Genomic DNA, 288358 nt, shown 5'->3' on the forward strand with positions numbered 1-288358 from the left:
CTCTATGGAGATTTTAAAACATAGCGGAACCCCTTGAATAGAGCCAAGTGCTCAAGAACCCATGCTCAACTGCTTTCTTCAAGGTTTACCTAGGCCAGAAATGACACAGTTGGAACCTTCTGGCCCAATGGGTGCAACTCTTGGTGAACAAGGATGATGGTGTTCAGAAGGATACAGGATTTGACCAAACGACCATCTGCTGACACAGCTGTAAACCCTGTAGGAGTGTGGTCCATTGTGTTCTGTCAGTCATAAGTAAAACCTCTTCAGTGAAGTTTTATTTTGAAAAAAGAAAAGTACTTAAGTACTTTGTCACAAATCACAGATTGGCCTGGTGCACACATGGTGTTTTTTTGTCTCTTTTCTACAAATGAGCATGGTTGCTTTGCTATATTTTGTGTTACCGATGTGGGATTTCAGGAATACAAATCACTGAAGAGACTTCCTTGTCATTAGATTGGGAGTAGGCATGCAGGATTTGATCAGGGCTGGCACTGACCTCTCTAGGGAGGAAGAAAAAAGACCAGCCTAGTCAGTCAGGCAACGCCTAAGGGTGAGGTCTGTGTGAGATAAAGTCTGATCACCAAGGCACAACGATTCAAATATTCCAATGCTCTACTGAGTCGCTTGCTAAGAAATGAGTTAATGGGAGTTCTTATTTTATTCACTTTTTATTTTCTCACACAAAAATTCCACAGCCTTTGGGGCTCACAATTGAGACTCTGGCAGTTATCAGAGGTTAACTTATCCTATGCAGCCAACCAGCAGAGTTCACCCCATTTTCTTATCAACCTGCAACACTGGGCCCCCGGAGGTCAACTAGTGGGAAGTGCATTCAGAACCGGAAAATCCAGGCAGCCCAGAGGGGCAGCAAGTCCCAGCTCAAGCAGGCGCGCCCTCCACAAAACCTGGCCCGATTCCCGCAGAGCCTGGGGGGTGGGGGCCAGGGAGGATCTGGCGTGGAGCCAGGCCCCGCCCCGCGCAAGGCCCCGCCCCTAGGGCCCCGCCCCCGCGCCCCTCCCCGCGCCCGTGCCCCAGCTGCGAGGCCGGGAACCCGGCTGCTCTGAGCTTCTGCTGCTTTCGCACAGTCCGCTCCTCAGCTGCAGAGTCGCGTCCTGAGCTCGGCCGACGAGGCTGCACTCGCAGCCGGGATCCCGCCGCCCGCGACCCCAGCCTTCGTCGCCGCCGCCCGCAGGGCGCCCCAGGCCGCACCATGGTGAAGGTGACGTTCAACTCGGCTCTGGCCCAGAAGGAGGCCAAGAAGGACGAGCCCAAGAGCAGCGAGGAGGCACTCATCATCCCCCCGGATGCCGTGGCGGTGGATTGCAAGGTCCGGGCTGGGGTCGCGGGCGGGGGTCCCCGCGGAGGGGATGGGTGCCCGAGCGGTCCTCCGCTCCCGGGTACCGTGCTGCTGCGTGTGTAGCGGGCGGGGCAGGGTCTCCGCCCTGGCGACCCCCGCGGGGACAGTTGCACAGGTGTGCGAGCTCCTGCCGCTCTGCACCTGGCTTGGTCGCCTGGGGACCTGCAGCGACTGGCACCGCCACCGCCGAGTTTGGCACTTTGTTCCAGTATAAATACTGTGCCTAAAATGGCTGACATCATAACAAGCCTAAACCTCTGTTGTTTCCTACTTTCGTTTCTAGGCTGAACAGCACTTGGACTAAGTCCAGCAACTGCAAGCATTTTAAAAGCATATTAAAAGCCTTTGCTTTTACAAACTCCACCTTGCCTGCAAATGGCCTTCCGTGTTGGCAGGTGAACTTCACCTTGGGGTCTGAAGAGGGGAGAGGACAGCAGTATACTGGGAGTAGTTTCTGGCTGGTGATTTTATTATTGTAACAAATATTCCAGGTGAAAGTAATTGCTATTGGGGCTGTTCCCGAGTAACCAACAGCTGACTTTTAAACGTTATCAGCGCCTTTGTGGTAAAGTGAAATCTGGAATCTCAAAGTAGGAATTTGCTCCTCTCCCTCATTTCACCAAGTCCTCCGTTAACACTGAACGAGCATGAGTGAAGCTGGGACTGGATTCACTCTTTTAATTAAGTTTTTAATTAAGTGACTTACAATAATATTCTTTTAAACGCAAATATAATTGTCTCCCAAGTTTTTCTCTTCTGCCACGTCTTAGGCTGCAAACATTTGATACCTACAGATACTAACTGTAGATGTTGCTTAATTTTTCATGAATACTTTTCAATATCTATCATTACTTGGGTAGTCTTAGTTTTGAGGTAAAAACAATCATTTGTGTCCCTGGTACAAGTAGTAAGGGCTTTTTTCTTTTCTTTTTTTTTTTTTCCTTTTAAATGATGTAGTGAAAATTACTATTAGTAAACAGGCCAATGATGCGTTCTAATTTTTTTTTTTTAGAATAATGGCAATCTGGTGACTTATACTTGTTTTCTGGAAATGTTCCAGCTAAAAAGCAAACATCGGGTTGATTTTTAAAAGACTGCCTTCCCTTGAGATAGGAAGAGTGAACTGGTTCCCTAAAAGGATTAAACGTTCTGGTTTTAGTATTGTCTTCCTGAACCCAGGGCAAACAGTCTTGGCCCTGAAAATGTTTAGAATTCACAGGTGAATTTGCCAAAGCAAATTATCGTCTTTCTTTGTCAGATGCACATCTTATCTGAAAAAAGTCTGTAGTCAAGTACCCAGTCACAACAGCCCCCTGCCAGAGTCCTTGTTTGTGGAGACTTGAGTCTCATCAGGCCCAAACTGGTTTGAACTCCTGATCCTCCTTTATCTTCCTCCCAAGTACTGGCATTACAGGTGTGCACAACCATGCCCAGCTTCAGATACACACTCTTGATGTTATTGTATAGGTATATGGTGTTTAAGTTTTAAAAAATATAACTCCTCCCACTCTAAAAAGTATCAATGATGTCATTTCTCTGGCCTTTATTCCCCTGCTGTAAAGGTTGGGAACTCTGGACAAACATCAGAATTCACTTTGCTGAGCAGGTTTGAACCAGACTGTTGACCAAGTCCTGTCATTTATGAAGAAGTGGATTTTCAGGCTCTTAGGATTTCTTATATGCTCACAATAATGTTTTTAATTTCAAAGTAACTGTGTATACTTCCATCCTTTGTTTTTATGTCTTAATTTCTCTGATCTCTATGTCCAAGGAAAAATCCTGGGGTTAAGCAGTGAAGGTTCGTGTTCCTTCATAGCCACGCAGAAATCACAGCCAAATTGGTTAATACAAAAAAAAATAACTATTTCTTTTTCCAGCTATAAGCTGGAAGCCTTTTCTGGGGTGGGGGTGCGGGGCAGGAACAATATTTATCTGCAATGAAAGTAGGAAAGATAAAGGAAAAGCCTACTTAAGGGCAGACATTGGTGGGAGAGCTTCTGATCTCATTTCAGAGCTGCGGAGTGATTACATAATGTTCTGGTTCTCCTTTGGGCTGGATGTGTGGCAACCACCTTGTCTGACCGCCTGGTCTGGGAACAGAATTAGCCTTGGTGTGTTTTGCCTGGGGCATTTCCTTTGGTCAGGTTATGGTAGGAGCAAATTCCTACAGGTTCAGAACTCTGAAAGAAAAGCATTTGAACACTTTTAACCATGGATCAGTGTTTTTTTGTTTTGTTGTTTTGGTTTGGTTTTTCTCTTTTTTGGTTTTTTGTTTGTTTGTTTTGTTTTTTCTTTTTTATGTGCTTGAGAATTGCCCCTCTGGTATCCCCTACCCTGTGCCATAAGAGTTATGGTCACTCTTGTCACTCACTGGCTTATGTAATACACATTCATGTACTTTACACTGCTCCCATCTTCTGCTGTTTCTTTCCCTGAAGAAAACCTTCTAGAAGCAGTTCCATTGTTCCACTATGGTTTCAGTCTTGCCTTTGCAGTAGCTATAATTCCAGCAGCTATTTCTTTTGATTGTACTATGTCAACTAGTTAACATGAGTTTTCTTCCACATTTTCCTGTTGACAGTCTTGTTTTCTTCCCAGACCTGCCCTCATGGATACAAAGCTCTCAGGCAGAGACACAGCAAGGAACCATAGTGTCGTGATTTGTGTGACGAAGGTCAATTTGAAATGATATGCATACACTGTGTATGGTACAGGCAGCAGTCCTTGATTTTTGTGCTCTTAGCTTCCTTTGAACCTTGGGAAACTGTTGTATATGTGCAGATACCAAAGAAAATACTGTTACTGTATTAGAAGTTCCAGATATGTCCTGATATAACTGACTTCGTTTTTTTAAAAGCTTAATTTTTAGTTTTCCTTTTTTATAAGATGAGAGGATAGAACCAGATGGTCTGCAAGAACTCTTTCAGTTTTAAAATTCGGTGAAGATGCTAGGATTATATAATTGCACTTTTGCAATAATTACAATTGCTGTGTGGGGTTTTGTTTTTGAGACAGTGTCTCACATGGCCCAGACTGGTCTTGAACTTGGTATATAGTTGATGTTGACCTTGAATTCCTGATCCTCCCGTGTCCACTTCCTGGAGTGTTGAGATTGCACTGGTGTACCACCACACCCAAAATTAAATTCAGTTGTTTTAATTGTGTGTGTGTGGGGGGGGAACAACTACCTCCTCTCCCTAACAAGACAATTTCCTTTCTTCCGTTTCATGCTTAATTTGTTACACCCCTTCCTTGAGTCCTACTAAGAGGCAGTGGCTAAACTGAAAGGAACCACATAGAAGGGAGGGTTATGTAATAAAACAGGCTCTCAGAGTAAGCGACAGTTCTTACTGCGGTAGCTGCTCATGAGCTCCCTTTTCTTAGCAGCAGCCCTTGCAAGCTGCTTGTGACGGATTATAAGAGGTAAACCACTTGCAGAGCCAACAAAATGGGCAGCATGGGTGCCGGAGTGAAGAACACATTGAGTTGTCACAAAAATGGCTGAGTGGATCCTCGTTTATGCTTTCTGCTTTTCCTCGGTTCACAATCAGGACTAATGATTTAATAATTTAGATTTCAGTTTTTATTGGTGGTTTTGGTATTTGTGTGGCTTAAGGGAGTAGAGGAAGGACATAAAATATATGACACGTGTAGATCTATAGAGGGGCTGGGAACCAGAGTGCATCTCATTACCTATTAAGTGTATTATAGAATAGACTTGGCTGTCCTAGAACTCACTGTAGACCAGGCTGGCCTGGAAGGTACTGCAGTCCTCCTGCCTCTATTTCTTAGTACTGGTACAAGCATGTGCCATTGTGCCTGGCTAGGGACTGTAAAGCGTTTACATTCATTAGGTCTTGGCCTCCAGAGAGCAAGTGGATATCTGAGTGAGGGTTTTATTCTAGGAGACAGATAAACTGTTTCTGCACATCTCTGCTGGGACACTGGCTTTTGAGGGTGGGTGAGGTTGGGTATTGTCATTGTTCAGTTGGAGGACAGACAAGTTAGCTGCCACGGTGATAAGTGTTCCCTGGGTGGACACGGCCCAATATTGTCCTTGGCATAACCGTCAACCTCTAAGAACTTGTGAATTTCAGCTCTACTACCTAAGAGTTCTGTGTCAGTGGCAGTATTTTTTTAAAACCAGAAAAGTCCCAAACATATTTATGATATAGGTATATTTAATGTGTTCAGTGTTCAACTTCCAAGTGTTTATTATGTGTTGCTAAAGCTTGACCTGTGTGTTAATGCCCAGAGAAAAATGTACGAGGCCGCACTCTGAGACATTAAGTTTCATGAACCCATAACCCAGATATTTGAAGTGACTTCAAAAGCTGCATTCTTTCTAAAAAAGGAGACACTTTTTTTCTAATTCCTGTTTGGACTAAAGCCTCTTGGATTGCTTTGCATGACACTGTGTTAGTAAAGGTCATCCTGGACAAAGAAATGGGTCAAAATAAATGTGCTCTCTTTAACTGTTTGGCAAGAGTTCCATTCCATGGTCCTGGGAATTGAACCTAGGGCCTCATACATGCTTGATGAGGGCATTACACCCCTGCCCTGAGCTATTTCTCCAGCCCTAAATGTGTCACTTTAATTAGAGCCTGGAGACTGAAGGAGGAGTTAAGGACTTTCCCACTAAAGGATTCAGGCCACAGCTACTACCTGTTAAGATAAGGGACTTCTCAGTTCAAAGGTGATGGTTGTCTGAATGTCTTAGAAAATGCTTAACACTGGGACCCCTTATGATGAGCTGTTTCTGTGTAAAGCTAGGTGTCCCCGGTTCTCACTCTGCTTCACAGTGATAGTCTTTACAAGATAGCAGAAGGGTCAAGGTTTAAGATGATGTTGTCAGAGTAACCCTAAGGACACCATTTTAAAACTTTCCACTTAACAAAATGAATCTCATTACTCGTAACTTTAAAAAGAACTCCACGATGTGTGTGTGTGGGGGGGGGGGAGGGAGACACATGACCCTCTCTACTTCACTGTGGTTTTTCACTTTCTCCTGTATCTGGACCCCCGTATTCTCACAACCTTGGAGCTCATGGAGTGCTACCAATCATCGAATGAACACTTATTTTAAAGAATTTACTGATTTTTTTTTTTTTTTAAGTCCTTACATTGAGTTGAGGGGGAAAAAAAAAAAAAGCTGTAAAGTGTTTCTATAGTCATCCCATGTTAGGACAAATTAGACTGACAATAGACTTTTTATTCCCAAGCAGGGAAATTTGAATTGAGTTGTAGCGCCAGAGTGAATCTCCTAATGCTGCATTTACTATTGTGTCTTCTGATGCACACAGGATTCCTGGTGTGATTCTTGATTTGGTGCTAATGTAAATATAACTGAAGAGAGGTTAATGTTGAGATACAGTTTATAGTCTGGTTTATTAATGCTAGCAATTTTAAGTTTTAAGTTACATAGCAAATTTATTTGAGAAACTGGCATTAGAACTTTTTGTTTGTTTTGTTTTGTTTTGTGGAGGTAGGGCATTATTCCTGTTGCCCAGGCTGGCCCAGAACCTGTAGTTACCCTGCTGCCTTAGTCTGGAAAGTGCTGACAGAGTCAGGTATGAATTTGAAATACTCATATCGACATTTTTATTTATAAAAGTATTCAACAAAGTAGTTGCATTCCATATTTTAAGGAATAAGCTCTGGCAGATTTTTAATATTCAAATTTGGAACTTTTTTCTACTTAAAAAACAAGGTCACACTATGCAGCCCTGGCTCCCCTGTAACTCACTCTGTAGACCAGGCTGGCCCCAAACTCATAGGGAACTACTGTCTCTGTCTCCTGAGTGCGGGAACTAAAGGCATGTGCTGTCACACCTGGCTCTGAATCTTTAACTTTTGCCAAATTATTTTTAGAAATTGTTTTTCATGGTGAGTATAAAGCTTAAATCCTTTTTCTTAAATGTGATTGCAGTATGTAATTTAAGAGTTTCTGAAACAAGTCTCAGTCTGTTATCTAGGCTGAGCCAGGACTGTAATCCAGCCTGGCCCTGCACTCAGTGCCCTCTTCCTGCCTTGGCCTCCTGGTTGCCCTGACATCAGGCTTGAGCCATTGTACCTAGATACAATTAATTACCATAGAAAACCAAATAGCTAATTTTATTTCTTTCTCTCTCTCACCCTTTCTCCTTGTTTTCTGAGATAGGAACTTGCTTTGTAAACCAGGCTAGCTTGAAATGTACTATGTAGCCCAGACCGGCCTCAAACCCATGGCATTCTTCCTGGCTCCGTCTCCAGGTCCTAAGATTGCAGGCATGCACCACCATGCCTAGCCATGCCTAGGCAATCCTTGTTGTTAATTTAATTGCTTGGATCACTTCAATACCCAAAAGGTCCCCCATTAAACAGGTGAAGGTGACTTTGAGAGCTGGTCATTGTTAATCATTTAATTGTCCTTGCTTTTTACTTTTTGGATGGTGAGGTCCCCAGTCCCACCAGTTTTAGCTAGGCAGGACTAGACATGTTAAACAGAGTGGCACACTCAGCTCCTCTTATTACCAAAGAAGGTGCTTTTGATGGAGCAGGAGTTTCTTCTTAGTAAACAAGTTAGACTTTGTTTTGTTTTCATTTTTAAAAGTCAGGCCGACTGAAAAGATGGCTTGATGGTTGAGGACACTGACAGTTCTTCTGAAGGACCCAGGTTCAATTCCCAGCAGTCACATGGTGGCTCACAACTGTCTGTAATACATGTATGTGATACACAGACATAAGCAGGCAAAACATCAAAACACAGAAAATAATTAAAAGTTAAACAAAAAGGACAAAGGTTGTATCCAAGAAAGAAAGTACAATGCTAATTTACACATTGCTCTGGTGTAAACAGCACTTGTCAAGTACAATAAAAGTAGTGGCTATCAATCTAGCAAGACATTACTATGTGTACAAAGAATAGAATATGTATGTAGTGAAAAAAGACATACACATGCTAACTATATCCATTTTTCAATTGGATACTACCAATGAGCAGTATTAAAACCAGAAAAAATTAAAATAAACTTTGGAAATGACATGAAAGAGCAATATAAACAAGTATTTGTAGTCACTGTTACCCAAATGTGTTCCAGAAACCCCCTTAGAGATCCACAGTGCATTATTTCCTGATACAGCTGTGATGCTGTCTTCACTTTCACTCTCTAGTGGGCAGTGCAGTTTTCCACAAGCTGAACACATGACGTCTTAACCAACTGTCCTGACGTGCAGACTCCAGCTGTCTTCTGTCAAGTTGTTCACTAAGCACTGCACAACTTCAGGAGCCTTTCTTTCTCTTATACTCCTGGAGTTGTTTGGGAATGTTTGTGACCTACAAAATGGCTGTTCATGTTAATGTTGTAAGTGTATTAAGTCTTCTGTCTTCTTTCTAATATAGTAAATATCTTTTTATATAAAGCCTATGGAATGCAAAAGTCCCTTGAGTTTATGAACAATTTTTAACGGTTACCAAAGAGGTTCTGAGACCAAAATGTTTGAGAATCCCTGACTCAAGAGAAATGTGCAGTTCAGGTCACCAAGTACAGCTGGGCAGTGTTTCCAGCTTGAGGAGACCAGAGTATGCTCTGCTCAGCGAAGCCACAAGGCAGAGTGGCCTAATGGCCAAACTGTAATACGAGACCAGAAGTGGCTAAGGAGTGAGCATGATTGCTTCTGATTAATTTAAGGACACTGACACTGACATTACAATAGTGATTGTCTCTCAGGAGAAAAGGCATGTTGTTGTAAAAGAAAATAAACAATTTTTCCAGTTGTCAGCAAAATTCTTTCCATACCAACTGGGGTGTTAGTTAACATACAGTTAAAATGATCTGTCACTCAAGAGCTTAAATTTTTCTGTGTGTAACTGCACCACGGCCTCTAAAATGTGTTCCCGTAAGATAGTGCAGGGCAATTTACATTTTAAAACTTAACTAATTCTTTTGGTACCTGCTATGTACTAGAGAAACACACATTTTAGAATCCTTAGTTTTTCGTGTTGATGGAACTCAGAACAACGGAAGTGTCAGTACTGTTCTACAACTGACATGAAGTGGGGGTGTACAGGACAGTATTCCAGAAGTCATATTCCACTGTTGGACTGGCTGCCTGGGAGGGGCGGGGTTGGGGAACGGAACTGGAAGAGACGACAGGACGACACAATGGGATGGGTCAGGAGGCAGCTTCTGAGTCCTATAGTCACCGTGTTGCTGATGGAAACAGATGGAGAAACCTGAGGTGATGTAGTCAACACAGCACTTGAGAGAACAAGGCAAGGTTCAAACCTGACCTCTAACACTTGAGTTTCCATCACTGAACTGCATTGATGCCCTAACAGATTCCTAGTCCCATTTACTGAGGGTACCAGGTAAAAAGGAAGAATGTCATTTTTTATTCTCTTTCCCCTAATCATTAAAAAAAAAAAATGTAGGTATTGTTCTATTTCTTATGCCATAGAAAAGCAAGCAGTATGTCACACCAGCACACAAGAGCCAGACTTTGCTAGATTTGCTTTCTACGTGAAAAGAGATAAAACGGAGGTCCATGTCAAGCCATTAGAGTTTAAATGGAAATCCTCATTTGCCTTTCAAACTACAGTATTATAGGGTATTATGTGGGTTGCTCAGTGGTAGAGCATGGGCTTGATCTGTGGGTCCTGTAACCAAGAGATAACCATCACCACCAGCAGGAGGTATTTTTTCACTCGACACATAATCTGTCCATTGTATACATAGTAGTAACTTCTTGCTAAATTGATAGCCACTACTTTTATTGTACTTGACAAGTGCTGTTTATACCAGAGTAATGTGTTGCATTGTACTTCCTTCCTTGTATAAAACCTTTGTCCTTCTTAAAAAAAAAAAAACTTTTAATTTCATGTTTTGATGTTTTGCCTGCATATGTCTGTATCACATGTATGAGTTACAAACAGTTGTGAGCCACCATGTGGCTGCTGGGAATTGAACCTGGGTCCTTTGGAAGAACAGTCAGTGTCCTCAACCATCAAGCCATCTTTTCAGACCTTTTCTTTTTCAGGGTTTGATCATTGTTTCTTGCCACTTGAAAAGATGTGCCTTAGTTTTCTATGTAGTTTTTGATAGCTTTATCTTCTGACAATAGTCTAATTGCCTTTCTGTATCTTCTGGCTCACCGAAGAGATAGCCATTCTGGGTTGTATTTGCTGCCATGCATTTGATCTGTGATTAAAAATTTGTAAAGCCTTGCATGTCTGAGTGTGCTGACCCCATCTCTCCCTCCCTTCCTCCTTCCCTCCTTCCCTCCCTCCCTTCCCTCTCCCCTCCCTTCAGTGGCCAAGAATGATGTCGTCCATACTTGCCTTACAATCACACTACTCTTTCTGTCTGTGTCTTGAGTGCTGGGGTTGTAAGCATGATTCCCAGCTGATCCTCTGGTCCAGTCCCATTGCTTGTTTGGTGTCAAATTCTACTTGGGCTGTGGCTCTCCTGGGTGGTGTGGAGCACCGGCCGCCTCCTCTCCTGCTCTGCTGCTTGCTGTTCCTGGTGTCTGGTTCTCTGTGCATTTCCGTACTGGCTTCTTGTCACCCTTCTGCAATGTTTGAGGCTTTCTTTTCTGCTCTTGCTTTGGTACTTTCTATGAGACGGCCAGCGTTGCTAGAATGCTGCTGAGGTTGATCGTTTCCATTCTGTGTGGCTGCAGGCTCGTTTGCTTTGCCTTTACCATCACTTCATGGAGTTTTCAGAAGATAAACATTAGCTGAAAAATCAATATTAGGACTTTCAACTCTGCCATCACTGTAGCTTTTGAAAGCTTAATTAGAATATGCCCTTCGTGCTAACAATAGGCCTAATGATAATTAATAATGGATAGTAATGGAAACTGTCTGGATTATTGGCACTAATTTAAGACCTGACAAGATGACCTAGAAAAATAAGCCATCATTCTCTGATGTCCCTCTCCAAAGAGCCAGGACTGCTGGCTTGATGAGTAACTGTGAAGACGCTCGCTGCTGATGTTGGGATTTCGAGGTCCGCCTTTGCTGCTCCAGCTGTGAATTTTACTTTTCAGTGACTAGTTTTCACTTTTCTCTCCCTTCTCTGTTTCTGCCAGTGTCTTGAAGTGTAGCTGCTGCTTAACTAGGACTTGCCATGTACTTGGCTGGCCTTGGACTTGCAGTGAGCCTTCGGCCTCTGCTTCCTGCGTGCTGATTAACTACAGGTTTTCATCACCACACCTAGCCCTCCCTTTATTTATATCCTGGCTTTTTAAGATTCATTTTCAAACGTGGCAGCCTGAATACTCCCCTTTAATGTTTTACCCAAGTGTGTATGATCGCAGTTGTCGTCAGAAGTCTCAGCTCTGCTTTCACTAGAAAATGATATCCCTGGGTCCAAGCGCCAGAAGCCCGGTAGGCTGAGGAACCAATATCAGATATTTGCACTGAATTTTAATTTTATTTCATTTTGAGTGTATTGATTTATTTGGGGGTTTCTGATCAAGGCTCAGTGGAGGATGATCTTGAACTTCTGCTCTTCCTGTGTCTGCGTCCCAAGTGCTAGGATCATAGTCACAAGCTGACAGACAGTTCCCTCTACTCTTATCAGTGATGTCTGTACTCAGTGCAGATAGCTGAGCCATTGAGTCAAAGTGTTTCCTTATTACCTGGCCTCTGTGGAGAGGCCAGTGTACCTGCCCTCGGGACTGAGATTAAGGACCTAGTATGTAGTACTTTTTTTTTTTTTCCTGTGTTACAGGCTCTCCTCAAACTCAAGGTCTTCTTGCTCTTGAGGCTTCCAAGTGCTAGATAGAATTGCTGCAGTCTATAACATTGTGCCCAGCTACTTAGTCATTATGTTTAACTTTCAAATTTCCAAACTCAGATGGAGGAGATGTCTATAAATTTTCACTTTTCACTTAATTCGTATGGATCGGTGATATAGGCCAGAGGAAGAGAAGAGAGTGTAAGGCCCTGGGTTTTATTTTAGCCTTTCAGTTAAATAAGAAATAAGTAGAAATATAATCAATTTTATATTTTTCAAAAGAATACACTTAGAATTACCAAAGCATATCAAATAGAATTGCTTGTATTTTCAATATATAAAATTATTTTACTGTGTTTTCATTAAAATCCAACCTTCATACAAAATGTGAGTCGGGGATAGGCTTGCTTCTTTTTCTGGTCTTGACTCTCAGTTTCATGATGAATTAGATGTGGGCCATCTGTGACATGCTTGAAGATTTTATAAAGATGGTTGTTATTTGGAACAGTCAGATTCTGGTGGGAGGGAAAAACCTGTCTCTCCCAGCTGATTTGTTCCTGATAGAGGCTATTTTGCTAACCACAGATAAAACTTGGATGTGATGTTGCTTACAAAACACCTGCCAGTCATTTCTCCTTACTTAGCTCTACCTTATAAATGGGAAAGTCTACCAAAAGTTGTTTCATAAGCTGTCACTGGTAAATCTCAGAAAGCAGAGAGCAAATAAATACTAGAGAAATGGTGGTCTCTTTAAACTATGGGGAAAGCATGAGGTTTTAAATAGTGCAGAAAAAGAATAGATTTTAAGTTACCCATAAATTAATATTTAGTGTTATTTTAGTTTGCATCAAGTGCCCTGTTTTCCCCTGGAGATACAGAATTGAGTAGTTGATGTGCTCTAGCACTCGATACATTTATTTTACAGGGTTACTGAGATTTTTTTTTTCCCTCTTAATTCTGACCTGCTTGTTTAACCTTAGGTGTGTGCTCATTTTATAAGTTGCTAATAATTTGGTCCAGATTTTATACATTTCCCTGGATTGTTATGCAGTAGCTTAAATTGTTAACTTCCTGTAGAATTTGTTAGTAAAAAACAAAATGTGTGGTGGGAAGCAGTGTTGTCGAGACCAGCACAGCCACTAAGCGCTCTTTCCCCTCACCCTCCTCTAGTCTAAATATAGACCAGTTCCATAGCTCCTGAGCAACACGGTGCTTCCTAATTTCAGCTCAATACTAACTCGATTGGCTGAGGCTGCTGTGAACTGTGGCACTCAAATGCAAAGGGCAGCTTTCTGCTCTTCCCAGAGCATGCCCAGCTCTGGGAGCCTGCTTCCTGTTTATGTGTCAAAGGGGATGAATATTCCTAGGTGGACTTCGTTAGGAATTGAGACAACAGTCCTGTTTGAAAAGCAAAGTGGGAAAGAAGGCCTGGGAATGTGTGCTGTCTTTAACAGACTCCTCACCTCTCAGCCTGGGGTTCTGCTCTTGGTAACTGTTGCTAGTGGTGGCCAACAGCAGGTATGTCTTATTGATGCCCCTCTACTGATGGGGAAGCTGTAGAGCAAGCTTAGCATCTCCCATCCTCTAAAACCCAGAGCTCGGCAGGCCTGGTGGCACATGCTGGCAACCCTGAGTGCTAGGGAGGTTGAGGCAAGACTACCACAGACACAGGGATTGCCTGGGTAAGTCAGTGAGGTCCTCAATACTAAACGTTTCAAAAGTGAAGAAAAATGGGCTGGCCTAGGCTGTAGACTCTAGGTTAAGTCCAAGAGGAAAAAAGAAAACAAAAACCAGCTCAAAATCCTTCCCCCCCCATACTTACAGCTACCTTTATTATTTATTTTAGAAAATATTTTCCATTACAATTAATCTGGGAAAGTCATAGTTAAGCACAAAAAAAAAAAAAAAAAAAAAAAAAATCATGTTTCTGTAAAAGGTTCGTGAACATAGGAATTACGTTAAAACATGTACAGTAAGTATCTTACCATATAACACTTTCTGGAAACAGTTCACAGGGGGCTGACGGTAAGTGTCTTGTGATGACACCTGTAAAGGGAAAAAAAAGCCTTTAGGCTGTAGAAATCTCCAGGTGCAGAGCCTGAGCCCATCAGTACAGCATGGTATAAGTTGACCAACACCTTGAACACAACAGGCAAGTGCTCAGGGCTGAGCCAACCTCTAGTTCCTAACTTTAAATTTTATTTATTTATTTATTGCCTTTGCATGCAAGCAAATGCCAAAATCCTTTTCTTTTAAGCAGAGCAAATGTAGATTTATTACAGAAAAGTGAAGAATGAATTCCCAAGACCAGGAGGGACTCCAAGGGAGGAATTCCCCCAAAATCATCTCCAAGGGACTTCCTTTGGATTGTTTCACTATGTAATACCTGTCAATGTTTACCTATATTATCCCAACACATTTAAAAAATGTAGTAATCTATTTCCAATGGCTCAGTAGCTCATGCAGTTTTGAACTAAGTACATAAACTCTTTTCTTTATGGTTTTCTTTCCTCTATTCTAGTATTTTTATTCCAAGGACTCGCCAATCTCGGCTGACTCTGTTTGGAACGTACATTTATTGAGACAGGGTCTACTGTATTACCTCACTGTGTAGCTAAGGGTGACCTTGAAGGTCTGCCCCTCCTGCCTCTCCACCTCAGTGGGCAGATCACTAGCGTACCCACCACACCTGGCTTCATGTAGGCAGTGCTAAAGAGCCAAACCAGGGGCTTCACTATGCTAGACAAGCTTTCTCCCCACTCCACTCCATCCCAGCCTGTCCCCGCCTTTTTTAATACTTGAGATATTTCCCTCCTTACTGTTGTAATGGCTAAGACACTGTGGCAGCATTTGCTGTGAAAGGCAAGGCGTTACATTGAAGAACTTTAGAAAATGTCTCTTAAAAGGCTCTGGGCTCTCTTCATTGTGTAAATAAGGTTCAGATAGAGGTGTCGAAGGATGTGAAGTATTACGCTGAAACAATTAAAAAAATTATTTTTGAGCTATGTTTATGATGGAAGCCCATTTATTGAAGCCTCTTAGGGAACTGATTGAGGTGACCTAACTCATAACTAATGGAAGTAAAACACAATTTAGCCTTTGTTTTTCTTGAGATATAGTTAAGTCATCTTGCCTTATTGTCTGGTAAGATTTATTCCAACCAGAAAATATTGTGGTACCCAAGAGAGAATACGGAGCCATGTCTATGTAGTAGAGACTGAACATGAGTCTGTGTATGTTGGCCAAGCACCCTGCCACCACATTGCATTCCAGTCTCTCTCTCTCTCTCTCTCTCTCTCTCTCTCTCTCTCTCTCTCTCTCTCTCTTTTAAATTTGTGTTGTTCAGGCTGCCTTCTGGCTGCAGCCCACCTGCCTCAGCCTCCTGAGTAGGTGAGATGAAAGCTTTGGACCACCAAGCGGGCTCTGTCTGGTGCAGAGGATGGGGGTATGCCCAGGTGTGCTTTGCTGTCTTCATTTATAAACTGGGCTAAAATCTTGGCTTTCAGGATTAATGAGCTGATAATTACGTGGGACCTGCGGGAGTTCTCAGCATAGTTAAGGTGCACTAGTTCCAGGGCTGCAAAGGGAGAGGTCTGTGTCTCCTGCTAAAACAGGCCAAGTAAAGCTATGTGCCTGGTGAACTGCTGGCTCGTTAGTGAGGGCTTTTTGCTTTTTTGTTTGTTTTGTTTTGTTTTGTTTTTGGCAGACTTGGAGTTTATGGAGAGGTTTTTAATGCAGATTTTAAGTGTTAGGGTTAAGGGGAAAAAAAAACCCGCTAGAACATGGTATGTAGGGGTCTTCTCTTTTAAATTATAAAATGTTTGAAGCACACATGAACAAAATACAGGACCTTTGCTGGTGTGTTTCACAGTATGGATATGATGAATGGAAATCTACGCACCAGACACTGAATATCTGGGTTTGTTTTAGTTTGGGACAAGTTTGAACAATGATGCTGTAAATACTTATTTAAAAGGTGATTTATCTTTTTTCTTTCTGGTATTTTGAAGTAGGCTCCCGTGTCACCTAGGCATTCTTAAAACTAGGTAGGACGGATTACTTTGAATTTATTTAGCATTTTTAATTCTTTACGTGTGTGCATGTGCCTGAGAAGGCATATGTGCCACATGTGGGTCCCCGGCCCTGAGAACTGCTGGGTCCCTGGAACTAGAGTTACGGATGGTTGAGAGCCACCTGATGTGGGCACTGGGAACTGAGCCTGCACTCAGGGCAAGAGCCCTGAGCAATGTCCCCAGCCCAACTTTGAACTCTTGATTCTTTTGCTTTGGCTTGCCAGAAGGCTAATGTCACCCTGTCCAAGGGCACGTGATATTTCATACTTGATCTTTAGTAGGGTGGTTTGACTGTGTTAGATTTTCTACAATTTTATTTCTTACCCTGTGCTGTGACGTCAAGTACTGCACTGAGCAGAAACAGACTCAACTTCAGTAATGAACATCTTTGTACTCCAGACCAGAAAGGCTATGGTGTAAGCTTTAGTAAACCAACAGGTATGGGGTTTGTTCTATGAGGTTTTGGTTGTTGTTTTTTCTGTTTTTTTTTTTTTTTTTTTTTTCATTTTTTGACACTGTAGTCCTGACTGACCTGGAACACACTATGTAGCTCAGGTTAGCCTTGAGCCTGTGGCAGTTCTCCTGCCTCGGCCACTAGGCCCAGCTCAATGACTTTTATCTTGAATGTGCTTTATGCTTGGTGTGTTACTCAGATTATAAGAAAGACCATCATATATACCTGTTTTAATTCATTAACTGCTGATGGTATGAGGCATGACTTATTCACATTTGGATTTCTCACTGGATCTCGCCCAGTATGTCCCACGTAGCTGGCTTTAACAGATGTTAGGTTAAGTGCAGTCACTGCCTTTGCCAGATAGCCAGTTCGTTATGCATCCTAGATGATTGTGCTGTCCCCTCCATTATCTTTCTGGCTGCTGATACAACTTCTGTGAATCATGAAAAGTTAAACAGCCAAGCTCTTTCTTCATTCAGTCATCAATTATCTGCAAGTTAACTAAGTGCCAAGCGTGGCTTAGAGTTTCCAGGAATGCAAAATGAACACGAATAAACACAGGAACTGTCTAGCCTAGTAACAAGAGATAAGATCTCTACGTGCATTTCTAATGCAAGAAAGCAAGTGACTAAGCAATATAGAAGAAACAGATCAGAGCTGTTAGGAAGTTACAGTGGTATATGGACTTGGGTCTGTAGTTTAGCTACTACTGAAATAGATTCTTGTTGATGTCTTTATTGTCAAGCTGTGTTTTAGATGCTAAGTAACTCTTTTAAAAGGTGTTTCAAAGTGAAGTTCTTTAACAAGTTGGTCTCTTCTGCTGTCCTAGAATGATTTAAAAAAAAAAAAAAAATAATGACTTAGGATTTCAGCTCCACACCAAGGCCCTCTGTGGCCTGCCCCACTTCCTACTCTTCATCTTGGGATCCCTCCCCCCACACTGCACACTCAGTTGCACCGGGTCTCCCTGGAAGTGTCCTGTATCTTGCCCTCATGATTTTATTCATTCTTTACCTTTTATGCCATTTCCTGGAACATTGTCTTCTGCCTGGCTATGTGTGTTACCTTCCATGCCCTGGTTTCTCTCTGTGAAGTCTGTCCCTTAACTCATCCAGTCTCATATGCTCTATGCATTTTTCCTACCAGAGCCCATATTTACATTACTTTGTGACTTACTAGACGGGAGATGGGGTTTTCTATGATAGATCAGACTGGCCCAGACATCACTGTGTAGTCTAGGCTGATCTCCAACTCATGGCCGTCACTGGCTGTAGCTGCCAAGTGCTCGGATTATAGGTATACAAAGCCTGCTTGGCTCTTTTTGCATATTATTTTCCAGAGTGATCCAGCCCATCTTTTCCTTGGCCAAGTCTATATTCCTGGTGCCTAATACAACTGTTTAGACATATTAGACTTGTATAACTTATTTTCAGAATTGTCTGTTGCATTGTTAAAATGATAAAAGGTCTGAGAACTCTCTGTGTAACAGTGAGGCCACATATAATTTCTCACCATCCACCCATGATCCTTAGCTACTCGTAGGAGGGAGCCTGGCAGATAGGCTTGGGTATGTGCATACTTGGCCGTCTGAGCAGCTGATACCAAATGCCAAGAGCGACCGTTTTCATCTGTCATTCTAACCCCCACACTTGTCCCCACTCTGAGAGTAAATTGTGCTGGGAATACTTTGTCTCTTTCAGCATTGTCGAGCAAACTCAAGCTTTCTTGTTGGGGGGGTTCTATAAAACCTCATCATAAGATGTGGAATTCATAGAACTTTCCACTAATAAGGTAGCCAATAAATTCTTCTGGCTCACTCCTATCCCATGCTACACTTTAGTAGACTCATTGATATAAATACCCACACACAGTCATTGATGAGGACTACCTGAAATGTAATCCTCTCCACCCTCAGCTTTTGGTTGGAATCTTATTTGTTATCCTTCAAGGTTCTATGCTTACAAATAAAGCTTTCTACCCTGTGAATGTAATGGCACATGCCGGCAATCATAGCACTTTGGGGGGGGGGGGCGGTCAGAGGCAGGAGGATTGCTACAGCTTTGAGGTGAGCCTGGGCTACATGGTGAGACCCTCCCTCAACTGAACAAAGGAGTGCATCTGTCTAGTCTCACACTGTTCCTCTTGGCTACAATACCTGGAATTGGACTTTGCCCAATAGAATCCAGATCCGGTCTCTTATCTTACAATAGGAAATTCAGAGCTGTAGTTTTCATTCCTAAATGACTTGTCACATTAGCCATATTAGCATCTTGGGTTGTTACACTGACTCACCATGTTTTTGCTCATCATCTACCAGTTTTTCTGTCTTGCTTGCTTATGTGCTGTAATATAGATCTGATGAGGTGGTCCATATTGGCTTTTAGGGTTAGTTCTAAAAAAGAAAATGAAAAAACCAAGATTCGGGTACCAGTGGGATTGTAAAATAATTCTAGATAAGTTAACTTGTCTTGATTTTTAGATTCTGTCTATCCAAAGAATTTCAGTGTCCTGTCACTCTTTTGCTACTGTTCTGTAGATTGCTAGGAATGGTTTTATATCTGGAATGAAATCAATAAACTACTTGTAAAGGCTAACAGTTTTATAAATGATCCAGTTAGGAAATATCTAAGCTGTGTAATGCACTCTTATAATACTGTAAAACAAGGTTTTCTTGATTCCTGAATTTCAAATGCTTAGAATACAGTGCCAAAAGTTGTGTATGAAAAGTAGTGGTTTGTATTACCACTCAAGACATTGTTAGAAGACTTCTGCTTAGAAGTCTCCCTGGGGACCAGTGTCCACCCCGTGTGAGGAGGCTTAGGGGTCTTGGCGCCCCTCTTCCTCATTGATCAGAGCCTTAACACCTTTGGTCTTTATTTCATGAATAATTCTGCACCGTCTGTGCTTCTGTGTACTAACTGGCTGTCCTCTTCATGTTCTAGGACCCGGATGATGTGGTCCCGGCTGGACAGAGACGAGCATGGTGCTGGTGCATGTGCTTTGGACTGGCGTTCATGCTCGCTGGTGTCATCCTCGGAGGCGCATACCTCTACAAGTATTTTGCACTTCAGGTATCATAAAAAGATATTCAAACTCTTTTTTGCTGTGTATATTTATTTATGGGGGAGAGGGGTCATCAGAGACAGTCTGGAGTCAGTTCTCTCCTTTACCATGTGAGTCCCAGGGATTGAACTGAAATTTTTAGGCTCAGTGGCAAGTACTTTACCAGGGAGCAGTCTCGCCAGCTCCAGAAGAATTAGTTCTTGGTCTGGGTTTTTTTTTTTTTTTTTTTTTTTTTTTTCCTTTCCATTGCGAATTAGAACATGGTCTCTACCTTGCTCTAAAGAGTGTACTGTTTCAGAGTATTGAGAAACACTTGTCAACAAGATTTTTAAACTAATTTTGAAGTCTTCTTTAAAAGTTATATGAACTTCCATGCTCATTTTTAGTCTTATTCAAGATGATGGCATGTTGATAAATGTTACTGAACTAATAGGGTAAAGATAAAATTTTTTGGTTATTTTGAAGTAGACTTATGTAGATAAGTCTGGCATTGAACTTTTGATTCCTCTGCCTTCACCTTGTGTGCTTATAGACTTATAGGCATGTACTAATACCACTCCTGGCTACATCTTTTTTAACATTATGTTTTGTTTTGTTTTACAAGAAGCATAAGATACAGAAGATATAATATGCAATTCCATTGATAAGAGAGAACATTTGATCCTAAAATGTTTGTTACACACTCTGTCTTTATATATGTATACTTGAAAAATATTTTTATTACGTACATTTATTTACTTGTGTGTGAGAGAGTGGGCATAATCCCCCAAGCTCCACATAAACTAGGTATGGTAGCACTTGTTTGGTAGAAGCTGAAGGATCAAACGTTTAAGGTTATCCTTGGCTATATAGCAAGTTAGAGGGCAGCCTGGGCTACCTGAGATCCTATCTCAAAAGAAAGGAAAACGTTACTTGCTTCTGAATGTGTTCCATGAGGAACTGCCTACAGATAGGAGCAGGCCTGTGTGTTTCTTCAGATTCACTTGACACCAGATAACTTTCACTGCTTTTATCTACCATGAAGAGTAAAGAGGAAATCAGCTGCTTTTTCTCCTTCTGAAAGACTTTTTTTTAAAAAGACAACTTCAGAATCTGATAAAGAACACGTTAGCTCTGTAATTAAACTGTCTGAAAAGTAGGAGTTTGTCAGCAGAATACTATTTAGATAGAGGTGGCAGCTTAAGTGAGGCTTGCACTTAAACGCCCGTCTCCTTCGGAATTGCTGAAAGGTAGTGTTTTCAACTCTGCAGCCTGATGATGTGTACTACTGCGGACTGAAGTACATCAAAGATGACGTCATCTTGAATGAGCCCTCTGCAGACGCTCCAGCTGCTCGATACCAGACAATTGAGGAGAACATTAAGATCTTTGAGGAAGATGAAGTTGAATTCATCAGTGTGCCTGTACCAGAGTTTGCAGACAGCGACCCTGCCAACATTGTGCATGACTTTAACAAGGTGAGCCGGCGTGTGTCCGGGATTGGGAGCAACATGCAGGCTGTTTTAATATTTGCTAAATGCTTCTATCTAGGGTTTAGTTATTACTTAAGAGAGAGGAAGAGGAGAGTTGCTGACTCAAAGCACCTGTCTCGTGCCAGCACTGGGGAGGCTGAGACTAGAGGATCAAAACTTTGAGGCTCTCCTGGTCCACACAATGAAGCGCTGTCCCATGAGATGAACAAAAGTAGACTTAGGTTCCTTTCCCTCTGAGGCTTGGCCTTCCCATACTTCACTGTCTGTGGCTTGCCTGCTGATCCCATCCAGTTCTTACTGAAATGCAAGTGGCTTATAAGTTCTAAAGAATCCCATCTTGCTGGCAGTGCTCTCAGGGCCCAGTAGCTATGTATCTCAGGTACACTGATCTGACTGAGATGTATCTTTTCTCCAGAAACTCACTGCTTATCTGGACCTTAACCTGGATAAGTGCTACGTGATTCCTCTGAACACGTCCATCGTTATGCCACCCAAAAACCTGTTGGAGCTACTTATCAACATCAAGGTACCAAGTGTTTACTACGTCATGGAATTCCCCTTTGAAAAGTTAGCCTTCTTGGAGCTCACTCTTCTGGAGTGTAGCCAAGGGTTTTATGGCAAAGTGCTGACACTTGTGCTATCTCTTCTTTTTAATGCTTTCAATTTTGAAGTTAAAAACATTTTTAGCCAGGTGGTGGTGGTGTACGTCTTTAATCCCAGCGCTCTGGACGCAGAGGCAGGTGGATCTCTGTGAGTAGGAGGCCAGCCTGGTCTACAGAGTTCTAGGATAATCAGGGCTACACAGAGAAACTCTTGTCTCGAAAAACCAGGGAAAAAAAAGAAGAAAAGAACAAAGAACATTTTTTTTTAAAGCATTTAAAATTAGGCTGGAGAGAGCCCAGCAGGTGAGAGGCCTCACTGTGCAAGCCTGACAGTGCGAGGTCAATCCATAAAACCTACAGTGGGAGGAAGGAAGCAGCTCCGATGGTCCCCTGACATCCACGCTCAGGCCTCCACATTCTGCACACATGCACCTACACATGCACGCACACTGCACATGCTCATGACACATACATACATACACTACACGTGCACACAGACTGTACATATGTACATATTATATACACACATGCACACACAGACACGATACTAGCGCACACACTACACGTGCACATAGTAAATGATAAATAAAATGGAAATTTTTTTGAAAATAAAAGTTTTTCATAACATTTAAATTTTCCTGAAGGACTAGAAAATAAATATTTACCAGATACTTAATTCTAATGCCTCACTGTTGGGTATGGCTGAATCGTAACAAAACTGTATGTATTGCTGGGTACAGCAACACATGCCTGGAGTCAGTCCTGTCTTCTTGGAAGGTTGAGGCAGAACAATCAGCTAAGTTCAGGAACCGAAGACCAGCTTGGGCAACAAAGTGAGACCCCAAAAACAGTTAAATTGTTAGCCCTATCGCCTGAGACTTTGCCTGCCTTTCTTGTCTGCTCAGTGTTTTGAATTTTGTGTCCCATTTTCCCACTCCAGGCTGGAACCTACCTGCCCCAGTCATACCTTATCCATGAGCACATGGTAATTACTGACCGCATCGAGAACGTGGATCATCTGGGCTTCTTCATTTATCGCCTGTGTCACGACAAGGAAACCTACAAGCTGCAACGCAGAGAAAGTATTAGAGGTAAAGACAGATAGTTTCTATGGCATTTAGGCACTGTGAGCCATGATCCTGCCATAGTTGAGAAGTGACAAGGGATACTGTGTCATACTTGGCTAGTATTTCCAGGACTTAGAATAATCATCTTAATCCAGAGCCACTTCTTGCAGACAGAGTCAGTCAGCACGAAATGCCGTTGCTTGGAGATTCCTGCCCGCCAGCTTAGGTGTAGAAAAGTCAGGTTTAACCCTGCATCCCCACCGTGGCCCAGCCACAAGAGAAAGGAGGTCTTATTATCCAGGGGTCTCTCTTCAGCCTTTCGCCTGGATTCTCAGGAATCTGAATTGTCACAGGATCATCCACCTTTTGGACCACACTGAGGACAGCCATAGATAGCCAGGTGACTTAGCAAGAAATGTAGGTGATGAATCCAGAGCATTGATACAACCATGCAGCATTGTCCAGTCATTTAACCTTGTTCCCTGCCCCCCCCCCCAACAGCATGTGCCCATTACAAATGCAAAACGAAAGCCTGTGATGGCACACAAGGTCCCCAGTGCCATCAGTGCCCCTGCAGTCTGATTTCTTGGGGATTACATCATCCAGTGAGAGTGTTTTCCTGGCCTCTGCTCATACTTGTAATGACATTGTTCTCACCTCAAGCTGCTGAGTCACCTCTGAAACCCACCGCTTGATTTCTTACATAGAAGTTACTATCTTGGTTCATGATTTTCTAAAACCAGTTTGATAGAACGATGCCCGTCTGTCCTGGAGTGCAGTTCTGCAAGCACACATGGGTGCGTGTGTGTGCACCACACATAACTAGACCACTCCCCAAACCCGTCTGCGAGCCTTTTGTAAAGCACCATTACCAGCTGCTGTGGTGTCTGTAAAGACGGAGTGGAGAGCAACGTTATAGCATGAAAATTGAGGGATGGGTGTAGAGTGGCGTGCTTCTTTAAAGACAAACGATGAGAAGAAATGCGAACCCAAACCTTTAAAACCAAAACCCTTTGTCTTCCCAAACAGGTATTCAGAAGCGTGAAGCCAGTAACTGTTTCTCCATTCGGCATTTCGAGAACAAATTTGTTATGGAAACTTCCATTTGTTCTTGAGCGGTCAAGAAAAGTGTGGGGAGAAATTGAACGCCACAGCATGGCCCTCCCCTTGTATTTTGTGCAGTGATTATTTTTTAAACTCTTCTTTTCATGTAAGTAGCAAACAGGGCTTCACTGTCTTTTCATCTCATTTAATTCAATTAAAACCATTATGTTTAAAAAAACAAAACCTTTTTTCTTTCTAAGTGTGGTGTCTTTGATACTTGAATTAGCAATTGTGTGGCATCCTAGGTAAGAGTCATTTCTCCATAGAGCTTACATGCTAGGAATAATTTCATTTATCCAGCTTTTAATGTGTCATTTCTGCAGTTCCAAGAGGAAGGGTTACCTAAAGAATTGTCATATACATATGTTAAAAGGACCACAGTGACGGACTTGTAGATGCTCCCGGCCCTGCTCCCTGTCTGTAAGCCTTTGAGGCCAGTTCTGACACTCCTTTAAGTAAACTGCAGCGTTTTCGGTGTCACATTTAACCATTTCAGAGTATGATTTCAGCCTGACGTCTGGATATCCTAGGCCTCTGCTGTAAGAAGATTTTAGACAAATGTTTGGAACTTAAGCAACAACTCATGTTACTGATTTGTATAGCCCACATCTGTGCAATGGAATATAAATATCGCAAAGCCATGTGATGAGACTGTGTGTTGTTTTTCCCATAAGATAAAACCAAAGAAGAATTTGGTTCTGCATATTTTAAGGGAATCCACATACATAGAGAATAAAACTATTTTATAAAACCTAGTTCTCTACATATAGTTATAAAATAAGTTTTTTTAAAAAAAAATAAAGTAAGCCATTAATAACTACATCAGATTCTTTGTGGATGCTGTTAAAATAACACTGAAGGTCAAACTCAAATGATGCTGCCTGCTAGAAAGAGGGTCTTAAGAGGAACCTTAAGTTAGGTTACCAAGGGAGACCTAACCTTTTGAAGAAACACAAGCTGTGGATCTGAGTAGTTGTGGCAAGGTCTCTGGGCTGTTGGGACTAGTGACCGGCATTGCCTCTACTAGTAGGAGGATAGTCAGGTACCGAAATACCTGGCAAGTTACGGAAGGGATTTGTTGTGATTTCAGTTTTTGAAACGGTTTCACTCTGGAAACTAGGCTGACCTCAGTATCTAGTCAGGCTAGTCCTGGACTCCTGGTGATTCTCCTGCCTCCACTTCCAGGATGCTAGGATGACTGGCATGAGGCACCGCCCCTGGCTTATGTCTCTGAGGTTGCTTCTTACCTGAAATAATTCAGAATCCACTTCCTATAAAACCGGAAGAGGAGGGCTGGAGTGGTGGCTTGGATGTTAAAGAGTTCTTCCTGCTGTTCTAGAGGACCCAAGTTCAGTTCCCAGCACCCACATTGAGTGGCTCACAACTGCCTGTAAATGCAGCCCTGGGAATCTAGTACTTTCTTCTGGCCCCTACATGCAATGCAGCATTCACACAAATAAAAGTGAATACCTGAGAGTGGCTTTACTGCAGACTCTCAAGACAAAGCATTTCAATTCTGACTTTAGGGCAGAACCTTTAAAACTTCAAAAGTGCATAAAGGGTTTGGCCTGGAAACCAGTTCTAATTTGGAAGGATGTTTTGTGACTCTTGCCTTTTAGTTTCATTTCGATAATACTGTCAGACCTTTAGATACAGCCAAGTTGATATTTAGGGATGGGGAATTTACTTTAGAAGAGAGAAAGCTCTTACTAAAATGAGAACAGTGTTTCCCTACTTTCCAGGCTTTAAAATGTCATGGGGTTTTATGAAAATGCTTTCTGAGGCCTGTGCACATCCAAGGGTCCATACTGGGCATCTGTGGATCTCCATAGTCAGTAAGTGACTAATGAGTAGTGAGCCAGTTGCAGCTCATTATGGTAATTACTGGACAGACCTTCATTTAAATATTTTTATGACCTGTGAATCCAAGCTGAGGCCTTGTAGGTGCTATTACAAATGCCTGTCCCGGACTATAGCCCCATCCTCCTCCTAAACTGTCTTCAGACTGTCATTTGGTAAACCATGGGCATTCGTTGAAGGTTTGTAACTTGAAAGAAGCATGTTAGTTTGTTCTTGGGATAGCAAGCTGTAGCGACAACCTCAGCGTCTCACTGACTTCCCGCAGTATGAGTGCCAGCAGTCAGCCTGGTGGGGTCCAACAAACATAAAGTTTCATTAGAACAATGTAAGAACTTCATATAGCCCTAGTAAAACACTTGATAGTCTTTACAACCACAGACTAGCAGGGTGTCTGTGGCTTTATTTCCGGCACTAATACATCAATAAAGCAGACAGCCCAGTTAGCAGTGGTGGTGTGTGCCTGTAATCCCTGCACTTTGGAAACTGAGTGAGTTCAAGGCAACATAAACAACGTGAGGGTTCCGGGTGACTTTCAACCACATGGCAAGCTCTTGAAAGAAGAAAAGTTTCTCTTTTCTTGGTCAGCTGTCTCACAGGAATCTGAGGATTACTAGCTGAGGATCTAGGGGATGCCATTTGATCCCAAGTGCTGTACAGAGCCTTGGGAAAGCTGGAGGAAAGGCTCCAAAAGGAAATTGAACAATCAAACAGGACTACTGGTTTCCAGCTTCCAAGGAGATTGCTACCTTTCCTTGACTTTCAGTTTTCTTTGGTGAGGGCGTGCTTTATTATCAGTGAAAGACACCTGTATTCTCTGGGCCCTCTGCTATAAGGACACTGGTTCCATTTGTGTGGGCTCTACCCATATGACCACTCCAAGGCTCCATCCTTTAGTGCCATGACACCTTGGAGGTTAGGATCCCAGCATGAATTTTGTGTACAGCTGGGTTAGGATGTTAGAATTCCAATCACAGGGCACCCTAAATGGCTATGTGCGAAAGCCCAACGTGGGTCCAGTCCTGCCCCTTTGTGGCACATTCTGTTTGCTTCTGGGTAACAAAGAGCACAGAAGTCAGGAGGCAAATGGTTGGGACTTTGATTGATCATCTGTGGCAGAGGGATGAGAGACTTCTCTGGCTTAAGAGGTGACTGACTGAACCATGACTGAAAATGTTTTGTATTAACTCGGTACAATTGTTGGTGATTCACGCTGCTTTTGAACCCCAGCGCTATGATGAAACAAGTAAATGCCGAGTTTTCTTTTAAATGTATAATTTCTTTCATTGCATTTCCTGGCTCCTTTATATTTTTTATACAAATTTTTAGTAAATGGGATGAAGTGAGGGGAGGGAAGTACACAGTGATCTGAATGGTATTTATCTCGAATGCCAGTAGTAGGAGTATACAGCTTAAAGAAACTAAAGGCAGTTTAATAATGCCACCAAAACTTGCTTGGATTGTTGGAAGAAAACAGTACAGGTTGTGCTTTTGAATGTGGTTATGAGATAACGCTGGCTAAATTTAGGATTCTGGTGGGTGCACATAGTTTAGGATATTAGAGACTCCTTCCCCAGAACAGGACTTGTTGCCTGTGAATTATTCTGTGTTGGACTCTGAATCTTGCATATTTGAGGTTTTGTATTCTAAACAAGGGCTTCAGCATGTCTGTTTAGAAAAAGGACAGCCCCTTGCACTGTATTATCCAGAGTCATTGTTAGCTTTCTTCTCTCTTGGTCTTTGTAGTAAGTGCTTGTTTAAGTAAGGCATGGTTCAGTCCCAGCTCCCTGTTTGTCATTTTAGGCTTTTGTAATGTTGAAAACAACAGCAAGGACAACTTAAGACTTTGGAGCTCTTTACTGAATGAACTTCCAAGCTAGACTGAAAGCACATCCTGAAGCTGTTTGTGTGTCTGTTGGAAGTGTGTTAGGTCCCTCGTTCTCATTCTTTGGATTTTCTGTTGCAGATTGATTTTTTTTTTTTTTTAAGGGACAGGAGTGGGTTTTCCAGAACTCCAAATCCAGAGCAGTGGCACAAAGCTAGACATGTCATCCCTAGCTTCCTCCACTTATATTACATACATACTCCCATGGGTTTATTTATTAAACTTTTACTTGTAGTCTATATACGGTTTCGCTAAGAAAAAGCAGTTTTAGAAATACTAAGGGTGAATGCTGCCCTGCTTTTACCAGGTCTTGCCCCCAGTCCCCATCCTCCCTAGTCCTCAAAGGAGACTGTTAACAGTTTAATGTATAATGTAACTGTTAGAGGCCAAGCCAGGGCTGGAGGGCTGGCTCAGTGGGTGAGTGTGTATGTTCTCTTGCAGAGGTCCTCTGTTGGTTCCTGGCACCCACATGTGCTACACATACATACATACATACATACATACATACATACAGGCTAAACAGTCATAGGCAAAACAGTCATACATACAAAATGAATCTTTAAAAAAAGACCAAGCCAGAAATTTCATCCTTGGATAATTACCAACACCCCCATCACCAATTTCCCACACTCCTGCAGCCGTGGCTCAACATGCTTAACCACACATGTGCTATTATAACCCCCCCCACCCGCAAAGCAATCTGAAAACATAAATGTAGCATTCCTAACATCATACCTGCCCTGTTTAAAACATCGTGTCAGCTTCTGGTTCTTAAAGTGAAAACCAAAAGATACTGCTGTCCAATCCAGTCCCCACCCACACTCTAGCCGCATCCCAAACCCCTTTGCCCTGAGCACTCTGCTACACGGTGCCGTTCTCCTCCCTGAAACCTTTCCCCATCTCTTCCCCTCCTGTAGTGTGGCACTATCCCTGGGGAGATACGAACAACTGTCTTCTCACTGCAGATAGGAAACTGACAACAGACCAAAGTAAGGGCACCACCAAGGTCTTAGGGTAAACCAGTACTGTGTCCTGTGCCCGTGCAGTGCTTCATTAGACCATACGCAAAACTTTCTGCCCACCATGGCCTCAATGTTGGGCACACAGTAGGTTCTTAGGGTTTCTGTTGCTGTGGAGAGATGCTATGAACACAGCAATTTTTTTTGTTTGTTTTTAAAGACAAGGTTTCTCTGTGTAGCCCTGGCTGCCCTGGAACACTCTATAGACCAGGCTAGCCTTGAACTCAGAGATTTGCCTGCCTATGCCTCTAAAGTGTGGGGATTAACTGGCTTTCTGAGTGTGGGGGGGATCATGACAACTCATAAAGGCAAATGTTTAATTGGGGTGGTTTACAGTTTCAGAGGTTTAGTCCATTATCATCCTGGTGGAACATGGTGCCATGCAGGCAGACATGGTGCTGGCTACGTCTTGATCTGCAGGCTGGAGAAGGATTCTATGTCCACACTGGGGGTAGCTTGAGCATAGGAGATCTCAGAGCCCACCCCTACAGTGACACATTTCTTCTAACAAGATCACAGCTACTCCAACAACACCATATCTCCTAATAGTGCCACTCCCTATGAGCTTACAGGGGCCAATTGCATTCAAACTACCACAGTAGGTCTTAACATTGAATGAAGATATAAAGTAATATTCTGGTCAGTAGGAAAGTATGCCATGAATGTCACTAAAGCTAAAGTATTTTAGGCAGTGAGAAAATTTTTTAGATTATTTGTGTTTTGAAGGAGTCACTTCTCTTCCTTCTACCATCTGGGTCCTGGGGATCTAACTCAGGTCATCAGGCCTGGCAGCATGTTCCTTTACTCACTGAGCCTTCCTGCTGACCCAGGACAGCAATATTAAAGGTAGGGAGTCACAGAAAAGCAGACTTGTACCCTGCTAAAGTGCCAATTGTAATTCTGCTGTGAGCGATTCAGTGTTTGTTAGATGAATTAACAAATGAACTCCATTTTGTGGGTCAACTCTGCTCACAAGGATTTCTCTTGTTCATCCTTCAGGTTTGTGGCATAATGACTTAAACCGTGTTCTGTGGGGACCTATAAGGGTTTTCCTGTGGCAGCCCTTGTGGGCTGATACTACCTGTCTGCAGATGTTGCAGATAAAGTTATGTCTCCATGTCCACAAAGGAGGCATCTGGAATCATGTTGGTCTGCAGTCAAAGGGATATTGATGTTGCAAGGCCCAGTTATTTGCAGAGCTCAAGCACTGGGGAGCTCTGTAACAATGTCGGCCCCACCTTACTATCCAGTATGTGTTGCTACAGAGCTTCAAAGAGACCCAGAAGAGTTTGCAGAATGCAGAGGAGAAAGGTATCCATTAAGCCTGGTAAGCAGAGGGAGGAATGTTTTCCCACTTGAGTATAAATATGGCAAGCTTTTAGAACACACCCAATAATTAGCAGGGTGCAAGTCCGGTAGCTAAAATTCAGATATCTAGCTTTAATGAACTCCAGAGAACAGTACACTTGAACCCCTAATTACCAAGTCCCCAACTCCCATGACAAACTCTGAGGGGGAGGGAGCCTGTGAAATCCAAGCCTCCTAGTTCACAGGGATGAGTCCAGTTGCACTCTGCTGCTAGCTGTACTCCAGAAAATGTCTGTCTTACATCCCTGCCTTTACTCCTCAAGGGAAGGCCTTCATTGAACACTGGTGTGATTTTTCTCCCATTGTGTTGAAGACTGATAGATACAACACCAAGCCAAAGATGTTCCTCCAACTGTTAAAAACTGCTAGTGTATTGTACTTGGGGTTTCTTCCCTAATACTCTTAACTGCAGTTTTAACAGAACTGACAGTTTGTTCCTTCTCTGATACATACTAGGTTAACAGTTTACATTGCTAGATTATTTCCTTCCTCTTTGCTTTGGTCGATGAGAAGCTCAACACTGAGTTTGTCTCTAGTTTAGATGAGTTACTTCTTAGCCTAGTATTTCAATATATGTCATTTTCATCACAGTTTACATATTTTATGTGTTTTTCATATAATGTATAAAGGCATATCATATGTATGTAGTCAACAAAATGTTGACAATCTCATACATCCATGTTGTTATCAGAACATTTTCATTATTCCAGAAAATTCCCTTGTTCCCATTTCTACTCAGGCCTCCCTCCTCTGCTGTGGCTACTTTGTGGTTTCCATAGCTGTAGAGCATGTCAGGCTGTTCCTGAGTTTCATTAGTCTGTAGTCATACAGCAGTCTGTGTGATCTTTTTCCTGACCCTCTTTAAACCTAATGCTTTTGACAGTAATGTGGAGTCGTGCCTTCTCGGGTGCCAAGCATTCTGTCTTTTCTATGTACCACTATTTATTTTTCATCAGTTTTCATTTGGGGATAGTTTGTTTTTAAAAATCTGTAATGACTCAGGCATAATGGCATGTACCTTTAATCCCAGCATACAGGAGACAGAGACAAGTGGATCTCTGTGAGTTTGAGGCCAGCTTGGTCTACATGCTGAGTTCCAGGCCATCCAGAGGTACATAGTGAGACTCATTCTCAAAACTACCTACAAAGCCCAAAACTGAATAAAACTTAAAATTCTGTAACAATTTCACTGTGAAACCATATTTATCATAAAGCTTATTAATTTGGAGGGGCTGATATGGTATGAATAATACAGGAGATTATAGCAGTCTCAGAGTAGTATTAGGTTCACAGTCATAAACACTAATATCAATGAATGTATAAATATGTTCCCCATTACCTTGGAGTTAAGGGCTGATCATATATGCAATGCGTGCCTTCAAGTTGCTGCAGTTGGGATTTCTTCTCATAGAGTATAGGTTATGAACTTTTCTAATCCCATCGTGCTTATCTAGTAGGCGTTATCAGGCTTAGCATTATTTAGAGCCAAGTTTATTTCAATCGCACTCCCTACCCTAGCTTTCCTAGGGTTTCCTCGTATTAACTCCTTGATCTTGCTAAAATTATGGACCATTCTTGACTGTTTTTCATAGGCCTTACATCTGCCCCATGAGCAAGTCCAGTGAACTCTACCTTCAGACTACAGATGACCAAGACTTGCTCTTCTGCTAGAACACCAGTGCCATCATCGATTGTCACTTGCTGAGATTAGTGCAGGATTCCACTAGTGATCCTTTCTAAACTATGCCTGGTCACACCTTTGACCAGATCCCAGCACTTTTGTTGAGATAAACAACAAAGTCCTCAGGGTGTTTGAAATAGGACAGTATTCAATCTGGAGTCTTTCCTGCACCATTTTCTCCATCACATGGCTGCCTCGCTTTCTCTTGACCATACCAAGACCATCTGTAGCATGAATTCTAATTGTCCTTAATCATAAAAACCCAGAGACAGATAATTGGGGTCAAAGCTGAAGATCAGAGAAACAAAGCAGCCAGCCACTAGAGAGTTCCCACCTCTACCAGTGCTCAGACTGCATCTGTCTCCACCAAACTCAGACTGCCCTGAGCCCCTGTCCCCTCCCTCCTTGTGTTCCTCTCTAGTGCTGGGATGAAAGGTGTGGGATCCCAAGTACTGAGATCACCTTTGTGTGGGCTCTGTTTCTCTTTAGACTGCATCAATTTCATGTAGCTCAGGGTGACCTTGAGCTACCAGAGATTGATTTGCCTGTCTCCTGAGTCAAGTTGAGATTAAAAGTGTGTGCCACCACTGCCTGACCCCTATGGCTCACTACTGTGGCTGTTGGGATTAAAGGTGGCGCCATCACTGCCTGACCTCTATGTCTGACTAGTGTGGCTAGCTTTGCCCTCTGATCTTCAAGTAAGCTTTATTTGTTAGATCATAAACAAACACCACACCAAACCAGGTATTTTAACATCTTGCTGCACTGTGAGCCTGACGAGGCTCGTGCCCAGGTGTTCTTGGGTCTGTGACTGTGGTGGTTGGTATCTCAGTGTCTGTCCTCTGCTGGCCCCTCTGAGGCCTTCCTAGTCATGACCATGCTGCTTCCTTTCCCTGTGACACTGGTTACCACCAGTGGTTTGAAAGGAAATAGCCCCCAAAGGGATTGGTACGGTTAGGGGGCGTGGCCTTGTTGGAGGAAGTGTGTCAGTGTGGGGGTGGGCTTTGAGATCTCTTTTTTTCAAGTTCACTCACTACGATAGTCAGTCGACTTCCTGTTGCCTGCAGAATTCAGGACTCTCAGCTCCAGCACCAGGCCTGCCTACCCTCAGTCATGCTCTCCATCAGGATGATAATGGACGGAACCTCTGAAACGAAGACACCACCTCAATAAAATGTTTTCTTTGTATGCGTTGCCATGGTCATGGTGTCTCTTCATAGCAATAGTAAGCCCTAACCAAGATACCACCTGAAATATTATACACACGTTGTTTTATTTGCTTATTGCCTGTCTGAGTAAAATGCAAATTTCCCTAAGACTTGAAACTTTATTCTTGTCCTCATCTCTGAGACTAACACCTGGCACAGAGCAAGTATGCAATATTTACCTAGTGAGTTTTGCTCAATTTCCTACCATGCCCTATGTAGTCTCCTTTTAAGAAATTGACTGTCATGGGGTGGTGGGGGCAGTATATCTCAGTTGGTAAAGTGCTTACTTAGCATCCAGGAAACCCTGGGTTCGATCCCTAGCACCTCATAAACCGAGTATAGTGTCACACCATAATCTCAGCACTCCGGAGGTGGGGGTAGAAGGATCGGGAGTTTAAGGTCATCCTTGAGACTCCAGTGTTGGGGGTGGGGACTGGAGAGACTGGCTTCATTGTGTAGACTTCAGAGGCTGCTGCAAATTAAACTTTTTTTTTCCTTTTTTCTTTCCTTTTAGTCTCAGAATTTACTTAAGGGTTGGAGCAGCCGCATACACCTCAGACTTGGCACTAGTTATGTTGCCGTCTCAAGCAAGACCAACATTCTGCCTTTAGTGGGCACAGAAAAAAAAAATCCACTACTAATTTTAGTGTTTGAAGCTCAAATTCCTTCTAATGTGGGATTTCTTGAATGTGGCAGTTAGAATCACCTTGGAGAGGAAAACGTGGCCAAGAATGCACTGATGTTCAGGCTGATTCACAAGCAAAAGTCCTCACAGAGATGGAGTTCTGAGAGACATCATGCTTGCTCAAAAGCCTACATATTTAGCAGGCTAAATGGGTGAAGGCATGCAGACTGTATGAGACCCTTTTCTCACTTATTCACGGCAAGAAATTTTATTGTGTCCAGTGTACCTGATACGGTTTTGTGTTTGCCTGCATGTATGTCTATGTATCACATGAATGTCTGGTGCCTGTGGAATCCAGAAGAAAGGGTTGGATCCCCAGGAGCTGGAGTTTTTGCTGGTTGTGAGCTACCCCATGGGTACTGAGAACTGAACCTGCATCGTCTGTAAGAGCTAGAAACCACTGAGCATCATTCCAGTCCAGATACTAACCTTTTTAAAGGCCAACACTTTCTGTAGGAAAATATTTTCTACTCGGTGACCCAGAAAATCCTGGCTTTTGGTGGTTAATGAGTAACATGTAGTGAGCACCCATGCATGCAGATCATACGCACTAAGCTCTGCCCTGAAGGAGTTTATGAATTCTCTCTTCCCATGGTCCTGAAACACAAATAATAAGCTTGGCTGTCTGTGGGTAATAAAAGATGAGTGCTATTGAGATGGTAAGAGCCCATCTCTTTCTGTAAGATGAAACAGCATTTATGATGTTATATGTTGGTGGTATATTTGGTGCTGGCAGACTGACATACTACCATATTTGATACTATGTCTACTCAGTTTGGAATCAGCCTATAGCTGGGAAGGCTGTCAGTCCTGTATATGTGGCTCATCCTGCCCCAATTCTTGGATCTAAGGATGGTTATGATGGCTTTTGTGAGCACAATGGTGTTCCACACACTAAATTCTGCTTAACAGTAACAAAGCAGAGCAAAAGAGTAATTGTCTAAGTTCTTTTTAGGTGGTGAAAGATATACCCAGACAAAACTGAATCTCCAGAGTCAGAAGTTTACCTGAAAGGGCTGAGATTGGAGCTTCATTGGTAGAGAGTTTGTGTCAACTGGGTGTAGTAGTGCACACCTGTTATTCCAACAGGAGGCAGGATCATCCTTCACTATATCCTTAGACACAGGAGATGCCATCTTTACACACACCCCACACTACACACACACACACACACACACACACACACCACAAACACACACACACACCACATACATACATCCCCCATACCACACACACACACCATACACATAAACACACACACAACACACATACACACACCCTACACACCACACACACACACACACACACACACACACACCACACACAGTCTTTTAAGACCTTTGCTAAACTAAGTAATCCCAGTAGAGATCAATTCTAGGCACAAGGACTTTGGCCAAGGATGGGCGTGCCAGCTCTGGCTGATCACAAAGCCTCACGGGCAAAGCACTGCCAACAAGGAGAATTTAAACCAGAACGGAAAATCACAGATGGAGGTCAGATGAAAAACAGCAACCAAGTTCACGGAAAGATACCCGACAATAATCTCAAGCTTCCCCAGCTCCACGCTGGTGATTTTATCAGCACAGTCCACTTGAAACAGTAGTTGAAGCTGTTAAGACCCAATGGTTTGTTGTCTCTCAAAGCATCAGTATTAAAAAACGCAGCGTTGTTTCTCCAGGGACTCCTTTACAGAAGTCTTCAGTTCCTGGAAAGACCGTGACAGGTTGCTAATCTTTTGGCAACGATTCACTCAGCCATGCTAGACACACAAGGGAAGGGTTTGATTGTACAGTGTGCTGTCATCTGAGTTCATGACAAGGCAGAGGACACAGCAGGGACAGTCCAGAAACAGAAGAGACTCTACCCTCTGACCACTTCTTTTCTTGTTTTTAAAAGACAAAGATTTTTGTTTCTTTTTATTGGGAAAACTTCAAGCACAGACATGAAAGAAGAAACAATAGTATAATTCTTAACAAACCTACCACTTAGCTTTAGGAATTAATTCATTTTATATCGACTTCCTTATGTTTATATCTGCTTCAGTATTTTAAAACATCATCTCACCTGCAAATACTGACATACATAAACTTTCTTTTTAAACAAAATCACAATGAAATTTTTCCTATCTTCAAAAATTAAGCAACAAAAAGTAGATAAGTCACACTTCAGTCTTTATTCAATATTCTTTATTAGGTTTAAAAATTGACCTTACATAGTTGGTTTGTGCTAACTGGGATTCAAACCTGGTCCTCACATTTACCCACTTCTGGCTGCTATATACTTCATCTGAGTTCTCCCAGACATTTATTTGTTTATGGGATGGAGCCATCTCATGTCACCCAGGTGGTCCTCCTGCCTCAGGCTCCCTGATAGCAGCACACACCACACTCACTCAGAAAAGCAGTTTGCTTTCCTGCTGTGTAGGAGGCTTCTTGGGCATGTGGTTTTTGTTTTGTGTTGTTTTCTCTTTGCATTGTTCGTCTTCACAATAACTGTGTTGGAAAGGCACACGGGGTTGTTGGAAGGGTCTGACTGCAAGTGCAAAATCCTAAAACTGACTTATTCGCCGAAAGTTGTGGTGCCAGCGTCAAATAAGTCCGTTCTCTGTATTTAGTCAAAAAAATCTTGATGGGCATAAACAAACTCAGCTGCTCAATGTTCTTGAGAGATTTTAGTTGACATTTAACCAGGCGAATTCATTTAGGCATGTAAAAAGAAATGAGAATGTTCTCCATTTTTGTAGATTAAGAAGAAAAGTTTGGCATACGGTCCTTGTCCTGTTTCTTACTCTTGATCATGTCTTGTGCTGCCTCTTAGTGTTTTTTTAATTTACAGTAAATAAAAGGAAACAAAATAAATCTGTGCTAAAGGACATTGGCTCCTGGAATATCTGAATATCTTGAGTCATACCAGTTCTTACACAAATGAGCTAATTAAAAGACACTAGTATTGGAAGCTGTCCTAAAGATCACCCCTTGGAAGAGCCTCCATAATGAAGAGCCCCAGTGGCTTAAATGTTTGTTAGCCTGCTAACAATCACTGATTCCAAGTCATGACTTAACTCAGCACCACTGTCCTTCATTTTTATGTACTGCCATTGTGTGGCTTCACCTGTATTAAGCATTTTTCCCTGAAGAAACAGAAGGAAACGCTTACATCATTTTTTCATTATGCTTAGGGCGGATACTGAATTTAGTGGAGGCAGAACCCCACTGTACTGCCAGGACCTGTGTGAAACACAGTTCTACTAGGACTGATTTCCTAGTAGAAACTAAAGGCCAAGACCAAAGGCAGATGTTTGAAAATACATTTTAATTTTAAATTTTGTTTTTATTATTTTACAGTGAGTGAGAGAGAGAGAGAGAGAGAGAGAGAGAGAGAGAGAGAGAGAGAGAGAGAGGGAACGTGTGCAAGGAGACCTGTAAGAGGCCTATGGCAGACAGAGGCATAGGATTCCCTAGACTGGAGTCATTGGTTGTGAGCTTTGACAAGAGTTCCAGGGACTGAGCTCCCATCTTCTGCATGAGCATACATGCTATTAACTGGAGCCGTCTCCCAGCCAGGAAGCACATTTTAAGTAGGGCTATTGTTACACCTTCATGAGTTGGTTTATTTTGAGAGTCCCATTTAGACCCAGGTGGCCCTCAAGCGCACCGTATTTATGAGGATGGCCTTGCACCTCCTTGGCACTGGAGTAACAGGCGAGAACCACCATACCAAGTGTATGTGGTACAGAGATTGAACTCAGAACTTCAGGTTTGCTAGGCAAGCACTCTTCCTCAGCCACGTCTTCAGCCCATGGTTTTTGTTTTTAAACATAGTCATCTATATGAATAAGTTTAAACAAATATACATTTTAAGAAACAATCTTGTTTGTAACACTACTGAATATATTATTTTTTGTTTTCATAAAAATACTTGAATCTAAAAAAAAATGCAAATACAAAATACTTAGGAAAACCTGAAACCCTCACCATGTTCTACTTCAAACTGTACATGTGAAGGTTAGGGATCAATGGCAGGAAACAGCTAATTGTTCTTCAGCAACAGCTCTGGGACAATGGTTTGAAGCCGTGTGATGATGGGCGCACTCTTTAGTTTCCTACCAGCTCATAAACATTGCCTGTCTGTTTCCTTCATGGATAAATTTAACCTTACACTCAGTCTTCGTGTCTCCAGTGCTGTCCTGTTTGCAGAGCAATAATCAGACCACAAGTTTTTGACACCTTGTGACTTACAGGATATCTTTTGGCGGACAGACATGTGTATTAGTGACCCATTTCCCAGTGTTATTTCTGGACTGTGTACAGGAACTGACAGACAGTGCCATGGGATACACGGCTATTTATTCTGGCTTCTGAGCAATTGAAATGCAAGGAGCTACTTATTTTCATGGTGTTTGACAGAAGGAAACAGATTTACAAGACAAAGTTGAAAACAAGCAGCCATTGTGAGTTGAGAATAAATTGACATACATGTAATATCTTTGCCATTTGCATGTCTAATATTGAAGATAAATATCAGCTACCACCCAGCAAGCGTGTCACTGTGAGCTGAGAGTAAACAGACATCACAGTAGTGGATTTGCTGTTTATGTATCTAACAGTAAAGATAAAGATCGGGTGCTGGAGATGGCTCAGCAGTTAAGAGCACTGGCTTCTCTTCCAGAGAACCCAGGTTCGAATCCCAGTACCTATCTGGCAGCTCACAACTGTCCTTAACTACAGTCCCAAGGGACCCAGCACCCTCTTCTGACCCTTGCATGCATGTAGCACACAGACATACATGCAAGTAAAACATCTAAACCCATAAAAATAAATTTTTTTAGAAATCAGATACCACCCACAACTTAAAAACAGAAAATAGCATTATATAATCTGAATTATGCGTGCACGCACACACACACAGAGTTCTCTTATCAATTTCTCACTTGTAAACCTAGCATAGTGATGTCAAGTTTTATCTGTTTATACATCTTATCATATGGACTATGTATGTAATGCATACATGTATTGAGTGGTTTGAGGGAAAAGAAACTCAAACATAACCATCAACCAATTTCAACTACTATAAACTCATAACCAGTTTTATCTATGTCCCCATCCCCAAACTATTTATTAAGATATTTTATCCTTGTGTTTATCTATAACTAAGATTTTTTAAAATAAGACAACACTACATTACACCGAAAACCTAGTCGAGGGCTGGAGAGATGGCTTCGTGGTTAAGAGAACTGGCTGTTCTTCCAGAGGGTCAAAGTTCAGATGGCAGCACCCCAACTCCATAGGATCCAACACCTTCATCTGGCCTAAGTGAGCAACCCCCCACACACACATATGCATACATACACCAGTAACAAAGCAAATTTTAAAATAAAAGCTAAAAACCAGACAATAATAATTTAATATTGCTGAATATACAATTACTCTCAATATTTTTCCTGAAATATACAACTGGCTTTGGTTCCTTTATCAAGTTTGTAAGTTTGTATATTAGGAACAGTGTCCATATGATGAGATTCATACACTAAAATTTGCTGATAATGTTTAAATTTTAAAAATTGAAAAATACATAAAACTTAAAACTGACCTTTCTCAGCATTTAAGTGTACATTTTGGTGCTATTGGGTATGCTCATTGTGTGACCAATCTCTAGAAACCTTTTCTCTTGCAAAACTTAAAGTCTGCCTCAATTTAATAATGTCTTTCTATTCTCTGCTTCCCCCAGACACTGGTAACTACTTCCTTTTCTTTTCAAATTAGGTTTATGTTTTGTGTGTAGGCATACAGGTACATGTGCCACAACATGCACCCAGTTGTCAGAGAACCACTTGTAGGAGTCTGGGTTTATGTTTTATGTGTAGGCATGTAGGTACACATGCCACAGCATACAAACAGAGGTTAGAGGACCACTTGTGGGAGTTAGTGGGAGTTAGTTCTCTCCTTCTACCCTGTAGGTCTAAGGGATGGATCACATGTCATCAGGCTTGGTAGCAAGTGTCTTAACCTGGTAAGCTATTTCACACACTCATCACTCTAGCTAATTTGACTATTCTCAGCTTCTCATATGAGGGCAATCATACATTATATTTCTTTTTATTCCTGGCTTATTGCAGTTAACAATGTTATCAAGGTGTATTCATGTGAATAACATTCAATTGTATGACTATAACACATGTCAATTTATTAATGTATCAATAGATATTTGAGATTATAAATATCTTTATGATATTTACTCTTATAGTCTAAGAATCTTTTATGATTTCAGATTTATTTAGGCCAGCAAGTCAGAACTACCTGGAAGGTTTTTTAAAACACAGGCTATTGGCCAGGTGGTGGTGGCACATGGCTTTAGTCCCAGCATTTGGGAGGTAGAGATGGGCAATCTCTGTGAGTTTGAGGACAGCCTGGTTTACAGGTTTACAGAGTAAGTTCTAGGACAGCCAGAGCTACACAGAGAAACTCTTTCTTGAAAAACCAACCAACCAACCAACCAAACAAGCAAAAAAAAAAAAAAAAAAAAAAAAAAACCCAGCAAACAAACAAAAACACAGACTCAGTTGGCGTCTTAGTTGGATTTCTATTGCTGTGAGGAAGACAGTGACCAAAAGCAACCTGCAGTTGAGAGGGCTTACTTATCTCATGTCACATTTATTGAAGGAAACCAGGGCAGGGACTCAAGGGAAGAGCCTGGAGGCAACAGCTGATGCAGAGGTCATAGAAGGATGTAGCCTAGTGGCTTGCTCCCCGTGAGTTACTCAGCCTGCTTTCTCACCATCCCCTCCCCCCCACACACATTAATTATTAAACAAGAAAATGTTCTACAGATTTGCCTACGGATCAATCTGATGGAGGCATTTTCTCAGTTGTCATTCTCTGTTCAATTACCCTGGCTGTGTTGACCAAAAAAAAAAAAAAAAAAGTATGCCTAAAGTTTCTGATTTAGCCTCTCCCTCAGTATGTGTGTGTATGTGTTCATATGTATAATACAAAACAAAATATTTTAAATTTATTCTTCTAGAGTTTCTTTTTAAATGTTTTATTTATGTGCATGGGTATTTTGCCTGCATGTATGCCCATGAACCATTTGTGTACCTGATTAAAGGGAACTAGAGTTATAGACCGTTGTGAGCCACCATGTGTGCTCTGAGAATCAAACCCAGCACCTCTGAACAAGCAGCCAGGGCTTTTAACCACTGAGGCATCTTTCCAGATCTCTTTGAGTATTTCACACACATATATAATGTATTTTGAGTTATCTACCCCAACTTTCCATATGTACCCCTCCATAGCATGTCCCCTCTCCAACTTAATGTCCTCTTATTTTTAAATTATTACAAAAATTTCACAATAACCCACTGGTTCAAGATGGCACTGAGCATATGCTCACAGGAATGAAGCTATCAAGTGGGGCATAAGCAACCTACCAATGGCTACTTCCCCATAGAAAAATGACTCTTCCCTGGCAGCCATCAACTGCTAATAGCTCTTCTACTAGGAAAGGAGCCTTTGATGCCCTCCCTAGTCAACAGATTCACAGCATGTTTTTTGTTTTGGGCTTTTTGTTTTGTTTTTCAGAGGTAGTATCTCATTATGTAACCTTAGAAACCTGGAACTCCTTGTGTAGACCAGGCTGGCCTTGATCTCACAGATTTCCACCAGCTGCTGCCTCTGGCTTGTACATCATCACATATCTTCTGTGGGGACTTGGAACTTGGATTTCTAACAGTTCCTAGAGTATCCTGCCTTTTTTGATCTGAGACTATATTTTAAGAATGATTTTGAGGGAGTTGAGGGGCATACCTTTAATTGAAGCACTTGGGGGGCAGAGGCAGGGTAGATCTAGAGTAGTGGTTCTCAATGTGTGGGTTACAACCCCTTTTGGGGTCAAATGACCCTTTCACAGGGGTCACCTAAGACCATCAGAAAATACAGACATTTACATTACAATTCAAAATTGCAGTTATGAAGTAGCAATGAAATAATTTTATGGTCAGGGGTCATCACAGGAACTGTATTAAATGGTTGCAGCATTAGGACGGTTGAGAACCACTGCTCTAGAGGCTAGTCAGAGCTATACAGTGAGATATGTCTAAAAAAAATAATAATCAAAAAGGAAGATTGCCATATGAGCTGGTGAGATGCCTCAGCCATTAGGAATTGTAAGGGCCAAGAGACCAACTCTCAGCTTACGCAGGGTTCCTCAGAGAAATGCTTCCCAGGAATGGGGACTGAAAGATTTCTATAATAACTTCACACAGTATCTGAGGGTCATTTTCTTTATGTCTTCTTTAGTTCAAATTCTCTTGTCCTAATTGTCTATAATTTTTAGCTCTAATTTTCTGTCCTAACTCTATTATTCCTATTTCTTCTGCATTCTACATTCTTCCAATCTTATTTCTTCTCACTCTTACATCTTCTCTCTATATTCTTACTCTGCTTGCGGTTACAAAATCCCAAGCATATATACTTCCATTCATTAGCAACTTGTTAGTAGAAAAAACAAAACTACAAGGAATATTCTGAGACACAGGTATTCTTTGAAGATAGGTGGCAAAATTTATCAGCTAGTTCATATCGAACCACAGCTGCAGCTGGAGGGAGGTTCCCGCTGTCTCTTAAAGGGGGCTGCTATATGTAACAAAGGCAGAAAATGAAACCATTGAGAGATAGATCCAAGGAAAAGGCAAAGAATACATGTATCATTTTATATTTCTTAAGTGTGGTTAATAATATCTGGGCATGGTTAGTCAGTTAGGGGCTATTGAGCTCTTGAAGGACTATGATATAACCTGCAATACTGCTCTAATTGGTCATAAATCTTTGAAGGACTTAGATTTAGCAAGGCCAGACACCTGCAGTTCTGTTCTGTGAAAGTTCCTCCTGTGATCACTCCACAAGGACTTCTGTCAGGGAGTTATTTATAGAAAACAGGCTTCTAAATTTCTCACCATAATGTGGAGAACACGGGGTAGAAAGAAGTTATTTACCTGACCATCCACAAGTATATGTGCCCCAGTAGAAGGAATATTTTCACGACATAAACACACAAGCTATTCTCAGGAAAGAAATGAAGTGAATCATGAGAGAAATTACAGACAGAGACAAACAGAATTACACAGCCAGTGACCGGTGGCTGTGCCAAGTGGGGCACCTCATCAGAGAATCACTCACCTGGTAGGTCAGCCTGTTGAACACCAGTTGTCATTTGCTGTAACTTTCACAGTCTCCAACAAAGAACAATGGCTACTCTTTGAGAGGTCTCGGGTTTTATTCCTAGCTCCTACATGGCAGCCCACAAGCATTTGTAACTCCAGTTTCCAGGGTAGCTGACACCTTTTTCTGGTTTCCAAGGGCACCCAGGCACTCACACGGTACATAGACAAATATTCAGACAAAATATCTATAATACACATAATTTTTTATGACTATCATTTAGACTTGAAGATTTAGGAAAACATGGCAAGTTTTCTCCAAATTAAAAGCAAATATAGCATGTGTAAAATCTCTATTCTAATAAGATTTGTTCTAAGTAACAGGTTTGCGATACTGAAAGCAGTCTATAGTCATGTCACCTTGAAAGCATTGAACTCATCTCTAATATAAAAAGCAAACACAGAATTATAAAGCTGATTTTTTGTAGTGGGATATTCACTTTGTCTCCTTCTGTGGTACTGACCACGCCCATGGGGGTGGAGCCAGGGGCGGAAGTGACCTGTGGAACTAAGTCTGAGGAGGAGCTGGGAGAACGAATACTCTCTTGCTTGCAGCAAGGGGACAGGGGCAGCAGGCTACCTGGACAGTCACCCAGTGTCTCACAGCAAGGTTGGTACACCCAGTTTTGGCTAAGGTCAAGAGTACCTGACAGACCACAACAACAGCAGGGAGGTAGAAAGGCTGTCTTACCCTGACTTGGCAAGGTTCAGCAGTCTTCTATATTTGTCTCCTGCAAGTACATAGGACCACAATTTTTTTTTTTTTCTGTTGTAGATGTCTTTGTTAGGCAGCCATTAAAATCAAGAAGGCATGCCATCACAAATCAGTTTATAAGCTTATGGGAAGGAAAAAAAATAGAGTTCTTTACCTCCTTTGACCTCTAGTTCAAATTTTGCATACTGAATACTTGCCCCCACCCTGCCAGAACCAGTAGATTGATTTAATAGGTAGAAATTTGGATTAAGGGTCATTTAAGTATACATAAATATAAAAGGTGATTTCAATGGTTGGTCACATAAGAAGACACCAGTCCCTGAAGAGGAGCTGTGAGGAGACTGTGAGGGGCCTAGGTCTCACCTTTGCCCTCACAGTTTAAATCCAACCAACCTAACAATGTTAGGTTCCCCCACACACACACCTTTATTTAGACATGTAGTACATTGACAGTCCTGGGCTGTTGGATTGGGTGGGGGGAGCACATGAAGGCATGAGTCACAGCACTTCTGTCCTGGTAATAAAGTTCATCACCACTGTAATTTCATAGTGGCAGAGTAGGCATGACAACCACAAAAGTAGCTTGAGTCAGTCGCTTGAGTCCCAGTAGCTTGAGTTCCAGTTTGTGTTGAGAGTAGGGGACACAAAACCCTCCTTTTTCTGATCTTCCATTGTCTGGCTTGGGCAGCATTTTCAGTGCTAACAAACTCTGCACTTCCCCATTATGCTCAACAATCTCATGAAGATCATTGTTTTCCTCCATGTCCGTTGCAAGCCAGGGCAGTGGTTCTTACTGGGTGAGCTGATGGTCATCAAGGGTTCTTGAGCTCTTCTGGGATTTTCAGGAAATCCATGAAGTAAAAAATATTTCATTTTTGAATTTTTTATTTTTTTGTATAGAGTCTCATGTGGCCCAGGCTGACTTCAAACTTGCTATGTCGCTGAGGATGACATAAACTCCTCACCCTCCTGCCTCAAGTGCTGATCATAGACAGGTGTTATTATACACAACCAAAACTAAGCTTCATTATTTTCCTGCCTCCTTTTTAATCTCTTGAATATACAGTGGAATTTTCCAGAGACATGACTGGTAGAATTGTAACTCACTGAATACAGAAGCAGATATGAGAGAGAATCCAGCCATATTCTACTTAGAAATTTCCTAAAATATAATGCCAGTCTCCTCACTGAATTGTTTTGTTTCAGAAATTAATCATAAAACTAGACTATTTTTGTTAATATGTAATAAAGCATATATCTTTAAATAAAACTAATAAATAACTATTTTTAATTTTCTTATTTTTAATTTCTAAGATTTTAAATTTCAATAGCTGAAACTTACAAAATATATGTAGCCCCCTCAATAATGTTTAAGAACATAAAAGAAATCTGAAACCAAAGTGAGGAATGCCAGACAAGGATTGTTTAAGACTTTCTGGGATATATGCAAATTACTTCAAAGGCATTATCTTGTATTCTCATTTCATTTCTGGATAAAATACCTTGGCAAAAAACAATTTAGGGGAGAAAGTTTAATTTTAACTCACAATTCCAGGTTATAGTTCATTACCACAGGGAAATCATGAGCTGGAGAAAGCTGGTCACATTGCATCCATAGTCAAGAGCAAACAGAATTCCATGCATGAATTTTCATTTGCTTACTTAGCTCAATTTCTCCAGTTCTGTATAGTTCAGGATACCCATCCTAGGGAACAGTGCTGCCTACATTGGGCTGGGTCTTAACTTTTGTTAGGACAGTCTCCCAAAGACATGCCCACAGGCCAACCCAAGGTAGACCTTTTGATTCTAGGTTGTATCAGGTTGACAATCAAAGGTAACTATCATATTCAGCTCTCCACCAATGTCCTGTTTTTACTTCCTCTTGTCGACCAGTTCCCACTATTGGAAACAGCAATGTGTGGTGGGGAGCAGAGAATTATTTAACAAAGAGCTCAAATTTCTTTTTGGCCAGCTATTATGATTATGTGACCCAAAGCAACCATCATTTCCCACTTAAGTATCTCAGATATCACATTTATATATAGTAATAAGTACCTTTTACATTTTTGACAGTGACACATGCTTGCAATTCCAGTGCTTGGGAGGCTGAATCAGAAAGATCAACAGCTCAAGACCATCCCAGAATACACAGTGAGACTCTGACTCAAAAAAATGAAACAAAACAAAATACAGATAAATCTATGAGGATTGAAAAAGAACATAGACATTAAATGTTATAGATGAACTTTCTTATTATGGTGACCTAATTATAAAGATTGAAAAAGTAAAGTGGATACTAGATTCTTTAACTTCATTGAAAAAGAAACACCTTAAAGATTAGTTAATGTTTGGTTTAAAGGTACAGTAGGTAAGATAATTTTGTCTTGATCCCTTGAGTATTAGTAGTGAAGTGTGTTGGCTTCTCATAGCTTGTTATCAAGTCTTGCTTCCCTAAATTGTACACCTACCCCCAACACGCATCCAACGAGGTGACCTTAGGGTAGCGGATCAAAGGAAGCAGTTTTGTCATAGCGGGCACACCCAGGAGTACCATAGGAATGGGGCTGTGGAGGTTTCTATCTAGTCCGTATATATGGTGCTTTGAAACCCACTCTTAACGCCTCCCAACTCCTGCCTAATAACAGATGTGGATGGAAGGCCAGGCTGTAGGTCTGCTGCCAGAAGAAATGAGATGTTTGAAAGACAGCCATCTCATTTCCCCACATTGGGTTTGTTCCAAATGCCCACTAAACAGATTTCTTTTCAAAATGTCCGGTGTTAATGAGCTTAATTGTGGAAAAATAGAATCTTTTTCTTTTGGAAATGGTCTCACTGTGTAGCCTCAACCTGGCCTCGAAATCACTCAGAAGCCTGTGCTGGTATCAAACTAGTTATCCTTCTGCTCTAGTCTCCCAAGAGGATTGCAATCCTATTATGCCCATTTCTGTTTTAGTGCAGAAACATTCTGAGGACCTGTTTCCTGTGTCTTGGACAGCAAACTGCCTTTACCACTTACCTCTATTTATATTTGATTTGGTGATGCCAACTCCCATTTGTGTCAGAGACTGAGGCTTACCTGGGTAAAGCCATGGAGGATCTACTAGCACACCTAAATTACATACAAGTTCTGTGTTGGCACAAAGAAAAGACAAGACATATCCATAGGTCCCGTACTTCTGACAAAATGCTTACTGCTTAAACTGCCAACAGCTGAGCCCTCTATGGAACCAGGGGTTGTTTGCCATTATTCCCAGATTCCATCATTTAGCTAAGGCACAAGTCACATCCCATCAATCAATCCAAGAGGCTAAGAGGAAGATCACTATCTTCTTATGACCCTGGGAGGACCCCCCAGGGGAGGCTTACCTACCTTTGCATGGGTTTTTATAGGAGTTTGGTGATTGGCCAGAACTCCTAAGCAGTCTATAATTTCATTCACCAGAGTTCTGTAACCCCCATCTCTTAGATTCAGCTAGAATTTGGCACCAGTTTTGTTGTGTGACTGATTTCCAGAGTCACTCACTGATCTCCTCCCAGAAGCAGTGACAGTCTCTACTTAGGCAATAAAAGCTGCCAGAGTGGACATTTGACTCAAGTTCCCTTTATCAAGAGGCCTCCAGTACTCCAGGCTGACATCTCAAAATCCAAGGATTCCTCCATCCTAGAATCAGTGAAGTCTAGTATTGTGGTACAGAGGAGTCCTCATCTCTACTGGATGACCTTAATTCCAAACCTGAACAGGTCCCAATCTCTTACTGTATGTTTTCAAAACTTTCACTTATTCTGTGTGTGTGTGTGTGTGTGTGTGTGTGTGTGTGTGTGTGTGTACATGTACCTGAAGACTCATGTGTGACTCATGTGTTCCAGGGTACCATGTGGAGATCAAGGGGCAATTTGTAGAAGTTGTTTCTTTCCTTCCACTCTGTGGGCCCCAGGGATTGAATCTAGGTCATCAGGCTCAGTGGCTAAGTGATTTTATCTGCTGAGCTCCCAGAGTAGAACACTCCCAGATTATGCCTTTCCTGGCTCTATAGCCATTCCTTCAATGTTATAATGACAATTTTGAGTAATTATAGCATCTGCCTGACCTATTTGCTTATAGATTTCATGGATGCAGGTTCTTTTGGGAGCTGGGAATGTAGCTAAGTGATCAACCATTGCCTAGCAGCTCATACCTAGGTTTGATTCTTGGCAAAACACACACACACACTCACACACACACACACACACACACACACACACACACACGGTCCTTCTGGATCCTGAGTACCCACAGGATAGGGATTTGATAAATATTTATTAGATGAATAAATCAACAAGAATAAATCTGGAAGAGTTATTAGCACAGGCCGTGCCAGCTGGTGAGTGCAGATGTAGTTTTATAACATCATGTCATGCACTTTCAATAGCTGTATCACATTTGTGACGGCTAGACAGTTTTCCCCTTTTGTGTGACATGCAGATATTAGACAGCTGCAGGAGTGGGTGGCTGGCTTCTTTAGTTCCTTACCTCAGTCTCTCCTTCCCTGTGACCCACCCAAAATAGATACACCGGCAACACAACACACGGGCAGGAGAGGAGGATGGAAGGAGGAAAGAAGGTTGAGAAGGAGGGACAGAGAGGGTGAGGAGACAAAGACAGAGACCCACCCACCATCACAACCTGTAAAGAAAATATAAAGGGCAAAAGTGGGTTTGGTACTCTGTCTTCTTGAATTCCACCCCACCTCCAAAATCTTGGGGTTTCATTTAGTTAGATCTATTGATTGGCCTCATTCTGTTTTAAAAGAAAATAACAATCAGGAAATACTATAACCTTTCTTTAAGATTTACAAATTCCTTGCAATTTTATTGTGCTAATGTTGCTTTAGAGACAGTCTCACTATGTAGCTCAGGCTGCCCTCCAACTAGCCATTCCCTTGCCTCTGCCTCCTGAGTACCAGGATTACAGGCAGTGCTGCACACGTAGGACTCTAAAAGTCCTTAAAACTCCCTATCAGACTGAGGAGTAGAGTTTGGTGATGGAGCATTTATTTACCCAGCAAGTATAAAAACTTGGATTTGTTCACCAGGACTGCAGGGGCTGGGGGAGAATGAAAGAGGGAGGCAACTGATTATGAAAATTGTTCATCCCTTGGAGCAGTTGTCTAACTACACCCATACATTACTATTTAACCTTTTGCTCACATCTAGAGGTTTTTTGTTTTTCTTTTAAAGGATTTATCTCTCTCTCTCTCTCTCTCTCTCTCTCTCTGTGTGTGTGTGTGTGTGTGTGTGTGTGTGTGTACTTTCCTTGTATGTATGTCTGTGCACCATTTATGTGCATTGCCTGTAGAAGCCAGAGGAGCCATTGGATTCTCTACGGTTGCTGGGAATCAATTCATGTTCTCTTGGAGAGTGCTCTTAGTCACTGAGCCATCTCAGTCCCTAGAATTTCTAAAAAGATCCTGTGCTGACTGGGGAGAAACTCTGTGGATCTGGTTTTATTCCTGCCCCCCAAGTGTACACACTGGCAAATACTTGTCAATTTTTTATTGCTTCCACAAAGAGGAGAGAGAGAGAGAGAGAGAGAGAGAGAGAGAGAGAGAGAGAGAGAGAGAGAGAGAGAGAGAGAGGTGCACTAACTCTTAGGAGAGGCTATTACACACTCCACATGCTTTCCTGTTCATTTTATTTTTCATGGCACTGTGGAATGAGCCTAGGGTTCTCTCTGTGTTAGGCAAATGCCATCACTGAGCTGTATGTCCAGCCCCATTCTAGTACATTCTGTAATTACATTTCAGATCCCATGATAAAGTCATCATTTGATGACTGTAAACAAGAAGGTAACCCTGTATTTTAACTACCTGAGGAAAAAGCCTTCTTGACTAGGAAATAAATATTACCTTTCATATCAAAAGAATGACTCAGAAAACAATCTTTGGAATGGAAAATTACTTCCACAAACCTCTATGTATTTAAAGGTTTTTGTGATGTTTAACTTTAACTCATGTGCTAGCAGCATCTTTGTAATTATCTTTTTTTTTTTTTTTTTTTTTTTTTTTCTCGTAAACCCCAAGGACTCAGCAAGCCATGTAGGGTTTATTGTAATATGAGCCAGTGAGGAGCTTCCTGCCTTTGGATTAATGATTCTTGAAGCAGAGATGAAAAGAAAGTCTGGTCAACAGAAGTAAGAAGAAAACTTACAAGCTACTGAGAGGGGCGCTCAGTATGTCCATGGGGAAGAGGACAAGACAGAAATACCATCTGTTTGTGGAACTGGGTGGAGAGGCCACCTAGAGTCTACAGTGAGTCAAGTTGCACTCAAGGGCATCTCAGATTGTGGGATTGTGAGATAGGGTTTAATCAGGTCACATCTCCCTGAAGCTGACTGCCCCTTTCCCTCTAGCCTCCCAGCTACTTGCAAACCACCCCAAGAGCTTGTTTGTGAGTCTGCAACACACTCCCTGGGCACCAGGCCTGCTGGAAGAAAGATTAAATGCAGTCAGATGCTGTTTAAGTTATGCCCACCTGCAGTCCTCTCTATCCTCACCCTCATAGTTGATTCTGGGATCCTTGCTGCTACAGGGAGAGACACCCCACTAGGAATCTGTAAACAGACTCCTCAGGTGCCTGGAGTCCAGGACAACGGCAGGTGTCAATCTCATTATGGAAGTTACAGACCAGGTTGTCAGACTGCTGCCACATCAGAGGGTAGTGATGGCATCTCATCTCCCACCCACATAACAGGCACACTTAACTAAGTGCTCCCCCTCCATCCTCGGAGTTTCAGCTTCCTCCTCCAGAATCCCCTCCCTTGTCTCTGCTGCCCAGGAGTCAGACATGGCCCACCTTCATGCAGGTGCCCTGCTTCCTCTGAGACTTACAAGAAGGGGCCTTCACTCTGCTGCATCACTTTCAACTCTCATCAGAGTCCCTATCATGCTGTTGTCTGTCAACATGTCCACGGAGTTAACAAATCCTCGACTAAATCTCCGAGCACAGTCTGCCTCAATGTCCCCATGGAATCCTAAGCCAGAGACCCTTCACAGGCCTCAAAAAATGTTATGTGATGGCTATGGATCTGTGACAGCTTACAGGGTCCTGTGTGCCACAGTATGGCCTGAAGATCATAGATAGTTCTGTGGCCAGTCAAGGTCACATGGGTCTTAGGTGGCACCGCACAATTTTCCTGACTCAGGCTAACGGTGGAATGGATTCTTGGGCAAGTCAGTAAACAGGTGGATTAGGAAGATGGTAACTAAATGACAGCTGAGGTGACAACAGATCCTTGGGGCCCAGATCCCCTCATCTTCCAATATTGCTATCACACAAATCAAACATCTCTTTTTCATATACATTAACCAAATTTAATTTGTTGCTAGTTAGAGGATAAAATCTGTAAATAGACTTAACTATGGAATATTACATCCATAGAAATACATATTCTCTGTAGCTCATGGTACCTTGTGTGAAACAGACCATTTTCTAGACCACAAATAAAGGGCTCAGCAGCCAAAGGTGCCACTAAGTTAGGCTAAGGGAGGAGGAATGAGATAGACCTCTGATAGGCAAACAGACAGAGAGGCAGATATAGCAAGAAACACTATAGATCAGGACAGAAGTCAAGAGAATAATACATAGAATCAATTTGAACAGACTCCTAGTTATTTGAAAACATACAACCAACAAATCTCTAGTCAAACTAACTAAAGGATATAGAAGACCTAAATTACTCCAGATTCCAGTGAGAAACACAAAATCTCTTGGGAGTACCTTGAAATCTTGAACTGGAAAATCTAGGGAAAAAATGGGTGCATTCCTAGCCATATATAAGCTACCAAAAAAAAAAATCAAGATGTAAACACTTTAGCAAATCCATGACAATCAAGAATGAAGTAATAAAAAAAAAAAAAAAAAAAAGAACCAGATGAATTCTCTATCAAATCTTTAAGCAAGAGCTAACACTACATGCTCCTTAAATTGTTCTATAAAATAGAAAGATAAGGGGCTGGAAAGATGGCTTGGGAGTGAAGAGCACTTGCTACTTGCTTTTCCAGAGGAACCTAGTCAGGTGCCAGCTCCCATGTCAGGTGGCTCACAACTGCATGTAAGTCCAGCTTCAAAGGGTCTGACACCCTCTTCTGGCACTCTCCATGGGTTCCCACAACACTAGCATTCTCTCTTTCTCTCTCTCTCTCTCTCTCTCTCTCTCTCTCTCTCTCTCTCTCTCTCTTTATCTCTATCTCTCTCTCCTCCTCCTTCTTTTTCTTCTTCTCTCTCACACACATAGAAGCACAAATAATACAAGTAAATAAAAAATTGAAAACAGAAAGAGAAGTAACAGTGCTGAACTCTTTTTCTGAAGCCAGTATCACTCCAGTACCCACATCAGACAACGACACAAGAAAGGAACTCTTGACCAATTTCCCTGATGAACACAGATGGAAAATTCTCAATAAAATTCTTGCAAATCAAATTCAAGAACACATTAGGATCCTACTAAGTTCACAATATGGCTAAGGTGGTTTTATTCTAGGGATGCACATTTGGCTCAATATATGTAAAGCAGTAAGTGTACATAAATAGGCTTAAGGTCCATCAATCTCCATCAATGCAGAAAACACTATAAAAAAGTTGAACAACCGTTAGTGATGAAAGCCTTGAAAGATACTAGGATTATAAGAAATATACTTCAACACAATAAGTGCTATATTATGACAAACCAATAGCCAGCATTGTACTGAATGAGGAAAAACGAGAAAGTTTCTTCTAAAATCTGAATGAAACAAGTATAAAGTCTCTATTCTCCATTCTCAATAGATATAATTCTTAAAAGCCCTAGCTAGAGCAATAAGCCAAGAGAAAGAAGGTACATGGATAGGAAAGGAAGAAGTCAAATTATCCATTTGCTGATGACACAATCCTATACACTCAAAATTGGCTCTCACCTTTGTTAACACAAAAGCACAACTCTCACCAAAAAGGGGATAGTTTATCCTGGAGCCAAATATGACTGAGCATGGCCAGTTGCATGTTTCAATGTGTTTCATGAAGTTTTTATACCGACAGAACAAAGAAAGTCACAATACAATAGTGGCATGATTCTGCCAGCCCCCCTCCCTCCCTCAGCTTTCATGGTGGTAATTCTCTTTCAGCTGATTCCAGGCAACTCAATTGGCCTTGATTTCGAGATCAGGTACTCCAGGCCATTCTGTGTTTATGTCCCCACACCTGCTTGTTTGGAACAGCATATATGACCAGCATCTCACTGGTCAGCTGGCTGAAACTTCATCAGAAGCTTTGGCTTTGTCAAAACTCAGCCTAAGACATGCTGGAGATTTCTAGGAGTCCCAACAGCTTACTGAGGATGCAAGAAGCAAGATCTGATAGCTCAAGAGTTTGGGCAAGGGGGCAGAAAAGATAGTTCAGTGGTAGGAGTACTTGCCCTTCTACAAGATGGGAATTTTTGGTCCAGTACCCACCTACAGTTCTAAAGGATCTGATGACTCTGAACTCTGAGGGTGTATGCATGTACACACACACACACACACACACACACACACACACACACGCACACACACCCCCACACACACACACATTAAAAATTAAAAAATGTTTGAACAAAGACATATATCAGTATGAGCAACAGCTCAGGCATGCAGCATGTCCATCATTGCTCTTTCCTAAGTAATGCCTGCCCTCACTACTCAGATCATTCACCATGGGCTGTGTTGGTTTGTCTTCATATAAATGGGTTCACATAGATAATAAATACTCTTTTGTGGTGTTTCCTTGGATTTGCAAGTTATTTAGATTTATTCATGTTTGCAGAGTTTCAAGAGTTCATTCCATTTAAAGCAGTGTTCTTTGTATTTTATTAAATGTCAGAATTTCTTTATCCATTTTCTTTCAGTGGGTATTAAACTGAGTTCTATTTGTTACTGTAACATTCTTTTTTAAAACCAATCAAACACAAATATGCAAATGTTCTTCTGTGACTGCAACTGCTCTCACAGTTTCTCTACACTGGGAGGAAAATTATAAAGGTCATGCAATTTGTTGGCATTCTCTCCTTACTTTTAAATGGCACTTCTAAGAAGAAGTAGGAAAGAACATTAATAAAGTGTCTTAATTGTAAAGAGTTTCTAAAAAGTAAACTGACAATATGCCAAACCATGCCAAAGGACCACAGATCATCCTTTCTATTGGAAGAATCCATCCATCAGAGTCTTCTAGCCTCTCTCCAGTACTCCTCAAGACCCACCAGGGTTGCAAGCCCACTGCACCAGGAAGAGCTGACTTCCCCTTCTCATCTGCAAATCTGCTGGCAGAGGGCAGAGATGGTTGTTTCACTTACAGGGACATGCAGCAGCTGTGGAAGGAATGACTGTATTCCCCCTAGACCAGACCATAACACAACCCCTCTGTGTTCAGCTCGACAGCTAAGACAGGCATCCATCACCTGGACCCTGAAGATGGTACATGTCTTGCACCCCAAGTCCTAGGTCTACAGGGCCACCAGCTCCATTTCTTGAGAACATTTTTTGTCCCCTTGCACCACCTCAGGGAGCCTGTGTTTCTGAGTCTAGACTTTGCAGGGCCCCTCTGTCCCATCCCAGATCTGGCAGTGGCTTTATCCATCCTTATATTGAAATCTGATTTTTTTTACAAGAACTTTCATTATTATAAATGAAGTTGTTCTGAATAAACTCATAGAATTCATTTTGGCTGTTTTCTTTTCTTTGGGGTTTTAAGGTCATATTAATGGACTGCACTTAATGTTATTAAAAATTTGCTGGGTGGTGGTGCACACCTTCAATACCAGCACTAGGGAGGCAGAGGCAGGTAGATCTCTTGTGAGTTTGAGGCCAGCTTGGTCTACAGAACTAGCTCCAGGACTTCAGGGGCTACACAGAGAAACCCTGTCTCAGAAAAACAAAACAAAAATTTTCTAGAGTGATTACACCATTTCACTAGGTACAAATTTTACCACCACCACTACCATCAACAACACAAAACAGATTAAACACTTTTGTTAGACCTCAAAAATTTTATGGGTCTGGATCCCTTTGAAGGCTCCAATCAAGGTGATAGTTTAGACTGAGTTCTCACATGGCAGCTTAGCTGGGTTGAGGACTCACCTCCAAACTCAGGCAGGTAGCAGAATTTCTATTCTGAGGTTATATGACCCAGGACTTCAATTTCATGAGTTTGATCCCTGCTCCCAGAAGCTCTTGTAATTCAAATAAGAAGTAATTTGTGATGGACTTGTGAGATGTCTCTGCAGGTAATGCTCCTATTGCACAAGCTGAAGAACTTGACTTTGATCCTAAGAACCAACATGGAAAGAGAGAAACAATTTCTGAAAGCTGTCCTCTGGCCATAGTACACACACACACACACACACACACACACACACACACACACACGCACACACACGTACACGCACACACACAAATAATAAAAAATTTAAAACGGAAATTCAGTGTTGTAAAAGAAATTGCTTTGTTCCCAAGCCTCAGGGGTATTCCTCCTATAAGAATTTACCAAAGATGCTCCACAGCAGATATGTCTGACATCATCAGAGCTTCTATGTTATATAGATCAACTGTCTGGACAGCTTACACAGTAGCCTGAATCTTATCAAGAAAAGTCTCTGGCTTTGGTATCCATTCAACTGGAAGTTTTCTAAGTCACATGATAAGTCGGTTGGAGTTTCACTTCCCAAGACAGCATATGCTACCCTCCTAAGATGCTTACTAAGTAATCATATCTTTCTTAGTGTCAGGATGTGAGAGGCACAACTCGTCCTCTACAATGAAAATGATGTTCCTGGAACACAAAGAGCATTGACTCTGACTTTCATCAATGAAAGGAGCCCTTGAAGATCTCAGACATTGTCTTATGTTCTTTGGCATAATGACAGTTAACTTTACAGATAGGTGTTGGTTGGAGTTGGACACTAGTCCAAAGCAACATAAACTAATAAATAGTACATTAATAAATTCTGTGTTTAGAAAGTTTATAGCGCATTATCAGAGGACTGACTGTATAAGATACAGTTCAGATGGTGGAGATTCAGTATTTTCAGACTTCTCATCCAAGTGTCTCTAAAATCTTTCTTAGGTTTGTTCTTTCTCCTCCTTCAGTGAACAGACGTGGACCTAGGAGACCCTGCAAACCTGTGTGCATTTAGTTTCTTTTCAATTTCTGCTTTTACAATCAGATCCCATACCTGCTTTATGGCTTTAGGCTACAGGAAACCAGAGACTGATTAAAATAGCCAGTATGGGTAAATGCTTTCACAGTGTATTTTACCATGTTAAGTTTTTGCCCCGAGATACCACTTTCTCTTAAAAAGTATACAACTCTATCAACAGATTTTAGTCCACTCCACAACCTTTCTTCTTGTTCTGGTACTACACCAACATCATGGTCACCACCTAGTCCACCTTCTACTTACACTGCATCCCAATTGGCCGCAGTGGGAAGCCTTAGTAATTATGCTGGCACTGTGAGGTCTGCTTACTACTCAATGTGCCATGGACCTTTATTGTCATAGGGTTACTGAGTAGCCCAGGTCCATTATCCCATCCTGATACTCAAAACAGATCATTGGACTCTCTTGTCACCATGCAAGCATTACTGAGCATCCTAAAGGTCAATGGGACTCTCCTTATGCCAAGTATCTTAGCTTGCATTCTCTAAAAACTGGAGTTTGAAGAGATGGAAAAATGGCTTGGCAGTAAAGAGTTCTGGTTGCTTTTCCAGAAGATCTACATTCAATTCCCAGGCCCCATAGACAGCTCACAAATGTTATTAACTCCAGTTCCATGTGATCTAATGCCTTCTTCTGACATCTGTGGGTACCAGATGTGCAAGTGATACATGCAAGTAAAACACCCATACACATAAATTTTACATTTCTCATTTTGTTGTCATGTTGAACCTTGGGCACTGTCTAGGGATAGCAAAGTTATGAGTTCAAGATGCCTGTATTCCCTAAGGGCTTTGCTGAACAGAACCATCATATAGTCCTAGAAGTCCTTTCTCTAAACATTTACTTGAAACAAAAGTGGCCTTTTGTTTTAATATATTGATATTTTAGGTTCTATTACTGTCAGCTTATATCATTGTGATTAATTTCTACACTACTGAAATAATTACCCATATGTCTGTAGACCATACTCCATAGTATGTTATTTCTTTCTTTCCACTCATCTTTCCTGAAACAGACTAAAGCAGCAAGCTTCTGCAGGACAACACAAGACAATGAACAAAGCCCTGGACCACAAGAAGAAAACTTTCTATTTCTAATGTAAGGGTTTCTCCTCAAAAGGAAAAAGTACTGCAATAGCGTTTCATATGTTGCAAATGTTATCCTTAATGTGACAATGCTGAAAAATGGGATCTTGAGGTCATGTGATTCTAAGAGCTCTTATTTGTTAGAAGAGGGGAATATACCAGTTTGAACTGGTAACCAATCTGTGAACTGAAATAATGGAATTAAAAGAAATGCAGATTATCAAATTATTAAGGCAATAAGATAAAACAGGAAACTACAGAAAATTTTCCTCTTATAACACAAAAGGATGAATCTAAAACAATAGTGGTTTTTTGTAAGCCAGAAAAGCTGTCAATATGACCCATCTGTAAATCCTGCGACTAGTTATTGGGGTTAGGGCCCACCTCACACTGAGAACGCCGAGAAAAACACAAATGAGATGGCAAATTGTCTCCCATTCTTCATGGCAGTGCTGCCAGTAGTCACCGATGTTTGCTGCTAAAAATCAGTAAGGATAAGAGCGTGCCTTCAGTTCCTGCACTTCTCAGAGGCTACATACATGTGTAACTCATGATTTGGTTATAGAAGATGCCACTCAGCTGGTGTCTTGGTCAGTCATAATGTTAGTGCAAATATCCAAGTGTCACCTCAGCATTACTTCATGGAGGATAAAGTTTCCAGCACATGAACTTTGAGGGCTACATATAAAACAGCAACTGTTTTTCTTCACAGGACAAAGCCCTCGTAACTTGGATATGGAGCTGTTTCTTTCTGTAGTGTAGTAACTTTTTGGCTTGCATTGCAGTAATCAAGCAGCTTTTTGCTTTGGTCACCCTTCCTGGCTCTTGTCACTGGCAGGGAAGAGCTGAGCAGGCAATGAGGGTGTCACAATGTGAGGCCGATGCAAACATTATGATAAAGGCTTTCTTCTTCTTTTTAAAAAGCCTGTCTGTCATCTCTATCCCTCTGTGCCCTTGAGATACAAGTTAGAGCCTATGTGACAACTAGATATGTTTGGATGTTTAACTTCTTCCCTAGTAAGCTTTGAGAGATATTTACCCTCTGTATTACAGAGCTTAAGAGTCCTGCCAACATTCCTCCCCCAAATGTTATGAACCGAGCTGCATTTCCTCCAAATTCATAATGCTGGCATCCTAACCTCTTCTATACCTCATAATAGGATTGTGTTTGGGGATAAGGTCTTTAATGAAGTTAAAATGAGGTTGTTAGGGTCATTCACTTACATACTTTAAAATTATGCACCACGTGCCAAGGCAAGGCCAGGAATGGGGATACATATGTCTATTCAGCATAGCTATGGATTTACCCTCATCAGTTGGCTAGCATTGTGCACATCTTGAGTTATGCAGTTACGTGGCACCTCACGCTACAAAGATCATAGAATTGTTTTAATGCTCTGATGTCACATCTTGAAACCCTTATTAATTTTTAAATAGGGGTCCTATCTTTTCATTTTCTCTGGAGCCCTGGAAATGGTATAATTGGTCTTGCTGGTGGAAACTGTATTTTTGAAGAAGAATCAATCATATACTCTCTCTACTAAGGTGTGGGAATTGGTGGCATGGAGGGGAAGTCAAAGTAGGGGCATGACTATGAAGAGATGAAGACTAACATTCGTCATGCTGATGAGCAGGGGTCCCACTGGCTAAGCATCCTCTGCCATTACAGAATATACGAGTGTGCAGCAAGGGCTCTTACTGCTCTTTGTTTTCATCCCTTTGCCCTACCCCAGCTCATCGTTAACCCTTAGTAACTAAGGTAAATCTGTAGGTCTCTGTTCTTGAACCCTGAAAGAATCTCAGAAGCACACATTTAAGGGAAATGATTCATGGGCTTGAACTCACCATGAGAGAACTTAAGTCTCTCAAAGGCCAGTTGTTTCCCACACTCTGTAAAGGAACTGTTCATTCTTTTAAACCGCCCAATTGTTATGAACTGATACTTTTAGAAAGTGAAATAAAAACAAATTGTTAAGCTGGGCATAATTCCAGCACTTGGGAGGCTGAGGCAGGAGGACTGCCAGGAATTTGAGACCAGACTGGGCTACATAGTGAATTCCAGGACAGCTTTGGCTACATCATGAGATCTTGTCTCAGAAAACCACAAAGAATTGCCAGGAAAATAAAATGAAAACAAATAATAAAGACACACTAAATATAAACTTAGATTTTTCTCAGATTAACCAGAAATAAAATTATATTTCAATAAATATAACTGGGGCAAACACGAAGTGGGAAGAAAAGAATCACAAAAATAATGTTATTTAATATGTCCATACAGATAAGTACAGATAATGTGAGAAGTAAGCCATGGTCTTTGCTTGTTAAATGGGAACCTTTAGCTACACGTAGGTTGCTTGGATTAATAACATGCTACTTGAAAGACAGTGCATAGCTAAATTGTTTCTATTTTTTAAATAACACTATCAATACTACAGGAACCTTTCTCTCAAGGTATGAAGAGAATCAGAGAAAATATTTCAGACAATAAACTTAATTATTTTCCTATGTATATGGGTGCTTTGCCTGTATGTATGTTTGTGTACCATGTGCATGCTTGGTGCCTGTAGAGAACACAAGGGCATTGGATTCCTAGAACTGGCATTAAAGATGGTTGTGAGCCACCTTGTGGGTGCTGGGAATTGAAACTGGGTCCTCTGCAGGAGCAGTAGTGTTCTTAATACTCTCTCTGGCCCCTGGGCAATAAATTTTCATCCATCACGAAGGAAACAGCTTTATTTTTAACATTTGTCCTTAATCTTTTATCGGCATCCTGTTTCAAAAACTGGCTTACAGAATTAAAGCTACACTTGAATTCTTTTTCAGTGAAAGACATGGATTCTGGCTGGGCCTGATGGTACTCAACTTAAATCCTGACACTGGGAAGGCTGAGGCAGATGGATCTCTGAGTTCAAAGTCCAGCCAATCTGGATTAATCAATTTTTGTGTGTGAAGCTTATTTTGGTAGAAAGGAAATATTCAAAATGGTTATCAAATTCATAACCAGTATCTTTATAATTTAGACATCTAATTGTTACTCAAGTTTGATGGCTTTACTGTATTTCCAAGGGCTATAGCTAGGAATAAGTGAGAGACTGGTTTTATTTTATTTTGCAGTACTGGGGATTGAACCTGATCCTGACACATATTAGGCAAGTGTTCTGAGTTACATCCCCAGCCTAGCCCTGTCCTTCTTTACTTTTCTGAGATAGGGTCTCACCACGCTGTCTGGGTTGATGGTAAATTCACTCTGGAGCTGGCAGGCCTTGAACTTGTAATACTTCTGTCTCAACCTTCTACTAAACAAATGAGAGACTACAGTTCTAAGTCAAGTCAGTGAACACCTTAGGGCTTTAATTCTTTGGAATAATTTCTATGACTATTGTGTAATCTCTTACTACTGTTACTAATGCATTACAGATGTGTGTTTTTTAATGACAAAGCAAGACAGGCGTTCTTTTTTAACTCTAAGATCCAAAATAAATGACAAAATTTTACTTCCTTAACTTAGCTGTTAATTTCAAAAGCCAGGCTCAATTAAACTGAAAAGGACTTTAAAAATAATAATACCTTTTTACAGACTTCTACCTATTCTGAGTGGCAAGAGACAAACTAACCTTACAATTTCACTCACTATCATATAGTCCTCGGGGATGTGACAAAAACACAGCCATCTGACCCAACATCCCATACAAGTTGGAGAGAGTATTCTGTTTAATGAGGTGTCCAACAATCATGCTCCTGGGTGTTTCAATGTGTCAAACGACCACACTTTCCCCACCGCTATCTCTCCTCAAGCCCTTCACTTCACCCACCCCACCCCCTCTCCCATTGAGTTATATTCCCAGTATCCCCAGCCCTGTCCCACTTTCTTCTTTCTTTCTTCCTTCCTTTCTTTCTTTCTTTCTTTTTTCTTTTTTTTTTTTTTGAGACAGGGTTTTACACTCACAGTAAAGATACCCCATCTTTTTATAAATTGAAAATTCTTGCTTGCAATTGCATTGATGAACTAGGTTCAAATAAAACAAGTCTTAACTACACATGAAGAGAGTTAATTATCTAAACTTTCCTTGGCTGTTATGTAGCCAATGCCCCACAGTCTTACTAAGGTTGTAATAATGTCTGAAATTTGTTACCCTGTGTGTGTGTGTGTGTGTGTGTGTGTGTGTGTGTGTGTGTGTGTGTGTTTCTGGGTACTGAAATCAGGGCTCCTCATGCTAGGCAAGTACTCTACCATTATGTTCTACCCCAGCCTTATTTTTACTTTTTATTATAAAGCAGAGTCTTACTAAGTTGCCCAGGTTGGAGTTCAACTCATTCATAGCCAAGGCAGGTGATTTTCTTGCCTCAGCCTCGGAGCATTACAAGCCTGGAATTATAGGCCTGTACCACCAGGTCAGGCTCAAATTTGGTCTATATGTTGACAGGGCTTACAGGAGAAATAGTAATCAGAATGACTTCTGACACGAATAGCTAGCTGACCATCAGCACACTTGTGATCAGTACCAGCAGAGATGACTAAACACCAGGTCTGTTACAGATCTGAGGACCCAGGTTCTTTTGCCTTCTTACCCCAGAAGAATCTTGCTACAAGTCACCACAGTGGCATCAGTGGGCAAGTGTCACATTTTCCTGATAATTAGGAGGCAGGATTGTGTCGCTTCTGCATATCATCTTGTCATCTCCCTAAAACCTAGACTGCATGCAGCCTGAGCTCTTGCCTAAATCTGGGGCAAGGTGAATGCAACTGTTATCTTAATTCCATTCATTCTCCCGGGGCTGCATCTGGGCCTGGGCTCTACCTCTTGACAAACATTTGGCCTATAAAAGGCAGGACTGACAGCTGAAGGAGGCCCGCAAAATGCTGAGCCTTCACACATCTTTGCTCAGCTGCTCCAAGATAGTTTACACCAGAGCAACAACTGCATTTCATTCACAGCACTTCAGTTAGGGAGTTGTGTGACAACCACCAATAACGTCTGCCAAAGAGAGAAAATTATGTTGACTGGCACGTGAAAAAAGTAAATAGCTGCAGTTGCTGAACCAGCGTTTGGTGGCGGCAGTTCCAGTATGCTTTTCTGATGTCTCAGCACAGCGAGTCAAATATTACTTGGGTTCTAGTGTGCTCCTGCCACCCATTCGCTATGTGACACGGGCAAATGAACTCCTCGAACTCCTTTTTCCAATACGCCAAGTGGCACACTGGCATCCACAGTGTGACAGGCTGTGTCTGAGAAACAATTACGAAAGGAGGCCAGACCGAGCGCTTTAACCCAGTAAAACTGGCCTCAGACGCCAGGTCCACCAGGCAAACTGGATTTTAGAAGCAGCTGAGGTCTAGCTCGCTTTGCACCGGTGTCTCCTATTTGCACACCACAAGCCTTACTGCACACTCTGACTCTGTTCACCGCAGCCCATCTTCCCTGCCCTTAACCCGGACGTCTTCGCCAGGCCAGTAATGGCTCCACCCTGGACCGCCCACCCGCGGCCGAGCCCACCTCCGACTGGCGCGGCACGTTTGTTTTTGTTTTGCCGGCCGCGCGGGCCTGTCGAGGGGCGCGCCCTGTCCAGCGATCGCCCAGAGGCCGCGGCTCCATCGAACGGCCCGCCCCGCCTCGGCTGGCGCCGCCCACGGGGACGAGGCGGGCGGAGACAGGCCCCGGCAGGCGCGGCTTCCCCGCGGCTTCCCGCCCGCGCCCTCGCCCGCCGCCGCCGCCACCGCCACCGCCACCGCCGCCGCCGCCGCCGCCCCGGTTCCCCCTGACGCCCGCGGCCCGCGAACCTCGCGGACGTGACGCCGCGGGCGGAAGTGACGTTTTCCCGCGGTTGGCCCGGGCGCTCGGTTGCCGGGCGCGTCCGGTTTTCCTCAGGGGACGTTCCCATTATTTTTGTAACGGGAGTCGGGCGAGGACGGGGCGTGCCCGGCGTGCGCGCGCGCCCGTCCGCCCGCCCGCCCGCCTCCCTCCCCGCGCGCCTCCCTCCCTCGCTCGCTCGCTCGCTAGCTCGCGCCGGCCCGCGCAGCGCGTCATGCCGCCCAAAGCCCCGCGCAGAGCCGCGGCCGCCGAGCCCCCGCCGCCGCCGCCGCCGCCGCCTCGGGAGGACGACCCCGAGCAGGACAGCGGCCCCGAGGAGCTGCCCCTGGCCAGGTGAGGAGCGCGACCGCCGCGGGCGGGAGGGAAGGGCGCGGGCACGGGGACGCCGGGCGCATCTCGGCGGGGCCGGGCTGACGCTAGGAGCGGCGCCCGGGGTCCCCGGCAACCCCTCGGGTCCCCCCCATCTCCGCGGGGTGGCGGCGGCGCCGTGACAGGGTCCCCGAGCTCGCGGGCGACGGCCAGGGCATCCCGGAGGGGTCTGGGCTGCGGCTTGACAGGTGTCGGGCGGGTGGGGCTCCTGCTCCCGAGCGAAGTGACAGGTGCAGGCTGCACTCCAGCGACGCCCAGGCGCGGAGTCGCCAGGTCCGGGAGAGCCCCCGACGGACGCAGAAATTGAAATAAAAAATGGGGGGGAAGAAAAGAACCGGTGTTTGCTTGCTTGCTTGCTCCAACCCCCCCCCCTTTTTTTTTTCTTCTTCTTCCGCGGAGATCCGGAGCACCCCGGGGTCGGTTGACTTTCTCTTTTGCGGTCCTGAGATGCAACAGTTGGGAGCCTTTTCCTCCCGGCGCGCGCTGCTTTGGCAGCTCGGTCCTGGGAGAGGCCAAGAAAAGCCTTGTAGGCGAAGCGCAGGGTCGTGGGTGTCAATTGCTCACTGGGTCCGCAGCTCCCGGGCTTTGTGGGGGGTTTCTTTAGAACAATGCTTTGAGGCCTCGGGGATTTAAAGCCATCTGTGGAGACTGCTGGAGCATACTCTTAGAAGAACTGCTATGTGGGCAAAAGTTTCAGGAGACATTTAAATATAAGGGCTTGCAAGTTTTCTAAACTTTCCCCCCCTTTTTTTCCAGGGTAGGACTCTTCTTGCGTGCTGATTGGCCGCAACATGCTTTATTATTTTGCCTTTTGCCTTTGAGCCTACAAGGATCTTGGTGTTACCACCTCATTTCTTTTGGGGGGGGTCTTGTTTTTGGTAGTGTATTCTCTCAAAGAACTTTTCTCTCCATTTATTAAATGAAATCTAAACTTAAGCAAGTCCATGTGGATCCAATAGGAACGACAGAGAGATATTTATTGTATTTCAACATTTTATTTTTCTTGACTGTGCTACTGTGTGATTAAGTAACAGAAATTGAAACAATATGATTGTTGTTATTGTCAGCACTAGTTTTATTTTGAGATCCATTGCAGAATGGGAATCAGTTTTGTCCCTCACCATCCTCTCCCATATCATTAAGTACCCGATTTTTCTTCCTTTTTTTTTTTTTTAAAGTATGCTGACTAGTAGCCCAGGCTTGCCTTTAGCTCTCTCTGTTCTCCTGCCTCAGCCTCCCCAGGATTGGGTATGTAGGCATACGGCACTCTTCCGGGCTACCAAGTTAGTTTCTTTATCCTCACTGAAGATCGAAGTTCTTTGTATGCCCCATACTCTTTAACAGACTAGAACTGTACTAATTTTGGAAATGACTTGTCTAAGTCTATTAAAAATTTGTATATTTAGGTGGATTGTCTTATGGATTAAATAAAAGTCATATTCATTAGGAAATAAATACAGAATAAAAACTGTTTGGAGAATGTTTCCCGGGGAAGATTTTGCTTTCGTTTCTAATTAAACTCGGATGTATCCAGTATGTGAAAAGTTTCCCTTTAGAAAGAGCAGTAACATTTTTTTTTTCTAAAATATTCCATGCCATTCACACAGCTTTGGAAGTATTCTTGGTTATTCTGGAGTAAAAATACATATTGCCTGGGGCAGGGGTGAGGACCCAGTTTCTTTCCTTTTATATACTTTTAACTCTGTGGAACTGTCACACATTCTCCTGTAGCTTAAAACTGTACAAGACAGTCTCTTGGTTACTCATTGTCACAGAGGTTCTCATAAGCACTGGCAGTTGATCTCTGAATTACCTACAGTCACATGTACTTCACCATAGGGATTTGCTCCCTCCTCTGAGCCATGCCATTAAATGAATTTTCTGTGGTCATTGCTGAATGCACTTAAGCAAATATTGATGGTACATAGATCAGTCATTGTGCTATCTTGCTGCAGTTTATAGAAATGGTAAACACTGCGTCTAAGAGGCTGCTACCAGTTTAACAGAGCATACTGTTATGCAGTAAACTTTATTTTTAATAGTAGAAATATACTATAAAATAATGATAAAGCCATAGTATAGTAAGTATTTAAGCCAGTGACATAATCATTTACTTTCGGATATTGTATCCTATATGTCATTGTATGTGCTATTATTTCCTACAAGTGCCACTGTAGTAGGCTTATTTACAGCAGCATTCCCCTAAATGCACAAGCAAGAAATGCGTTGTGCTGCAATGTTATGCTGGTTAGGATGTCTTCCAAGTGATATTTCTGTCCCATTATCACAGGGCTACTATTGTATACTGTCTTATTGACTGAAATGCCATGTAGCACAAAACTGTTCTTAGCAATGATAAGAGGACTGCCTCTGAAGCTTAGAAAAATTGCTTAGGGATGGATTCAGCCCAGTCCATCTGCACTTCCAATGATAGTCTATTTTTACAGTTGAGGTGTCTATCTTTTACATTGTCTCTGGCCTAAGTACTATAGGTGGAATGGAAGCTGACACTAGGGGACTGCCAGCCACTTTCATTTTTGAAATATGTAGAAGTTAATTTTGCTTTGAAGAAGGAGTTGCCCAGCTAGAAAAGTGGTTAGGGGCATGGATGATGGAGTTAGCCTGCAGCGTTCATATCCTGGTTACTTCTCACTTGCTATGCTTTAAATGACTGCTTTAATTTCTCTAGTGTGGTAGACATGTAAAACATGAATGGGAATATCCATGAAGTATGGCTGATGTTGAAATTCAGTAAAACCATGCATATGATATTTTTTATAGGATCATAGTAAATTCTCAAGATTTAAGTCACTCTTCATAGCACTGTTATTATATGTCAAAAATGTGTGGTTAAGAAAGGTCAAAGAGAGGGCTGGACAGGTGACTCAGAGGTTGAGAGCACTGACTGGGGTTCCAGGGGACCTGGAGTCAATACCCAGCACTCATGGGGCGTCTCATAACTGTTACTCCACTTCCAGTAAATTCAGCATCTTCCTCTGGTCTCTGAAGGCACCAGGCATGCACATGGTGCATATACATATGTGCAAGCAAGATACTCATACACATGTATGAAATAAAATTTTAAAAAAGAGGTAGGGCTGCAATATGTGATGCAATAGCTTCTATCAAGTTAGTCATCATCTAATAAATACAAGAAGGTAGGGGAAATACATGGTACAGAAGTCCAGGCTACATTCAGGGGAACGGAATTGACTGCAGTATGGTGTTTTTCTTCTTGCTCTGACAGTTGCCCCACCTTCCTAGAGTGCTTTAGCTGTTGTACTTAGTGTCTGTACAGAGCTGTGTTACTGCTCTGGAGTATATTTGGTTCACCATGCTAGCAGCTGTTTTTCACTTTGTGGTATTCTTACTTTGGAAAGACCAAGAAAAAGATAAGCATATGTTTAAATGGTATGTAATGTTACTCAAAGATAAAATAAGATCTTAAAACACTTAGAGATGTTCTCTGCAAAACGGTGCTGGTATGTGCAAACTATAGTAACAAGTATTTGCTTAATTGGTTTGATTTATAAGTGTATCTATCTGTTCAGTAATGTTTTCATTTGGTAGGCTTGAGTTTGAAGAAATTGAAGAACCTGAATTCACTGCATTATGTCAGAAGTTAAAGATACCAGATCGTGTCAGAGAAAGAGCTTGGTTAACATGGGAGAAAGTCTCATCTGTGGATGGAATCCTGGTAAGGATGTTTTAAACGTTCATTTATTTTAGAAAACCTAGAAAGTAGGAAAATATAAAGTGAAAATTAGTAAGTAATTCTACTACCTAGGAGTAGCCTCTGATGGTAGCAAAATGCTTTTTATTTTAATGTTTTCTTAGTTTTTTGTTGTGGGATATTTTGATCACACTCTGACATTCCTGAGACTGCCAATAAAGTTGACGTTTAATCAGAAGGTGGAGCCAGCTACTAGATGACCAAAATTAGCCGTAGAGGTTTTGGAAGACCAGGATGTATAGAGAGACACAGGAAGTAGTAGGACTTTCTAAGTGGGGCTTAGAAAGATTCTTTGCCCTTTTGACTCGAAGAAGGAGAGGAAACAAGAGGTGCAAGATGGAAAAGAGGCAATACCACATGGCAGAACATAGATAATATAAATTTAGATAAAATATAGATTTATAAGTTACAAGAGTTAGTTAGACAAGCCTAAGCTAAAGGATAAATTTGCATGATTAATAATAAGTCTATGTGTCATCATTTGTGGGCTGATGGTCCTGATGAAAATGTATTGTTACAGTTTTTAATTTCTATCTTAAATTAAAAATTTATGATGATGATGATGCACATATTCCTTCCTCCTTCTAGTTTTATATGATGAGTTCTTGGGATTGAACTCAGGTTGCCAGGCTTGTAAGACAAGTGTGTCAGTCATTGAGCTGTCTCACTAGCTCTATTTTTATTTTCATTTTAGATACATCATTATTGTTTTTTCTATTCATCTCCCCCTCACTCTTTTCCTATCCCTCTATTTTCCTCTTGCTGGTCCCCTTCAACTTCCAGATGACTTTTCTTGCTTTCATGTGGCATTAATGCCATTACTCTTTCCCCCTATATTTTATTTTATTGTCTCTTCCTCTCCTCTCATCTACCCCTTCCAGTGTTTATGACCACACACACACACACATACACAGAGAGAGAGAGATTTAAATCTAGGATCTTCATAGGAGAGAATGTATTTATTTTGTTTAATATGATGATCTTCATTTGCATTCATTTTTCAAGAGATAATCATGATTTCATTTTTCTTTGAAGCTGATTAAAATGTATTGTAATTCTGGACAGAATTTTCTTTATGTGTGCATGGATTGGTGAACATCTAACATTTATTCTGTTTCTTAGCTATTGTGAGTAATATGGCAGGAAACATGGTTGTGCAAGTCTCTCTGTTGTGTTTTGACCGCTAGTCTTTTGGACTTATACCCAGTACTAGAGTGGGAGTTTTAAGGAACCTCACACTGACTTGCATACCTACTATCTAAGGCCTTCTTTGCTAACATTTGTTGTTTTGATGTTAGCCATACTGGCTTAGGCAAGATGGAGCCTCAAAGCAGTTTTAAGTTTCATTTCTCTGATGGCTGAAGATGTTGAACATGTTTTTCAAATATTTAGTGTTCATATGTATATCTTCTGAGAACTGTGTACTCAGTTAATTCATTGGCCTATTTATTGAGTGAATGATTTGTTTTAATGCTACTTAATTTTTGAGGTTCTTTATCAATTTTGTATATTAATCCTACCTAATGTGTAGTTGGTAAATACTTTTTCCCCCCTGGTCTTTATGTTTTGTCTTCATTGCTATTTCTTGTGTTGTGAAGAAAAACCTTTTAGCTGCATTCAATCCTGTAGTCAACTCTTCCCATATTGGAATTCTCTTAGAATTAACTTGTCTCTGCTTGTCTTCAAGCATTTGCCATGTATTTCTGTAATAGTTTCAATATTTCAGATTCTATAATAAGTGCTTGATTCATTCTGTATTAAGTTTTCCTTCTTTTTTGAGATAGGGTCTCACTATCTAGTTCAGACTGGCCTGAAACTCACTATGTAGTCCATCCTGGCTTCCAACTCAGAGATTTCCATGCCTCTGCTTCCAAAAGTTCTATAATTAAAGGTGTGCCCCACCACACCCAGCCCTGTATTGTTTTTGTTGTTACAATTGAGTGTGTGTGTGTGCGCTCGCACATGCACACACGTGCATACGTGTACGAGCACAAGAGCGTTGTGAACTTGTGCGAAAGACACAGTGCATGTGTGGTGGTCAGAGGACACCTTTCAGGAGTCAGTTCCTTCCTTTTACCTTGAAAAGACACAGTACATGTGTGGTGGTCAGAGGACGCTTTTCAGGAGTCACTTCCTTCCTTCTACCTTATGTGTTTTGGGATCAATGTAAGTTATCAGGCTTAAGGAATGCCTTTGCTCATTAAGCCATCTCACTGGTACAGCATTGGGCAAAACATACAGATTGAGTTACACATTCTTACCCCAGCATCTCTCTCTCTGTCTCTCTCTCTCTCTCTCTCTCTCTCTCTCTCTCTCTCTCTCTCTCTGTCTGTCTGTGTATGCATGCATCCAACTATCCATCCATTTTTAAAATTTATTTTGGTTTCCTGAGGAATGTTTTTTTCTGTGTTGCTTTGTCCTGGAACTCACACTGTAGACCAGGCTGGCCTCAAATTCACTGAGATCTGCCTGCCTCTGCCTTCAGAATGTTGGGATTGAAGGCATATGCCACCACCGTCCATACCCAGTATTATTTGAAGAGGTTTTTTCCAATGTCAAAAAAATTAGGTAGCTACAACTGGGTAGATTTAATTCCAGATTCTCTATTCTTTTGGTCTTTTATTCTTGTATCGTACAGTTTTTGTTAATCTGATCTGTGGTTGGTCCATATTCTAGTTTTATTTCTTTGTTTTTTTAATTTGACATAATTTCTTTATTGAGTCTTTGGGAATTGCACATCATGCGTCCCAATTCCACTCATCTTCCAGTACCTCCATGTCCTCCCCTCATCCCCACAGTGCCCTCCCAAAAGAACATTTTAAAAATAAAAACAAAGCAAGCAAACAAATGAAAAAAAAAAAAAAACACTTTTTTGCTCCTCCATCTTTCCCACCTCTCCAACACCTCTTCATTTGTCCTGGTGGCATTGGGATCCAGGGTGTGTCACATAGTATACCCTTTCGTCCAATCAGCTTTACTTGCAAATGTTCATTGCAATGAATCATTGGTCTGGTTCAAGGCCACTGGACCTTCACCAAAACTCCTCGCAGATATCTTGCAGTCACTTGAGTTGTGGAGATCCTGTAGGTGTCATTCCACAGAATCAATTCCTTCTTGAGGTCTAGCAGGTCCTAGATGGGATAGATGGACCAACCTGCTGGGCCAACCCTAGGCCCAGCTGTGTATCTTGGTTGTAATTGAGCTGGTCAGTCTAGGCAATTGGGGCTGCCTCCTCCCAGGCAATGGGTGCAGCCGCACTGCCCACACCATCAGGATCAGTCCTCCCTCACCTGTGGTAAGGGATGGGGCCATCTCTTGGGGGGAAGGCAACTGTCCCAAGAGGGTTTCAGCCAGCTCTATTGCTGCATTGTCCAGCAAAGGGCAGGACCAGCTGTCCCAGGGACAGGGAAGGGTGGGACTGGCTCAATATGGCCCTCTGATTTCATTACTCATGGTTTCTGTGGTCTTCTGGAGTGACATGGATCACAGGCATCAACACAGACCCCCAGCTGCAGCAGGACCCAGACATGGCCCTCAGCAGCAGCTTGGCCGAGACAACATCCTGGTTCTGGGTGGGAGCACAGGACACTCAGATGAGGATGGCTCTGGTGATTTCATAACTCCTGGACACCAACAAGGCCACAAGTTGTGGCCCTGACACAGGGCTTTTGTGTAATCTTTGGTGGCAACATGGGCCTCCGACTTTAACACAAACCCTGGTTTCAGTAGGATCATGGACCCAGATATTGTCCTCAGCAATAGCTGGGTCTGGATGTCACTATTGCCCTAAGTGGCAGTGCAGGCCACTCAGATTGGCACAGCCCCAGCAGTATCATGGCCCTCAGACACTGCCATGATCCCAGATATTAGGTATCTACATAGCCTTTGATGGTAACAGGAACCTCGAAAATCAGCACAGACCCTTACTATAGTAGGGCCACATGTTGTTTCATTTCTGTTGCTGTAATAAATAGCCAGACACAGCACACCTTAAGAGAGAAAGGTTTAAGTCAGTTCCAAGTTACAATCCATCATAGCAGGGAAGTCAAGGAGGCAGAGAATTACAACTCATTACATCACCTGCTAGTAAAGAGCAGAGAGGGATAAATGCTTGCATGCCAGGACTTGTGACTTTCTCTATTCTTATGTGTATAGTCCAGAGACTGAAACCCTAGAATGGTGCTGTCTACTTTCAGGCTGGAGGAGTCTTCTCCCAGCAATGAAGACAGCCAAGACAATTCCCCACAGCTGTGTACATAGTCCAATCTGATCTGTAGAACTCCTGGACTCCCTACCCAATGATGCTATGCTGTGTCAAGTTGTCAGTTCAAACTAACATTACAAACTAACATTATCCTAGTTCTGTGAAGAATGCCATTAGAAATAGGTCTGGCATTGTATTGAGTGCATAGGTACTTTTTGGTAATACAGCAGTTTTCACATCATTTATTCTGCTAATTCAAGAACACAAGACATTTTATTGTTTTTTATTTTTTATTTTTTTTAAATCTTCTAGCATCTTCATCTTCCTTAAGTGTTTAAGTTTTCATTATAGAGATATGTTATCACTTTTTTTTAAGATTGATTCCTAGGATTTTTATCTTTTGAAGCTATTTTTTTGTTTTTGTTTATTTGAAATAAGGTCTTGATGTAACTCTAAATGGTCTGGAACTCACTTGTAGACCAGGCTAGCCTTGACTCACAGAGATTCATCTGTATGTGTACCAACCACCATGCTCTTGAAGCTGTTCTGAATGGGATCTTTCTTGCTGATTTTTTTTTCATGGCATATTAGTTATTGATATTGAGAAAGGAACTTAGTTTTATGTATTGACTTTATATTCTGCAACTGTGTTAAATATCACATCTAGTGATATTTTTTTTATCTAGTTTCTAGTGGAGTCTTTAAAATACAGGATCATATCTTTGTGTAGGGATACTTTGATTTCTTCCCCTTCTTACTTGTATCCTCTTTATTCCTTTCTCTTGTTTTATTGCCCTAGCTAGGACTTCAAACACTATGTTGAATAGGAGCAGTAAGAGTGGGTACCTTTGCCTGGTTCCTAATCCTAGAGAGGATATTCTTTCAGTTTTTCCCCATTTAGAACAATGTTTACCATAGGTATCTTGTATATAGCCTTTATTGGATTGAGATTTGTTTCTTCTATCCCTAGTTTCTCCAGAACACTCTAGTGCGCTCTCTCCCCATCTCTCTCCATCTGCATGTGTGTGTAAAAGCCAGAGAACAGTCTCCAATGTGTCTTTTTTCTGATGCTTCTACCTTCCTCTTTTTTTTTTTTTTTTTTTTTTTTCCTTTCTTCATGGTTTTTGTTTTGAGGCAAGGTTTCTCATAGACCTGGAGTTCACTCAGTAAGTAGGCTAAGCTGGATGGCTAGTGAGCCTGAGGAATCTGCCTGTCTCTGACTCTCCAGTACTGGGATTACAAATACATGTCACATGCTTGCCCGTGTATGTATGTGTATATGTATGTATATATGTATGATGTATGTATGTATGTATGTGATGTGTATATGAATGTATATTATTTGTATTCGATTCTGGGGTTCTGACTTGGGTTCCCATGATTATAATGCAGGCACTTTACCAACTAAGCTATCCCTTTAGTTTATCTTCAGAACGTTATCAGGTAGGGATGTTGAACTTTGTCAAAAACCTTTACTGCTTATATTAAGATAATCATGAATTTTGTCTTTACTTACATGTGTGGGTTATATTATAGAGCAGTTTTCATATGTTGAGTCAACTTTGTATCCTGGGATAAAACCAGCTTGGTCATGGTGAATGATTTTCTTTATGTGTCATGTAGATTTGATGTGCAAGAATTTTATTGAGAATTTTCAGAGGGAATTTTGGTGTGTGGTTTTCTTCTTTTTGTTGTCTTATCCTTATCAGGGCTTGGTATTAGAGTAAATTTGGTTTAGCAGAATGAGTTTAGTAGTATTTGTTCCCTTTTGTTGTGGGTAACAGTTTGCAGAGTATTCGTATTTGATCTTCCTTAAAAGTTTGTTGGAGACTGGCAGCACCTTCGTCTGGTTATGGCTTCTCCTTGGGGGAAGCTTTTTATACTGCTTTAATGTCATTGCTTTCCAGAACATATTTTACTTATATCTTTTAAATTTAATTTTGGTAGCTCATATAGCTCTATGAATTTATTAATGTCTTTTAGATTTCCCAGGGGCTTGGGGGAGAAATGTAGTAAGTTGACAAAGCTGCCTTCTTTCTGGATTTTATCAGAGTCAGTAGTCTCCTTTTCAGCTTTATTTTTAATTTGTATCCTTCTGTCTTTTTGTTGTTGTTGTTGTTAATTTGTCTGGGAGTTTGTAGGTTTTATTTTTCCTTTTTATTTATTTATTTTTTCTTTCTTCTTCTGAGATAGGGTCTCATAGAGCTTAGGCTGACTTTAAACTCACTATGTAGTAGCCAAGGGTAACCTTGAATTTCTGAACTGTCTTCCTGAGTGAATTACAGGGTGTGTCCTCCAAGTCCAATTTCTCCAGAGTCAGGCTCAGGTTCAGGGTCTCAGGCATGCTTATCAGAGGCATTTTTTAGGTTATTTATTATTCAAATATACAAACTTTACTTGGTAATAAAAGTTTCTAGTGGTAATATAATATCTTAACTACTGGATGTTTAAAAGAATTTTTTTTAAGAATTCTTAATTGTCTGATATTTGGTTTTTTTTCTGATTTGTTCATGCTATAAATATATGTACCCCTTCTTCATAGGAATAACTTCTGAATAAAGCAAGTTCTTGATAATTGCTAAATCATTAAATTAATGGATCTCTGATAGTTTTCTTTGAATAAATTCTCACAACTTAATTTACTGAGTCAAAATCTACAAACTTTTAAAAGTATCCAATATAGCTGGGTGATGGTGGCACATACCTTTAATCCCAGCACTTGAGAGGCAGAGGCCAGCCTGGGCTACATAGTGAGTTCCAGGGCAGCCAGGGATACACAGAGAAACCCTGCCTCAAAAAAAAAAAAAAGTATCCAATATTACCTTTCTTTATATTTGGTTATTTTAAAAGATATATTTATTTATTATATATACAGTATCCTACCTGCATGTCTGCCTGCAGGCCAGAATTGAATACCAGATCTTATTACAGATGGTTGTGAGCCAACATATGGTTGTTGGGAATTGAACTTAGGACCTCTGGAAGAGCAGCCAGTGCTCTTAACAACTGAGCCACCTCTCCAGCTCCTGTATTTGATTATTAAAGATCATTAAACACACACACACACACACACACACACACACACACATATATATATATATACATATATATATATATACATACACATAACATATTTTTGAGTGGGTATGTGGGTGTGTGTCTCTGTGTGTATATGGACTGTAGTTAGTTCAACAGTCAGAGTGAGTACTGCTCTTAGGAAATTCCTACCTATGTTGAGTGCCTTACACCTACCTGTAACTTCAGATCTAGGCAATTGAAGTCCATGGGCACTTGCACTCATGTGTAAACCCCTAAACAGACATACATGCATCCACATAATAAAAATTGATCAAATAGGGCCTGGAGAGATGGTTCAGCAGATAAGAGCACTGGTTTCTGTTCCAGAGGAACTGGGTTCAATTCTGAGTACCCACATCACATAGTGGCTTACAGCCTTCTGTAACTCTTGTTCCAGGGGATCTGGTATCCTTCTCTGGATACATGCACAAGCAAAACATCTATATACATAAATAATAATAATAATAATAATAATAATAATAATAAATCTTTGAAAATAAAATTGATATAAATAGTAATGGTTCTGGGAATTCCAGGGACAAGATCCCTCCTTTCTTAAGAAATATAGATAAATCACTCCTATAAACTTGATTATAAACTACTGAAAACAGAACTTAGCTGATAATAGAGACTTAAGTAGAAACTTTGAAGTTCAATGTTAATAACATGAACCTCAACAATATAATTTGTTAATATTCACCAGTCAGTAGTCAACAAACTTGGCTTAGAAAATGCTGTTGGGGGGCTAGGGAGATGATTCAGTGGGTCAGAATGCTTGTTACACAGACATGAGGATCAGAATTTGAATCCCCAGCACACAACTTAAAGAAATGTAGGTGTGGCCACTTGCCCCAACTGTGTGTGTGTGTGTGTGTGTGTGTGTGTGTGTGTGTGTGTGTGTCTAAGTGGTTGGTGTACATGGGAGGATCACTGGAGTTTGCTGGCTGCCAGTGTAGCGCCAGGTTTAATGAGAGAATCTGTCTCCAGGGAATAAGGTGAAGAAGGAGAGATCAGGACTCCTGATTTCTTTTCCTGACCTGTGCATGTGGTTACTTGCACATGTGCACACACATACACACACATTGAAAACAATTCAGTGAAAAAAGAAAGAAAGGGTAGTGAGATGGATTAGCTGGTGAAAGTGTTTGCCCTATAAGCCTGATGACCCACGTTTAGTTCCCAGGGACCTATATAAACATCAACAGAAAGACCTGGCTTCTTATTGTTGTTTTTTGGCCTTTGTACTGGCCAGATGTACTAGCATATGTACATCCGCCATACACACATGGTGTTTGTACATACATAAACACACATGCTGATAATCTTAAATTTTTTAATTAAAAAAACTAAAAGATGCTTTCTTGCCTTACCTTCCTGACTTTATTCCCACCTTTCCTTAGAACTAGCATAATTTAAAATCTTACTTCCCGGTGGAGGTGAAGGTGATAGGAACTAGAACATATGAATTCATTTCTGCTTGTGTGGGGGAGGAAGACACCAGAGGGCTTTCTGTTACTTTTAGGACTTAATACATTTCTGAAGGGTGTGAAGACTGTTGTTTTGTCCTGCTGTAATTTAACAGACCCTTTCTTTACAATATTTTAAGTGTTTAATGTTTGAGGGTTGGCCTGAGCATAATGGAATGTGTTCTAAGAAGCAAATGCAAAGACAGAATGAACCTGTTTGCAAAGCAGCTGTTGTGGTCCCAGTTGTCTGTTCTCTGAAACAACAGAAATGTGGTAACTTAGGGGAACCCTTTCTGCCATTTGAAGTAGAAGGTGTTCATTTGAGACAGGATGGGTCTGACTAAACAGATTTCAAGTCAGAAAGAGCTGTTTCAAGTCTGAAATATACAGTGTAGTAACTTCATACTCTTGAGTAAATTACCTAAAATCTCCAGTCCTTGGTTTTCTCATATTTAAAATGGGCTGTCAGTAATTTCCACATCTTGGAATCACTGCATATTAAATACAATTAACACATATTAAGTACATACAAGTTAATTTACTGAGTCAAGCTCCACACACAATGCCAGTGCAATCATGATCTCACAGTGGCAGCAGCTGTCAGCAATGGGCCTACACAGGACTGGGCTTGTCAACAGTCATAGATCTGTAAGAGGCTCATTTGGCCCTACCCCTCCCTGCTGAAATATGAGCTACTGATTCTGGGTTCTGGGGGAGGGGCAGACATTGTCTTCAATTGTGTATCCCTGATGAGCTCACCGTGCTCCAGTGAATAGTAGCAAACTCATGTTGCACTGACAGCTCTTGTTAAACTCAGTGGGTCACAAAGCAGAAAGGCATGAGTGTGAGAAAGGACTGGTCAGGAAGGAAAATGTACTGGAGGTGGGAAGGAGAGCCGAAGGTGAGGCTGAGGCTAGTCAGAATGCATATATGAAATTGTTACAAGAACAAATTTAATAAAACATTTCATTTTATTTTGCTTTTGATTAGTACTTAAAAGACAATCCATTTTGGTGGCTTTCTGGGTAAATTATTTGCTATGCAAGTATGAGAATCTGAGTTAGTCTCCTTTGCACCTGCCTGAACTCCTGGCACAGCTGTAGTACTTGTCTGTAATCCCAGAACTGGGAGACAGAGACAGTGAGTAGTCCCAGGGACTTGATAGCAGCCAGCCTAATCTAAATGGCCAGCTCCAGGCTCAGTGGGAGAACCTGTTTCAAAAAATAAGGTGGAGAGTGATAGAGGAAGTCATCTGGTGTCCATTTCTGGCGGCGTGTGTGTGTGTGTGTGTGTGTGTGTGTGTGTGTGTGTGTGTGTGTGAGAGAGAGAGAGAGAGAGAGAGAGAGAGAGAGAGAGACCCTGTGCACCCATGTCGTACTCATGCTTACACCACACACAGATTTATTTATTTTTCACATATAACATATTTTTTATTTTTTTTTAATTTAAATTTGAAACAGGCTTGTTTTACATGTTAATCCCAGTTCCCACACCTTCCTGCCCTCCCCTGTGTCCCCCCCACCCATCCCCATCCCATCCCCAGGGAGGGTGAGGCCTTCCATGGGGAGTCTTCAACATCTGTCATATTATTTGGAGCAGGTCGTAGACCCTCCCCCATGTGTCTAGGCTGAGGGAGTATCCCTCTGTACCACACACAGATTTAAAAAGAGATAAATAAAGCATCTTTAGTTTGGGATTTTGATTCAAAAGTTCAATATCAATGGCAACTTACACAATATGTTTCTTACATCTTGACTTAGAAGTCAAAATTATTCATTGATTCATGGTGCTTATAGATCTTGATTTCAGTGGGCATGAAAACGGTGTTACCTGGTACATCTCTGTTAGAACCGTTAAGTGGTCAATTACATTTTCAGTAAGCAGAAACATTTTTAAAAGATTTTCTATTCTCAGCTGTAGGTCTTTAAATTTCAACAGCAGGCTTCAAATGTTCAATAAACCATGTTGTGAGCACATGTGCTGTCATCCAGGCTTTGTTCCATTTGTTGAATGGTTAGTCCAATAATGGCTGTCTCTCAAAGGAAAGGCTAAGAATCTGGTAGTTTTGTCCATGTGGCTGGACTAGAAGTTTCAGCTGGTCTTCAGTCTAATTTGGAATCTAGAAGGTTCTAATATCATCAAAGGAATGTTTCAGCAACAGAATAGATGAACTTACCAGAGACAAAGAGCAATTGGGCAGAAAACAAAAGCTTCCCTCGTCTGTGTCTTTATGTGGATTGCCACAGAAGCCTAGGTTTAGGGTGGGTTTTCCCACCTCAAATGACCCAATTTAGAAAATCCTTCAGAGGTGTTCCCAGATGTTTGTGGTTTTGTTGTTGTTTGTTTTATTTTGTTTTTCCAAGATAGGATTTCTCTGTGTAGCCTTGGCTGTCCTGAAACATGTTCTGTAGACCAGGCTGGCCTTGAACTCATAGATCCACCTGCCTCTGCTTCCTGAGTGCTGGGATTAAAGGTATGCGCCATCATGCACAGCCTGCTTGTGTTTTAGTAGATTCAGCATATAGTCAGGTTGACAACCAAGATTGCCCATCAGACCCTTCTCAATAAGCTTAGTAGTCTTAGTATCGGGGTTAAAATAAGAGATATGTTCCTCTTTTTTTTTTTCAGTTGAACACTTAGAAGTCACTATACAATTAGTTTCAATTTCATTTCTCATAGAATAGGGGCTCATAAGGAGATGGAGAGATGAGCCAACAGTCTGTCAAATGTTAGGACACATATTTATTATGTTCATTGTTTTATAATGACATTCATGACATAATTATGATGGTATATTAAAGATCAAATTGTGAATCACCATGGGTGTAATAATAATGAAAATGCACCAAAAATTATCAAAACTTGACTCTCCCTCCCCCCATGAAGACATACTCTCAGGCTCAGCACTCAGGCTAAGGCCAGTTTTGGCTTTTGCTTAGTTACTCTCCTATTGCTGTGTTAAGACACCATGACCAAGACAACTTATTGAAGAAAATTTATTGGCAGCTTAGAGTTTCAGAATGTTAAAGTCCATGACCATCATGGTGGAGAATACGGCAGCAGGTAGACAGACAGGGCACTGGAGCAAGTAGCTGGGAATTCATATCTAGAGCTACAAGCAGGAAACAAAGAGACACACACTTTAAACCTTAAACCCTACCCCCAGTGATATACTTCTTCCCAATAAGGCTCTACCTGCCCATCCTGCCCAAGCAGTTCCAGCTGGGAATGAAGAATTCCCACAGGCCCCATTTTTATTCAGCCAATCACAGATTTCATAGTGAAACCCCATTGCAAATACAGAAAATCAAACCAACCATACAAAAATAATATAAAGCAAGCACATTCTATTGGAACCCTGGTGCCAGTAACTTGCTGTATAGAGGATTGCCACCGAAATAAAAATCTTTACAGGTATGCCTGTAGAGATTTATTTTAGCTCATGGTTCTGGAGAGGGGAAGACTAAAATTCTCTGTGTCTTAGCATGATGAAAAAGCAGGAGAAGATGGTGTAGGCAGAAGATAAACCCTGAGGGTTTCCCTCACTTTCTAAGAACCCACTCTTGTGCTCACTCATGCAGACCCATCAGGTTAGGAACAGATTCCCAAGATAATGCCATGTATCCCTTTAATGCCTTAGCACCCCCACCTCCCAATACTACCACGATGGCCATCAGATTTCAAGAAGAGTTTCAGACAGGATAAACACTATTTGGACTACAGCAGGTCTCCTGTACTTCCAGCTCCGTTTAACCAGTTCTTGAAGACTGTTGCTTTCTTGTTTCTTAGCAAGCATTTCTTAGCAAGTTAATTTTGAGCATTTGTGTGACTCACATTTTAAGATTCCTGTTTGTTAGGGGTCAGTGTCCTTTGCCTAATCTCTAGTATCTTAAATTATTTAATTATTTCCCAACTTTTTAGTCGTTTCATGCCAAATAGTAGTTCTGGTCCCTTTTTTTTTTTTTTTTTTTTTTTTTTTTTTGCGTTTTACCCTTGTTAAAATTTCTATCAGAGTAGTATATTTATTAGTTCATGAGTTTATATTAGTCCATGGTGTACACCAGGGTTCATTCTTGATGTTAAATGGTCTGTTGATTTTGACAAATTATAATGGCATGTGTCTGCTGTTGTAGTTGGTATAGAATACTTTCATTGCTGTTTGCCTATTCAACCTGATTTCCTTTGGATCTCTAGTAACCACTGTTCTTTTTTATTTTTCCATTTTTCTAGAATGTAATCTAGTAGCTAAACAGTATACAGCCTTTCAGATGGGCTTCTCTCACATAATAAAATACACTTAAGTTTCTTCCACATCTTTTCATGATGTGGTTGGTGACTCATTTCTTTTTAGTGTTGAATAATATTATGTCATCTGTTTGTACAACAATTTGTTTACTTCTGAAGGGTATTTTGTTTCTTCCACATGTTAGTAATTATGAGTAAAGTTGCTGTAAGCATACATGTACAGATATTTGTGTGTATGTGTTTATGAATGCATTCATGTGCCATAGATGTGTGTATCCACATATGTTCATATACAAGCTAAATAAAGGTTAACCTTGGGTATTGTTCCTTAGGCTCTGTTCAACTTCTTTTTTGAGACAGGTTTCTCACTGGCCTGGAATTCAGCTATTAGGCAAAGACTGGCTGGCCAGTATGCTCAGGAATCCATGTTTACACCTTCCCAGAACTGGGATTTCAAGCGTGCACCATCATGCCTGGCTCTTTAATGTGGATTCTGGGGATCAAACTCAGGTTCTTATGCTTGCATGACAAGTTTCTTCACTCACTGAGCCATCTCCCTAGCTCCCAGGTACTTTGTCTCAAAACAGGATCTTGGTAAATTGCCTAGGCTAGTCTCATACTCACAGTGCAGCCCCAGCTAGCCTGAACTCCTAATTCCTGCTCTAGTCTTCTGACTGATAGGGTTATAAGTGTGTGCTGCCATCCCAAGCTTGTGCAGTGTGTGTGTGTGTGTGTGTGTGTGTGTGTGTGTGTGTTGATAAGCTCCTTGCAATAAAGATTGCGCTGGCTAGTTTTTATGTCATGTGACTTAAGCTAGAGTTATTTTGGAATATAGAATCTCAATTGAGAAAATGTTTCCACCAGATTGGTCTATGGGCAAGTCTGCGATGCATTTTCTTGATTGATAATTGATATGGGAGGCCCAGCTCACTGTGGCCAGTGACACAACTTGGCTGCTGCTCCAGTGTGCTGATAGGGCAGGCTGATGAGGAGCAAGACAGTTGGCAGCACTTCTCCAAGGCCTCTGTAAGCTCTCGCCTCCATGTTGCTGCCCGGTTTGAGTCCCTGCACTGTTGGAGCTCCTGCTCTGATGTCCTTCTGCAATGGAATGTGACTTGAGAGTTGTAAGCTGAAATAAACCTTTTCTCCCCAAGCTGTTTAAAGTCGTGGTGTTTTGTCACAATCATAGAATCCCCAGCTAAGACAAACCAAGGAGTGGAGTTGCTGGTTGTGTGGTAAGGCTATGTTTAGCTTTGTAAGAAAACTGCTAAACTGACTTCCAAATGGCTTAATCATCTTACACTCCCAAGTTAGTTGGTGAATTACTAGACATCATTAGTAGCATTTTGTGTTGCCAGTGTTTTGGGATTTGATTTTCTTTTTCCGTTCTAATAATGTGAAGTGGTATCTTGTTTGAAAATTCTAATAGCATATAATGTTGTTTTATTTACCATTTGTATAGCTTCTTATACCTGTTCACATCTTTCCCCTATTTTAATAGTTATTTTTTCTTATTGTTGAAATTTAAGCATTATTTGCATTTTTGGATAACATCTCTTTATTAGCTTGTGGCTTATGTTCTTATTCTCTCTACAGTGACTCTGCAGAACAGAAGTTTATAGTTTCAGTGCAATTCAACACATCGGTTTTGTTTTTTCTTTCTTGAAGCTTGCCTCTAGTTTTGTATCTAAAATGTCTTACCTGAATCTGAACCAAAGGACAACTGTATTTTCTGTTGTGTTAGGCAAATGTCCCCCTGTCCCCTGTTGGGGCTTGTGTGTGTTACTGGCTATCAAACCCAAGGTTTGTTCATGGTAGGTGTATACTCTACCACTGTGCTACATCTCCAGTCTAGTTGCTTTACATTCTACTTCTCAGTTTCTGAACCATTTTAAATCAGTTTTTTGTGGTATCAGAAGATTGGGTTTATAGCCTTTTTTTTTCTTTTTGTATGTAATATACAGCAGTTATGTGTCTCTGTTTCTGGCCTCTCTATTCTCTACTGTCCCTTTCTATTGTAGTCAGTGTTCTGTTGCTGTGAAGAGGCACAAAGAACATGGTAACTCTTTTTAAAAGGCATTTAATTGGGGCTTGGTTACAGTTTCAGAAGTTTAGTTTATTATAATGGTGGGGAGCATGGCAGCACACAGGAAGACATGGTGCTGGAGAAGTAACTAAGAGTTCTGTGTCTGGATTCACAGGCCATAGGAAGAGAAAGACAGTGACACTGGGATTCTGAAACCTTAAAGCCCACTGCCAGTGACACTGACATTCTCTGATGACTAGCATTCAAGTATAGAAGCCTGTAGGGGCCATTCTTATTCAAACTACCACACTACATTTTTCCTTTTCCAGGGACTACATCTTTACTATTGAGCTTTATCATTCATCTTAGGCATTGACTCTTTTTCAATTTTATTGTCTTTCAATATTTTATAGGCTAGTTTGGATCTTATGCCTTTCCTCATGTGATAGTCAGATTTCTGTGTCTGAGATAAAATGTTTGAGGAAATCATCTCAAAGGTGGAAATGTTTATTTTGGCTTATGATTTAAGAGGCTTCAGTCTGTGATAGCTTGATCCCATCACTTCTGGCTGAGCCAAAACCAACCATGGTTCAGAGTGTTATGTAGAGCACACTGCACCTTTTGTGCTGGCTATAAAATAAAGTAAAAAGAAAGGGCCAAGGGCAAGAAATATATATTCCTTCAGTGACAATCCTCCAGTGACATTTTTTCTCAACTAGATGCATCTTTGACAGTTTCCACCACTTCCTGATGGCCTGCCTGTTCAATTATGAGCCCATTTGATGGATTGTCATTCTTGGTCCAGTGACTTTCTTAAAGCCCTGCCTCTGAACATTGCTGTCTTAAGGATCAAGTCTTGAACACATGAACCTTTGGGGGACAATTCAACCCAAAATATAATATCTTGTTAACTTTAGAATCATTTTATTGAATCTGAAGGTCAAACTGAGAATACTGAAAAATCTTGACAATATTTAGTCTTCCTATCTCTGAACTTTTGTTACCTTTTTGATTGTTTAGTTCTCTTACATTTTTATTAGTTTTATTACTTTCCTCTCCAACTCTTCTCCCATTCAGATTCACCCCTTTCTGTCTCATTAAAAAGCAAACAGACTTCTAAGAGATAATAATAAAATAAAACAAAAACGAATATATCAGAATTGAACAAAACAAACAAGGGAAAGAGCCCAAGAGAAGGTGCAAGAAACAAAGCCATAATATATACATAAAGGATCTTTAGAGTAAAAAGAGAGGAAAAATAAAATGAAATAAAAAATAAGAATAAAAAAAGAAAGAGAAGAAAAGTCCTGGAATGACATTATGAGACAAGGAACCTCTAATGATGACATTGAGTTCATTTTCTGTTGTCTGTCTACTGCTGGACGTATAGCCTACCCTTAAAAGTAGTTCGTTTCCCCAGTGAGACTCTTGGAGGAAACTAAATTTTCATTTGCAAGTGTTTATCAGTTGGAGATTGTGTCTGGGTTAGGAATTTGGGACATATGTTCACTACTTCTTTCTACTCTAGGGCCCCATCTTTTGGGGTGGCAACCCAAGAAAAGGCACAAGAATCAGAGACCCACTCATTTGTTCACTTAGAAATTGCATTAAAATACTAAGCTGGAAGCTGTAGTATATACACAGAACCTGGTGCAGACTTGTGCAGGCCCTGTGTGTGCTGCCTCAGTCTCTGATTCATATGAGCTTTGACATGTTGATTTAGAGGGCCATGTTTTCTTGTTCTTCCCATCTGGCTCTTATACTCTTATGTGGGGTTCCCTGAGACCTGAGCAGGGGGATTTGTTGGCAATATTTAGGGTAGAGTGTTCCTAGGTCTCTCATTCTCTGCACAATGTCTGGCTGTGGGTTTCTGTATTTGTTCCCATCTGCTGCAGGAGGCAGCCTCTCTGATGATGGCTGAGCAAGGCACTGATCCATGAATAGAGAAGAATGTCATTAGGAATCATTTTAGTATTTGGTTTTATCCTAGGCCCTTGGGCTATTGAATCTCAGGTTCTTGGCAGTCTAAGCAGTGTTGGATATAGGTTCCATCTTATGGAGTGATTCTTCAGTCAAATAATATTCGTTGGTTATTCTCACAGATATTGTGTTACCATTGCACCAGCATATCTTGCAGATAGAACACCATTGTAGATGAAAGAGTTTGTGGCTGGGTTGGTATTTACACTTCTCTGTTGGTAGTGTGTGTAGAGTACCTTGCTTTACCAAATATGCTAGAATGTAGGAATGAAGTATTATATAGGTAACAGCTCAACTTTACCATGTTCAATGAGTTGTGTAGGTGTTGTTTTCAGCCATGGGGCTTGCTGTCAACTTTGTGGAGAACAATCTTGCCTATGGGTTGTTTTGTGGGGGAGAGGGACTTCCCTTTGGCCAACAACCCAAATGAAATTGTAACCAATATTGGTACAGGAAGCTTCATTTGGTGACAAAGATCTCCTGTTGGGGCTTTGTCCCTCCCACCCCCTGTTATTTGGCAAGTTTGATCTGCTATATTAGGTTTTCATAGATCCTCAAATGGTCTTTAATTTTAGCTGTTCCTCTCCATATCCCTTCCTTCATCCCCTCTTCACTTGATCTTCCTATTCCTGCCTCCCCTCAGTAACTATTCTGGTTTCCTTTCATAGGGAGATCTATCTATATGCCCTATAGACCCTTATTCTACACCAAATCTCTGTGATTCTATGTATTGTAGCTTGGTTATCATTGGCTTAACAGTTGACATTCTGTGGTGTTTTTTATTAAATTGAGGAAGTACTTCTCAATTTGTAGTTTGCTGGATATTCTTAAAATCACTAAACTGTAGGCCAGTTTTTACCTGTGTAGAAAATGAAGTCTGTGATGTCATTTCTTTCTGTGAATTTTTTTGGCTGATGCTATGAAGAAACCAGCATAGAATCAACAGACTTCTTGGGTGATTCTGTTGCTATTTGCTTGTAATAATGAAAACCTGAAAGCTAGTACATCCTATGTTAAGGCATAGACATTGCTACAACTTTAAAAAGTTGTATTGCTGGATAATTTACTAGACCTTGGGAGTACAGTAGGAAATTAGATTTTTTTCTGCTTTCAAGATACTTATAAATGTCTTTGAGATGAGAAAAATGAACAAGTATGGAAGTCAGTCACAGTCCAGGGAGAAGCTTAGATCAGCTTTACACTGAGTTTAGCATTCGGTCTTTAAGGAAGGAATCTTGATTTTTCATCTTTTGGGCACAGGGCCAGGTAATTCTGAACTTGGCAGGTGCATGTTTTTCTGGGAGTAGAGTTAACTGCCCCCTCAAACACATTGTGTAACTAGGTTGATTCACCTGTTGTTTACCCCAGCATGTCTTATCAAAAGTGTGATTGAGTCAGGCAGGCCACTCTCATCTGTCTTTGTGACTCTACCAGTCCTCCATCATCTGTGCACATCCAAGAATGCCCTTAATACCGACTGCTGCCCCTGCAGGCTGGACAAGTAGCATGAGGGTTCCTGACATACTCGGATTGTTTCTTTTGTTCACATAGAAAACCTAGGTGAAGAGGAAATCCAAGCACAGAACAAAGTAGCTTGTCTCTTTCTCTTTCAAGACTTTTTACAGCACACTTAATACTTAACTGTTTTACAACCTTCCCGTTTTACTGGAGATAGAGTATGTGTTTCTAGTTGCTAGTTCTGTTTTATATTTCAGAAAACATAGGCTAATGAGACTACTACGCTGTTTTTCTTAAATTTTATTTAATGTGTGTGTGAAGGGGCAAATGTGTCATGACATAAGTGTGGAGGTCAGAGAGTAAGTTTCTTTTTTTTTAACCACATGAGTTCCAGGGAGAAAACTCAAGTGGTCAGTCTTGGGTATGAGCATCTTTACAATCTCATCGTCCCAAGAAGATTTTTTTTTTTAACTTGTGAAATTACAATCAGTTTCACAGATTTATGTTCTGATAGCTTAATTTTCTCGTACTTTAGTTTTGTTTCCAAGATACTCATTGTCACCACTTGGTGGAGCTCTTCTATAAGCTAGAATATTGTCAAAAAGCAAGCTCACATAAATTGTCACTAATTTGGGGTTGTCATTAGGATGGTTCAAATGAACACAACTAAATGACAGCATAATAGATTGCCATGTAAAGTGTTGCTTGTATATTTTGATTTAAGATGTTAATATATAATTGAAGTTTTGGTGTTTTCACAATTTTTGTCATATATTTCTTATTTTTCTATGCTGCTTTTCATAAATTTAGCAGTTTTTGCTGCTGCATCTCCTTATTTTGCAGTTAGTTAATTAAGAATATATGTTTGGGATTAACGAAGAAAATGAAAACCGCTTGTGAGCCTAATAGCTCTAATGATAAGAACCCACTTAAGAGATATTGCATTACTTTTCTTACCTCTTGGTTTGTTTTGTTTTTATACAGTTGGAATAAAGAAATACAAATAACTTTGTAGTTTATTTTCCTACTTAACCATTGTATCTTAGGCATTTTTCTGTGTGTTTGTACTATTCTTAAAAAATGTCTTAGGATTTTTGTATGACATCATAATACAGCTCTAGTATTATTTATCCATTCACTTTAAGATATTTAGGTGTTTGCCACTGTTTGTAGTGTATAAGTAACTACTAGAACATCTGTTACAAGGATCTTGATCCAACTCTACAGTTATTTTTCCTGGATGAATTCTTAGCTATACAGTGGAGGACTTCTAAGGGTCTTGACATGTATTGACAGCATATCCTTCTGTTGCCATGATTCTAAGATTTAGCATGTTCAGAATCTGGTTTTTGAAAGATTTTTTTTTTTTTTCAAATTTTGCAAAGGGTTTATCCATTTTCTTCTACATTTTTGGGTGTGGTTTTTTTGACTGAAAAAAATGATTATTTTTGTTAATTTTCTTTTCCTTCTTTTTGTTTTTCAAGACAGGGTTTCTCTATATAGCTTTGGAGCCTGTTCTGGAACTAGCTCTGTAGACCAGGCTGACCTCTAACTCACAGAGATCCGCCTGCCTCCAGAGTGCTGGGATTAAAGGCGTGCACCACCACTGCTTGGCTTGTTTTAATGATTTTTTAAAGTGGTGTTTTGAGCCCTCTCTTGATAATTTACACACATCATTTGAAGTTATGTGTGCTTGTGTGTGTGTGTATGTGTGTGTGTGTGTGCACATGAGTACGAGTGCTCATGGAAGCAGTTCAGAGTTGTGTGATTATTAGTTATGACCCACCTGACGTGGGGGTTGGGAACTCATCTTGATTTTTCTGCCGGAGTGGTATACACTTTGGACCACTCAGCCATCCTTCCATTCCTCTTTTTATAATTTTCAAGAATAATTTTTTGTATGTAATTTTTTTCTTAATAAGGTTTATGGAACGAAAACAAAACAAACAAAAACATAGATTGGTTTTAGATTTAGATTTTAAGTAGATTAAGGTCTGGAGCTTAACAGAGCCACCGCACGGGGGTGGGGTGGGGTGGGGTGGGGGGGTATACTGAAACAAGGCCACTCTGGAGAGGATGGCAGTGCTGTGGGAGTGGGAGGGGTGCTTATTAAAAGAAATGAGGAAGTGGGCCCTGGAGCTACACACTGTGCAGCTGTGAGACGGAGAAGAGCAGGAGGATGTTAGGACACTCCAGAAGCTAGGGGGAAAGGGCTCACAGAGGGTGCTTGAAGGGAAGAATATAGATAGTGTGACTCTTCAGCCATATCGTTAAAATAGAAGCTAGGATTATGAGTTAAAAGTATAGTGCTCTTGGGGAATTGACAGAAAAAAATCTTGACTCAAACTCAAGTGAAAATGTGTATAATCTTTAAAGCTACAGCAATCATGACATTGTAGTATTGGTGAAAATAGAAGTGAATGGTAGATCAGTGTAGTAGAGAATTTGGAAATAGGCCAAATGTATATTGTCATTTTATTTTCTAGAGAGGTGCAAAAGTTGGTGGCACATGCTTTTAATCCAAGCACTTGGGAGGCGGAGGCAGGCAAATCTCTGTGAGTTCCACAGTGTTCCACAAAAACTTTTTTTCCTGGTGTTTAATAAAATGAGTAAGTGATATAATAAATTTTAGCAGTTTTAGTGACTGAGAGTGTGAGAGTTTTCTTAGAAAAGACGATAGTGGCTATAGGCAGGTATATTGAGGATAGTTGTGTTCAACAGAGGTAGATGGCTGGAGGCAAGAAGCAAACAGGAAGTATAAGGAATCATAAAAATTTCCAAAGTGTGGATTAAGGGGTTACTTATCATAGAAGCAAACAACTTCCATATCTTAGTAGTTTCTAAGAAATTAACCTTATTAAGGAACATAGGCAACAAGGAGGACACCAATAGACATGCTAACATGGAAGGAAGGAACCCATCCCTTCATTAAAAAACAAAACAAACAAACAAAACAAACAAACAAACCTATAGGTAAGGAGTGCTGAGGCAGGAGAACTAGTCATCCCCAGGGAAGTGCACACTGATTGGTTTTCCAGTACCAAATGGTCAGCCCTGAAAATATGTACTTACATGTAACATACAGATTGAATGGGTTGTATTTATGTATTTAGGAACACATACACACACACACACACACACACACACACACACACACACACCACCACCGCCAACAACAACAACAACAATTAAAAAGTGGCCATGAATTTGAAAGGATCGGGGTGGGGACACATGGGAGGGGTTTGCGGGAAGGAGGAATGATAGGGTTATATTATAATCTCAGGAAATAAAAAAAATTTAAAACATAGGCAGTTTTATTTTCTGAGGATATATCAGTGTCATTGTAATAGGCTAAATAAATATTGTTCAGTTTCAGTACTAGAAGTATATAACATAGTTTCTAAATCAAATTTATTGAGGTAGTTTTCTTACATTAAGCTATATCAGTTTAAGTACATAGTTCAAAAAGTTGATGGATATATGTACCTGTATAATCACCACCACCAAGGATTAGAACTTTCTGGTCACATCAGAAGGTTCTTCTACCATCTTTGTAATCATTCCCCAGAACATCCCCTTTTGTTCCTAGGTAGCCACTGATCCAGTTTCTGACATTGAAGATGGGTTTTCACCTTTTCTGGAACTGTGTATGGAAGGATATGCTACTATTTATGCTACTATTTTCTGTCTACCTTTTTCTTTTCTTTTTTTGTGACTTTTTCCTCAGTGTAATGATTATGATTTATCTGTGTTGCTACATTTATTAGGACTTCCCCTTTTTGTTAAATAGCATCTGTTGCACAATTCTATTACCATTTGTTTATAGAATTACCTGTGATTATTTCCATTTGCTTCTATTTCTTTTATATTTGGTTTGTTTCTAGGTTGGGGCTACATTCATTAGTAGTGGTTTTAATTTCTTCTGGGCATAAGTATTAGGAGTAGAATTGCTAAGTAATGTAGAAAGTATAAGTTTAAATTTATAGAAACAGACCAAACTTGTTTTTCACAATGGTCATACCATTTTACAGTTTATCATTGGCATTCACTTGTCTTCTTGTACTTTTTCCTTACTGACCATTAATATTGTAGTTATTTTTAATTTCAACTCTTATGAATCTATAAGTTATAATTTTGTAACTAATAGTTGGATAATGATGAATTATCTGTTATCCATAATCATTTGATAGTCCAATACTCTTATTCAACAGCAGAGTCCAAATGTATAAAATGTCTTACATCTTTCCTCTCAGCAAATGATTCTACCTGCTTATTAGACCATTTGATAACCTGACACTTCATTTCACCTTGATGTGATCCAGATTTCATCTACAAGATATATATAATTAGAAGATGGCATATGCTGTTGAGAGGAAAGGGTGATACAGAAAAAATAATCTACTTACAATGTTAGCCATTTCTCATCAGCTGCTAAGTGTGTGTTGGACTCTATACTCAAGGATTCACTTAATTCTTTAAGTGAGATTTGCATTCAATCCATTGTGCAAGTGGATTAATTAGGAAATTGCACAAGGCCAGAAAATATATTTATGAGCAAAGGGAAATAAAGATAGATGAATTAGAGAAAAAGAAGTATACTCTGATAAGGAAGTCAGCCTTTTTTTCTGGAAAAAAAGTTAGACATTCTAGAATCTTTTAATGTAGCTTTAATGATATTGGGTTACAAAGAAAATAAACTGTATCACGGAACTGGCTGACTCTGAGTTTACAAAGGAAAAAGTGGTTTAACTTTTGATCCTCCTTGTAATTTTTTGTCTTACAGTTTAAAAATTGAGTGTTTGTTATATTAATATAAAATGAAGTATTTTCAAGTATATACCATTATAAGAATTTAAAAATACATTTTTATCTTTAATGAGAAAAGCCATATGTAATTCAGTTTTAACATGGTATCCAGCGTATGAATGAGTTAATAAAATACGTGAACCTTTTCATTCCTAGGAAGGATATATTCAAAAGAAGAAGGAGCTCTGGGGCATCTGCATCTTTGTTGCAGCAGTTGACCTAGATGAGATGCCATTCACTTTTACTGAGCTACAGAAAACCATAGAAACCAGGTAAAAATGCTGACATACAAGTTGTACCATTTAAAAGTGCTTTTAAAGTTTGAATACACTTTAATAAGTTGGTGGGAATGCTGAAATTAAATTAAACATAATAGATTCAGGACCAGTAGTGAATTGCCAATCTTTGATAGGGTTGGTTAAAGATTATTTACAGTTTTGTTGTTATTGTTAAATATTTTTTTTATTTTATGTTTTGCTTGCATGTAAGTGCACTGTGTGCAGTGCCTGGAGAGGGCAGCAGTTCCTTTGGAACTAGAGTTATAAGTGGTGTGAGCCATCATGTGGGTGCTGGGAACTGAACCCTGGTCGCCTGGTGGTCATGGACACCTGCACAACATAACCTGTACAGAGACACATGCTTGCATGCACACGTGTTCACACACACACACACACACACACACACACACACACACACACACACGTAACTAGAAGTAAAAAAAAAAACATAAATCTTTTAAAAAGTAGCAGGTCTATCTTAAATTTAAATAAGGTTTAACTTGAAGACTTTAGCATAGTAGATGTTTTAATTACAGACATTTAAAAACTGATCTATAATCAGTATTATGATACTTGACCCACATATTTCTTAGCAATTTTTTGAGCTTTTAAAGTATATTAATTTGTACTCAACAGACTTTGTCGTAAGCAAACTTACAGGACTTCTGTTATTTTATTTGTAGTATATTTACAAATACAGCAGTAAATAATTTAACCAGATTGATAAATAAATATATTTCTTTTTAAGTAAGATAATATATAATGAAATGTAATTGGTGTTTTTAGTTAAATTAAGTAGATTAAATTATTAGATTTTATAGCATTTTTATTACTACTTTTAAAAGTTAGAGCAAGTTCCCATGGTATTCATTCCCTCTCAGGACAGATATTGGTGTAATCCTATAAACATATGGACTGCTTTAAGGTTGGTTTCTTTTTTCCTGGACTCTACACAATTACTCAATACATGTCTTTTTTTCCTTTTTTCTTTTCTTCCATCCCCTTCCTTATCTTCTAATCATGTGCAAGATAAGTAAATGTAAACTAAGATCCTATAGAGAATAATAATTCATTCTTTGAGCCTAGTCCCCTATCTTAAATTTAGCATTTCTTAGTAGCTTTCTAAATTCTGTTAAGATGAAATTTCAAAGTAGTTTTTTTTCTAGTTAGCCTCTTGATCTTTGTTGTCTTCTGCCATTCCTACTTCCTTATTTGTTTTTTCATATATAGTTTATCAACACTGCTTCATCCCCTCTGTGTCATGAAAGCTTTTAATACTCTGGCAAATGTTCTTTGCCTTATGCTGATTAGCTCAGTCTTTTTGTTTGTTTCAATTGATATGTAGCCTTGTATTATCTAGGCATGTCTCAAAACTCCTGGACCTAACTCAGTGCTGGGACTATAGACGTGTGCTATCTTAACTGCCTTAGCTGAGGATGTTTCTAACTGTTCGACAGCCTGTAGTAGTTCTAATGACCACTCTTTGGTTCACTTAGATGCTTTGATATAGTTTCATATGCAAAATTAATTAGAGATTATTGTATGAAGTAAGGTGTGGTTGTGTGTGGCAGGCTGATCTTGTGAGTTCAAGACCAGAGATTGGTCTACATAGCGAGTTCCAGGTCAGTTGGGGATATATAGTGAGATCGTGTAAAGAGGAGATAACAATTGATGTATAAGATGTATCTGGTAACTTTGTCTGCATTGTGCTATTGAAAGGATGTATATTGAAGATTAGTTTTTATAGAAAACAATAATGAATGACTAGAAGTCATTTAACAATTTAAAATTTTAGCCAGCTTTTCATTTTCTTTCTCCAAATAGTCAGTCCTAAAGCTTTTGGTAAGACAAGACTGTCAGTGTGTATGTGACAAGGAAATGGAAAGTGGTACAGAAAAAGTATCAGAACAAGGTGAGGCAGACATTCACATGGTGGGGCATCTACCTGGGCAGAGCAGCCTGACATGGGCTGTCTGGTCTGCAGTGTCAGAGACCACGCAGGGCAGCTAGTTTGAGAGGTATAGTACAAGGAAGATGTGGGAAGGCTTGGGTGCGGTGCACCATGTTAAGTGAGTCTGTCCTTGTTGGGGAGTAGAAGGCATTGGGGGTGTAAGATGGCTATTTGTTCAAAGGATGAACAAATAAGAACAGAGCTTTTGAATATGAAAATGGAAGCACTAGAGTGAACTGTATGGTTTTGTGTTGGAATTCAATGAATCAATAGGAACTTATTTAAAAAACATGAAGATACAGATGACTATTTAGTAATGGGCACAGTGTGTTTCAGAAACCAGAAAGAAGGTATTTTAAATGTTTTGCCATGTGCAAGCAATACATGTTTGAGGATATAGATAAGTTTGCCTTTATTTCGTAGCCCTTACATGTATGAAAACATCACATGATACTCCCTTAAAATGTACACTTCTTGGACTTTTGTACATCAGTTAAAATAAATTTAATCTAAAAACCTACATATATATTTAGAAACAAATATATTTAGAAACAAACATACTTTTTATGCCCCTGGTTTTCTTGTTTTCTTAACTTCAAATAGATATAGTTGGGGTAGGAAGATATTGGGGGCATGGGTTGCTTCAAGTAAAGTGCAAAAACAAGTGCAACCCTTCCCAGGGACATACAGTGATTTAGTGTAGAGCTAGTAATCTTGTGAATTGAAATATATATGCTTTGAAAATGAAATAACAAATTTTGATAGCTACTCATGCACTCTTTTTCTATTCTTTATAGTGTCTATAAATTCTTTGACTTACTAAAAGAAATTGATACCAGTACCAAAGTTGATAATGCTGTGTCAAGACTATTGAAGAAGTACAATGTGTTATGTGCACTCTACAGCAAATTAGAACGGTAAGATAAAAGTATCATTAGGCTTACACCTTTAGCTTTGGTTTTTAATTTTATACTCCAATTTTTCACATCACTGTTTAGTTAGATTTAATCTGGGAATTGTTACGTATTTAATGAAACTATTAAGTATTATCCTGTAGCCTAATCCCTTTTGCTATTATTTTTTTATTCTTTGGTACTTTATCTATTCATAAACATTCTGAGTGTTTGCCCCAAATTAGCTGCTTTTACTAGACTTCCCTGTCTTTTGCTTCTTCAGACTTTGACTTGCTTACCATCCTGTCTAGTAGTTTTCTAAATTTTAACTTCTTCCAGCTTAGAAAGAATCACATGGTCAATGGAAGGTGTGTGACGTGTGCTATTCAGTTGTGATCTGTGTTCCACGTGGTAGTCAAGAATTGTCTACCTGTACTGTTCAACTGGAAAATCATTACTAAGCTTGCTTTCATTTATCTATTTAATCATTATTTTAGTAACTTTTTTTATTTATTTTACATACCAACCACAATTTTCCCCTCCCTTCTTGTTCACCCCCTACCGCCATCTATCCCCCTCCCCATCCATTCTTCCTCCATCTCCATTCAGAAAGGGTTAGATCTCCCATGGGCTTGCATAAAGCTTGGCACATCAAGTTGAGGCAGGACCAAGCTCCTTCCACTGCATTAAGGCTGGGCAAGGTAATCCAGCTTGGGGAATAGTTCCCAGTCTAGTTAAGTGCCAGGGACAGGTCCTGGTCTCATGGCTAGGAGCAATACAAACAGACCAAGCTACACAACTGTCACACACATGCAGATGGCCTAGATTCATCTCATGCAGACTCCCTAACTGTTGGTCCAGAGTCCATGAGCTCCAGTGAGCTCAGGTAACCTGTCTCTTTGGGTTCCCCCATCATGACCTTAACCCTTCTGGCTTATACAATTTCTCCTCCCTTTCTTCAGCAGGACTCCCTGAGCTTGGCCTAGTGCTTGTCTGTGGATCTCCACATCTGCCTCCATCTGATGACAATTAGGGTAGTCATCAGTCTGGTTACAGTAGATGGCCAGTCAGGCACCCTCTCCACTAATGCTAGGAATCTTAGCTGGGGTCATCCTTGCAGATTCCTGGGGGTTTCCTTGGCACCAGGTTTCTCCCTAACTTCAAAATACCACCCCCACCAAGATGTCTTTTCTTATTCTCCCCCTCTATCCTGCCCCCCATCCCGCCTCCAGCACCCAGCCTGCCCAACTTGCTACCTTAAGTTTCCATCCTCCCATCTCCCTCACCCCCAGTTTACCCAGGAGATCTCCTTTATTTCCCCTTCCCAGGGAAATCCACACATCCCTTTTTGGGGCCCTTCTTATTATCTAGCCTCTCTGGGTCTATGGATTATAGGTTGGTTAGCCTATACTTAACTCCTAATATCCATTTAAGAGTGAGTACATACCATGTTTGCCTTTCTGGGTCTGGGTTACCTCACTCAGAATGATTTCCATCCATTTACCTACAAATTTTATGAGGTCATTTTTTTTTTTAACAGCTGAGTAATACTCCATTGTGTAAATGTACCACATTTTCCTTATCCATTATTCGGTTGAAGAGCATCTAGTTTGTTTGCAGGTTGTGGCTATTGTGAATAAACTGCTGTGAACATAATTTAGCAAGTGTCCTTGCAGTATGATTAAGCATCTATTGGGTGTATGCCCATGATTGGTGTAGCTGGGTCTTGAAGTTTTTGAGAAGCTGCCATATTGATTTCCAAAGGGTCTGTACCAGTTTACACTCCCCTTACTCCACATCCTCTCCAACATAAGCTGTCATCAGTATTTTTCCAACATAAGTTGTCATCAGTATTTTTTATTTTATTTGTGACAGTGCACAAGGAAGAAACCAAATCAATAGTGCATAGCATGAAATAATTCAAAAGAAGCTTGATGGAATTGTAGAGGTTTCCCATCCATAGTAAGCAAAGTAAGCAAAAACATCACTGAACCAGTTGTTAAGGAAATTATAGTGGGTTGGAGAGGTGCTCCGTGGTCAAGAATGCTTGCTGCTCTTGCAGATTATGGGAATTCGACCCCCCCCCCCCCAGTATCCATTTCCAGTGACTCACAACTACCTGTAACTCCCTCTTCTGGCCTGTGCAGGACACCTGCATGGACATGTGTATAAACAACATAGATATACTCACATAAACATAAATAAGAATGAAATGAACCTTGAAGAGCAAAAGAAAATTCTACACATGTCAGTACCAAAAAACATACAAAACAAAAAATAAGATCATCAGATTATTTGTAGATCTAGAATTTTTGAGGGCTTGGGTTAATTTGGGGTACAATATAGTTAGTTACTGCTTTTTGCTACAAAATTTTTATTCTATTTTTTTATTAAAATATAATTACATTTTTTTTTCTCCCCATTCCCTTTCCTTCTTCCAACTCGGCCCAGACCTCCCACCCTGCGTGCCTGCTTCTTTTTAAATCTGTTGCCTCATTTTCTTTGTTGTTGTTATATGTACATGAAGTCTGTAATTATAACCTGCTGAGTCTATTTAGTGTTACTTCTATGTATATGATTTCAGGGCTAACCATTTGGTATTGGATAACCACCAGTTAATGGGCTCCTCCCTGGGGGAAGATTATTTTTCCCACTCTCAGCATTTCTTAATTGCCTGTAGTTATTTGTCTAGGGGTGGGGCCCTGTAAGAATTATCTGTCCACATTTTTACTATAATAATTTTAATTGATACTTCCAGGTAGTTTTACTCCCTTGTCTGACATCAATACTCTGCTTTGACACTAGTTCCTGTTTTCAGGTTTATTTATTTATTATTCTTTCCACTTATAATTGCAGTTGATATCCTGGGAATTGAGGGGAAAATAGAAAAGGATGTCAGGAAGGGGGAGTAATCTCATAAGTGATTTTTAGGCTTTACAGAATATTTTGTTTAGGTGACTTACCATCTTCTTTTTCTCAAAACAGAGAACAGTCAGTGATCAATAGAAATACCATTTTCTTTATATTCATGAATTTTCAAAAAGTAACTTTTAAGTAGTTTGGAAGGGTGAGAAAAAGAATGTTTCAGAATTTCTTAGATGCCAGAAAATCCAGAGGAGAAAGAAGAAAAGAGTATTACATCTACTATATGTTGAAATGCAAAAGCTTTAGATGTTATGTAAACAATTTTGAAGTGTTCAGTATCTTCCTGTATCCTATTTCTTAATGGCCAATATGAACAGCAGTATTTCCAGGTTAGTCATTGGGGGTCCAGTACAACAATTTTCACAGAAACATAACTGGAATATGATAGTTGATGATGACCATTAGCACAAACACCAAATAAGGATTTGAGCCTTTAAGATGTGCTTCATTTAGAGAATCAGAAATTGGAGAAACCACCAATTAACTTACAGAACTGTCTTTCCTGTCATCTAACTAGCAAACTGTACAGGGGAAGGGAGCAGTAGCAGTCAGTGTTCCAAAGCTAGCCCTGCCACTCTGGTTCAGCTTGAGATTCTTGTGACGGTGCTTCTCTATCTTCTCTATCCTGCAGTTTGCCCTCATTGTCATCTCTGTGTATGAAACTGGGCTTACATACTCTTATGGTTGTTGAGCCTTGTTGCATTCCTCTGAGGCACTACCTAGACTGGGGCTGTTGACAGAAGTATGTGTAGATTTCATTCTGCATTATAAAGTACAAATGTGCCTTTAGAGAAGATAGAACCTATCCATCCTTTTTCTCTATCAAAAACAGTAGTTGGACATGTTATCTATCAAAACAAGGAAAGCTATAGTAGGGCTTAGTGGAGAAGTAGTCACAGAGATCTGGATTCTAACCTAATCATGAGCATGTACTGTGTAATCCTGGATAAATGAGTTGCCTAAGTTAGGCACTTTGTTTTCTAATGTCTAAAACAAGTCAATGAGAGTACCTATTGGTCAGGGTCCTCGAGAGCAACAGAACTTACAGAATGAATCTATATAAAGAAAGGGAAATGATAACAAAGACTTACAGGTTGTGGTCCAGCCAATCCAACAATGGCTGGCTATTAATGAAAGGTCTAAGAATCTAGTAGTTTCTCCTTCACAAGGCTGGATGTCTCCACTAGTCTTCAGTATATGCTAGAATCCTGAAGAAGTAGCCTCTAATGCCAGTGAAGGAATGGACTTGCTAACAAGGTGAGAACAAGAAGGCAAAGAGTAGAGCTTCCTTCTCCCATGTCCTTATATAGGCTTCCAGCAGAAGGCATGGCCCAGAGTAGATCTGGATTAAAGATTGGCAGGTGTGTCTTCCACTTCAAGATCTGAATTAAATCTTGTGTGTTTTCCTACCTCAGAGATCCAGATTAGAAGTAGATCTTCCCATTTCAAATTAGGCAGAAATCCCTCACAGCTGTGCCTTCTATTTGGGGGTTTTAGTTAATTCCAGATGTAGTCAAGTTAACAACCAATAATAACCATCATATACCTGTTAAGTGCTTAATATATTAAATGAGGTAATACATAAATAGTGCTTTTTCAGTAACTTTGTATAAACATAATAAACTTTTCATGAATATTAGCTTTCAATTTTTATATTACTATTTACTTGTCACGTATATGTGTGAAAATGTGTGCCATGACATAGACATGGAGGTGTTGGTTTCTCCTTTTACTGTTTGGGTCCTAGTTTCAAATTTATGTTGTCAGGCAGCAAGAATCTTTACCAGCTGAGCTATCTCACAGGCCCAAATATTAGCTTTTAAAACAAGAAAAAAGACATTGTCTGTTTGGAAGACACTGCATAATAGTGTATCTTTATCCCCTTAGACAGTCACAAAGTACCAAGGTGATGGGTGTTTAGAAGTTTGGTACAATAAATCTGTTTGGTTGAGTTCAGTATTTTCTAAATGGGTTATCCATATATTTGTCTTAGTTGCTTTCTGTTGCTGTGATAAAATATCTCCCACAAAGATAACTTGAATGAGAAAGGAATTATTCTGATCTATAGTTCCAGAGGGATACAATTTCTCATAGTGAGGAAGATATAGCAGATGTGGCAGCCTCAGTGAGCATGGTGGCAGGGCATTCATAAGAGGAAGCCGAGTACATGAACAGAAAGTGAATCTGGGCTATTAAAGCCTCAAGGCCACCCGATTGACTCTCTTTCTCAAGTATGAGCCTGTTGGAGATATTTCACATTCAGACCATAATAGCATTTAAGTGAAGATCTTATGAAATAAGTATTTTATGGAATATATTTTAAGAAACTTTATGTCAACTGTTCTGTTGCAAATAAACCCCATCAACAATTAACCATTAGTACCCTGCTATATCCATGAGCTCTGGCCTTGATTGAGTGACCTTTGTTTAAAGAATAAGTTGAAAGAACAATTGAAGAAGATTCCTGACATCAACCTCAGGTCTCTGCATATATACATATGCACCAACCCAAACATGTATACATGAAAAAGAATAAATACAGCAATGATTGTGATGCTTTGTTGTATTGTATTTAGGCAGGAATGATGTGATATATTGTATATCTTAACTGAGTGGGAAGGGTAACCCCAGTACTGGTAATTTTGACTAAGGAAAAAAGCCAGAAAAGAAGAAAATCCTAAATAGAGTGTAGAAATAGAAACATATGAAGCAAAGTGAGTGGGGACTAGAACCAGGCATACTAAGCATGTGACAAGTATATGTACAAAATAAAAAACAGTAGAAAGATGTACTTTGAATTGCTAAGTCTGAATGTCTGAAAGGTAGGGAGAGGCCTGATTGGTAGTGAGCTAGGACTGTGCCCTGCAAGCAGTGGGGAGTTGAGTGATTTTACACTGGGGAATGACATAGTGATTTGTCCTTAAAAGGCCACCCTGGACTTTGTAAACTGAATTTATATTTTTTAATTGACTAATCTTATGGAATAATTTAGCTTTAATGTTGTCGACCCTGTATCAAACAAAGGTTTTCTTTTCCCATCTTACTTGTACGATTTTCTGGAGTGTGAACATTGTGATGCCAAAGCCTGTTTATTGTAGGTAAGCTATATGAATATATATGACTTAGTAGTTAGATAGTCATTAGTTCATCCCTGACCTAAGATCCTGATATTATCATAGGTTTTGATTTAAAAGTGAGTGACAGAAGCTAGTCCTTTTGTAATTGGACATGATGCTGTGAAAGGTTACTTGGTAGTAGGTAGATATATTTTAACTTTGCTTTAGAGTGCTTATGATTCATGCTGCAATAGTATTTCAAAAGTTATTTTTTAAAACGCCATCATATTAATGAAATTATTTATTCCTTTCAGGACATGTGAGCTTATATATTTGACGCAACCCAGCAGTGTGTAAGTAATTTAAATCATGTTACTTTTCACTAAAAAATCTATTTTTTCTGGACTAATCTCAGACATACAGATATCACTAGGGTTACTTTGGTAGCATACTACTTTATAAATGGAAGTGATAAAATCCTGTTTATGTTGCTCTAAAAATGCATGCTTTATGTTGCAAAGAACTAATTAGTTGGAAATTGATTCATTGTTCTCTGTCACTGTTCTGAGGAAAATGCAGTCTACCTTTTAAATGCTTATTGAGGATCTATCACTGAGATTGTGTTAACAAGGCTCTGCATGCTTTTGTATAAGAACAAATACATTCCAAATTAGGGGGCTGTAGAAAAGACTCTGCTTAAGAACACTCCTTCTCCAGAGGACCAACCTTGAACCCCCGCTTCCACACAGTGACTCACAACTGTCTATATCTCCAGTTCCGTGGCATCTGAAGACCTCTTCTGGCCTTTGAAAGCATCTAGCACACAAGTGGTACATGGACACACTTGTAACAAAACACACACACACACCATCTCAATTACAAATCCTAAATTATCTTGAAACTGTCTCCACATGTTCTTTTCTGGAAATAGCTCAAATAGTCCTGAAGAATTTCTGCTCCATTAAAGCAGTAACATTGAAATACCAGTTAGAAATGAAAATTGTGCGTTTATCAATTTATATAAAGCTGTTAATTCTAATGAATGACCATTTTTGCTTACATTGTTCATCTTAACTAGAAAACAAAGGGCAAACAAGTATAAAGGTAATTAGAAACAAATTAAAGTACCTTGGGCTTTTATAATTTTAGATTAGAATAAATATCTTGGTAGTCACACCAAATGAACTGAGATAAATTGAGTTCAGGTATAAATTGTGCTTTTAAAGAGAGTTGCATTCCATTATTTAACTCAAGTCTACAATTTAAAACAAAACAAACTACCTAAAAGTAAAGCTGAAAAACTTTGTCAGTATCTAATTTTTTTTTTATTGCTTTGTATTTGTTTACCAGGATATCTACTGAAATAAATTCTATGTTGGTGCTAAAAATTTCTTGGATCACTTTTCTACTAGCTAAAGGTAAATGAACATGTTATTGCATGCTGATATATCAAATATAGTGATTAAGTTGTTCATTTGGAGTAGTATGGAAAATTTTATTCAATTACTATATCCTTCCACTGCATTTTCTGCATGGCTTATTAACTGTAGACCATTTTTGTAGTTATGATAATAGAGACATCATTAGAGTGTTTCATTTCCTGTCTTTTCCTCCTGCTTTACTTCCTACTCCCCCCTTCTGGTCTGTTTTCTGCACATTTTCCCTTTTAGCAGTGCTGGGGATGGAAGTCAGTGCCTCGTGAATTGTAAAATTTAAAAATTAACTTTATTTGAATTCTACAAAAGAAAAGTAGTAAGTGGAAATAACAAATGTTTAGTCACTTTACATGATATTTCTTGAATTTTCCTATTGCAATCTCTATTTTTCTATTTTAGCTTTTTATTTACATTAGCTTTCAGTTTACATTGAAAAGGGGAAAATGTAGTGGTTAAATGTTAGTACCTGTACCAAATTCAGGGTGAATGTTCATAATTTTCTTTTTCTGACTTTGAGAAAATAGAAAATGATGGGAGACAAGTAAAATGTAATGAAACTGTGATGAGTAGTCAACGAATAAGAGAATCTGGTATACTGTGCTGTTGGAAAGCAGCCTGAACCCTGTCTACCTTTGTGTTTCTTTTGCTGTGAAGAGACACTGTAACTACAGCAACTCTTACAAAGGGAAACATTTGGTTGGGATTGGCTTACAGTTTAGAGTTCAGTCCATTGTCATCATGGCAGGAAGCATGGTGCCATGCAGGCAGACGCGGTGCTGGAGAAGAGCTGGATCCACAGCAGCAGGAAGATAAAGTGAGACACCAGACCTTGCTTGAGCATCTGAAACCTCAAAACTCACCTACCCCTGTGACACGTCCTCCAACAAGGCCACACCTCCAGTAATGCCACTCTCTATGAGTCTGTGGAGGTCATTTTCATTCAAACCATCACACCCTCAAAGTACCATTAGCGAAGAGGGATTTTTCTTATCCAAGTACTAACCAGGATGGTATGGCCGTAGATAGGAAGAGGGAATTCTATAGCAGTGTACATTAATCTACTTTGAAAAGTACATCCTTCTCCCTCTCCCCACTTTCTAATTAATACATTCTATTGCTTTCATTTCATTATCAGACAATAACACCTATTCATCTGTTATTATAGTTGCTACATGCCTTTAGTCTCAGTTCTGTATTTGAATACTTTCTGTGCCCATTATTACAACTTTATTATAGCTCCTCTGTTTCTGAGTTATTGATTTTGATCCATTTCTTAGCTGGCTGGATTGGATCAGTTATTTTAACTGCTGAGCCATCTCTCCAGCCCATGGAATTTTAAAAAACTAGGCCCTTGATGTCATATTCTATATGCTTGCCATGTTAATGGAGAATGTCCACAGCATTTATACTTGAAAGACAACTTGACTGTGTTTCCTGTTCTTGAGTCATTTTGTCCCTTAAGGCAGTATTTTCTAGGATTGAATGTTGATTTTGAAAAACATGAGGCTTGCTTAATTTCCTCCTGTCATTTAGTTGCTGAATACTTAATGGGTTCTTTTTTAAACTTGAAATTTAGGTCTGAAGAGATAGCCCAGTAATTAAATCACTTTCAGTAGAGTCCTGGTTTCATTACACATGTCAGCTCACAATCTGTTACTCCACTTCTAATACATTTGTTACCCTCTTCTGGCCTTCCTGCCACCAACATATAGGTGGGCAACTGTTCATATGCAGAAAATAATAGTAAATGAAATTTAAATTTGAGGGTTAATACCTTTACTTTTGGTTCCTATTTGTTTAATTCTGCATTCATTCACTGTTTTGCTTTTCGAGACAAGAGTTTCACTGTGTAGCCTTGGTTGTCCTGGAACTCATTCTGTAGACCAGGCTAGCCTCAAACTCACAGAGATCCACCTGTCCCTGCCTCCCAAATGCTGGGAGTAAAGGTGTGCACCACCAATACCCAGCAGCTTTTTTTTTTTAAACTAGATATTCTATTCTTTTTTGAGACATATTAACAATGTTATATTTTAAGGTGTTTTTTATTCAATTTGGTTTTCTCTGAATATTATATCATGTTGTTTTGTTTTCCGTATTTGTTTTCTGTTATTTTAATCATTTTTCTTTTTGTCTTTTTGGCAATGTTGGGAATTGAACCCAAAGCTCATGAATGCCAGGCACATGCTCTGCTACTGACCTACATCCCCAACTCCGTATTATATGTAGGATCTTTTTATATTGTCTTTTGTCATGGACCCCAAGCACTGGGAGTTCACCATAATGCAGATGGCTTGCTTGTTTGTTTGTTTGGTTTAAAAGCATTTTCTTCTATTAGATTCTCTGATTTTTTCCCCTTTTGTGAATTTTCTTTTTCTCTTATGTGTTCTTTTCTCCTTTATGTTATAGGGCTTGATGTGGCTAATGTTTTTTGAGGTAATTTGAGAGACCCTTCCTTCATTCCCTGTATACTTAATGTGCAGTTAGTTTGTATTCCTTAGAGAGTTGTTCCAAATTTGGTATTGCCACTGCTAGCACTTGGCTAGTGTGTGTCCCTGTTAGAGTGTTATTGGAACAGAGATGCTGTTTATCTGACTTTCCTCTGCTCTTCTTCCCTGGAAGTGCTTGGTGCCTGACAACAAGCTCACCTGTTTCTTTACTATCATTAACTTTTAGTTAGCATACAAATGAATGGGTTTCCTGGTGACATATTCATGACATACACTTTTAATTTGTTGTTTACACCTCCTGTGGTATTTCTTCACTGAATTCATTGCAAACATACTTTTATACCACACCAAATGGACTTAAAACACCCACCTGATACGGGGTTATCCATTTTCTCACACATTTTGGGAGTTTCAATATTTGCTGTTATTATCAGCTTAGCAGATAATACTCCAAAGGTAGAAAGTGAATCAAATCCAACTTCTCCTTTATATAAAAAATATGTACTTATTTTTATCTTGTACATAAGAGTGTTTTGCTTTTATGTATGTGTATGTACCACATGTATGCCTGGTACCCGTGGAGGCCGGAGAGGACATTGGTTTCATTGAATTGAAAATTATAGACACTTGAGAGTTACCATATGGGTGCTGGGAGCCTAACCTGTGTCCTATGCAAGAACAGCAAATGCTATTAACCATGAACAATCTCTCTGGCCCCTACATGACTTTCTTAAAAATAATAGAGCCATAAGCAAATAGACACTTGCTGGATGATATATATATATATATATATATATATATATATATATATATATAATATTATTATATAGGTACCTATTATATGCATTTATTTTTACAAGTCTTATAGTTATATATTTGTTATATAAACTGTTAGAATATTATGTTAAAGAATTATTTAGAGATGATCTTAAATTATATTCTGAATTTATTTTTTAGTTTTGGGTTGTTTTTTTGGGGGGGTTGTTGTTGTTGTTGTTGTTGTTTGTTTGTTTGTTTTTTTGAGACAGGATTTCTCTGTGTAGCCCTGACTGTCTTGGAACTCTTGTAGACCAGGCTGGCCTCACAGAGATCCATGTCTTCTGCTTTCTAAATGCTGACATTAAAGGTGTGCACATCACTGCCTGGCTTGAGTTTGTTATTTCTTGATGGTTTTGGTTAGTGTAATATTTTGTATGGGCTTAAATTGAGTATATTAGATACTTTTTATAAATATTAAGAGTGAAAGATTAACATGCATGGTTCCTGGAAGTGATGAGTTCTGTAGGTCACACCAAAATAGGAAGCAAATTTTATAAAAGGTAATGCCAGATGACTTTAATAAGGATTGATTAGTATAACCCTTAATCTTAGAGTTCTAAGGGTAGATTAACACTACCTAGATTTCTCATTTCATTTATATCTTAAATCACATTGTTTATTTTGATTTTTTTGCAAAAAAAGAGAAAAGTGTTTATCATGGCTCTATTGACTCTAGTGATTAGCAAATGAATGAGCATATAGATATACCATTATGTATCTTTTTCTCTGACTTAAAGGTACCAATTTCTACCTTTCCTTAAAAATGGGAATCTTGAAGCCAGTGAGATGGTTTTGCATATAAAGGCAATTGCCATCAACCTGGAAACTTGAGTCAATCACTGGGACCCACATAGTAAAAGAAGAGAGCTAATTCCTCCAGGTTTTCCTCAGACTGCCACACATGTGTTATGATACATGTATACACACACACACCCCTCACAAAATGTGCACAAACATGCATGTACACACACACAGGTAAGTAAATTAATAGATAAATATAGTTTTTAACATGTTTAAATGTGGATCTTCTTCATTTTTAGGAGAAGTATTACAAATGGAAGATGATCTGGTAATCTCATTTCAGCTAATGTTGTGTGTAATTGATTATTTTATTAAATTCTCACCTCCTGCACTACTCCGAGAACCATACAGTAAGTATTGTCAACAATATTCTTCTGCTTTATCTTCAGCAGTTACTTATTGAATGTCTTAAAGGCCTGTGTAGTTCTAAAACTGAGAGGATGATAAGCCATTCATTAATCAGGAGTCAACTCGTCCATTTGCTATCAGCTTTGCTTTACTGTGACAATACCTGATGTGATCAATTCACTGGGATGTCATGAAATTATTTTTAGCTCACACTGTTGGAGTTTCCAGTCCACAGTTAATTGGTCTCCTTTGCTTTGAGCCTGTAGTGATGGAGTAAGTACATCATGGTAGAGGTCCACAGTGCAGTAAAACTGTTCACGTTCTATTGGAGTTCTGAAAGAGAGTGGGACAAAGATGGCGTCCCATTATCCCTCAAGAGATGCACTGTAGTAACCCTTGTGCTGGTTAGACTTGGCTGGTAGCTGCAAGCTGGGAACTGAGACTAACACGTGTGCTTGGACATTTCTAGATTCAAACAACAGCAACCTTCTAGTAGTGTAAGTTATAGAGAAAAGATAAAAACATTGAACAAATAATTAAGAATGTAGTAGGAAGTGCTCTGGGATAATCAAAACAAAGCAGATGTTTTGGGATGTTCAGAGATATGGGAATTTTTACAGGGCCAGTGAGGTGTACAACCTAACTAACAACTTGAGTTCAATGCACAGAATTCATTGTAGAAGGAGAGAATTGATTTCTGTGATTTCTGAAAGGTGTCCTCTGACCTCCACAGGTGTACCCTGGTATCCCCACATGTTCATTCATGTACACACTCATATACATACACACAATAATAATAATAACAACAACAATATAACAGTAACAACATTAATAAAACAATAAAATTGAAACAAGGGCTAGAAAGATGGCTTAGTGGTGAAGAATGTATACTATTCTTGCAGAGGACCTGAGTTCAGTTCCCAGAACCCACATTGAATGGCTCACAACCTCTTGTAACTTCAGCTGCAGGAAGATCCAATGCCCTCTTCTGGACTTTCCGGGCACTACACTCACTTAAATATACCTCTCACATCACACACACATATAAACACACTCACACATGCATGCACATAATTAATAAATGTTAAAATTTGAAAAGTATGCTTTTGTAGTAGCAGTGGTGGACCAATAATAGCATATAAAAGAAGTAGTTTTTGAAATAATTTTGAAAAATAGATAAGGTTGGGAAAAGGTTTTCCTTGAAGAAGTACAGGGAGATTTGTAGTAAAGTAGAGTAGAAGACAAGACAGAGATGTAAGTTATACCTCTTGGGAAGCGGGGGGGGGGGGGGGGGGGGTTTTCTGTAGTAGCAATTTCAGTTTTTAATTAGTATTGGATATTGTATGTAAGTACCTGATTTTTCTATTTGAACAGCAATTGATACTGTTTCAGTGTGTGATGAGGATGGGAAATGTATTTAAATAAAAACTATTGCTGATATAGATAGCATTAAGCAAAGATAAGTCTATTCCTTAGACTGGAAATGGTTTTGTTTTGTTGTTGTTGTTGCCTCAAAAATAGGACCTTTTGTACAGTAGAAAATGTAAATTTAGCTAAGGACAGGCTGATTCCTAGCTCCTGAAATGATGAAAGTGCTAAGAGTAGTGCTAAATAGATAACAGATCAAAACATCAAGCCTAAGTGTGCTGTCGATGAGGCAGAAATAGCGAAGCCTAGTTCATCTGTGTGAACAGTGACTTCATGGGAAAATGAAGTCTGGAGGAGAATTTTGACAATTTATTAAGCATAGGTTAGTGGAAGGGGTAGAGAACTTAAACTATCATAACCTTCATACAAAGCTGGAGAAATTTAAAACTACATAATAAATATAATAAATAGTGAATATACTTCGAAAGTTCCCATCCTTTAAATGTTCATTTGCCTGCCCTTTTCTCACTTGTTTATATCAATGTTGAAATGTAAAAGTTGGTATACTAGCTGGGTGTGATAATGCATGCCTTTAATCCTAGACCTGAAAGGCAGAGGCGAGTTCTAGACAAGATGGTCTACATAGCTTGTTTCAGGACAGCCAGAGATACAGAGTAAGATCCTGTTCCCAAAATAAAATAAAATAAGAAGTTATTGTACTGTGTTACTTTATTCAGATTGATGTCTTTGTTGTTCTTTAGATAATTCAAATCTGTACTTCATTGTTTAAGTGCATTGTTAAAGAGAAACCAGCATGAGAAACTGAATTGTCTGAGTACAGTGTATTTTTTTATAGAGTATTTTTTATTTAATTTTATATAACAAAGTCCAATTAAATGAAAACAAACATTTATACACAATATTTGGGAATTTGGGCGTCGTTCTTTCCAAACTACTTCCTGCTGGTAAGGGGCGCTGTCTTGGGGGATTCGAAGAAGATTCAGATATCCTAGCTGTAGTCTGTAGGGCTGTTTTGTCCAGCTGTTTGGAATGTAGGATCAGCTAGTACAGTGTATTTTTAATTAGCTTTTGTGATGAGGATTTCAAATAAAGAGTTGTAGTTTGTCTCCATGTACTTATGACCTAGTTTCAGAAGATAATTTGTGACCTGCCTGTAGCCTCATATCCCACAAGTTCCCCCAGCTTGTATTTGGTTTCATCCTGGTATATTTATCTGTAAAAGACAAAGACTTTTTTTTTAAAAAAGTATTATTATGGCATCTAAAAACTATTAGTTGCTGTTTAACACCACTAAATACTTTGTAAATGTTCAGATTTCCAGATAGCTCATAAATTCAATAAAAGTTTTTTTTTTCTGTAGGCTGGCTGAATCAGAATTTATATGAATTCTCTACTTTGTGATTGGTTGATAAACTTCTAATTGTTTTTTAGACAGACTCTTACTTATGTAGCCCATGCCGTCCTGGAACTTGCTATGTTGACTGTGCTGGTTTCAAACTCACAGAGCTTTTCCTGCCTCTGTGATTAAAGGTGTGCACCACTCACTATGCCTGACTTGTTATACTTCTAAAACTTGCCCCTCTAAGTTGTGGGTGTAGTTCAGTGGTAGAGCACAGAAAGACCTAGTGTTAATCTGTTGCACAAAACAATATTCCACTTCTCTCTCCTAATGCTTTATTTTTTAAATAATCAGGGTAGTGGGTTTGCACATGTGTTTTGCCAGCATGTATGCTTATATACTATTTATGTGCCTGGTGCCTGTGGAGGTCAGAAGAGGGCATCCTATCCTCTGGACCAGGAAACATAGTTGTGAGCCAGCATGTGGATACTGGGAAGGGAATCCGAGTCCTCTGGAAACAGCCAGTGCTCTTAACCACTGAGTCATCTCTCCAGCCCCATATACCACAACTTTTAAATACATTGTAATTTGCTAATATTTAAAATTTTTATTCTGTTTTCATAAATAGAACCTATAAATATTTGCTTATTCATTTTAAGGATCTAAAAATAGAGAAAAAATTTATACTCAGTATTTGTGGGGTAGTAGGATTGTATGTGGGCCTGTCTGAAAATTAAAGGGAACTTGGAGGAGTCAGTTCTTTCCTTCCACTGTACAGATTCCGGGGTTTGAACTAGATTGTCAGCCTTGACAGCAAACACCTTTGCCCACTGACCCATCTCATTAGCCCAGGAAATATTTTTGATCATGTATACTGAGTAGAATACTTGTATAAGTAATTTATAAATTATCTGTTTATCAAACTTTCCCTGGGTTTATGAGATACAGCATTTTGGGGGTGGCATTTGGAGTTAAAATACTGTGAGTTGCAAGAAGTAGTAACAGCCAGAACACAGCTGACCTGAACAGGGGGAGCTTATGGACCCCAGACTGATAGGTGGGAAACCAGCATCAGACCAACCCAGACCCCCTGAACATGGGTCTCAGTTAGAAGGCCTGGACCGTCTGTGGGGACTCTGACTGTGGAACCAGGATGTGTCCCTAGTGCAGGATGGGACTTCAGGAGCCCATTCTCCATGGCGAGATGCTCCCTTATCCTAGAGACACTGGGAGGGCTTAGGGCCTACTCCAAATGATTTGACAGACTATGATGATCTCTCATTGAAGGTGTCACCCTCCCCGGGGACTGAATAGGAGGTCTCTGGGGGGCATGGGAAGATGGGAGGGAGAGGGAACTGGGATTGATGTATAAAATAAGAAAAAATATTTAAAAAATTAAATTGAAAAGAATCAGATTGATTAAAAAAAGAAGAAGTGATGATATATACATCACAACAGGCATTCAGGAACAGGCTGTGGCCCAGGGATAGATCATTTGTGTAGCATTCACAGAGACCCTGGATTTGATTGTCAGACCTATAAAACAAAGGGGAGACTCAGTAGGCATTAATAAGTTAAAATTGTTAATTATATAGCGAGCCATGATAAATGGAATACAATTCTACAAGGATTATTTCTAATGTTATTTTAGTTATACTTAGAATGTGTTGCTATTTTGTTGTAAATTTCATTTAATTTTAAGTAATTATTTTGGAGGCAGGGTCTCATGTGACCTAGGCTGTCCTTGAACTCACTGTGTAGACAAGGATGGTATTAAACTTTGATTCTCCCTCTGCCTCCTAAATGCTGGGATTGTAGGTGTACACCAGCATTCCTGGTGTGTGTGATGATGAAAATTGAACCTGGGGTTTCATGCTTTTCTAGGCAAATACTCTACCAACTCAGCTACATCCCCACTCCAATATTTACTTTTTTCAATATCTAATTTATCATTTTTACAGAAACAGCTGTAATACCCATTAATGGTTCACCTCGAACACCCAGAAGAGGGCAGAACAGGAGTACCCGGATAGCAAAACAACTAGAAAATGATACAAGAATTATTGAAGTTCTCTGTAAAGAACATGAATGTAATATAGATGAGGTAATTTCTCCTACACTTTTTAAAAAACAGTTGGAATAGATATATATGCAAAGTCTGCTTGACAATACATATTCTTTGTTGTGAACATGTTTTTTTATTTTTATTTTTCTAATTAGGATAATTTCTATTTTATAGGAACAAAATACTTGCAAAAATTACTTTTCATACATTCTTACTTAGCTTTTAAAGAGGATAACTCCCTTCTGGAATTACTGAATGTATATCATAAAGACAATAATTTTCACATCTGTTTCTTTTTCTTTTTTTTTTAAACATGTATTTCTTATTCCATTCCATTGACTTTACAACCAAGATACCTTAGAGTTTCACTTTAGTGTGAGTGATCGAACATTTAGTTTCTGTTTAGCCTTTTATGGCTTTCTTTCCAAATACTGTATCAGATGCTTATAACTGTTAGAGAGATCTTATACACACATAGTATTACTTATTTTGAATAGAAAGGATTCTTATAAATTAATGTACCCAACTTTCTTATATGATGAGTAGACATTTTTCCAGAGAGTGGTTACGCATCATTCACTGAACCTTTGCTAAAGTTTAGGACATCTGACACAAGGCTTCTGTTCATTTTACAGATTCTTTCTCTCATAGTTTATTTATTGAAGTCTTGTCTACAATTCATATCACCAGATGTATGAAATGTTGCATCTTTGAAATTCTGACAACTCTGTGAAAGAATGAGGATATCAGTTTCCAAGACCTAATTAAAGAAGTATTAGAACCATTACCAAGATATGTAGGCTGTCTACTGTGGCACTCACTCATGTTATGAATACCTGTATCTATATGGATATTGTAACTTTGTATGTAAGCCTAAATGCTTGCTTTTCACCTTTCTAGAGTCACAAGTTACCCATACAAATTCGCTAATAAATATAGCTGAAATAGTGCTGTCTGAATTCTGCTGTTTAGTCATAAGGGAACAGATAGCAATAAATGCATTTTTCTAATTCCCTGGATTTTTTTTGTAACATAAGTAGTTACATTTTATTTTAAAAATTAGAATAAATAAATTTTTCATCTTAAAATTTTTGGTTTCATTGGCTTCTTATGACATAAATCCCATTTCATTAACAGTTTTCCACTTAAACTCTATTTTATGGTAAGAAATTTATATTAAAAAGTAAATAATTGAAATAGTTATAAATAAATATCATTAGTTTGAATGTACTGTAAATGTCAGTTAACACTGTTAGTTACTGATACTAGATTTTATTGTTATAAATTTTAATGTATCTTATTATTGTAATATTAGACATGCATAATTTAATGTTATATTTTTCAGGTGAAAAATGTTTATTTCAAAAATTTTATCCCTTTTATCAATTCACTTGGAATTGTATCATCTAATGGACTTCCAGAGGTAATTTGAAATAAAATTCAATTAAAATTAGTGTGGTTTGTTTGAGACTTTGGGAGAAGGGAATAATTATTTAAATTATTTACATTTCTTAAAATCAGTTTGTTGTGTGTCAGTTGTTTATTTCTTCAAGAAAACTTAGCTGAGTAGAATTGTAAAGTTAACTTTTCTGTTGTAACAAAGTTTTTTGTTTGTGTTTCTTTGGTTTTGGTTTTGACTTTTTGAAACAGGGTTTCTCTGTGTAGCTGTCCTGGAACTCACTCTGTATACCAGGCTGGCTTCTAACTTATGAAACCTGCCTGTCTCTGCCTCCAGAATGTTGGAATTAAAGGTGTGTGTCACCACCACCTGGCAAGGTTTTTAAAAGCATAGATTCAAAAGGAAAAGTAAACATAACTTGTCAGAAGGCATGAAATTAGAAACCTAGGCTCGTGATTCGTTTACTCGGATACTTCTTAATTTAAGCATTTGTTATGTGTTCAGTGTGTGCCAAGTGTTGTGCTAGATAATGTGGGCACAGAGATTGCTTTTTAGTCACTATCCTGAAGGTGCTAGTGGGAAAGGCAAACTAGGAAATAGAACACTGCAAGAGGACCAGGCGCTGTGCACATGCCTGCAGTCTAGTCCCAGAGCTCAGAAGGATCTTGAGTTTAAGTTGAAGTTCAGTCTGGTCTCTCTATCTCTCTCTCTGTCCCTCTCTCTCTCTCTCTCTCTCTCTCTCTCTCTCTCTCTCTCTCTCTCTCTCTGTGTGTGTGTGTGTGTATTACAAAAAAAGGAATCAGTGAATCAAACAATGGCTTGATTCTTTGAAAAGATAAATGAGATCAACAAACCTTGAGCCAAATGAAAACAGAAACCCAGCTAAATAAAATTAGAGATTGAAAAGGAAACATAACAGACATCAACAAAAATCAGAGGATCATTAGAGTACCTTTGAAAACTAATATTCCAATAAATTGGAAAATCTAGAAGAAATGGATAAATTTCAAGACATATATGACTTAGAAAATTAAACCAAGAGTATATAAGCAGATCTATTACAAACAATGATATTGAGACAGTAATAAGTCTCTACACTAGAAAAGCTCAGTTCTGGATGGATTCACTGCCAAATTTACCAATGCTCCTCACACTATTTCATGACCCAGGAAAGGAAGGAATGCCACCAAGATACCAAAACAAAATGAGAATGCATAGCTTCTTTGACACATGATCCTTGGGAAAGCTACATGTAGAAGAATGAAAATAGACTGCTATAAACCCAATTAAACCATATCAAAGCTTGTAATAAATTATCAGAAACTGAAACTTTCTACAGAAAAACAGAATATTTTAAGGTAGAGGTATGATTTTTTTTTTTGGAGAAAAAAAAAAAGACTGAAAGCTGAGGAATTGAATGAGACTAAAAGGCTCTGTATAGCAAATGAGACTATTGAATGAAGAGACAGCCTGTGGAGTGAGAGGAAATCTTCAGAAGTGTAAATCTTTATATATTCCATTCCTGCTAGGAATGTAATTAGTCCTGATGGAACCAAGAAGACATCCTGAGAAAAACTAAAAATAGAACTATTATATGACCCACTTGCATCCCTTTCGGATATATGCCCCAAAGATCCTGTGTATACCTTAAGATCCTTGTGTATCCATGCTTATTGCCACTCTACCTACAATAGCTAAGTTACATAATCAGTATAGGTGTCTATCAACAGATAAACATAAAGAAAATGTGATATCTATACATATTGAGTCTTTAGTAAGCCTTTGGAGAATGAAGGCATTCGTGCTAATTGTAGGAAAATTAGTATAACTTGAGATCATAATAAGTAAAATAATATAGACTCAGAAGTTTGTAGATTATAAAGTATTAGTGATTAGTTCTGTTACCAGTAATACATCAGTGTCTCATTAAGGAAAGAAATAAAAACACTTCTTGAAGTCTCTTAACTGAGTCTCAATTTGAATTTTCTGCTTCATACTTACTGTGCCTTCCATAATTTGTCTGTGTAGGCATCTGAATTTGTACCTGCCTGAAGGCTGTCTTGTGAACCTGTCTGTCCCTGTATGTGTCTGTTTCTGGGTCTGTGATTGTTTATGTCTGTTGTATGAGCTGTGTGTCTCTATGTGAGTGGTATCTGTCCCCAACAAAGGCTTTATTTATTGAACACCATAGAATGCATCAGGTGAGGAAAGAATGGGATACTTTCCAGAAACTTTTAACAGAATTTTGAAAGGGATTAAGTTACTGGCTCCAGCAGATTGCAGGTGACCCAGATAACAAACACCATTGCTTATCAACAAATATCCATAAACTGTTGCTTTGAAATGTTGTTGTAGATTTTAGGAAGTTGTTTTCAACTTCTGTGTTTGCTGCTTTCAGCAATATGAATTATCTAGGTTATAGGCATGGAAGTGTATGTAACTTAAAATTGAAGCTATGCATTAGCTTAGGTTGTAAAAGTTGATTATATTGTAAATCCAAGGCAGGTAAGATTAGCTATTAGTTACATTTTCTCTTAAAGGAAGGTTAAGCAAACAGTTTGAGTACACAGTAGGCTAATAGTCTTAATTCATAAGTGACCTCAATGCCTTGGCTGTGAGGTCCAGCAAAAGTTCCATTCTCTTAGAACATAAGTGATAGTTTCAGAATATTGCATTACCACACAAAAAGACAAAGAAGGATAATATTGGGTATTTTGTTTGTTTGTTTGTTTGTTTGTTTGAGACAGGGTTTCTCTATGTTGCCCTGGATGTCCTGAAAATCATTCCATAGCCCTGGCAGGACTGAAACTCAGAGATCCCCACCCATCTTTGCCTCCTGGATGCTGTGATTAAAGACCTGTGCCACCACTGCCCAGTTGTGTATTGGGTTCTCTCTCTCTCTCTCTCTCTCTCTCTCTCTCTCTCTCTCTCCCTCCCTCCTCCCCTCCCTCCCTCCCTCTCTCCCTCTCTCCCTCCCTCCCTCCGTCTCTCTCTCTCTCTCTCTCTCTCTCTCTCTCTCTCTCTCTCTCTCTCTCTCTCTCTCTCTCTCTCTCTACTTGTAGCTCTTATTCTTTCTTAGACTTTCCAGCCTTAGTTTGGCTTATTTCTAGTCAGCTTGTCATAAATTATTTGCCTCTGGACTTTTACCTTTCACTATTTCTGTAATCTTTTCTTTCCTTCTTATTTCATGTCTGGCTGGGTGGCTGGCCCCTGGCATTGTCTCCTCCTTTTCTCCATTCTCCTTCTCTTTTTCTCCTTCTATTTTTTCTCTTTACCTGGCAGCCTCACCTATTACCTCTTCTGCCTAGCTTTTAGCCATTCAGTTCTTTATTAGGCCAATCAATCAGGTATTTTAGATAAGCAAAGCAACTCAGCTTTACAGAGTTAAACAAATACAACATAAAACAACACAGCACAGTTAGGCAGTGATGGCACATGCCTTTAATCCCAGCACTCGGGAGGCAGAGGCAGGCAGATCTCTGAGTTCTAGGCCAGCCTGATCTATAGAGCTAGTTCCAGGACAGCCAGAGCTGTTACACAGAGAAAACCTGTCCAGAGAGAAAGAGGGAGGGAGGGAGGGAGGGAGGGGAAGGGGGTAGCATATCTTTGCATTATTAGACAAACCACAGTATAAACAAATGTAACACATCTTCAAATAACATTCCATAACACAGTTGAGACCTGGTCTTTTAGTATACTTATTTCTACCTTAGGCATGAGAAACCTGCTGTTCTGAACTCTGAAGAGTGTTAACATTTAGGATAATCCCTCACCCCTTTATATAGGGTTAGTTTCTATGGATACCTTAAGAGAGAATTTACATTTTCAATATTGCACATATAATTGCCAGTCAGATGGTTGCTAATTTGTGTTTCTCTAAGGTAGGGCAGGATTGATGACTAATCTTAGCTATGCATTAATAACTGTTCTTCCAAGTTTGCCTATGTAGGCAAACATACAATTTGCATGCTTTTTATAATACGGTTTTAGTTCCTTCAGATTAAACATTGGCTTTGAAAGCCACAGAAAGGGCTAGGCAGTGTGGCTTAATGATAGAGTGACTCCCTAAGCATGTAACATGTCCTGGGTTCTATCTATAGCCCTGGACCAACAAACCAAACCAGGCAGAAGACACTTCAGCAGTTAAGGGCTTGATTTAGTGGTAGAATGTGTGTAATATGTGCAAGAATCTTGGTTCTTCCCTAAGGCCAGAAGGGAAAAAAAATCACAGAGGACTGTTTAACACTTGGTTTAAAATCATTGTTACAATAATAGATCAGAGACAATAAATTGTTTATAGATTTTAGCAATTGAAAATGTATGATCGAAAGTAAATTGTAAAATTATGTTAATTGGGTGTTTTAGTTACTTTTCTGTTGTCATGACAAAAACACCATGACCAAGAAAATTAACAAAAGAAAATGTTTCATCTGGGTCTCACAGTTCCAGAGGGTTAGAGTCCCTGATCATTCTGTGGGGGGGGGGGGGGCATGGCAGCAGGCAGGCACAGCCCCAGAGTAGTAGCATATATCTGGATCCAAAAGAAGGAAGCAGAGAGAGCTAACAGGGAATAGTGTGTGACTTAAAACCTCAGAGCCCACCCCAAGTGACACACCTCCTCTAACAAGGCCACACCTCCTAATCCTTCCCAGTTTACCAACTGGAAGCCAAGCATTAAAGCATATGATTTTATAGAGGCCACTTATTCAAACCGTGACATTGGGATACTTACTTGGGCTAATTCTTTTGTCAAAGATAGTAAACTAAAAAAGAGGTAGAGTGAACCAAGAGGTAGAGCTACATTAAATTCTAATACCTGTAGTATATACATAATAAAACAGTAAAAAATGAAGTTTAATTTGTAATAGTCTAAAGTTCATTTTGGACAGGTCTTATTTTGAATGTGGACTCAGTATGTGTTTTAAAATTAAGTGTATATTGTATATAGGATGTGTATCCTAAGAGATAAAACACAAAAAGAATAATTGCCAATTTCTTTCTTTTGAGGTTGAAAGTCTCTCTAAACGCTACGAAGAACTTTATCTTAAAAACAAAGATTTAGATGCAAGACTATTTTTGGATCATGATAAAACACTTCAGACTGATCCTATAGACAGGTATTATAATAACAAATTTTAAATATTGTCATGCTTTTTAATCTAGATTACATATATTATTAATTACCCAAATATATTACATAATTTTTATTAACTTAGAGATTTTTTAAACATCTTGCATAACATTATTCTTAAATGTCTTCTTGGTACTCTAAGCATACAATTTATTAACAAATAGAGACTTTGTGTGAATTATGTACTATAGCAATTTTCTGTGTTTCATTCATTTCTTTTTTGGTAATCTAGATAATTTTTAAAATATATACCAAAAGAAAATGATTGAACTAATTAGTTTACTCAAGTCCTGTCTCCTTCATTTCATCCTTTTTATCTATGGTTGCCTTGTTGATATTAAAACATTTTTTTGAAGAAGAATATTCTCCTGAGTAAGATTCTTAAGATAGGAAATGGCTGAGAGTATTACAGTTTTTGACTGGTCATCTGTAAAGCTAATTTGACTCTTTATAAAGAATTATTTTACTGTGAAATGAAAATAATATATTTAATTTAAAATTAAATATAGTAAAATGTTTTTAGTTTTATCTAAGTAGAAATAAATTCTTGGACAGCATAGTGTACTGAAAAATGTGAGCTGTGGTGTTTTAAGACCCCGCACAGCTTGGCTGTTAACACCACCAGCCAGAAAACATCTTCCACTTTCCAGAGTGTTAAAGGCAATGTTTGCTGTAAACCTGTGGAAGGAGAGCCGTGCTTAAGACTGATGGTGGAAAAAGTCATCCAAGCAGTACTTAAATTATTAATAATTATTATTTATTACTAATCAATAACTGCTTTTTGACCCCTAAACACAAATTCAAAATTTCAGTATGAGTTATTTTATCTATCATTTAGTTTTGAAACAGAGAGAACACCGCGAAAAAACAACCCCGATGAAGAGGCAAATGTGGTTACTCCACACACTCCAGTTAGGTATGCATTTTCCTCATTCCAGCTTTCATTATAATCGTTTATTAAGTGCTGTACTAGTGTTTCAGACTTGTTTGACTTTGTATTTGCACGTGTAAATATTTTATGACTTGCTTAGGTTACAACTATTACTTGGATATATATGGAACATTATATATATATGGAACATAACCCAAAATGTATGTTCCATCTTTTTGCATAACTTAGAGTTATTTTTATGTCCCTTCCTTACTCATATCCCACTTTAGAATCTATTATGAGATCTGGCTGAATGCTCCAAGTATTTCCTCTATTTCTGTCTACTCTCGCCACCTTTATGCAATACTATAATCTGTCTCTTGTATTTGTGCAGTAGCTGTCTGATCCTGTCCTTCATTTCTTGCGATTGTAACTTTCCCTATCAATAAAACTCTTCTCCACAGAGTTCCCAAATAATATTCTATGAATATAAATCAAATCATGTGTGTTGACTGCTACTCAAACCTTCTGATTACTTCTAGTTGCATTTGGAATACCAAGCAAATATCTTAACAATTCCCAAGACCTTGCATGACCAGGTTTCTGTTGCATGGCCGACTTCATTTTTGTTCTTGGTTACTTTGTTTTGGACACATACCGGTCTTCTTTCAGTTTTTGAACTGTCAGCCCTTTTGTACCTGAAAGTCCTCATACTTGGTATTCTCTATTGAAATTCTTCTCATAATGGCCTGCTAACTACTCTTCCTTTATGTTCAAAATATAACTATAAATCTATTTACATGCTTATGTATACCAACAGTAGCCTTCAGATTGCTTTCCATATCTTGGCTTTTCTGCTCACAGTTTTAGTAATTAAATGTACTCACTTTTACACCAGCATAGCAGTACACTTATGGTCAAGTTAATGAAGTATTATAGATTATATGAAATTATATTTCAACTGATTTTTACTGAGTGGTAGTATTTTATGTAGAGGCATTAAAATGTGTCACAGCATAATGTGTCTGAGAATTATCAGCTCTTCTGTATTGATTGTAAGGTGAGGGAATGTAACAGCAGAAATAGAAGATACATATTAGTATGCCATCCTCACATATTTTACCTGATGCATGATGTGGACTGTATTTAAATGGATGATAAACACAAGTAATGATAAAAATAGATTTGATTTCTCAGATAAGTGAGAGGGAATCAAATCCAATGTTTTTTACATGCTAGACAGCACTACAAACACCCTAAACATTATCATTGAGCTACATCAAGTTATTTTTTATAACTTTGCATATCAGTGGTTCATGGGGGAAGATTGAGTACAGAACAGGTTAGGAACAAAGCTGTCAGGGTATCTTAGTACTTATATACCAGGGTGCAAGTTAGAATAACCTGAGGAACTCTCTTCATTCTACATGCCTTTCATTCATAGTGAGTGAAAGTCTCTGGACTGACCTATTGGAGTAGTTCGGCTGAGACATTCCAATGAGATGAACCAAATGAATAGTGGTGGGAATGAAGCAGGAGGAACAGGTTTGATAAATGTGATAGATTCATTTTTGGCATATCATTTTTACAGCATTTATATAGATGTCTAGGAAGCAGCCAGATGTAAAGCACCCATAGATCAGGGAGTTATCAGGGCAAGTTAAAAACATAAAAATACATGCATCTGCCCAAAGACAGGAATAGATCATAAGGGTTAACCTTTGAGGAATGTTGTCACGGGAACTGGAGAGGAGTTAGGCTGCAATGAGCTGGTATGGCTAGGGAGGTTAGAGCATAAAGCTGAGAATCTGAAGGAAGGTGCTATGATCAAGAAAGAATAAGTGTTTGAGCCAATTGCTTCAAGGAAGCCTGCAATCTTTTGTTTTTAATATTTGGTTATTTGTGGCACTAATCATTATGACTTGGATTTATCTGTAGTAGCTCTAGAAAATTTTGTTAAAATTGAAGTGTAGAGAAGCCTAGCTGAGAACCTGACATATTTTGTATTATATTTAAATCACCCTTCCAGCCCTAAACAATCTGTGATTCTTTGCATCCTTATGCAGTGTCTCAAACATCCTGCTACTACAATACTGGAACACTTATCTTTATTATATACTACGCACAAATGTAGTGTATAATATAGAATTATGGAGGTCCCGAGAGACTGGGCAAGTTTTGTGCTTTAGCAAAAGTGACTTTTAAGATTATTCAGGACTTTACTACTCTTTCTGAAAGGTCTGTGTAAAGAAGGCTCTTTCAATTCTTCACTCGAATTTCTGAATATCTTGCTGCCTTTATTTAAAAGTGTGCAATATTTAAAGACCAGCATGGTAGTCCTTTCTTGTATTGGAGAGTGGAGAATTAATATTTAATTGTAATATGTTCTTGAAAGTGTAGCATTTTGATGCCATGTTACCTATTTATATAATATGAAGGCATATTTTCTTGAAAAATTCATTACTTTGACAAATATTTCTCTATCAATAGTGATAACTTAGTTTTATTAATAAACACACTAGTTCCATAATTATACTTATTGATCATATTTTTCTGAAAGATTTAAGTAAAATGTAATAATTTTAAACTGAAACTTGGTAAAGGGTTTTTATTTTATTTAAATAAAGTCTTATTTTAGGGAACTTCTTCAAGATAAATTGGATAAACAGTGTGTTAAAAGATGTGCTTAAGTGATAGTTGTGTTTCATTTTTTTCTTTAAGTTTTTTTCCTTTGTTGCTTAATGCTTCTCCATGTGTGTTTTTTAGGACTGTTATGAATACTATCCAACAGTTAATGGTGATTTTAAATTCTGCAAGTGATCAACCATCAGAAAATCTGATTTCCTATTTCAATGTAAGCCATATATAAAATCATTTTTGTGATATCTTAAAAGAAATATGAAATTAGAAACCTAAGTACTAAGTGTACTTTAAAACACCTATATTTCATCTACCATGTATTTATTTGGCATTTTATTGTTGCTTTTTGAACTTCTTCATATTTGATGATTATTTTATTTAAATATTCTTAGTTTTATGTTTTCTTATGTTTATTATTTTCCTTTCAGCTTAGACATTCGCCTCTGAGACACTTTCTTTTTCTGTCTCCTCTCTCTTTTCTCTGTCTTCTTGTCTCTCTGTCTCTCTCATTCACTATGCAGCCATTTCTGGCCTCACACTGGATACAGAACCCAGCCTGCCTCTGCTTCTCCAATGATGAGATGGAACGCGTGTGCCACCACACCCCACTTTTCTTTCTCCCTTTTCCTTTTGTTCTCATTTCTTTTTATTCCTTCATCTATGGTATATGGACCTATCTGCATGTGTGTATGTTTGTGAAGGCGAGAGATAACCATCTGGTATCTTCTATAACTCTTCATTTTTAAAGACAGAATCTCTCAGAGCTCGGGGAGTCCCAGGATTGGATCCTCTTGCCTCTACCTCCTTCCCACTCTGAGATGACAGGTGTATCCTGCCACTTCAGGCTGTTTGTGTGGGATCCAAGCTTAGGTTCTCATGCCTATGTAACAAGCACTTTACCCATTCAGCCATCTTGGTCATCCATCTTTTCTTTCTCTCGTTTTGACTGCTGCTCAGTATGTATGCTTTTTCTTATTTTTAAGTTAGCATACAACATAATGAGTACTAATATGTCAAATTCATACATATGCTTCATTCTATATTGTAATTTATCTACCTCCTCAAGTCTCCTTGCTGCACCCCTTCCCATTAATCCCCAGTTCTGCTTTCATGTTGTATGCTTTCCATTGTCTCTCTACCCATTTCCCCTTCCCTTAAAATTCCTTCCTTTCCCATCATGGTCTCCTTTCTCCTTTCATACCCCACCCCCAGTTTAAATCTAGATTCTACATGAGAGCAAGCAAAGGACACAAATGGGTTTCCTGAGTCTAGCTTACTTTGTTTGTTGTAATGATCATCAGTTGCATCCATTTTTTTTATAGCTGAATAAAATTCCATTGTGTCTGTGATAGACATCTATGTTGGGTTCATTTCCTAGCACTGGCACTTTCTGTAATGCATCACACTACTTAGTGAAGGACATCATATTCTGATGCGTTTTAATTACCAAAGTTGACATATTCATACTCCACATAATACTGTATTGCACTTGTAACTATTCTCCTGGCTTGTGTACCTGAAAATACAGATAACGATTTGCATAAATCTTCATTCCCTTAAAGCACATTTAATTAGAACATGAAACCAAATTCAAATATTACTTTTGTTTCCTCATTAGCTTTTAGGTTACATACATTGTAAAGTAAAACTGCCCCCTTTGTTTTATAGAGATTTTTAAAAAAAAAAAATTTATTTTAAGTATATGGGCTTTTTGCCTGCTTGTATTTTTTTATGTGCCACATGCATGCAGTACCTGAAGAGGCCAGAAGAGGGTACTGGATTTCCTGGGACTGGTGATACAGAGAGTTGTTGTAAGCCTCTATTGAATGCTGGGGTCACTGTTAATCACTGAGCATCTCTCCAGCCCCCTAAAGCAGTTGTTAACTATGAGGACACTTAATGAGAACATATGATAGATGGAAAGTCTACTAAATCTTTTGTCTGTAGCCTTTATTTGTTTAAAATATTTTCTTCAACCTGTTGGTCATGACCCCTTTGAGGGTTGCATATCAGATGTCCTGAATATCAAATATTTGCATTGTGATTCATAACAGTACCAAATTACAGTCATGAAGTAACAATACAATAATATTATGGTTGGGGGAGTCACCGCAACATGAGGAACTGTATTAAAGGGTCACAGCATTAGGAAGGTTGAAAACCACTGGTTTAAAACTTTAGATAACAATATAGTTTCATTACATTGAATAATTTTGGATTTAACATAAATGGATTTCTTGTTGGCTGGTTATATTCTGTATTGTCAATTATTTTGTTATAGTGGAAATGTTTACTTGCTTTTACAAATAAGCAACAGATCCAAGTCATTTACTGTGAAAGAGAAAAATGTCAATTCTGGTCAAATAGTAGTCTCAATATTTATTACTGTTTATATTTCTTAAGAATTGCACAGTGAATCCAAAAGAAAATATTCTGAAAAGAGTGAAGGATGTTGGACACATCTTTAAAGAGAAGTTTGCTAATGCCGTGGGGCAGGGGTGTGTTGACATTGGAGTACAGGTAACTTGAGCTCACATCTGTTAATGCTTCAGTAAAGAAATCATATGTTTATGGTATGGCTTGAGAAGTATATGAAGCCACTGGCAGTGGGACCAAGATATAACTATAATGTATGAACTAACTTTATAGAGCCCATTCTCTATGGAGAGATACCTTGCCCAGCCTAGATATGGGCTGGGGGCTCATGGTCCTGCCTCAGTGAGGTGATAGGACAGACTGAGTTGACATCCTAGGGGAGGCCTTACCCTCTATGAGGAGTGGATGGGATGTGGGATGGGGGGAGGAGGGAAGAGTGGGAAAAGAAGAGGGAGGGGGAACTGGGATAGCAATATAAAAAATAGAAAGAAATAAATAGAAAGAAATCATCTGTTTATACAGTCTGTGCTGTGGGAGTATTTCTGTAGTAATATAAGCTAATGGCAGGGCAATATCCCAGCTGTTGTGTTTGCTGATACTTATGGGAAACTGTAGGTGAAATCCATCTTCAGCCCGGTATACAAAACAAAAACTAATATGCTAATTATAGATAAAATAAGAAAAAATAAAATCTATGAATGTATGAATAAGATTACATTATACTACCAATTGTCAGTGTTATTATTGAGCAACACTATTTGGACTGAGTTACAGCCTGGGTTTGTACATGTCTCTGCTGTTTATGAGCTGTGCAGTCTTGAACATGTTTAAGTTCTGAGACTGCTTGTGGATGTGGCTCACTTTGTTAAGTAGCATTAGGGTAACATGTAAAATTAAGTCTAAATATTGTAATCTACTATACATATTTATTCCAGTATGGTGAGGTTAAACCAGCATGACCCTTTAGGGGTTGGGGAGGGACATCAAACGACCTATTCACAGGGGTCACCTAAGTTCAGAAAACACAGATAATATTATTCATAACAGTAGCAAAATTACAGTTATGAAATAGCAACAAAAATAATTTGTGGTTAGAGGTCACCAGAGTATGAGGAACCAATTTAAAGTTTGTAGCATTAGGAAGATTGAGAACCACAGGTTTAAATATTATACTTAAATAGTTTTGAGTGCATGTACCATTTACGGTTTTGTTTAAAGAAGTATTGTTTGTGTGTGTAATTCAGACACCTATATTTTAATTTATGGGAATTAATTATTGTTTTAAAACATTTACTAATTAGATTACTAACTAGGTTTTTTGTTTGTTTGGTTTTGGTTTTGGTTTTTGGTCTGTGCTAGTGTTACTGATTTTTACAGACAGAAGCTATCCTTTTAATCGTAGCCATTTCAAAATGTTCTGCATCACCAAAAGGGCTATATTAGATGTGTAAAGTGCTTAAAATAGTATTGGGCATATTTCTCTGAAAGCAAGTGACATAGGCTGAAACAATAGAGGGACATCATCATTCCTAGACATACTATTCTGGTTAATTGATTGGGAGCGCTAACCACTAGTTTATGTTCAGCCTTGGACTTTAAACAAATTAGCCTTTATTATCTCTTGCTAACCATGTTCCTAGAAGGGGTAGTGTGTTTCAAGAAAAGACTTTGACAAAAATTAGTTAAGTTTCTGATTTTCTAAACAATAAAATCTTGTTATTTTTCCCTTTTGTTTGTAGCGATATAAACTTGGGGTCCGATTGTATTATCGTGTGATGGAATCCATGCTTAAATCGGTAAGTTAAAGAGAATAAACTAGAAAAAGATTCAATTCTATCATAAAGTTTCAATTAAACTTTTAAAAAAATATCTGTTTTAGGAAGAAGAACGTTTATCCATTCAGAATTTTAGGTAAATATTTTCTAGTTTTTATAAAACAATTTCTTTTTATAAAAACCACATTTAAAATCATTCATTCTTTTTCCCTTTTAGCAAACTCCTAAATGACAACATCTTTCATATGTCTTTATTGGCCTGTGCTCTTGAAGTTGTAATGGCTACATACAGCAGTAAGTTAAGTTCTAATAAATAAGTACTGTAACTTAAAGTACTTAAGTTACATTGTGGGTTCTTTGTTGATTTGTTTTTGTTTCATTTTGTGTATATATCTGTGTGGGGAAAAGAAAAAGTCATATTGTAGATCAGTATAAACTGAACACTGTCTTTGGCTGTTACAGCCAATCATTTCAGGTCATCTGGGGCGGGGGTTAGAATTTTATGAGGCTTCTGCTCTGAGCATATTGAATCCAGGAAAGGTAGCTACTGAAACTGCTGCTACAAAGGCTGTGAACCTGTAAAGTGCCGCAGGAATGTTGACCAACAGCTAGCTGGTGCTTGTAGGCATCACTGTTAGGTCTCCATGCTCAGGAGACCAAAAGCAGGAATTCACTAGAAACTGGATACTTAGTAATTGGTTGCTGTTTTATAATAGCTATGAAAATGTAATGACTGTTGAAAATAATAGAATAAAAGCCAATAACTTTTAAAATATAATTTGAAAAATACATTACTTTACAAATGTTGTAAATAGTAAAAAGTTTTACTTGCAGAAACAAAAGAGGAACAGTCATCTAAAGATTCATCTTCACAATAAGAGAAGTTAAATTAGTAATCTTTGAAACTGAACCCTCATAAATAACAACAGCAGGCACATTTTTAAGAGAGATCATTTTCCAAAAATGTTAGCAAAGCCCCTTTCCCATTTCTTTTTTGCAGTGTTGAGAACTGAACCCAGGGTAGAGACTAGGCACTGTTTTTAAGATAGGATCTCTCTAGGCCTTGAACTCATTCGGTACCCTAACCAGGTCTTGAACTTGTAATTCCCCTGCCTCAGCCACTTGAGTATCTGGCATTATAGGCTTGCAGTGCCAGACGTGAGGCAGGTTCTCACTGTGTAGTGCTGGCTATCCTGGAACTCACTCTTTAGACCAGGCTGGCCTCTGCCTCCAGAGTGCAGGGAATAAAGGCGTGTGCCACCATGGCCGGGATAATTAGCAAAACCTTAAAAGCATCATTAGTCTTCGCAACCCAGCAGTCATGGTAGTTAAAATGGATGTAGTAAAGGATACCTGCCTGGATATTAGTAAAGGCCATGTGCACCTGTACAAATTTGATAAAATGATGATTCCTACTGCTAAGAAAAATGTGTGCATGTACACTTAAAATTTGGATGCCTATTTCTTGAGAATCTGTAGACCACAGAATAATAAATATCCACTTTAAGTAAGAAATGCTTACCCATTTTCTGTGTTTTGAGTCTATATGATAAGAATAAGATCTTCCAAATCTTATCAGTTCATTCCTTAACATTTCATATTGACACATTTTTTCCCCCTCTTACTTTAGGAAGTACATCACAGAATCTTGATTCTGGAACAGATTTGTCCTTCCCGTGGATTCTGAATGTACTTAATTTAAAAGCCTTTGATTTTTACAAAGTGATTGAAAGTTTTATCAAAGTGGAAACCAACTTGACAAGAGAAATGATAAAACATTTAGAAAGATGTGAGCATCGAATCATGGAATCCCTTGCATGGCTTTCAGTAAGTGACTAGTAAATAACTGAAGGTATTTCTGTGTACATGGCTAGCTACCTGTTAGAGAGAAGTTACTTATTTAATGAATGAGACCTGTTCAGCCTACAAATCAAGTGGATATGAGATGGATCTTGTGTGTGTGTGTGTGCGTGTGTGCGTGTGCACGCACTTATAAGTGTGAATCCAGGTGTTTTTCTGCCGTGGATACCGCCAAGCCAGCTGCCTGCTGAGCTTCTTAGACCGTCCAGTGCATTTGTTTAGGAACAAGTTTTCACAAAGTTGGCACATTAAAGTTGAACTCTTAAAAAAACTTATTGAGGTAATATATTTAAAATCTAAGTATTAATGTGATAATATAAATGTTAACACTTTTCAACAAAATTAAAAGTCTGGGATTATTTATGTAATTTTTTTCTGTCTTAACTGATCATTTTGTCCTAATCTTAAAGATAATAATGCAAAGTTCACACTATTATTTAATAGTAGGTATTGTTTTATAGCATTATAGGAGTGGAAACTATATGCTCTAGGCATTTTAGTTATAACGTATAAGCTACTGATAAAGTTTTTGTTTTAATAAAGGAAGCATTTCCTATGTAGTAATTATAAGGTAGGCCCCTAAAATATTGTTATGTTCTTCAAGTCTACTTTATTGGATTATACTTTGTAATTCACCAGATTTGTAGATTTTAAAATAATAATTTAAACTTGTTGCATGCTAAGCATATTTAGTTTGAATGTTAATATGAAATGAATTTCAAGTTTTGGAGCATTTCCAGTTTGGGGTTTTTGGATTAGGACTGCTCAGCCAGTCTATGCAAATGCTTTTATTTGTTGTTAATGTCTGAATTTTATATCACATTTTAAATTATAACATTATGTAATTGGTAGTGGATAATTTTGTGAAGATAACTTCACAAATATGATATTGTGTATTTTTCCTGTGAGAATGATGGTCATTATGTTAGAAAGTATATCACTTATACTTGCGCTTTCACAGACTTTAAAAAAACTGAAACATATGTGTACACATACACACACACACACACACACACACAGGAAAATATAAGTTTCAGGTGATAGTTGGATGGATTTTTCATAAATTGATTGTGCCTGTGTAATGAATAGCCAGCTCAAGACCCACAGCAACTTTTCATACACTTTTGATTTTGTGTCTCTAAAAAATTATCTCATTAACACTGAAACCTGGTGGGATTGTATTCACATTGTGTTGTTGACTGGGGGGGGGGAATTAAATGAAGTAATAATTATTTTCATTCCCCCCTAAAATATGTGTACATGAGTGTGTATACTGGGGATTGAACCAAGATCATATAACCTCTCATTTGGTCCAGCTCCATTCTGTGCTTGTAGTTTTCCTTAGCTAATATCCTATGGTCCAAGCATCTGCAACATTCTCTGGTCTCCATGGCAATGTAGGTTTCACTTTCACAGCCTCATATATTAGCCTGTCAGGGTCTGCCAGGTATTAAAAATAAATGACAATATGGGAGATGTTTTAAATCATAGCAGATCTGTTATGACTCCAAAAACAGTTAAGGTATTATCAGTTTATTTTTTAATTATTTGTTTTTATTTTATGTACACTGGTGTTTTGCCTTCTTGTATGTCTGTGAGAGGGTGTTGGATCCCCTGGAACAGGAGGTACAGACAGTTGTGAGCTGTCATGTGGGTGCTGGGAATTGAACCCCAGTCCTCTGGAAGAGCAGCCAATGTTCTTAACTGCTGAGCCATCTCTTCATTCAGCCTGTTTATTTTTAATGTGGGTTTTTTATTTATTTATACTTTATCTGTATTACTGTTTCTTTGCATGCATGCATCTATATATATGTACCACATGCATGCCTGTTGGATCCCCTGAAACTGGGATAGTTGAGAGCGACCATGTGGGTGCTAGGAATCAAACTCAGGTCCTCTGCAAGAGCACCAAGTGTTCTTAACTGCTGAGTCCAAGAATTTTCTATTTAATTTATACAGTCACATTTATTTCTATTAATACATGAGCTTTGAAAGGGTTTTCTCTGCCCTTTTATTTACCATATTTTAATGTTTCTCTTTGCTTTTTGTGGTTACATTATACCTGCAGTCATGCTTCCTTTACAGTCTTACTGTGTTTATTACTAGACACTCATTATCTTTATATCTCATTAGGTGACTTAATATGACACCTAATTTTTTTTAAAAAAAAAAAGCACTAAAAACAGTATGTGGCATTGTGTTATCAGTTGTAGCAGTTAATTATATAGGGGCAGGGAGGGGTCAACTTATAATGAAATTTGGGTTTCTGGTTTGTGTAACCAAGTGGATGGTAGTATCATTTTAAGAAAATAGCCTGGATTGAATGTAATTTTCTTGAGGAAAAATAATTTTTATTACATTGAGTTTGAAATAATTAGAGGCCATTCAAATTGAGGGGGTCAGTGGGATATATGTGTTGAGCTTAGGAAAGCATGTTAGGCTAGGAATATGGATTTGAGATCTGCCACACATATATAATAATCATATTTTTTGGCAAAATATTGTGCTGGTCAGTTTGGTAAGCACCTCTTAGAATGTCATTACATTTTTAAAAACTAGTCATCACATTCTCATACTAGTCTATCAAATGGTGATGTTCTAGATGAGGAAATGAACCCCTAGAGAATCTTGGTATATTTCCCCAGACCATACAAGCTGCGTGTCAGAGCTGCTGTGTGAATCCTCATGTGCTTTGTCCAAAACTAAGGTACTACACTTTGGAGAATAGGTAATATCATCTAAAGTGAGACAAGGCTACAGATAGAACCCTGAGGAGTGTTAACTTTGAAAGGATGCACAGCAAAGAGAAAAGTTTGCCTCCAAAAGAAAGTGAAATAGAGCAGCTGAAGAGAGAGAACAAACACCATGAAGAGGGGGTTCAAAGTCTGAAGGATATGATAGAAGCAGCCGCCAGAAAACTAAAGATTCTGGCAACAAGAAAGACTGTGGCGATGAGGATGAGTCATGAACAAGAGACAGAGAAGTGGTAGCAGTGACTAAGAGTGCAGAGAGCAGGAGTAACACACCACCGTGGCAGTGCCAGCCCTGGAAAGATTGTCTTTTAAAATAGAAGAGAGACCTAAATGTTGTGGGAAGAATCACTACCAGTGTTTTCTATTGCTAGGAAACAGTTTAGTGCAAATGGTTATCTTATTTTGCTCATGATTATTGTGAGACAGGCTTTGAGAATAGGGTACTTACTCTCTGAAACTGTGGGATCAATAGCTTGGGGCAGGTTGATCTGCTTCCAAGCTTCTCTTTGCTGTCTAAACTAGACTTTACTGTCACTCACACTTGCTTCTTCCTTTCTCCTTTCCACACCCCCATCTTGCCCTGTGACCCTAATATGAAAGCTATGCTTCCTCGAGCATTTTGGTTTTAGGGTAGGCACACTTCTGATATAGAAGCTGGGTTCCAAATGACTTCTAAGAGGACCATATCTGGAAATCCTTCTGCTGGTCACAACAGTCACAGTGGACCAGGCAGTGGTGGCACACACTTCAATCTCAGAAGTCAAGAGGCAGAAGCACTTGGATCCCTGTGTTTGAGGCCAGTGTGTTCTACAAACTCAGGTCAGCTAGGATTGCATAGAAAAACCCTTCTCAAACAAACAAACAAACAAACCAACAAAAATAGTCACAATGGTTGCTAGATTGAGGGGACAGGGAAATAGATGCCACCTCCTGTTTAAGCAGAGACAAGTCCACATTTCAAAATACTGTGGCAAGTAAGGTATTTGTGGTGTATAGTGGCATGAAATTGATGAAGTCTCAAATTAATAGTTTTTCAATTTTTTATTTTTCTCATAAAATGGAGGTGAGGTTATTTACTGGGGGGTGAAGTGTCATTTAAAAGTTGGAGGAGACTGGTTGTGGTTTAACAATAGTTACTGTGGGACCTGTTGGAGAGAGAAACTGGTGAAGGATACAAGAATTGCTCTATAGAATTTTAGGCAATTTTGAGGGCAGAAACTATGCATCTGTTGTTCCACCACAGTTCTGTATGATGGCACTTTTCCCCCAGAATCATCCTGTAGCCATTCGTAAGATTAGAAAATGTGAGTTATGAGGTGCAATCAGGCATTAGAATATAGCTAAGTAGGCACAATAGAGCAGTATTGGGGATGTTGGCCAGAGAGTGATGAGGATTAAGATTTGAAGTTTTAATTGCATGGAACCTAATGAAAGAGATTTCAATTAGCCAGAATTTTTAGTGATGTCTGAAGTGACAGTGTGATGGGCAGAGATATGAGAAATTTCAGTTTTAATGTTAAGAAACAGAGATTTTTGTATTCACAGAAATAATCTTGGGAGAGTATAGGTTGAACAGGGGACATGAGACCCTACGAGGAAAAGACTCAGGAACTAAGAGTCTGAGAAAGGGTGATACATGCCACCCAGGACATGTAGCAAGGAGAAATGTGAACAAGGGGCTAAAATTTCAGTGCAGAGGGGCTAGAAGGGCAGAGGCTAAAGACCTTGAAAAGAATTGTAAAGTTCTTTGACCAAGTTGCTGATCAGTCTGCTATGAAAAAAACATCCATCTGGTGATACACCTTGCAAAACAACTGCCCTTGTGTTAATAAACCTGCTTCAGTTTCCTTTTCTTAACATTACATGGCTCCCTCCTCCTTCAACTTTTAACTTATTTGTGTCTTTATGCTTAAAGTGACTACAAGGCAATAAATTGCTGGGCCTTGGTTTCATTGTCACTCAATTAGATGATACTCTGTGCTTGAGACAATTGAAATGTTTGATTTCCCTCTCTCTTTCCCTTTCCCTTTCTCCTTCTCCATGTTTCCTTCCCCCACTTCTCTCTGTTTTTGATTCTTTTTTTGAGACAGAGTCTTCTGAAGCTTAGTTTGCCTTGGAATCATTATGCAAAACTCCAAAGCAGTCCATGTTCAGCTTCTGGAAGTTTTATATCTATCACGACTGTTGATATGGTTGAGACTAAATTCTCTTGGTGTTTGTTTTCTCGTCTGTCTTTTTGTTCATTTTCCTTTTCTCGACCTTTTTTTTTTCTTTTTGCATTAAATATTTTAATCCATTTTATCTTTTCTTTAGGCTCACTACTTACACTCCTGTATTTTAATTTATAATTGGTTGCTTTAAGATTTATAATGTGTTGCCTTAATTTCTCAGTCTATCTTTGAATATCACGTTACAACTTTCCATGTAGTATAAGGACAATGAAGCCAGGTATAGCAGGACACAGTCCCTTGCTTCTCTGGAGGCTGAGACAGGAAGATTGCTTCGGTCTAGGAGTTTAAGACCAGCCTGGGCAGCAGAGTGAACTCTTGTCTTAAACTAACAAATAAATAAATAAACAAAAAGAAGGGAGGCAGAGAAGGATGGGAGAAAAAACAGAACAGTATACTTACAGTTTGTCACTGCCGACTTTGGTGCTGTTATTGTAATATGTATTATTCTACCAGAAGTTATAAAAATAATGCATTGGTATAACTTGTTATATATTCCCTTCTTTCTTTCTTTTCTATTTATTTACTTAGTGATAAAGTCTCACTGTCAAGCCCTAGGCGACATAGGTTGCTGTATGGGCCAGGCTATCCTCAATCTCACAGACATTTACCTGCCTCTAGAGTGCTTGGGTTAAAAAAAAGAAAGAAAGAAAAACATGTGGCACCATGTGAAGCCCATCAATTACCTTTTAGAGAAAGAGAGAAAATAAGATAAAATTAAAAATGCATCTTCATTTCTTTACATGTTTTTCTTTTTGGTCTTCAATTTTTATGTAGATTCAGATTTTTATCTGATTTATTTTCCTTCTGTCTCTAAGAGCTTTTTATTCATTCATTAATTCATTTAAATTTTTTGTATACAGGTCTATCTAGGAGGTCTGTTGCAACTTTTGTATGTCTGGAAAAACAGGTCACTTCATGCTTGGAAGCTATTTGACCAAGCATCGGAATCTAGGTTACAGCTTTCTTTTCCTGTGTAAAGGAGCTGCTCCACTGTCTTTGGGTTTGTTCTTCCTGAAGCCACTGTGCTTGTTTTCCTGGTGTAGAAGACTTCTCTTTCTGGCTGCTTGTCAGATATTCTCCCTATCATTGGTCCTAACCAGTTTTCCCATAGTGTGCCTCATTACAATTTCTTTGGTTTGGGTATGTGGGCATGTAGATTTTGCCACATTTGTAAAATTGGGCCATTATACTTCAAGATATTTTTATTGACCTCTCCACCTATTCTTTTGGGGTTCCACTCTTATTGATTAATATAAAGTTTCTTGGGGTTATTCTGCAGCTCACTGCTGCTTACTCCTCTTTTAAAGGATTGCCTTGTGGATTTTGTGTATTTCATTTTAGGTGGTTTCTATAGCTGCACCTTCAAACTTAGGGAATTTTCTTCTAATGTGTTTGATCTGCTGTTAATTCTATGTTCATATTAGATACTATATTTTTCAACTCTAGAAATTTTTACTTTGATTCCTTTTATATATCTTTAATAGATTTATGCTCCTTTGCCTTCTTGAACACATGGAACATAGGTACTAAAATGTTTAAAACATCTTCCCTCTAATTCTAATGTCTGTTTCTATTTAGATGTGTTTCTTTTGACTGATACTCTCTTTTCTAAACCACCTTTTTTTTTTTTTTTTTTTTTTTTTTTTTTGGCCTCTTGTTATTTTTTTTTTTTTTTAAACTAGGTGTTAAATATTGTGAATTTTGCTTTACTGGGTTCTGACTATTTTCATACTCTTTTTAATATTCTTGAGTTGTACTTTGGGACACATTTAAATTTCTTATAAATAGTTTGATTTAAAGAACAAAAAACAAACAAAACCCTCTACCTCCCCTACTTTTCTGTTTTGTTTTCCTTCTGACTCCAGGAACTTTCTGTTCACTCAAACGTCAGTCTTTATATCTAAAATTTTCTCTACTGTCCAAGCAATGTTCTCTTGAGTACTGTGCCTACTGCTCATAGATGGATTGAAAGTTTGTCCACTGTGGCTGGTAGAAATTAGAGTCTGGGACCGTCCCTCACAGCAGGGCTCTGCTCCTCCCAGTGGTCCCTTTTCAGTGCTGGGTAATTATCTCATGGATGTGTACTGCTTGTGACCTAGCTCAAGTGGGTCTTCACAGACCTCTGAGCTCTCTGTCCTGTTAATTATGTCACCTCAATATTGTTGGTTTCTTTGTTGGGGACCAGTGGGTTCCATATCCCTTTTTTCCTATGTTGTGGCCTGGAATGATGATGACTCAACATGTGTTTTGAGTCTTTGTCCTGTTGTTTAATATTTCAAAACTATTGTTTTACTTATTTTGTTTAGTTTTGTAGTTGTTAAAAAAGAAAATCTGGTTCTTGTTTCTTCATCAGGGCTGTCAGTTTCTAAATACAATTTCATGATTGGTGTGTATGTGTGTGTGTTTGTAAATCCATGAGAATCCATGAGTATTTGGGGCATTTTTCCTGTTTTCCTGCTATTCTGGAATACTGCTTACTCTGTGGGGACACTGAAGTGCTAGTAGTTTATTATTTCCTCTTAAGACATTTTAGCAAATCACAAGAAAGTTGTTTCCTGTAACTATGGTTAAACATGGCTGATTCATTACTTTGGATTCAGTCAGTCACTAAACACAAGCAAGTTTTTTCATGTAGTTACACTAATTTTGACAAGTATATTCTTACACACAAAAAGTTAAATCTTTTTCTTCATTTGTTTTCCCAAATGTTAGACAGAGGATAATGTTACACACAAGTATTGTGGCAGTAAGTGACTCAGGCTTTTTGAGTCCTAGTTTGGTGGCAAACTCATAAACAGATTTTTAAGATGCTTTGGTATCCTTTTGAAATGTCAGACTTCTAGGGAGTGCACACAAAAGGGAGAAAAGCCTGTGGCTCTGTAAAAGCCAAGGAAGGATCTGATGAATCATTAACCTCCAGAGCACTCTGCACAAAGGTGTGAGCTCTCCCTGAGACAATGGGCTGGCTCTTTTTTTTTTTTTTTTCTTTTAAAGTTACAGTTCAGAAAGAATTATGTCTTACAGGAAGACAATTGTATTGTAGGATAATGATTATTGAGTTAACTAGTTTTTAAAAATATGGGTTTGAACAGTGAAACAATGTAGGCCATACAGTTATATAATAACAAGGCAATTATTATAAAAATTTATTGTGTTCATTTTTTTATCCTAAAAACCAGTTCTTTATGAAAACATATCTAAGACAACCTTTCTTACCATGATCCAGTTTATCCTTAATGTCATACTTTCCATTTTCACAATTAACTAGTATGTTCCTGGACGATATTTCGTTCTATTCAGAATACAGTTTTGATATTGGCTGATAAGGATTCTGGAGTGTTTCAAGTTCTTGTGTCTCTAAAAAATAGATACTAAGCAGGAGTCCATGGTTGCAGCAGAAAACAGTTTATCAAGAGAGTATGTATTTAAGGACTGGAGGCAAGGGCTTGGAAGCAAGCTGGAGCAAAGAGAAAAGTGTAACAAGTTGGTGGTGGTCCTGCTGTGTAAAATGTTTGGGGCTTTCATGTTACCTTGGGGTGGGCTCTTGGCTCATTTCATAACGTGAGCTTTTCCATGCGTTCTCTATTATAATGTCATTCTACAATCAACTTCATATGTTGCTGGTGTGATCAGCACCTAGAATCTATCCCAGGAGAGTGGGGGTTTAGTATGATAATGAGTTCTGGGTTACTCTCAGAAACCTTTACCAATGGCACTGGTAGCTTTAGCTGGCCTGGAGTGGGGGAGGGGGTCATTGCTTTCTTGGCCTTTTCCCTTTTATGCTTGATATGAGAACTTCTGGGACTTCACCCTCTGCCCTATTATTTTGTGTCACATTTGCTTCCTAATATCTCTGCTTTTCCATTAGTTTGAATTTTTTCCCAAACATTTATCCCTTCATCATACATAGAGTACTATGATTTCTCAGAAAACACTTTACTATATCTCTTACATGTTTAATTATTTAAATATTTGGGTTCAGCATTATTTGTCACTATTGAATGTGAATCCATATTCTTTTGAATTACCTCATAGTTTATAAGTGAGTGAAGAAACAACCTTTTTTTTAAGATAATACAGAAGTCTCATTTCCCATTCTTCTTTAGTTCCATTCTCCTTAGTTCTTTCTGGATAGTACGTGACACTTTCCACGTCAGCTATTTTGAAAGAACTGTAATTGCCCAAGTGAAATAAATACATGAAAAATAGCCCCAAGCCTCCAAGGAGCTTGTGATCTAGTGGAGAAGTCAATTACTGTGCTGCGCTTTGGAAAAAAAAGAAAAAAAAAAATGGCCAAGAGTCAAAATAGTAATCACACATGGATGAGGAAAGGCTTGCAACAGATTAGGAATGTGCAATGATGGATGAATATGAAAGTGGTCCTAAAAGTTATGTTACACCCAGCACTCAAATGCTGCAGCATAGGTTGTCTTATGAGTCCCAGGTATGCCTGGGCTACAGAGGGAGGCCATCCATGTCTTAGAAACAAACAAAAATTATACAAAGAAATCCTTCCCCAAATCACTCTTTATAAAAATGAAAAAACTAGCTCTATTAGTAAAGAAGGTATTTTATGAAAGAGGATACACCAGGTAACTTTATATACTAGCTTTTTGTAGTTACCTAGCGGTGGTGGGTGGAGTTGGGTGGACTCTTGAAGTAGAATACACATTTCCTTTCTTTAGCAAAGCATATTTTAGTACTTTTGCTTTTGAGCCCAAAACACCATTATAAATATTATTATGTTAATATACTGGAGTCTTCATTTGCTTCTTAAGAATATTACGGTTTTAAATTTGTTGGGGTTTTTTTTTGTTTTTTTTAGATTTTTTTTTGTTTATTATATATGTTAATGTTTGCTTGTGTGTGTGTGTTGTGTGCCTGGTGCCTGTGGAGGTCAGAAGAAGACATCAGATTCTCTGGAATTGAAATTATGGATGTTATGAGCCACCATGTTGGTGCTGGGAACTTAACCGGGAACTTAACTTCTACACGAACATCCAGTGCTCTGAACTATTGAGCCATTTCTGTAGCCCCAGATGTTACACTTTTTTACCCAGTGCTTTCACCGACTTGTCTTCTTTTCTCACCGGTGGGTTGTTACTTATCACTATTTTGTTGTCTTATTGTTACTAGAATTCTGGGGCTCGAAACATGAGCTCTGGAAGCCCCAACAAGCTACACTTGGTCACTTTTTTTTCCAGTAAACTAATAAGAGACAAATAATAGTAAAACAAAAGAAAGATAAAAATTCTGTGTGGCACTTTGGGAAGAGGAACATATGGGGCTCAGTTACTGCCAAGCCCATCTTTAGGTCCAAGAGGCATGCCTAACTCAGCAGTCTTCAAGGTGTGATCCTCTTCATCAACTTTGTCTATGCTTAAGTTGTCAGAACTATGGACAGTTTCTTTCAGGAAGACAAGTTCCTCTTGCTGCTGGCACAGTGATTGAAACTTTCCCTTCCTTGAGCCTGGGTTTCCAAGGAAAATTTTAATTTGGAATCCATTTTTCAATAGTTTGATAGTCAGAGAGATGCATGAGTGTCTGTCTTTAGAATATCTCTTTTTTCCCTGACATTTATATTACCAGTCTATAGGAAGTTTGCCTTTAAGCCAGGCAGTCACCTTTAATCCCAGCACTCAAGATGCAGAGGCAGGTGGATCTCTATGAGTTGAAGGCCAGCCTGGTGTACAGCATGAATTCCAAGATAGCCAGTGCAACATGAAGAAACCTGTCTTGAAACCCCACCCCTCCAAAAAGAAGTTGCCTTTAGCTTGCTATCCTAAGCTAAATTACTAATGTACTAATGTACATACCATTTGTTCTCTAAGATATGTAGCGTAATTTTTCCATGTTTTCTTGGTAGTGCATTTCAAACTTTAATGTACATAGAAACCGTCTGGAGATCTTTGAAAATACAGATTCTTCTCATGGAGGTCCAGGTGGGTCAAGACTCAGAATTCCCAGCAAATGCCTCCTGCTATTCATCCCTAGGTCACCCTCTAGGGTAGTAACACCCTCTTTCCTCTGTTCCTCCTTCCCTTCTTCCCTCCCTCCCTTCTAATTTTGTTTTTTTATTATTTTGGGTTTTTTTGTTTGTTTGTTTGTTTGGTTGGTTGGTTGGTTGGTTGGTTTTTTGAGACAGGGTTTCTCTGTGACTATCCTGGTTGTCGTGGAACCCTCTCTGTAGACCAGGCCAGCCTTGATCGCAGAGATCTGCCTGCCTCTGCTTCCAGAATGCTGGGATTAAAGGTATGCACACCACCTCCCAGCTCTGACTATGGTTTTAAACATAAACTCTTTTCTGTGTCTAAATTTTTGCTCAAGTGATTTCTAGTACTTGACCCTAAGTCCATTCTTTCCTAATGTGTTTGTCTCTTTTAGCACACCGGCACTGTGAAATTTCTGGAGTTTACTGTGGGGAAGTATCTATGATTCATCTATTTATCTTGTCCTTTCTCCACCACACCATCCAAACAATATATATTACCCAACCTTTTAGTTTGTGAATTGGCTCACAGTAATAAACAAATTAACAAATAAACAAACATCCAAGGCTGGGTATGGTGGTGCACACTTTTTGTCCCAGCACTCAGGAGTCAGGAGCAAGCAACATTTAAGAATCCAATTCAAGGCCAACCTGGTCACTATAGTGAGTTTCAAAACAATATAATGTAGCAAGATCCTGTCTCAAAAATAAAAATTAGCTAACTGATAATCAATCTAGCTGTTTAATAATGCATTTTAAGCAATGCTTGGGGGGGAACCCATCAGCCACATTACTTTGGAATTTCCTTGATGCCCCCACTGCATGAAATAGGATGTAGGAACAATAAGAGGCCATGTGCACAGGCACTGTAAAAGTGTGCCTATGTGTGTAAATTCATTTACTTCTTAGGGTTTATGAAATAGGAGCTCCTGCTTTCATAGGTGAAGAACCCAAGGCACAGAGTAATTGGGAAACAGGACCTGAAGCTGTGGCTGTGGTCTCCCAGCCTCTGTGTAGCCTTTCCACATGATTGGTCACATGACGATTAGAATGTGGGCTGACGTGATAGATTTTTTTTCCTTGTATGCCTCTGTTTGCCTCTTGGTCTGTTGCTGTTTCCAGCACAGGCGTCTTGCCTTTGGCTTGCTGGACCTAATTTACTCTTCATGGGATCCTTGGAGAGTAAACCCTGCTGTCACTAGTTTATACCTAAAGCTTTCCAAGTAGATCATAGCTCAGTATAGCAGGTTTTCTGTCCTGTAAATGGAGATATACTAACCTCCTAGAGCTGTTGTGAGGGATAATGAGTAAGCATTTGTGCAGGATATTGAGAAACCTCATACTTAATTGTGATTTCCTTTGTTTTATACTTTTCCTCGCCTATGCAGTGATTTCTTAAGAAAGGAAACTGGGGAGACAGCAGTCTGGGACTCTTTATCCTAGCTTATTCCCCATTTTGAGAACTTTACCCCCTCTCTGCCTCCTCCACCCTGTGGCCTTCTTCAAATAGTAAATATCCAGGGGGGAAAGGTCAGTGAGTCCAGCTTTGTTTCATGTGGCCACTCTTGGCTGTTACATGGCAGTTGGAATTTATTATATTGCTCTGCTTATGATTCATGTCAGTAATTACCGCAGGGCAGTGCTAGTTCACTGTTCAAGTACAAACGGGACAAGTGACAGCAACTGTAGAATGGCCGAGAAGTATCTTTGGTCCTTCACCCGTGGGACAGAAGTATAATTTAGAACATGAATATGGGTTACACAGTCCTGAAATCTTCAGGTTCAGCTTGCCATTTCTTGACTAGTACAGTGAGGATAGAGTTCTGGATGTGCAGTAAAAAGAGAAATGCCTTATGCAACATTCATCTTAACTGGGTGGTCTCTGGATTTTTCCAGCAGAGTAAGAGGCAACTGTGAGTAAGAGGCAATAAAATGAGGCGGTTGTTGTAAAACAGCACAGCTTCTGACACTTCTCTTTTCTGAACACTTACAACCTGGTTTTCCCTCTGTACCATTACAGTCCCCTCTCTTTGACATGTGTGTTTATGGCCCTTGCATATATGTCCTTTAAATTTACTTAATGGTTTTTAATATTTTCTAATTTTGTTCAAAATGACCAAATATCAGAACTTGTTTTGTTTTGCTTTCCCTGTATTGCTAGAAGTGATAGATTTAAAACATGTGGGTTGGAGACACAGCTCAGTGAGTAAAGGCACTTACCTCCAAGCCTGACAGCTTGAGTTCAGTCCCCACCCACATAATGGAAAAGAAAATCAACTTCCACAGATTGTCTTCTGATCTCTTTAAGTATATCCTGGTGTGTACATGCTCTCCGCACACCCCAACACAAACAAATCTAATTTAAAAGTTAAAAACCAACCAAACAAACAACGGTGGTAATGAAGTGTAGAACAAAGTACATAGGTTTGTTTCTAACTCTTCTGGATTTTTTAGTAATTATTATTGCTAAATTTTAGGTGATTTTGTTTTTGTTTGTTTGCTTTATCTTACATTAAAATACAACAGAGGAGCTAGGCATGATGGTGTACATTCATAGCCGAAGCATTTAGAAGGCAGAAGCAGCAGAGTATGGAGTTGCAGACTAGCCACTGCTATGTTGAAGTCAAGGGCTGGACACAGAGCACAAGATAGAACACTTGCTTCACCTGCCCAAGCCCCCAGGTTTGTTTCTTAGCTTGGAAAAAGAAAAAAACAAGAGGATCATATAAAACAATTTCTCTATAAGATTTTATTATACTGTTTCTTGTTTTCTTTTTTTAAAATTGAACAGATTATTGTTTTTTTTAAGTCACTTATTTTTGGAACTGTAATACTTGGTCACTGTTATCATTATGCTCTTAGCATATTTTAAGATAATTTGCCTGGGATTTTTTACTTTTCATATTAAGAAATGCTAGTTTTTAAATTAATGTTTTGATTTTTTTTTTCTGTAAGCATTGAAAGGAGAATAGCAGAGGAAGGACCAAGGATAGAAATCACTGGATTCATTTGTGCCTGAAAATAGTCTTTACTTTATCTTTCCAGATTGGACATTTGTAGCACTGTGTGCTTATGGAGCACTACCAGGCTCATCTGAATTCAGACGTTTAACAAACTCTCTGGAAAGCAAACTTTGCCACAGTTAAGTTCAAAGGAAAAGTGAATGGCTCAGTGCTGAGGGGCCTGCTGAAGGTCATGGACACCACATGCAAATGTGCTCGCCTTGGCCTTTGCAACCTTCTTTTTCTCCTTTAAAAAAAAAAAATTATGTTGTTTTTGTTTTATTCAGTAGCTAAGATTTTACTGAATTATATGTGTTTTAGTCTTTTTTGATCTGAAGAAGTCCCAGGAACCAGCACATAAAGTATAGCCCAATTTTGAAACCAGTCATTTTAGCCACCAGCAGAAATTACATGAGTGACGTTTCCAACTAGTATAATTTTAGTGCTAAGTAGCCATTTTAATTTAAATCAACTCCTTGTTCTGTTCATCAGGTATTATACCTTTCCCCTGAGCAGCCTACAATTTTGTCCAGAATGAATATTTTATGTTCATATTACATAAAATTTTGTAAATGTTAAAGTACTACAAATATTACAACTTTCAGACATTGGTCTTTATTTTCTAAAGTATGCACTAATACTGATTGGCAGAATTAGTTATATAAGTATTCTTTCTTTAAAAGATTATTTTGAAGATTATATTACTTATAATGAAAGGATTTATGTTTTTAGCTTATTAGTAAATGCTTTTAATAACATGACTTTCCATGTGTAACTTAGGCTATTTTTTCCTCTCTTCCCTCTCCCTTCCAACATCCCTCCCATATCTTTTGGTTTCTATCTAGCAAAACTTCTGTACTTGTTTCTTAAAATAATTTTTCTAGTTCAAACTAACAAACTTCTAACCACCCATCTTTACTTCCTCTGTCCTTAGGGCTGTATAGAACAAAAAAGAAACAAATTCTCACACAAGCACACATTATATAGGACAAACTCAGCAGAGCTGGGCTCAGACCATCAAGTGGAAAGGAACAAAGGAAGTAAAGAGATTAATTTATTTTTGAGGATAAAAACTGAATGAGGGTGTTCTGGTGGATTAACAGAGTAGAATAAACCATGAAACAAAGAATGTGCACAGAAAGTACTTTCAGCATTTTGGGAGCTTTAGCTTCTAAACAATTACAAGAGTTGTCAACAACCAGGAGAGTTTTCTGGAGTACTAGCTGGCATGTATCAAATTATCTGGGGGTCTTGTGAAAACACAGATTATAGATTGTTGGGCACACCCCAAAGATTAGGGGTTGGAGTTCAAGCATCTGTGATTCTGACATGTTTCTAGGTGTTGCTGTTGGTGGCCTAAGAACATGAAGTCCTTGGACCCTCACCCCAGGGGGCCATGCCAGTCTGTCAAGAGCTTGAAAGTACACTTGCCTCTATGCTGGTAAATCATAGGTATGCAGAGTTTTGGCTGAAGCCTAGTACTTTTGTGCAGTGCATAATACAAAATATAAATCCTCATAAACACATTGCAAGTTATGAATGTCAGAAGTCAAAAATGCCTTTGATGCCCATAACCTACAAAGTAATTAGTTTGACCTGTCATTAAGAGGCTGCTGGAGAGCTTGTGACTCTCCTGTTGCCTAATATTGAAGAGATGTCATGGAACATGTTACTGACCCGAGAAAAGATAAAAATTCAGTTTGAGGTGTGGTTTCTATATAATGTGTACTGCATTCATGCTATTATAAAAGAAAAAAGTAAATCAAACCATTATAAATCAGGGACCATCTATATATGTTTAGCCAGGCCACCTTCAAATTTTGTATACACATGAACAGCCAGACATGAGGTTTCCTATCAATGCCAAAGAGAGAATCCAAGAACCCAGCTTCAGTCCTCAGGCTTGCATGGCAAGCTTTGTAACCCCACTGATCCAACATGGAGCCCTTAAAGTGTTTGTTTGTTTGTTTTAAGCAGTTGTTTACCTAAATGGTAAAAATTTAACAATATCAGTTTAAAACTGACAAATAGTAAGAGTTAAGGTTGTAACTGAAAAAAATAAGTTCTTATGTTGGTATCATATTGACCAAAGAAAATCTGCCTTTGTTCTTTGAACTTTTAGACGATTAAAAGTGCTGCCACTGTGAGGGGAAAAGACAACCGTGCATGGTGTGTGTGTGTGTGTGTGTGTGTGTGTGTGTGTGTGTGTGTAGGGTATTTATTAGAACCATATGAATAAACAGTGTAGGTACTACATAACAAACAGGTAAGAGGAGGGTTTGCCTGAACTTAATTTCCTATTCTATTAATTGTCTGTTAATCTTGAGACAGGGCCGGAGAGATGGTGCAGAGGTTAAGAGAATATACTACTACTCTTGCAGAGAACCCAGGGTCAGTCTCAGTATTCAGACTGGGTGCCTACAAGCACCTGTAACTGCAGCTTCAGGGGATCTAACTTATACACATGCTCACACATACATACACAGAGTTAACAATACTAAAAATTCATCTTTAAAAATAACTAGATAGCCAGGTGATGGTGGCTCATGCCTTTATTCTCAACACTAGGGAGGCAGAGGCAGATGGATTTCTATGAGCCCAAGGCCAGGAGGGCCTGGGCTACACAAAGAAACCCTGTCTTATACCACCCCCCAAATTAGATAATGAATAAAAATAATAAGATAAAATAGAATTTTAGAATTCATACTTACATGAATATATAATAGTTGTCTCTGGAAAAAAATGCTGTTTGAGCTATATTGTTAATCACCAAGTAATTGGTCAATTTAATTATGTTATATAGCCAATAAGTTTCTTGATTAGTCCTTTTGAATTTAGAACATTTTAGAAGTCATGTTACCAATGTACCAATGGGTAATTCAGTTTCAGGCTAACTCAAAAGAGCTTTTTAAAAACAGGTTGTTTTAGTATTGCTTTGAAATTTTGTTCTATTGAAGCATTTTTTTTTCCCCCCTTTGGTTGTTTTGTTTTTTGAGAAAGGGTTTCTCTGTGTAATAACTATGGCCGTCCTAGAACTTGCTCTTTGACTAGGCTGGCCTCAAACTCACAGAGATCCACCTGCTTCTACCACTTGAGTGCTGGGATTACAGGTGTGCTCCATAACCTCCTGGCTTTTAAGCACTTTTTATAACATGGTTTCAATGCAAAATCTCACTTTAGATGAATAGCAGGTCTTACCTTCTTTCATGTATATCTGGAGTTAGATTGACCTATAAGCATTAAAAATGTCCAGGTGCTGAAAAAGTAACAAAGATTTTTCTAGGCATTAATAATATGTGGCAAAAGATAAAGCTCACCGGGGTTCCACCACACATAACCAAAAGACATTTTCTGTAGGTATTCCATCCACAATAGTCTTTCTGAATTGGAAACATGAACTGTGCTCTCTCTTCCTTTTTATAATCCCCAAATGAGGGGCCCATTTCTTAATGATCAGTACTTCAAATTTATTGTTAATATTTTTAATGTAAATATTAAGACTTACTAATAATTTTGATAGTATCTTGATTTTCATTATTTTTTCTCTGGAAAGACAATGTGCAATATGTTGTGGACTAGTTACTTGGTTTCAGTTTTCTCAAAAAAGCTAATTTTCAAATTTGGAGCCAGTTTTAGGGTACAATGAAGCTGTCTTCCATGACAGCATTCTGGCCTTATTGTTTTTTGAAGGAAGGTAGAATGAGAAGTTTGCTTCTATCATCTGCCCCTTTATGAAGATGTTGAAAACTGATTTGAGGGCAGGAATGGGAGGACTAGATACTGTCATTTTAAAGTAATAAAAGTAAAATTCTCAGTGTTTTAATATTAATGTATGTTTGTGAATGAAGAGGAAATAGAAAACCCTAAAATAAGTATTTTATCTCACATCGTATCAACTCACAAAGGAAAATAACTTAAATTTTGTTCTGATACTGTTTTGTCCAGAGAAGTAAGTTACTCAGCATTTTAAAATTTTTTTTTTTTTTTTTTTTTTTTTGGTAGTGATGGGTATTGAACCTGCCTTTAGTATTTGATCCAGATGAAAAAATTACAACTTTAAGAATCTTACAAAATTTGCCAGGTAGTGCTAGTGCTTTTCATCAAGCACTTCGGTGGATCTCTGAGTTCGAGGCCACCCTGGTCTATGGAGCAAGTTCCAGAACAGCCAAGGCTACACAGAGAAACCCTGTCTCTAAAAAGGGAAAAATAAATAAAAAGAAAAAAAAATCTTACAAAATTTTTGATTCATGTATGTTGTTCACACAAGAACAATAAAAACTTTACTGAACCTACTAACAGTTATTTGATGACCATCTTTCTAGTATTTTAAAGTAAGACTCACACTTTGAGAACTCCCTGAAGAGTTCTCATTTTCCCTTGTGCAGGGAAAGTTCTGAGAAATCAAGTTCCATGGTCTTAATCACTAGACTGCCAGCTGCTTTTCAACTAAACAGTGTGTTTACGACTGCTAAATGAATTTCATTCCTTTATGGTGATGCCATTGACAGGAACAGTAGGCAACTGAAGTAGCCTTGTTCTCAGCCTATATGAACATATGCATATGTGTAACATACACATACTTCTTTTAGGGTATGCTTGATTTCTTCACCACTTTGTTTCTTGTTAAGGGTTTATTTTCCCTTAGTGTTATCTATAGAAAACCCTGGGTCTCTAAAGAAAATTTCTCATATTGTTATTTATTACAGGAAGACTTGCCTAAGATAGAAAATGATTATGATTTGTCTGAAATCATTGTAGCCTAAACCCAGAAAAAAGTAAATTTACACATTACAAAATAGATGACCATATCATATTCAAACTTCATAAGATTAAGGTGGCTTTTTACCATGCAGGCTGAATGCAAAATTCAATTACATATAATTTTTCTAAAATGAAACTTTCTTTTTCAGTTAACTTTGGAAATGCCAAATTGTGAGAGAGTATGTTGAAAAATTAAAGTTTTTATGTAGCTGGTGCTTTTCTCTGAATCCAGCTGAAAGCCTTGCCTTTCCATAGTTTGTAAATGCAAATGTAGCTGTGTGTAGTTATCTGGTCTTCCAGGCTTGTGGCAGGAAATGTGTCCTTACTAACACATTTCATGTTAACATTGATTTCACTTAAAATAACATTTTTCAGCCACTTAATATTTGACCTAAAATGAGAGAGGAAAAGAAGTAAAAAATACTTTGGATATGTATCACTTTCTAAAAAGTCATGCACTGTGCTGTACTGCTGATTTCTGGGCAAACATTACTGGAAGTACAAGTTTTTGTTGTACTTTCAAAATAAATGTTGGGCAACATTTTACTTTGTAAAAGAATTTACCTAGCAAGATCGCATGTTATTGGTTTGCTTAAATTGTTATACTATAAGTCATTTTGAAATTAGGTGTTGGAGCCAGAATATAAATCAAAACAGTAATTTCAAATTATACTGTATAGATAGACACTATCTCTTTTATGAATTGCCTACAAAGACAAAAATGTCATGTAGAAGACTGCAATAGCTCTCTTGGGAAAAATACTCTAAAAAGTTTGGCTATTTCAAGTTAGTTTTCTTTGTTTTATGCTGTTTAAGGCTGATTAGTACTATTAATCTAAATTGAAATAAAAGTGAAAAATATTTAGGAAACTATTACCTAAACAACATCTAGGTTCAGTGTAAAGTCATTTAACAAACTTTTGAATTAAATTACTTCATGTAAAATGAAATTTAAAAGTACAGATATCACATTATTTAAATCATAATTGCTTTTAGACTAACTATAGAGTTTTTTAATGACGAAAGAACATATTAAAGTGGTTCAAGAAAATAAAATGGAGTGCATACAAGAATAGAATATATTTTAATGTGTAACACATCAGACACAAACTTTCTTTAACATGTAACAGTCCATATGGTAATTCTTTTGGAGCTGGAGAAATAGTTTCCAAGAGCACACAGTTTTCACAGTTGAACACGGAGCAGTTCCAGTGGTTTAGTCAGGCAGCTTATATTGTAGATTCACTATCAAATATCTTACTTTTTAAGGTTTGTAGGTTGTGTTGGATAAAATTCTCGGTGCCCTGAACTTCAGAGAACCTGGAGTCATTTCTTCTAACAGACCAGTTTTTCATTTTTATTGAGTTCTGAATTGTGTCTGAAGTGAAGTAGTAAACAATGGGGTCAAAGCAACAGTTGGAAACAGCAATGCAGAGAGTGATTGGGTACATTGTCCTCACTGCAGCTACCACAGAGCAGTTAACAAATGCCTGTGTCCTCATGAGAGAGTATAAAATAAGATTGATGTTATAGGGCACAAAACAGAAACAGAATATGACCAAGTGTACAAAAATCATTTTTAAAACTTTAGTTTTGTTCATTTTGCTTCTACTTAATGTAACAGGTTTATTTAAAGTTCTTAGCACCATACTAGAACAAGTGACGTTCAAAATTAAGGGGATAAAAAACCCCACTATTTCTATGAAAATCACAATCCTGGAGAGATAGGTTTTCCATGTGGCTGCCGGAAAGTTCTCAAAGCAGGCTTCTGAGGTATTGTTACCCTGAGAGTGGGTCGACTGAAAGAAAACCGCGGGTGCACTTCCTCCCATCACTGTGAACCACACAGCAATGCAAACAATCTTTGCATTTCGTTTAGTTCTTAAAGTCTTCGACTTAAATGGGTAGACGATTGCCAGAAATCGATCTACACTGATACAGGTTAAGAACAGAATGCTTCCATACATGTTGGTGTAAAACAGCATTACTGAAATCTTACAGAGAAGATCTCCAAACGGCCAATTCCGTGTTGCAAAGTAAAAAATCCGAAATGGTAAAGTAAAGACGAAAAGCAAATCTGACATTGCCAGGTTAATCATGTACGTTGTAGTTTCATTTCTCACTTTGAGGGCACAGATGAAAATGTATATTGCAACACAATTGGATATCAGCCCAAGCACAAACACCATGCTGAACATGCACCCATACAAAGTGTACTTAAAGGAGTCATCATAAGGGCAGTGGGAGCCGTTGGAGCTTACCATTGTCAGGCAGCACAGCTTACAGGGAGTCCCTTTGTCTGCAGCGGTCGCCTTGGTATTCAGATGTGGTCGCAGCAACAGCCAGTGTATTCGAAAATTATGTTTCTTTTTGTGTTCTTACAAATATTTTCTCTGAAATCTTCAAAAGAAACATGAAACGGGTTGCTTAAAAGTTTCTAGTAGATTCTTCAGTACAATAGTCTCATTTTCCAGTATCCAGAAAATCCATTGAGTCCAGAATTTAGTTACCTGACTGAAAATCCAGTCAAGGAAGCCAACCCATAGAGCCACAAACTTAAGGAAAAGCTGTGTTTCAAGTTGGACACGACAGTCCTCGCGTAAGCTTGTCCTTCAGTCGTCAAGGTGAATATTTCAAAATTAAAATGCCCTCATGTTCAGAATGGTTAGGCATAAGTTATCAGTCTTACTTCGGAGTCTTAATAATCCCAGTCCGTTGTCCTCTGGCACTTCTTCCTTCTCTTTATTCTCCGTTTTGGTAGTTCTCCATTGATTCCGGGTGGCGGTAGACAGAGTCTTTTAAAGGTTCCCAAAGAAATTCCAAAGCGTGTTAGCTCTTGCTGAAGGAGGCCTTTCCGAGGTTGCCAGCTGTATTGTGAGTTGGGCTGTTTCTGAAGTGAGCAAGAAAGGCTTCCTAGATTTGTAATATGACATCACAGGAAGAAGAGGCTGGGTTTGGACAAAGGAAGGCTTCAACCAGTGGTTTGCAGTTCCTTCAATCTGATAACGCCTGTGCTGGGAATATACCTAGGAGGCTTGCAAATGGTCACTGGCTGTCCAGCTGTGCTAGGCATTAACCCTTTTTGTGCTGAAATGCCTTCTGGGAATTCTGGCAACCTTCCCAAAGTGGTTTCCTTTGTTTTAATTAGTGATAACTAAGAAAGAGAAACAAAATGTATCCGCTTAAGGAGGCGTCTCTCTTACTTGCTTTTGAATTTGGGATGTTTCCTTCTTTCAAGAAATAAAATGTAGATGGGAGCATATTTATAAATTGAAATCCTTAGTGATCTGAGTGGACATTTTAAAGAAGGCAAGGCCTTACGATATAAAGGATTTGACTGAGAGACAGGCAGTTCTGGCTGTCTTGGTATCTGTTTTTTGTTTTGTTTTTTTAATTACTTGTCAAGATTTAACTCAATTGGCTTGGTTGTGAGTAGCTTTAATCCTGGATCTCTTTAGTTTTTGATAAACAATGTTCTAACATTTTAATTTGAAACTGATAATTCTAGAGCTATTGCAATTTTTAACACACCAAAGAATACTTTAAGAATGTTTATTTTCCCTGGAGGATTATAGCACAGTGGTAAGAATACTTTGTGCAGTACTGCTCTTATTTGCCTATAACTTAATATAAACATAATGGGAAAGTATACTTTTAAGGGTGTTTCCCCCTCTTAAATTGATTAAAATAATTTACAGAGAATCACAATTCTACTACTTACCTAAATTTAGGTTCATGATTTTTATTTTCATTTCCCCATCTCTTCCTTTAGCTTCTTACACATGTTGGCTGCAGGTTAGGATATTGTTCACATCCTACTTTAATTTCTAAGTTTGGTTTTGTTGAAGCTAAAACCCTTCATTGTGGTCAGTTAAGGCATTTAAGAGCAAGTTTCCCTACACATGCCTTAGTTTAAATATTAAAATGTAGCCACGTGTTCTATATCTTTTAATTCAGATTACTGTAATGCTCAACAGCATTGTAGTTTGAGTGTTATGACTAGGCATTCATCTGTGATCCAATAATGGAGTATTACTTACATTCAGTAGAGATTGAGGGAGGTCTAAGTTTCTCATTTTGTTTTTGGTGTGGAAAGCAGATAAATAAGTGTTCACATTAGAAGGCAAATAGGAACTCTTGAGTGCAGTAGTGAACAAAGAAGCAATTAATAACTTTCTTCTCGATTGGGAAAAATTTTTGTTTATAGTTATTTAAGAAAAATATAAAATCTGAGTGATCTACTTTTAAGTTTCTTCATTGTCATTTTTACATAATATGTACAGGTACATGTCCTGGTACTATTCACTTTTACTTTCATTTTGAAAATGGTACTTTCTCAGTTAAAGTATGAAAATATATTAGTTTTATACTGAACATCCTTCCACATATTATTCCTGTTTCTTGACTGTTGTTAACTGTTCACTTACAATATTTTTGTGTTTTAATTATTATTGCTTAAAATGGCTATCCACTGTCAATTAGGCTTTTTATTATTACCAGTATGTTTGTATTCCAGAATCCTGATATTAACCTTTACCCTAGTAAAAATTTAAGTGTTTGCTGATGAGTGGGTAATCATTCTTCAAAAGTCAGGATGTTAGTGTCCTGCCCTATCACTCACTTCATTATTCTAACCCCTTTGAGACAGGGTCATTCATTGAACCTGGAGTTAGCCTTGCAGGTAGATAGCCATCCCTAGTTTCCTCCTGTGTCTGTCCTGCATAGCTCTGGAGTTAATAGGCACAGCTACAACCTCCTTACACACCTGACCTACATGCTTACCCTGTGAGCCATTTTTCCAGCCCAACCATTCTTTTCAAGTTCTTTTTCATACTGCCTATGTCTGCTTTTGCCAGTAGTATCAATTTTGAGTTGTCCCTTCATTCCACTGCCACAGTTTTAAATATACTCAGGCATTTTTACCTATATAGACAATTATGTTTTATCTCCTTATTCCTGGTCTTCCTATCTTTCAGTTACCTCCTACCAGCCTGTCACAGATCAACTTAATGAATCAAGTATAATTACTCATGTATTCTTTTGTTTCCAAGAAAAATTTAAAGGAAATTAGAATACTTAAAATAAAGATAATGGGGCTGGAGCTCAGTGGTTAAGAGAATGTGCTATTCTTTCAGTGGACTCAGGACTCCCAGCACCCAGTTGGGGTGGTTCACTTATAAGTCCAATTCAAATATCTGACAGCCTCTTCTGGCCACATCAGACTTGAATGTTATATACATACATACTTGAAGGCCAGCACTCATACATATAAAGGTAAATAAATAAATCTTTAAAATATGCTATAGGCTGATTTTTAGGATGTTGTGATATGTAGATTACTTAGTAAAAGATAGTTGTAAAATAGTTAATTTTTTTAGATGTGGTGGCTAAAACTCCTGAGTGCAGGGATTAAAGGCATGTACCACCACATCTAACAAATTGTGCTCAGGAGTTCTAGGATATCTTGGTCTACACATTTACTTCTATGCTAGTCATAGCTCCACAGTGAAATCCTGTCTCAAACAAGAAGGTGGAGAAGCTACAGAGATGGTGCAGCAGTCAAGAGCACTTGCTGTTCTTCCAGATGATCCAGGGTTTAGTGTCAGCACCCACATTGCAGCTTGCTACTGTCCCTAATTCCAGTCCCAAGAGAATCAACACCCTTTTCTGACTCTGCAGGCATTACATATACTCAGTGCATAGATATACATGGAGGCAAAACACCCCTGTGCAGATAGAAAACATTTTTTATTTAAGAGTTAATACTTTAAGATGTGAGGACTGGAATTTCATTCAGTTCGAGTTCTATCCTTAGCATGCCCACAGCCCTGGGCTGTTTGCAACACGCCAGAAAATGATAAACTGAAATTCTAAAAATGTGAGAAGTATAAGCAGTACCATTCTAAACTAATTCATTCTAAAAATATACAGTTTAAATGCAGTGCTAACTAAAATAAAATTTTAAATAATAAATTTATTTACATAGTAGTAAAAAATTATAACCATATGGTAGTCTGAGATACAAAATATGAAATAGCTGGGTATTGGTGGCCTGCGCCTTTAATCCCAGCACTGGGAGGCAGAGGCAGGCAGATCTCTGTGATTTTGAGGCCAGCCTTGTCTACAGAGCTAGTTCCAAGACAGCCTCCAAAGCAATACAGAGAAACCCTGTCTTGAAAAAAGAAAAAACAAACAAACAAGAAAACCCAAAGATATGAAATAATATTGGAAAAGTGTGGAAAAGGAATCTGATACATTTTATTTTAAAAAGTATGTGTTGTCCTTGGGCTGGAGAGATGGCTGGGCCATTAAAGGCTAGGCTCACAAACAAAAATAAATAGAACCATAAGAATAAAAAAAATTCCTTTTGTTTCTGAAACATAGTATGAATCTTCACATGTGTACCCATGCGTGTGTGTTTTCTATTGACAGAAATACTTAGTTGTGAAAGGACATTTCTTGTTAGCTTTATTTTAGGAAAAGCACAAATGTCAAATTGTGATTGTGGCTAAACATATATTATCAATTAGAGATCATATGCATCATACAAACATACACATGCATACTTTCATGCATGTGCGTGCACACACACAGAGTTCAGTGATAGGTTAGGCTTCACATTTTGGTGCAGAGGATCTGCTTCCAGTGACCCTGAACTCTATGCTCTTCTTCCTTGGGTACTGGTTTCATCAACCTGAGACTGAAGATGTAAGGAACCCTGAGGAAGGGGAGTCAGCAAATGATCTCTGAAACATTTGGAGGCTTTTCCTTTATAGAAAATCTGGAAGGAATCTAGACTGTCCGTTCCTAGTATAGATTGTTTATGCACGAGTAAGAAATAATGGCCACATCTGTCTTTTTCTGGGTGGGTATGAAAATGTGTGCAAAGAGCAGCCGGCAGAGAATGCAGGCACTCCTTGTACTGTCACTTCACTCCAGTCGGGAGTCTGGTTCCTTGGCTGTAAAAGAAAGGAATTAGGCTGCACAAAGTTCCTTTCCTGCTTCCTATTTGGTTCAGATTCTTTGAATTCTTTGAATGTTTAAGGTGTCACATAGGGCCTTTTCACTCTTCACTATCAAGGAGACACTTTATCCTTAACATTTGAGAATTTGTTATTTTGAAACTAGTTTGGACAAGAAATATGTGCCACAGAGGAGCAGGAACATGACGAAAAATATGTGTAAGAGGCAGAATCACTGGGCCAAGTAGAAGTTCCTTATTACGCTCAGTAAATGGCCAGGACTCACATGCTTGCACAGAAAGTCACTCTCCTTTTCCCAGGCAACTAATTTAGTGGAACCATAGGAAGTCTGAACTAGAGGTTGTGGGGGGATGGGTTGAACCCAGAGATAGCAGTAAGGCTCAGGCCCATAAGAAGGTGGATGACCCCTCTGGCTCCACCACTGATACCCTCAGGCCATGAAGTCTCTGAAGGGGGACAAAAAGCCAGTTCTGGTGGCTCATGTCTGTAATTCCAGCACTCCACAGGCTAAGGTAGGAAGATGGAATGTTTGAAACCAACCTGGACTACATAATGAGTTCAAGGAGCTACATCTCCAGTTGCAGGTCTTGAAGGCCAAAGCCAAGTGTTCACAATAGTGAGTCCTGGTGTAATCTCATTAATATAGTCCTATTAACTTTCACATACAGAGATTTATTTATTCTTTGGGGAATTAACAATCTACTCCTTCCCTAAATTCCTGTAAGAGCAGTACAGGCAACGCCTTGAGACATAGGGTTTAATTTGATAATGAAATCTTAGTAAACAATGACAAAGTGGGCTGCAGTTTTCAAAGATCTTTCAACTACTTTGCAAGAAGTAAGAAGTAGTAGAAAGATCAATTAAACTAGGTTCTTAGTGGCCTGGTTTTTAATCTTTACTACTAAAATCTGACCTTTTTCAAATAATTTATCTTCTCTGTTGTATTTGTAAAAAGACACTATGGAATTAGATCTCTAGAATTTTTTTCAGTCCTGTGCTTTCTGACTTAAAATTTCAAAAAAAGAAAAAAAAAAAAAACCAAACCTAAAAGAAGCTATTGAAGAAACTTGAAGTTACAGTTTGCTTAGGATCACTTAGTGGGTAGATGGTGGAGGATAGCAAAGGTGGGGCTAAGACAGGGCCCTCACTGTAAGTACTCAGGCCAGTTCCTTATGCATGCTTGTGGAATGAAAAATAAAGCTCTGTGATGGAAGAAGAAACAGACACCCACAGCTAAACACTGAGCCGAACTCCAGGAATCCAGTTACAGAGAGGGAGGAGTGCTTAGCAGAGGGGTCAAGACCAGGCTGGAGAAACCCACAGAAACTGCTGACCTGAACAAAGGGGAGCTCATGGACCTCCAGACTGAAAGCTGGGAAGCCAGCGTAGAATTCACCCAAAACCACCACCTCCTCCCACCCCCACCCCCGAACGTGGGTGTCAGTTAGGAGGACTGGTCAGTCTATGGGGCCTCTGGTAGTGGGTCAGTATTTATCCCTAGAATATGAATGGACTTTGGGAGCCCATTTCACATAGAGGGATACTCTCTCGGCCTAGACACATGGAAGTGGGCCTAGGCCCTGCTCCAAATGATATGACAGAGTTTGAAGATCCCCTATGGAAGACCTCACCCTCCCTGGGGAGCAGAAAGAAGGATTAGGAGGATGGAATAGGGGCTGGTGTGTGTGTGGGGGGGGGGGGGTGGAGCAGAGGAGAAGGGGAGGGAGCGGGAACTGGGATTGACATGTAAAACAAGCTCATTTCAAATTTAAATTAAAAAGGGAAAAAATAAAACTCCATCTGAAAAAAAAAAAAAGAAAGAAAGAAAAATACAGTTCTGTATGTGCAAAGTGGAAAGAACACTAATCTTGGGATAGGAGGATTTTTGGTTCCTAAATTTGAACTTTATGTTGGACAAAAATCTATCCTAGCAAAACCCTTCTGACTTTATAGGTGGTTTTCAGAACAAAATGAAATGAAATAAATTTAGATTGTAAAATACAAACAAACAAGAAAACCTAGATAGATGCAGTAAGCTGCCACAGTATCCTGACCTTTCAGATCCAAGTTAAGTTGTAAGATGACATAGGGCAATATGCTTTGCTTCATTACATTTTATTGAGCAGATAAGAGTTCCTGTGATTTGTGAATGCTAGAGAAGGAAATGGTCCTAAGTGATGCCATGTACATACTTCATTAGTACTGATCATGGGTAACAGAAGTCTTTTTTTTTTTTTTTTTTTAACCAAAGTCAATCTTAAACTTGCCTTAGGAGAAAGACTTGTTTATTGGAGTTAATGAGTACCTAACACATTGGATTAATCCTAGAATTCTTTAATGTTTTAATAGAACTTCATCCTAAAACCCGAGAGTAGTCTGCTCAAGCCTACATTACAGAGTGCTGTTTCTGTGCCCCTGTAATTTCAGTTGCTCAGTCACTCAAGCACAGCTGAAGAAGAGTGTGTAAGAAGCAAATTCTTTGGCCGTGGCTGTTTATTGCCAGGGCTGGAACTTCAATTCTAGTTTCTTGGTATTAACTCAAGTTCCTAATGTGATGATAAAATGATGATAAATGGCTGGCCTGCCAAGGTGAGTTGCTGAAGATTGTATCATGGCAACAGGTCTAATAATGCAAGAGGTTTATTGGAGGAGAGGGCAGAGAAAGGGGTCATGAGATAGAGATGGAGAGACAGAGAGAGAACAAGACAGCCATCTGGGTTGCCCGGGACCTTTAAGCGTGCTTGTATCACTACACGGCTCTTCTCAGAGCATCTCAACAGTGGAAATGCACCTCACCAAGTGGCGGGGCTGATGATGATGTAAGCTGCTGCCAAAGGCAGGCCAGTTGGTTTCATATCCACAACACCCCACTGTATCATGATAGTTTCTAATCTTTTATTTTTTTCCTGATAGAATACTGGAAACTTAGATCAAAGCTTAAATAAATATTAAGCAAAGAACTTTGGTTTTTTGTTTGATTATATATAAGCTTTTTGAAACACTAACATGACTGAAATATAACTGATATTGCTGGGTATGTGGCATAAGCCTTTAATCCTGGAACTTGGGACACAGAGGCAGAGGAATCTCTGAATTCAAGGCCAGCCTGATTTTTCAGAGTTTTAGGATGGCCATGGCTATACAGAGAAACTTTTTTGAAAAGCAAAACAAAACAAAACAAAAACAAAAAAAGACTGGGGCCTAGAAAAATCTCTCAAGACTTAAGAGCACATGTTGTTCTTACACAAGACCTGGATTCTATTTAAAAACATATGATGGGTCACAGTCATCTGTAACTCCAATTTTAAGGATCCAGTGCCATCTTCCAACCTCTGGGGGCACTAAACATGCTTGAGGGGCATCTATAGGCAAAACACTCATACATAAAATAAGGTGAATAAATCTAATAAAAAGAGAAGAGAGAGAAAGACTTCTGGAACAGGATAGATGGTTCATTGGATAAGAGCACTGGCTGCTTTTCCAGAGGACTCAGGATTGATTCCCAGCACACACATGGCAGCTTGCAACCATCTGTCACTTTAGTCCAGGAATAGTATAGTGACCTCTTCTGGCCTCTGTGGGCACCAGGTGTGCACATGGTGTATAGACACATGCAAACAAAACAACACCCATACATAGAAAATAATAAAAAATTTAAAGACTTTACAAAAGTTTGGGGAAAGGAGTATACAATTTAAAAAATAGAAGTGTGGTCCAGTGTAGGACAGTGGTGGAGCTCTTGCTTATCCGGTTTGGAAACCTAGATCAGATCTTCACTAAAAGCCTGGAGAGATGGCTGAGCACTTAAGAGCACTTGTTGCTCTTCCAAAAGATTCTAGCTCAATTCCCAGCACCCACATCAGGTTGTTCCTAACTGCATATAACTTGAGTTTCAGGGTTCTGATTCCTTCTGACCTCTGTCGGCACATAAACTCACGTATAAATAAAAATAAAATCTATATCAAAAGAAAATAAAAATAGGACACTAAAAGCTTAGTGTTACATTAAGTGAAGTTTTTAAGAAAAAAAATACAGCTTTAACCGAGTAGTTTTATTATAGCCTCATCATGCAGTAGAAAGGAAATAATGTGCTCATATTGTATCTCATATAATATTTAAATAGAGCATTTTCTTTTTATTTATTTTTAAGATTATAATTATGTCATTTCCCCTTTCCTCCTTCCAAGCCCTCCCATTCAAGAGCATTTCCTTACAGAAGGAAATGTGTTAGAATAAACTAGCAAAATTAACCCATTCAAAATGAACAACAAAAAACAGAGGGTCTGAATAAGATGTCACTTTATCCTTAACTTAAAAGTAGTTTTTAGTAGCCAAAGTTAACATTTTTATTGTTAAAAGTCGTTTACCTTCAAAACTGAAAGTGACTGAATATTGCATTTTTAAATAGACAACAGATGTTTTAAAGATCTAATTACATGAACACTATTCCAGATATAATTACAACCAAAAACAATTTGATTTTAGGCATTTGGGCTCTTAATTCACTTAGATCCAGGGAAAGGGACTAGCTCAATATAGATAGGAGCACTCAAAGGTCCAGGGCTGTTGGTGAGGCTCCAAGTCACTGATCATCCACCCACAGCGAAAGCTCCATGATCACTTTTATTAGTTTGCCACTGCAGTTACTTTAATCAACAGATTCCTTGGGAAATGTGAGGATTTCCTATCAATACCAGATGTTGCCAGCACTGCCTCTAAAAGGCTGAAAACAAAAGAGCAGACGGCTAGCGGAAGGGAAGGGAAGGGAAGGATGGCCTCTATAGGAGCCCCTGTCAGAGCCCAACCTTTTGTTGTTGTTTTAGTTAAACAGAAGTGGGCCCTTTTGACCTGACCAATAAAGGTTGCCTGATTGTTGTCCTGATCACATACATAGGAAAACAGGACATGCACCTAAAAAATCTTTCCTGTTGGGCTCTGGGTGTTGCTCAGAGGCCAAGGAAGGCCCCTAAGTTTGATCCTCAGCACCACAAAATAACAAAACAAACAAACAATACTTTTCCTGATTATGTTATCTTCATCTATTCATTGATTTTGTTTATTTGTATATGTAGGCAAAATACTAATATATATAAAATAAATCTAAAACAATCTTATCATAGTAGATTAAAAAAAAAAAAAAAAAAGCAAGGCCTACCCTGTGCAGACCATAGGAAGACAGTTTTAAATACAGAGACACAAACATGCTAAAAGAATGAGTTGAGTTTGGAAGCCTGGAGGAAATTGAGGATTACTAACTATGATTCCCATATTAGTAGAGATATCAGAGATCGGGGGATTGGTAGATAGCTACAACAGTACTGATGGGATCAAAGCTGGTTAGTGGTGAAGGGAATGAGTGTCTTTGGTCATGTTTGAATGTGTTCTACTTAAGACATTTGTAAATCATTCACATGGGAATCTTTAGGATTCAGTAGGAAGTGTGGACCTGCAATGACAGAATACTTTAGTCCTAAATGTATATTTGGAAATATATAGATGTAGGTAAAGCCATGACAGTAGCTCTAGTAGAATGTATACTGGCAGAGTATTTAGTGAAATAACACTGTTAAGGGACTGGAAAAAGAAATGGAAAAGAACTAGCAAAAAGGCCAAGGCCACACGTTTTCTATTTTCTATCCTAGTTTCCTTTTGTAAGGCAGAACAGTGGCTTAGGATAGTACAAAAACATTTCCTGCAATGTAGATCCAATAATATTCCTTAAAACACCAGGCAAACAATAGCAATTCCTGCTTTGCTTCCCCCATTGTTAGTTTTTCTACTAGCACTAGAGGGTTCACTTCTACTTGGGCAATCAGAATCTCTTTTAGAAACACTGTGTCTGAATAGTCTTGACATCCTTTAATCTCTGGAGAAGTTTGTGCTTGCTTTAGAAATACATGCTAATTATGGAAGGTCATTTAGAATAGACTTACAGCTTCCACTTTTCTGGCCATATTGTTTATTTGATGAGATTCATACAAATTTTACTGACAGTGAGGATCTGGGTTCCTTCACAGGATTAGCTACCAAAGCAGCAAGCCTGTAGAGAACAATTATCCTGACAGTTAGTCTAAGCAGATAAGTAATGTCATGAGGCAGCTTGCCTGAGTGGAGAGAGAGCTGTTCCCTGAGTACTAGGTGGCAACAGTGCTATAGAGAAAAATGCCAGTAGTTTACTTTTGGAAGTTAAGTATGCCATTGCATCTTTTCTTCAGTGTTTTTAAAAATCAAATTTTAGCTGTGTTAGTTATTGATTGAGGTATTAGTTACCTATTGGCAATCAAAACAATAAATGTTTATTATGTGATTTTTTTTTTTTAAATGTCAGGACGCACCATAGTGGTGTGATTTTGACTCATATTTTCTCTAGAGAGATCTTGAAGTTGTCAGCCAGCTTTATAATCATCTTGGGGCTTTACTGATTGGTTTCAAGGTTTACTTCCATGGCTGTTGGCATTGGCTGATGGCCAGAGGCTTTGCCACCTGGATCTCTCCATAGCTGCTTCTTATGGTAGCTGGTTCTCCCATCTCCCAGAAGCAAGATATCCTAAGATGGAAACTGCCAGTCTTTAGTAAACTAACCTCACAAGTCTTGTGTTTTCATTTTTGACATATTCCTTGATCACACAGACTGATCCTAGCATAGTTTAGGGGTAGGTGGTCTGTATCATGTAAAGAATCACTGTTAGAAGTTATTGGATGATCCTGGATGCTGGCTGTGAAGGTTGCATGCTGTGTCTGCTGGGAAGCAAATCCTGTCATTGGCTTCCTTCTTTGTGCATTGCTATATTTAACTTATTCTTCAATGTGGCCATATTACTTGCTAATGTTACTGATACAACATTTTACTAATGTAAAAGCATTACTGAATGTTCATTATAAATCAGATCCTGGAATTTTATTTTGTAGATTCTCTCAAAAGTCTTATGTAGAACTTGTTAGTTACCTCGTTCCTTATTTCCCTGTTATGCAATCTGTGTTTTAGTTTTGTGGAACTAATAACTTCTTTCTTAAGGGCTTATGTGCCAGGTGCCATACTAAGCACTTTTCTTGTATCATCTTGTTTGTTATAGCCTTGCTATGGTTTGATTGCACTTCATATATTAGAATCTTGGTTCTCCGTGTGCTCATGTAGTTGTCATGAGCCCTAGAAGCTTGTTAGAACACGAGAGCTAGGGCCCTCTTAGTACTCTAGCCCTGCTTTATAATCTAATTATTCCCTCTTTCGTATGTTTCCCTCTACCATGAGGCGATACACTCAGGGAGGGTCTCATCTGAGAATGCACCATGATGTTTACACAGTCAGGCTCCAGAATTTCAAACCAAATAAATCTCTTTGTAAATTACCTAGCTTTAGGGATTTCATTTTAAAATGGAAAATGGACCTATTTTTCTTGTTAATGAACTATATGAAGTTTCTCTGGGATTATAATTCCTCTTTTGTTTCTGAGCCCTGTTCCTTACTTTTTACTTAAAATAGTTTACTCTTTCTTTGGGATTTGCCTCAGGCATAAAGTCTAAATTGTTTTCCCTAACACTTGATTTGAGTTAGGTGTTCCTCTTTTGACTTAGATATACCCTGTACATTTTAATATTGTGGAATTAACTACTCTGTGTGAATATTTTTATTTACTGATCTCTTTTATTTATTAGACTATAAACTGTGACTTAAAAGCTAAGAACAAAACAAAAAACCAGGGACTTTAAAGTCAAATAGCTTTAGACCAAATTCTGTATCTATCATTTACTGTGCCTAGCAGTTTACTCTAGGCTACTTTTATCTTTTGTGAAAGAACAGTAGAAGGAATAGTGTTTTTTGTTTGTTTGTTTGGAGTTGAAATAAAACAATGTAAGTAAAGTAATTGGTGCTTTGCTATAGCATTAGGGCAGATATGCCACCTTTTGTACCTATTTTGGTTTTCTATCTCTGACAAAATACCATAGGAAATCAACTTAAAAGGAGTAATGTTTATTTTTGGCCCATAGTTTCAAAGGTTGCATCTCCACTGTTTTGAGACTTGTAGTTGGTCAGAATATGGAGGCTAAGAATGCACAGTATAGGAAGCTTCATATATTTTGCTGACCGGGAAGAAGAGAGAAGAAGGGGCTGGGATTGCAATATCCCCTTCAATATACCTTTAGTGACCTCATTTCCTCCCCCATCAGGCTACCTCTTCTAGAAGTTTTACCACTTCCCAATAATGCCATAGGCTGGAGACTTAAGTTTTGAACATGAGCCTTTAAGACACAATCTAGATCCAAATATAACAATACCAAAGCTTTTGTGTAGATTATTAATAACTCTATGTAGTAGGGACTGCCATTAATGAGCTATTTTGTCTTAGTATCTTCAGCTGAATTATTGATGAGATTTTGAGAGATGGAATTGCAGGTAGGGGCAGATAACAGGGTAGAAATGGGGTTTAAAAGTCATGGCAGTCGGGACCAGAGAGATGGCTCAGAAGTTAAGAGCACTCACTGCCTGCTCTTCCAGAGATCCCGAGTTCAACTCCTTGAAACCACATGATGGCTCACAATCATATATAATGAGATCTTGTACCCTCTTCTGGCATGCAGGCATATATGCAGACAGAATACTGTATATATAATAAACAAGTCTTTAAAAAAAAAAAAAAGCCAGGTATGGTGGCATATACCTTTAATCCCAATACTCAGGTGTCAGAGGCACATGGATCTCCGTGAATTCAAGGCCAGCCTGGTCTATAAAGAGAATTTCAGGATATCCAGGGCTGTTAACAGAGAAACCCTGTCTCAAAAAACAAAACAAAACAAACAAAACACATGACAACAGGCAAAAGAAGAACAGAGAAGATGAACAAAAGAACATAGCTTGCATCCCAGTATAGTCAAAAATAGCATAAGTTCTAGGAGCAAGTAACCTTGGGTTTGAGCCCCTGCTGCACCATTCACCAGTCATATGGGCATGTGTGTTAAATGTCATGCCTCTGATTCTTCTGTAAAATGCTTAGAGTAATATTATCTACTTTGTAAACATGTAAGGACTAAATGATGGAATGTATATAAAATAGCATAAAGCCTCACATATAGTAAAATCTCACACATAAACATTAACTAGTGCTCTTATTAAACATGAGAGAATCATGAAGATAGACTTTTGGTTATGAAAGAAACAAGACTGAAGTATATAGTAATGTCTTTGTGTTATTAGTCATAGTTTGGGGATGATAGAAAGACCACTTGCTCATCTTCCTTACACATATAATTCTCAATGGCTAACATAATATTTTTGTCTAGAAAGTCTAATATGTAATTAAAATGAGTTCTCATAAATTCATGTAAATGTGATTTTTTTTTTAAAACATCTTGCTTTCTTACCCCAATTGCTTTAGTCAAAGTGCTAGAAAAAGGAGAACCAAATCCTTCTTCCAGCAGTTTGCCATTAGGATTTAGGGACTTCATGTCACAGCAGAAACTATGCAAATGAAACACCTCAGACTTGCTTGGGTTACTACTTTATTATTTTTGTTATTCAGTTATAGTTAGTAATTATTATTTTAGAAAATAAGTTGAGGGAAAGTTTGAAAGTTCCTTTGAAATACAAAAAGACAGAAAAAAACTGTTAACAATAATACTGCTATTTAAGAAAAGATAGTTACTTTTTAGGAACTTACATCAGAATAGAAAAATACAGTTTGTAGTTCCTAAGGGTATAGAAGATGCATGTGCACGCATGCACACATGTGTTGTGTCTTTGTGTGTTCATGTCTTCTCTCTGTATAGCAAGTGGCAGAGGTGGTGCATGATAGAAATAGAAAAGAAGATGAGAGTTGCACTTCTCTTGTTTTGTGTTGTGATGTTGATCTGGATGTTGAATCTAGGGCCTTGCACATAGAAAGCAAGTAGCCTACAATGGAACTATATTCTATTGCTGTCCAAGTGCTTTTCTTAAACAAGTTCAGTGGAAATTGCAGATAAGAGACAGGGATTATTTGAAGAAATTTCCTAATTGTGGTCATTTAATCAAAGGATGTTTGTCTTTAATCTGCTTGTAACCCTTAGTCATAACATTATTAATAAACAGTTCATGTCTCCTCATTTCAGCTTTGCAAGCACATTTACTCCTGACGTTTGAACTGCCCTTCTTATGCTTCCTTGTTCACTTACAACTTTCTCTTCCTTTTTTTTTTACAAAATTTGGCAAAGCATCCTTCACTTTCATCACATTCTAACTTCCTTTCAAGACTGTTCATGCCTTGTTCCCCTTTTAATGCCTTTTTCTCACATTGTGTCAGAAAAGAGGGTAGATTTGTTTTTATTTATTTACTTACTTGAGCTGGTGTTTCACTGTGCATAATTGGCTGTCCTGGAACTCATGGTGTGGGGTCCAGGCTGGCTTAGAACTCACAAAGTTCCATTTTCCTCTGCTGTGAATAAAAGTACACACCACCACACCTGACTTAAAATTATTATGTTTAAAGGATTTAGAAGAGTATATAACTAAGAAACTTCCATTTTAACTTTTTTCCTACTTTAAGGTAGAACTAATCTCAAGGAATTTAAAGAACTTCAATCTTTTTACTCCATTTTTTTTTTTTTTCGGTGTATGCTTATTCAGCCCCTAATGTTTGCAAAGCAGTTTTAAACATTTGAGATAAGTGCTGTGAACAACAGACAAAACCCACTTTCCTGAGTCTTGTATTATAGTAGAGATAGTTAATAAACAAGTAAACCAAGTCCAATAGGAGTTACAGGTAAGAAGCAGTGGGAGCTGCAACCCTCTGGACAAGGGGTTTGAGGGTGTGGATGTGGTGTGGGTTGAGCCTTGGAATGCTCTGGTTAAAGAATATCCTAGTCAGGGGAGGAACAAGCACAGAAAGGCAAGAGAAGGGGGTTGTTTGATTTTGTTATTTCATGATAGAGAATGATTACTTCATGCTGTACATAGACATAAGTGAAGATGCTGAGTGACAGACCAATACTTTTGGACAAAATACAAATGCACTTCATAGATGGATGGATTACTAGGCATATGTTTACATTTGAAAAGATATACTGTCAGGAGGCAGAGAGAGGGGGTATCTGAGTTGGAGGCCTACTTGGTCTACATAACAAATTCTAGGCCAGGCAAGGCCTAGTGAGTGTCTCAAAAACAAACAAACCAGAACTGGAGAGATGTCTCAGCCATTAAGAGCATTTGTTGCTCTTGCAGAAGACCTGGGTTTCATTTTCAACACCCATGTTTAGGTAATAACTGTCCGTAACTCTAGTTCCAGGGGTCCAATACTGTCTTCTGGCCTCTGCCAGGTATTATGTACATGTGGTATATAGGTATATGTGTAGTCAAAAATAGCCATACACATACATTTAATAAAGCTTTTACTTGAACAAAACAAAACAAAAACCCTAGTTCTTTATTTTTTTTTAAGATGAGGTGAATGAAATTAATATGGATAAGAAAAACATACTGTTTGGAAATGTTTAGACTTGAGTAACTTCAAAAGAACTATTCGGTAATTCAATTTAGTGGGTTTTCTTTCTTTTTATATTTCTTCTTTCCTGAAATGTTTCTTTCAGAGTGCTTTTTGTTTGGTTTGCTTTGGTACTTTCATAGTAGAAACTTGCCTGAAATACTTGATTGGCATTCATATGTAAGTATAAATCAGTAAAAGTTAGCTAGAGGCTGTGTTTACCCAGGAAGGGATTTTGACTATGTGGTGACTTGCATGGATATAATTCCCTTGTAAAGCCTTTGGTTTGTTAATATCTGTAATTTTTTTCTCTTAGAGTCAACATTTACTTAGCTTGATGCTTATGTTTTCATGCCTGGAGGATAGGATCATAGTTTCAAACATCCTAGGCTGTGGAAACAGGAAGCAGTATAGGATATGTATCATTTGTGATCAAGACTTTTCATTAATGCTACCTTCTTTAGTGTGGTGGTTCCTTTTTAGATTCTGTCTGGTGAGAGACTTCAGGACAAGCAGTTCTGTTTTATGCTCACTAAATCTCCATTATTTTTTTTTTTTTTTTCATCACTATAGACAGAAGAGGAGACAAATGTCTTATTGTTTAGTTTACCCTTAGGTGGAGTTCTGCGAATCTTCCTGTTGCTATTTCCCCTTTTACCTTGCTGTCCGAGGCATCTAGGATCATGACTTCCAGATCTTCTGGAGGGTAGAGTTCCTAGTGGGAACTAGAAAGATGTCTCTGTGGTTCAGTGCACTCCCTGTTCATCCGGAGATCTAAGTTTAATTCCCAGATCTCACGTGGCACATAACCATCTGTAACTCTAGTTCTAGGACATCTGATACCCTTTCTGGCCTCCATAGGCACTGCATGCACAGACATACATTCAGGCACAGCATTCTTACACATAAAATAAATCTTTTAAAAAAGGGTTCATTTGATTTGTCCATTACTTTTCCTTATTGTTGGGCTTTCATTTATCCATTTATCAGATTGTAACTAGATCAGCACTTAACCTCAGGCTTCTGGGTTCCTTCCTGTCAGTTTCAAGGTCTCCCCTTAACAACATAACAACAACATATCTTTGTTTTCAGTTTTATTAAATTCTACTCATAGACATATTATTATTTTCTTTTTTAAATACTTTATTTAACATTTTTCATTTATTTTACATACCAACTAGTTTCCCCTTCCTTCTCTCCTCCCATAACCACCCTTTTCCTATTTGTCCCCCTCCCCATGCACAAAGCATGGCTCATCAAGTTGAGGCAGGACCAAGTTCCTCACCTTAAGACTAATATTTTCTTCTCTACGTTCTTTGACTATTTTGTGTGTCTTGTACCTAAATTCTACCTCCTTTCCTAGTAAAGTTACATATCACTAGCCTAACCTCTGATATTTGAAATGCTTCAAAATCCAAAGCTTTTTGTTGTTGTTGTTGTTGTTTTGGGGATGGAGTTAGGCTAAGAAGTCATTCTACCTCTGGGCTACTTTCCAGCCCCAAATCCATAACTTGTTACATCCAGACATGGTACTACCTCCTGTGCTGTATCATAGTCAAAAAATGCAACTAAAATATTGATAAAGGTTACTTCAGACTACATATATAAGGTATATTTCTAACATAAATAAATCCTGTACTTAAACTTTGGTTTAATCCCCAATATATCTCATTATATATAAGTGAATATACCAAAAATCAGAAGCCAAGACATTCTCTTTAATGTTAGAGAAATATTTAAGGTCATACATTTTCCTATTTGTGTGTATATGTGTGCTCACAATATCAAAATTGTGGAGCAAGAATTTCAAAATACAGTAAAGGATCTCATTCTGCTTAAACTTAATAGTGCTTAACCTTGTCAGCTAGCATACTTTTGATATGTACTTGGAAAAAGCATGCTTGCTGATGTTGTTAAAATTCCATTTCTTTCAACCAGGACTCACCTTTATTTGATCTCATCAAGCAGTCCAAGGATGGAGAAGGACCTGAGCACCTTGAGTCTGCTTGTCCTCTCAGCCTTCCTCTCCAGAGTAACCACACTGCAGCAGATATGTAAGTAGAAATGCATCGTGTCATCCATTCAACTTGCAAAGGAAAATTCAGAGCACTACATAGAAATTGTAGGACTGGAATTTTGCATAAGACATTTTTTTCTTTTTTTCCTTAAGAGGAATGTAAGGTACATGACTTAAATAAGGTCATATAAAGAATTACAAAGCTGCTGAATCACATGGAGTTGGTGTAAGGGGAATTTTTTCATGATAGTGATGGCTCCATTTTAGTTAAGCCTTAATAATCAGACAGGATTTCAACATGAAAATTGGAAAAGCAAAGGAAATGTCTCATGAGCCAGAACTGGATTGTATATGTAACAGCCAGAAAGCAGGAAACATTTTTTCAAAGAGTATACAGCAGACCATTTGAGTGATCTATAGCATAAGTATAGGGAGTAGTGTGGAATATTACACATTAGTGTGTAGTGGTAATCATGAGAGAAGAAACAGCTAACATTTGTTGGAGGTTGCCTATAGTTTATGCATTTGCATAATTACTTAAGATTCACATTTTTCATTAATTGTTCATATCAGTCCTTTAATGTAGAAGATACTGTATTAGCAACAACTATCTGTAAAATGGGAGTGAAGGAAGTACGGTGACTCAGGATAAATAGAAATGAGCCCAAGTAGTCTACCAATACCCATGCTTTTTTAATCCCTCTAACTGCTACATTTCATAGAAATGTGCTTTATGTTTTTGCCTGATTCTGTAGATATCTAGCATCCCATAATTAGCATAGGGATCATTTTCCTAAGATACCATTTCCATGGTCATGTCTATCTAAAGTATTTCTAGCTCACAGAGACTCTGTATTCAGGTATAAATTTGTTTGCTAGGTAATATTTTCATACAACTTAGCTTTATGGTAAATGGTTACCTGGTAAGTGCTAGGTTAACAGTGCCAGTCACTGGTAAGATTAGGTGGCCTGGTCCTTCTCCCTTACAGAGCTTTGTATGTTGGAGGAAGGAAGCAGTGGGTGAACAAATAAACTACCATAAGTTGAACTTAAAGCCTTAGTGCTGTACGGGAAACAAATGGAGTGACATGAAGATGAGACAGAGAAGCTGGTAGAGTATTTAGAGTGGCTTCCCTTTGTGATGAAGTGATATTTTGACTAGAGACCTGAAAGGGAACAAAATGCCGACCAAGTAGAAGTCTTCCTGTTTGGGGAAATTGACTAAATTGGGGACTAGAAAGAAATCTAGGGTGGATGGGTAAGTGTAGTAAAGGTAAGGTTGTTGGGGCACACTGGAGTTAGATGCACTACGTTCCTGTAGGCTACAAGGAGTTGAGGTTTTTTGTTTTGTTTTTGTTTGTTTTGTTTTTTTAATAAAGATAGTGGGAAACCATTCAAACACAGAACTGTGTATAATTAGTATTAAGAGACTATTCTGGCTGCTACCAGAAATGGACAAAAAAGTGCAAAGATTTTGAACATCTTAAATGAGGGTTATGGGTGATTTGGTCTGTCATAAACATTTGTTTAAGATGGGAAAAACTGGGTGAAGGAATCCAGAGTTCTGCTTCGACCTTTGAAGTTTTGAGATTCAAGCAGTACTATCTATTTCGTAACTGGATAGTTGCATCTAGAACTCAAGGGAAACCTGGGTTTTTTTGTTGTTTTTTTTTTTTTTTTTTTTTTTTTTTTGCACAAGTTAAGTAATTTTACAGTTGCTAGTTATGTAAACTAAAGGAAAGTCAGGGATATTGAAGTTTGGAAAAGAACAATTTTCCTGTTAAGAAAGCTTTCCCAGCTTGTATTTAAATAGCTGACTCATGGAATTTGGTATGCAATATTAGATCAAATAGTTACAGTGTGTCTGAGTATTTGTATAATTGAACACAACTGGTGTGTGTGTGTGTGTGTGTGTGTGTGTGTGTGAAATGAAGACTCATCCTTTGTATATATCTAGGTATCTTTCTCCTATAAGATCTCCAAAGAAAAGAAGTTCAACCACACGTGGAAATTCTGCTACAAATGCTGACACACAAGCAGCCTCAGCCTTCCAAACTCAGAAGCCATTGAAATCTACCTCCCTATCCCTGTTTTACAAAAAAGGTCAGTAGAAGATTACTTTCAAGAGCACAGACTCTAGAACAGGCTTACTGGGTTGAATCATGGCTGCAGTACTTTTGATAATGTGACCCTGAGCACATCACCTAATATCTCTATGCCTCAGTTTCTTTGCTTATAAAATGAAAAAAAATAATCTGCCCACTAAGAATGTTACATTATAGGAATTAGGGGATAATTAGTACGGATAAAATGCTTTTGTAGGGCCTAGCATATAGTAAGCTCTCGGAAAATGCTATGTTAGTGTTGTTTCTGTTGTTTTGTCATCAAGTTAGTGTTTGGAAATACACCAGTATTATTTTGCTATTTAAATGTTTGTCTAGAGTTAAGATAATATAGTGTAGTATTGCCCAGTACAGGCATATTTCTTGGATATTCAGGACATTTAAGAAGTCCACTAATCAGGTTACATAGCATTCTGTGGTTGTATGCAGGTGTAGTAGAATAGCGAGGTCCACCTTGCAAATCTGTGGTATATATTCACAGGAAAGTCCTCAACTGCTTGAAGCTCTTTGCAAGAGTGAAAGGCCAGATTCCTTTGTGATAGGACTTTGTGTGATTTTATTCAGGTTACAGATACACTGAGCTTCATAGGCACATCATAAGATTTGGCCTTGAGTTATATAGTAATTCTCAAAAGGCAGTTCCTAACCAAGAAAACCCAGCCGGGAGTACCATAAATGAGGAAATGGGGACCACCTAGACCTCTTCATTCAGAGATCTACATTATGAGCATAGGTGCTTTGTTTTAACAATCCCTTGTCAAGTTTGACATAGAGTAAAGTTTCAGACCTTTGGGAACAAAGTTTTAGCTTTGAAAAGTTCTGCTTACCTGCAAGTCTTTAAAGGAACGTTTTGAAACATGAGTCTTTACTTGTAAAGTAAATGGATAAAAATACAAATTCCTTCTCTCCCAAGTCATGTTTGTAGTGGTACACTTAAACTAAACTTCCTATCACAGTCATGTTGCACTGATACATGCACTACATGTTTCAAGAGTATACTCTGTTGGTATTTATAGAGAAATTGAACGGTATGATTTTTTTTTCTGTAAAGGTTGGAAAAAGAATAATCACTTGGAATTTTTTGTTATTTTAAAAATAATCACTCTAATATTATTAATGTAAATTTTCAACATCAATGCTGAATGATTACCAACAGAACCAAAGCAAATCTTACTTGGTTTACCTAATTTCACAATATCATATGACCTTTCCTCTCTGCCTCAGTTTCATAATTTAATAGCCAATTCAAATATTATTGAACCTTGTGTATGTAACACTGCTAATACTAGGAATCATTTATTCATAAGGAAAGTAGTCTTAGAGGCTAGTTTATTTTTAAAATGTTACTTATAAAGGAATTTAATGTTTTAAAACATCCACTCAAAGTTGTAAATGAACAGTAAGTAAATAGGCTTCATTCCCTTGCATCTGCAGTGTACCGTCTAGCATATCTCCGACTAAATACACTATGTGCACGCCTTCTGTCTGAGCATCCAGAACTAGAGCATATTATCTGGACTCTGTTTCAGCATACACTGCAAAATGAATATGAGCTCATGAAAGACCGGCATTTAGACCAGGTAAGAAAGTCAGTCACCACCATCATTTATTTCATCCTACTGTGAACTGAGTGCTGATTTCCCATGTAAAAGATTGGATTGTAATCAGTATCATCACCTCTCTTTCTCCCAACTCTCCCCCTCTTTCTCTTTCCTGGTGTTAGTTTAATTAGAGCCTCGTACTTAGTGGCAAGTGCTCCACTGAGCTCTTCCCACCCCCATCCCACCACCATCCCTTGAAATGTGTCCTTTTTCTTCCTTTTCTGTTGGCAGCTATTGAAATCTATTACTTTTTAGAAGTACACATGTATACTTCTGAGACTCAATTCTACACAGCTATTCTGCTGAGAATACACTGTCTTAGTTACTATAGCATTTTACTTTTTGGAATAAAGGGACATGATTATATTTCATTCTTTTTTCAAGATCATTTTAACTATCCTGACACATAAATTTCCATATGCAATTTAGGACTGACTTGTTACTTTCTCTGAAGATTTTGAAATTGCATTGAATGATGTATCAGTTTGAGGGGATATCACCATGTTAACACGAAGTCTTCGTCCTGGCTGTGATATTCTTCTGCTCTTTTAGGTTTTAATTCCTTTCAATAACATTTTATAGTTTTCAGATGCAAATCTTAAATTTAGTTTATTAAATATATTCCCAAGTATTTTGTCCCTTTTAATAATAAGGGAAATTGTTTTTATTTCACTGTGAGCCATTCATTTGCTTTATGTACATTGATCTGTGTGGTATGGTATCAGTAAAATATTGGCCTCATACAATTAGTTGGGAACTTCTAATTTCAGAAGAATTTTCTGAAGAATTTGTGTTGGTAGTGGGTCTTCTTGAAATCTCACCGAATTCTCTGCTGGAGCCCATGGGTCTGGGCTTTCGTTTGTGAACACTTATTGTTTAATAATTCAGAATTAGGTTTTATTTGCTTTTATTATTTTAGTCAGGGTTGGCAGTTTACGTAGTTTGAGGAACTTTTCTGTTTCATCTTAGTTATTTTATTGGTACATAATTTTTCATGATATTCTCATATAATCCTCTTGTTTTTATAATATTGATAATGTTCTCAACAAGAATGATATTTTAAGCAAAAAATGGGTTATTATAATAAAAAGGATAACTTACATATATGGATGCATAAGTTGCAGCACATTGGTTTTTTTAAATAGCTATTTATTATTTTATGTTCCTACATCTTTCTATAACATAGACAATCAGATTCCTGGAAAAGTAAGCTTTTGGCAACTCAGATTTTTATGAGTGACACTTTATATATTAAAGTGGAAAAAGAGTGTCAGCTGGCACAGTGCGTCATAAATGGCATTCTCAGTGTGAGGCTCAGTCTTAAGACACTGAATGAGAGGTAGTGAGTAGGAATCCTTGGTAACAGGAATCCTTGGTAACAGCAGATGCAAGGGAAATGTTGCTGAAATGATGGATACTTGAATTAAGTAAATCATTTTCAAATCACAGTTTTGCGTTTAAAATAGTTTAATTGAAAGATGCCATAGAGAAAATTCTATTATCATAAGGATATATCCTAATGGAAACTCAGCAACAAAACTAGTCCAGCCTTCATTCAGATTGAGTCAGAACACAGTTAACAGTCTAGGGACTCTGTCATCAGCACGTCCTTGCACGCCAAGTTATTATGTGTTACTTCATTGCATAGCTTAAAACTTTTTCATGTGACCTGTTTAAAAAAAGTATGGATCATGCAGTTAGTTTGTTCTAGTTTCAACACTCGATAAACATTAGAGAACTGGAGCTGAAGTTGGATGACTTAACAAACTGGATAGTCAGTCCTGAGTCATTGAGTCAGCTGCTTGCATTTTGTTCTGTAAATACAGATGTTTTGGTTAAATACCTTACACAGACTTTCAAAGTGAGCTCAGAATAGGGGAAAGAACTTAGAAGAAATTAAAGTTTCTTCTTTTGAGGCCAAAAGACAGCTAATAATACTTTAAAAACAAGGTGATACAATAAAGTTCTGAGAGCTTCTGTCCCATTTACTTACTAGATCATGATGTGCTCTATGTATGGCATCTGCAAAGTGAAGAACATAGACCTTAAATTTAAAATCATTGTGACTGCATACAAGGATCTTCCCCACGCGGCCCAGGAGGTAGGTGATCTCTCAGGGTAAGCCTTTCAAAAATAAATTGTTACTCACAATTGACTTCACTTGTTAATTAGAGATCATATATTCGTATTTAATTTTGTAATACTGATTAATTATTTGCAACTAAAGTAGAACTAGAAAACTATGACATACTATGAAATCTAAAGCCATACATGAAATTTATAAATAATACTATATTTGTGTATTATAATTACCAGGATAATTGAAATAAACTTCGTAGTATATTGGTTTTTATTTCTCCACTGGAAAATACAGTATAAGTGAACCCTTATAAAGACATAATAAGTTCTTCCGTTGCCAGCCCATTTTGGGTCTTTGGTTTCCTCTCCCACAGAGAGGTCATCATGGTAAAACAGACTTAGTATGATACACATTTCACACTATCCTGGAGTGCAGCAGAGAATCATGGGTTATTATTTCAGACTGTCAATTGAATTTTTGGAAAATGATGTTTTTGTTTATATATTTGGAGTTTTCTAAATCTGGTTATATAAGTTGTATAACAGAGGCATCCCATAAATTTTCTATAGTTTTACCTAATTAAATTTATATAAGTTGGACATAATGTCCCAGGCCTATATAATTCCTACTTGGAATGCTAAATGGGAAAGAGATATCAAGAGTATAGAGTTACATAGCTAGACACTGCTTATAAAAAGGAAAAAATAAAGTAGAAATGGGTTGCAAAATAAGTATTGATATTAATTGATATTTCCTAAACTCTAGACAGGGGGCTGCTACATGTCAGTGTATGTTGTCTGTATAGTGGGGTTATAGTGCTGACATACAGCCTATTTACTCTCTTGTGAGATAGCCAACTCTCCATCAGTGGCTGTCAGCCCCTTTCTCTGGGTCCTTCGTGACATTTCACTTTGGATAGGGCATCTATAATCTAAATCTAAAAAAGCCTTTTCAGATTATTGTTTTCTCTATAAAATGTGGGTTTTAAAATAAAACTGTTGCACAACTATTTTAAAAGAAAATTTAAAGAATTTCTCAAATTCATGTAACATGTTTTTATTGTTTTTCCTCAGACCTTTAAACGTGTTTTGATCAGAGAAGAGGAGTTTGATTCCATTATAGTATTCTATAACTCAGTTTTCATGCAGAGACTAAAAACAAATATTTTACAGTATGCCTCCACCAGGGTATGTTGAAAATATCCTTTAATTGGAGAAATCTAATAACAAAGTAATGGTTCTCCCCACCAAAACATTAGATCCATTATCTTTTTTTCCCCCTTTTGTTTTGTCTCTAGCCTCCTACCTTGTCACCAATACCTCACATTCCTCGAAGCCCTTATAAGTTTTCTAGTTCACCCTTACGGATTCCTGGAGGTAACATCTATATATCACCCTTAAAGAGTCCTTATAAAACTTCAGAAGGTCTGCCAACACCCACGAAAATGACTCCAAGATCAAGGTTGGTTCTTTTTTAAAGGAATGCTGAAAAAAATAACACATTGATAATTTTGATTAAAGCATAAAATTGTAAAGCTTTCTTTGTTTAAAGTGGGCTAGGCTGTCAGGTATTTAATTTCCTTATGCGCGTTAAGTAAATGTATGTCGCGTTAAGTAAATGTATGTAAAGAATTTGGGGAGGAAGAAAATGTGTTTACCTCTATGGGCTTGCCCAGCTGCTGAAATCTCTTCTGTACATACTTTTAGAACCAATATTCGTGTGTGCCTCAAAACACTAATAATAGTTTTTTGTTTGTTTGTTTGTTTGTTTTTTGGAGGGTCGAGATAAAACTTTTTTGAGTAACAGCTCTCACTGTCCTGGAACTCAATCTGTAGATCAGGCTGACCTCAAATTCACAGAGATCCTCTGTCTCCCATGTGTGGGATTAAAGGCATATGCCACTACCTCCCAGCTAAAACATTAATAGTTTTATATGCCATCAAAGTAGATCATTTTAGCTTAACAATATTTATCTGTTTGTTTGTTGGTTGGTTGTTTGGTTGGTTTTAAGCAGGGTCTCAACTATTTAGCCCTTGGTTGGCCTGGAACTTGCTATGTAGACCTACCTCTACTTCTGAGTACTGGGATTAAAGACATGTGTCATCATGCCCAGATTCTTTATTCTAAATTTACTGTAAACCCTGTGGATCTTAGTATTTTGCTTGTTATGGAAATGGAGTGATAAGGGCTGGCAACATGGACCACCCATAAAAGTACTTGCCACACAAACGTAATGACAAGTTCAATTCTGGATCCATGATAGAAGAGAAGAATCAGCTTCCTAAAATTGTTCTCTTATTTTGTCATGCTTGCCCACATTCATACACACAGATCACTTACATACACAGTAATAATAATAAGTAGTTTATTAAATGATGTCTCATTAAGTGTAGATTACAGTCAGTTAAGAAAACCTACCTTTCTTAATTCTGTTGGTGGATATTTTACATTACCTTGGGCATTTCTGTTTCAGAAGGGCTCTGTGGCTCAGCAAAATGTATGTGAAGCTATTTAAAATTCTCAGATGAAAGATTTTGTGCAGTGACAAATCATATCTCTGCCTTTGAAGTCCTTCATTTGACTAATTATGTCTTATCATGGGCTATTTGAAATTGGCTTGATGTTTATAAAGTAGGAGGCCAATTAACTAGTATAATTAATGCAGTCTCATCAGAAATTCTCAGTACCTGTAGTTTGTACCTGGTGGGCAAGAAAAACAAATGAGGAGAAAAGGACTCCCTTAGCTTTTTAGGAAATTCCCATGTAGTACGTTTAATTACATAAGCAAGCACACCTGTGATTAAAATTTCAAACTCTGTGGAAAAATATTAAGTAAAAAAAAAATGATTGGAAATACGATGGAAGGCTGCTGTGTGTATCTAGATCTCAGTTTGTGTGTTTACTTTTTTCCTCTTTGAAGCCAGATCTTTCCATATGTAGCCCAGAACAGCAGTCCTACTGCTTCAGCCTCCCATGTACTTAGATTACAGGGGTGAGCCACCATGCCCAGCATTATTTGGTGCTCATTTTAGGAAAAAAGCCATATTGTAAACACCCTAATTGGCAGATCACTGATGAGGCTTTAGAGAGTTGTAGCACTGTGCTCATGCAGCATATTTAGGCATTCTGATTGATCAAATATATATGGGAAGATGGCTTTTATCAAGGAAATGGAAGACAATAAAATCTACATAGCTACCAGTTCCATATGTATGTTTTTGTGTCTTTACTGGCCTATATGAAAAAGTACTTTTTCTACTTCATTATCAAAAATATAAGTTATAACTGAGTCTGGTAACATGGACCTGTGATCTCACTTGCTTAGGAGGCTGAAGACAGAGTATTACAAGTTCAGGACCTGCTGGGCAACTCAGTGAGACCTTATCAAAAGAAGGTTTGGAATGTAGCTTGGTGGTAGGGCACTAGCCTAACATACACAAGACCCCAGTTTCAACCTCCTGTAATGAGAAACAAAACCAAACCATAAACAATATGCTTGAAATGATGAGAAATAGAATAATAAGGATCTCTGATTATAGAATACATAAGAAATAGCTTTTACTATATATCAATATAAATCCTAATTAAAATCTGATTATTACTTTATAAGCATAAATTTTTAAAATAATATTTATTGGGGATAATGGGCCCTGCATGCCATGGCACACATGTGATGGTCAGAGGAAACCATTGTAGAGTCTGTTCTCTCTGTTCACCTTTGTTTGTGGGTTTTGGTGTAGGACCTCAGGTGGCCAGATATGTAGCAATTGCCTATACCTGCTGAACCATCTCACCAGACCTTCTTAATTTTAAAGTTATTATTATTGTTGTTCTGTTTTATATTTATTTACTTGGTGGCCATGCATGCTACTGTGCATGTGTGAGGGTCAGGACACAACTCGTTGGAGCAATTCTCTCCTGCCATGAGTTTCAGGGATCAAACTCAAGTCATCAGGCCTGGCTGCAAGGGCTTTACCTGCTGAGTCATCTTACTGGTCTTTCAAATTTTATTTGTTCACTTATAAGTTTGTATCAAATGTAACTTAAATTGCTGATTTATGAAGAACTAAGCAAAGAATCTTAAATTTTGTAAAAATCCTCTTTAAATGTGGGCCAAGGCAGAATTGTGCTCTGCACACCTTGAGTTACCTTTGCAAAGCAAATCTAAGAGGTCTGGGGGTATAGCTCAGTGGTAGAATGCATGACTGGCATATTTGAAACTTTGGGTTTGATCCTCAGCCACAAACACACATCTGACTAGTTATGTTTTAATTGCACTAGCACTAGTACAATAATCAGTGATTTCAGGGACAGAAAACCTGTGATCTCTGGTGATTTAGAATGCTGTGTCTATACTCATCTCAGTACAGACTCATCTGCACAAGTTTGTGTCTGGTTTTCACTACTAACTCACATTTTATCTTAACTTGACAGAATCTTGGTCTCAATTGGTGAATCATTTGGGGTGAGTATTTTTTTCTATGAAAAATGATTTCATAAATATACTGGGCAGTATGATGCAAGTGCTACGTGCCCCTGCATCTCTCTTATTTTTTGGTTTGTTGTTGGACATCTGTATATGAACATCCATGGTTTATATTGCATTAGATTCCCATAATTTGAGCTTATAGGTGCAACTGTCTAGATGTGTCCTCTAGTCATGTCATATAAATTTGAGAAAGTCATCTGAGATTTATTTCAAATCAGGTTTAACTTTGAATAATTTTCATAATTGGTGAACTTCCAAGTTGTTTTATAAATATTTCTCTGGGATTATATAATGCTCCTATAAATAGTCATTTAGTGGTTTTGTGTTCATAGTACTCCTGAAGTGAAACATGTATTCTCCAACCCTATACGCAGCTGCTGTTACCCAGTTGTTTTTGGATCCCACAGGTTCCAGGGCTAAGGTCATTAACTTCTACCAGATGCCAGTCACAAGTGGCAAGTTCTGTGTTACACCAGTTTTCCATCCAAATTGACTAAAAGGCAGAGGATCCCTGTAACATCTTTCCTTTCCAGCTTGACCATTTGCTAGAATATTTGTAAAATTCTTAGAAATTATTTGCTGATTATTAACAGTGTATTACAAAAGATGAGTGTCAGGTGAAGAAATACAGAGGGTGATGACCACTGGGGTCTCTAACCTGTTCCTGTGGAGTTAGCAACTCAAGAGTTATCTAACGCTGATGCTGAAGAATTTTATTTTGTACAAATAGTTGATTAACTAAATCTCTACCTACTTTTCCCACCCTTTGAGTTAGGAACTGTAGTTGAAAATTCCCAGCTTCTAACTGTGGCTTGTCTGACACTCTGACCCCATGCTGATCCTATCTAGGGGCCCATCAGGGGTCTCTCCTAGAACAAAAGATGGCCTATCATCCTTATCACTCAGGAAGTTCCAAGGGTTTTAGGAGCAGGAAGACAAAGGCCACATGATACCACATGTATATAATCTCATATAACTGTTTACACAAGTTTTGAAAATCAGTAACATGATTTAAAATGAGGTACTCTGAAATGAAACACCATATGCACACATTAGCAACATGTCTCTAGCTGCACATGCAGTACTCTAATGCACATTCGTTTATTTATTCTCTCCACCCCCACTTTGCCACACTCCCTTCTTTCCTTCCTCCCAGTGCTAGTCTTTCTATGATAAGCAAGACACTGAGATAGTGCAATGGTGCAGAGGGTAAAGGCGCTTACTGCATAACACAAGTGGCCTGAGTTTGATCCTGAGACTCCACATAAAAGGTGGGAGGAGAAAACCGACTCCAAAAGCTTGTCCTCTGACCCTGGCATGTGCATATGGTACACATACATGCTCACATTCATACACACCATGCACACATACATAATAAGAAGAAAAAATAAGACTTTGTTTTTATATAATTGGTGTCATAATGAGCCAAGCACAGTGATATATATATATATATATATCTGTAGTCTCAGCACTGGGGAGACAGGCAGGAGGATAAAGAATTTGTGGCTCCTCACAAATGAAAAATCAGTTCTCTAATGGAGTCTTTCTGGGGATACAAACCATTCTTAAGGGCAGGCCCCATGCCTAGCAGTAGGTTTTACACAAATGGAAGTCATTGACTTAGAAGGTTTTGACAGGTTTTTTTGTTGTTGTTTTTTGTTTTGTTTTGTTTTGTTATGGGTCCTTTGTGTATGTATTACAGTTTTCAGTTCTGTGTTTTTAGGGATTCTTATATGTACAAACATGTGTCTCTCTATTTACATGTGTACCTTGTGCTTTTTCTTTGACTCTTTTTGTTCTGTTTTATCCTATCTTTGTTTTATCTTACTTTATTATTACTTAGATGCATATTTGTTTTCTAACAAGAAACAAAAAGTGTATGAATTCCAGTGGAAAGGAAAATGGGGGAAATTTCAAAGAAGTTGGGGAGGTGAAACTGGTCAAATATATTTTATGAACAGTATCTGTTGCCAATAAAAGAAAAAAATGTTTAAAAGAATTTGTAGATAACCTGGGCTACACAGTGATTTGTAGGCCAGCATGGGCTATATAGCAAAAGTGTTGTTTTAGGGGAAAACAAAGGAGAGAAAGAAAAAGGAAGGGAGGAAGGGGGAAGAGAAAGAGATCAGCTGTGTGCACACATGAAAGCATACTTACTCTGTGTCAGCATTTCTCCACCTTCCTGATGCTGCAACCCTTTAATACAGTCCCACATGTTGTGCTGACCCCAACCACAAGGTCATTTTTGTAGCTACTTTGTGACTGTAAGTTTGCTAATGTTATAAATTGTAATGTAAATATTTTTGGAGATAGAAATGGGCCAGAAGGGTTGCAGCTCACATTGTTGAGAACCACTGCTCTAGAGGTATGCTAAATGAAGTATAAAAGTCAATTTTACAACTCAGTGCTGTAACATCTGATTCAAGATGGGCTACAGCTGCCAAGCTTCACAAAGGAGCTGTGAAATCATGTAAGTACAGCTGGAGCTAGGCAGATGTGTAACAGAGGCCACCAAACTTTTTGCTTACTACAACCTTTAAAACAGTGGAGAAAATGTCTTCATTCAGATATTAATAGGGCCATGGGACTACATTTCTGTCATGCTGATGTGTACTCTAAATATATTTTCATTAAATGAAGCCCATTCTGTCTCTAATGCACCATTCAGATCACATTTAACTTCTATATGCAACTCTGTTTCATTTGTTGGTTCAAGTAACATGTAATGTGCATATCTGAGACAATCTTGAAAAGGAAGCTAAAAGATTGGCTGGGTGAGATGAGGTGGTGTGCCTGCTGTGGCACTTCTTACCAAACTCACATCAGGTGCAGTAATATTACCCAAACTAAATTTGTGAAGTCTTTGACCATTCAAGTTAAAAAAAAACCTTGATGATTTGTCAACATTTCAACAAATGCCTTAACATATGATGGGTCAACACACCACCCATGAAATGAGTCACAGTTCCTTGCAGCTTTCCGTCTCATTATGTAATACTATATATATGTTTCCAGAAATCTAACTTAGCTCTTAGCTCTGCTGCTTCTGTGAAAAAGCCCTGGTTTCATGTGTAGGTGAGTCCCAGCAAGGCCACAGGCTGAGCCACTGTTTGACAACATAGGGAGGATAGAGATAATCAGAGCTGCTTGAAGGGAGGACTCAGGAGGCATGGGCATTTAATGAAGGCAGAATTGGCATGGTTATGTGAAGTCTTTTAAAATCTGTCATTTAGTCCAGCAAGACAGAATTAAAATTAAGAGATTTCTTCTGCTTGAGTTTTGACATACCTGCTAACTTCAAAAAATGTTATTTAATGATTTTAAATAAGAACTCTGTAAATTGTAGACATCTGAGAAGTTCCAGAAAATAAATCAGATGGTGTGTAATAGTGACCGAGTGCTCAAAAGGAGTGCTGAAGGTGGCAACCCTCCCAAACCACTGAAAAAGCTGCGCTTTGACATCGAGGGATCCGATGAAGCAGATGGGAGGTAGGAATCATGGAGATGCTTGCTCCAGGGATCTGAGCTGGGAGCAGAGGCAGTCTCAGTCCTTGTCCTGTCAATTTTCTGTGTTGTGAGAACGGCTAAAAAGAGTAGATGTGGTCCAGGGTGACGCACGCCTTTAATCCCAGCATTTGGAAGGCAAAGACAGGCAGATCTCTGAGTTCAAGGGCAGCCAGAGCTATGTAGTAAGCCCTTGTCTTGAAAAACAAGCCAAAAAACAAAAAACAGCATACTAATGAAGTGGTAGAGTAGTAAGCACTGTGGAAATCCAGTATCATATGGGGAAATTCATAATGACTCAGTTATTAGATTCTATGTGTGGCTAGGTGGTGGTGGTGCACACCTTTAATCCCAGCACTTGGAAGGCAGAGGAAGGTGGACCTCTGTGAGTTCAAGTCCCTTCTGGCCTACAAAGCAAGTAGTTCCAGGACAGCCAGAACTGTTACATAAATGAAACCCTGTCTGAAGAGAAAAAAAAAAAAAAAAAAAAGTAAAAGTCTACATGTGGTCCTACAAGGCTATTGATACAAATTTGTTACTTTTATCACCACATTTAAAAATGCTTCCTCTTGAAAAAATACTAAATATTGTGCTTTATAAGAACCATTAAAAATGTATAGGATCAAGAATTGTGACATCTTTATTTTAGATAACTTGGAAGCTTTTGATTAAACCAAAACAATAGCACAAAATGTCATTGAAAGTAGATTTACTAAGAAGTTACATATATGATTTTGAAATATTTTGGTTTTTTGTTTGTTTTTCCATCTACAGTAAACATCTCCCAGCAGAGTCCAAATTCCAACAGAAACTGGCGGAAATGAGTAAGTACTTACTTCCTGATTGTGCACACAGGGAAGAGGCAGCTGCTCTCTTTGAGGAAAACCTTTTCACTCTCTAAAGGAATCCATACATTATTACTTATACATTTAAAATACAGTTCAGACAGGAGTATATGTTTACCTCTCACATTGGTGCACTAAGTGTGTGCTACCAAGTGAAGGTCGTCAGCACATTCCCCAAGAGCCTTTGAGTAGTCTTACACTGATGTTAACCAGTATTTTAAGTTATTTGTTTTGAAATTTCATACATGTATACAATGTATTTTGATCATATCCACTCCTCACTGCCCATCTTTCCAGCCCTGCCAGGCTGCTTCCCTAGATTATTGTACTCCCATCTTCATCTCTTCTTCCTTTTTAATATCTACTGAGTCCAGTTAGTGGTGGTGGTATGCACACAGCTTCAGAGCCATCCACGGAGCATGGGCAAACCATTACAGGTTGTTGAACTCCCTTAATCTGCAAGAATTGAGACAATTTCAAAGTTTTTCATTAATGGAAATCCGAATTTTGAAAATTAAGATCGGGTCATTTTCCAAATGTCAGTGTGACAGGAATTTAGAGTGGTAGTGTCACGGGTTGTCACTGAGTGGCAGAGTGTTGCTGTCTAGTGAACACAGGTCTTAGGTTAAGTCCTCAGCACTGCAATGGACAGACACAATAAATCAATAAAGTGAGTAAATTATTTTTGGAATGTTAAGACAAATGTAATTTTAGCCTAAACTATTATGACACTAAATAATTAAGTAGATGGAAGAAGACAGTATTTGCTGAGTATTTCTGGTTATCTTAGGCACATAGTTGTGGTAGTTTGAGAACCAGTAATACGCAAAAAAAAAAAAAAGGACTTGTAAAGAGTGAAAATATTCTGTAGCTGCTGGTGGGTGGTGCCAGTGAGCATGATGGGGATGTAGAGCCAGGCTTTGGAGATAGAAAGCACACAGCAGAACTACTTCTGGCTGATTTTAAGCCATTTTCCTTAATTGTGTTGTTTGAATCAAGGTTAAATATACCAAACATTCAAAATATTAGTTATATAAATTAATACATTTCTATTTTATCCCCCCCCAATGTACATGTAAAGAAATTCAAACCTTGGAATGCTTACAAGTATTTTGGGAGCCCACAAACACACATTACAAGGGGCAGAAAGCTGTAAGATGATGACTTTTATAGAGAAGTCTGGTCTGTAGTTGTAGTCAGTCACTTCCTGGTGACAGACACACAGAGCTGAAGTTCAGGCTGTTTTTGCAACTGGAAGATTGTGGACAAGCTAGGCCAACTCTCTGCTGGGTTCATACTTAAACCTATGCTAAACCCATGTGTGGCACATGCTAATCCTAGCACTTTGAGAGGTAGAGATGGGAGGATGAGAAGTTTAAGGTCATTCTGGGACAGTGTGAATATTAGTAATTTGTTTTTAGTGCTGGGCAATAAATGCAGAATCTTTCCCAGAGGATTATATCCTGGCTATTATTTTTCTTTTAAATGAAGAATGCCTGCCTATAAAGTCAAGAATTTGTTTTTTGGGATTTAATTCTCTCTCTCTCTCTCTCTCTCTCTCTCTCTCTCTCTCTCTTTCTCTCTCTCTCTGTGTGTGTGTGTGTATGGGGGGGTGTATATGTACATACATGGGTTTATATGCAGTTGTAAGCCACCAGGCATGGATGCTGGGAATGGTGTATATAAGAGCATCATGTGCTTTTAACAACTGGGCCATCATTCCAGTCCTAAGAGCATAGCTTTCCACCCTCCTACCTTCCCTTTTGTGACTCTTCCTCTTCTCATTTGTTTCCTTAGAGGTCTTACTTCTACTTTATTTTGTATATAAAAACATGATTTTTATGTGTAAAGTCAAAAGGGTTTTTTGTTTGGTTGGTTGGTTGGGTTTTAGTAATTTAAGTGTTCTGGTTTTGATCATATTATAACTAACAATTAATCATTTCTAAAATGCCCATGCCCAGTTTAAATGGTCTCAAAACACAAAAAAGAAAACAAAAATTGGGGGCCATAGGAATGCCTACCTTTATGGAAAATACAGCATCCACTCTGCAGGCCAGGAGTTGTGGATCTAGTCTGTTTAAGTGGCCAAACTTGCCTTCAGTATCTATAGACTAGTGGTTTGCAATGAGGGGCATGCAGGAATGTACATGGCTATATTTAGGAGTAGGTCACAAAGAAAATGGTATTTTCAAAAATATTTATTTGAGTTATACATTATATATTTTTACTTATTACATTTTTGAGAATGTTATATGATGTGTTTTGATCATTTCACCCTTCTCCGACTCTTCCCAGATTTATTTTATAATTTATATATACACACATGCAATACAGACATACTTACAGACATACATATTCTGATAGTATAGCTTGAAAAAAAAATTTTGACAAGGGAGTCTGGCTTTTAAAAGGATAGGTAGAAATGGTAATCCCAGTACTTGGTAACCTAGACAAGAGGAATATGAATCCAAGGAAAGTATGGGCTGTGGAACAAGAATCCATTTAGAAACCAAAAATACCCTACTGCAGGGTTCAGAGGTCCAGCCACTTGACACCAGCATGGCAAACATTGTAGCCCCTGGTCCTGGTCCACTTACCCAGCATCCTCAGCACTATTAATATTCTTTGTTGCTTTTCTAGCTTCTACTCGAACACGAATGCAGAAGCAGAAAATGAATGATATCATGGATATCTCAAACAAGGAGGAAAAGTGAAGATCTCAGGACCTTGGACACTGAGGACCCTGGGGACACCTGACTCGTGTCTCATGGATGTGACTGTGGTTCCCAGGTTCTTCTAATGGCCGTGTTTACTCATGTTATAGATATAAAATATGCAGGTACAAATTGAATATTTGTGTGGATGATTCCTAAGCCACTTCAATGTTGTAATCAATGGTATAGAGTTGATAGTACACAGGATTGAGAATCTTGTGCAGATCATGCCATTTAAAACATGGAAGCAGATCGTTTGCATTTCCAACATGAGCCTGCTGCCCTCAGAAGTGAGGCTGCCTCTGGAGAGGGGTCCTACAGCTCCTCATGCCTGCCTGGCTGACTACTTTGCCTTTCCTCGTGGCACATGTGTGATGTTTGCTCTTGGTTTTATTAATTTATATGTATTTTTTTTAATTTAACGTGAATACCCTTAGAAAGTGTGTCCTGTCTTCCAGATGCAAGTTGCTTGACTGTCCACATTCAACCAAATTATCTTGACTCTCCTACTGACACAGATTGTTTCAAACCGCGGAAAAAATACTCATTTCTACACATTGGGCTTATTTTAATATTAGAATCTAATGTACTGTGTGTTTGTTTTACATATTTTACCTTTGAAATACAAGCAAAAAAAACAAAGTATAAACATATGATACTGTCTTACTACTGACACAGATTTCATACCTCAGAACCTGTAAGAATTGATTCTTTCATTCATCCAACTCATTCTTTAACTGAAGACTATTGATGATATTCCAGGTTATTTTTTTCCTTTTAGTCATTCAGATTACTGAATTTAAGTACCTACGTAGTACTTGACAGTCATTCTGGCCATGCCTGTGCTGCAGAGGACCCTGGTACAGTACAACCCAAGTGCACTTTCTAATGTCTCTGGGTCCTGAAGAATCAAGATACAAAGTAATTTTGTTCCACAAGTAGACTGTTAACTATAGGAGCCTTCATTTTTTTTTTCTCCCTCATAGAAGTAAGTGTCTAATTGTACCTCAACAATTATTCTGCTCTTCTAAATTTGGGAAAGTTTGTGTTTTCTCTGGAATGGTACATGTCTTCCAGGTATCTTTTGAACTGGCAATTATCTGGTTTTTTTGTTTTGTTTTGTTTTGTTTTTAAACCAATCTGGTCTAATAACATTGGCTCATTGAAAGCCACACTATTTCTAGTCCAACATTACTGCGAGTAATCAAAGGTGTTTATAAATAAGTAAGGCATTAACATTCTCTCCGATTCTGTGAAAAAGCTTCAGATGAAAATAGCTGCATTGAAAAGAGGCACTCCCTTCACCCCCTCCACCTAAAGGTGTATTTAAATTATCTTGTGGGATTAACTTATTTAGAGATGGTATAATTTAAAATAGGTGATATTTAAGGTAGCATCAGCTAGCAGTTAAGAAAATCACTTTTTCTAAACTCCATACTTTTTTAAAAGAAATCTGGTCTTGTTAGAAAACAAACTTCAATATTCTCCTCAATTTAGTTTCGGTTTTACTAGTTTGATAGTTATCTCGATAACAAAAGCAATAGATAGCTTCCTCCATTTCTCATTAAGTTTTGCATGAACATCATACAGATTAGTTAGGTTTTGGTCAAGGGCTTACCATACTTTTAGGTCTTTTGCTAGTAAGTTCAAGTTAGAATTAGTGACAGAATTACAGGAATTTTCAAAGATCCTGTATTGAGATTTCTTAAGGCTGCAGACACTGCACTATTGGTTTTGTTTTTGTACTGGTTAAAACTATACATTCAAAATTGCTATGTTCCTATTTTCTATAATAGTTTGTCTATTTTAAAATAAACTAGTTGTTAAGAGCCTTACTGGTGTGATATGGTCTCTGTGCGAAGTGTTTTATATCTGCAAGCTTTGTCTTAACATCTCATTCATTTTGATGATCCTCAGAATTGCAGGTGTGCTTTCAGGCCCACATACATACATGCAAATATAGATAGATAGATAGATAGATAGATACATACATACATACATACATACATACAATATTATATATTATTTATTTATGCACATATATTAATTCTGTTCCCTTTTGCCTCAATTTTTGTGAAATGAATTTGTTTAAAAAGTTGTATGTTTTATGAAATCCTATCAGAAACAGGCTGGAAAAGGGAAGCCTTAAAAGCAGTTAGTATAATAAGGTACAAAGAAACATGGATGAAACAGTAGGTGGCTATTTAACTGCCAGCTGGTGGCTGCAGACCCTTTTTTGTTGATAAACATTAAGTCTATCGAAACATGAAAAGAAATGACAGGAGGCTCCTTTACTATAGCAAGTTAATAAGGATTGGTGGCTCCAGAGTAGGACTGAACTTCAAAAGAGACATCTGTGCTGCCTAGACAGGGTACAAAAACAAAACCACAGGAACCAGAAAAAACCTGGCAGTAGTGGTGAGTGCGGCACTCCGCAGCTGAGTCAGGGAGGTATGTGTGGGAGGCCAGCTTGGCTTATACAGAAGGCATAAGTAAAAATTTTAAAAGGAGATGGAAAGGAGATAGAGTGACAGACAAGATACATCCAATAAAGGACTGTTATCTAAAATATACAAAGAACTCTTAAAGCTCAACAAAATAATAAGCTAATTTAAAAATGAGCCAAAGACCTGTCCAGGTAGATCACCAAAGAAGCAGCAGATGGCAGACAAGCACATGCAGGGATGTTCCACATCTTACATCATCCAGGAGATACAAAGGAAGACAGTGGCAGCACTACATACCTGTTAGAACAGTCCAAATTTGGACCGCCAACACTGCCAAGACTGGTGACAACAGAACTTCACTGCTGGTAGGAATACAGCTTGGTGGTGCCTTACAAAACTACACGTAACTTTACCATAAGATCACGCAACCACATTCCTTGTGATTTGTTTACTAAAAGGAACTGAGAACATGTCTACACAAAACATGGACAGTTGTTTGACCACTTATTCACAACTGCCAAATTCTAAAAGCAATCAAAATATCTTTTAGTAAGTGAATGGATAAACTGGTACATCCAGCAAGAAAAAGAAGCTGTTAAGCCATGGAAAGACAATGAAGGAATCTGAAGTGTCTGACTAAGAAGCCAGGGTGAAAAACACTGAATGATCAGATTTCATTGACGTTTTAGAAAAGGTGAAACCACGAAGACAGAAAAAGAACAATGTGGGCATGTAGATGGCTGGGCAGTTAAGAGTACTTGTTCTTGCAGAGAACCTGGATTCAATTCCTTGTACCTGCATGGCTCACAATCATCCAGAACTCTAGTTCCAGGGAATCTAGCCCTTTCTTATGCCCTCGATAGGTAATAGGCACATATGTGATGCACCTACCTACATATAGGGCAAACATTTCTATATGTTAAATAAATCATAGAAAGACCAGTGGTTATCAGGGATTGGGGGAAGAGAAAGGGAATGATCACAACCATTTTCAAGCATATTGTTAACAGTGGAGATGAGCTAGGATGCTTTCCAAACTCACAGAATGTACAACAGCCAAGAGTAAAACTTACTTCTTCTTGGGATAAGGTTGTGGAGGTTTTCATTATCAACTGTAACAAGTATGCTGAAAGTGGCAAATTAACACGTCAGTAAGGCAGAGGACAAAGGAAAGTACACCTTCAAAAGAAGTGAATTCTCTGGTTTTATATCAACTTGACACAAGCTTGGAAAGATGGACTTGAAATTGGGAAAATGCCTAAGATCTGAAGACTGGGCCTATAGGTTTAGTCTGTCAGGCATTTTCTTAATGATTGGTGTGGGATGGCCCAGGCCATTGTGTAAGGTGTCACCATGGGTAAGTGGTCATGGGTTATAAGCAAGTAGGCTGAGCAAGCTATGGAAAGAAAGCCTGTAAGCAACACTTCCTCCCATGGCCTCTACTTCATAACCTGCTCTGAGAATTGCAAGCTGAAATAAACTTTTTCTTTCCCAAGTGTCATTTGGTCATGATAGCACAGCAATAATAACTGTGATGGCTATTCTTGCTTGTCAACTTGACTGTATCTGGAATGAACTAGAACTGAAAAATGGCGGGTACACCCGTGAGAGATTGTTTGCTGAGTCTGAAGTGGATGAGTCCACTTTTAGTGTGGACCTTTGAAGTAGGAAGTTGCACAACTTTGGTCTGGATCTTGAGGCAGGAGACACAGACTATTAATTCAGATTTTGAGGCGAGAAGACATACTTTTAATATGGGTCATACCCTCTGCTGGAAGTCTATATAAGGACACAGAAGAAGGAAGTTTTTGTTCTTTGCTTGCTTGCCCTTGCACATCCATTCCTTCAGTGGGCACTGGAGTCTGCTTCAGGATTCCATCATATACAGAAACAAGCTGAGACATCCAGTCCTGTAGACTGAGTGACTACTAGATGCTTGGACTTTCTGTTCACAGCTAGCCATTGTTAGATTAACTGGACTGCAGCCTGTAAGTCATATCATTCCATAAGTTCTGTGAGTAGTGAACCCTAATATAGTAAGCTTACCAACAGCTGGCAAAGACAATAAAATGAGTAATACAAGATTTTAAAAAATAAGAACTGTTTATGTCTTAGTGTCAGCTTCACTGTAAGACATCTGAGTATCTACTTTCAACAAAACAAGTACAGACCATAAGAGGGTACTCATATGCCTATGAGACAGAAGGTTGATACTTTATTTTTTGTTGCTCAACAGTTTAAAAATGCAATCTCTAAGTAAGTACTTTATTATCAAATAATTATACATGAGAATAAGATTTCTATTTCCAAAAGGGTTTCCTATACATAATATATTGTGAGACACTCAAAAGAATCCAACACTACATCTTAACTAGTTTCTTTTGGTACAGAGCAGCTTGTTATGGTCTAAAAACTCTTTTTTTCATATTTATGCTTTCCATGAAATGTGTTAGTTCCTTTCCATATATTATTTACTAGTGCTAGGTTAAGAGACCTGTCTTATAGTGACATAAAAATTAGCTACAAGAAGAACATATACTCTTAACAGAGGAAGACCGTCCTTAATATAAAGAAAAGCAAAGGAATTTATGCAGTTACATAAGGCAGATGATTCCAAAAATAACAGAATTAATACTTATCAGTAATACTATATGAGAAGTTAATAACTTGGAAAGTAGGAAATTAAAATTGGCCCTTGGGCCTTTGACAGTTTGAGGAGGACTTTTGTGAAATCTAATAATGCTCTAAATTAGCTACTGTGTCTCAGAACTATGAACTTAAAAAATCTGAATGTCAGTCACAGGCTTCTATTTTTTTTTATTCCTTCACCCAACCTTCTAGCTGTTCTCAGCACACCCTTCACATTGACAGTAATTGAACTGAATGCCTTTTATATACAAGGCACTGTGTTAGAGGCTTAAAATGTGGGAGGAACATTTCTCCAGAAAAGAATATGTCAATGCCTCAAAGATATCCTAAGTGACTCAAAGGAAGAAATGCTAACTATAATGACATATTCATTTTTAAGTGGTACTTTATTTTTCAAGTCTTCATTACACTGTTTCCTTACTTCAACTTCTCCCAGAACCTCGCAACTTTCCTACCTATCCAACTAAGTGGGTTTTTTTTCTCTCTCTCAAAAGAAAAAAAAAAAAAAGACACCCAACCAACCAAAATGACAAAAAATATCAAAACAAAACAACAGAAAAGCATGGAGTCATGGAATCTATTAATGTTAGCCAGCTACTCCTGAGCATGGGGCTTGTGCTTACACAACAGGGCAAATGCACACATGAAATCAAAGACTGACAGCATGCACAAGGCCTGTGCAAGCTCACACCAGACAGGTTCCTGGTTGGAGAAGGGGAAGTGAACGCAGAGTCCCAGCACTGTGAACCAAAGAGCTATTTACAACCAATACCTGCTGGGAGAGGGAGAATCTCCACTGGAGAGAGGCTGGGGACATTTTCATTTTTCAAGTGAGTGTGTCATACCCAGGTAAGCATTCAGTGCCTTCTACTGTGAATTTTGGATTAGGTAGATGGAGAACACTGATGGCCATCCTTTTGACAAACCTCAAGAATTTGACCAGATGTTACTCTGTCAACACTGCTGATTACAGAGAAGTTGTTCATCAATGGCTTTTTTAAAAATGTTTTATTTATTTATTTTTGCAAGGGTGGAGAGGCTTAGACACTCCTTTCCATGTTAGAGATCAGTTCTTAAAGGCTCCAACTCTGCTGGCTTTGCTGATGAAGTTCTTCAGAAGATCGTGGTCCATTTCTGCAAATCCTGAAGTCTGTGTTACTACAGTCAGATGATTTATGCAAAATTTGAAGCAGAACTCTTCTAAATCCTAGGAACAACAACAACAGTTTAATGAATTTGTATTCCCCAGGACAAAGGGAAGAGAAATTCTCTCAGAAGAAGATTTTGAGAGCCTGTAGGAGGGAATTACCAGCAGAACAGTAGTTACAGCAACTTTATAACTCAATTTGTTCATGTTTCTAAAAGTGTAAATAACAGAAAAGTACAGTGGCCAGGGCAAAGCATCTAGCCTTTTCTTCAGAGAGAAATATCTAAGCACGGGCATCCTTCAGCACTTTTCCTAGCAATAGTGTCTGTTCTTTTGTTTGTTCATTCATTCCCCTTTCAGTACTTGTTAAGAGCACTGTACTTCTGGTGTTTTTAAAGGCTTCTGCCTGTGAAAAGTTTGTAGAAAATGAAGACACCAAGACAATGGCGATGCCAGGAAGCCCAGGTCATTAGCATACTGATTTCTTCTCTGCATGACAACAGGCTCAAGGGGTGTACTCCATCACATTACACCTTCAATAATTAACCAGGAAGAATCTAAGTGGTAGAGTGTGTGCTTGGCTCTGGGTTCAATCTCCAGAAATATATTTACATATATTTCAATATAAATGTGTATTTAAATTTATGTAAAATTGGAGTTTAGGAATGAGGTCAAAGCCTCATGTAGACTAGGCTTACAAGGGAAGTATTCTACACCCAGAACAGGGGATAATTGTTCATGTTCTAAAAGTTCTCTCTCTGTGTTGTTGAAGCTATTTTATAAAATACAAAGCTCTGAGCAGTTACCAAGAAATCGTATGTACATTGCCCATTATAGTCTTTTCTCTAAATAAATAGAAACTCTAGCAAATGCTGAAGATGAATGCAGACTGAGATTATCAGCAACAGAAAACACTGACAACCATGCCAACATGCACAGAAACCCACAGTCCATTTTGCTTGTAAGGAAGAAAAGCAGCTACACAAGGAAAATGCAATCACTCCATCCCACAACAGACTGGTAGGTTTCTGGAGTCCCACATGAGCTCTCTGGGACAAAATGAAATAGTCATACCCACATAACAGCAAAAACATGCTGTATGGATAGATACTAAATACTTCAAGAGCTACCCAATACAGGCAGCACAGGAAAACAGACAAGACAGAGCAATGCCTCTTAGGCTGAACCCTACACAAGGATGGAGAGAAGCCTGGATCCTACAGAAGAATGTAGGGATGCCTGGATCCCACACAAGGATGGAGGGAAGCCTGGATCCTACAGAAGGATGGAGGGACGCTTGCCCACATCAGTACTGATGCTGTGGGAGTGGGCAGCTGAGCCTGTTAGTATCTTAGAGATCCAGTGCCAGGATAGTTGCTAGTTACTGGCAAAGCACAATGACTCTCAGAAACAACCACTTAGATCATCTTCCTTTACTTTTTGGACTGGGAATTTCCCATAATTGTAAGAATGGGATTCAGAAAGAATTCTGAGATTTAAAAGATACTCAATAAACTGACTTACCAGAGAACCCTGTTTCTGTATAAGACAAGAACGTTATTATTTTTCAAATACTCTTCTCTACTTAAATGCTGTTTTATACAGCCTCATTTTAACAAGGGCTCTTAGTTCTGTCAGGCAAACAGACGTCATGGTTCCCTGTTCACTCTCCTCACACATGACTCATACTTTGTCCAGAACTTCCTCTTACTCCTTTTAAGTGAATGTGACTTCCTGCGTTACTCAGAAGAGGCTCCAGAAAGCCCTTCCCCTCAAATCTTCTTGGCTCCTGCTATGAACCTCTTTTTGCCCTAGTGAATGGTCCATGATGGATATAAGCTTCCTGACTCTATCATTAGATCACATTGCCCTACCTAGTCAAGGACATGCTCTAGCAACTGATTGTTTTTCAACGTATTGTTCCCCGTCTTACACAAACATGCTTTGACTTATCTCAGCCAGCCCTCCAATCTGTGTCCTATTAAATCTGTCAGTAAATGGCCAGGAAAAGCTGTTTCTGGTTGCCCCACCCCTTGTCCCCAGCTCCTCTGCTTGCATTCTCCAGTCAGTCAGGCCTTCCTTCCTGCAGGATATGTGTTTGCACACTGGCAGAGGCAAGCATGCACTGCTAGTCACTAGGGCTTTAATGCATTTAAGGATTTCTTTCTTCTTAAAACTTAAGTCTTTGCTAGCATTCAGGGCATCACTTCCTAAACCATGGGGCTAACTTGTGTATTTCTAAATATGTGAAATTTCACTTTTCACTTGACATTCAAGTTTTTCTAAAAAGTCCTCATGTGGAATGGCTTTACCCTAGTACTTGTTCCCCTGCATGCAGTGTCCTTTGCTAGTGTCCCCTATCAAAATCTTAACTTCTGACACTGAATGCCTGAGGCTTGCCTGTCTGTTTCATGACACAGCTGGCTTCTGGCTCCCAGTACACTTCTCTCTGAACTCCAGACTAGCCTTCTCACTCACTTCTTGCTCAGTGTCTGTCTTGATGTTTCATAATCCTTGAAACCAGATTCCTAGTGTTTCCCCTAAAATGCTGCTCTTAGCTATCCCAATGTGTTGTTCTTTGCCATTCTCCGTCTCACAGTAAGAGAGCTCATCTTTTTAGTTACTTAGGTCAAAAACCTGGACAAGATCCTTAAACTGCCCTTCCCGATCCCCACCCCACATCAACAAATTTAAATGCCTCTTCCTTTTAAGTACAGTTACAATCCAACCACTTTTCACCTTCCTACAGACAGAGACTTGGGTGAGTCTGCCCTTAACACTTGCTCGTGGACATGGCCTCCTCATTGGACACTCACTATCGCCCCTATTCCATGTGGGTACCGTTGAGTTTGTTTTTGTTTAAATATTGAATGAAAACGAAACATCAAGTATTTAGAAATATATACAGTCAGCCCCAGTGGCTCAGGCCTATTCTTCATGACACTTAGGAGTTCAAGGGCAAGAAGATGACAAGTTCAAAACCTGTTTGGGGTACAAAATGGTCAAGGTTAAAATTGGCCTAGTGAGAGCCTGCCTCACAATAAACAGAGAAGGGCTGGGGACACAGCTCAGATGGGATGGCAGCTCTTGCCTGGCAAATACACAGCCCAATGATTCAATGCCTAAAACCACCAAAAAAAAAAAAAAAAAGTTTTTAATAGAAAGTAAAAGAAAGAGGATTAAGTTCTGACCAGGGGTGTGGGGTGGAGGGTAGAGCAGCAGCCATGCCCTGTGACAGGGGACAGTTGTGATGTCTGCTCTATGCATCTTTTCCTCCCTCAGACTTAGAATTTCCTACATAAGCACGTTACTGTTTACAGAAAAGGAAAAAGGCATTCTCTTTTTACCACTTTAAAAAAAAAAATCAATGGAGAGGATATCCAAAAGGAAACTGACTCCAAGAAGTTACAGTCTGTTTCCTACAGATTTAGCTCTAAAATAAGTTTCCTTTCTTTATCATAACAATACACAGTCACTGTAGAAAGTTCAGGAAAAGCAAGAGCAGGAAATAGAAGCTGAGTCGAATCTCCCTATGCACGCATATGCACTTTAATGACAGGGTCATCCCCAGCTCGTCCATGGATATTCATCATATTTTTCATTTGTTCTTTGGTCCATTGCTCCCCCAAATTGCCCATGTTTTCTTTTCCCTTTTTACTATGAAGAGCTTGCTTTATTGTATGTTGTAAAAACATTTTCCCAACATGTCATTTACTTGTGAATTTATATATGTGTGGGTGCTTGTACATGGCCATGTCACAGCACATATGTGGAAGTCAGGGGGCAACTTGGAGACAGTTCTCTGTTTCTGTCACGTGGGTCCTGGGGACAGAACTCGCATTACTAGGCTTGGCAGAAAGCTCCTTTACCTGCAAGTCATTTCACACTTGATGAATAACGATTTTAATCCCTGGATTATAGTGTTTTCCTTTGATATTACTGAGTCACCTTTTTATACCAATATAGCCACACAGTTTTTCTAGTACTTTTGTGTAATTTTGCATGTTCCATTCTCATCTACCTAGAGCTTATCTATGGTATGGTGATGACACATAACATGTCTTCTGGAAGAGGGACTCCTTACCTGAGCGTCGTATTTCACAGCAGCAGACAGAAGAGCAATAGCATTCTCCTCACAGATCCCTTGCTTGATAGTTTGCTGACAGAGCTTCTTCAGCCGAGTCTCACTGTAAAATGTGGCCAGATCTAGCAATCCTGATGAAGAGAATTTAGTGTTGGTGAGCCATTATCTCAGCCCCAGCATTCAAAGGGATGAGAACACAGCTTTCATCGGGCACCGTGAGTTAGCTCCATGCAGTACCGATGTTAGTCACGCTAACGGTGCAGCTTCCTAAGAAGGCAGCTGAGCTAATGGAGAAAAGCTCCCGAAAAACAGGGGTAGTCACATAAGAGCGGCTTGAATGATTTTTTTTTTCCTAGAAACAAAATAACAGGACTGGGTTTCCCTCTCCTGCACAGAATCTTCTCCAGGACCACGCCCATCAGCACACATGCTGTCAGAGAATTAAAAAGAAAACAGGAGGGATTGGGGGTGGGGGTGGGTCAGTGATGCACTCCTGCATCAAATAACAGAAAGGAATCCCCTTTCATGGGCTCATCTAGCAAAACTCCTAGAGAGCAGTCTGTATTTGCTGTCGTTTCTCACCTCCCACAGTATGCTGAAGCCACCCCATGCTGAATCGTCCCCCACTTAAACTGGGTTCACAGTGCCAACTTCAAAGGCTGATCTAGTTTCCTCTTATTCAACACTCACCCAGGGTTTATGTGAGTGGCATGCTCTGGCTCTGGACACTTTGTCACTTGCTAATGTTTTTCTTCTCTTTAATTAGTGACTCTTGCATTCTCTCAGCTGGGCTACTGTCCCTGTGCATGACCTGGGATTCAACCCTTCCGTACTTATTCATTTTTGTCTCCAAGTGAGCTTTAGCCCTTTTGTTTTAAGGATCACCTATAGATAGATGCTGTTTCCTTTGATGCGGTAATCTCTGATATACACGTATCATTTAATTTTGACCCTCCTTGAGGACCAATGTGGACCATTCAAACAGGAATATTCAATAGGCATTTGAAAGACCCCACTGGTTTTCAGATACATTGTCTGAATCTTCACTAGAGTGTTTGTTAGCATAAATATCAGGATTTTTCGCTGGTGAATGAGTTTGACTGAGAATGTGTGGCTGGGCTAAACCACTGTGGGCTCTCTGACCTTGCATCAGTGGGCTCCAATGCTGTGAGGCCAACCTTCTGACCCCCCTGAGAAGCAGTATGTATGCCAGGTCTACAGTCAGACCCAGGTTGTCTCCTGATCAAAAGGTTAACCTGTAATCGGGACCTCAGTATGGCCTCCCCTCAGCTCCTAAGGAATTCAGACAAAATGCAGTGTGCAAATGTAGAAGGGCAGAGCTCACTGGAGTGATAAGAGCACCCACAGGGTGGGAATGGATAAAGCCCAGAGGGCCACTGTGTGGACCTTCAAATGCTGTATGTGATTTCAACTGGATTTTTAAGATGTATACCATATGGAACACGTTTACTTTTTAAACACATTTAATTGAAGCGTGTGCCTTGGTGCATGTGTGGGGTCAGAGGACAACCTGTGGGAATCAGTTCACATCTGGTTTGTCAGGCCTAGCAGCATACATCTTTACCCGTTGGGCTACTGGCACCTTTATGCCAATTTTAACATTTAAAAACAGCTTTCTCTGAGGGATTTTGTCCTGCTTTGGGAATTGACAGTTCTATATGGATTGTTACATGAGGGGCAATGGTATGTCACTGCTTTCTGTCCTTTCTTTTAAAGTCATAGACCTTTTTATTAGATAGTAGCGGGTCTTCATTAGAAGGCTTACTAATTAGGATAAATGTCAGGCTTTGCCCGTGCTAAATGAGTTTTGCTGAGAATATGTGTGGCTGGGCCACATCATCCCGAGTCCTCACATGTGTGCCCACATGCGAACACACACACACATGCACACACACGAATCCGTTCTGCCTTTCTTTCAGCTCATGGACTGCTTAACTGAGCCCACTAGAAATGCCCACTCGCACAACTGCTGTGTAGCAGATGTGACCTTGACCTCCACTGGACACTAGATCTACCTACTCAACCTTCATGCGCAGTAGCAACAAGGGAAGTCTGGGTTTGGGGCCTGAGAGTGTGAGCAAAGCCAGTGCTCCATCTGGGCCCCAAAGAGAAAAGCTTTGGCTCAACATCAACAGAAGAGCTCCTGCAGGAGCTCACGGTGCCTTTCTTCTGGGTTGGAAAGAAGCCTGCCTTCCTAACTACTCAACCTTTTGCCAATTCCTTGGTAAAGTCTGTGGTGATTACCTACTGCCTCCTCAGGAGATAGGCTGATGTTATCCGTGTATAAGTACTCCAGGAAAGCTCGGAACACAGGGTATGAAAACTCACTCATTTCTATAATATCATCGTCACTGTCTTCTAATGAAGACCGAAAATGTTCACATCTGAAAGAAGAAAAATAAGATCATAGCCCAGATTCTGGACTGGGGTCAAAGTGTATGCCTTCTTATTTGGTAGTTAGAGACTAGCTGTCCCCTGAGGGCCATCTCTCCACACCTGGTCCTTGGATGGTAATCTTAAGAGGCAGTAGGACCCTGGGGTAGGGCTTACAAAGGGTGACCTACTGTGAGGTCTTTGATCGTTGGGAAAATGCACCCAAAAGGATTTGTGGAACCCATGCTCCTTGTGGACCCCTGGCCTGTGGCATTAGCAATGCTGTCCCACCAGGCACTTCCTACCATGATATGCTACCTTTCAAGAGGCCCCAAACAATGGTGCAAACCAGTGCTAGACTGAACCCTGAGTCAGGATAAGCTTTCAAGCTGGTTACAGCTCGGCAGTACCAAGAACTAAGAGCTAAGAGGGTAAACACCTTTAGTCAGTTGATCATCTCAGGCATTTTAGTATAGTGCTAGAGCACTGCAGAATACATCATCCCTGCCTTGACTTCTTGTTCTCTTTGCTGGCCTGAAGTTTTCAATGACTTAATCAGCACAACTGCAAATGCAGCCCAGGCCACTGTCTCTACAACTAAGTGGAGGGAGACACAGCAGGGACCTCTGGTGCCTTCTTCAGACCATCTTTACAGGTCAGACTTGCTTTGATAACTGAACAGTGTTCTTTCTTTGCACCATTCAGTCTGAATTATATCCCCTAAAAATCCCTGAGTTGATGTTCTAACCCCTGGTAACTTACAAAGTGACCTTATTTAGAGACAGGCCCTCTACAGGAGCCATCAAGTTAAGTCCAGTCACTGTGGTGTAGGCTCAATGCAGTCAGTCAAAGGGAGAGATTTAGACACGCAGACACCACATGGCATGCCTCAAAAAGACGAAGATTATCATGACCAGAAGCTCAAGTGGAGGCCTGGGCTCTTCTTCCAGCGTCAGGGGAAAAACACACGGCTCCTGTGGTAAAGTAAGTTGCTATGGTCTAGGCCACATGTGTGTAAGTGCTCTGTCACAGGACACTAAGCCCCCACTTCCTTTATGAAAGTATGTTCCATGGTGACCGTGAACCCATGTGGCACTGTGTGACCTTACAAAATGGGGACCTGAGACTGAAACTCCACGTTGGCTTGTGAGTCACTGCAAGAGGATTTAACTTTTACACAGTGACAACAAAATCTCAAATCATTATACTAAGAGGAAAAAGCCAGGCAGCAAAGAAAAATGCCATATAATTTCATATATTTCTAGAAATTGCTAAGTATCTATGATGACAGAAAAAAAAATCAGTGACTTCTCAAGATGGGGCCGTGGGATCTTTGAAGTATGACAGCATTTTTCTGTACCTGAAGATAAAGTGGAGGCTTCCCAGACTGTGTACATGGGACAAAACTGAGTAGCTATCATTCAGTGCTCAGAAATTGAACATAAAAAATATGATCTAAAAATCTTCATGTTGGTATCACCCAGGCCTTCTTGGTCTGAGAAATGAGAAAACCTTGTCACACACACACACACCCTTTTTTTCCCAGCATCTGAAAGGTAAGCCTGAGGAAGAAAGGTTACCATGGCTGCACTGGGGCATATATTCCAGCCCAGGCAGTAAAGAAAATCAGAGCACTTGGCCCCATTCCAAGGACAAAATATACTCACCAAGGACAGAAGCCACAGCCAGGGCTGTCTAATTCGGGCTGTCCCTGAGCACAGACTCAGTACTCATGGCTCACCCTGCTTTCCATACCTTACCCCACTGGCCACCCATCCACACTGTGTGTGCTCTAAGGGCAAAAACGGCCTTAACAAAGCTGCCTCTAAATTACTCAGATGCCTACCATGGACCCTTTGACACCTGAAACAAACAATAAATGAATTAATTTCAATTCTCTCTTTGGAGAGAATTATTTTAAACGTGTGTGTGTGTGTGTGTGTGTGTGTGTGTGTGTGTGTGTGCGTGCCCGCACGCGCGCGCACGCGTGCTCATGAGTGCACGTCACAGAAAGCATGTAGAGGACATGAATGGGAGACACCGCTCTCTGTCCGCTGTATGAGACCCAGGGATGGTACTTAGGTCATTAGTCTGGATGGGTGACAAGCACAGAGCCACTGTGCTGGCCCACTCTTACCTAATTTTGAGAAGGACTTTGTGAGCATAAATGTATTTTCCATCAACCAGAAACTTGAGGTCTGCAGTGTCCGGGTTGTCAAATTCCCTCTTCAGTGACTCAGCCACAGTGAGGTGGTCATCAGGTTCTAGAGAGCAGCACAGTAGTTCTAGGGTCAGCCACAGACAGTTGTACATGAAGGGAAGGGGGCCCTGCTCTCTGGGCACTCAGGAAATGCTGTCTCCCCAAACAAATGCCCAGCTTTAGTGTTGGTGTTGGTTCCCAGGAGTTTCAGTGCCCTTCCCAGGGGCCCACAGAAAGGAAGTTCATAGATCCTGTACCCAAACAGGTGTGCCAGGCCTCGTCCTTGTTCTCAGGACATGCCCCAAAGGGACAAGGACCAGCTTACCCACGGAGAGAAGACGCCAGGTGACAGCAGGGGTGGCAAAGCAGGCAAAGACATCATCGGTGCAGCAGAAATGGGTGAGGTGGGGGAGGGTCACCGACTGGCCCCGGCACTGGCCCCACATGTACACGTGCCCGCCCTGGGTCTTGGCGGCAGATGTGTGGGTGGAGTGACAGGCCGCAATCTCTATGACCCTAAATTCACAAGCAAACACCACAGGAGATAGTAAGCAGGAGGACGGGGAGCTGCCTCTCCTCCCCTGGGTGCATCTGACTCAGACTGTCATGAACTAGCTGACTGAAGCGGGTGCCAGGGGCCCAAGGAACAAAAGGGAAAAACCTGCACAACAGATTCAGTCGCTATTTGTTTGCTTATTTATTTTCTTATCTATTTTGATGCCAGAGATGAACACGGGGCCTTCTGCATGCTAACAGGATGCCCTATACTGAATGATCCCTGGCTCCAAGAGTCTTGGTTTCATCTAATATGAGAATTCAATGATAAACAGTACATGTCTGGCAGTGTCTAGGGCAGCAATCAGTACAGTAAGAAGGCCTTGCTGCTGCTGCTGCTGTAAAAGGCCAGAATCTGAACTTCCTTCCGCAGCCTTAATTACATCTCTTTTCACTTCTGTAATTGGGCAATCACACTCCACAATCTAAAGTGTCCCGTGAGCTGAGCCAAAGGAGGCTGTAAACAGAGGGAATGAGAGAAATAAGCAGAAACCAACAGAGACAGTTGGTCAGTTCAGCTGACCGTTAGAACCAAAGGGAAATGAGTACCTGGGTGACATCAAGTGACCCTGTCTGCATAAGGATTAAAACAGGGAACTTCACTGTCACGCAATTTCAATGGGCCTGTTTGAGAAATTTGGTTGTTATTAATTCTGATCCTTTAGGTTAGATAAATTCCAGGCCTGAAAATCTAGCATAAGAGATTCCATTATGACTTTCAGTCTGAGACAAGGGTTAGGGCGGGACAAAGCCATGGCCTCTGGTCATTGAGTTAACACTATCACACAGCTTTAAATGAAAACGTCTCCTGGAGAGATGGCACATTGGGGTTGGGAGACTTTGCCTAGTCTCTTCTAACATTTGCATGCTTGTGTCAGGCAGCTGATTTCCAGAGCTTGTGCTCTGCAATGGCGTTGCACAATGGGAACACTGTCCAAAGGATCTGGCTTCCTAGTAACTATGCATTGTTCAACAGACATGGAAAGCAGAAGTCGGCCAGTGATATTTCTCTACAGGAGATAAATGTGTCCTCTGCTCCGTCAATTTACTGGCACTCTTCCCACCTCACAGCAGATCCAAGGGTCTCAATGCCAGCCATCCACAGCAACCTGGTTTGAGTACAACACTAGCTCTGAGGCAACAGTAGTTTGTATAAGCCAAATCATGTATAGTCTTATAATCAGTGTTATCTTTTTAAAGGAAAAAAAATCATGGTGGAAGAGCAAAGCGCACAAGTGAGACAGGGTGCAGGCACTGTGGTAACAGCAGAAATGAAACAAGGCCCTCCCAAAGAGCAGGACAGGACAGAAGAGCAGCCTCTTCTGGAACAGGGACCGACCGTGGGAGCTCGCCATCCACCATTCACTGGGAGAAGCTGCAGACCAGGTTATGCTCTGCTGGGTAAGAACAGACCTGCGAGCTACTGGGCCCAGCAGGCTTTGAATTTGTCAGGGGAACACAGCCTAAGAGGCAGAGAAAACCCTATAGCCAAACAGTAGGCAGAGGGCAGGCACACCAAGTCAGGAGGGAGCCGTCGACAGGGGCGTCTAACTGGAACAGAGAAGTCAGTCTGGGGGACAGTGAGTCTCGGGGTTTGAATGGTGTCTCTTACAACAAAGGCCTGTGAGCTCCGTCATGATCTAATGTTACCGGTGAGTGGAAAAGAGCCCTGAACAAGGTGAGTCAAGAGAACAGTATTCTAAGAAGGATAATGTACACGACAGCCTGTACAGGAGAGAAATAACCCATGGCACAGTACCACCACAACCAAGCCCTGTCACCAAAGTAGAATCGAGGTAGCCTGGATGAACACAGGGAGGAGGAGTCAGAAATGGCACTGGATGTGAGCCCTGAAAACTCCAAACCCAGGTACCGGGGCTAAAGCAACACTGTGGTATGTGGTGGGTTCACACATGCAGATAGCTACGCAGCTAATAAAAGTTTTTGTTTGTTTGATTTTGCACTTCAACATCTTCACTATCAGTAGTAAAGCCGCTGGCTTTCTCTGAGTTAAAGGACCATCCATTCCACCTTTCTATGAGCAGCAGTAAGCTATTCTTGTTCTCTTCCTCCCAAGGCCAGACCTAGGTAGTAGTTTGAATGTAATTAGCCCCCATTGGCTCACAGGGAATAGCACTACTAGGAAGTGTAGCTTTGCTAGAGTAGGTATAGCCTTGTTGGAAGAAGAGTGACACTGTGGGGCTGGGCTTTGAGATCTCACACATGCTCAATACATGGCCAGTGTCTCAGACCACTTCTTGTTGCCGGGGAGATAAGATGCAGGACACTTGGCTACTTCTCCAGCACCATGTCTGCCTGCACGACACCATGTCCCAGCATGGTGATAATGGACTCAACCTCTGAAGCTAAAAGCAAAGCCTCAATTAAATGTTTTCCTTTGTAAGAGCTGCCATGGTCATGGTGCCTCTTCACGGCAATAGAAACGCTAACTATCTGAGGTACAGGAGGAAGCCTTGGGAGGAGTTGGGGGAGGGGAAGAATATAATAAAAAACATCAAATTCTCAAAAAAAAAAAATACATGAAAAACAAAGAATTCCTGGGGAAACAGGACATACTTAAGTGCTACAGTCACCTGCAAGTTGTGCTGAGGCCTCAACAAACAAACAAACAAATATTAAAAATCTGATACCAAGAAACACGTTTTGAACTTCAACTTTTCTGGGCTTATGGGCAACAGTGAACAGGTATAAACTGGGATGGCCTCAATTGTCTAGACCCTGGCACATTTTGCACTTCTTCTGTAGCCAAAGTTAATGCAGAAGTTAGTACAAGTTCTTAGCATACGTGTTTTGTGTCACCTCAGTGCAATGGCTTACACTACCACATAGCTTAATGGCTGTGAAATACTGGAAACAAAAAGGCAGAGTGTGAGAAAGAATAAAATAAAGACAGATACAGTGAACGAAGACGGAGGTAGTTTGTGTTGGTGAACAATGGGGAAAAGCACCCCATAGAAAAGACAATCTCAGAATCGCATTCCTGCTGTGGTTCTGTAAAAACCCAGTGGACTACTGAAGACTTCAAGAGGCCACAGCACTAACCAAATTCAAGGCATGGCCAATTTTACATTACAGGTTATAATATCCCTTTATGGGATAAACTTAAGAACAAGGACACGTGTTTCCTTTGGCTGCCTGATCAGAGAATCCAATATAGATAGATTTTATTTTTCTTTCACTCTGAGCAGACACCTAACAACCATAGACTCACCCCTGCCCCACCCAAAATTCAATCCCATTCCTAATTAGGCTTTTCTGGAAGGAGCCCCAGAAGAATCAAAAAACAGTCATGACCGACATGTGAGGCTCAGCAACCGGGAAGGGCTGGGCTGGGAGGTGCAGGACAAGTTCTAGCACATTTGCTACACTCCAGCAACTAAGGCCTGACTGATAACTATGCAAGCTCAGAAACGGCCACCTGGAGTTCAAGGCTGGGAAACCAAGGCAACCAGGAAGATCCTTTCAGAATACCTATCCCTGATCTGTGTGGACAGAAGCAAAGACAAGAGTGTATAAGAAACCCCAGGGTTTGCCGTCTAGAGCAGCGGGCGCGCAGCTCAGAGTCCTCTAAGAAACATGCACACCCTTCTCTCCCCTTCCCTGCTTCTCTGCTTCCTGCTTGCTCCCCCACTTAGTGGCCCACAGTCTGCTCCAGAGTGGACCTGTGGGAAGATGTGATGTCATTCTGGATCAGGGGAAGCAGGGCAATCCAAGCCAGCCTCTGAAGAGATACTGAGGGAAGTGTGGGGGCACCGTGAGAGGGGGCCAGCGTCACTTTCCTGTGCGTGCGCCTCTGTCTGACCTCGGCACCGGTGTTCAGCCTGGGTACTTAGTGTCTCCGCTGACTGCATGCACGGGCTGGCTGGGGCATTTTTTAGTTACTCGGTTGTGAGTAAGCATCCCTTCTGTTTTTATTGACTTCTTTGGATACTTTACAAGACCAGCAAGTGACAGAGTCACAGGCATCTATGTGTCGGCTCCTGCCTACACTAATTCTCCTGTTCCTCATTTAAAGAGTCAAAGGTCCCTTTTTTTTTTTTTTCAAACTCTCAGCTTAAAAACTTTTTTTCAAGATCTATATAGGTCATGTAAAATTAACCATGTTTACAGTATGTAAATAAAAATGACAATTTATTAAGAATCCCAATGGGAGAAAACATAAAAGAACCTAAATGTTAGCTAATCTATTTATCCATATGTTTATTTTAAATCAAATATAAAAATGCTATGCGGAATAAGAATAGGAAGAGCATATTGATTTCCACAGTGACAGCAACACTGGATGAAAGAGGAGAGTACTGTAATGTCTACGTGCCACAGCACTGAGTGGAGATGATGGGTGGAAAGGCAGTGACGTGACCTTCAAAAGCCTTAGGGTCATCTGGAAATTAAGTACATAAAACAGAGCCCTCATGCTCTAGCACTTCACTCCTCTACATCACAAAAGCTTGGAAGGTGCAACAATCAAATCACCCTGCCTTTCTAACCGGTTGATGATTGTCTTAGGAGCTAAGAGACTAGCTTCATACCCCTCTCCAAGTACCATACTTTCCCCAAGCCACAGAAGATAGATCTCAAGCTTTGCCAACCTCCCTCTGAGGAGAAAAACAAGGAACAAGGGGACAGCACTTAGGAGACAGACACACAAACAATTGTTACTGAAGTTCAGTCGCTGGCGTTTGCACAGTGCAGCACTGGAGGTACAGATGACAAACAGGTAAGTGACAGCAGGGTGCCATCTCCCCAGTAATTCACTAGGCTACTTTTAAACAGAAATGAACAACTGGGCTAAAGATTAATCTAATACTGAGTGATTTCCCACAATTCTACACCATAACTTCTCAGTGCTGGTTAATTACTAAAGACCATGGAGGTGATTTGGAAAGGTACACATTACCTGTCCTTTTCCACAATGACAGGGGTAGGATAGGACTGGTTACTTTTATTGCCAGTGCCCAACTGGCCATAAGAATTTGCACCCCACGCATACACTTGACCTTCATCTGTTAATACTAATGTGTGTGCATAGCCACAGGCGACCTAGAAGGACAAAAAAATAAAACAAACAAACAAAAAACTTCTCAGATCTGTAAATGAAGGGAAATGTTTCACTTTCACACAACAGGTTAGAACTAAAATGAAAACCAAGGAAAGGCAGACTGACAGTAAGTTAACCAGTGTTCTGGTGCTGGCGCAGGCCCAGCTGAATGGTGGCGTTGCATGCATCACCCCCACTTGGTTAGCTGGCTTGGCCTGTGGCAGTGAGCTCTCTAGCTGCATGCAGTATTCTCACAGAAACCAGGAAGGGATGGGTTTCTCGGTGCAGCCCTGGCTGTCCTGGAACTCACTCTGTAGACCAGGCAGGCCTGGAACTCAGAGATCCACCTGCCTCTGCCTCCTGAGTGCTTGGAGCAAAGGTGTATGCTCCTGCCACCTCCACCCAGCTTCAAAAGCTCTAAAGATCTGTGCTCAAGAGGTTTTTTATTTTGTTTTGTTTTTCTCCCAACTTATTCAGATATAGAAATATGCACTTATGGGGCTGGAGAGATGGCTCAGTGGTTAAAAGCACTGGCTGCTCTTCAGAAGACTTGGGTTCAATTCTCAGCAATCACATGGCTGCTTACACCTGTCTCTAACTCCAGTTCCAGGGCTTCTGACACCCTCACACAGACATACATGCAAGCAAAATACCAATGATCATTAAAAAAAAAAAAAAAAAAAAAAAAAAAAAAAAACAGAAAAAAAGAAATATGCACTTACAAATTTTTAAGTGGTAGCATATGTAGCTATGGTCTGTCTATTTTTTTAACCTAAAGTTGCTTTCTCCCTATTATTAAAAAAGCTGGGCAGTAGTGGTACATGCCTTTAATCTCAGCACTCCGGGCAAAGGCAAGCAAGTCTCTGTGAGTTCAAGGACAGCCTGGTCTATAGAGCTACAGAGCAAGTTCCAGGACAGCTAATGCTGTTACTTAGGGAAACCCTGTCTCAACAACAACAACAAAAAATATCCTTTGTATACTGGGTGTGGCGGCACATAAAGTCTCTGTACTCACAACCATAGCCCAAGCTAACAGTGAGACTCTGTCTCAGGAACACCATCATTCTCATATTGATGGGCATAATCTTCAATTGTTCACTTACCATTAGATTAGTAAATTATACAATGCCTATCATTTTTATTAAGCATACTTTTTCTTACATTTTTCTTAATACATATTAATTGTACATATTCATGGATTTCACTGTGACTTCCTAAATTTATATGAGACTTTCTCTCTGGTTCCTAAGGAGAAGTCTCCAAGAGTAGAACTACAGGTAAAAAGGCAGGAAGCCTCTTAAAACTGTTGGCATATATGCTCTCAAAGATTCTTCAGGAAAGGGTGTGCAACTAACATTCTCAGTGCAGTTCACAAAAGTAGCACAGAAACAGCATCTCTATGAACAGTTACACCTTAATTCAGAGAGCAGGAGGCTTTAACCGTTACATCAAACCAGCTGAACTTTCCATGTGTATAAGAAAACCAGACCTACTGCACTGCACACAGACCACCAGGAGACGCACCCGCTGTACACGAATGCCTTGCAGGGCTGCCACTCTACAGGGGGTTGGCTGGTTGCCACTGCTGCCCAGGCCCAGCTGTCCATTCCCATTGTAACCCCAGACATAGACCTGCGGAAAGATAAGAAATGTAGCACTCAGTGTTCAGTTCTGTTGTTGGGAAGCATGCCATGCTTATATGACCCTAAGGAAGCAAAGAAAAACTTTTAAACAAAATAGGATGTCACTTTCCTACCTCTCCAGTGTCTACAATGGCCATGGAACACATTTGCCCACATGCTATGTTCATAACTACTTTATTCTGCAAACATCCAGTGACTCTTCGAGGAATGGGCTGATTAGCAGTTGATCCAGATCCTACCTGCCCAGAGTTATTATAACCCCAGGCAAATACCTACATGGGAAAAAAAAAAAAAAAAGACTGATAAACAAGATACAGGACTCATAAAGTATCTCATCTGGACACTGACATGTACTTAGAGCATCTCACCACCCTCTCAAAGAGCCATATTCGTCAACATTTTGAGACTTTTTAATTTTGCGAATATTACCTTTGTTATAGCAATATAAAAGTAATAATGGGCCCTTTTAAGATTTGTAGTGATTGAAGGCCTTACTACATAAGGCTGAGTTTGAGGGGTAGTTATTTTAAACAACCCTGCTTAGCTCATCATAACTACTCAGGTTAGTTTTTGGACAATATGGCACAAGCTAGATGTGATTACTATTCTTGGTTGTCAACTTGACTCCATATGGAGTTAATTAAAATTCAAATTGTTGGGCATTTGTGAGAGAATTTTTTTTCTCCTTAGTTATATCATTTCAAGTGGGCAGACCCACTTCTAATCTGGAAGATCCACCTTTAATCTGGGCCACACCTTCTGCTGGCAGCCTGTCATGGAAGAAGGAAGCTTGCTTTCTTTGCCTGCTTGCTCCCGTCTCTCTGGCCAGTCCATTCTTTCATTGGAATCCTCAGGATTCCAGCATATACTGAAGACCAGCTGGGACATCCAGCCTTGTGGACTGAAATAGTACTGTATTTTTGGACCTTCTGTTGGTAGGCTGCCAACCACAGTTGTACTAGCCAGACCACAATCTGTAAGCCACTCTAATAATCCCATATATATACCTTATCTGTCTATATCTATATAGATAGACAGATGGAGCCCATCTATCTATCTGTCTTTCTATCTAAATCCCATATCTAATCATTCATATATATATATGATATAGATATAGATACATAGGTAGACAGACAGACAGACAAATTCCTTTTTTTAAGTTCTGTCCCTTGCTTGGTCCTACCTCAGCTTGATGTACCATGCTTTTCACAAGCCCATGGGAGGCATGTCCCTTTCTGAATGGAGATGGAGGAGGAGTGGATGGGGAGAGTGATAGATTAGAAAGGGAAGGGGCTAAGAGGAGAGGAGGGAGGGGAAAGGGTTGGTATGTAAAAATAATTGAAAAAATGTTATTTAAATAAAAAATAAAAATAAGTAAATCTTTAAAAAAAGTCAGTGAGGGTTAAAAAAAGGAACAAAGCTAAATAATGTGTCAAGAAAAAATAAAATAAAGAAATAAAATAAATCTTGTTCCTCTAGAGCACTCCGACTAATACACTAGAGTTATCTGGAAAGAGAGACAACGCCTCCATCAGAAGTCTACAGGCAAGTGTATAGAGCATTTTCTTGATTAGTGATTGACGTGGTACCTCTGAGCTGGCAATCCTGGGAAGTATAGGAAAGTGGGCTGAACAAGCTATGGGGAGCCAACCAGTAAGTAGAGTTCCACCATGGCCTGTTTCAGATTCCTGTCTTGAGTTCCTTCCTACCCTGACTTGCATGGATGATATATTGCAGCCTGTAAACCAAATAAACTCTTTCTTCCCTGGGTTGCTTTTGATCATGATGTTTTATCAGCAATACAAAGTAAATTCAATATCATTGCCTAGTCATATTTGGGGGGTGGAGTTAAAGGAAGCTATAGAACATATTGAAGAGGCAGTCAGTGAGTTTATGCTGGTTACTCTCACCTCTCCATCAGATGTTAGGACCAAAGAATGGTAAGACCCACAGGCAACCTCAATGACTTGTTTGTTTGACAAGTTAGTGGAGATGTGGCAGGGCACCAAACCATGGTTCGTTGTCCCATTGCCCAGCTGGCTATACGCATTGTGACCCCAAGTGAAGACTTCTCCATCTGAAAACAAAAGAAAGATGAGCAGCCTTCATGACACATACTTCTCCGTAGGAGAGGACAACACATGACTTGGCCTCCAGATGGAAACTGAGATTCGACTTCCCCCTTCCAAATTCACTTTGTAAGAAAATCTATGCAGAAACACAAACTGCTTTACCTGTCAAAACAATATGATGGGATTTAAATCTGTGAGGTTAAAAAATAGCTAGGATGGTCTCTGAGTAAATAGAGCACTAAAACACATCAGAGAATAGGACATTAAAAGTCAAGGGTGTAAAGTGTTCCTTAACTCTTCTGGATCTTTATTTCTTTAGAAAAAGATGGCCGATGATTTTAAAATTTATTATTTTACTTGTGAAATTCTAAAAATTCATAGAACACATGTGCAATTTCATGGGTAAAAAAGGGCATATATACAAAATATAACACATTTTCCCCGGAGCCCTACATATCTGGACCTTACATATATGAGTTTAGTTTTCTGATTCTGCACTTTGAATAAATAAGTGAATCACATGTATGCTCCCTGACATCTGTGTTTTCTACCACATTGCTTAGGTTATATTATGAGTGACTTCATTTGATCGTCTGGTTTGATTCTCTTTTGTGGTATACAAATGGTTTCAGAACTTGCCCAATGAATGTTCATTTGATAATTAATTCAATAGTTCCCTGGGTCTTTTCCAAATCTTCTATTATGTCTGTAGATGTTTTTTCCTCTGTAGATATTTTGCTTTCTGTAATTCTAACAGCTCATGTTTAATAATCACCCTGTCCGCCACTTCTCCTGGGTCTCACGAATTAGACCCTACAGGAGGTTGTTGGTTTGGACTGAGTTCTTGGTGCTACACCCAACCAAGTGGGTGCCCACTTGTGCTCATTTTCCACATCACCCAAGAAACCAAGAGGGGAAGAGTGCCAAGAGCCTGGTTCCCAAACAGGACAGCTTGAGCCTGCAAACCCCAGGTTCCCTCTGCTGACTGCTGACATCGCTCTTCTCTGTACGCACCAACCTCCTGCTCAGCTGATGGGAAGAGACACTTTGTGGGAGTCAAGCATTGCCCAATCCTAGAACTACAAGGAAAGGCCAACTACAGCCTGCAAGCTAAACTTGTAGCTTTGTCTTTTGCCACATCCACCGTGCCTTAGCACCCCACACAGTGCCGATTTCAGACCATGTGCTGCTGGCTGACATTTAAAAGCTGTTTCTGGTGATCCTCCCAGGCTTCCAGTGGAAGGGATGCACATTCATTTCTATTACACCCTTAACACACTTAAAGTCCAGACCTCTAATTCAAGGCCTGAGACTTAGACCATTGGGTCTACCGTGACAGAAAACTACAGCTGCAAACTCTGGGGGGTACTTAGTTTCATTTTCTCTTTTTCCTTCTCTGGTATGCTCCAAACAAACAAACAAACAAACAAACAAACGAAAATTCTCCTGTCTGTTCAATCCTTAGGAAGCACTAAATCCCAGGCTGTGAGTGTAGCCTTTGCAGTCCCAGCCTATGGGAAATCTAGTATTCTATCACACAGGACCTTGACCTCTCAACCTGTGACCCTTCACTTTAAGAGTACTGACTATAGCTCAGCATCAGCTGAGCAGGTGGGTGCTTAACAGTCCTTATCTGACTCTGCTTCTCCTCAACTGCTAAGCCATCACTTCAGCCCCAGACTTAAACTATTTTTTGAATGAAATGTTCAGAATAATCTTGCCTATTACTAGAAAGTCCCACCCAAGTTCCCAGAATTTGAACTTCAAAGGCTTAATTTAATTCTAATGCTGTATAAATCTCGGAGTTCATGATGTCACCAAGAGAATGTTTTCCCCATACTACTAAGGCCAACTTCTATCAGTCACTAACTACTCAATGTGAAGAATTACAGAATGCTTAGAGGGATGGCAGAATCAACAGCTGATCTCTCAATGTATATAGGCCAGGAACCTCAGGTCAAAGCGGAGGCTTCCTAAGCAAGCAGAGTTCTCACACAATGATTATACTTACTGGGTGGGGAATGGAAGGGCTGGGTACATTGTCTTTTGTCCATTTAGACCCCCTGTGTTAAACTACCACACTCTGTTATTCAAGTACAGTCACATTGTCCAATGCGTGGCCACGCCCACAGGGTACAGCCATCAATTCTTGCTCAATCAGAAAGTTGGCTCTTAATTTCAGGGCACCCCGATCTTATTTCTTAACAAATAAGTAATGGCCTGAACCTATCCATTGAGTTCCCATTACCTGTTGTTGCAAGGACAATGTGTGGGCCACTCCCATAGCTGAGGCTGGCTATCTTTTTGCCAGTTAAAGAATCCAGTCTCCGAGGCTCAATGGTGCTCTGAATGTCACCTATCCCCAGACAGCCACTGCAGTTTGTGCCCAGCACAAAAATCTGTGGGAAAAAAACCACTCAGTTCAAGGAAGAAAATTTCTGAAAAGTCTGTAAGCTACCTCAGACAGCCTTCCTCAAGCAAACTGCCTCATTACAGAATAAATTAAAAAATGCCTTTTCAGTCAGGTGGTGGTGCGAACCTTTAATTCTAGCACTCGGGAGGCACAGGCAGGCAGATCTCTGAGTTCAAGGCCAGCCTGGTCTACAAAGCAAGTTGCAGGAGGGCCAGGAGTACACAGAGAAACCCTGTCTCCAAACAAACAAACAAACAAACACATTGCCTTTCTATACTTTGTTTAAAGGCGTCATTCCATACGTCCCCCAAGGCCTTCAACTTACAAAACTATTACTAAAACTATGGGTGGTTGAATGTTTTCTTCGAAATTACCTCATCATTGACTGTGGTATATAAAACTTCATTGCCAGCACTGCCAAAGACACAAGCCTGACGAACCGACTGCAGTTCTTCCTCAGAACAAAGGGAAAAGATTGGCCACTTCCCCACATCTAACATCTTCAATGACGACAGTGTAGCCTGTACTGACTAAAAGGAACAAGACTTGTAAACTGAAATGATCAATTTAAAACAAACAAACAAAAAACATTCCTTGACTCATTTCTGCAGCGTGAACTAGCTTGAAGGGGAGTAAGCCACATCTGGTGTTGTCCGCTGCAGAGAGCCACACACAGCTGCAGAACGGATCATAGCCCACTGTCCTGTATTGCTCTCAGACCAGGTGCCTGTGGCCTGGACAAAATCAGATCTCAGAGACACCCCACTCACCTAAGTCTGGACCTTGGCCAGCTGAATGTTAGCAACATGTTAAATTGTTGTAGAAACAGGAAGGTTAAGGGAGTCCAGGCTGTAGGAAGGAGGGTGGCCACTGCATCTGCTATCCTTATGTACAGTTACTCTAGCAAACAGATGTAGGTCCCTCTGGGGGGTTAGGATGGGAGAACTATAACTTGTATGCATTCTAGCTAACGGTATAATTCTTAGGTCTTTTAGCAAGATTGTCCTTCAGGGAGACCTGGCCCTCCCTTCACTCAAGGGGTTCCGGGTCTGTAAACTGGCTCAAGTCTGAAAACTGACTGATGGGCCATGAATTCCCATCACTACAATCAACTGTAGCATTTCCTTCCTTTGCTCTAGAGTCCTGTGCATGTACAGAGCAAACAAAAACTAAAACATATCTATTTCATCCCAGGAAACACCGTCATTGATTTGCCAGTCTCAAAGGTCCAATGTAAGTCATGCCATCATAAAAGTCACTTTCCCTGTGCTGCCCATGGGTCAGGCTATTGTGGACATCGCTTAGCCCATGGTTCCATGTGGTGAGCACGTTCATCTTGCCTTTGGCAATTCTATGCTGCCTCCTGGCCCCTGCTGCTCTGGGGTCCAATTAAGTCCTTCACATTTAATTCACCCAGCCGGGCTCATAACGAAAATTCATCCAACTGAGCAGCAGCATCTCCTACTCCAGGGTCTGGCACGAGGAAAAAGGTGACAATAAAGCTCAGCAAATGTGCTGGTGGCCCTCTCACCATTTTGCATCTTATAGTATCAGTGAAGGCCATGTCTTCTAGTCCTGCACATTGTGGAGAATTAGGTTTTAAGCAACAAATCTACTCCAGCATCCCAGTTTCCTTGTGCCTTTAAAATCCCTTTATCAACACCAAAACAAAGACTATCAGGCCCGTTCTCAGTAGACGACCTTTTCCCAAATAGTTCAACTACCTGATCAAATGGAGTCTTGGTACATTTTGTTTTGCTTTTAACTGTGTAAGGTTCATTATTAAGCCTAGAATCTCTGTTCAATGGACTCATATTGACACTCAGACTGATTCAATTTTATGTTCCTTCTACCATTACTCCACCTCCTTAAATTCCATTGCCACACACCCTCTCCAGACTTGTACTTGAATAAATTAGCAAGCTCTTTAGGTTCTCGGGATGCAGAGCCCTCCTCATGGACCACATTTTCTGCTTCCCAGACACTCACTGGGAGGCAACAAGATGTGAACTCAGTGGTTCAATCAGGCCTGAAGCACAAGAAGTTCCTGGAGAACCAGTGGTCCCTAGTTCATGATGGAAGGTTGGGAACAATGGTTCTAGCCATGGGAAGGAATCAGCAGCAGCTACAGACAAATCAACTTGCTGGCAGAGGGAAAGCCAAGGAGCAAGAAGCAAAACAGCATTTCATCTGGTGTGCTGGCTGAAGGTGCCACCCACAATCGGGGTGGGCCTTCCCACACCTACCACGGCCATCAGGACACTCCTGGTGAGGCTCCCTACTCAAGTGGTTCTCATTTGTGGCAAGTTGACATTCAAACCAACCAGAGCATTAGGAACCATCCGAGCAGCTCATGTGCTCATTGGCACCGGCAGCCATAGCTAGCTGGCCGAAGCAGCCAACTGTGCTAACAGTTTTGGAGATTCAAAAGTCACAAATCAAGGTGTCAGCTAGCTTGTCTTTCCAGAGCTGTCAGGGGAAGATCTAGTTCAGGCTCCACTTCCCTCTGTCTGCACTGTCTGCTTTGTACTTGGCTCTCTGTGTCATGTCCAATATTCCCCTTCTGATAAACACACAAGTCAGACTAAGTTAGGACCAACCTTAATGACTGCATCTTAACTAAGCTAATTACTTCTTCAATGACCTAATCTTCATATGAACTGATTACACTGAGGTCTTGGGTCTGGACTTCAGCTCAGAATCTTGGAGGGTCATGAAAACCACAACAGTGCATGATAATTTCATGGTCATGTGCACTCTCCTATGAGCATGCATGTGTCATAAACCGGCCTTCAAAGACAGTTGCTGTTTATCTGCACACTGGAGACAATTACATATTTAATGAAGGAGAACCATGAACAGTGGGGGCTCCCTCCTGGACCCCAGATCAGGCACAAACCACACCCAACACCTGTTTTCACAGAGATCTTTTATTAAGTGAGGAAGAAACGTTATGTGGCTGCTTTCTGACTCAGGCAGAAAAACAGCAGCAAATGACCTTGCAGGTGCAATTTTTAAGAAGAGAAAAAGGTGCGGTCTGTGTTAGGATGAGTTAGGATGCTGTGGTATGTTTTGGTTGGGCATGTTAATAAGGTAAACCAAAGGCAGCTTCTGATTACTACACTTTAGTACTGTGAAAGCTGGACCCTGGTAGTCAGCCTCAGGAGGAGGGGTAGCCAAAGAAGGGACTAGACCTTAGTGGCTAGCTTTAGGAATGTAATCCCATGGTTTAGCAAGGCAGATAGAATGGGGAAGAAGGGCAAGGCCTGCCTGAGCCATGCTCTCCACACTTGAGATGACCAGAGTCCCTTCATTTAATTTTTGAATTATAAAAATACACATATATTTTATAAATATATCTATAACAGCCCATCAAATGATACTTTTAAGTATTTCCCAGAATAACATCAAACTCATGTTTAATTTTTAAAAGCAAAGATTTTTCTGGTATCTTTCTCACCGGCTGTTGAACAAACCTTATTCAGAAGGTCTGAGAGGGTCAGCACTTGCTTGCTTCTTATCTGAGAAAGTATTTATCCCCTCAGCTTGGAAGTCAGCTGAGGATGTCTGGGTTGCCCTGTGAGCACCCATCCTCATTAGAGTGCTGCTCTGGGGCCCTTACAGACCACTCTAGCACAGTTCTCAAGCAAACAGCCAAAGGCAGCCTCTCATCACCACACCATTCTGCTGGGAATGAAGGTGAGTGTACTGATTAAATGAAGAAAAAACTAATGTCTGGCTGCAAGTCCACCTCTCCTACCCATGCCTCTCTAGGCAAATAACAAGCCACCACGCCAAGAGTGATAGATAGACCCTACTTTCATATCTGGGACAGCAGTGATGGCTGTCACTGATTCTGATGCACTAGATCCTATTTCTTCAGTTACTTTCAATACAAGAACATTTTGCAGCAGTAACAGTGTGTATGCAAGAAATACTCAATTTGGAATCTGGCATTGTTTTTAAATTTTACATATTCAAGAAGCTGCAATTATACAGATGTATAGAACAGGTCCCTAATTTTATTGTGGGAAACTGAAGACTTATAAGGTAGTATTATATTAATTTGGAAATCAGAGTTTTTATATAAAAAAGAACTCTTTCTAGAGCTACTTTGTTTACTGTCAAAGCTGGACACAGACAACAGAATTGTGAGATGATATTTTAGTCTAAGCATCTATTGTAAATTACCTACCTCCTCATATGAAGGAATCTTATTTTCTAAGAGATCTGCTTTATTTTTTTTCCTTCTATAAATTTTAAGAAGAATAAAGTTTGAAACAGTGGCGTAAAGAATCTAAAAGATGTTATTAGTGGTTTTCTATAGTTTTTATATATTATGTCTAGTCTTCACAATAATCAGACCATAGATTTCCCTACATAATCACACAAGATCAGTATCTTCAAGGTGGGTGAGAAGAGATAGAGGCCCATGTGTCTACACATCACCTGAGTGCAGAATAAGAAGTCCCCCTAAGAAGGCAGAGTGCGGGAGGCCTCGAGTCTGTGCAAAACACTCACAGTCCTTAATGGCTGCTCGGCATGCACTGCCAAGTTGCAATGACTGGGAACGTTCTTCCTCAGCTGTTCCTTCTCTCAAGCATGTTTATGGATTTTATCCTGTCCTTTGCTACAAAGTCAAGTGGCTTCCTGAATACTGAGGATCAAGTGGTAAATTCCTAAACACTTGTCTACGAGTCATAAGTTTGTACTTTCTCCTTGGTCAGCTTGTACAGATGCACACAGTACCCAGCTGGTGATTCTCTGACCAGTAGGGCTCCAATGCGATTTATGTGATCGGTCAGGATAATATCGGGTATGGTAGAATTATGAATTAAAGACACAGAATAAGACATTCCCATCTCCCCCCCCCCAAGATGTCAACATCTAATGGAAAGTAGCCACAAATAGCCTGTGTACACCACAGATATGAATATATTGCTTTTAAAATCTGTCAGACAGCTAAATGCTTGGCTTGGGAACAGTCATCACAACAAGTCCATTTTTCACATCTGTGAGGGAACTATTACATAAGGAACTGATAGTTTAATTCATAAATACACATACTTTTTGGAGAAAATATTTAATAGTAGCTTCATGGAATTATAGCATTTTATTCTAAGACATTCATGAGGTAATGTACAAAGATTTACTGCACAGCACATGTAGGAGCCTTGATCATCTGTCAACCATTCTGTGTGCCAGAAATGTCTTCACTGGAGTCTCTAACTGCTCTATGCCCACTGTCGGGTGAGGGGTTAACTGAAGAGTGGGTGTGCTGGCTAGCTTTCAAATCAACTGGACATAATAGGTACAGTCATCTGTGAAGAGGGAATCTTAATCAAGAAAATATCTCCATAGGACTGGCCCGTGAGCAAGTCTTATGATTGATGTGGGACAGCCCAACCCATTGGAGGTGGTTCCACTGCAAGGCAGGAGGTCCTGGGGTATATAAGAAAACAAACTGGGCAAGCCAGTAAGCAGCACCCCTCCATGGCCTCAGCATCAGCTCTGCCTTACAAGTTCTTGCACTAAGTTCTTGCCCTGGCTTTCCCAGTAATGGTCTGTGATGTGAAAGTATAAGCAAAAATAACTCCTTTTCTCAAGTGGCTCATGGTCATAATGTTGTTTTACAGAAACCATAATAAGGACAGCTGGTCATGAGCAAGAAAATATGGGGAATTGAACTTTTCACGGAAATAAGAGCCTTGCAATTGTCACCATTAAGATGGTGTCTATTGAGTTCAGCTTCAGGGTGATCCAGGTAACCATCTGACTCACATCCACTTCCTGAGGTGTTCCTGTACTACTCCATTCACACCCTACCCACCAACCCTACCTGTAGCTGGCATCTCTTTTCAAAATGCAGTAATGAGATGTTAATACTCTGTCGGGGAAAACCTAAGGCAGGAAATATACCTGCAATGAATTAGAGACTAAGATACATCCTGTTACTCTGTAGCCACTGAGAAATCCCCTGGATGATCACACTGCACATGACCACAGCAAACTGACAAGCTGTTACAATTCAGTAAAAATACAGCCTATACGGAAAATCAAAATGACATGTTGGGCATGCCTAGTAAAATGATGTCGAAAAATGCACCACCTCACCTTTTGAGGATTTCCTAGCTGTAACATTTTATATGTAATAAGGTAATTTCACTGATTCTGCTAATTCATTTGTTTAATTTACAAAATCCATTCCCAGGAAGAATTGGGAAATTTTCTATTAACACCTTTTAAATGTGTGTGTGAGAGAGATGAGAGAGAGATGAGAGAGACAGACAGAGAGAGAGAGAGAGACAGACAGAGGGGGGAGAAGCACATATGGCCGTGGAGACTAGAACAGGGCCTCAGGTCCTCTGAAGCTGGAGTTGCAGGTGATTGTGAGTCACCTAACAAGGGTTTGGGAACCAAGCTCTCAGCAAGAACAACAAGCACTCTTGATTGCTCAGTCATTTCTCCAGTTAGCCCTCTGCTATTGTTTTCTAAGTCTCTCAGTTCTATCATTAATTTTTAAGCTACTTTTATAAATTCCTACAAGGGTTTACACAAGCATCCATGTCAGCATGAGGTAGAATTTCAAAAGTTTAGTTGTTTTGTACACTATGCTGGCTTTATATACTTATTATAAAATTATTATAATTTATTAAATTTTACCTTTTTTATTTCCTAGAGTAGAAAAAAGACAAAAGAAAGTAGCAGTTAATATTAAACTGTTTCATGGAGGTGAGCAGATACTTTATAAATTTGACATAATGATACAAGACAACAACCAACAGGCAGGCTGAAAGATATGAAGCAATATCCAATGGATACAGGATGGGAATAATATCCACTGGATACAGGATGGGAATGATATCCACTGGATACAGGATGGGAATGATATCCACTGGATACTGCATGGGAAACAGTATTCGTTGGATACTGTATGGACTTAAGCTGATTGACTGTAATGTTCAAACGTGATGGAAAAGAATAAAAGAACATGATGAGTTGGAAGCATATCTTCTTATGACTATTTTTTTTTAATGTTTTTCAATATTTGGGAAAAGAAGAAACTTTATTTAAACAAAGTCTTTTACAGGTCACCAGCTGTGAGCAGAAGCCTTTATTCCTTAAGTTCAGATGCCAGGGAGCCCTTTCTCAACCCCCGGTGACAACTATTCCTTGCTGGCCCTGTGCACACCCTCTCCCCCCATTCAATGATTTATTGGTATGTCAGGCACCACACTGCATCTTCTCCATGGAAGACTTTTATGATCTCACTGCTCCTCTCACCAGGTGAGCAAGAGATGCGGTTCATGCAATAAAATATGCATGCTACAAGGCATGCTTTTGTCTAACCTTGCCACTTTCTCCATAGAAACCAGGCAGTTCTTCTTCCATGCGGACTCAGTCCTGTGCAGTCCCTGAGGAAAAAGGATGTGGTAAAATCAGAAGCCCATGCCAGAAGGAGGTACACAGAAAATTGCTTTAGCGATCAGGTGCCTGGATTCCCAGCATTTGGGAGGCAATGGAATTAGAAAGACGCCTAGGCAACAAAGCAAGACCTTGTGCCAAACAAACAAACTGCCTTCACTTCTAATTAACAGGGAGGATAAGTCCCAAAGTGGTGAACGGGGTGATGATAGAGGAATTAAGCCTTTAGCATGGGAGTCACCAGCTATAAGTCCTACAAGCAGTTTCCAATGATCAGGAACTCTTAAGGAAATTATTCTCTGAGAAGGTCATCCTGAAGAAACAGAGGTCCTTCTATCTACGAGGAAATTAGCAAAAACTTCCAACTCACAGATGACTTTTCTATTGATACGGAAAAACAAATTCTAGACCTTGGTCAACTTTTCTGAGACCGGAAAGTTCCAAATCACGGTGAAGACCACACTTATGAATTCTCAGCTCCTGAGGATGTATAATCTGCTAAGCTGGAAAAGACAAAGGAGGAATGAATGAAAAGGATGAATAAAATGAATGAATGAATATCTGAATGAATGCAGCTTGCTGTCCTGGACTTTAACAACAACAACAAAGTCTGAAACAAAAGCATCAAGTATGTAGCAAGATCACTGACTATTCTTTCCTTAGGAATTTCCTGCCATCACATCAAAGTGACAGCAAGCGTTGAGGTGATAGCAGGGGCAGCCCTCCTGCAAGACATGCAGAATTTTCATGTCTGTGGTTCAACCATCACACACACACACACACACACACACACACACAAGCTATCCCAAACTAAAGTAGTGTTTACCTCCAAAAGCCAATTTTATAAAACTATGTTTAATAACATTTCATGTTGTCTAATTTATTAGGTTTGCTCTGATTATTTAAATACCATGCATATTGCAAGCTTCTAGTCATAGCACTTTCTTTGGTATTTGTTGCAATAGAAGTAGAACTAGAAAAGGCTAGATTAAAAATGGTGTATTCCTTTAAGGCCAGCACTTGGGAGACAGAGGCCAGCCTGGTTTACAGAGAGAATTCCAGGACAGCCAGGACTACACAGAGAAACCTGTCTAAGGGGGGGGGGGGGAATCAATCCTGGGGTGGGGGGTGGCAGTGTATACCTTTAATCCCAGCACTCAGGAGGCAGATCTCTGTGAGTTTGAGGCTAGCCTGGTCTACAAAGCCAGATCCAAGATGGCTAAGGCTATTACACAGTGAAACCCTGTGACCCTATGTCAAAAAAAAAAAAAAAAAAAAAAAAAAAAAAAAAAAAAAAAGAAAGAAAGAAAGAAAGAAAGAAAAGAAAAAAATCAAACAAGTCAAATGATACCATGGCCTTTATTGATGTTTTATATGGCCTTAATGAAATTTTCCTCAATTTTTTTCAATTGTAAGTAGGTCCTATAAATAGTAATGCATTTAGAAAAATCTGAATTTAAAATGAGGACAATGTATGGAAAGCCAATTTTAAAAAGACATGCTTATATTTAAAAGCTCACTTAGGGACTGGAGATGAAATTCAGGGCTAGATTTTTGCCTACCCAAAAATGAAACTAAAAGCAATTACTTCAAGTTTTTCTCTTGTAAATTTATATGATTTGATCTGGGAAAATATTTTTGCTGTATTTAATCAGCATCCCACATTACAGCACTTCACACAGCTACTGAAATCCCAGCATGTGTAAACGCAGCACGACAGCCACTGCCCTGGTCCTGCCTGGCCACACAGGCCGGGCGCTGTGGAGCCCACAGAGCTTCTCTTTGGAACCCCAATCACACACATATTCTGCCTTGGCAATTTTTCTTGTGTGACTTCTTTCCTCCGTTAATTTTCAAGCTCTTTCAGGGAGGACACCACAGTCCTTCTGTTATCAGAACCATGTATTGCGCAGAGTAGAACATAATGTATATGATGCTTCAAGTACTGGAAACAGGCCAGACATTGGGGGGCTGGCATGCCCATCTGAGGCACTCTCCCACACCCCATTTCTGGGGATCAAATCTAGAATCTTTCCCATGCAGAGCAAGCATCCTACAATGGGCTACAATTCCTCGCCTAAGGATTTAGGGGTGCCCCTACCCTTACTGTTAACACCACTGCACTTTTAACACTAAATTTACTAGAATCAGAAGAGACATTTGGGATTAGGGGCATAGCTCAATGGAGCGCACTGGTTTCACATGTATGAAGTTCCAGGTTCTATGCCAGCTTCACAGAAATAAAAGGAAGGAAAAAGAAACACGCAAGAGAATGATGAGGAAAAGAAGAGGAGAGGGACTCAAAGGTGGGGAGGAGGTTGATAGAAGAAAAAGGAACAACCACAGAGATAACCACCCTCACCACCCCTTAGGTCTCCCGTTGCTGAAAGGGAGGGGGATGCTCATATGTGCAAAGTAAGATCAGTGATTAGGAATCCTGAAGTTTTTAAGCAGAAAAAAAAATGACTCCTTTCAGTTTCTTTCTTTGATTACTGTAAGCATAATCAACTCCTTAAAAATGGTAAAAATTGGAATTGCTCAGATTAAAATGTAACTATATGCATGGCATATGGAAATTACATATTCAAAGAGAAAGTATTCATTGGAGCCAATTAGGTTTAACTATAATATTAACATAACTTTATATGTTTCAGTGTTAGTCAAAATTCAGAAGAACTTAAAGACTAACTACCAATATGAAATAATTCAAACACAACCCCTAGTTTTGTTTTTTAAAAAATGGTAAACTTGTTTTCTACCATGCCAGTGACACATATAACAGAGAAAAGTGATTTCCCTGCTTTCTACCCCTTGGGGTAAAGTGTGTGGCGGTTACAGCTGCCTCACCCTGTCACCTGCAAGGTTCTTGTACTATCATTATCAGCACTGTAAACCACACTGAGGTGTGAAAAACACTGACATTTAGAGTGCAGCTTGGTACCTCATTTAATCTTTGCAGTATCAAGATGAATAATCACAGAAATAAGGCACAGTCACGGCCTCTGCAACCTGACCCATAGGAACCACCAGTCAGAGCAGAACTTAGAAGGAAACCTAGGGGTGCTTCCAAAGCTGCTGCTCTTGGATCCTCTCAGCAGGCATGTCCAACCTGCCAGCCATCAGACGCAAGCATGAGACAGAGGGCAGCCACACACGTGGCCTGACCCAAATTCAAAATTACCAAAAACATTCTGAGATTTGTTTTGCAATTGCTTTGTAATTTGAGTAGTTCTCGAGTGTGAACCTTGTAAATGATGGCATCATTTCACAAGTCCACAGTTGATTTGCCTGCTCCTATTGCAGGGATTATAAAGTTTACCTGTTCCCATCTCAAATACTTTTACTCTATACACAATGGCTAGGAGCACTCCATCCATAAACATCTGTACCTGGTCGCTGGGGATTTCTGGAGCCTCGAATTTGGTCCTTCTAGATCCTCGTAAAGCTGTCTTCTAGAAAAGAGTTAACGTGACTAAAAATAGAAACACAGAAATAAATTCCATTAAAGAAACTGAAAAAGAGAATATGCTATTTTCCAAAGTTAACAATCCCCATTGTTTATTAAAGGAAACTGTTTCTTAAATCTCACCAGCTCTCTTATTAAAAAATCAGCAGTATTAAAAACTTAAGGTGCAGCTTTTGGATTTTTTTGTAAGTTTCAAGACAGGATTTTAACAGTGTGAACAAAGAAGCAAACGCAAAATATGTTTTAGAGAAAGTTGGCTTTGGTTTTGGAGACAGGGTCTCTTCTGTAGCCCTGACTGAGCTGGAATTCACTATGTAGACGAAACTCTACACACACCTGCCTCCGCCTCCTGCACATGTGCCATCATGCCCAGGCACCAAATAAAGTCTGATTGTACTCTTCAACAAAAGAGAAGTCACATGAAATACACAAAAGGCAAACTTCACACTTCATTTGTTACTGACACAGGGTCCTTCTGTATAGCTCAAGCTGGCTTCAAATTCGGAATCCTGAATCCACCTCCCCACTATGTCTATAGGTCTATGCTTCTCACTCAGCAAGAGCTTTCTTAAATAAGATACATGTGGAAGAGTGTAAGATACTGCATAGCATGGGAGAAGATGGTTGCAGCATACAGAATTGACCGATGCCAAGGGACTAAAGGGACAAGGGTACAGGCTACTCACAGCAGTCAGCCTTTGCACTAAAAGCTGCTCAAGTTCAACACAGAATTCATCATGGGAACACAAACACAGCCAGTCCAGCCTTGTCCACTAGACCCACAAAAATTAACCAGAAACAGTGCCCAGTGACAGTGGAGACAAAGGCATACTTGTATAAGGCTAAAAGGACCACAGATGAATTCAATCACTCTGAAGAACAACTCCAGTGTTTGGATCACCACATCTTTGGGATTTTTTGTTTTTTGTTGTTGGTTTTATTTAGATACATATATGAAGCCTGTTATGGTATGGATTTCAAACATTCCCCCCAAAATGCACATGCTCAAGGTTTGGTCCCTAGTGCAGCAGTGTTTGGAGGTGGAGTTTGGGAAGTGGATTGTGATTGTGAAGACTCTAACTTTATCAAGAGATTGATTGCTGCATGCTTAGCTTCATGGGCTATGGGAAGATGATGGAAACCTTAAACAGGTAGGGCCTAAGAGCAGTATTGGCACACACCTTTAATCCCAGCACTCTGGAGGTAGAGGTAGGCAGATCTCTGTGAGTTTGAGGCCAGCTTGTTCCACAGAGCACATTCTAGGACAGCCAAGGCTACACAAAGAAACTCTAGCTTGAAAAACCAGGGGGAGGGGAGTTGGAGTAGGGACTAGTTGGAGAAAGCAGCCTACTGAGGGCATGCCCAGGAAGGATGCGTATGTGTGTGTATTTTTGTGTATGGGTTTTTTATTTTTTATTTTTTAAATTTGCATGTTTGTCTGTGAATCAATCACATGTGTGCCTGGTATCCACAGCGGCTGGAAGAGGGTACTGGATGCTAGAGACTGGAGTTAAGAGACAGTTGTGAGCAGCTATGCGGGTGATGGGAATTGAGCCCAGATCCCTTGAAAGAGTAGCCAGTGCTCTGAACCACTGGGCCACCTCTCCAGCCCTAAGGGTGTATCTTCTCCTTGGCCCTGTCCTCTCTCCATTTCCAGGCTGCCACAAAGTAAGAGTTCCGCACCACCATGTACTCGCACTGTGGGGTGCTTCTTGGCCACAGGCCAGTCTGAAACCATGAGCTAAAGTAAATCTTCCTCCACTTAGAGGTTTTACTCAGGCATTTGTCAAAGCAACACAAAGATGACTAATATACCACTGAAACAAAATTTCATAAAACAATTCTTACCCTCATACCCTCATACATGAGACCGTGAATCTTTACGGCTCTGCTATTCTGTCCTATGTCATTCCATCATATTTCAATGTAAAAAAAAAAAAAGAAAAAAGTTGTCAAAATGACTTCACTCTGTTTTTAAAAAAAAGCTGACCTAGATGTACCCTGCAGTAGCAAAACCAGAGAAAAAACCCTAAGAAAGAGTAAACAGGAGAGCATAATCTACCAACAAAGCTGACAACCTGTGAGACACACATACCATGTATCAATTAACAAATCCTCTAGAGGCTAAGAAGATGGCTCAGCAGTTAAGAGTGCTTCCTGTTCTCCCACAGGAACTTAGGGCAGCTCACAAATGCTTCTCCTTCACCTGCAAGGGATCCAATGAGCACGTACACGTACACACACACACACAAATAAATCTCTAAAAATTATTTTCTAGATTTACGATGTTGAACAAATTGTCATAGCACAAAATAACCCAAATGATATAACAGACCACTTGATAGAACACAGAGAAAAGAGCCCTCATCCATTGTGTTGTGGGTGACAACAGAATGCATAGCTGGGCTTTGATGAGGATGGATTCCCATAGAAAAGTTTTGATGAAGGTAATGCCAAAGATAAAGGACTCCATGTAACTATAATAATGAATCTGTATACTACCACTTTCCCCATCACAAGACGGTTCACTTAGAGTCACTGTGCCAGCACACACATATAATCCCTGTCCTTAGGAAGATCAGGAATTCAAAGCCAGCCTGTCAGGGGGATAAGGTTAACCGATATTAAAACTGGAGTACTACCATTTTCACTTTGCTTTTACTAGACACACAGGAATGTCATAAAATATTGATAATGATGATTCATAAACCATGATTTCTTCTGCCATTTTAGAAATTAATACTATAGAACGATACATGCCTGGCAAGGAGAATCTGAACTAAGAAAAAAAAGTGTTTAATATCAGCTATGCTAGGATAGCACAAGTGTTTACTGCATCTGCTCTAAATCAGCTTCCAGGTGCCCCCGTTGTCTGCACAGGAAGACAGTAAAGGCTGGTATCTGTATCGGGACAATTGCTCAGTGACTGTTATAGCGTAAGTTGGCCCCTTGCCAGGAGATGATAGTGGGTGCCCCACTGTCCTACTGAATGTCAAGTCACTGATTCTGCCTCTGCCATCTGCTGTAGGCTACATGACGTGGCTCATACATATACTCCATAGTAAGCTCTGCAAAATAACATTCTGGGACCTCACGGTTTGATAAACAAACCAAAATAAGAAGGGAAGACCTTCTTTCAGTGGAAGCTCTGCCCCAACCTCTGCCTCCCAAATCTCACAGCTGGATACTTAGGAGCCAACAGCTGTACACTCAGGAGCCAGCCTTCCAATTTTTGACTAATAATTCTTCAAAGCTAAATAAATATCAAGTAGGATCATATGTTGTATGACATTTTTTTTAATCCCAGCTGTTTTCTTAAACTTGTATCACTTAATAATTTATTTCTAAAAGAGGAATACTCCGCCCCTGCTGGTGGGAGTACAAACTTGTACAGCCATTTTGGAGATCAGTGTGGCGGTTCCTCAGGAAAATAGGAATCAGTCTACCACACGACCCGGCAATTCCACTCTTAGGCATCTACCCAAATGATCCACATCCATGCAACAAAGACATCTGTTCAACTATGTTCACTGCAGTATTATTTGTAATAGCAAGAACCTAGAAGTAACCTAGATGCCCCTCAACTGAAGAATGGATAAAGAAGATGTGGCACATTTACACAATGGAATACTACTTTGCAGAAAAAAACAATGGAATCTTGAAATTCACAGGCAAATGGATGGAACTTGAAGAAAACATTCTGAGTGATATAACCCAGTCACAAAAACACAAATATGGTATGTACTCACTCATATATGGATCTTAGACATAGAGCAAAGGATCACCAGCCTATAATTCACACCATCAGAGAAACAAGGATACAAGGAGGAACCTAAGAGATTTATACAAGGTCCCTCACAGAAGGGGAAAGGAACAAGATCTCCTGAACATATTTGGAGTGGGGGAGGGGGCAGTTAGTGGAGAGGGAGTTAGGAGAAAGAGAAGGGCAAGAGAGCAGAATTGTGGGACTAGGAAGATTGAGTCAGGGGACAAATAGACGACAGCAAAAAAAAAAAAAAGAGATACCATAATAGGTTTGAAGAGAAAATTAACTCCAGGGAAATGTTCAGAGACCTACAAGGATGACCCCCAACTAACAATCTGAGCAATAGTGGAAAGGCTACCTTAAATGTCCTTCCCTGATAATGAGATTGATAACTAACTTATCCACCATCATGGAGCCCTCATCTAGTAGCTGATGGGAACAGAAGCAGACACCCACAGCTAAACATTGAGCCGAATTCCTGGAATCCAGTGCAGAAAGAGAGGAGTGATAAGAAAAGGGGTCAAGACCAGGCTACAGAAACCCACAGAGACAGCTGACCTGAACAAGGGGGAGCTAATGGACTCCCAGACTAATAGCTGGGAAACCAGCATTGGACAGACTCAGATCCCCTGAACGTGTGTCTCAGAAGGCCTGGGCAGTCTAAGGGACCTCTGCCTGTGGAACTAGGATGTATCCCTGGTGCACAAAGGACTTTGGGAGCACATTCCCCATGGAAGGATACTCCCTTAGCCTAGAGGCAGGAGGGAGGGCCTAGTCCCTACTCCAAATGTCTTGACAGATTTTGATGATCCCTCCTGGAAGGCATCACCCTCCCTGTGGAGTGGGGGGGGGGGAGGGAAGGGGAGTCGAGGAGCATGAGAGGGAGAGGGAATTGGGATCAATATGTAAAATAAGAAAAATAATAAATATAAATTTTTTTTTAAAATACCTGATTTGGGCAAGTTTCAAGGAAACGGATATTAGAATTTATATATCTAATCAAAATAACTCACAGAAGAATGAGACAGAAGCTTCTCTCAGTTCAGTTTTCATTTGTTCTACTGACAGAAGGCCCCAGCTAGAATTAGTAAATCGAAAAAAAAAATATTTCTAAATTATCCTTGATTGAAACAGATAACTCCTCATTTGAATATATTGTATTGAGAGTTTTGTCTACACTATTACTAACAATGTAGTCGAAGACAGGTAGACAAAAGATAGTCTTTATAACATACAAACATCCCTTCCTAGGCATCACAGAGAATAGGGTCATTCACATCCCTGTACAAAGCAAAGAATACACTGTATATATAGGATATATAGGCTGTTAATGAAATAATCAGCATTAATGAGTGTATCCACAACTCAGTGTGGCACATCACCTGGAACCAAGTGACATGCAAGGGAGTTAGGATGATTATAGAACACATGTTCATTTGTCTAATTACTGCTTGTGTTTCCAGTAAGTAGAAAATAAATATGTAAAAGAACAGAACATGTAGTACTGTGAACACAAAGGACCCAACTCTCAAGTGCGTAAACAAATAGGCTAGTTATCCAGGGGCTTCTAAACGCCATAGTTACCTATTACAAGTGGTCCCAGAAGAAAATAAATTGGGGGGGGAGGGTCTTCAGAGAAATCTGAGTTTTTAAATTCAACTCCATGAAATCAGCTCTACAGCCACACTTGAGCAACATAATGTATAAGAAGCTGCCTTGTGATACATAACTCTATGCTACTGGCAAGTTCTCCCATCTGAGAAACTCGTCAAGGAGGCAAAGAAAGAGTTAAGCAAAGTGGTGATGGTGGTGGTGGGGGGTATCAGAATGTAAGGGAGCTACAGACAAAGTAAATGCCAATGGGAGTCCCCAAGCATGTTTGCTGAGTAATTAAAAAGTATCATTCATGTCTTTTATCAGTGTCATCCTTGAGTTATAGGTAATGTAAGTATATAAAGCAATAAAACACGGCCTCAGTTGTCACTTGCATTGGTTGTAATTCAGCTCCTCTTGAATGAGATGTTGGCTGGCAGTCACAAACACTGGCTTGTTGCACTGGGGTGCTTATATGCAGGTGGACAGAACTGCACCAGGAGCAGTGAGAAAGTCAGCACACCCACAAAGGACACGGTGCTGCCTGATGCTTCTGGAATGCAAACACTGCCTGTGTGGTGCACAGCTGAGTTGTTGCTGTAATTGTTTTCAAAAAAGGTTTCCAGATTTCACAGTGAGGTTTGGGGTAAGTCTGCCCACAGCAACGCTGGCAGTCTTCTTCAGATAACTAAGACTGACAATGTCGATAATACTGATAACAAAATGTCATCACCAAGTGGAAAAATAGTCAACATAAACTACATTTTATGTTGCTACCATGAAGGACATGAGCTGACACAAAGAGCCGCTTTTAAGTCCATTTAAGATTTAATTTCTTATGCATCCAATACTTAAATAGATATTAACAGATGTGGTAACTATTACCCTGTTAAAGACCTTTGGCTCTACAACATTAATCCCTCGGCCTCCACTTGTTTCCTCTTGGGAATCCTTTTGTATACATTTGGCATAATATAGAAAACACTGCATTTTAGCTACCATTCACTAGCACTTGGTAGCTACAAAATATATTGGCTTGAGGGATACAAAATGCATATTAACTCAGGTTACATTAGCAAAGCTCAAGATATTAAAAAAAACACACTTTGGTGTCAGATTGATGTTTAATAATCTATTATGCTTTCAAAGTCCTGGAGATCATGATATTATTAGAATGAGGTCACCGCGTGAAAGAGACACGTGTTCCTTCCAGATAAGGAAAGTTAAAGAATCGAGAGGAGCCATCCATCTGCTTAAGGGGGCATTCCCACATGGACCTCCTTGTTTTCAGCCTGAACAAAGGCCTTAATGTCTCTCTGCCACACTGATAACACTGTTCCTCACCTCCCTTTCCTGGACAATTTTAGTTTGTAATAATGCCCAATAAACTTTGAAAATTGCAGTATCTAGTAAGCATTTTAACTTCATTTTAGATCTGTTAAAACTGAAATTAAACATGGCAATCTCCTGTGGACAAAAGCAAATTAATAGAGTTCCCTACAACTATACCTATAGAGTAATAGTCTCTTAATGCTTGAACATAGAGTGTCTCTGATCTACTTTACTTTTAAGACCTCAGAGGAACCACACTTTCCTAAGAGTTCCTATCAAGGCCTTTCTCTAAGTCCTCTTCAATCAACAGCCAATGGTTGCTTAGATCTGTCTGGCTCATACAAAAGCTCTAATAGAGATCACTGAATATCATGACATAACATCACACAAGTTATCCAGGTGACTTAATGTCAGGGACCTTAAGAAGCAATTGCAAGGTACCATAAAGATACTACAGAGTGTAGTAGACTGGGACAGGACCCAAGCTCCATCAATGCATCCTCTGTGAATGTTCGCATCACTTACAGAAACTGTCATATGCATACAGCCAGGCCACATGCTCCCTCCTGTGTATTTCCTTTCCTTTCCTTTTTTGAAGATTTACTTATTTACTATGTATACAGTGTTCTGCCTGCAAACTAGGAAAGGACACCAGATCTCATTACAGATGGTTGTGAGCCAACATGTAGTTCCTAGGAATTAAACTCAGGGCCTCTGAAGAGCAGCCAGTGCTCTTTACCTCTGAGCCATCTCTCCAGCCCTCCTGAGTATTTTCAATCAGACACAGAAGTAACACCCAATGTAAATTCTGTGCAGATGGCTGCTATCCCTCCAGGCTTGGTGCCTGTAACCTCAGTACAAGACAGCTGGAGGAGGAAAAGTTGTTTCAGGACAGTCTAAACTAGTGAAGTACAGAATGAAATCATGTCTTAAAAGAAAAAAAAAATTAGCTGGGCGTTGGTGGTGCATACCTTTAATCCCAGCACTCGGGAGGCAGAGGCAGGTGGATCTCTGTGAGTTTGAGGCCAGTCTGATCTACAGAGCTAGAGAAATCCTGTCTTGAAAAAAAAAAAAAAAAAAAAAAAAAAAAAAAAAAAAAAAAAAAAAGACATCTTAAAAGTTGATATTGTTTCTTGCTTAATTCATAATGACCCTCAAATTCTATGTTCAGTGAAGGTGCTTTTTTAACATTTCCAATTCAAGGTTTGTTAAATCTGTGCTGGCAGAATTAAGGATAAGGATGGTTAGCTATATAGTTGCTCTGAGCACATCCACAGTGGTTCTCTGGTTAGTCTCTCCTATGAGAAGGATTCTGGTGTCTTCGCTGGCTGTGATGAGTTAAGCCAAAAAACCCTGACACTTCCAACTCTCACCTATGCAGTATAAAGGACAGTGACATTTGTCATAGTGGCCATGCTGCAGACCTCAGGGTAGAGCATGGAAGTATTTCCTCCTGAAAGGACTTTTCATTCCACTATAAATATCACCTTCCACACTCACCAGGTGTTTCAAAATCACAACACCTCTGTACTCTCTCAAGTAGTATTTCACTTTTAGAGCATTGAACAATTTCTGGCAAAATTATTAAATGTTGGTCGCCCATCTTCTTTCACAAGAATGCAGGCACCAGAGAAAGTGATCTTTTTATTCATAGCTGAACCCCAAGCACCTAGGATCGCATCTACTATAAAATGTCACAGGAGTCCAAGTTCTGCACAAAGTCTCCCTAGAAAAAGTTATCTTTCAATCTAGTTTTCACTCACATAGTTAACAAATACCTTGTAGGTAATGGTTGTGAGGCAGACACAAGAGAATCACAGACCTGTATAATATCAGATAGCCATCGAGTGCTACCCAGGCAAGGACAGGACAAGAGGCCTCTGAGAGAATCAGAGCAGGGGCTATTTTAGATGGGCAAGTTCTCCCTTGGAAGTGATGCCATTGTGTCAAGATGTAAAGTCTACTTCCATGTGACCATGAGCAAAAACACAGGCTCTGGAATGGTGGCCTACTCGGAAGCCTCCAAACAACAACAAGACCTACATGGTGCAAGAGTTGTATTTATGATGAGTGGCATTCTAGCAGCCCTGCTACTCGGTACTGTGTATGGGGCAGCTGTCAATGGGAAACAAGGATGTTACATTTCACCCAATGCATTCTGATTCTCCAAGCGGTTACTCTATTCCAGCTTCCAAGTGTCTGCGCCAGCACATCGTACGTACAAGACTACAAAGCACAGAAGTAAGGGCATTCACTGTTGGGCACTCTCCATAGTAGCTCCTGGCCTCTTGAAACTGACTTACCCACATGCCATTGCCAGTAAGGTGACAGACTTTACTGAGAAAGTGCAAATGCAGAGGAACCCAATGTCCGTTAAACAGTCGACTATCACAGGACATACACACACACACACACGCACACACAAACACAAAGCAAGTTCCACAGGGCTGTTTGTGAACTCGAGCACTTTTACTCGGCTTGGGCAGGGATTAAGCCAACAAGTAACGGTTCTGGCAGGATGGAAGATGTCCTAGAGAGAGCCACTTGTGCCGTTTCCTTCAGCTATCAATCAATCAGGCTTTGGATTTCGAGGATGCGTCGTCAATGACGGGCTGGATGGCACCTGGACAGGCCCACTTGTGCCTAGCTCTTGCCCACCATTTCAACTTAAACTTCGAGGCAGTAACTTCCCAACGCGGCCACACTGCGTAAATCTGTTGTTTTTCACTGCTTGTCTCACCAAGTGACCTGATGTAACCGAGCCCAGTTCGGGCAGCCAGGGCAACGGCCGGGTGTGCTAGAAAGCTTCTTTCCTTTGTGTTCTTTGTTACATACAGTGCGGGTTAAATCTTTACCTTGCAAAGAACAATGGCAAAAGCTCAGCTCTAACCCTGTCTTCAACTCAGGCGGAAGTTCCTTCTCCGCCACGGAGGGGCCCTGGGAAACTTTACAGCCTTTAAACCCCTCCGCTTCCGCCCTAAGTAGAGCACCGCGGGCAGGCTGAAAATCTTAGGGCAGCCCTGGATGCAGAGCCAGGCCTTCCCCGCCGCCATCCCTCCTCTTAGCGACCAAAGGCCTAAAGCGTGAGGCGCCATGAGTCGGCGAGGCGGTTCCGGGGCGCGGAATGATCTGGAAACAGCACCACCAGCCCGCGCTGCGCGCAGGGAAGGGATGCAGACCCGGGGACCAGCATCTCTCATCCCACCCCACCCCCAAGCTGAAAGCGGGAAGCCTGGAGTCGTTGTCTGGGGCCGACGCCAAAACGGACCCTAGACCAGGCCTGCGCGCATGCGCAGTGCTACGTGGGCCCGGGGCCCCAGCAAGAACGTGAACCAAGAACCGCGCCATCGACCTCGCCCACGGGCTCGCGCGTGCGCGCCAGGGCCCGGCCCGCGGCCTGGGTGGGATGGAGGCTCGCCCAGCCCCAGCAGCGGCTGCGCACGGGGCCACCGGGCGGCGCAGGGGGAGGCCTCCGCCCGGTCTTCGCCCCCGGGGCCCGCCCGCGCCCGCCGCCCACACGCACGCTTACCTCCGCGCCGCGTCCGCTCGCCTGCGGGCAGCGGGGACTGCTCGGCCGGGGCCGGGAACAGACGAGACTTGGCGCCTCCCCCTGAAGCGGCCCGGCTCGGCGGGCAGCGCTCGAGTTCAGCCGTGCAGGGAGGAGGGGGCCGCGTAGTGGGAAGAGAAACGAGGGGAGGGGAGGGGAGTGCAGGGGGACGAGGGGAGGGGAGGGGATACAAAGAGAAGGGAGGGGGTTGCGCCCTGCACCTCTCCTGCCTCCGCCGCCCGGGACCCGGACCGGCGACCCTGCCTGCAGCCTGGCCTCTGTGGGGACCCCATATTCTGCCCTAGTGCCCGGATTTCGGGGAACCCATACCTCTCCGGTTTTAGGTCTTATATCTAAAGGCTTGCTGCAAAACAAGCTCCTATGTGTGCTAGTCCGGTCTTACCAACTCCATCCAGGAGGCCGACCTCATTGTGTGGTGGTGTTCGAGGGCTCAGAGATCAGTTCCGTTTTAAAACGAAGGAAATTCTGTCACTTGGGACGATGTGGAATGAACCTGGAGGATGTTAAGCAAAGTAGGCACCAGACAAATGCTTACGGATGTCATTTAAGGAGCATTTTAAAAGCCACACCAAAAGAGTAGAGCGGTTACTGGGACTAGGGGAAAGGGACACTGGCGAAGCTAGTGATCAAATTTCAGTTAGGAGGAGCAAGCTCGAGAAAGCTACTGTGTACTGCCTAGTGGCTACTGTTATTAACAGTGCACACCAAAAGCTGCTAAGAGAATAGTTTTGGAACAGGACCTCCCTAATAGCCCAAGTCAGCTCAAACTCCATAACCTCCCTCCTCCCCCTGCTTGATTTTACCATCACACAGTGTATACATATATCAAAAAACACTGCACTATAAATATGTATTTGATTTTCAATTGAATTTTAAAAGAATCTACTTTCTTATTTTCCTGGTTTCAGCTTAATACACGATAGCCCACTTAGAGGGGAGATGGGAGATTTGGGTAACTTGCCTCCAGCCATACAATCAGAGGTGAGGCTGGGACTCAAGGCCATCTCTTCATTCCAGCCCGTCCTCTTTTACCATTGACCATGTGGTTTCTTTCCAAATGACTTGGAAAAGTGGGTCAAATGATAAAGGCCTTAGCAGTGTAACTGCGGCCTGGGTCACAGGATACACAAAGGGCTTTTGGAAAAGGTCCGCATGATTTTTGGTCTTGAGCAAGTTCACTGGAGGCTAAAAGCCCAGCTTAGGCAGAATATGAACAGCCCATGAATTTAGTACAATAGTGGACTGGCCTTAGAGAGAACAGAAAATGGATTCAAGATAATTTTAGAAAATAAAATCCAGACTAGATATGGAAGGTCAGGAAGAATTCGTGTCATAGTTTTTTTTTTTAATGGGCTCCAAATCTTTGCCTTTAAAATGGAGCATTAGTCTATAATATTTCACATAACAAAGCCTGACGAAGATGCCGTATATTTTTAAAAATCCTAAATAAAATATCAACAAATAGGAACCAGGATGGATACAGGGATTATCTTAATGATGTAAATATACAGTGATAAGAGTTGTTCTACATACATAGGTCAAAGACGTAGGAAAGTTTTGATTGGTTATTTAAAATGATAATGTCCAATAGCCTTTTGCTTTTGTTTTATTTGGGTTTTTTTGTTTTGTTTTGTTTGTTTGTTTGTTTTTGACACAGGGTTTCTCTGAGTAATAGCCTGGGCTGTCCTCAAGCTCACAGAGATCCACATGCTTCTGTCTTCCTGAAGGCATGTGCCATCAAGCCCAGCTCAATAGGCATTTTTGAACAAAGAAACCTTTAGTAAATGACTACATCACTCAATAATAAGCAGCTTAAGAGTATATCTAATAAATATGGGGATGAAGTTGGTGCTTACACATAATGCTGTAATATAATATGATAGTCATGGAAGATGAGAGCTGAAATTGGTGCAGATGTTTTAGGTGATACAATTATATGCATGTACATGGCTCCTTTTCAAAAAGGGTTTTGAGACAAAGTAGCTAAAAGCTCAAACTAACCTTGAACTTTTGATACCTCATCCTCCCAAGCACTAGAATTGTAGGCACCACCATGAATGATTCCTTTTCTTTTCTTTCTTTCTTTTTTTTTTTTTTTTTCTTCTTCTTTGTCTTTTTGAGCATAGTTCTGGCTGTCCTAGAACTCACTCTGTAGAGCAAGCTGGCCTCAAACTCAGAGATCAGCCTGCCTCTGCCTCCCAAGTGCTAGATTAGAGGTTTGTGCCATCACTGCCTGGTTTCCTTTCCAGTTTTTTGATGAGTGAAATTCAAGGTCATTTGTGGATATCTGTCCTAGAAGGTGGAGTTGTCATGGAGCTGGAGTAGCATGCTATCCATTCACAGGATAGCTGTCTAGTGGTAGGCTCTGGAAGTAACCTTTTTGACTGTTCAATATAAGGCTTGAGTGCTGTGGAATAATCCTTTTGTACACTGTGTTGCTCTCAATGTAAATAAAAAGCTGATTGGTCTATGGCTAGGCATGATTTTCAGGGCAGAGAGGATGCTGGGAGGAAGGAGGGCAAAGTCTCCAGAGTCACAGGAGATGCAGAGAAAAACAAGATGAACTTGTCACGTTGAAGAAGGTACTGCCACGTGGCAGAGGGCAGATAAGAAATACTGTTACTTTAAAATGTAAGAGTTAGCTAGTAACACATCTGAGATATCGATCAAGCATTTATAATTAATAATAAGTCGTAGTCTGGTTATTTGGGAGCAGCTGCTGAGACACAGAGAAATTCTGCTTACACTTGAGGGAAAAAAATCCAGACCCCTATCAAAAAGTCAGGTGACATTTTAATTTCTTCTTCATCTTTTTTTCCCTTATGCCTCAAACAGCAGGATGCCCAGGAGACAGTTGAGTAGCTTCAGTTCCTGGAGCAAATGCTCTTTGGATTTTGCACAAACATGTGGTCAGTGATGTGCTCTAAAGGGCCTTTTCCAGTATTGTAAGAGCAGGGACCAAGGTTGAGGGTAGGGTGCTAGGGTAGTCATGAGCAGAGCAGGTTTCATTGCAGGCAGGTCTTGGTTCCGAGTATTATAGATGTTTATAGTACAATGTTGTAGCCTGATTTACACCAGCTTAACATCACAGCCTGGGCAAAGTCCTCCACTGAAACAAAGCTTGTTTGCATGCGTTGCTTACTTAGTATGTACTTCTGGAGACTTGAGACAAGAGCAGACCATCAGGTCTGGGCTTCCCTAGAGCAAATACTACCTGAATTGTTCCCACTTTGGGGCTGACCTTAAGGAAGTGAATGGAAAAGCTTTCAGAAATATTGGCAAAGTTTAGTGATGTCCAGTTACAAAGGCAATATATAGTCAGTGAGAACAACTAAAACTACCCAGGAACAAGGCAAAGTGAACAGGCAGGCCTTCATTCTTAGGAAGGAGAGTGCTCTAAAATTAATCCACAACCCTAATGGAATGCTAACAAAAAGCCTAGGGTTGCTTAAATATTTTTAAAATGTAACGGAAAGCCAGGAATGTTAGAGGACGACATTTCTGCAAGACAGTCTGCTCTCCGACTTAACAATCACACCGTTACAAATTTAGTATGAAAACATGTAGAAACCTGGTCATAACAGCATTGTTTATAATTGGAGAACATGACATCTGTCTATTCAGGCTGCCATCACCAAATAACCTTAGTGTGGGTAATTTATGAACAGAAATGTACTGGTTGCATTTCTGGGAGCCAGGGAGCCCTAAGTAAAGCCAAGGGAAGACCTGGTGTCTGCTAAAGGCTTGCTTTCTGCTTGGTACACAGCCTTGTTGTTTGTCCCCTCACTGTGGAAAGGATAACACCACCCTGAAGTATCTAAATGGTGGTGAAGGAGGTCCCTGGAGTCTAACTCCTTCCCTTATGACTTAAGCACTTCTTAAAGGGCCACTCTGTAATTAGATACCAGGTTCTTACTTATGAATAGAAAAGGATATCACGTCACATAACAACACTCAGGAAATAACCTATATTCTATAGCCCACTGTTTGGAGAAATTAAAGCATGACAGATTAAAAACTGTAAAAATATGTCAACATAGAATAATTAAAATGAGAATAAAATTGGGACTCATTCAGAGTCTGTACTTCGTGACCTACCTTGTTTTATTAGTCCTTTCTTTTCACTATGAGCATGTGTGTATGAAGCATCCTATTTCTCTACCAATATTTCAGAGAATATCTCTAAGAGATTAAAAAAAAGTCCTAAAATTTCCAGCCAAATATATCACACCCAGAAAAAGCACCACTATTTCCTTGGCCTGCAACACTCTTTCAGAGTCTTAGTTTCCAAGTACTTAAAGGGTACCACAGTTCCCTGGCAATTTGATTTGGGATTGGAATCAGGTCAGACACAGAAATTGGAGTATAATCCTTACCTTGTCCTTGTAATTCATAAATTCCTTCCCCTGACTCTTCTGTTTCATGCAACTTACTAATTGGAAAAGTCAAGTCACTTTCCCTGAGTACACACCTTCCATGCTCACCATAAATTAGTAAGTAGATTTAGAGTCTTGATTGGATTTATTTTTGCTTAGTGTTCTTTCATTTTCCCTCCCTACTTCCCTCCCTCCCTTTTTCCTTTCCTTTCCTTTCCTTTTCTTTCTTGGCAAGCTGATTTTTGAGGCAGTACTGACCCCTTCCATCAGTGCACATAAATAGGATGGCTTCTTTCTCTGACATCAGTAGTTGTTGGGAATGATGGTATTGAATTGGTTTGGGGTTTTTTTGTTGTTGTTGTTTTTGTTTTTGTTTTTTTTTTCCCCTGGAAACAAGCTGGAACACTTACATACAGAGAGATGTTCTTCCTCAGTGACTCCCAGTCAACACAGGAAAAGTGGAAGAAGCTTCTGGTTCTTTCTCCCAATTTACTAGTTTTAAAAATAATGACTCAATCACCAACATTCTCCAAACCAACCAGGTTTGTAGGTGTTTGGTATTACTGCAAATTTATAGGCTTCATCCCCCCCAGTCTCCTTCAGAGATCCCTGTTTTTGCTTAGGTTGTGATTCAGCTAATCATAGAGAAGAATCCATAGCTTCTGAATTGATAGGACCAGGCCATTCTTACTTGACAGTGTCTGAGACAGGCCATAGACCCATAGTACCAGGAAGTCCATAGGAGGCTCCTGGAAAGACACCTACTACCCACTGTGTGAGGAATTACCATGGGAGGATGGAATAGTCCAATGACATGTGTGATACTTATGTGCAGTTATGATCTCTAGTTCTGAGACCTAGATTTATTGACAGAGATAGCCTTGTTGGTATGATACCGACCATTAGAACCACACACATACAATCAAACATGAATGCATATGTTTATACCAAAACCTGCTTGGAATTACAGTCACTTCAGTTTCAAGAGCAATTATCTTTTATTGGTGACATGATGGCTAATTTCTACTTCCCAGAATTGTTCTACAAAATTTAAATTTTCATGGTGTGATGAAAAATTTTAAAGTATGGTTCCAAGTAATTCTTTCTTATTTTATGTTACTTATGATATTTTCCCAAATACATAATCTCATCAAAAATCCCTTTTTTGCCAGACATGATGACAAATGCCCTTTATGCCAGCACTCAGGGGGCAGAGGCAGATAGATCTCTATGAGTTCAAGGTCAGTTTGGTCTACATAGTATAATCCTCTATCAAAAATAAAGACTTTTAAAATAAGTCCTTCTTATCTGGCATACATGATTTTTCTCATGACGTGATTGTCAGGCAGGAAATGTTTTACATGTAGAGTATAGCCAAATAGCCAGCTTCAAATGTGTGAGAGCCATCTCAAATGTGAGAGACTTGTCTCAAATAGTAAGTAGAGAGTTATAGAGGAAGATATCCAGTGTTTACCTCTGGCCTCTGGCTTCCTCACAGGCATAAGTGGGCAAGCACACCTGAACACACACACACACACACACACACACACATACACACACAGACACACACTGTCTCCCACCTATAAATGAAAGACTTCCAGAATAAAAATTTTCTTTCTATAGTCATGACTCTGCATGGCAGATCCTACCAGTCCATCACATAGTGACAAAGGACACTGAATCCATATTGCATGCCTCACATTCTGATAGCATTAGGCAGCTGTGGCTGTGGCAAATTTAATGTAGCAGGTTCTTTGCTCTCCTGGCTTTGGTGCTGAAGTTGGAACATGGCAGAAAGACATGAGACAGGTAAAGACTGTTCCCAGAAGATATGGAGTATGGCATAGAGGAGAATGAATGGGTGTAGGGAAGCAAATCAAGAAATGATTGTAGGAGTCCAGACAAACCCAGGTAATGGCTTTGAGACAGAAAATATAAAGTACTGATTAAATAATCAGATACTTACATAGGTAGTCTATACCCTTTGCCTCTTGTTCGCTTAGAGCCTAACTAGAATCTTCACATCGCTGTGATATTGCAGCAGGGGTAGGAAAACTGGAAACAAGCTTTTCTCTGTCCACTGCCAGGTCAGAGCTCTAGGGAGCAATAGTTCATACTCATATGGCAACCGATATGGATGTGGCAAAACTCCCAGCCAGGTCAGCTGCTGGTTTGTGCTTTAGTTAGATAAGTCCACCCATTCACCTGACGAATGGCAGTAGGAATTACCTCCCAACTTACAAATACAGATATGGCCTCTACCTCAGTAGAAAAACAGAAGATCATGGATTCCTGGTCCATATGGTAGCCTTGACATTTGTTCCTTGTCCTACCTTCAGGGTCTCCAGTAAAGTGATCCTCACAGATTTACCCTAGAGTATTCTTGTGAGACTTCTGGAAAGAGCCTTCCTATAAAGCTGGCTGTGTGCCCAAATTGGAACAGACCACCCTTGAAGTTTAATTAGGTTAAAGAGGCCTTACAGGGGCTTCTCTCTAACAGAAAAACAAACGAACACAACCCAAAAAACAAAACAGAAAAACTGAACATGACCAAATCCCTCCAGCCTGAGCCACTGTGAGTCTAGAGAGGGCACCACAGCATGCCTGCAAACTGAGGAGATGGCTGAAACTGTCTCCTTTCCAAGCCAGCCATCTGAGAGGTTCGCAAGACTGCTTTGGCTCAAAAATGCCACCCCAGCTGATAGAATTGCAAGGGATAGGTCAGCATGAAAGGTGAAGAGCCCCATAGAAGAAAATTTGTTCATATGCCGCTCTTAGTCACAGCCTTGAGTCAATCCCCTCTCCCGAGATTCCTAGCTGCTGTGCTACCCCCAAGCAAGAAATTGATGCTTCAGCCCTAACTCACTAAAACCATGGCTCTAATGCCTCATCACATCTGCAGGGCTGAGTGTCGTGTTTCCAGACCTCCTAGTGTACTCTGAATTGATGATCTCAGGCATATCTCAGTGAAACAGGAACAGAGGGAGATTTTAATTCTTTTTCAACTTTGAAATATTTATATATGTGGGTTTGATCTCAAGCACTGCATATACTGGCTATGATCGTGCCTAGCTCTAATCCTAGTATTCAGGGAATAGATGTAGGAGAATCAGGAATTCAGAGTTATCCTAGGATCCATAAACTAGTTTGAGAGTGCTGGAGAGATGGCTCAGTGGTTAAGAGCACCAGCTATTCTTCCAGAGGAGCCCGGTTCAACTCCCAGCATCTATATGGCAGTAACTCCAGTTCCAGGGTACTCAACACCCTCATACAGACATAGATGCAGGCAAAACACCAATGCACATTTTAAATAATGCTAAACACACACACTATAAAAACAACAATAACAACAACAAAAAACACACACACAAAAAAAGAAGTTTGAGAACATCATGGACTTCATGAAATCCTGTCTCAAATAAATAAATATCCAGGCACATTGCTGTACATCTTTAATCCTAGCAGTTTGAAAGCTAAGGCAGGAAGATCTGTGTGAGTTCTGGGCCAACCTAATCTACACGGTGAGTTCCTAGTGAAGTTCCAGGATAGCCAGGAGTACAAAGAGAGACTCTGTCTCAAAAAGTAAGTAAGTAAGTAAGTAAATACATAATAAGAAATTTTTTTATAATAGGCCTAAGTTCCAAAATTAAAATTGGAAGCAAGGTTGTAGAAAATTCCTAGCCCTGTCTTCTAGAGTGGAATGATTTCTGTACTGGCATCATTAATGAAACGGAGCAATATCGAGAAGAAGAAATGAAGAACAAGACTAGGAAACATAGAAATCAGCAACAAGTCAACCGTTGGCAGTGGGGCTGACAGCTAGGCAGGACTTTTACTATCAAGAAACCAAAAAGCTGAGAGGGTTGGTACAGAGGCAGGAGGATCACTCTAAGTTCACAGCCAGTCTGAAGGAGAACGTGAGATTCAGGTTGTCTGGGGCTTTATTGTAACACCCATCTTTCAAAATAACAACAGCAGCTAGAAACTGGGAAGATATGACAACATGCCACTGGACCCTATGGCCTTGGCCACTGTCACACTCTGCTCTCTCTCATGCCAACATACTTATAATTCCTGCCATCTGTATGGATCTGTCAGGGTATCTTTTGGACTTTTAGAATTTGCCAGTGCCATCCTGTGGTCAGTGTCCTGGAATTCTTTCCCTTTCCTCAGCATTTATGACCAAAGTTCTTCCATGACTTGCTTCCGTTTAAGACCCACCTACTAACCAGAAGGTCCAGGACCCAGTTTAACCAGTATTCCTGGTTCCCATTACCTCACATGATTCTTTGTCTTCCTACTCCTGTGAGATGCTTTGAACTAGTTCATGGTTCAGATAAATCCTCTGCATCTGCCTAAAAGGTCAGAGGAATTCCTGAGCTGAAGAACTCTGCCACTCCCTTCCACGACTGGGCCTGAATGATGATTATCTTCCCATAGCAATGCTCAGTGAAAGTGTTCTTTTTAATCAGATATGTGTATTACAGGAGCAAATGGTGTTTATGAGGGTAAATTTTATCTGTCAAGTAAGTAAAGTATATTTTGAGACTGATAATCTTTGAGTTGTGGAATGCTGGTTTGTGTTTCAGTGTTTGGGCCCATGCATAGAACACTCTCCTTAGATTTGGGCCTCACTTAATCAAACAGAGGTGGCAGAATAACATTTTGGGTTAACACACAAACACCTAAAGACATAAAAGTAGGAGGGGATTATTTGGGAGGAAAAGGGGGTTCAGTAGAAGAAATTATGGGATGTATATGGTTGAAATACATTGTAAAGATTACTGAATGGGTGAATTAATTTTTTTTGTGTGTGCTGAGTCTTTTTATTGAAAGTAGATTCTTCTCTCAAACAATACACCCTGACCACAGTGTTCCCTCCCTCCATTCCTCGAAATCCTCTCTCCCACCAAGTCCTTCAGAAAACAAGCAGGCCTCAAAGAGACAGTGGCCAAACACAACAAAACAAAATAGGACAATGTAAGAAAGATGCTCCCTGGGCTGGAGAGATGGCTCAGCAGTTAAAGGCTAGGCTCACAACCAAAAACATAAGAAAGATGCTTCCACACTGAGGCTGGACAAAGCAACCTAATGGGAAGAAGAGTCCCGAGAGGACCTGGTGCAGACCCCTGCAGGCCCAGTGCTTGCTGCTTCCATCCCTGTGAGCTCATGGGAAACCAAACCCTGCTTAGTTGATTTGGTAGACTGTGTTTTCCTGGTGTCCTCCATTCCCTCTGACTCCTACAATCTTCCTGCCCATTCTTCTTCAGGATTCCCCAAGCTGTGAGAAGAGGGGCCTGATGGAGACCTCTGATTTAGATTTTATCTCTGCACAATGTCTGCCCATGTGTCTCTGTATCCACTCCCATCTACTACTAGAGGAAGCCCTTCCCATGACTCCTGGACAAGGCACTTATCCTAGGTGTGGTGGTTTGAATAAAAGTGTCCCCATAGGCCCACAGGAGGTGGCACTATTTGGAGGCGTGGCCTCATTGGAGTAGGTGAGGCCTTGTTGGAGGAAGTGTGAAACTGGGGGGCGGGCTTTGAGGTCTCAGATGCTCAAGCCATGCCCAGTGTGGCACTCTCTTCCTGTTTCCTGCAAAAACCACATAGGACTCTCTACTGCTTTCCCAGCACCATCTCTGCCAGCTGGCTGTCATGCTTCCCGCCATGATGATAATGGACTAAACCTCTGAACCATAAGCCAGCCCCAATTAAATGCTTTCCTTTATAAGAGTTGCTTCAGTCATGGTTTCTCTTCACAGCAATAAAACCCTAACTAATACACTAGACCTCTGGTCTAACCCATCTCAAGTTCCTTGTCCTCCAAGCAGTGTCGGTCATGGGTTCTCTTTCATGGAGTTGGCCTTGGATCGAATCAGACATTGGTTGGCCACTCTCAAAAGTTCTGTGCCAGCACTGTCCCCGCATATTTTGTAGGCAGGACAGATTGTAGATTAAAGGTTTTTTGGATTGGTGTCCAGGTATCTCTTTTGGTAGCCTGCAGAGTGCCTTCCCATACCAAAGAGACTAGCATATAGGGGTAAAGGCTCCAAGCAGGTACCAGCTCAATCTCTCGCTGTGTTCCTTGAGCTGTGGGGATGTTGTTCTTGGCAATGGGTCCTGCTGTCAGTTTGCAGAGAGCAATCCTTTGTCCTAGCACCAGCCTGGGTTTGGAGATCTTCATAGGATCCCGTAGCTAGCAATTCAACCAAATGCAACTAGAAGGCCTCACTGGGATCACCCTCACTCTTCTTTGAAAATCTGGTACACACACTTCTGCACTGTTTCACTAGGATTATAGATATCATATATCTGATCTTGTTTGGATATTCTCACTCCGTGTTTTAGACAGTTTAGATAAGGGTTTGTCAATTTTTTTTTGATTTCTTCAAAGATCCAAGTCTTTGTTTCATTGGTTCTTTGTATTTTTTTTTTTTTTCTGATTTCAGCCCTAAGTTTATTTCCTGTCATCTACTCCTCTTGGGTGAGCTTACTTTTTATTGTGGAGATTTCAGGTGTACTGGTTGGTAGGTTGCTAGTATGAGATCTCTCTAATTTTTTTTATGCAGGCATTTAGTGATATGAACTTTCCTCTTAACACTACTTTCAATGTGTCTATAAATCTGAGTATGGTGTGTATTCATTTTTATTGAATTCTATGAGGTATTTAATTTCTTCCTTATTTCTGTCTTTATCCATTTTTCAGTTAGTATAGATTTGTTCAGTTCTATGAGTTTGTAGACTTTCTGTTGTTTCAGTTGTGGTTGCTATCCACCTTTAATCCGTGGTTTAGGGAGCTTTGTGCCTGAGTATGTGGCCACTTTTTGAGAAAGTTCTATGAGGTGCTGAGAAGAAGGTGTGTGTGTTTGTGTGTGTGTGTGTGTGTGTGTGTGTGTGTGTGTGTTTGGGTGATATGTCCTATAAATATCTGTTAGGTAAAGTATTTCTTTATTTGGTTTTTGTCTGGATGACCTGCCCTTTGGTGAGAGTAGAGATAGTGTCTAAATTTGGCTTTATCATGGAATATCTTATTTTCTCTATCTTTGGTGACTGAAAGTTTTGCTGGGTATAGTAATCTGTTAGTGTCTGTAGCACCTCTATCCAGGCCCTTCTGGCTTTTAGTGTCTCCACTGAGACATCAGGTGTAGGCCTACCTTTATATGTTACTTGGTCTATTTTCCTTGCAAATTTTAATATTCTTCTTTGTTTGTTTTGTTCTGTATGTTTAGTGTTTTGAATATTACATGGTGAGGGAACTTTCTTTTCTGGTCCAATATATTTGATGTTCTGCATGCTTCTTGTACCTTTATAGACATCACCTTCTTTAGTTTACAATTTTTTTCTTCTATGATTTTGTTGATATTATTTTCTGGGCTTCTTGACCTGGGTTTCATCTTCTTCCTTTAAGATTATGATAAGGTATTACTGCATTCCTACCAAATGACAAACAAACAAACAAAAATTTAAAACCAAACAAGTGACAACAGGAGGTACAGCTGATGATTTGGAGAAACTATTGTTATATCTTCGTTGGTAGGAAGGGGAAAGTATATAGCTACTCTGAAAATCATCTTGTAAATTCTTATAATGCTTATATGTACATATATGTAGTAGGATGTTAGAAAAATAAAGGCCTAGAAATAATGTAGTATAGCATGTTAATTCATTCATTTAACTTGTGACCTAAAAGTTAACACGGAATTAATCTAGGAGCTCTTGACCAATAAAATGATCCTACATACGACCATCCCTAGATTTTACAGTAATGGTTAAAAACAAACAAACACCCAAAAAGCTCATGACTTTTAATAGATCAATTATTATAGAAGAATTAAATCTAACCAACAGTTGCTAAAAGCGGTAACTTGGATGGATTTTGGGGGCATTATTCTGAGTGTAAAAGCCACTCTGAAAATGTTACATACCGATTTTTATTTAAATTAGGAACAATTTTATTTTACATATCAGTCCAAGTTCCCTCTCCCTCCCATTTCCCCCACTGAGCCTCCCATCTGTAACTTTTTCCAAATGACAAAAGTTTTTAGAGAACAGATTAATAGGGGTCAAAGATGGGGGAGAGGAAGAAGTGAATGCTTTTATTAAACAAAAAAAGAGCACTGGGGGTGGTGGAGGAGGCAATCCCTGTGGAAACGCAGTGGCCTATGTGTGAACTGCTGACGTGAATACACATGTGGTAAGACTGTACAGAATGGAGTACACGAACATTAATATATGTTGAACCAGGGAAATATGTATAAGGCATATGTGTTGAACCAATGCCAGCTTCTTGCTTATGGTAGTTTTGCAAAAGAGGAAAAGTAGTAGAAAGTATCATCCATATTATTTTTTATAGCTGCATGGGAGTCTACAATTATGTCAGTAGAAGTATGAATTAACATGCTGTCTAAAGTAATGGATAAGGCTTTATATTTTCTCCTAACGGTCTATTCTTATCTTGCTTTTTTGGTTTGTTTGTTTGTTTCCTCCGCACAACAGCAAGCTAAATGTGTTTGGGGGATTACTTCTGAAAAAGGAAACACATTAGTAAGAAGGGTAAATGGGCTCCCTTCTAGTCACCCAAGTCAGCCATGTTAGTGTCATCTTCAATTACAGGAACTGAGTGGAGAAGAAAACACTTGCCTTCCTTCCGTGTGGTCAGATGGTAATTTTACCATGGTAAGTAGCTAAGGCCTTTGTTCTTGGAGCTCGTAGTCTGCAAGGCATCCCAGAACTCAGTGGAGATTTCCTTTCAAGTCTATCTGTTCATCTTCCCACTGCTGCAAAACTGTCCTCTATGCTGCACTCATAATAAATGATGATTACTATTATTAATACTAATAGCCCCAACACATTATACAGTGTAATGCTGCAGCGATTAGCCTGAGAAGTTTAATAGGTGCTATTTTCTTTAGCTTATCCTGAAATGTCTCTTTGCTCATTGTTAATCTTGCTGTTTCCGCTTATTTGTGCCCTGAAATGCCCTGCCTGTTCTTGCCCCTGGAATTATCCAGTGAGGCATTCTCTTTGGCTAAGCTTCCTTGCTTTGGTTCCCATTGGCTGGAGCATTGTGATCACTTCATCAGTGCTGTTCCATTTGTGATGATGTTATCATCAAGTGGACATAGGGGTCCTCACAAGCTAGGACAATCATTGCTTCAGCCAGGGGTCACTGGGTGAATTGCCTCGAATTCTAAGCACCTTGATTGTGAAAGAGTAATGCTGACAACCCTGATTTATTCATTTCTTGAAGACCCTGAAATCTAACCTTCAATGTTGTTGTTGAATTTTTTTGGGGGGAGGGGGTTGTTGATTCCATTGTTTGAGGTAATGTTTAACCCAAAATATGTAAATTCCACTATAAATGTTAACATTTGCCAATATACATTATAGTTCTATTTTTTGGGCTTATTGTTATTGTGTGTTACGGATCTAGAACCAGATTAATGTCCAAATGTAGGAATTTACAAACACTTAACACAGGGAATGAAATGCATGCAAATGTTGATTAAACACCTATTGTACCACGGTTACTCTGATATCTTTGGTATCAAGAGACAGAGTTAAGGGGCTTACAGGAAATGCATCTAAACTGCCAGGCACCGACCTCAATGCCCAGTATGGAAGCGTTTGTGGAAATGGCCTCAGACCTCTGGTACACAATTGTGCTGTTCTAAGCAAAGCCAGGATGATGGTGATGTTCTAGAAAGCAGAGCCTCTGTTTGGTTTGATGGGTTTCTTCTTGCTCAGTGTCATCTGTGTTGAAAAGGCAGTGCGTGCAGATTGATTGATCTCACATGCTATCTGCAGGAAACAGTGTACTTGGAGGAGGAAACCTCAGACCTGACACACTAGAGATGTGATAAGAGGAGGTAGGAACAGAAGCACTTATTCATAAATGTGGCTTCCTGTTCAGGTGGCATGAGAGATTCCAGGTGCGGCTTCCGTTATGCTATTAGCTATAATAAATATCTAAATAAGGATTGGTCTAGGACACTTCTAAAGTTCCTGCCTGTTTCAAGAATCCCTAGGTCCTAGGTCTACAGATAAGCAAGAGTATTCATTTCTTTAAGTATTCTATTAAGTGTCCATTTATCAGTCCTATTCTTTAAGATTTTGTGTGTGTGTGTGTGTGTGTGTGTGTGTGTGTGTGTGTGTGTGTGGTGTGTGTGTGTGTGTGTGTGTGTGTGTGTGCGTGCGCACGCTCCTGTGTGTTTCCATGGAGGTAACCAGAGTATTGGCCTCCTTTTAAATTTGAGACAGGCTCCATGGATACCCTGGAACTCACTAGGCAGACAGGGCTGCTTGGCCAGTGAGCCCCAGGGATCTGCCCTCCACCTCCAGCACTATGAGCCACGAGGCCAGGCATTTGTTCACCCTTTCTTTAAATGTAGGTTCTGGGGATCTAAGTCAGCTTTCCCTTTTGTACTTTAACTGACTAGACGATCTCTTCAGTGCTCTTCAGATTGCTTTGTATCTAAATTTGAATTGTTTTAATTGCTTAAGGGTAATTATCACATTTAAATACAAGTGTTTAAACTGGTAGGGACATTGGCCAAAGGAACCTTAACATTAGGCCAAGTAAACTTTCTTTAATTAAAACAAAACAAAACAAGAAACCTTCTTGTATTTGTTTCATTAGTCACCCTAGCTTGCCTTGCTACACTCTTAATAAGCTGTGTGACTCACCAGGAAACTGAGCAATAGATGCTGTTTGCTTTTAGGTCTCTTGCAGCAAAGGTACTGAAGGAGAACTCTGATACACAGATACTGAAAATGAAACAAAGACAAAAAGACATTACTCAGAAATGAAGATTGACAAATGAATGTTTTCCCTTTACTTGGGTCACCAGCAATAACAACTCACAGGAGGGGGAAAAAAAAATTCCTTCTCTCACAGCAAAGAGTGACAATGAGACCATGAGGGGTGCATGTTCCAATTGTAAAGGATCATCTTCCCATGTCTTGTTTTACTTCCTCTGCTGGTCCCTGACCTGCTCTGTTATAACAATGACAGGAGGAACTTTGAGAGGCTTTGTAAATACTGACGCTGCAGCTCGCCCTTAGCGGTGGCTTTATTTACCCCAGGCCCTATTTAGGTGAAAGAAAATGAAGACAAACAGTGCAATGCAAGCTTATCTTAGAAGCGTGCACTGTGGCAGAAAAAGAGAACTAAGGTCCCACTAGAGGAAGTGGCAATGTGGCCTAAAGAAACAAGGCTGCCATTACTCCAATTGTTACGACGTCACCATATTTTCTGTTTTTTCTCCATGTAACTAACTGATGCTTGCATTGTGACCATATGTTCAGCTGCTAAGTATGAAATGGTAAGATGCATTGGGTGTGGCAGTGTACCCTTTAATCCCAACATGTGGGAGGCTAAGACAGGAGGATTGTCAGCCGAATATTGGCCTGCCCTAATTATTGAAATACTAGAGAAGCAGAGAGAAAGAAGGGGTGGGGGTGATTGCAGCAAATTTAGACTATTGTAATCCACAACACTAACCCAGTTTAAACAATGCTATTTGAGTATATAGTGCAGCTCAACCAGAGATGAACATGTCCCAGGAGACTTTCATTTGTTGCAACTTCGTAGAATATATAGGTGTGTTGATCAACTTTTCATCACTGTAACAAAAGACACAATATAATTAATATAAAAAGGGAAAAGGTCAATGAGCATAGTGGCACGAACTTTTAATCCCAGCACTTGGAGGCGGAGGCAGATTGTGAGCTCTAGGTCAGCCAGGCCTACATAGTGAATTCCAGGATAGTCAGAGCTATATAGTGAGACTCTGTCTCAAAAAAAAAAAAAAAAAAAAAAAAAAAAAAAACAAAAAGAAACAAACAAACAAAAACCCAAAACAAGAGAGAGGAAAGGTCATTTTGGCTCACAGTTTTGGAACTTTCAGTCCATGGTCAGCTGGCTTATTGCTTTGTCCCTGGGGAAAGAAAGGTAAAGAATATCAGAGTAGGAGAATGTGGCAGAAGCCTGTTCATCTCATAGTTGGAAACAAAGGAGAAAGGGAACAGAGCTCTACAACCCACTTCAAGGGCATGCCCAGAGACTGAAAACCTCCCATTAGGTTCCAGCTCCTGAAGATTCCTCCACCTCCCATCGGCACCAAGATGAGGGGCCTGGGGGGGCATTTAAGATCTAAACTATAGCACCCAGCAAGTAGAGATGAAGAACACTGCTAAACGTTTTACCATGCGCAGGGCAGCTCTCCCAGGGATGAGTTATGCTGCCGCGGATGCCAGTGATGTTAGGGTTGAGGGTTACGTTAGTCAGTGTGAGGATAACTGCCTATGTTGTCATGACTTCCTTAGCAGGCCTCTTTGGGGGTGGAATGACTGTGTTGCTAGAGAGTTAGAAGCTTGACCAGATGGGTAAGATCTCCCGGTCTCCATCCAGGCTTGGTGTCAAGGAACTCCAGGGCACTTACACCTGGTTTATTTAAGATAGCTGGTTCAATGTGTGTGGCAGAGCTAAACTATACAAACAGGAGAATCTTTTGAATTATAACAAGTCTTCCTTCCTTTTCCTCTCTCCTAACCCTCTCATATGCTGCTCCTCACCCGCCTTTGAGCTCACGGCCTCTTTTCTATTTGAATAATTGTTATTGCATATATTTATATATGTGTGTGTATTCCGAAATATAACCTGTTTAGTTTGTACAGTGCTACCTGCACGTATGTTTTCAGGACTTACCATTTGGCACGGGCAACCAATTGGTGTGCTCTTCCCTAGGGAAGGCTGCCTCTCCTTGAACAGGGAAATCTGTATTTCAACTAGCTTGGCTAGATTATAAGAAATACCTGTGTCATTGCTTCATCTGGAAAGAACACTCCAAGCTCTTTTCCATAGCTACCTACAGTGGAGGTTCTCAACCTGTGGGTCTCGACCCCTATGGGGTTGCACATTTATTTATATTTACATTATGATTTATAACAGTAGCAACATTACAGTTATGAAGTAGCAAAAGTATCAATGAAATAATTTTATGGTTGGGGGTCCCCACAACATGAGGAACTGTATTAAAGGCCACAGCATTAGAAAGGTTCAGAGTCACTGATCTACAGGAAATCACGGCCCCCCTCAAGTTAGCAAAGACCAGAAGACAAATTGCAGTCACAAAGTAAATGGTCTGTGCACATGTAATTTGATCAGCCAGAGTATAGGACAAAGTACGAGTGGTAATGACAGTGTGTGTGTGTGTGTGTGTGTGTGTGTGTGTGTGTGTGTGTGTGTGTATTTGTGCCCAGATCAAGCTTGTTAGTGAGGAAAATCACCTTGCAGGTCAGTGGCTTGCTGTGGCTTTTGCCCAGTGTCTTCAGTGGTTGCAAATGGCTGTACAACTTCATCAAAGGAAAAGCGTCCCCCTAGTCAAGCTGGCTTAATTTCTTCGTGGCATTGCATCACTTAACAAAGAGAGCAATGTGGTTCCCCCCTCCCTCTCTCTCTCTCTCTCTCTCTCTCTCTCTCTCTCTCTCTCTCTCTTGAGTTTGGAGGAGGACCCAAAATGAAATACAAGCAGAAGCTTTGTCTTCCCCTGTGTGCTAGCTTTGTTTGCAGTTCCAAACAGAACCAGCAGCTAACCTAACCCTGAGGAGGGTGTACCCATTTCCCCCCAGCTAGGATTAATCCTAGTGCCTTGTTTTCTTTGACAAACTTACCTGCAAAACCGACCCAGGCCCTGAAACCTCGGGAATTGTTTTGCAGGTGAAGCAGACCACAGGTGAGGAAAGGGCTAGATTTAAGTCTGGATTTGGGCTGCTTTTGCTGTCTTTGCACCCCTGGCCTTTGGTGAGGGACCGGTTCCATCAAGCCCAGTTCCTTTTCTGCAGAGTCTGGGCAGGATTCATTGTCCTGCTTACCTCAGAAGGGCGTTGGAGGCTCAAATTAAATACAGCCCTGTCAAAATGGTTTGTGAAAGGCACTGCCAATGCCAGGTGTTATTAGAAGTTGAAAGTAAATGCTGAGACAGCTAATTTAAGCAGCTTCACATGCCTCTGCCCAGCTACCTGAGGGGCCTGGGTGTTGGCATTGCCCTGAGATGAGGGTGTGGGGGGGCATGAGTGTGCACCAGTGATACTTCCTCCCCCTCCCCCTGCTCCCCTGCCTCCCCCCTTCCCGCCCCTGCAAACAGAGCTTCCTGGCTGAAGTAGTCCCCCAGCAGTTTGAAGAATATAACTATTGTGATCAGGAGAAAGAAAATTGGCAGGAGAGGTTAAACAGATTCCAGAAATAGAACAAACTGAGCAACAGACGTGGCTCAGAAGGAGAGAGAGAGAGAGAGAGAGAGAGAGAGAGAGAGAGAGAGAGAGAGAGAGAGAGAGAGAGCAACAGAGGCAGTTGGCAGGGTTTACTGCCCGGTAGATCCTGTGTGGAGGAAGGAGCAGAAAGATGCTTTCAGGATTAGAGGCTAAAGGACCTGGGTGGGAAACACAGAGTAGTCAAGGCTGGAGGCCAATGCTGGAGAATTAGCTGGGAAAAGGCTTGTCCCAGTCTTCAGCCGCTAAGAAGCTGTCCTGTTGCTGTATCTAAGGGCTTCCTGTTTGCCAGGGACTAGAAAGGTACCAATTCTCCAAGTGTGACACAGGGACTGAAGCAGCTGTGAGGAAGCAAAGCCTGACTTCCACAGCGAGACCCACAGCATCCCTGCAGGGGCTTGGGACCAACCCGGTAGATGCAGGGCCCCTGTCCTTGGTGTATTTCCTTCCGGCACCTTGCTCACGATGGAGGGTTGCTATTCACACTGAAGGAGTGTGTACATTCCCTGTTGCTGAGACAAAATACCCCACAGAAGCAACTTCAGGAAGGAAGGGTTTACTGTGGCTCCCAGTATGAAGGGGCAGTCCATCGTGACGGGTTGGGGGGGGGGGCATGAGACAGCTGGTCACATTGCTTCTGAAGTTAGCAAGCAAAGAGGAGAGAATGCCTGTGCTCAGGCCCCGCTCCTCCTATTCAGTCTCCTAGCCTAGCAAATGGTGCTGGCCATTCTAAGGGTGGGTGTTCCCTCCCTAACCCTTGACATGCCGGAGGTAAGTGCTTCTAATCAGCTGACTTGACGATGAAGACTGGTCATCACAGAGTGAAGGAATGAATGGGTGAGCGAACGTGTGATAGGTGCTCCCATGAGCAGCCACAGGAGAGAACTCTCCACTCCCTTTGCTCCATTTCTTAATCTGTTCATCTCCCTGGACACAGGACTCAGCCCCATCCCGCTTCCCGGTGCTTTCTCCTCAAATACTTTTCCCTGCTCAGCTTGCTCCTTTCCATGATGAATCTCCGTTAGGGTTAACGCTAGTGCACACACGCCAGAGTCTATACTAGGCTGTTTTGAGATTTCCTCTGTTGAGGAAATTAATCCAGAACTCTTCACTTTAGCCTCAAGGCGGATTCTTTGGACTGGGACAGAATGTAGCTACATTTGTTCACCAAGATATCACAAGACCAAGCTCTAGGCCACATACTAGCATTCTTCTCCTCTGAAGCATTTTGAGCCACCACACACACACACACACACACACACACACACACACACACACACACTCACCTACACACACACACACACACACACACTCACCTACACAGTTCAAATCACACTCAGCACTACTGTCTTCCACGTTCCTACTAGTGTGGTCCATTAAGCAGCACTTAACACATTCGACTGCTTTTCTAATTCGTAGTCCCAAGGTGCATATTCCTTCAAACAAAAGTATGGGCAGGCCTATCACAGCAATACCCCAGTCCTACGACCATGGCAACTCTTATAAAGGAAAATATTTAGTTGTGGTGGCTCACTTACAGTTCAGAGGTTCAGCCCATCATCATCATCATCATCATGGTGGGACATGGCAGCTTGCAGGCAGGCATGGGGCTGGAGCGGTAACCGAGAGTTCTACATCTTGCAGGCAACAGGAAGTGAACTGTCTGACTGGGCATGGCTTGAGCATATAGGAGACCTCAAAGCCCACCCCCACAGTGACACATGTCCTCCACCAAGGCCACAGGCCCCCATTAGTGCCACTTGCTTTGGGGGCCATTTTTGTTTCTTCAAATCACCACAGCCAGTGTTTTACTTTCAGAGAGAAGGACAGGCTGTCTTTGGAACCAAAGGCCCCAAGAGGTACAGCGATGGCCCACTGTGCTCACATGCTTGTAATCCCAGCCCCGGGACTGAAGCCACCTGAGCTACATAGTGAATACCAGGACAGCCAGGGCTATATTAGCAAGATGCTTATCTCAAAAATAACAAAGTAATAGGTAACTGACATGCCTTAGCACCATTTACTAGAAGAAGTGACAACCTCGTTATAGCGGGCAGAGCACTGGCCCCATGACGTCCTCGATGCCCCACCCCCTGGCGCCCACGAATGTGATAGATGTGATGTATGTTATGTGGATGAAAGCTGTTGATGAGTAAGAAGGGATGCTATGGGTGAATATGATCTTTCCCCTGAAATTCAAATGAATGTGGGACCTTTACAGTGTGATTTAGTGGTTCGGGAAAATGAGCACACCCTGTCGGTGACTGTGAGAGTGGTTGTTCAAAATCAAACCTCCTCTCGTGCCTGTCCCTCGTGCATTCACCCACTTGCTTTTCCGCTCTTCATCTGTAGCACTGGCCTCTCCAGATGGGGCTGTGTGAGCTTGGATGTGCAGCCTCCAGAACTGGGAACCAAGATAAACCTCCATTCTTGACAAATCAAAGTCCTCAGTGTTCATCACAACAGAGAACAGTCTAGAAGGGGCCGGTCTCCTGGACTGCCCAGGTGCACCAGTGCCATCACAAGGCTCCTTAGGAGTGGCAGCTGGGGACAGGAGAGTCAGAGAAGGAGCCTTGGCAACAGAAGCAGAGGTTGCAGTGACACGAAGTGAGGACATGATTGGCCTTTGCTGCCTTTGAGATGTGGGCCGCCTTTGAAATGGAGGCAGGCAAGAAACAAACCTCAGGGCTTCAGGCCCTGCAGACACCTTGATTTTAGCCAACAAAACCCAATACTTCCTCATTTCACAAAAGAGGACAACAAAGCCCCAGGAATAGACCTGGCTCTGCCCTAACTCTCACACCCGTTGGTGACACACCTCAAACACGGCAGTGTAGATCAGGGTTTCATAAATGCAGCGTCTTTTAAGAATGTGGGTTTTGATTTGGCAAGCCTGGGTTAGGATCTGGTCTCTGCATTTCCAATGTGCTGGCAGACAAGGCCTGGAGCCCAGGGCTGTGGTAGCAACTGGCACCGATGTCTTGGGATCTGACAATCCAGATGAGCCAGGGTATCTAGTGAGATTCCCCTAGGAGGGACAGATGCAGGCATCCATCTGATGTATATAGCTCTTTGGAGATGGGATTTAGGGTCTCATAGGGAAAGGTAAGATAAAAGCATAGCTCACTATTTTTTAATTTATTTTTTAATTTTTTCCTATTTTACATATCAATCCCAGTTCCCTCTCCCTCCCTCCCAAACCCCCTGCCCTCTCCCATCCCAACCCCCCCCCCCACTCCACAGGGAGGTTGATGCCTTCCAGGAGGGCTCAACAAAATCTGTCAAGTCATTTGGAGTAGGGACTAGGCCCTCCCTCCTGCCTCTAGGCTAAGGGAGTATCCCTCCTTGGGGAATGTGCATAGCTCTCTCTTCTGACTTCGAGGAAGATACCACCGAAACATGTAGCTCAGGCTGTACTGTAACTTGCTGGGTAGTCCAGGTGGCCTCAAACTTTCATTCCTTATGTTTCAGCCTCCCAAGTGATGGAGTGACAGGCCTGCACCATCATAGCTGTCCACTTGATTAATATTTGTAATTGGGAGGGCAGCTTAAGCTTGCAGGCCCGTGTCTGTCACCACGTACAGCGCACAGATTAAAAACGTGATTCTTAAATTTTAACTTTTTATTGGGGTGGGGAGAGGGAGAAGGAGAGAGAATGTATATGTGTCCCTTGCTACATGTGTGGTGGTCGGAGGGTAATTCGGTGTTGTCAGCCTCCTGGATTGAACTTGGGTCCCTAGGCTTATCAGTAAGCCCTGAGCCATATCTCACTGGCTGAGTTTGGAGATGGTCTTTCTGCCACGGATCTCTATGTGCTTGTGAAAGAAAACAATAACCTGTAATCTTTCCCTGAGCTTTATGTATGTCCTCTTAGAGAAAGAAATAATGTGCTTAACTTTGAAAAATGTCCCTGAAACCTTGACAGAATGTAGGGGTTCCTGGGTGACCTCCAATTCCTCAAGCCCCCAAACTGCCTCCTTTGGGCCCTGAAATTCAGGGCCAGGATGACACCTCCCCACTGATTGCAGCTGTGGCTTTCTGAGTCTTAGTTTTGAAAAAAAAAAAATATGGTGTCCCCCATCCCACAAACAGTGCCATGACCTACTTCACTGTCATCGCAGATCGCCCAGATGTTTGTGGCTATGAGAGCCACCTGCAGGCTAAGGATGCTCTAGTTTCATTTTGAGTCAGCTTCCTGCAAGGAAGCAAGAAATAGCAGCTCTCAGACATGTGGCCACAGAAAGGCAATACGCCTTGGATTTTTTCCTGTGCCTGTACCTTTTAAAAACTCCTCTCCCCTTCTGTTCCCTCCCTTTCTCCCCTCCTCCTTCCCCCTCTATTCTTCCTCCCTTTCCCCCTCCTTTTTCCTCTTCTCTATCAATTTATTTTGCTTTTAGATGGGGTTCCCTTTGTATCCCAGATTGGCCTTAAGCGTTCTGTCTTCAAGCTTTCTGAGTGCTGAGATTATAGTGTCCATTCCCACAACCAGCTACGTTTCTGTTCGAGTGGCTCAAATGTGGTTTCCCCCTCAACAGTGATTACCTAGAAGGAATATTAGAGTATTTATTTTTCTCTATGTGTATGCATAGATGTGTGTGCATGCATGCACACAGCAGGAACAGGTGTGTATGCATGCATGTAGAGGTCAGAAAACCTGACATTCTTCCAGTAGTTCCCAGGGACCTGTTCACTTCTCTCTCTCTCTCTCTCTCTCTCTCTCTCTCTCTCTCTCTCTCTCTTTGTCTGTGTGTGTGTGTCTGTCTGTCTGTCTCTGTCTCTGTCTCTGTCTCTGTGTGTGTTTGAGGCAGGGTAGCCCTGCCTCTATGTAGCCCTGGCTGTCCTGAAACTTGCTCTGTAGATCAGGCTGTCTTGGAGCTCAGAGATCTACCTTCTTCTGCTTCCCAAGTGTTGGGATTAAAGGTGTGTGCCATAAACCTTGTTTTTTGAGATAAGGTCCCTCACTGACCTGGAACAAGTAGTCTAGGCTGGCTGTCCAGCAAGCCACAGGAATTTGCCCATTTCTTTCTTCTGGTGGCTGGGATTAAAACCACACCACCATGCTCTGCATTTTTATACGGGTCCTGGGGATTGAACTCAGATTCTCATGTTTGCAAGGCAAGCACTTTATCCACCAAACTATCTCCAAAACCCTAAAGGATTTCTACATTAAGATTTCTGAAAATCCACTCAGCATTGGGATTCCCTGTAAAGGTTGTGAGGATTCTGTTGGAAGATAACTCGTGGATGAGCTGTCTGGATCATTCAGCAGGCACCGGGGAGCCTTTGGAAGTCCAAGGAAGGCACTGCACTAGGTTCTGCAGAGAAATCTCCCTTTGCTCCCAGTCAAGGGTTGGTGGCCATGTCTAGATGCTAGATAATTTGGCTTGAGGACTGTGATGGTGGAGGGACTTAGCATTGTGGGTAGTTTTCCGATAGGTCTGCAAGAGTGAAAAGCCTCCACTTGGATGTGAGATATAGCCCTTGTTGACTGTGAAATCCTGTTCAGGCCCCTGCACCTCAAAGCTTCTACACCACAGTGTTATGTCCCTAGCTCTAAAATCCGAATGAACCACCCCCAATCTCAGTATCCCTGTGAGGACTAAAAGAAATAGTGTGACACAAAGAAAGCCACTAAATTGTTTCTTCCTCCAAGAATCAGAGCAAACAGGATTTTCAATGATAGCCTCTGCTGGCTATGAGATGTATTGTTACCTTTCTGCTATACATTGGTCTACTTATAGTCTATATTTTGCTTAGCAGCCGGTCCTGTTGACTTTTATTTCTTTGTCACATACTCCCAGTGATGGCAGAGAGATATGAAATGCAAATTGTGGCAATCCAGCCGTGCTGTAAATTGCAGGATTTGTTCGAAGACACAAATACAAGAGAGATGGCTGTGCTTAGAAAAACATGGTCATCAGGCTAGAGAGATGGTTCAGGGGGTGTCCTAATTAGAGTTTCTATTGCTTCAATGAAACCCCATGACTAAAAGCAAGTTGGGAAGGGACAGGTTCATTTTGCTTACACTTTTGTATAGGAGTCGGGACAGGATCTCAAACAGGGTAGGAACCTAGAAGCAGCAGCTGATGCAGAGGCTGTGGAGGGGTCCTGACTGCTGGCTCGTTTCCCTGGCTTGCTCACCCTTCTTTCTTATTGAACCCAGGACCACCAGCCCAGGGATGCCACCACCCACAATGCACTGCCCCCACATCAATCACTAATTTAGGAAATGCCTTACAGACAGATTTTATGGAGGCTTTTTTTTCCCCTTCAGTTGAGGTTCTCACCTTTCAGTTAACTCTAACTTGTATCGAGTTGACATAAAACTAGCCAGCACAGTGGGTAAAGCCCTTGTCACACAAGTTTGAGGACTGGAGTTCAAATCCTTAGAACTCATGTAATACCAGATGCAGAAGAATATGTTTACAATATCAAGTGCTTCTATGGCGAGATGGAAGCGAACTCTTGGACACTTGCAGGCCAGCTGGCTTGGTGTGTACACAGCAGAGAATGACAAAGTTCCTGTGTCAATGAGGCGGGAGGCAGTGACTGACATCTGAGGTTGTCTTCCATGTATATTTATATGTGTGTGTCTGTGTGTGTACACCTTTACTTACTGAGACATCTCACAGACCAAAAATAGATCTTTAAAAAAGCTTACCTCGAAAATCTGTTATTTCCTCAGCTCTGTTCCTGGGTGGTTTGGGGCAGGGAATTGAACCTGGGTCTCCTGGAAGGGCAGATAGTACTCTCAACCACTGAGCCATCTCTCCAGCCCCATGCTTGGTTTTTAAGGGAAGCTGTTGAGAATTTAATAGTTTTCCTATTTTTTTTTTCTGAACAAGTTTGTTACTGTTATATAACGAAGCTACTGACCTTTGTATATTGTTTTTATATCCTCTAACTTTACTGGAAGTTTGTTAATATCTGCAAATCTTCCGGTAGAGTCTGTAGCATCTTTTAAGTGTTGCAACTAGGACTCATTGGAATCCTTTCCTTATTTGTAAGCCTTAGTAAGTTCCATTTGTGTTATTGCTCTAGCTAAGACTAATCACCATAACAGGAGTAACTGTGGGAAAAGAGAGCATAATTGTTCAATTCCAGATTTTAGAGAAAATGCTCTCAATTTCTCCCATTTAATATCCTGGCTATAGATTTGTTATAAATAGTTTTTATTATTTTGAGGTAAGCCTGTCTAGTCCTAATTTCTCCGTGAATTTTCTTATAAAACCATGTTGGACTTTGTCAACTGTGTTTTATACATCTATTGAGACAACTGTGTGATTTCTGCCCTTAACATCTATTTATATGACATGTTATACTTACTGAATCACCTTTGCATCCTAGGTAGGAAACCAACTTGGTTGTGGTTTTCAATCTTCTTAATATATTCTTTAACTATGTTTGCAAGTACTTACTGGAAATTTTTGCATCTATGTTCATCAAGGAGGTCTGTAGTTTTCTTTTGTGCCAGAGTAATACTGGCTTCATGGAATGAACGTTCAGTGTGTGCATGTGCATGAGAGAGAAGAACAGAGAGAGAGAAAGAGAGAGAAAGGTCATGCATGTGTGGTGTGTGCATATGAGTATGCGTGCCTGTGTGCGTGTGCAAACACCCGATTAAGCTGTCAGGTGTCATTTATCACTCCATACTTTGTTCCTTTGAGGCAGAACCTCTTGGTGAACCTGGAGCTCAAGTTTCTCATCTAGGCTGTCAGCCAGGAAGCCCTACCTTCTCAGAGCTGGGCTTATAGAGCCACATCCAATTTTCTCATGGGTGCTAGGATATGAACTCTGGTCCTTGGTCCTCATATTTGTGCACAAGCACTTGTAACCACTATAGCTTACACCATTGCCTTTTAAAGTGGTGGTACTATTTTATACTCTACTGTCAATGAGTGAAGGTTTCCCTTCTGCATCTTTGCCAGTGGTTGCGATTGTAAGGTGTTTTTGGATTTTAGCTATTCTAATGGCAGCTTTAATTTGCAGTTCCTTAATGATATACAGTTAAGCATCTTTTCACATGCTCTTTGCTATCTCTGTGTTTTGTTTGACAAGGTGTCAATTCCCACCTTCTGGCATTTTATTTGCTGACATTTTGAGATTCACCAGTTCTTTGCCTGGCTTGGGCATGAGTTCTTTATCAGATGTGTGCTTTGTAAATAGTCTCCCCCAATCATCCCTTATCTTTTCATTGTCTTAACAGTGTTTGTCTCAGGAAAGGTTTTAAATTTAGTCAAGTTTAAGTCGGCAATTTAGATTTTGCATTTTTTTTTTTTAAAGTCATTTCTGCTTCCTCTAGGAAGCTATTAAAAATTTATAGTTCACCTGTTCGGGGGAGTTTCTTTTAAACTAATAAAACTGTCCTTGGGCTTAAAAAAATTATAACAAATCTCTCATAATTAAGACGTTTTGTATTATCTTCTAGGAGTATTATAGTATTTCTTTTACATGCAGAGCTGAGATATACTTGAGTTACCTTTTGTGATACACTGTGCCTAATTTTTCTTTTTTTTTATTTATTTTGCATGCAAGTGCCTAGATGTTCTAAAGCAATGGTTCTCAACCTTCCTGGCACTGCGACCCTTTAATACAGTTCCCAGTGTTGTGCTGACCCCAACCACAACATTGTTGCTACTTCATTACTGTAATCTTGCTACTTTTATGAATCACAATGTAAATAGCTGTGTTTTGTGGTGGTCTTAGGTGATCCCCGTGAAAGGATCATTTGCCCCCAGAAAGGCCATGACCCAAAGCTTGAGAGCTGTGGCTAAAGCCACATGTTAAACGTTTTATTCTACCTCTTGAGAGAGTTCCCAGGACTCATGTTGCTGTGACAAAAATAGCTGACTGAAACCAACTTGGTGAGAAAAGGGCTTATTTGGTTTACACTTCCACATCTCAGACCATCACTGAGGAAAGTCAGGACCTCAAGCAGGAACTTGGAGGCAGGGGCTGAAGTGGAGACTAAGGAGGGGTGCTGCTTATTGTCTTGCTCTCCAGGGCTCTCTCAACTTGCTGTCTTACAGCTGGCAGGGCCCAAGCTGTAGGGAACTGGACATCTAAGCACTTTGCCCCTCTTTTGTTTTGAGTACAGTAGAAGCAATAGTAGAATTTGCTTCCTTGTGTTGTTTGATGATTATAACCCTTTTTATACAAAAGGAATAGAACAATGCCCAGCACACGGGAGAAAGTACAAATGCTTACTGCCAGGGCCAGGAAGGTATGTGAGCCCCAAAAGCTCAAATCACAACTTTAGTGTCTTTAAGCATCTTGTCATTACACACTGGGGCCCTCACCACAGGAGCGGCTGAGTGTTTCAGCAGCTTTCACATTTGAATACTAATCCAGAGCCAAGAGGTACCTGAATCATAAATGACAAGGCTTAGCAAGCCTTTCACTTTGGTGGATTCCCAGGGGAACCAAGATGTGGGCTAAGCCAGGCTGAGCAATTAGGAGAGTATAGCAATTCCTTTTGGTGTATGGCTAGAATGCTACATTGGCGTACCAGCTGCTACTGCTTAGGTCCTACCAATGCACCTGTTGAAATTTGATCCCCCTTGTGAAGGTGGAGGACCAGGTGGGATCTTTAAGAAAGAGTTAGGTCCTGATAGCTAGGCCTTTATGATGGATTAATCTACTAAAATAGAATAGACTCTTATCCACAGAGTGGCTTTGTTCCTAACCAGTTTGGCTTTGTCTCTTGTATGGGTTCCTCTGGCTTTGGGATGTTCTGGTATACCCTGGGAACTCTGCAGAGACCCCATCAGCAAGAAGACTCAGGGAAATACTTTCCTTTGAAGGACCTCCAAGGCCCAGCATCCATAACCATGAGTTAAGAAAACTTTTATTCTTTAAAAATTATTTAACCTCTAGTAGTCAGTGATATGGCAGAAAATGTACTAATACACCAAGAGGATTGCAATTTTCCACCAGAAGTCAATCGTTTACTGAGTTCAGAGAATAACATGCTCCCAGGAATGGAAGGCTCCATCTAGAGCAGGGGTTCTCAACTTTCCTAATGCTGTGACCCTTTAATACAGTTCATCGTGTTGTGATGACCCCAACCACAAAATTTCTCCATTGCTACTTCATAATTATATTGCTCTGTTATGAATCAGAGTATAAATATCTGATATATGAGATATCTGATATGTGACCCCTATGAAAGGTTTTTGACTCCCAGGTTGAGAGTATCTAACATAGAATATTTCATTGAAAGGGAGTACTATTCCTCTGCATAATTCCACATAGGAGGTGTGGGGGGTGCAATAATTTAATCATTTAGTGAGAAACTGTGGGGGGTGAGATTTTTGGTTTTGTTTTATTTATTTTTTAGGAGTTCCGATACCTTCTGAAAGTGTCTCGAAGTTCTTTTCACCTGCTCCATACCCCTCTTTTTCATAGTTTCCCCCTGGAGCTTGTCCTAAGTGTTCAGGCTCAGTTGTTGGGAGAATGATACAGTAAAGTTAGGGTGTGTGAAACTGGAGTTCCAGATCTTAGCTCCTGAGAGTGAGAGCCCCAAATCGAGGGAAGTTGGTTGGTTCTTTGGAAAGGAATAGAAGAAGAGACTGACAGGTTTAGAAAGAGGAAGGCTTTCAGAAGCTCTGTGTGGGAATTTCATAACTTTATCTTCTGTGGCTATAGAGGTGATGATAACGATGATGGTGTTGATGAGATGATAATATGACGTAGGTGATGTTGGTGATGCATGCTGCTTGCAATGAAAGTCTTTAATCTTTATACTCAGAGAGCAACACAACCATTAATTAATTCTGAAGGCGAGGTAGGAAAATATCATTATCTTCCTTTCACAGATGAGGAATCCCAGAAGGAGGAAATTAAGCCCTTGACCCAAGGCCGCTTCAGAGTGCTTGCCAGTAGGAGGGCCACAGTCCTTGTCTCCCTATTCTCTATCTGTTGCTTTCCTTCAGTAGTATTCTTCAAATAGTTCTTCGCGGTAGACACTGTGCAGTAGATGACAACAGGAAGCGGTGAAGAGTTAAACTTGAAAGTGGAGTGTGCAAACACAGAGACAGGAATAAAAGATGAGGGGCCAGCAAAGTTGCTACAGAGATCAAAGATATCCTGAGAGACCACAAAACTTATGTCTGGGTCTCCCAGGAATGTAAGGTCCCAATTGCTTTCTTGGGGTACTTTCTTGGAGGTACGTGTGTTTGCTGTGAAGGACCTTAAAAGGCAAGGTAAGGAGTATTTGAAAAGGATGACTTTGAAGCCAGGTGTGGTGGTGCACACCATTAATCCCAGCACTCAGGAGGCAGAGGCAGGTGGAGCTCTGTCAGTCTGAGGCCAACTTGAACTACATAGTGAGTTCCAGGATAGCCAGAGCTACATAGTGAGGCCCTGTCTTGAGCCCCTCTATTCCCCAAAAGGAAACAAACCAACCAATCAAACAAACAAACAAGAAGCAGACCAAAACCAAAAGGATGATTTTCCTGAGACTTCCTTCCCTCATGTAGATTAGAGGTTTCCTTAGTGATCATGCTCCCAGGGCATACTACCCAGTGATCATGCTACCCACCGTTCATCTGGCCTGGTGGAGCTTGGCAGAAGGGGAGATAACTCAAACACGCTACTTATGTGACTTAGAGGGTATGAGTACTAAAGTCCTTTATCTCTGATCCAGGACCAGCACACTCATGTTCTCTGATAACATTCCCAACAGGATGACAAACTAAGGTATTAGCTTGTAAGCAAGTAGGGTAAATGGGATCCTAAGTCTATGGGGTCAGTTGAGCAACACCAAGTACACCTGCCCTATGGCCCCTGAACTCCCTTCTCTATGTTGAACATCCTTCATAGTTGTGCATTTAATTTCCATATTCTCCAGCAGGCAAAAAGTTCTGGGAAGATATGGAGATTGTATTTCCTAGGCTTTGAAAAACACTCAGAATATGTTACGTTTCCATCACATCTTTGTCAGAAGACTGAATAAGTGAATATTGCTGGTTAGGGGACACAAAGTGAACTAGTGTGTGTGTGTGTGTGTGGTGGGGGGTCGTATAGGATAGGGAGCATTTCTTATCTCCTTTAAGGGCTTCCTCTCCTCTGGGGTAATGCTAGCTCCTTGCTGCACCCGCCTTCCTTCTGAAGAGTTTGTGAGGGCAGGAAAGGGAACAGACTGATGGATGTGGGACTAACCACACTGAGAAGGCCTTGCCTTGCCCTGCTTTCCAGCCAGTTTCCACATCTTACCAGTGATGGAAGCAAGTCAAGGCACCACCTCTGGGGGGTTGACTTTCTGGGGACACAGAATGAGGATGAGAATACTAGCCAGGAAGCATGCTAGCCAGACTCCTAGAGGGACAGAAAGGGGCACTTCTCAGGGCCTTTCTGGCCATTGATAGAAGTCTCAGGTCTGTGGACCAATCACAGCCCTATAGAATGAGATGTGTGACATGTCCAAATTCCTAATGCTATCAACATCTACCAGAAATGATACATTTCCCTCTTAAGGAAGTAGCATTTGCTCTTAGTGGAGAAAATGGAGACTGGCTTGACTCTCCGGCCTGAAGGCAAGTTCTCCATTTGCTTGGCAGGAGAGAGAGGTGAGTGTATGTCAGAGATAAAAAGGTCATTTTAACTGGAATCTTCTCTACTCTTTCCTTCACTCTTCCTTTCCTCCCTCTAAAATCCAAATGGAAAAATGTATCAGCTACAGCCATAGACATTATACATACTGGTATTCTTAGTTGTGAGATAGATAGCCAGAGGATGCAATATCTTTATCTTTTGTGAAAAGGTCCTCATTGGATGATAATGATAATTTGAATATAGTCTCATCCCAGACTGGCCTGGAATTCTCCCTGTAGTCTAGGCTGGCCTTGGACTAGTCATCTTCTTGTTTCAGACCCCTGAGTGCTGGGATTCTGAGAGTAAATCACTATGCTTGGCTAAGGGATTGCTCTTTCTTTCTTTCTTTCTTTCTTTCTTTCTTTCTTTCTTCCTTCCTTCCTTCCTTCCTTCCTTCCTTCCTTCCTTCCTTTCTTCCTTTTCTTTTTTTTCATTTTAAGCTCAATACTCAAATGATGGAACCACTACCCTGGGCTGGTCTCAGGAGTAGGGAGGAAGAATTGGTTAAGAACAGGGCTTCTGTTCAGCAGACTTAGATTTGGTCCTGTGAAAGCCCTATCAGCAATAAGGCTTCAGGCCACTACAGGGAGCAGACACTCCTTGCACATCTGGCCCAGCTCAGCAACAGCCACAGAGTTGCCCTCCAGGAAGGGCCTGACACACCTGCTCATCCTGAGATTCCTTTAAGGGAGGCACCGGTGTTTATTCCAGGGCAAATTAGACAAGTGCTTAAACACCCTGGTCTGGGCAATCAACGCCCACAAGTTAAAACTTGCCTGGAGATAGCTTTTGCCTGAGGAAGTTTGGGGGTTGGGGAGCTGGAGGTGCCTTTCTGGCAGGTAGCTCTCTCTTGGAAAAGAGGAACTGGAGAGACAAAACTCCTGACTCTGCACTCTTCCGTTAAAGCCCAGCCCTCTGCTCCGTCTTGCCTTTGATAGCAGCTTTAGGTTCCTGCCAGTGCAGAGCTCAGTGCGAGCCAGGGATTATCTGTCTGCAGGGATCACCTGCTCTTTAAATACAAAGGTTGGGCCACTAATTCAGAGCCTGGCAATCATTAACCATGAGGAAAGCACATGATTTTCTTAATGGCACGGTACCAGGTAGTCTCTGAACCCTACAAGCCCTGTAAAAAGCTATAATCAGATGTGGGTGTCTGTGTTACCCCAGCATTTTTTATCAGCTAGTGCCAAAGTCCTGTTCAGTTCTAGGGGGTGCCTGCTGATTCCTTCTGGGGATAGCTGAACCCAGTGCCATCTTCTGAGCCAGCCAGGTAGCAAGGATTCAGGGAGGTGGGCGAGCTGTGTTTTGGGAGTCTTTCAGACATGCAATTTTCTTGTGTATTTAACCAGGAATGGCCCAGAGCTCAAAATAACATAGTCTTTTATCCATCAGATAGTTTGTGACACTCCTTTGGTGGAAAGAAAAAAAAAAAAAAAAGCTTAAAAACCAAACCAGACCAAACCAAATGGGTCAGTTCAGGGTGGGAGAAATAAGTCGTCCCCCCCGCCCCCAAACATGTGTTGCACAATTTCTGTTCTACTCCCGCAGCTCCTCCTTTTTCAGGCCACAAGTGTAGAAGTTCGTTTTTCTTCATGTTTGAATTTCCTGGCGATTGGAGGAGAATTAGCCTGAATTATTCCTTTACAAAGGGTGTGTGTGTGTGGGGGGGGGGAATTCCTGGGTCCGTAACATTTTGGGCAATGCTGCCCCCTGCAGAGCAAATTTAGAATCTCAACTCCAGCGGTTTGAAGATGAGGCTGACTGAGTCTGGAACCTAAAGTTGAGTGTTTCTTCAAGTTATGTTCATTACCAGTTAAGATACTTTTGAATAAGTTTGTATCCCTTACCCCCTTTCCTGTCTTTTGGTTAAGTTTGGTTTGTACCATAGCTTTAAGTGTAAAGGCTGATTTTTCTCACGTATATTCTCTGTGTTAAAGAGGCATAGCTCTTTTCTCTACAAACACTTCTAGAGAAAAATTCTGTTCTGGACTCGTCTTGATGCTAACTCCATGTGAACTTTCATTTTCTCTTCTTCTAAAATAATATGGATGTCTGGTTTAGCAAGGAGTCTAGGTTAATTTGAATTTCAGATTAATAATAAATAATTTTAAAATACACAACATGTAGGACATATTTATGCTAACAAATAGTCATATTTCTGAAACGAAGTACAACAGTGTAGCCTGTGTGTTACCAGGCAATGCTACACAGGGATGCAGATGTCCTAATTTTCCTACATTTGGATGCTTGTTCTTTTTATTTATCCCTTATCTCAGGAAATACAGCCATGCCATCTGAAACCACCTTCCCATTCTAAAAGGCACATGTACTTTTCCACTACAGAATTTAGCAGTAACATAAACTGAATGGGCTTTTTATTAACTGCTGTCCCTTCTGCCTGGTTACTGTAACCATTGTCTGTCTGTCTGTCTCTACCTCTTCATGGCCATCTGTCACCACTTGTCTCACATTCCTCAATAGGAGAGGGAACCCTTTTATTTGAACCTTGGCCTGTGAGAGAAGAGCAGCTGTGCCCAAATCATTTAGCTTTGTGGGTTGCAGAATGAATGCCCCCCCCTCAGTTCGCATCTGATCATAGAACAGTTGCTGTCACAAAGTGTCACTTTTGTAAATTACAGATGACCCTCAGTTGTCAGATGAGGCTTTGGAGTAAAGGGCACATTGAGTTGATGTGGTTGGGGCCCTCACCCCGGGGGCTCCCACCTAATCCCGTCACAGCTGTCTTCCTCTGCTGTCCTTAGGTCCACAGAAAGACAGAAAGGTCCGTTGTTTGGAGTTGGGTCAGTGTCCAGCCGCTAGTCTAGTGGAAGTGGCTGCTGAGCTCTAGGTCCTTTAAGTCAAGCTGGCCCCTCACTGAAGAGAGCGAAAGGGAGCTAATTATACAGAGTAAATAGAGGGTCAGGGTGTGTGGCGCCCCTAGGTAAATGTATTTCTGCTGAACTGTGTGAACAGACCGGGTAGGACGGTCTGAACACGGGCCTCTGTGCTACCAGAGAGGAGCATATTGGGCACTGAGGTGGGAATTTGACTTTTTAAGGAAATAAGTGCTAATTTCTCGGGCGTACACCTAGTATAAAAACAAGGAACCAACTAGGCAGTGGGCAATTGTAGACACAGAGGCATCAGACCTACAAGATGAGGGGGCAGAATTAGTCAGTAGGTCCTAGGCACAGGCTAAGCAAAAAGAACATCTTAGAATACCAATTGTACAAACATCCCTGGAACAATCCTTTAGAAACAGGGTACCAGTTGTACAAATGGCCCTAATTTAACCCGTGGCTCAGACCCGGAAGAGGAAACCTCAGATACAGTCCAATCTCAAAAACTCATTCTCTAAGGTCCCAGTTAGGATGTCCTGGTGTTCTGCAGCCCCAGCCCCGTCCTGGGTACTCCACCCAGACCTGGCGGAGCTTCCTTTCACTCTTCACACTTCTCAACCCCAAGCAGAAGGCCCCTCGTTTCCCAGTTCTGTCTCCCTGGACTCCCCTCTACCAGTGTGCCCCAGGCTTCCCTCTCTGTAGCTCTGTAAGGCAGATGAGTGAGCCTGTGTGCCGCTGCCCCACCCACCCCGCCACATAAAGACTGGCAGCCACAGTGTAAACCGCCACCCGCCCCAACAGGAGACAAGCATGCACAAGTGGGTTAGGGTAGTTACAGGCCTCAGAGTAGTTAGTGTAGGCTGCTCGGACAGAAAGAAATACCGTGGACGGGGGACTTAAGCAACACACACATTTCTCCAGCTGTCCCGGACACAGCAGGCCGCCGCGGTGGGCAGTGGCAAATTGTTTGGAGCGGTGGTACCCAAGCTTCCGCGACCCCATAAAGTTAGGGGTTAGTGATAAGAAGTGAACTTTTTTTTTTTTTTTTAATTTCCTGGGGGACAGGTGACCACAGCAGGTGAGAAAACTTTCTTCCAGTTTTCACTTTAGGAATTCGAAGTTTAGAAAGCTGAGTGCAAAATCGAATTCTTTGGCTGGCTTCTTTGTTCTTGTCTCTTTTTTTTTTTTTTTTCGTCCTGGGGAGTTATCTTTGGAATCTATCTATCTACTATCTATCTATCATCTATGTTATAGTACGTTAAAGTAATAACTTATGTTTTATAGTTCTTTTGAAAACATTCCAAACTTCCACAAGCAGATGAAGTAGGGAAAGCATGTGTGATCCTTGTGAGAACCAGGTCCTAAATGAGAGGTGGGGGTGGGTGGGACACACTGTGACCAGGGCATGACACACCCAGCCTCCTAGCCATGACTAGTCATATATCAACACCTCATTCTCCTACAAACCGACTCCCCTGCCTTGGTTATATAGTATAGGTCTCATAGTATCTAAGCCTATTTCATTTTTTAAATATTTAGTTTTCAATTGTGTGTGTGTGTGTGTGTGTGTGTGAGAGAGAGAGAGAGAGAGAGAGAGAGAGAGAGAGAGAGAGAGAGAGAGAGAGCCAACTCACAAAGTCCAGAAGAGGGGTGAGATTCCCTGGAGCTGGAGCTATGGATGGCTGAGAGCTGCCTGATGTGAGTGGAGGAGAACTCAGGTTCTGTAGAAGAGCTGTGTGTGATTTTAACTGTAGCTCCATCTCTCCAGCCCCTAAACTACTTTACAGTGCAGGACATCCTTCCCTTGGAAAACTTTAGGAATAGACTCACTGCTTTGTCTGGTAGGGTTAGTCATTCAGATGCCCACCAAGCTGCTTGCTAGAAATGTGTTCAATTCAATTTTCCCTCTGCCCCTCCCTCCCTCCCTCTGTCCCTTTCCCCCTCCCTTCCCCCTCCCTCCATCCCTCCCTCCATCCTTCCCTCCCCTGCCTATACTTCTGACAAACCTAGCACCTTCCTCCTCCCCTGAGGTATCTACTCTATTTGATGGACAGTTTGGGGCACACACATCAATTTCTTGGTTCTTTCTACCATATATATATATATATATATATATATATATATATATATTTTTTTTTTTTTTTTTTTTTTTTTTTTTTTTTTTTGCAGCAAGTCTTCCTTTCCTTTCCTAGGAGTGCACTCTGTCCGCATCGGCCAGTGGGATGGTACCCAAACCATCCTTCAAGGACTGTTTTCATTTTCTCATTTACTTCAGGAAGTATCTTTTTTCCCCCTTGAGATTTTCTTCTTTCCTTTTGCTTGTGGGTGAATACAAAGGTGTGAGGGTGGGAAGGAGAATCTTCACTTTGGACTAAATGGACAGAGCCTTCCTACCCAGAAAGTCTCCTGCCTCAGAGATAATAGGCTGTGAGCTTTAGGGGGCCCGATGCCAGATTTTTGCCTCATCTGAAACCTTTTGAACAAGGTGTACCTGGGTTTAGCTCTCAGGCTTTCCTGGAAGGATTTGTCAAGATGGCTTAGTGCTTTGATCATTATCAGAAAGCTGGGGTTCTATCTAAATGCAAATGCCACTCTTCTTCATCCATCACATCTCTCAGGCACAGCTTGAGGAAAAGCAGCTGGAATCCAAGGCTGTGGCTTCATCTGCTTTTGGATCCCGGGACACAGGGATGGCGGCGATGCTGTGCAGATGTCACACTCACAGTTCTGCCTTGCCTTGGCAAAACCAACGTCTTGAGGTGGAGCCTCAGCCTTTATTATTTATTTATTTATTTATTTTTTGCCAGTAGCCTAGTGCTCTACTAGCTACATGGGGCTGCCAGAGAATAATCTTTTGGACAGTAAGTTCTGACCAAGTCGAATGTTTGTGAGCCCCACAAACTCATACGTTGCAATCCTAACTCCCATGTGATGGTGTCTAGAGAATGGTAAAGTACATGAAAAACTTATTTTGGCTCAGGGTTCAGAGCTGCCAAGGGTCCCTTGGCCCATCAGCTGTGGTGGGACACAGGGTTGTGGCAGGAAGCCCACGGCCAGCAAAGCTGCCCTCCTTGCTGGGTACTATAGGCAGTAGTGAGTCATACAGCAAACATGGGTCCTTTCATCTCCTTATTGGCTTTAGACCTCATTCCTGGTGTCTCTGGCAGCAGACTAATTCTAAACAAGGGGAAAATATCACAGTTGCCCTCCTTAAAACTTAAAAGGGCACATAAAAGCGGAGAGGAAGTATCACAGCTGCTCCTCCTTAAGATGTAAAATAACCCACAAAGAGCAGAAGATGGAGGCAGCAGGAGCTTCATGGAGGTCCATCAAAAGTTCCTTCCGGTAAAACAGGCTTGTTTTACAGATTGTAGTTTTCTCTTGATAATTCCATGAGGTTATAGCAAAAGAGCTGGCTCTGAGTTGAACCTCTGTCCCTAGGTGGAGACATGACATTGGGAGCTCCTACATCGATTATAAAGTCCCATACTATTGGCCCTTCCTTTAAGAGTTAATGCAAACGGGACGGTCAATCACCTGATCAGGAGGCCACACTCCAGGAAAGCTGATGTAGCTGAATACCTATTGAAAAGATGGAAGGATAGTTATCCCTGGATGAGATGTGTACTGATGTACCTGGGAACTCCTTCCCTCCCTGAAGTTACTGTTTCTGTCATTGCTAACCATCTGCTTTCTGAATCCTAGCTCACAAAAGTTTTTCATTCCCCTCCCGTATCCCCTCCCACTTTGTTCTTATACCAGCTAAAACCCTAAACCTGCTCACCTGGACCCTCTAGGGGTTCTGTGTCGGTCTCAGAACCCCTATATCCCCATGCAACTCCATTGCTAAATCTGCCTGCCTTGTTTATCTTTCCAACTGTAACAAAATTGTCCTTGAGTTTCCTTTGGAGTCATTTTTAAATTCTTTTACCTCCAAGGCTAATGATTTGCAGAAGGGGACCACGCGTATTTACTGGTAACAACCCCATGGCGGTGTTGGAAGGAGAAGGTAGGGAGCACAGTCCCAATATAGCCTTCAAGGGCAAATCACCAATGACCTGTTTCGCCATCTAGACCCCACATCTAAGGTATGTGCCTTCTGCAGCAGCAGGTTGAGCTGGGCTGGCCAAGCCTCCTAAAGCTAGTTAATTCCTAATCGAGGTGGAGCTATGGGGAGATGACTGGGTCATGATGGCAGACCACTGGTGGTAGAATTAGGACCCCAGAGCAGTTCTGCCCCTCTGCTGTGTGAGCTGCATCATGGTCTATGAACCGGGAAGACGCACCTCACCAGACACGGGAAGGATCTGCAGGCATCTTGATCTTTGACTCCCCACCTCTTGAACAGGGAGTAATCTATTTTTGATGTTTACAGGTCACTCTTTTTCACAGTGTTTTAGTTATTGCCGCCTGAATTAACTACAATGGGAAGGAAAATGAAGCCACAAAACCTTGGATTTCTGTACTGCAAAACAGCTTGTATTTGTGGAGTTTTGAAAGCACATTGGGATCCTAGTGTCACATTTTTTGGTTACTGATGTTTGTTTTCCGGGCAAGACAGCATACAAAAGAGGCAGTACAAGGTGACAGGAAGCAGGGGCAGTCTTCACCCAGACCACAGTGGTTGTGGGTCTCATCATGTTGATGGGATTCCTGGGCTTGGGTGAACTTGGTTATAAAAATCTAATCCCTGGGACTGTTGGACATCAGTGGACATAAGCCTGGCTCCCAGGAAATCCACAAGACTTACACAACCTGTGGAAACTCAGTGAGACAGATGCGTTTCTAAAGCACTGAAGTGAATGATAATAGCTGTAAATACCCTTGATCTCAAGAGGCTTTAAAATTTCCTGGCTTGGAACTTTTTCCTACCAGGACCACCAGGGGGCAGCAGAGTACTCCTTGTTCTTCCCGCTTCAGGTTCTCGGTCAGTTTTCCTTTTACAGTCAGCACAGTGCCGTAAGCCTGACCTGTGGATGGGTCTTGATTTCTTTTAAAATTAGAAAGAACTAACAGTAGTAAAAATAAATAAATACAGAACAATGAACCCAGTCTGTTTTACATAATCTTTCTACCAACATAGTTATCGGGTATACTTTTTTAAAGTTTATTTTTAAAATAAAAATAGGCCACGAAGGCAAAACTGACTTATATTTATAAAAGTGACAGTTGTCTCAGGTAGGTTCTGGACTGGACTTTGAAGAATGGGTTGGCATCTTGGGCTACCACTTGCCTCGGTAATGTCTAAAGTAGTGGTCCTCAGCTTTCCTAATGCTGCGTGCAACCCTTTAATACAGCTCCTCCTGTTGTGCTGACCCAATCATAAAATTATTCTCATTGCTTTTTCATAACTGTAATATTGCTACCATTATGAATTGTACTAGAAATATCTGTGTTTTCTGGTTGTCTTAGGTGACCCCTGTGAAAAGGTCATTTGACCCCTAAGCAGTTGTGACCCACAGGTTGAGAACCGCTGGTCTTAAGGAACATTTATGCACTGATCCACACTTGTTCACATGTGTAAAGGTAGCCACATCAGACAGACAGGAAGAGCTAGGGTTTGGGTTTCCACCTTAAGTTACGTTAGAGATCAGAAAATGACACCCCAAGGTAAAACATAGGCCAGAAAACACATCTTTCTGGCTTTCTCCTGCCCTCCCAACTCAGTCTTCACTCCTTCCCAAAGCGAGACAGAGAAACCCGAGGTCACCTTCCCAAGAGCCAGCCACAAAGGTGAGAGCTATACTTTTAGCTTGCCGATTAGGAGCTGTCCACAGTGAAAGGGATTCTAGGTCCACAGGGGTCTTGTCTGAGACCAGGAGAGAGAAATGCTCTGCCCGAGGGACCATGGAAAACCAGAGCAAACAGGCCCTGCCATCTTTCTTTATCCACTGTAGTTCTAGGAACTCCCATCTTCCCCTCAGCATGGATCTACCTGGCTGTCCCTGGCTCCGTGCTGAGCTCAGAGTCATGAGGCAGCCTCAGGGTCTTTGGATCTTTATTCTCCAGGCTCCCAAGTTAAGGAAAACACAGGAAGATCAGAGCCATACTGATTTTGGCGTTGTTGGTTGTGATCTTTTATGAAGGAAAAAGGGACTTTCCCCTTCTTCAACTCTACAGTTCTACTCACAATACATCATATCACCTAACCTTTCAATGGAATATGTAGATACCTTTGTGCGCGCACACACACACACACACACACACACACACACACACACACCTAAAAGGCTTTAGACAAATTAAGGGTCCAGGACATGCTACCCTGAAATATGACTGTAGGAGATCAGACAAGTCCCCCTCAATATACTTCCTTGCCACAAGGATATTCTGAGAAACTGCACACAGGGATGAAGCTCTCAATACACAAGTTACCCCTTAGTAATGGAAGTCTCTCCCTGTAAAGGACACCATTTGTGAAGATGTCTCTCAGTCTTTACCACAAAGAGGAGGTGGCTAGAAACCTGGAGGGCTGGACAAGGTCTAGATTTACTCTGTGTGACAAACCTTCATTGGTTGTGTGCTCTTTCTATATGCAGATGCTAAGGCAGCCTTTCCCACAGCCCCTATGTTTTATGGGGTCAGAGCTACCTCTGGAAATTTACTATTATGATTTGCTCATTTCCTGGGTATCTCCTATGCATACATACATAAGGTTTATCATTATCATCAAAGAAACATCTGTTTCTTTTTTCTCTCTCCATTTGGTTGAGACTTACATCCCAAGTAAGAATTCACATTACCAGACCCTGCTGCTGAAGAGCCAATGCTGGGTATCAGAACACAGTCCAAGATGGGAGCTGGGTAAAAATTCTTGTGAGAAAACTCCAAGAAAACAAGAGTCTGGTGACTTCAGTTTCTTTAAAACACAGACTTGTCCTTGGACGGTGGTTCCCTGCCCTCCCAGGTGTAGTGGAGGATGAGAGGAGCTGATTCAGATTATCTATCACAACTGGCTATTGTGATTTGTTTATATGCCTCTAAGGAAAAACACGTTCTTGCTACAGAGGGCTTGTCTTTGTGATTGGACACTATTCACGTGATGCTTCTTAACCCTCCGAGTATAAACTGTCCCGGGCTCTGCATGAAGTTGGCTACTGCATGAGACTTTAGCCTGCCTCAATTTTAGGCTCCTTCTCCCAGTCAACCTCCAGCGACAGAGGTGAACAACTGAGAAGATTGGAGTTGGCGGGAAGGAAATTGTTTTATTCACTCCAGCATCCGGAGAGGACGCTGGAGAAACTTTCCACACTGGGGCTTTTACAGGGAGGGAAATGCTCTGAGGTGGCGGTGGGCAGGAAGGCTGCCGGCTTAGTGAGGTCACGGACACTTGGGTGTGCATCTTTTCTCCCCTCTTCTGGTTAGGATATTACAATAGATCTTTATCTCTTGGAGCCACATGCTATGTTCTGCAGGTTGTGACACAGCGATCCCCATGGTACTTGTTAGCTGATGATGCTGAGAGTTGAAGAATTGAAAGGGCTGAAACATTCCGATGTCATCTGCAGGTCACCAGAAAACAGTGCTCTGAAACCTCCAAACTGTCACTTAGCAGTTCATGTCTTCATCATCTCTGTGTTAAAAGTTACAAAGCCAGGCACAGAAGCAATTTTGCCCAGGCCAGTTTCCAAAGGAGTAAACGTTTTACACTCAGAAAAATTAGAGTAACTATTATTATTTCCTTGATGGATGTTTCAATATTTCTATCCTGTTCCTGTTCTTTGAGGCAAACACTTAGGTGACTTTCCTAATTGCTGGTACCTCAGAGGTATATGTGTCTGTGTGAAAAGACAACTCTCATCTCGGGGGAAATAAGATATTTTATTCCAGATCCATGTATGGGTGACCATGCCTGGGATCATGGATTCAAGTTCCCTCTATCACCATGTTCCAACATGTGGCAACAGTGTCATGAAGTGCTGTATTAAGAGAACAAAAGAATGTCATAAATCAAGGGATTTTTCAAATATCCTGGTGGGATCAATGAGTAGGCAGATGCAACAAAGTGGGAACGTCTTTGCTTTTGGCCACATGCTATCTCATGTTATTCTTAACCACTGGGCTGGAGGAAGCTAGGAGTCTTGTCAGTCCATTTAGAAGTGATTTATCTAATAGCCACAAAGGTGGTAGGTTAGACACTGCTGTGGGCAATGAATGAATGGATGAATGAATGAATGAATGGAACTAACAGTAGCTAGGAAAATAGTTCTCCACAACCGCATTTCTGATTAGCTAATCAGACTTGTAGAATACCTAATGTAGGTTTGTTTTTTAATCCTTGTGTTATCTATAGCGAAGCTGTGAGGGGTACATGGCTTGTCTACATCACCTCTGAAGAAGTTGAAGAAAGCAAGTCATTGAAAGCAGGAGAAACTACAGAGTGGCGGATTCAATTTCCGCTCACTCCAGACACAGCAGTGCTGAGCCACACACTGCAATTGCGCTCCCCTTTCCGTAATAGTTCAGCTGCCCCAAAGCTACTAGTTATCTCGCTTTGAAAATTTACTTACTTTTCTTTTTTGTACCAATCTCCTTTTCCCTTCCCCAACACCTTGTGTAATATGTAAAACCTGAAGCAAGCCACATCTCTGAATTTTTTCTGAGTGTTCTCTGTCTTCCTGCAGGGTGTTGTGGCTGAGCCCCCTCCGCGGGTGCACGCCACTGCTAGCCAACCTGCGTCCCTCTTGCCTGTCTCTGGGACTAGCTAGCTTTTTATACTGCTGTTTCTTCCTATAGTCTTCTTTTTCTTCCTGTATTTATAACTTTGACTAATTGCATCTCAGAGTTGCTTCCTCAGAAAACATAAACAGGAAACAATCTATTTTTTAGTTATCATTCTTCTGAAAAACATCTTAATTCCATTAACTGGTGGGTCTGCTTTCTGTCCAGGGAAAATGTCCCATTCTGAGCAATTTCCCATAGCTTGCGGCATTGCTGAGAGTCCAAAGACATGGCCATTCTTAATTTCTTATATGTGATTGTGTTTCACAGGTGGGAGCTTGTGGGATAATCACAGGAATTCTGGGGTTTCATTTGTTAGATACTGTAGGAGGGTTCTTATCCTTCATTATGTTGGTGATTGGTTAGGTTCCTCCAAAATGTTCTTTTATTCTTTCTTTAAAATGTCCTTTGGACTCAAGTCCCCATCTTTAACCCAAGAGCTATCTGTTGTGGAATAATCTTTTGTACACTGTGAAGATGTCACTCTCATTGGTTTAATAAAAAGTTGAACAGCCAATAATCAGACACAATTTCCAAGCATAGAGGATGCTGGGAAGAAAAAGAGCAGAGCTACTAGGAGACACAGAGGAAACATGACATGTAGGGAATGAGGTAACAAGCCATAGCCACATGGCAGCATGTAAATGAATAGGAATGGGTTATAAGTTATAAGAGCTAGTTAAAAACAAGTCCAAGCTATTGACTGAGTTTTCTTTTTTTTTTTCTTTTTTTATTGGCCAACAGTGCTTTATTCATTAACCAATAAGAGAAACACATTTGCAGAATGACATCTCCCATCATCTCCTCTTTTCTGTCTAAAATAAAAAGAAGGGTTTTAACTATAACATAGTAAAACATATAATAAAACAGTTATCAAATAAGAACCAAGTTAACAATATTTAGTTCATTAACATTTAGCAAAATTTAAAGAAAATATTTCATCATCTATTCTATCTTTGTGAGCCTAAAGTCCTATATGTAACTTATCTTTTATCCTAACTAAGGAAAACTATAACCATAACTAAATGTCTTCAACTCCTTCAAAGACCACAGAAGGATAGTATATAAACTCTAGAAATGACAGAGACATCTTGCCTGGTCAGTCACCCAAAGTTCTTTTGTAATGTTTTATCTTCAGCCTATAAGTCATAGTGTGTCTGGCAGACTCCTCAGCAAAGCAGGAAACTTTAAACTGTCCACCTGCATTGGCAGTTTGTCAGTCACTTTTCTCTGTGTTCTGTAGACTGGCAGACTCTTCCATGAAGCAGGAACCTTGTAGCAATATCTGTCTTGTATCAGCAGTCGCTTTTCTGTGGGTCCTGCATGTCCAGTTTATACAGCATAAAGTCAAACAGTCCAGGCAAGAGTAGTTTCTTGCCCAAATGGCTAGTCTTGCCATATTGAAAGCAAGCTTCATAACGATTTTATTCAATGTCCATCTTCCTTTCTGATGCAGGTGGTGTTGCCAGGAGCAGTTGTGACTCTCTATATTAAGAAAAAACCCTAAACCATTTTAAATGCCATATTCTGTAGGTCTTTGAAAGGTTTGAAGAATGCCTATCCTTCTCAAATACATCTTGAAAACCTAACTAACTTAACTGTAAGTTTTGACTATTGTAGGTCACTAAATCAGACATTACATTTCTAAATGAGCTATATACCTAAACAATACCTAAATGAGCACAATACCTAAACAAGAGAAATATACATATCACAAAATTGACCTTAAATTTGTATCAATAAATGAAAATCCATTTCAAAGCAAAGTATTCATATCTATACCATAATCCCATTTTTACCTTTAAAAAGAATTGGTTGTGATTTACCATTTATAACCAAGTCCATTTAAATGAAAACAAACATTTATAAACAATATTTGGGAATTTGGGCGTTGTTCTTTCCCAACTGCTTCCTGTTGGTAGGGGGCGCTGTCATGAGGATCCTAAGAAGACACAGAAATCCTGGCTCTTCAAGGCTGCCTTGTTTAAGCTGTTTTGAATGTTGTATCACCTGGGACTCTGTTTCAGGGGGTCTGGCTTGATCAAACCATGTTAGTCTGGAAGGAATCCACTGCTTTTCATTTTCTGCAGAAACAAAAATAGAAATCCGTTTCCCCAGTAACCTGTCCTTGGACTTACATTTTGGAGTCAAAGCATTTTTAAAACATATAAATCGGATTAATTCAGCAGCATTTGTTTTAACAGTTGTTGCTATTTCCTCAGCAGTCAAATAATACAAAGATAACAGAACAGCATATAGTATCCAAAGTTTCTCTGTGCTTTCCATCTTTATGTGGCTTTTTTTTTTATTACACTCTTTCTTCTACTTCTATTTCTATTTTTTCATTTTTTGAGACAGGGTTTCTCTGTGTAACTTTTATCCGTCCTGGAATTAACTCTGTATACCAGGTTTACTTTGAAATCACAGAGATCTGCTTGCTCTGTCTCCCAAGTGCTGGAATTAAAGGCGTGTGCCACTGCACCCAGCTACTAACTTTCTTTTTATTATGCTTTCTTAAACCATTTTATCCTGTTTCTTTTTCTCTCCCAAGCCTACGTATATTTTTAAAACATACTGTAAACCTTTAGAGGTTTTTCTTAATCTGAGTCTGTCTTTACTGTAAATCTTTATCTTTTTGTGGCCATGAGTCTTTTATCTGGTAAACAACAACACTGCTAAAATGAAAGCCACAGCTGTATTATTTGTGGGTGAAGAGGGTGGGGGGGGGGGCTGGGGGCGGGTACGTTTACTGCCAGAACTGAGAGCTATGCTGTGTGCTGCCATCCAGCATCATGTAGCCAGCTTGGAGATGTGGTTACTGCCATTGCCAGCTCTTGTCCACACCATTAAGTTGTTAGCAGAGCTCTTTCAAAGCCTTGTGGGTTTTTTTTTTTTTTTTTTTTTTTTGCCGCTTTTGCTGAGTCAGGAAACCTCCCTTAAAGGAGCAGTATAAATTTCTGCTTGTCTCTAGCAAAACAGAGCCCAATTGAGAAAAATGCTGCTACCAAGAAGCCTCGATTGCCTCTGTCCTTTTGTTTCTAAAACCCTTTCTTAAGCTTTTGTTAAGTTTTAAGTGGAAGTTCTTATTAGCCACATTGCCAGCGCCATTTTGTTAAGAGTTGTTTTTCAGCCGGCCTGGTCCAAGCTGCGCCAGCCCCAAATAACACACAGAGACTCTGTATTAGATATAAAGCTGTTGGCCAGTTACTAGTTTCTTATTGGCTAGCTCTTAAATATTAAGCCATTTCTACCAATATAAGTATTTCCATGTGGTCTTATCTTACCGGAGAGAGGGTCGGTGTTCTACCCTGTTAATCTTACATCTTGAAACTCCTCCCTACTTCCTCCTCTCTCCTCCTAGTCTCCTCTCACTGAGTCTTCATAATTAGTAATAAGTCTCCATGTCATGATTTGGGAGCTGGCAGGTGGGACAGAGAAAGACTAGCTTCAGCTATCTCCAACTGATAACCTCTTGTAAAGAACAAAACCAGCCCTCTCCAATGGAGTCTCACTGAATATATAAACCACAATTCAGGGACAGGCCCCATTTTTCAAAGAATTTATCTTACTGGTGTTTTGCTTGCACATTATATTTTCTGATTTTATGGGTTTTGCTTTTGTGTGTGTCTCCTGTGCTTTTTTTTAAACTTTATTTTTTACCTGTTTGTTTTCTAGAGAGAGAGAGAAAGAGTCATGGAGTCGAATGGGTGGAAAGTAGGCAGGATCTGGGAGGAAATGAGGGAGGGGAAGCCCTGATCAGAATATATTGTAAGAAAAACATTTCAATAAAAGAAAAGTCCTTTCCTTCATGTCTCCCCATTTTGCCAGATGGTTTGAGCCTCTGATTTTTTTTTTAACCTTCCCCTAGTTAGATGCCTCTCTATCATCTTGTTCTGTTTTGACTCACAGATGGCCTTTAGCCTCTAAGTTCTCCTGAACAAAGAAGCCCTTGATTGACAATGCTATCATCATCTCAAACTAGGTCAACTTTGTTTGTTCAGAGTTGCTTCCTCTTGCATTTGTCTGTGTTTTTCTTTCTTTTTGGTTCCTTTTCTTGGTTTATTGAAATAGGTTCTCACTATGTAGTTGAGACTGGCCTGGAACTTACTATCATTCTGTTTCAGCTTCCATGAGCTGGTAGTGAGTCCCTCTGCATCCAGTTCGTTGTTTTGTTTTTTGAGCCAGGATTTCTTTGTGTAACAGCTCTGACTGTCCTGGGATTCTCTTTGAAGACCAGGCTGGCCTCGAACTTACAGAGATCCACCTGCATCTGCCTTCCAAGTGCTGGGATCAAAGGCATGCACTACTACACCTGACTTGTATTTCTTTATACATGGGGATTTATGTCTTTTTTACTTGCTTTGGGGTCAACCTGATGGGCATTGGCAGAAATAGGACACACATAAATTAGACATCGGTATTATGCCTGCTCCTCCCAAGGCTCAAGGACCATTACAGAGGAGGGGGTAAAAGGTTCTAAGAGCCAGAGGTCAGGAAGGACTGCACTAGTCAGTCAACCTTGTCTGCTTCGTGAGCCCCAGGCCAGGGGCAGATCCTGTCTCACAGAACAAGACACAAACAAACAAAAAAACACCTGTGTGGACAGTGTCTGAGGAATGACACCTAAAGCTGTTGTCTGGCCTCCACATATGTGGATACAGACATGGGAGTGTAAGCACATGCCTGCACCAATACTTTGTGAAGACATCCCTTCACAAAACTCTTTTACTTTGCCGAGGATACAGCAGGAAACAAGACAAACAAAGCAAAGATGCTTTCCCTCATGGAGCCTGTCTTCCAAGTGATCATCCACTGTAACTGATTTGATAGTCATAAGGGTTAGACTGGCTGGCTCTCCAGAGAAACAAAACTAATCTGGGTGGCATTCCAATTAGATTATTCCAGAGGGGAAAATGGTTAATAAGCAAATTGAAATACCAGTCCCATTGGCACACAGTAGATTAATTAACTGTACTCTGGTTCCCGATGAATTTGCTTAGCTTGAGGCTATTCCAACACTCAGGCAAGTGTACTATGAAGACTTGGTCTCCAGATTCAAGTCACCTGACTAGATCCTGGAAAGTACTGAAATTCATTTTTCTTAGCTGGGTCAGCCCCAAACATCTTCCTTCAACTTCATTAAGCTCCTCTCTTTTTTCCAGCCTCAACAGAGAGATTCGTTTATCTTCCACATTCTTACTCTTACACAGCATGTACATAGCAAGCCATTCATATAGTTATTCCTCAGTGTATTTTTAGACAGGGTCTTCTTACATGGGCCCAGGCTTGCTTTCAGCTTGTGAACCTCCTGCCTTGTCTTCCTAAGTGCCGGAATTATTGGAGTACATTACTATGCTGGGTTTGAATACATCTTCAGACTTCAATACCGGATTCTGTGTTCACGGGAAGAGCATGGCAGTCATAGCTATACATTTTCTCCTTACAGTTGCCTTAGTTCCACCCCCAAAGATTCTGTAACTTGTAATTTTATTTGATTCCATGAAATTTTAAAATGTCTCCCCTCATTTTGCCAGTGACCCACTGTGAATGACAGTGAGGGCGTGACTGCCCCTAGTTATGGTTGATGAGAAGGTTTACTGTAGATATGAGGAAGGACACAGCCAGAGACATCTGAAAGAGTACACACTGAGCACAGCCCGCAGGCTACACCAGGCCAGGAGAGGAGACGGGAGGAGGGGGGCAGCGAGAGAAGAGAGAGGGAGCAAAGAGAGCTCATGGGATCCAGGAGAGCATGCAGCCAAAACAGCTAGGTTTCATGGAAGTCAAGAAGCTGGGGGAAGGGAAGGGAAGCTCAGAGGCTGGAGAGGTTTAGGGTAGGGGCAAGGTATGCCAGCCAGGATGAGTCTGTAACAGGTACCTGCAACACCGAGAGTCTGGTAGCCAGGGTCTGCTTTGATATGTTAAATAGGTGTCTCACCTAGCCTTTTGTTCCTGGTTCCTCAGCCATTTGTCCAGGGATTTTTTTTTTTTTTTTTTTTTTTTGAGACCTAACACATTATTCATTCAAGAAGGCATAGTTTGGAATCTAAGGATTTGTGCCGTTACTTTTGTAATTAACTTTTAGTTTTATTCCTTTTTGCCATGATTATATAAAAGAAATGACTGTAGTCTTTTTGTATTTTAAGGCTTATTTTGGGACATAGAATGTAGTCTCTTTTGGGGAATGGTCCATATACTTCTGAAAAGGATATCTTTTCATGTCTATTGGGTGGCTATTCTGTACACAGCTGCCAAGTTCCTTTTCTGTATGGTATAGCTCAAAATTTATTTAGTTAGATGGTTGATCTAAATTATGATAGTGGGGTATTGAAATCAACCACTATTACTGTATCAATACCTATCTGACCTTTTACATCCATTAGAGTTTATTTTATGGAATTGGGAGCACCAACATTTGGTGCATATATATTTATAATTGTTATGTTTCCTTTATGAATTGCTCCCTTTGTTAATATCTAATCACTATGTTTGTGTCTCCTAATTTTGACTTGAAGTCTACTTTATCTGATGTCAGATTAGCTTTGCTAGCTCACTTTTAGCTTCATTTGCTTGATAGATTGACTTCCTTCCTTTGAGGCTCCATTTTTGTGTGCCATTGCTTAGAGACCACAGATAGTTGGGATTTTGTTTTTTTAATCAACTAAAACTAGTTTGTTTCTCCTTATTGGTAACTTGGGGCCATTTACAACTTAGGTTACCATTGAACGGTGTTTATTAATTCCCGTAGTTTCATTGGTCGTTATTGTGGCTGATTTTTATCATTGTTCATTATTTTCTCCCCATTAGAATCAGAGAGTATTTTACTGTGTTGGATATGGCAGATTCCTTTCCAGGTCTATGCGGTAATTTGAATAAGAATGGCTCTGATAGGCTTGTATGTTTGTATACTTGGCTTCCAGTTGGCAGAACTGTTTGAGAAGGCTTAGGAAGTGTGGCCTTCTTGGAGGAGGCGTGTCACTTGCAGTGGGCCTGGACATTTCAAAAGCCCATAGGAGCTCCAGTTAGTGCTCTTTGCCTATGCTTGTGGATCAAGATGCGAGGCCTCAGCTGCTGTGCCAGCACTGTGCCTGTTGCTATGCCGTGATGGTCATGGACTCTAACCCTCTGTTTTGAGCCTCATCATGGTGTCTTCACAGCAATAGAGGAGCAACGAGGCTGGTCTCTTTTATTCATTTGTTCCCATGAAATGAAAAATCGAATGCAGAGTGTGCTACAGAGTTAAAACCACTTAGGTTAAATGGGGAAATGATAAAGTAAATGAGATGAAGAAGGAAGAGGCAGAGAAAGGACAACAGAGAGGAGAACCAGAGCTGAGTAAATGAAACACCAAGAAGAGACTTTCAGGGAGGAGAATTGAAAACAGCAAGAAATTGGAAAAATTAGAAAATTAGATTAGTTACAGAAATAAAAGAAAGAAGAAAAACAGACAGCAACCAAGCATTCCCAATAGTGAGAACATTAAAGATAAAAATTAAGTAAGACAGGGAATATAATTGAAAACATGAGAGCTTATAAAAAAGGATCCACGCGGGGAGAGGGGGAGGAAAAAAGAATAGAAAAAAAATGTTATGGCAGATTTTGAAGATACCCCCATGGAAGGCCTCACCCTCCCTGGGGAGCAGAAAGGACATGGGGTGGGGATTGGGAGGGGGACAGGGGACAAGGGCAGGGTGAGGCAACTGGGATTGACGTGTAAAGTAAGCTTGTTGCAAATTTAAATAAAAAATATTAAAAACAAAACAAAACCCTGCCCTTCTGGTGCCCTGCTGGGAGCCTCCTGAGGCCATGGGGGAGCCTGTCCAGGCAGACCTGGCTTGTCCATGGTCTGCCAGCATCCTGGCTGCCTCCACTCACAAAAGGAGCCTGCCTTCTGGTGCCCTGCACAGAGCCTCCTGAGGACTGGGGACTGTGCAAGGATAACTTGTCCCAATGGACCAACCCATCCCGAGTCTGCTAGTGCCCTAGTCCCACCTCTACCCACTGGACAAGGAGAGCTATCAGAGTACTGGACCTGCTTGCACTCACCAGAAGAGACCCTTGGTCCTGTACCCATCAGGGGAGGGAGACACCCCACCAGTATGCTCTGGAAGAAGGGAAGGGTAGACAACAGTATAAGAACACAGTCAACAACAGAAAGATCAATATGTCACGCCCAGAGACTAGGGACTCCAAACCAGCAAGACTTGAATGTCCCAACACAGATAAAGCAGAAGAGAATGGCCCTACAATAAGTTCATGAAGATAATAGAGACCCTAAAAGAGGAAATGAAAAAAATCCTTTAAAGAAATGGAAGAAAATACAAACCAAAAAAATGCAAGAAATCTACAAATCTCTTAAAGAAAGCAAGGAAAGCCAAGAAGAAAACAAAAAACAAAACAACAACAACAAAATCAAACAGATGAAGGAAACAATTCAAACCAAAATAGAGACAATAAAGAAAACACAAATTGAGAGAATGCTGGAAATAGAAAAGCTGGGTAAACAATCAGGAGCTACAGATGCAACCATAACCAACAGAATACAAGAGATTCATCGAACAAAGAAAATCTTAAGTCCAACAAATCCTTAACACAGGAAATATGGGACTACATGAAAAGGCCAAATCTAAGAATAATAGGGATAGAAGGAGGTGAAGAAACCCAACTCAAAGGTACAGAAAATATATTTAACAAAATCATAGAAGAAAACGTTCCCAACGTAAAGAAAGACATGCTGATGAAAGTACAAGAAGCTTACACAACACCAAATAGAGTGGATCACATAAAATTGACACATAATAATAAAAAACCAAATACACAGAATAAAGAATATTAAGAGCAGCAAAAGAAAAAGGCCAAGTAACATATAAAGGCAGACCTATCAGAATTATGCCTGACTTCTCCATGGAAAGTCTGAAGGCCAGAAGGTCCTGGATAGATATTCCACCAACACTAAGAGACCATGGATGCCACCCAAGACTATTATACCCAGCACAGCTTCCAATCACTATAGGTGATAGTCCAAGATATTCCAAGATAAAACCAGATTTAAACAAAACTTATCAACTAATCCAGTCCTACTGAAAGTTCTGGAAGGAAAACTCCAACCCAAGGAAGTCAACTACACCCACAAAAACATAGGCAATAGATAATTCTACTTTACCAATAGCCAAGAGAAAAATGGGGGGAAATCCACACATAATACCACCACCACCAAATCCAAAACAAACAAGAATTAACAATCAATGGTCATTAATATCCCTCATTATTAATAGTCTTAACTTGCATATAAAAAGACACAGGCAAGCAGAATGGATACAAAGACATAATCCATCCTTCTACTGCATACAAGAAATACACCTCAACTTAAAAGACAGACATTACATTCACAGGCAAGTGAATGACACTTGAAGAAACTATCCTGAAAGAGGTAACCCAGTCACAAAAAGAGGAACACAGTATGTACTCACTCAAATATGGATTTTAGACATAGAGCAAAGGATCACCAGCCTATAATTCACACCACCAGAGGAACTAGGATATAATATGTGTTCTAAGAAAATCATATAAAGTCCCTCACAGAACCGGGAAGGGACAAGTCCCCCAGAGCACAGAGGAAGTGGGGGGGGGACAGCGAATGGAGAGAGAAGTAGGAGAAAATGAGGAAGAGGAAAGGAAAACACATGCGACCAAGAAGATTGAGCCTGTTGAGGAATAGAAGACAGGAAAGTGAGAGAGAGAGAGAGAGAGAGAGAGAGAGAGAGAGAGAGAGAGAGAGAGAGAACATAAAAGAGGGAGCCAATATTGGTTTGAGGATAAAATTGAACACAAAGAAAGGTCTAGAGAACTACAAGACTGCTGCCAACTAACAATTTGAGCTTCCGTGGAAAGGCTACCATAAATGCCCTTCCCCGAGAGTGAGATCAACAACTAACTTCTCCATGGAGCCCTCAACTAATGTCTGTTGGAAACAGGAGCAAAAACCCATACATAAATACTGAGTCCAACTAGAACCCAGATACAGATGGAGAGGACAAGGCCAGACAGCAGAAACACATAGAGACAGCTTACCTGAACAAGGAGGAGCTAACGGGCCACCAGACTGATAGCTGGGAATCCAGCATGGGACTGACTCAGGCCCCCCTGAATATGGGTCTCAGCCAGAAGGTCTGAGCAGTCTAAGGGACCTCAGACAATGGAGCCAGGATGTATCCCTGGTGCACAAAAGGTCCTTATGAACAAATCCCCCATGGAGGGATAACTGCCTTAATCTAGAGACAGGAGAGAAGCCCTAGTCCCTACTTCACATGACCTGTCAGATCTACCTGACCCCAACTGGATGGCATTCCCCTACATATGGAATTGGGGTGGGGGGATCGGAGGGGAGGGTGGTTAGAGTGCATTGAGAGGGCAGAGAGGGTAAAAGGGAGGAAAGGAGGAAAGGAGGGAGGGAGGGAGAGAGGGAGAGGGAATTGGGATCGACATGTAAAATAATAAATTAAATAAAAAAATGCTTTGACTCCAAAATTTAAGTTCAAGGACAAGTTACTGGGGAAAAGGATTTCTATTTTTGTTTCCACAGAAAATGAAAAGATGTGGATTCCTTCCAGACTAATGTGGTTTGATCAAGCCAGACCGCCTGAAACAGAGTACCAGGTGATTCTACATTCAAAACAGCTGGACCAAGCAGCCTTACTGACTACAGCCAGGATTTCTGCATCTTCTTAGAATCCCCCATGACAGCGCCCCTTACCAGCAGGAAGTAGTTTGGAAAGAACGACGCCCAAATTCCCAAACATTGTCTATAAATGTTTGTTTTCATTTAAATGGACTTGGTTATATAAAATAAATACACACACACACACACACACACACACACATATAAAGACAGACATTACATCAGAATTAAGGGTTGGGAAAAGATTTTCCAATCAAATGGACCCAAGAAACAGGCAAGTGTAGCAATCTTAATATCTAACATATTAGACTTTAAACTAACCAAAGGAGATGAAGAAGGTCATTTCTTATTCATCACAGGAGAAATCTGTCAAGATGAAGTCTCAATTCTGAACATCTATGCCTCAAATACAAAGGCACCCACATTAAAAAACAAACATTAATAAAACTCAAATCGCACATAAAACCTCACACACTTATAGTGGGAAATTTCAACACCTCCACACTCAACACTAGACAGGTCCACCAGACAGAAACTTAACAAAGAAACAAAGGAACTAACAGAAGTTATAACCCAATTGGGTTTAACAGATATTTATAGGATATTCCATCCTAACATAAACGAATGTACCTTCTTCTCAGCACCACATGGAAACTTCTCTAAAATCAACCACATACTTGGCAATATGGTAAACCTCAATAGATTAAAAAAAATAATAATTGGAATAATCCCATGCTCTAAAGTTAGAATTCAACAACACAAATTGCAGAAACCCTACAAACTCATGGAAATTGAACAATGTGTAATTGCACCATTCCTGGGTGAAGGAAAAAATAAAGAAATTAAAGACTTCCTAGAATTCAATGAGAATGAAGACATACCCAAACTATTGGGATACTTTGAAAGTAGTGCTAAGAGGAAAGTTCATAGCACTAACTGCCCACATGAAGAAACTGGAGAATAGTCACATTAGAGAATTAACAGCACAACTGAAAACTCTAGAACCAAAAAAGCAAACTTACCCTGGAGGAATAGATACCAGTAAATAATCAAATTGAGGGCTAAAATCAATAAAGTAGAAACTCGGAAAACAATACAAAGAACAATCAATGTAACAAAGAGTTGGTTCCTTGAGAAAACAACAAGATAGATAAACCTTTGTCCAAACTAATCAAAAGACAGAGAGAATATGCAAATTAACAAGATCAGAAATGAAAAGGGGGACATAACAACAGATACTGAGAAAATCCAGAAAATCTTCAGGATGTCATACTATGCAAACCCACAAAATTTGAAAATTCAATGGAAATGGAAAATTTTCTGGATGGATATCACTTACCAAATTTAAATCAAGAAACATAAGCAATTTAGATAGACCTATAACCCCTAATGAAATAGAAACAGTCATCAAAAGTCTCCCAACCAAAAAAAGCCCAGGGACAGATGCCTTCAGTGCAGAATTCTACCAGAAATTCAAAAGACAGCTGATACCAATACTCCTCAAATTGTTCCACACAATAGAAGCAAAAGTGTCATTGTCAAACTCTTTTTACAAGGCTACAATTACCTGCTACCCAAGCCACAAAAAGATACATCTACGAAAGAGAACTACAGACCAATAGTCCTCATGAACATTGATGCAAAAATACTCAATAAAATACTGGTAATTCCAATCCAAGAACACATCAGAGAAATCATCCACCATGACCAAGTAGGCTTCATCCTGGGGATGCAGGGATGATTCAGCATAGGACAATCCATAAATGTAATCCACTATATAAACAAACTGAAAAAGAAAAACCACATGAGCATCTCACTAGATGCTGAAAAAGCCTTTGACAAAATCCAACACTCCTTCATGATTAAGGTATTGAAGAGACCAGGGATAACAGAAGCATACCTAAACATAATAAAAGCAATATACAGCAAACAAACAGCCAACATCAAACTGAATGGAGAGAAGCTTAAGGTGATTCCTCTAAAATCAGGAATGAGACAAGGTTGTCCACTTTCTCCATATCTCTTCAATATTGTACTTGAAGTTCTAGCTAGAGCAATAAGACAAGAAAAGGAGATCAAGGGGATACAAATTGGAAAGGAAAAAGTTAAATTCTCATATTTGCAGATGATATGATAGTTTACATAAGTGACCAAAAAACTCTACCAGGGAACTCCTACAGTTGATAAACACATTCAGAGAGTGGCAGGATACAAGATTAACACAAAAACAAAACAAAACAAAACAAAAAAAGCTTTTGTAAGGCAAAGGACAGAGTCAATAAGACAAACAGCAGCCCACAGAATGGGGAAAGATCTTCATCAACCCCACATCTGACAGAGGACTGATCTCCAAAATATACAAAGAACTCAAGAAGCTAGTCACAAAAACACCAAAAAATCCTATTAAAAGGTGGGGTACAGAACTGACTAGAGAATTCTCAATAGAGGAATTTAAAATGGCCAAAAGACACTTAAGAAAGTGCACAACATCTTAGCCATCAGGGAAATGCAAATCAAAACAATTCTGAGATACCATCTTACTCTTCTCAGAATGGCTAAAATCAAACACAAACCAAAGACAGTCTATGCTTGAGAGGATGTGGAGAAAGGGGAACACTCCTCCACTTCTGGTGGGAGTGCAAACTCATAAAGCCACTTTGGGAATCAGTATGGCAGTTCCTCAGGAAAATGGGAATCAGTCTACCTCAAGATCCAGTAATTCTCCTCTTAGGCATATACCCAAAAGATGTACATTCATACAACAAGGACATCTGTTCAACTATGTTCATAGCAGCATTATTTGTAATAGCCAGAACCTGGAAGCAACCTAAATGCCCCTCAGCTGAAAAATGGATGGAGAAAATGTGTGGTTTACACAGTGGAGTACTACTCAGGGGTGAGAAATAGTGGAATCTTGAAATTTGCAGGCAAATGGATAGAACTATAAGAAACCATCCTGAGTGAGGTAACTCAGTCACAAAAAGACGAGCATGGTATGTACTCACTCATACATGGATTTTAGACATACAGCAAAGGATCACCAGCCTACATTCCACATCGACAGAAAAGCTAGGAAACAAGGAGGAACCTAAGTGAGACATACATGGTCCCCTGGAGAAGGGGAAAGGGACAATATTGTCCAAGTAAATTGGGAGCAGTCGGGGAGGGGAAAGGAAGTTAGGAGGAAGAAAAGGGGAAAAGAGGAGGGGAGAGGAGGGCATGAGGGACCAGGAAGATTGAGTCAGGGAAAGAATAGAGGAGAGCAAAAAATAGAGGAAGCCATTATAGGTTTAAAGAGATATCTGGCACTATGGAAATGCCCAGAGATCCACAAGGATGGCCCCAACTAAGATTCTAAGCAATAGTAGAGAGGCTACCTTAAATTCCCTTCCCCTATAACGAGATTGATAACTACCTTATACGCGACCCTAGAGCCTTCATCTATTAGCTGATAGAAGCAGAATCAGACGTCCACAGCTAAACACTGAACTGAACTCTTGGAATCCAGTTACAGACTGGAGTGATGAGCAAAGGAGTCAAGACCAGGCTGGAGAAACACACAGAAACAGCTGACCTGAACAAGGGGAGCTCATGGACTCCAGTCTGATAGCTGTGAAACCAGCATAGGACTGACCCAGACCCCCTGAATGTGGTGTTAGTTGGGAAGACTGGGCAGTCTATGGGGCCTCTGGTAGTGGATCAGTATTTATCCCTAGTGTACAAATGGATTTTGGGAACCCATTCCACACAGATGGATACTCTCTCAGCCTAGACACATGGGGGAGGGCCTGGGCCCTGCTCCAAATAATATGATAGACTTTGAAGACTCCTCATGGAATATTTCACCCTCCCTGGGGAACAGTAAGGGGATGGGATGGGGGTTGGTGGGGGGAACAGGGGAGGATGGGAGTGTGTGGGAACTGGGATTCATATGTAAAACAAGCTTGTTTCAAATTTAAATTAAAAAATTATAAAAAGATCCATTTATCCCCTTCTCAAATTATAAAAAACCCAGAATAATTATAAAACCATATAAACAAGACTATGTGAATGAGTGATTGGCAATAAAAAGTAATAACAAAACTTAAAAAATGACAAAATAAAAATACCACTGAAAGTTTAGTAAAGTAAGGAGAAACAGCATTTGGAAACCATCAAGCCCAAATAAAGGGGAAGGAAAATAGGTCAAGTGTTGAGACACCATTTTCCTGGGGCTTCAGAAATTAGAGACTGCAAGGTATATGCACAGGTAGTCTGGAGGAGGTGCATCAGAGGACCGTGTGGCGTCCTTTCTTCTCTGTTGTTTAGCCTGGGGTTGAGCCTGTGTTGGACAGTGCTCAGTGCCCACCAGAGTTCTTTCCACATTGCTAGCTCCCATTCCTTGCATCCCAGAGGCTTCTGCTGGCCATGGTCAGCACTGGAGTCTGTGTGCTGGCTGGGCTGGCTCTCCCATCCTCTTGAGACCCACTCTCCTTGAGCTGCTAATGTCCTAGTAGGGCAGTGTCTCCCAAGTGCATTGTGTGTGGGGAAGCAACTGTGCCACAGCAGAAAGCCTGTGTTTATGCTTTCCTGTCTCTCTGAGTATTGATTATCTTTTAAAGAGATGCTGCTGTGGGTGTCAAATATTCTGATGGCAGTTTAACACCCTCAGAAGCTACAGCAGTGGATGGCAGAGAAGGCTTCTGAGTTTGGTTCACTTGTCCAC

General features: G+C 40.3%; 4 protein-coding genes across 9 annotated transcripts; 2 read left to right on the forward strand and 2 right to left on the reverse strand.

Annotated features, from left to right (window-relative positions):
• Positions 1-1029: 1029 nt before the first annotated feature.
• Itm2b (integral membrane protein 2B) lies at positions 1030-24674 on the forward strand. Its single transcript, XM_051195388.1, has 6 exons — positions 1030-1330; positions 19554-19682; positions 20925-21131; positions 21562-21672; positions 22689-22839; positions 23845-24674. Exons 1-6 carry the CDS (start codon positions 1214-1216, stop codon positions 23928-23930), a joined length of 801 nt encoding a protein of 266 aa, XP_051051345.1. The 5' UTR covers positions 1030-1213; the 3' UTR covers positions 23931-24674.
• Positions 24675-62820: 38146 nt separating this feature from the next.
• On the forward strand, positions 62821-184192 carry Rb1 (RB transcriptional corepressor 1). Of its 2 annotated transcripts, none has more exons than XM_051195389.1 (27): positions 62821-62984; positions 66591-66717; positions 90173-90288; positions 93043-93162; positions 99434-99472; positions 100470-100537; positions 104862-104972; positions 109660-109802; positions 111109-111186; positions 116170-116279; positions 117132-117209; positions 119931-120018; positions 122208-122324; positions 123920-123976; positions 124060-124091; positions 124173-124249; positions 125586-125782; positions 164923-165038; positions 166959-167104; positions 168559-168704; positions 170722-170826; positions 171879-171992; positions 172103-172266; positions 175240-175270; positions 178641-178783; positions 179573-179622; positions 182284-184192. In XM_051195389.1, exons 1-27 carry the CDS (start codon positions 62866-62868, stop codon positions 182355-182357), a joined length of 2766 nt encoding a protein of 921 aa, XP_051051346.1. In that variant the 5' UTR covers positions 62821-62865; the 3' UTR covers positions 182358-184192. The 2 variants fall into 2 exon arrangements, with proteins under 2 accessions (XP_051051346.1, XP_051051347.1); XM_051195390.1 differs by having other exon boundaries at positions 166977-167104.
• Lpar6 (lysophosphatidic acid receptor 6) lies at positions 145613-147556 on the reverse strand. Its single transcript, XM_051195391.1, has one exon. It carries the CDS (start codon positions 146813-146815, stop codon positions 145781-145783), a length of 1035 nt encoding a protein of 344 aa, XP_051051348.1. The 5' UTR covers positions 146816-147556; the 3' UTR covers positions 145613-145780.
• A 4256-nt stretch (positions 184193-188448) lies between the features above and the next one.
• Rcbtb2 (RCC1 and BTB domain containing protein 2) lies at positions 188449-230814 on the reverse strand. 5 transcript variants are annotated; one of them, XM_051195394.1, is made up of 17 exons: positions 230706-230814; positions 219835-219917; positions 217588-217688; positions 216856-216948; positions 216371-216435; positions 213216-213270; positions 209395-209550; positions 208856-209006; positions 206446-206612; positions 204649-204807; positions 204417-204524; positions 202752-202894; positions 197604-197794; positions 197216-197342; positions 194950-195089; positions 192685-192815; positions 188449-188660 (listed from the first exon to the last, which is right to left on the reverse strand). In XM_051195394.1, the coding sequence occupies exons 5-17, from the start codon at positions 216385-216387 to the stop codon at positions 188520-188522; spliced, it is 1686 nt and encodes a 561-aa protein (XP_051051351.1). In that variant the 5' UTR covers positions 216388-216435; positions 216856-216948; positions 217588-217688; positions 219835-219917; positions 230706-230814; the 3' UTR covers positions 188449-188519. The 5 variants fall into 5 exon arrangements, with proteins under 5 accessions (XP_051051351.1, XP_051051350.1, XP_051051349.1 ...); XM_051195393.1 differs by lacking the exon at positions 230706-230814 and adding an exon at positions 230553-230699; XM_051195392.1 differs by lacking the exon at positions 230706-230814 and adding an exon at positions 230132-230284.
• Between the last annotated feature and the right edge of the window lie 57544 nt (positions 230815-288358).

The sequence above is a fragment of the Phodopus roborovskii genome, unplaced genomic scaffold (genome assembly GCF_943737965.1).
Source record: "Phodopus roborovskii unplaced genomic scaffold, PHOROB, whole genome shotgun sequence".
NCBI lineage: Eukaryota > Metazoa > Chordata > Mammalia > Rodentia > Cricetidae > Phodopus > Phodopus roborovskii.

Coding starts and splice junctions, on each gene's coding strand:
- Itm2b (XM_051195388.1), top strand. CDS start 1,214: ATGGTGAAGGTGACGTTCAACTCGGCTCTGGCCCAGAAGGAGGCCAAG. Junction 19,683..20,924: donor ACAAGTATTTTGCACTTCAG/GTATCATAAAAA, acceptor TCAACTCTGCAG/CCTGATGATGTGTACTACTG. Junction 21,132..21,561: donor TTGTGCATGACTTTAACAAG/GTGAGCCGGCGT, acceptor TCTTTTCTCCAG/AAACTCACTGCTTATCTGGA.
- Rb1 (XM_051195389.1), top strand. CDS start 62,866: ATGCCGCCCAAAGCCCCGCGCAGAGCCGCGGCCGCCGAGCCCCCGCCG. Junction 90,289..93,042: donor CAGAAAACCATAGAAACCAG/GTAAAAATGCTG, acceptor TATTCTTTATAG/TGTCTATAAATTCTTTGACT. Junction 171,993..172,102: donor TACAGTATGCCTCCACCAGG/GTATGTTGAAAA, acceptor TTTTGTCTCTAG/CCTCCTACCTTGTCACCAAT.
- Lpar6 (XM_051195391.1), bottom strand. CDS start 146,815: ATGGTAAGCTCCAACGGCTCCCACTGCCCTTATGATGACTCCTTTAAG.
- Rcbtb2 (XM_051195394.1), bottom strand. Junction 209,007..209,394: donor ATACCACAGTCAATGATGAG/GTAATTTCGAAG, acceptor TTTTTCCCACAG/ATTTTTGTGCTGGGCACAAA. Junction 192,816..194,949: donor ATCTCCTGAGGAGGCAGTAG/GTAATCACCACA, acceptor TCTCTTCATCAG/GATTGCTAGATCTGGCCACA.